Raw genomic sequence first — 213982 nt, 5'->3', positions numbered from 1 at the left:
CTGTCATGGACCTGAGCACCCATGAGGGATGTCGCCTTCGTGTCCAAGTGGAAAGATGCCAGTTCGCTGATTTCGACTTAACTACTGTTTAAAGTTTGTTTTCTGTCTGTTTACGACCACGGGGTACACACTTCCATTGCTCAGTCTGTTGATCTGAATATAGGAATCGTGTGCACACAGTAGATAAAAATAGAGCCTGCTTCAATGCTCTTCATACTTGATGTGTTTATAAACAGTTCACGGTCCAGTGGACAGACCTGTGTGCACACAGTTGTTCCAAGCAATGAGACCTACGTCCAGCCCTGAACCACTTGGTAGTCAAAGTCTTTGTCTGGTCTGGTGTCTCTGAGGATGGCATGTATTGTCCTAATAGTAATCTCGATATATTGTAACAGAAATGTCACTGGAAGGAACAGCCTCAGCTAAACTACAAGCATGGGTTGAAAGAGATTTTATATCAGATTCGTTTCAGCTAAGTAAAGAAGCAAATGTTTTCTGTGTGAAGCATCGTTCCTCAGATTGTAAGTCGCATCATGCAGAACTCAGAGTATGTCATAGGGCAACAGAAACACACACTCACTATATCTATCTATCACTATCTTATTTCTTAAAACCCCGCACACACACACACATAAATTCTTACTCACACCCTCATACACACACACTCTCACGTACACTACCACTCTCTCTCTCACATTAATACATTTTCTCTCACTTACACCCCCTCACACACGTATACACTCTCATACCCACACACTCTCTCTTACACCCACACATACATTCTCTCTCTCACACACACACACACAGACACACTTTGGTCTCTATATTAGCAAAAGGTAATTGTCAAACATGTGAGAATCAATGAAGGGATATTATTTCAACATAAACAGCAAATAGTTTATAAAGTGCATTCTATGAGACAATTCTTTTTTTCTTGAGGTATTGAACCGCTAATCAGTTAGCGTTTACGGCGGACACGGATCAACTACCTTTCGTTGAAGATCACACTAACAACCTCTTGCTTCTCTCGCCCACACTCGCAAGCTAACACACGCACACGCACTCACACACACAAACACACAAGTATCTGCCTGTACAAACACCTGTAGGCAGTGGAGTGTTGATGCTAACTTTCCGTTACAGTTGTGACAACAGTTCACGTCAGTCGACATACAGCGCGCGCTGTACACAACGCCATGTCCAACATCAACCAATGAACGGGTGGGCGTGGGAGGGAGCGTGGGGAGGGATGCAGTCGAAAGAAGAGCAGAACACACACACAAGCAGGTGATCCACTCACTCCAGACCTTCTACCCCAGTCCCTAACAGTTCTGATTTCTCTCCCAGCCCCACCCCTTCACCCCCTCACCCCCCACCATCATGCCTGCGTGAGCCGAGGATTCCAACATCCTCGATCGTGCGCAATAAACTACGCCAGCCAACCAGCCAACCAGCCAGCCTGCCAGACAGTTTGCGTCAGATAACTCGTCGGCATCAGAGCCTGCCACCCGTGCCGTGAGCATCTCCCCCTCTTCTCTCCTGCCTCTGGACAAGCGGCGAGAGCCTGGCGTCGCCAGAGATCGCAGCACATCGTCATCAGCCTCGTGGGTGTCATCAGCCGCCATACTGCCACCGGCCGCCACGTCCACACGTCGTCGTCTGACGTTTTATCTTAACCCCTTCCACCCAGCGCCGGCGCGGCTTAGCTGCTCGGTGGTTAAGCGGAAGCGTCAGATCTGACGCGTCACCTGCTCTGTCTACGAGTGCCTGACGCAGCCAGTGACGATGGGTCAATAAACCGTTATATCAACACCGTCACGGGATGATTGTGTGACGTCACGCACGAGATCTCACCGTCTCTGTGATTAACTGTTTAACTGACATGATTGAGATTACCGTCTGAGATGAGATGAAACGATATCAGTATTTGAAACGAGGCTTTAAAGGACTAAGAAGCGGCGATGTCAAGCGACGGTTGTCTGATTGATGCAATGTGATCAGCTCAGTCGAGATTAGAATGAATGAAGCAATCTCAGTAATAAACAGCAATATCTTAAAGTAATACATTTTAAAAAACATAAATAATTCTAGCGACGCCTAATTTTTCTGAGTCCTCCAGTTCAGGGACAACTGGTCAGAGTCGTGATCACGAGCCTCGAGACAACAAAAAGGTCAAACGGGGTTACACACGCAAACACCCACTTCTGCCGCAACTACAGTGGATTTCGATTAACAACAAACACCAATGAAGTTCTTCTCAAATGATTGAAGCTGATGGAGTTAAGGAAGTATCCTTGCTACGGTCGTCAATCAAGAAAGCCGCGAAAAATGCTAATTTGAGTGACGTGCGAGCATTTCTACCTCGGCCTTCGAGAACACAGTTTGCTCGAGGGATGCGCACTCATCTGCCATTAATTTCCGCGAACGAAGAAATTTTTTTTTCTCTTTGCACCTTCAATTCGCCATCTGCAACTAATGCTGTGAAAGCTGCGAAAAGATGTAAAGGAGACGTGGACTTTTTTCTGGTTAACACCTAGAGGCGTTGGCAGAAATGTAAAAAAGAAAACAACAACCCGTAATGGATGTTTCATATATCTGAACGTAACGGTCCCTGTACGCCACCGCGATAAAAGTTTCTCTCAACTGGACTGTAAAGCAAGACTAAGGTGGTTACAAGAATCTATCTGTCACTCTCTCCAAACAGCAGAAAAAAAGGAGAAATTTCTTGGTCATAAAGCAAGCGATCTGTTTGAATGGTTGTAATCGATACAGCGCTTATGGCGTTCCCCACTACGTCACACCCCCACCCGACACCAACACCAACACCAACACACACACGCACGTTCATTATGAGCAGAAAGCTCTCTACCAGAAGCTGCATCTCCTCCAGACCTGCGGCCAGTGTGAACGCGAGCAGTCGTAACTACCTCCCGCCAGCCAGTGACGTAACGCACCAGCGGTTAGGTGCACAGTTTGACGTGACGTCACCAGGCTTCCACGCCTAAGGAGAGACCGTTGCCTTTACAGGTCGTCACTTCTCGTCACTTTATTAAGGAAAGGGGTTGGAGGGAAGTTACCCCCCACCGAACATCGCTCAAACCCCGCGAAAAAAAATTGAAGAAATATTTGCTTTGTGGAGGCTTTCTGCTTGCGGACAGTAACGATTGTGGTTGGACGGGAGACTATTTCAATCGACCTTGCTTCCAGCGTGCAAATAATGATCTGTCGACGTGTCTGTAAGCCAGTCGCTACTCTATGAAAATGGAGGAAGAAAAAAGTGTTTGCTGACTCCCACCAGGACCGGACAGCTGTCAGGCCGAGTGCCCCCCAGTGTGGGGAAACCACGGAGACAGATCCAAGTGCCGCAGGCCCACACCAGTGAGCGGTGAGTGTTTTCAAAAGCTTAATTAGTTTGTCAAAATATCTCTCTGTATATAAAAAATTATTTCATATTGCTGCCTGTGCAGATTATGTGCTCGTCTGCTGTCACATGAAAGTTTCGTTTCTTCATCTCGGTGTCCGTACTCCAGTCTTGCCGGGAGTCTTCTCATTATTCCGCACTTTTCAAACATGGATCGACTGTCCGTGTCTTCTAGTTCGGTTCTTTTAGCTCCCACAGGTTCATATATCCACAACTTGCTCTCCCTTTACCCTGCGCTGACAGCAGACCTTCAGGGTACATCGGAGGGAGATGGTGGTCAGAGGAAGAACTGACTAACAAACATCAAAGACTGGTCATCCTGTCCAGGACCTGCTGACTATTGCCCAAGTAGCTGGCTTTGTCCACTGCCACCTCTATCCATGTGGTCTTTCTAACGACAGGTACCAGTCAAAGGACAACTAACTGATTATCTACCCCTCCTTTCCAATAAAATAATAAGTTTTGCGACGAGGAGGTGTAAGCATGCCATCTGTCCACCGACCCTGGGCGCAGACAACTTCGCTTACAAATATTTATCTATCACACGAATGTAACCAATCATTTAATTCTCAGTTTTCTCAAGCTTCTAGAATCATAGCAAATCAGACATTATTTTTTCAGAAGTTCATGATGCAAGCTTTTCCAACTTTCTCAGCCGTGTGGACATTTTGTAACTGCCAGCAACGCTGCAACCCACGAGCAACAATTTCATTTCTTTATGCCACGAAACCTTTGTTTCCTTTTCTTGCATAAAGTTTTAGACTAGTTAGCTTTAGTAGTGCATGAAGCAGACGACTATATCCATAGTGACATTGAATGAAGGGACACGTGACAGGCCGGTAATGACTCTTACCACACACGGGTGGAGGACAGCCAGTAACTAAATAAATCATCAACTAATATACGGTCTGTGATCACGTAGCCCTACGTCCATGTCATCTATTCTTCATTTTTTCCGTCCTATCTTCGCCACATCCAGAGCCTTGATGTCAGCTTGTGATTGTTTATGGTTCCTGCAGGGACTGCCCCATCCACTTTCATTTCTGGTTTGTCTGAAATCCTGGCTAATGTTTGTTTAAAACCTCCGTTAGAAACGGAGCTTATTAATTCATCTCCATAACGGTTTCCCCAAATTGTCTTCTATTCTATTTTTCAAACATAAAAATGTCTTGCCGCCAGTTTATGCTATGAAATTATGAACGTTTTATGTACGGAGAGATGTGAGCTGGTGTTGCTGGTTACCGTGGTTTCCAAATTCTGGGTTTGTTTTTCAAAAAAAAGCTAAGCTGTATTTCTACAAAACCTTGGAAACGTGTTGGCATTCACCCATTGAAGGCAGTCTTTCAACACCTGCTTTATTGTGGAACAACAGCTCGGTCTGTCCTCCTCCTCCTCCTCGACCTGACCCTGAGGTCAACGTGACGCAGAACCAAAGTTCCAGAGCTTTCTTGGATTTGCTGTCGGTCCCAGCAGTGGCGAGCGGATATCTTTTAATGCCATTGGTCTTAACTTTTCTTCCAGTCTTTGAGTTTTCATCTCAACAAGTCGTGTGATGTTCTGTTATTTTTCTTTTAAGTCCCTGTTTGTTTACGAAACCTCTCGCCCTTCCCTTTGATGCCCGGGTGTTTGCACAGGCACCTGACACCCGTTTATTACACCCGACGATTTAGTGCTTCGATCATTTAGCTGCTCGCGGAATTTACCATCACGACTTTGATTTATTACAAACAAAAATGTGATCGGCCTTCAGGACAGGAAGGGTATGGGGCTCTCGGAAGTTGGGAAAATATTTTGCAGAGGTACCATGACAGCGAAGGGGAGAGATTAGCCACGGGTTTATTCTTATTCTGTCTTGTTCTGAAGTTTCTCCATTCTGTACCCGGTGATGTACTATTTTCTTGCAGAGTCTCCCCTCCCCACCAGCTTCAAATACAAGCTACCACAATTCACTAGGTTTAAAACTGTTATTGTAATGTTTACGAATCTGCAAAAATGAAAGGGGTGTAAATAAATCACAGGTTAAGGTAAAAAGTATTTGTAATACCTCAAACAATTTTTTTAAAGCTGACCTGAAACGAAACTATTCTTTTAGAGAAGTAGACATTGTTGTAAGATCTGTCCATCTATTTAATTAGACCAATTTGCACACCTCATGCGAACACCCACACACTTCTGTATTCGCACGTAGGTGCGTGGGTGAACACAAAACATTATCAGTGCGTGAACAGAGGCGCGCGCACACATACACATACACACACATCTATCTATATATATATAAATCAGCACGCACACATACACACTCAAGTCTCCATTCTCTATGTAGAGAAAGAACTGGTGGAGATAAAGATGATGAAATAGGCTCTACACCCTCTGTGAGGAGACAGCTCGCCCCTGTGTAGAAAGCTGTGTCGACATGCACTGACAGTTTACACACCGGCTTGTGAGGAACATTCCGCCGTTAGTCCAGCTCCTCCTTCTCCGTGAACACATAAACCGTGTTTGAAGAGTTCAGTCGAGCGAGAAGTTATCTCCCGTCAAGTATGAACACCGATGAACACTTCATCCTCCAACTTCTGTTTGTTTGTTGTTTTTTGGCTGTGTATTGCATTGCTGTTTGTTTGCTTTTTTGTTTGCTTTGCTTTGGACAAAATGATGTCATTCAAAACAAGAGCTATTATTAGAACAAACATTGGAACTATCACTTCTAAAGCGAAAGCTCCTGTAGCAAGAAATAACTAACCAATGAGGGTATTCCATTTAGATTTGTGTCTATGGCAACATCCAATCAGCACTAAGCTGTCATTGGAGTGCCGTGTGCAAACTGGCCTCTTGGGTCCTGCATGGCTCAGCTGATAGTCGTCTACAGCAAGCGTCTGATACGAGCTGCACGATGTCAGCTTTATCGACAAGGAGCGATTATGATAATCAAGAGGGATAGAGGGGCCGGCTCTTGTCAAAGCTAAAATTTTAGATTGTGGACAACAGAAACAAAGCAAACTAATGAAAGCAAAACTGGACAGAGTCCGGCACGGTGTTCAGGTCTTTCACTTTTGATTGTTGGAGAGAACATGTACGGCTGCTAACATAGTCGACACCTTTTTCGACCAAGCAAGGGGAGTGGATAGAATTCTCGAATTGACTCAGAAACTAAAGCCGTTTTTACTTATTTGAACTGTAGATGTACAATGACTTACTTGTACATGAACGGCATACCAGTTATAAGCACAGTTAACAAATAACCGTAGTTTTAATAAATAATATGCTGACTTTTTGTATGCAAAGTGTATTTATTTAATTAATAAATGGTCTACTCTTAATGATAGGAAAAGTATATTCCTCTGTGTGTGTGAGAGAGAGAGAGAGGGCTGGTCCTAACAATTATAAGGAATGTATTAATTATAACTTCCTGCTTTTTGCGATTAAAACATGTTAATTAAATCGACGGTTTTGAAAAACGAATGGCGGTTACAGTTGAAGGTAGTAGACAGTCGACCAAACATCACTCAGAGCTTTTCTTTAATGTCTGTGGAAGGATTCACTTCTGTAAGAAGAGTTTTCACACTTTTTCTCTCTCTCCGTCTGTTATTTCACAATCAGTGTCTGATGCTGAAACTCGCATCTTGTAGGCTCCTGTCGTGCCTGGTGATGGTGTAGGTCTGCACTGTAGGCGGCGACACTTGCTGGCTTCCATGTCATGTTGAGATCTCGTTGATTGAACACGGGTCGTTTATTTGAAATTCTGTTAGGGAAAGTCGAGCGCATTCTGTTGAGTTTGCTTTCTGCTTCAAGCTCTCTAGCAATCACAATTTTCTGCTCTCGAGATTTTAAGCATTTGTCATAAGAAAATAGATAGCGAGAACTTTCTTCGGTCTGTTTTATTCATGTTTGCAGCAAGAGATAACATAGTAAGACATTTATGTGTGTATGCTCGTATGTCTCGGTGAAATCCACTCTATGTGGCTAGCAACAGCTTTGGCCAAAGGTTAGTGTGTTCTGTATATTTTACAAAAGGCCTTCATTATATCAAGCTTCTAACTGCCTGCCTGACACGTTGCCCATCTCTACCCTCCATATATATATATAGATAGATGAAGAAAGAGAGATGGAGAGACAACACATCTTTACATATACACACACACATCAACAAACACTTCAAATTTTCACACGCAGATGAAAGATGTTAGATATGTTACAAATTGTTGTCAGTTGTATGCTGGGAAACAAGTGGACAACTGTGAAATAAATACTCTTAGTTTATCCAGTAATCCAGGAATCTTTGTCCAAACATGTGTTGAGAACCAGAAACGAACGTTGCTGGACTGTCGTCTCACAAACTGTTGTGTTCACGGACTGTCGACATCAATGGTTGGTTAGAGAGCAATTAGTCCACGGACCGCTTCAGTTAGCAGGAGAATTCTCTGATCTTCGGGCTTCTAAACACATTCGACAGCCATTAATCAAGCTGAAGGACTACCTGCAGAGGGGCAGGAACAGACAGGATAATATTACCAGCTAGGGTAATGCCGGAGAGATTACCTACCAGGATAATTGATTACCGACAGGGCCTGTGACAAGTGCGGAAGCAATGGTGTTTTTAACCGCCGTCTTGAGATCCCAAATCGATGTGAATTTTCAATATTACTGACAGGTTTTCTAGAAACACTTTTTTTTGGAAGCGGGAATCGTTGAAGAACCCGACTGTAACCACTGGTTGTTGAGCCCTGGCCAATAATTATTGAATAATTTTCTGTTTTTTCAAAGATAATTAAGGTTGTTGATGTCGCCTGAACGAAAACACACACAGACACACACACACACACACACACACACACACACACACACACACACACACACACACACACACACACACACACACACACACACACACACACACACACACACACACACACACACACACACACACACACACACACACACACACACACACACACACACACACACACACACACACACACACACACACACACACACGCGCGCGCGCGCGCACACGACGAGCAGAAATGTTAGTTCTCATTCCACCCATCCTCTTATTCCTTTCTTTCTTTCATCACTCATCCACCCACCTTTCCAAAAATAAAACCACACACACATTCCATCGACAACATCGCCTCTGCATATTTATTTTAACTTTTCCTATATATTACATCTACATACGACTGTCCCGAGGGTACGCCGAGGTGACCCCACAGAAACTGCCAAAACTCTGGCTTCTTTTGTGCTGCCTTCAGATGCAGACACCCGTAGTCCCCCACTAGGAGGATGGTCTGTCGGCGGAGGATACCAAGTGTATAGCCCACCCGTCTATTGGCAAACCGTATCTTGCGGATGCCCCAGGCGCTGATACACGAGATCGATCGTGAAAGAAAGAGATTTGGAAACTCTGCACCGTGCTGTGACCCCAACTGATTGATAAGACCGACAGTGTGACTGGCTCACTGAGAAACGACTGATTACGAGGAGAGAAAAATATTAAAAATACTGAAGAATGCAATGAATCTGATGAAAGAGGGAGGGGAAAGGGGAACTGGATTGTGGGAGACGGGAGTGAATAAGATATCGTTTTGAGATATTTTACCGCTCGAATTTCTAACCTTGTCATTAGCACACTCACTGTTAATTAAAACATATCAACTTCATATTGAGAGAGGGGATTGGTGTTTTATAAAAATGTTCCTAAATTTCCTTCTTCAGAACAGCTTTAAGTTTTAAAAACATGTTGTGCATCTAGCCACAGAACAATGGACTTTATGCAAGATGATCTTTTGATAGTCACTAGACCTAGACCATGAAGAACTTGCGGTCCTTAACTCGCCCCTGGGGTAGTTCTACCTCCTACTTTATAACTATGGCTTGTATACTTAGTATGCTTCACTTCAAAACATAGAAGACACCCAGAATTGAAATATCCAAAGCTCGCACGGGTATCTCGCTGCAAAATGTCTCCTCCCACCACTACTGCCAACCCCTCTTCCCTCTGCTACAGTCATCAAGTAAGAGTACGTGTAGTGGACGGATAGTGTTGAGATCCATAACATAACCGTATCCTAGTGACAGTTCACCCCTTCCCCTGCTGATCCTAGTCTGTATGACACTTTTTGTACATTTTTACACATCACATTCAGCAATTTTCTCATCCTAGGCAGTTTTTCTGTAGGCTGTATGACGCTTTATCCTCTTTTTATGTTAGTTTCTAAGCAACTTGTTGGCGCTGGTTATAAAAGTAAGAAGAAAGAAAGCTTCCCTAATGTCCTGTTGATCCTAGTCCTGTCTAGCAGGGATAGACAGCCCGACACAGTCGCGAGACAAAAAGCGAGGAGGACTGCACACCGCTCGTAAATAAACTTCACGTTGATTACGTGCAATGAATTACGTGACGACGACGTGCTGAAACGTGGTGTGACGTCAGCCTGCTGTACTGAGTTCTCGTGCTGCACGTGACTTGATCGTAACCCTGATTTGTTACAAAATACAATAATGCAACACCAGCAAAACGCGAAGCTTAGCATTCTGCAGGTCAAAGGGCAATGCTCGGCGTCTGCTGTGGCCGAGAGTTAACCTGCAGCCGCCCGTGGTGACCCCAACTGACGACATTCTCCTTTCCTTCACTCCCTCGCGCTCACGCGTGTGCAAGCGGAGAAATAATGGAGAAACCCGGTCAAGCCGTCGACCTGCAGGGGCTGCACAAGAACGATAACCCGTCCACGATGGCGGTCAGCGCCTCGTTTCTCTCCCCTACCCTCCTAACCCACCTCTCCTCCTTCCAGAAGTCAAGCACCGAGAACTGCTGACTGCTCCGTAAGATGGCCGGCCACATTACCAATAATTGCGATGCATTATACATGAGCTCCCCTTGAAAGATTGGACCCGAGATTGAAGTAAGGAGCGGTACCCCAAGGTCACGTGATGAATGGGAACCTGGCAGGACCAGAGTGACAGGAGTCACCGAGCCGGTGAAGAAATGAGATTCATACCACAGTAAGAAAATCCGTACAGAATTTCCATCACTCTAGGTATGTGTTTCTTCTGAGAGCGGACACCGGAAAAGCTTAGGTCGCTGCAAAAGTCTTGGTGGCGGCCATTTCAACCATTAATCCCTATGGGGCTGACGTCAGATGGACCCTAACCTAACGATTACCATCTGAAACCTGGTTGACTTTACGTCGGTGATGTCACGGCGGTTGGTGGGGTTACCAGTTGGGTTCCGAGCGGAATATTTGCTGCATTTGTTCCGCTGAGTAGAAATCTGCTGTCAGTCATGGTTGTGGTGGTGGTCTTCATGGTGGTCAGCTCCCTGATGTCACATTGTTCACTGGGCTTCGCATTTTGTCCCCGGCTTTGGGTGCAGATCACCTCTAATGACGTCCTGCGGGACCGAAGATCAGCTGCTCGTCAAAGCATGCCGCTCCATGAGGCCACAAAAAAGTAATTCCATCCTTCCACAGAGCCCCACAAGTTTTGACCAATCGGAGTTGTTTACGTTGGAGTTAGACTTTACCACAGCCAACATAATGTTTGGTGAACATGCTTGTATTATTTATCTCTGTCGTAAAAGTTTGTATGTCTTCAAAATTAATATTTTTTTGTTGGCAGAAGCAGAGCCCCATGCTTACCTTTAATCCTAAACCAAGAATATGAAGCATATTAATTTTGTTGATCAAATTTTTTCCTTGACCGCAATATGGACTGGATTTCCATTTTGGTGCCCCCAAGCGGCCCCTGCCAGTGTGAATCAGATGCGCCACAAAGCACAGTGTCGCGGTAGAATTTCTGTGTGTGTGTGTTTTGTGCTTCGCTTGAAAGCATGTTTCCGTGACTTTCGGCTCGGTACGCTTTTCGCTTCTTTGTTTCGCATTCAGCGCGTGTTCCGAGGTCCTTCGTTGGGCCTGACTGGTTGAAAGGACAGCCAGCTAAAGATGCGTCGTCGTCAGCTCTTCTAAAGGCTGAGTGGACGACGATTTCTGAAGCTATCACAGACCGAAATTTTATTTTAATGTTACGAGGAGAAAGTAACAAATAATCGTTGAGTGTTTTGCTGCACGTGCAAAACTTACATTCCCCAGTGCATGTTTCCTTTCTTTCAAATATAACAACGGCAACAACGCAGATGTTCTACTAATGTCTGGCGGACGAATGTAACACCACCAGATAATTGATGTCTTTCTCTTTATTGCAAGGTTTATTCACGTCAAAGACGTTTTTTGTGTCGGTCATGGTGTGTCATCTCCGACATGTTCTGTACGAGGTTTCGTGAAGAAGATAATGAAGATAGGAAAACAAAAGCATCTGGCTACTCAAGAGCTCGTGACAACCACGGCTTCAGGTACTTAGCAAGACTTATCTCTGAACTTCGCTCTCTTGGATAACTTTGGATGCTGGTACTCGCAAAACATGTGTTTGACCAATATGTCTCTCAAACCTTTGCTGTCATGTGACTTTGTTGTGTAATATTTATTGAGTTCTGATCGCAAAATCTTTTCGGTTCTTTGGGTATGTCATCAACCTCGACTGCCCATGTGACTAAGCTTTGCATGAATTTATAATAAAATTCTTTTTCTTTACAAAAATATTTACATTCTTATTAGAAGTTTGCGTTTCTTAGGAAATCTAATTTTCTCACTTGAAGGAACGCTTATAGTGATTCATGGATGTTATTAAATTTTTAGTTTTGGGAGGGATTTGTCAGTGAAACTCTATTACCTCCGGTTCCTTTTTCACATATTTGTTCAGATTATTAAAAATTGTATTGCTCATAGGAAGTATGACCAATCTGAATTATAACAGTCCCCAAAGTGAATAATGGTTTATTCTCATTCTCTAGCAGAAGTATTTGCATGGTGTTGAGGTGATATATTTAGCAACACCACATAAAGATTCAACTTCAAATGCCGGAAGGGGCGTCCATCTTTATTACAGGCGTTGAAGTTGAATACCGGTTGTGCCTGATGTTGTTTCGGCAGCATGCTGGTCCTGCTTCACACAATACAATTTATGGCTCCTCGTGTCGAGAAGCTAAGCCATGGAAAGACTTAGCCTGTAGGGTCAATTAGACCCGACTGCCAATGCCAGCAATATTTCACTTTTAATACGCGGAGTGTGTGTACTCCTTCACCCCAAACAAAACCACAAACTTCTGGAAGGGTTCAGAGTTGCAAGAGCAGTTTGGGTCTGAGACAATTTGCTGGCAAAGCCTCAAACGCCCGGCTGTTGAGGTGCAGGGCTCACACCAGATGGGCGCAGACTACAGATGCTGGCAGGAAAGTGAAGCTTAAGGACTTTTTGCAAAGTGTACTTTCACAAAGAGAGAAACAAAGGGTGCGCTCTCTTTGAAACGAATTTTTCTGTCGTTTGCGGCAACCTCTAAAGATCGTGTTCAAGCGCACCAACATTTCCCACTCGCATCATTCCTTTATATCTTTCTTTCTTTCCTGGAAACTACGAGAGTTTGTGAAGAGTGGTCCATCGATCTGTTGAAAGATTTTTGGTTGATGGAAGACGAAAACATCCACCCATCCATCCATCCACCCACCCACACACACTCTGCAGAGGCAGGAAAAAAGAAAGAATATTGACAGTTGAACTACGTATCTTGACTTATACAGCGATATTCAATGTAAGTTTAAAAAATCTAGATTAAAGAAATTATCGTTTATCGCTTGTTGATTGTCAACCTTACGGTGAGAGGTCAGGGGTCAAGAACTCTGAACTGTAGATGGCTAAGACTTAGCAATCAGCTAAAGTAAGCATCGTAGCACCATGTTGGTTTAGCCGAGATACATGAGTCCCATTGTCACTAACTGCTCTTCAACCCAGAAACCTTAAAAGTCCTCCGAGCACTTCTAAATCGGCGGCCATTTTCACTGAATTCGTCGACTGAAAAATAAAAGATGGCGTAGTGCACAATAGTTCGAATAAACGGCTCGTACATGTAAATGACTGGTGAGGGTCAAGGGTTATGAACATGACTTGTGAAGGATTACTGTGTTTAGGGTTTCCACATTAGAGTTAGAAATCAACAATTCTTGACATGTGTATTTCTCTAATCAAAACAATATGTAGTAATATGTTTACTAGCCAGTACGGTGTTTCTTTCGGTAAATAAAATGATAAGGAGAGAGCTGGAATGACAACAAACTAGACGAATCCAACCAGATTTTGATAATTTCATGATGCTTTTTATGTTCCATTTCTTCTGCTCCAAGAGATGCTAATTAGGAGCAATGGACCTGTTTCCGATGATTATCGTTCTTGGCAATTTCAGAGTTGTCTTCTCTGGCGCGAGCTAAACGTGATGGCATTATACAGACGACCGACCGAATGTAGCAGCAAAAGTTTTGAAAAATCTCCATATTACAAGCCTAGAAGAGAATCTACAAAAGCGGGAATTTCCATAAATCACTACAGAAGAGAAAACTTGCTTAAACTGACTAAACATGTCGAAAATTGGGATTCACTCGCGGAGTCAAGACGCCCGGCATCAGTCCACCGACATCGATTTACAAAGCAAACAGAAAGAAATTCATTTTCCAGCAGACGATCCTTTTTCACTTCACTGAGTGCTGTCAAAGTTTACCAAGGGTTGGGCTGTGTAACATTTTTAGTTTCTTCATAGAGAAGATTTCCACAAGCAGGTGGATTTAGTACAACTGAGCGACACTGAGCCGTTGTTTGCTTGTTTGATTGTTTATTTGTTTGTTTCATTGATTGATTGTTTTTCAGACCTGCACCGATCTGTCACATCTGTGTCACACCCTTCTTGGGCTGCAAAGAAAAAATAATGTCTGCATAATTTATTGTTGATATTAGAACAGAAGTTTACTTATTCAGTCACAGTTTTTTTTAATTCACAGCACAGCCCTTAGCAAATATTGCAAAAAGAGTTGAAGAAGTATTAAAGAAATCCAAATCTCACATTGAAAAAGTTTGCTATGCGGCTAATAAAATATTAATATCATCTGTAGTGAATTATATTTTGTTAAATAGGATTTTAAAGTATTTCACTTTCTTGTGAATGGAACTAATTTGGAGATGACGGGAAGTTGCATACTGATAAAATATAAACCTTCTATATGATATAATAATATAATATTAATAGAGCTTGAAATTGATGGTGGGTAAATAAAGACTTTTTTCTGAGATCACACAACAAATTATAAACCATTCGATAAAAATAAAACATTAAAAAGACTTTCCACTGTCTTTAAAAAAAAAACCCAAGAATTAATGGAACTTTTTTTCTTTGTCTTCGCCAGAGCAAACTGGATTAAATCCTTCCGATCCAAGGAGAGTTTTTGTGTAGTTTCTGTGTTTAACCCTTTCACTTCCCCATTAGACGCGGACGCTGCTATGGACTCTGTGTATCCTGGTGTAGGACCTTCTGCACCACCAAAATCTTTTGTACAAATAAATGAAAGACTCTTCATCTTCTTGAGTGTAAACGTGCAATCTTCTGGAGTCCGGTAGTCACACACCTTAATCCATTTTTCGCACTTAAAATAATGAACTTTCGGTTATCCATTCCAGGGAAATCCATTCCTTGTACGTGACATGGATCCTTAGCAAAGTAAGATCCGTATGTCTTGAATCATTCTTACATGTTTCATAGCAGCAAGTATTTGTTCACCATTTCCCGTTAGTTCTGATTGTTGTTTATATACCGTCCATTAAGTTTTGACCTCACCACAGCAGGTAAAGGTCACGGTCGGCGCCCATCTGAAAGAGGTCCATTGCTCGGTAACAATGGTCAGGGCTTAGAATCAGGACAGTTAAGCTGAAATTCCCAGTCGTGGTGCTTAGGGAGGGAAAGAGGAAAGTAAGAAAATCACCACACACACACAAAATCACAGACTCAAACAAAAAAACTCAAACAGCAGTTCAAACCGAGAAGCTGCTCGCTGACTTAAAATGTTTAAGAAAATGTTTCTCATTGAAAACCTTTTATCTGAGACTGCGATGTACCTTTGAGTGGTTTACCAATCCTTCCAAGGTCTGAGCCATAGATAGGAGGTACGCAGCTGCTTTCAATTCTACTTTTACGTGGGTTGGAAGATTCAGATTCATTCTGGAACATTCTGAGATATGATCAAGCCATTGATCTTGATTTTTGAGTAAAAAATTGAACTAAACAGTATGTAGTACTAAAATATCATTTTAGAAAGGGAAAGCAATTAAACCAGCACTGACAAAAACACAGACCTACTTAGGTCCCACAGAGTCAAGCGAAGAATAAAGACTTTTCTCAAACATTTTCTTGTCTTGTCTTCGGTTTCAGAGATCAGTCGATAGTAATAAAGACATTTGTAAAAACATGAAGACACATCCCTAAAGGCTACAGTAAAATTCTTTTGACAATATACCCCTGCAGGCTTACTTTAAAAATAATTTTAGCTGCTCCCATACAACATTACAAAATAAATTAATCACCACATCCATCATCTGACATTTTCAACAGAACTAAATCATAAAGTCACTAAGAGAAAATAAACATCCTACAACTAAACAAGTCATTAGTTTCATTTTGTTGGTGAGGTACAGTCAGTGCTGTCTACTGAGTCTCTCAGTTTAATTAATTAGCTAAGCCTTAAAAAAAACTCAGTGTGCTATTACAATTCTTGTCAGGAACATTAGAGCACACACACACACACAAGTCTTAGAGAGCTCTTGCTACCTACAGTTACTCACTGACTGTTTAAAGTAGTTCGAGTATCTACAATACTCATCTCACTCTCACTGCCCTAGAGGTTAAAGGGAAGAAAAATATACCAGAGAAAATTTTCTGGGGCCTCCTTAGTTTTACCATTGGTTCACCATTTATATATTAAATAGTTAAATAGTGGGAATCATCGACGAGAGGAGCTCTGGGGGCTGGGGTGGAGTACAAGGGGTCTACTTGAGTCGAGAACATCATGCTGCGAGCAAACGATTTGTTTCTCCTGGAAGTGTCTTCATTACATCTCAACCCCAACTCTGTTCTTTTTTCTCAGTTTCACTCAAACTAATCCAACTAGGCCAAACTGTGGAGGCGAACTGCTAAATGTCAGCTTGTAAAACATCGCTCCCGTTGTCACCGTTGTCGGATACAGCGCATGCTTCGTGGATATATATATATAACAGATTATCTGAGCACACTGTAGAATGAAACAGCTTATAACGGTTAAAGTACACGCGTGACTACTCAACACAAATCTGTTCCTCAACTGTTTTTAACACTGTCAAAACCAAACTTCTATTACAACACTCACTGGGAAATGTTTGAGAATGGCGATGACGGCGACACCACTCTGGATTGGTCATGTGACTGTAAACACTGCCGGCGCGTGAGCATTCTGCTCAAAAACATGCTCAGAGTAACGAACCGGATTCGTCGATGTGTACCTTAATTACACAACGCAGGGTTTTCTTGTCAAAGTATATTTTCCAACTTTTCTGTGATTATTTTTCTGAGGAGAAGGGAAGACTTGGTGCAAAACCGGAAATAAAGTAGGTTGTTCAGTTGATAGAATGTACCCTGTCTCCAGCAGTATCACTACAAGAGACCCAGAAGATGCGAAGGAAGACTTTCAAGAAAGTTCTCGGAGGATGAAGCTAATGGAGAATCGATGGCGCTAACGGCGCCCCACAAGTGTCACAGCGAGGGACGAGCTCGAGTTCAAGAAGGTCACATCGCCGCCAACAGCGGCCGCCGTCAAGTCCGCCATTCCGACATTTCCCAATTTTTCGGCACTTTCATTTTCGATGCGTTTACAGAGGTGATGACAACATTTTGAGGTTGACCGATGAGGAAACAAACACCCAGCAAATTTTTATAGTTGTCTCAGGAATCCATTAGTATTTCCGAGAAAATGACAGCAACAAACGATGAGCACGAAAAAAAATAGCAAAAAAATGTCATCAGCAAGCGGAGCTGTTTGTTTTGACGAAAGGAAATGTTATAAATGAAGACATTGAGAAGTTCTGGTTCTCACTACTTACTATACATGTTGTTTGAAATAAAGCAAATAAAGATTTCCTTCTCACGATTGGGAGAGGAGTCCGGCGAGCAGTGATGGTGAAAATGGCGAAAGTGAGTGAATCCTGGCGAAATAACATCTTTGCACTTTTATACGGTTTCTTGGTTTGATGACAAGGATTCACGAAGTGGTGATTCCAGCTCTAAAAACGATGATTGAAAGGGGTGGAAATCTCAGCACCCAGAAAAACCTCCCGACAGCAAAATCCTGTCTAGAGGGCGGCATGTCCACAAAGAAATACAAATGCTTTGAAGTGGGAACTGGATCTTAAATTCTGTTCATGGTGAAACATACTTTCCTACCTGACCGCCGCTGTTCACTGTTGCATAGTTGTTCTTTTAAAAGTCATACTTTATTAACATGTTTTTTTGTGTAAAAAGTGATTTGGAGGGTCCTAGATTCCAGGTTTCTTCGGGCCATTAACTAGAAAACTCCTTCTGCACACCCAAAACGAATGGGAATTTGATTAAGCATGGAAGTTAAATGGCGGCGGAAGGAGACGGTTGGGTTCTGCCGCACAGATGTCGTGGCCTAGACACAGAGAACCACTCACTGATCTCGAGCATTCTGCCATTAGGACATAGAGATTACCATTCTTTTCTCATACCTTAAACCACTTGCAGAAACTAGCACAGAAATCAGCTTAATTAATTTGTAACAATCGTTACTCATGATGATGATGATGATGATGATGATGATGATGATGATGATGATGACTTTCAAACATGCCTGTCCCTCACAGTGAAATCCCCAATCCCAATAAATCATTAAAAACAAGAAAGTATGTGAGGCAGAGAGGAGGAACATCCACGAGCACAGTAGTTCCGAGACAGCCCGCCAGAGGTATTTGGTGGAAAGGAGGGACCATCCTCCTCCACTAACTCCAAGCCAGCATACGGGAAACATGGGATAAAGAGGGGCAACATCCGCCAGCTCATTAGTCTAAGATAAAGTGTGGGGAAAATGTGTTTTTAAACCTGACTTGAATGCGAAAAGCGAAGACGCAGAATGAGGAGTGCGGGTCCGGGAATCCGGGGTAATGAGACTTACTTCACACTCTCCCCCAGCTCGCTACCCAAAGAACCTACCCCGACATCCAACATAAAACGAGCGATGCTCAGGATTTTCAAGATTCCTCCACACATACCCCAGAGACAAAAGGTGGACTAGCTGGGAAGGTAGGATGGCAGCAGGTCGAAAAGTTAGTTACAAACATTTTCTGGAAGAGAAGAAGTCGGTGGACTCCTTTAACACCGGGGATGTAATATTCCCTGTGTTTTAAATAAAACTTCCTAGAACGTTTCCCTTAATTCTTTCTAGAATATCAGAATTTCTATATCATATTTGTTGTTCTCTTGAAATTCCAAAGTCCTAACGGTTAAAATAAATACTAGAAATGTCTCATCATAATTTGTGTATACACTTGGTGTTTCTGGGGCTCACTTTCCCCTTTTCAAAGGGGCCGAGGGGTCTGTTCAGTAAAAGGAGTTAAAGTTCTCTCTTCCTATCGCTCTCTCACAATATCTTCTGTTTATTGACAGACATTCAAGAATAATAGGTGTGACTCGTGTTAGCTTGCTTGTTTTCAAAGCTTACACGAGTAATTTCCCGGATAAACAGTGAGCAAGTGTCTGATTGCCTCTGAGAAAATAAGTGAGTCGATAGACTTCATCTCAAAAGTCTGACATCCACGAAGTGTTTGCTGCACATTTTGAGGTCTGGTCGCTAGGGAGACGATGAGACATTGTAGTCTGTCTGTGGGCTGCGGGGTCTGCGAGTGTCCAGGGGGAGGGCTTCTCTCTTCCTCCCTTCACCATAGAGAACTCAGCGCCGCCTAGACTGAGAAATATTGAGATACAGTTGCGATGTTACAGTGTGAAGTCGTGAAATGGGCAGTAATGATGATGATAAGGAGGAGGAGGATCATCATGATGATGATGATGATGATGATGATGAATAATTGAGACAAATAAAAGCTTGCGAAGGACTTGAAGATTCGCAAGTAGGTCCCAGGGACAAATAAACCGTTAGGCCTCTAAACGCAGACGACTTAATGACGTCAGCTCAGAACACATCGCGAGAATCATACGTCATCAGGGTCTGAACTTATAAAAAGTACATTTCTCCAACGACGACACATGCAACAGTTGGACTTAAAAACTCATACATTTTCTGTATGATATAAAGTAATATTAAATAATAGTAAGTCAGACAACATTCAGGAAACGCAGAGCGATGTAAAAACAATGAGTCAAAGAAACCGTCTAAACATTGTTTGTAGAGAATTCCCCCAAACCGATGTTTGCGCTTGGCTAACTTTTTATTCTTGAAGCACCCTGGGAGCACGGGAAACCGTGGTCTGTGACGTCATGCACCCTGTGAAAGAGAATTTGGGGGATGAATGTTAGTTTGGAGGGAGAGGGGAGGAAGGTGTCAGGGAGGAGTGTCGAGCAAGTCAAACCTCGTGTGGGAGGGTGAGTGATGGAGAGCACAAGTCATATTTCACTGTAGCTGTGGGGAGGATATTGATCTGCTCCTACTCCAAACTGCCCATCTTCCTCCTCCTCCTTCTCCTCCTCCTCCTCCACTCACCCTCTTATCCGTAGTTCCTTGCGCGTATCGTGGTCTTCCTAGTCTTCTGGTCACACCAGTGTCCTGCTTGTATCACATGAAGAAATCCAACAGGTAGAATGATGAGATTTCTGTCTGCATCCTGAAAATTCAGTCCTTCATTTCTGACCTCTCTCTCTCTCTCTCTACTTTTTTTTTTTTTTGGTGAACATCATGTTTGAAGTCAAGGCCTTCATATTTCTTCAACTTCCTGAAAGAAATGAAAACGCGCTTTATTACCCATAGAGACCTTTCTCAAAACAGAATGGCATCAACCCGAGGAAGCGTCTGTTGTACTGCTGCTTGAAATGAAGTCCAGGTAGGTCTGTATAAGCCACTTGGTGTCATTCTGTCATGTTGTCGCTACATTCTGTCATAGAAGTACCGGTCTCATGGCTGGCTGGCACGACATAAACACATTGTCTCGCCGCCCCCATGTAACTCTATCATGTACCTCCCTGTGCCCCTCTGCTCACCTTTCTCTCCATTTCTTTCCACGCAAGAAGATGAAGAGAAAGAAGTAGTAGAAGATGAAGTTAAAGAAATAGAGGAAGAAGAAGAACAAAATTAAGAACAAAAAGAATGAAGATTTGAAATACGTCCAGAGACTTCGAGCAGTTCTGGTTAGTACAACCTACAGACCCTCACCGGCCAAATGGAGTCAAACGTTCGACCAACGTTTGGAAAAGTTGTGTGCGAAGGTTACATCAAGCCAGTGGTTTGGGGGCAAACACTCCACTCCTTGGGATTTTGATTAACATGATGAGTAAACTTCATACAGGACATGGCCACGATAATGGGACTTAAAGGCTCTTGAGAGGATTGACGCTTTGGCATTCCACACACACACACGCATGTATCTACGCTTGCACAGACCTGCTTATGCATGGACGCACACACACACACGCACATGCACATGCACACACGCACACACACAGAGGGAGGCAGAGGAAAATCAATCTCTGGGAGTTGCGGATGATGAAGGGCGAAATGTCGCGAATAACGGAGGGGAAGGGGGCGGCGAAAGTAGAGAAAGAAATGGGTAGACACAACTGGCAAGAAAAGATTGAAAGTCAGCGAGTTACCGTTGAGACAGAAAATACGACGCAGCAATCTACGCCTCCAGACACTGTAATAAATAAGAACCACTGATCTATCTATACTCATCACGTGCAATCACTTACTTACAGGAACTAACTCAACAAAAAGACCAAAAATTCCTCTTGTATTATTTGCTTGTTCAACTACACTGGTTTTTTTTTTAATTTAAACAAAAAACTTGCTAATAAAGTCTGGATCTCTACACATATTTGTCGAACTTTGAGAAAGGAATTATTCTTTTTGAAAGGCAGCATCATGGAGTCACGTGACCCCAGCTGTCGTGGCGCCTGAGTTCTGATAGCTGTCCCTGCGCGCTTTTCTCTTCCACTCGTGCAATGAAGGAGCACTTATACATCGAGTGCAACATCAAACGGGAAAAATCTCCAGAATAATGAAAAAAGACAAACTCACATCTTCCCAAAATTCATTTCGCTTAGACCTCAAGACTGACACAAATATCAAGTGGTGTTTTTTTTAATTTTTTTTTAAAATTTTTTTGCTTGTTTGTTTTCGGTCTCGTATTGTGAACTTAAACATGAAACATACTGTTCTTTATTTCTCTTGTTTTGTTAACATCGGGGATGAGATACGCTTTTCTTGTCTCGTAGTTTGGAAAAAACTCCATAATGACCGTGCGCCCATCCACCACCCCTACCCACAATACCTCTCTACATAACAGTCTGCTGTGTATCTGTATACATACATCATCTCTCTCTCTCTGGTCTGCATTCCACATAAAACCCTTTCAACCTAGACACTCTTAAAGTCACCACTTTTTAAGGTTTTTTTTCGCCTATCTTGCGACCATCTTGCGGCACGTTGCACAAACACGATCGCCATCTTCCACCCCCAACCCCATCCCCACCCTTTGCAAGTCCCTCCATCGGACGCCACAAAATTAAAACGATTCGGCGATTGGAATCGAGACCCGGGGTTTTCAGGGACCGGAGCAGCAGACGGGAACAAAGGTTTGGCAATAAAGTCACCCTTGCTTCTCCAGGCAGACTAACTGTCTGCTCCGTGGCGAGACTTTCAAACAGTTGAAGCCATTTACTGGACAAACACCAGCGGCTTGTAACTGCCTACAATTGGATAAATACCTACAGACGAGTTCTTCGTTGGCAAATAACGATGTATCTTCTTTTTTCTTGTGCTGAAATAATTTGTTTTTATCTTCGTCTTTAAAAACACATAAAAAAGTTAAACTGATTAGGACCATTGTGGGACTGGAATCACACACGTGTCATGCGCCAGCCTGTATTCTGCAAATAATCCTACCAAGATTTTAACGCCCGACCAGACTCCTATCCGGCTGACATTTCATCGACATTTTATCTGCATTCTGCACGAAATTACCAACAAATCACCTCAATATCAACAAACAGCAATTCATTGAAATTACGCAATTTTCTCTCTCACTCTCTCCCTTCCAAAACTCGCTCACCCTTAACCGCCTCCCCCCAAATCTCCTCCGCGGGTTTTTTTAAGTCCTCATTGCAGTCGGTATCGCATTGCGTTCGTTAACGAAAGGACAGAGGACCTGGGCTCGGCTCTTTAACTGTCGAGTTGAAGGAAAAATCAATCTGCAATGGAGGGAGGAGCATGTATAGGCACGATGCTCCCTCCTTTTTCTTGGCGCGGGGCTGGAGCAACACGACAACAGCTGCAGGAGGGTAAATTGGGTGGACGACAGCATCTCAGGCGAGACTTGGGCGAGTAAGAGAGAGATTGCGCGGCTGCTGGCCACTCTAAATGCACGACGGCGCAAGGATTTTGTTAAAAGAGTAGCACGAGGGGAGAGAGAGAGGGATGGGGAGGAGAGAGGTTCGGGAAAAGCATCTTGACGAAGCGTTGAAGCAGAAAGATAGAGCTGTGGGAATCAATCACCAGGCAACATGTTGTGAGCATGCACTTGCTCTATATATCACACCCGTTCACCTACCCATTCACTCTTGCTGTTACTCTGCCACCCATCCCCAATCAATTCACATCCATCCATTCATACAGATGCACGCGCACGTACACACACGCATGCGCCCGCAGATTGATAAAAGTAATAGTGACACATACACACGTAAATATATAAGGGTTTTTATAAACCGTCCTGGTTAAAAACAAACAAACAAACAGGGATGCTCAAATCTATCTTTACCCATTAATTCCATAAATTTGTCTCTGAACTGTCAAAGCTCCGCCTAAGAACCTCATTGTCCCCCTGAAAGGTTCGATCCCCAGTCCTAACTCTTCCAAAGCCGCTACTTACGCATATCACTTGCAAAACAGTGTTGTCCTTGTTTTGTTTTGTTCTGTTTTGTTTTTAAATTACTATAAAATCACTAAATATTACCATATTTCTTCAAAGGCTTAGACTGAAGAACCACGGGCTATCCTTCTAAATAGAAATTGAAACCAGGTGGCTGCAGAACAGCTTGAAGGATTTTTACCAAACTGCCATCACTCACAAATGTAAAATTTAATTACTCACAAATGAGTGCCTCAAAGACAAGATATCAACTGGCTTATCGTGAAAATAACTTGAAAAAAATGTCAAGGTAGATAAACCCTGTTACCATCCCGGCATGGCCTCCATTGGCATACAGACAGCGAAACCTCAACCTCAGTCAAATTAGCTCCATTTAGCTATGTTTGTAAAGCGCTTTGTACTTGTTCCCGACAGAAAAATGAATGCTGGGTCAGGTCACGTGACCGAAGAGCTCAGTGATGCCTTTGAACCATCATCAACCCATTTGACTGTCAACGACATAGACGCCTCCCCACCCTCGGCTCCAGCACACAGACGATGATACAGCCTCCACAGCATCTTTTATTCATCCCATGGGTGCAAATGGGTCTTGTCCGTGCTCTCATACTTGTACTGGCCACACACAGGGTGACACTAAGCCTTCTCCAGACATTTCCATCTGGCGGGTAGGCTGTCACAATGTTGACGAGTGTTCACGCCTCCTTCTCTCATTTAACATCGAATGTCATCTCCAATACCCTTCCACGGCGTTCTTGTATTCAAGTGAAATGCCAGGCTTGACATTCTCCATGCATGTCTCTTGAGTGTATGTGAGGTGAGTGGTTCATTAGCACCACTCCGTGCTCTAATCCTCTCGTGTCTTTTATTCCCCATCGCATCCATGGAGGTTTGCTATTCGCTTACTTCTCTATAAGTATTTACCTTCACTCCCTGTACTAGCACCCGCCTGACGACCATATTCTTCCTTATTTTCAAGAATTTTTCCCTCCAGTACAAGGATACACTACTTCCAATCCACTTACATCTCCTGTCTCCCTGTAGTCAAATATCATGATGATATTATTTCTCCCAGTCAAATAACATATTGCTGTCTCTGAAATAACTTGCTGCCATGTCTTCCAGGCTGCTGTCCTTCCATCCTGTCTGTTAACAAGAAAGCCGCCTTTGTCTCGTCAAATAACAAGTCAGATAACATATAATACTGTCGTCTCGTACTGTCAAAAAAAAACCTGCTACAATTTCTTCTAGTCTCATTGCTGCTCCCATCCATCCACAGAACCTATTTGTCCACCTTTTCATGAATCGTCATCATAACCCCTGACCCAGCCCATCAGAAAAAAGATCGCGTGTACCTTTACCATTCTATCACGATTACTGATTTTCATGGCCGCCATATTTAGAGAGTAATAACGGAAATCGGATTTGGAGGAATTTACAACTTTGCTTGCATTTTGACTCAGTCTTTTTCTCAAATAAAGATGGAAATCTCAGAGAAGAGGACAAATAATTTCGGACCAAAAAAAAAGAAAAAAAAAACAATGATGACGACGACAAGGGAAAAAAACCGAGATGGCGGGTACAGGTGATTCGTTGTGTTCAGAGAATGAGAAGGATGCATTGTAGCCGACGGAGATCTCATCAAAAGACAGGCTACATGTCCCGTTATTACCACAAAAAATGTGTGGGATGATGGTGGTGGGATGATGGTGGTGGGATGTGTGGGTAGGTGGGGAAATGGAGAAGCTATATTCCTCAGCTTCCACAGACTCTCCAACTTTAGTTACTATCCACAGAAGTTCAGTTATTAAAGATTTTTACCCTGACATGCCGCTTGAAAACTTCTATTTAAGCAGCTTCGAAAAGAGGAATGGGAAATAGTGTGACCACACCACTCTACCCACACTTCCCACCCCACAAATAACATTTCTCCACGAGATCTCGCCAAACCCACTTAATGGTGTCCTTAAAAACCCAATGTGAGTGAGGAGTTGAGAGAATTTATTCCTGTCGTTTAATTTGCTCGGTAGAAATCCCTCGGGGTGGACTGCGTTAAGATGTGAGTGAAAGGTCAAAGGGAGACCGACCAAATCACGTGTCGCAGTTCAGGGGCGAGAATGCAAGAAAGGGAGATAATTCATGCTTTCTTCGCAGGTCAGTGAAGACGTGACAAAAGCAAGAAAACATCAGATTTCCTCGTCTCTAAACTCTAAATCCTCGCCTAGAGTGTCTGACTCGTCAGCTGCCGAGGAACAAAGCCTCTGAGAGACAGGGAGGCTGTGGATCGGTCACGTGCACAAAACCCGACACCACAGTCGATGACAAACACGTGCTCTGGAACTGAAGTAAGAAATCCAGCAGCTCACACTTCTGTCACACTTCTATCTCGACCTCATGGCACGTGAGTGGCCAGTCCTACCTAGCACGACGAACCGACAAAGAAGGACAAACGTTTGACCAAGTTGGCAAAAGTCTTCATATAAACGTCACGTGAAAACTTTGCCAAACTCGGTCAAACATTTGTCTGGTTAAGAAGGGTCGAGCTCCTGAAGCGCACGAACAAGCTTCGTGCCGTTGAATAAGGTAAACGAAATTATCGAACGTGTCTGAGACAAATGGCGATGGCGCTCTTCGTGAGAATGAAAAAAATCTTCACCATGCGAAGTCGTAGGAGGCAGAACCCGTATGTAAGTGAAATCGAGAAAGAGAAAAAGTGGCAGCAGGCTACAAAAAATGGCGGAGTGTCTGACGTGGTGCCTCCCTCTTCCCTCAACCAACCCCTAGACCACAGCACTCCTCCTCCTTTCCTCCGCCTACCCTAGTCAGATCTTTATTTTTCTGTCGTGGTTGTAGGTGGCTGGTCGGGTGGCAAAGCCGAACACCGTGGTTGCCTTCATCACAGCCACCAGACAAACACAGACACAACCAGCACACAAGTCTGTGTTTATAAAGGTTCAAGGACGTTTGACTTGCAGGGGGAAAAATGTTCGAAAATCTTGGAGGAATCAAAAAAGTGGAAATGAAGAAAGTCTCATATTGACGTGGATGGCTTGGCTGCTCCTGCTTTGCTGTTGGTTCTCAAGCAACTCAAGCATCGTCCAGACAGTCTCTGTCCACTCGTTGCCAGAACGGAAAACGTCACATACAGTTACTGAAGTCCTCGTCACGTCACACACAGTTACTGAAGCCTCGTCAAGTCACATACAGTTACTGAAGTCCTCATCACGTCACATACAGTTACTGAAGTCCTCGTCACGTCACATACAGTTACTGAAGCCCTCGTCACGTCACACACAGTTACTGAGTCCTCATCACGTCACTCCCAATCAACCCACAGGCCCTCAGTTCGCCATCTTAGTTTGCAGCTCGTCTGTGCTCACTGAATAAATCTTTTCCAATCTCTCTATCCTTCCTACCTCCCTCCAAAAGAAATATGGTAATCAATACATTGTTCACATGTAACGGACTTCCCTGTCTACACCGTCTACATCACACGGTCTAGAGAGTCTGTGTCTACACTTAGCTAATGAAGACAGGACCCTGGTTGCCATGTCAGCTGGAGTTGAATACAAATTGTCGCTGATCTGCCACAGGTTTCTTCTCAAATAATTTGTCCATGTATGTCTCTAATATTCTATCAATATAGACACCTCGTAAACAACTTTGCTCTCCTTCTGATCACCGCATTTGAAACATCGCCACTATAAGTATATACATCTTTTGGTCAGCTATCCTCTTCCCACGCTGTCCACAAAATCACTTCAGTATAAACTCAGTCACATTGATTTTAGCAAACATTTCAAAAATAAAACACGAAATACGTGCCTGGTCAACACATATTTTTCTTATCTATTTTTAAGTTTTATTTTTTCACTTGTGCTGGAGCTGGTGTTTGCTGCGTCCACTCATATAGTGTGTGTGTGTGCGCGCGCATCGTAGTTTATTTTTCCATTGTTACCTTTCTACCTAGGTTTTCAATTTGTCGTCTTTGTAACTCGCGGTTGAGTCTGACAGCCTGGAGTGTACGGCCGTCAACAAGTACCTTGTTAGAGATTATTATCATTACATAATATAGGTACAGATTCTACATACAACCACCCCCAGTGTATACTTATGGTTGACCGAGGCGGCTCGTAACGGACCACGGTCTGCTTGTAACGGTCTACAGTGTCAACATCTAGGTGTTTTGCTCTACAGTCTTCTTGTCACGATCTCCGGAGTCTAAGCAAACAGCCCATACTGTCCACATATAACAACATATAACGGACTACAACGTCCACGTGTTTTTTGTCCTCAGCGTCTGTATGCGTCTGTTTACAATCTACCTCTGGTCCCCAGTGTCTACATGTCGTAACAAAGGTGCACACGATCAACAGAGAAATATCGACACATTTCACGCTGAACACCTCTATGTAAGTAAACACTTCATTAGAGAAAGATTTGTTGTTATTATTATTGACGGAGGCAGTGTGACTGTCGAGAGCCGACAATCAAACTCAGTGCAAAAAAGACAAGCTGGGGACGCAGGCTTACATTTCTTCTCTCAGGTGCGTGTATGTCTCCAAGTGTTCAACATTACTAGGCTCACAGAAGGCGTGGGAGGACGAGACAATAGCACAGTCACCGTGGCAACGGCAACTGTCGCCGTGGCTGATGTGGACCTGCTCGCCGCACCTGACTCTTGGTGTGAAGCGCTTGGACAGAATCGCTCGCGTCACTCCCGCCCCCTCCTGCTGTTGAACATCTACTGAGGAGAGAGAGGGGTAGAATAATATCGCCCACTCCCTTTTTTAAGGCTGTAAATCAAAGAATATCTATCTCACTCTGTTTTCCGCAATCTTTCTCTCTCTCATACACCCACACTCATCAAATACCATCCTTTGTTGTCCCTGTTTGCTAGCAACATAACCACCGTTAATTATCAATTAATGTCTACCTGGCTGAACTAAAACTCCCTAAGTGAGTCAACCCACGTCTGTCGACAGAATAAAACATAGACAAACTGTATTACAACACTAAACGAAGGCCTTGATGCTGAGTGATTGCATCTCCTTCCGTAATTCTGCCAAGGAATTACATTTCACATCGATTTTGCCTTTTAAGTTCTTTCAGGAGGGAAAGGAATGCTAATAACGGTTTAAGGTAAATGCGAAGAAATAAGAAAATATTTGTTCAGAACAGGTGAACAGTCCATGTTTTAAAAGCATCACTTCGTTAGCAAAACGCCAATTATTACTGAAGCAGGAACAGCACAAGGATACAGTATACTTCAGATTTATTTAATTTGAAATGCTATTGTAAGCTGTCACGATGTTGAGTACATAAAAGTAATATGGGATCTTATTAATGAATACGAAATTGAAGCTTTTACAACGGGAAATATACTTCTATATATCGAGAAAATGAAACCGCATTATGATAATGTTCATATCATACATATCATTCAGTTAGACACCTTAAGATGTTTGGTGTATTAATACAAAAATTAGTTAGACACAATAGCTAAGCGTTAGGCAGACTGGTTAGATAAATCTGTATTTAATAAAATACCTTTTTGTTTCAAAAGAATTTAATAATACTTTTCCCATTGTTAGAACTATCTTATTTGTCCAGGTCCTGAGCGAACTTGTAAAATTAATGAGCAGAAGAAGCGCAGCAGACTGTTTTGTAGTCATGGTGGAGCACACATACACATGATCCTTTGTGTCCACAGTAAACTACTTTATCACAGGCAGCAAGGTGCTAAGACACAAAAAGCGATTACACACCTCGCCACACAGTCGGTCTTATGGAATTATTTTGCCTTGTCAGCTTAGGAAGACAAAAAGTCATTCTTATGTATCATTACCTATTCCATTTATGAAATATCTAAACTCGTTAAAACATGTCTGAACTCTTTATATCCTATCTAAGCTCTTTGTAATATGTCTAAACTCTTTATATCGTATCTAAACTCTTTATATCGTATCTAAACTCTTTATATCTTATCTAAGCTTTTGATAGCATGTCGAGACTCTGTATATTGTTTCTAAACTCTTTATCACATCTCTAAACTCTGTATATGACATTTCTGGGCTGCTTCCCACGCACGCACGCACGCACACGCAGACGCATACACACACTCACACAATCTCGCAAGCACGTATCATATTTCACTTTCCTAATCAAGTCTGTACATTAAGAGTGTCTTTGGTGTTGATTTTCTTCTTGGGGAAAACACGTTTCTTTGAACGAGGTTACTGAGAGCAGGGAACGATGGAAGGTATTCTAACTTCTCTCAGTCTCGCCGTGCGGCAGTCAATATCCACAAGACATCCACGTGCTAACCTTTATGTTGTATTCTTATTTAAAACAACAATCTCTCACTGCAAAACAAAAACAACAATCTCTCACTAACCTTCTAAAATACTGAACAAACAAGATCAACTGACTGTCGTGCTGCTTGAAAGAAAGGAAAAAATTAGTGAATGAATGCATTATGTCAAATTCAAAGATGATGATGATTTCTTTATTCAAAGTTGTAATTGCTTAGTATTTCTCTCCTAAATAACAGTGGAATCGAAATGGTCAAAATATGCAAGGCTCCCTCACCCAACAATAGTGAAAAGAAATGATTCGAAGTTGTTTACAAGGCATCTTTACACACAATACAATGCCCCTTAAACCTCTGCTGATAAACCTGGTGATCTCCCACTTTCTCTCTCTCCCTTTTTCCCTTACTTATTTTTTTAGAAGGAGGATATCCAAGCCAAAAGCTCATGCATTTCGAAATCCCATTAAACAAATCCAGGAGTCAGTCTTTCTCTTTCCCTTCTTCCTTATCTCACGAATAATGCTCGGAACCAGACATGCCCCATTTTGTGCTCAACCCCGATCTGCTTCACATCTACATAGATATTATCGCTGTTGTCGCTGGAGAAGGGGGACGAGGAAGAGAGGACATGTCTGGAAGAGAAGAGCGGCTAGACCACCCGAAGAACAAGCTTTACAAGCTAATAGCAAGAAATATAGTCAGCTTTTGAGGCTAGCTAGCTTTGGGTTTCAGTCGGGTTGTAAGTCGGGAAAACTCTTTCGTGTCCTCCACCACCACCCTCTCACCCACTCAGGGGGACTCATGGTCATCACCAATGATACATTGCTAGACTGGAGTAAGGAAGCAACGGGTAACGGTAACCAAACAGACTAACAATACAACTAACAGCAGCATAGGAAAGGTAGGATTACATGTGCGTTGTTTGGTCAAACCGAGAAACGCCAGAAAATCAAAATGTAGCAAGTTTTTAAAAGTCACTTATATCCGCTCTGGCCAAACAGTGCATCGTTCTATCTTTCAGTTTCAAGTGCTTATCTCTCTCATTATCAAGTGTCTATCTTCCACTTTCAAATATCTGTCTCTCAGAATCAAGCGCTTCTCTCTCTCTTTCTCAAACATTTGAATAGATTTTTAGAGCTCGCTCCTCCAGGTTTTCTGTCTACACAGGTTTCCCTCTATAAACCCCACTCTTCTGTTTCTTTGTTTACACGTTATTTACAGAAGTGGGGCAAAGCGACAGTTCCTAGCCATACATTCTTCGTCATTACCAAAGTTTGCAGTGCAGCCTTGCAACGTAACAACACTAATCGACTTTGGTCTTTGGTCAATTACTGCGGATACAGAGGCAGACAGCTCCGGATCTCCCATGTCCACTCTTGCCGCATCATGTGCACCCAATCCCTCGTGTAATCCTCCAAATCAAAGGGCGTTCAGTGAACGATCAGTCTGTCCTGGGCTTGCTGAGGCTGTCTGTAATGACCAGGCATCGACTCGTTCCCTAACGTACTGCCTCCTCGGAGAGTCTTTATTTTATTCTAGCAAACGAGAAACAGTTTCAAGCAAGGGATCATTTAGAGAGCACAAAGTCTTAGCGGTTGCAAAGCGCTTTTTGTCTTTATTCAAATTATGTGGCGGTTTGTTTATATCATATTGGTCAACAGTTGTAAAGCACTTTTTCAAACAAAAGATTTATTGGTTCTTTTAGGGAGACCCAGTTACAGGGGACTGCTTTGAATAATGGAGAAAGGGGATTTGGGGCCGGTGATTATGGGAGTTTGGCAACGTGAGTGTTGTGTGGTCTGGCCAATGTTATATCTGCGCTGTTTTATGAGTACACCTTTTTTTTTTTTCACTTTTTTTTTGTTTTGTTTAGTTTTGTTTAGTTTGGCTGACTTTATGTTTTAGTTTGTTTATTTTTTTGCTTGCTTGTTTGTTTGTTCGTTTGCTTGCTTGTTTGTGTTTGTTTGTTTGTTTGTTTGTTTGTTTGTTTGTTCGTTCGTTCGTTCGTTCATGTGTTTGTGTGTTTGTGTGTTTGTTCGTTTGTTTGATAGAAAGAGCCAGAGTCATGACTCCACGTGCTTTCTCAGCTACTTCAATCGTTATTCATATTTGAGTTTATGTCCTCTCGCACCATTGCTTCCATCCTCATTTACTGGAGAGACATTCAAGACACACATCTCTAAACCAGGGGGGCGGATAAAGATGGAGATATGTGGGGGAAGGGACAGGGGGTCTGCATGTCTTCAGACCTAAAGACAGCGCGTGCACGCAGGTCACCACACATTGTCTTCTCTTCAACCCCATTGCTGCCCGTCCTGGCTTCCAGCGATGATATCATCTCACTTCCATTTTCCTTTTTATCCTGAATAAGCCGATCAGGTTTGTGCAGGGAGGAGATAGCTTAATCTTCAGTCTTGTCTTTCGCGCCGGATTATTCCGCTGGCTAACAAAAACAGTCAAACGGCGGGTTGTCGTCTTGGGTTGAAAGTGTGACGACTGAGTTTTCAGTTTAAGTTTGACCTCAAGATACACTCAGCACGCGCAAGCTTGCATTTGAATGTGTGTAAATAGTAGATAGATAGAGAGAGAGAGAGTGCTCCAGATCGAGCTTAAAGTAAATAGCAAATATCGTTTGACATGCTTTTGTCATATCAATGCAGGACTTAAAGATGAATGAGAACGCGAGCTGATCGCAGTATTTGTTTGGGTTTTTTATTTTGTTTTTTGTTGTTGTTTTTGGTTGTTTGTTTGGTTGGTTTTTTTTGTTGTTGTTGTTGTTGTTGTTGTTGTTTTTGATAACTCGTCTCTCCGTAGATCCCTTTGGCTGCTGTATGTTGTCGTGAGTATATATAGATATAAGTGTATTGTATTCTGTATGCGTAGCTGAGCTGTCCCTGTTTAAGTGCACTGAGTTTTCTGTGTGGAAGGAAGTGAGCTATACAAGTTAAAACTATATCTATTCTATTCTATTCTATATTATAACTATCTCTATTGTTATAACTAAAGTTGTTTTTATCCTAAAGAACGTGTCATGTGAGGGTGGGCCAACGCCTTCTGTCTGTAAACACCTTATCAACCTGTCCGAAAATGTTTATTACCTACTTTCAAACCCGCAGAGGCCCGTTGTTTTGACGTAATGGCCACGTAAATGTTTCTGTGACACTATGATTTGTCAGCAGCGTTCATCTCTCACGTGATCAATACTATCGATCATGACAACCAAACTCCTGCAGCAACTCAAAGGTGGGTCGGAACGACAGAAAAACAAAACATTAAAAAAAGAAGCTGCTGATTATTTCTGGCATTTCAGATCAAATTTCTTTTTATTGCCTTGTGATGTTCTTGCCTCAAGTAGCCTGTGCACTGTTGTCACGTGATCGAGATATAACGCAGACGGCGGAGGAGGCACGCCTTAATAACATTTTCTCCACCTCACCGCCCACCCAGCAGCAGGATATGAGATTAAAACAGACAAATATCCTGAACCTTTTCTTCTAGGTCAAATTTTGTGAGATCCGAACATTTTTCTGCCAGTTATTTGCAGCGACGCACTTTAAACAAAAATGTATAACGGATATACACGTGGATTATTATTGAGTCGCTAATACTACGTCTGCCGCCTGCTTTGACACTATTCTGTTTGTTTGTTTGTTTGTTTGTTTGTTTGTTTGTTTGTTTGTTTGTTTGTTTGTTTGTTTGTTTGTTTTGCATCCGCGCTGTCGATCTGCTTCTAGATCGTCCGTTAAATCACGGACGTGTGTAGGTGGACTGCTGTCTGTCTGCCAAGACCAACGCTTAGCTTCTTGCCAAGTTCTCCGCTGTTAGTCTCGGTGAGCCTAAACAAACAATGTGACTAAACCGGATGCTTTGTAGTCGCATGCCTCGTTTTAGTAGTTAACTGGAAAAAAATCGTCTGCCAGCTGTCCAGTAATACAAGTTTGTGGTTAGAAATCTTTAAGGGACGCGGAGTAATACCGATTCACTGCGCATGCTGATTGTGGACGCCATTAACTGAATATATGTCTATTGTCCTTGTGAACGTTCACATAAGCACTATTTTCCCGGATATTCTAATCACCGCTCCGTGCACCTGCTTGCGCGTCCTCCAGAGCATCTGTTGCCACAGTCCCACACTTGAGAGCTTGGCCACCACAGGTCGCGCTGTCGATCGACATTGTGCGCGCTTTCTTGGCTACGCAAAAGTCGATTGATTACGTAATGGATGACGCCATACGTCAACTTTCATCACCAGATGACATTCCGTGACATGGTTACTTAGCAACAACTCGCTGACCTTGGCTTCCCACTAAGCCGACAAGTGGAGTCTTGCTTAATGGCGCTTTGTGTGATTGTGAGAGGTCCTGCAATATAATTAGACAGATTAAAAATTACAATGATAATTCTGTATTAACGAGAGGTAAAGTAAGCAAGGCATGCTTTTTTCCATGTAGTCCTCACCTTTTAGAGTAACTGCCAGAAGGACGAGGGTGGTGGCCTGGAGTACCCTGTCCCTGTCCTGCTGGCCCCGCGCCAACCTGTCCGTGCTAGACCCTCACTGCCATTTATTTCCAGACTAGCAGCTCCGTGAGAGTCTAGTTAGAAAGACTATTTGCTGATTGACCTACACTCACCACTTATTACGCAAATTGGCACACAGGATCTCGGCCAGCAACTTGTGTGTCGATGTCTGTGCACTATGTATTAGCATAGTATTGTATTAGTGCATCAGTCCCGTGTTGTCCTCACTGTAAGTCTTTCTATGCTTATGTCTACTGGATGCTATTTACTCTACCGGAACTACATACTACAGAAACCCACAGTGTCTAACTTTTAAACAGCAAATGTTTTATTCCTGATGTTGTTTCTCTTCACCACTGTTTTGTTTTCTTTGCTTTTTTCAGTTTATTTACTTTTGTTTTGTTGGCTTTGAACCAAAGGTCGGTATTTTGTGAGTCTTGTTTACTTGTTTATGGTTCTTTTGTTCCTGGTCGTGATAAACATTTGCCGCGACTGTCATCACATTATTAACATCTACTCAAAAGTGTCTCTAGCCTGAAGACACTAAGTCCACAGGGCGTGTCATGCACGGCAACACAAGGCCAAGCTTGGCGCCCTTGTCTGGAAGATTTACCTTTGAAAGAGGGTCTATCGGCAAGTTGGTCTTGGGACAATTTCATTTGGAGATGGACAGAAGCGCGCAGTCTTGTGCCAGGACTAGACAGGGCCTTGTTAGCAGCCTCTACAAGTCATGGCGTACACACATTAAATGAGTTTTACGGCTGCATCGATCGTTTGCTCAGACGACTTGCGCTCAGACCCTGACTCTCCCCCTCAGCCCACCTCCATCTCCATCCCCATCCCCATCCACCCCCGCCTAGACGGGATCAGTAGCGGCCAACGCCAAAACTATTGGCGGCGTCGGACTCGCTTTCTGCTCTCGTACAGTCCAGTGGCTTCTTGGTTCTGGTTTGGTCAAGATGAAGGCAGGTCGGACAGGGAGGCGACGCCTAAGGTAAGGCTGTAGGAACGTGAAGTTGTCTGGTAGAGAGCGAGGGGAGGTCACTCCCACACTTTTTGTCTCCTTTGTCTGCATCGTCCTCCTCTCCTTCTCTGCGCGCCTCGCTTATTTTCCGACATTCGTCACTGATTTGCTGAGGTTTAATAACCACATTTTACTTTCTTGTCCATCTCCTCTTCCTTTACCACGAATAGGCGCAACCTTCTTTTTTCCTCTCTCTCTCCTCCTCCCCGCCACCTCTCCCTCCTTAGTCCTTATCAGACAATCTTCTTTTCATTTCTGCTTCCGTTTAGATTTTTAAAAAAAGGCCTTTACTTGTAAACATCGTAAATGAACCGACAATTAACTTTTGTGATCATATCCTACATTTCCATCAGGCTGAGCATTAAGACCGGCATCCCCCACAGAGAAAATTTTTTTCTCATTTTTCGTCTTGAATTTTGATGTTAAATATTATATTGATAAAATTTGCGATAAAGTATTGATACGTCTGTAAACATGATTTGTTGCGACGACTGTTATCACTGTAAATGTGTAACATTCATTTTATGTTTTACACACACACACACACACAAAGGTTGTAAAGCCTCTTTTCAGTATAAAGTCTTTTAATTCGTAATGTGCGCTCTTCATCATTTCGTACTATATACTCTTTGTATTAGATGCCCTTATCATTTGTTAACATGTTGATATATCGCTTCCCAATATTCAGTCTATGCCATAAGAACACGAGAGTGCGATCGCCAAGCTGGCATCAGACTTATTCCAGACACTACTGCGGTCACCGTCGGGGTCTGGACGTGGGACTACATTTCCTCCGGGGGCTCCGCGCGCTTTCTTTACACCTTTGACCTCAGTGACCCCAGTCTCCCCAGTCTCCCCAGTCTCCCCTCAAGGGACTGGAACCCACTTGGACCTTGGCAGACAAGGACAACTTTCTTTTTCCACCCTGACCGCCAAACAGACCAGTTTTATAAAAACACATAACTTTAATAAAACGGAGTGTTCATCTTTGGTTAACGTGCCAGTGCGACAGGGAGATGTTTCTTTTAGAGTTTAACCCTTAGGTTGTTAAACAAAAACTTCATGTACTTAAATAATTTGTAATGTCTCTGTGGTCCACCCATAGGTGTTTCTTCTCGGTCTGTGTATAAAAGCGCAGAATCAAAGTGTAGTGTTTCGAAGCAAGCAAAAAAATTATAGCTTTTGGTTCAGATACATCATTTTTAGCTTAAATACAGTTGTGTCTTGTTTTCCGTTGATGGGACGATTTTTTTCATTTGTGTTTGTCAACAGTATACCAAAGAAATTGTAGAAAATTGCTATCATAGGTATCTAAAACAGTTACTAAAACTAGAAACCTTCTGGATGAAGATAGCAGAGAGGCTGTCAATGGAGCCTGGCAAAATCACAATTAACGACACACTTTTGGTGGAGTTTTTTTTTTTTTCTTGTGTTCTACGATTTTTTCTTTTGACACAACCAATAAATATCTTGTAAGATTATACTGTCAATTGTTTGCGGTCTTGTAAAGTTTTGATGGCAGACGCAGAATTTCTGATCGCAAGTATTTCTCGTCCATTATCTAATTACCGTAAATTACCAAGTATAAGCCGCAAATTTTCCCAGCTTAAACCCTGCGGCTTAAACAGCGACGAGGTTTGTTTTCGGATTTTTTTTTCCGGGTTTTTTTCAGATTCCTATTGATTGACGATGAGCTCCGTGTTAAATTGCTAACTGTTAACGTTGTTAAAGTGTTCACTGTTCACATTTTAAAATCAAAGCTGCACACTATTGAAGCATTCATATCAGTAGCTGACACACCCTCATCATGCTGAAAACGAGACGAAATGTCTATGATGCAGCTTTCAAGTTGTATGTATTTGCGACAGTGAAGCTTGTTTGTGAAAAAAGTAGTTTTTTAATTTTAATTAAGTGTGTGTGGCTTATATACAGGGGCGCTCAAAGGACCGAAATTTACGGTAATCATAGATTTTTCATAGATTTCGTTGAAATATTGATAAACAATCTTATTGTACTGCTAGAACGTTTATTTTTAACAATTTAAATTTTATTTTTCTTTGAATTGACCTCTGATTTTCATAGACGATTCGGGAAATGTGAGCACATTCATTCACAGAAGTTTCTTAAAATCCGGGGAAAAAAAAACATTTCTTGCGTGCACACCAAGCCCTTGGAATAAAATATCCTCTGTTTGCCACAACAATTTCGAGCTAAATTCAAAAAATAACATAAAAGGGGTCTAAAAAAAATGTTCGCTTAGGACACAATATCCACCTGCTGCTTTTTAAAAGCGGGTACCTCTCCCACTGCATGTCGTACCCGATATGGTTTGTGTGTGTGTGCGCGCGTATGTCACATGAGAAAAAGAGGCAAGAGAATGCTGAATTTTCTAATGGCATCCCTCTAACCAATTTTTTTTTTAAATTCTTATCCTTAACCTGGTAATGTGAATAGCGGACAGCCTGGCCCCATGCTGAGATTTTGCATTATTCGTGCATTATTGCTGTTGTCATGATTATTGCTGTTTATAATCAGGAACGGTAAAAGTTGTTAAAGGAAAGAGAGAGAGGGAGAAGGAAGAAGAAACCTCTTATAGAAAACTTTATGGATAAATATAAAGTCAGAAACGACGATTTATTGATTAATATAAGTTCTAAGCGTTAATAAGTAGTGCCTGCCATAACAACATCTCTTCTCTCTGAGCCGACTCCTCAGTCATCTCCGTCAGCAATCAAGACCTGGGGAGGGAGAGGTTGGCCGGCGAAAATCAACGGTGTGTAAAAGAACGGACAGAAGGACAGTGTCCTCCGTCTGAGCTCCCCCGCGATCGTGGATTTCGACTGGGGTCCACTTTGCTCCCCTCCCCTGTTTAGATGAGGTGTACTTTGGCGAAAGAATCGTAATATAAATAACAACCCGACGAACAGACTCCTTCCACCTTCACCTCACATACATGACCGGCGGCAACAGATATTTTCTTGATTTCATCACAATTTGTTTAACTGCCTCTTCCTGAAAAAATCGAACGTTTAAAGGTTTACAAAGAATGAAACAAATCATCCAAATTATTGTCCTGACTGTTGATAAAACTGATTAAATGTTGCTGTTTTATCCAGACTTTTAAGTCGTAAACATTCAAGAGCTGTGTAAGTTTTTTCATAGCATTATTTTCATTTTTTAAAAGATATACTATACTGCAAACTTTTGGCAGAGGAAAAGTTTTCGATAAAAGTTGGAATATACATGGCTGTAGGCTTTCTGTTGAATTACTTTGATTCTGTCGATTTTCAACAGTGGCGGCCATGATGGAGAGCACATCAGATTCACAAGTTTCTTCTTCGGGGCTCCTGGTACCTCCGCCACAGGCCAACGATGTCGCCAACAGTCTGGCTACCATCAACAACAATAGCAACAGCAATCCTCCAACACTTCGCTTGGTCGAGGACCCGCCACGCTCCCTCTGGCCGCCAGCCAGCATCGACGGGACCGCCAACCCCTCCTCGTCCAACTGTCTGAGTCTCGGTCAGCCGGGCTTCCTGTCGCCCGCCGCAGGCTGCAACTCGCATCCCGGCACCATCATCTGCAGCAACGGCGACGGTTGCCCCAGTGTTGTTTTAAATGATGTTTCCGGTCAAGGCCAGCTGGTCGAAGTTCCTGTTCGAGAGCAGGGCTCCTTTGCTTGGCTGACGACCGACGTGTCACGTTCGGAGGACGTAGTCGGACAGGAGAAACGTCACAGTCGGCATTCCCATGCCAGTCAGGGATCTACGTCAAGCGAGTCATCTGCTGGCAAACGGGCGCGGCGGCTAGCCAAAAAGGTAAGTATTCAAAGATTGATTAGACCTGCGTACAAACTTTAATTTTTAAAAAATCAAAATAAAATTGTATCTAAAAAATTAATAATTTCGAATGAATAGATTTTGGTTCGTTACGTCATACTGGTTCTCCAGGTCTGAGCGAATGTCATTATTTCCACCTGTCCTTTGCAAAGAGGTCAAAACCACATTGTCCCGCTATGACATAAGATCAGGCTCGTTGACATGGCAACGCCCCATTGACATCAGCTCAAGGTGTGTTACCTTTACAGGAGAGAAGTGAGGTCTATGTAGCTATGTGTGTTTTTCCCTCCTCCCTCTCCCCTTACCGATAAAATTGTTGCTGACATGGGAAAAAATAGCAAGAACCAACAATCACGCCTGACAAGATGAGGGGTGGGGAGGGAGAGCTGCGGTTCCCAGGTTTTGCTTAAAGGAGGTTTGGGGGGAAGGCTTGGTCTCAGTCTGTATAAGGTTCTTATTTAAGAAGGTCTAGAGAAAAGCTGAGATCATTGCACTTGGAGATGTCGACTATTGAGACGGCAATGTGCTGTAATCAGGCCCGGTGGAGGAGAGAGTGGGAGGATGAGTGAAATGGCCTCCTGACGCTGGGGAAGCCTCGTCAGCTCCAGTTTGTTCTCGTGTGTAGTCAGCTCTATCGTGCTCTCGTCAAGATGGACGATCTTGAGGTCGATATGTTGCTGGACACATTATTTAGGACGCAACGATAACATTTTATTTATCCCAGAGGGCCATTCAGGGTAGCTCGATATGAATGGCCGAGAATGGCTGAATGAATGTCCAGACACTGGGCACTTAGACAAACTGGCTTCTCTGCGACTAGAATGGCATAGGTGGTCCTCATTCTTAGAAGTTGTGAGCGCGGAGGCTAAGAGGTGATTAGGAAAGTGTGCGACCGACCTGTGGGTCACTCTGGGACAGAGTTGCATTGAGATGAAATTCCTTGTTAGAAACATAAAACTTTCTCTTTCTATAATACAAGTTCACTTCTTTTATAAACTTTACAAGCATAGACAGAAATAATTGTTTTCTGTATCGAAAAATCATCGATTCCATGAAGAACACACACATACAGCCGATGAGGACGACGATTTCATACATTGCAATCTTTACATAATCTCTCTCTCTTTCTCTTTCTCTCTCTCTCTCAATTAATGTAATGTTTTTATTTGTACTAATCAGTCTGAGGGCTAGATGGAAAAATTTTTTTGCTTATTCTGTTACCCTCGTTAATAAAGATTTGCTCATTTGTTCATTTATTCTCTTTCTGGTAACAGACGACCTTTGACCTCATTCTCACTTTTACATTACTCATTCTGCTCAAGGCCCCTCCTTGTCCGACCCCTCCCATCCCCGTGTACTCATTGCCCTCAGAAAGTCGTTCATCGACGCCATCAGCTGCCATCAGTCAAGCCCACTGGTGCAAGGGACCACACTTTATTGCTGTCTAATGAGCATGATCTGATAAGCGATGTTGATTAGTGATGTTGATCACACATTGTGTGCTGTTCACTTCACTGTAGATGGCGTGTTATTGAATGAACTGCTGATGACTGCTGTTGACTTGTAAGCTCACTGCTATATTTTACCAAAATTTACGATCACAATTTCATGTAAGGGGACCTGGTCAGGTCGTCTCACTCGTCTGTCCCACGGTCTGTGCCGGCTCTCGGCGGCCCTTGCCAACAGCCAACCAACAGATAACGAAAAAAAAAAGTCCCAACGCAATTTTGTGACAAACTAATCACAGCCCTACGTTCCATTAGCCCGTCAGCAGCTTTCAGCTTAATTTCATGCTGTGGAACAAAAGACCGGGGTCCGAATGGTGTTTACAAGTGCGTGCGAGGTGGCAGGCGCACTGTCGCTGCACAGCATCTTGCAGCATCTTGCAGCATCTTGTCGCGGTCAGCCAGGCGAGAGCTCGGACAAGAGAACCTTGAACGAGCATAGGAAAGTGAGACATTTTTTGACCGTTTTATCCAATCGTGGTAAAAATTAAACAGTGAGATAAAGACTGTACAGGAAGAAGCTGCATCTTCATCTACTATTACTGGACCTTTGTGACATTGGTCCTATTGCTGCAAGAGGTATTCTGTTACTGCTGGACACCACTGAACTGCGGATGCTTTCATTGCCACTTCTGCTTTGATTCATTCAGTTACCTTCGTCACTTTGAACGTACGTAGAGGTGCTGAATATTTTTTCCACATCAGCAAGTGTTCTGCAGATTTCTGTGAGAACGGCAAGGGAGAGTTCGTGGGGGTATCTCAATCATTTACCGAGTGAGTATATCTGATCTTTTTGCGAGCTGTGGAACACACATACAAACCTGCTGTACATGGTGATTATTTATTATTATTATTTTGTTAGTAAATCGACACGCAGCTGTTTATGGCGGGTCTTCAGCAAATTGACATTCACATACAAGCCCGTTATTCATTAAACCTACAAACCTGACTTTAGTGGCGAATTTTTAACAAACATAAACATACAAACATTATGCTTATGGTGGATCGCTAGCAAGAGAGCAAGGATACCTAGACAAACCCGTTGTTTATCACCGATATTTACAGAACAAACATAAATCAGAAAGCCAGCTGCTCACTTCAGTATGGAAATTGCAGCCTTTATTGAGTAAATATTCACTCACTCACTCACACTCACACTAAGCGAGGTGAAGATTGCATTCCACGTCCCGTGTAACACAATCATGCAAAAACTCGTCCATGGATCATCTACAGGACATGTAGAATGTGTGCCACTTCTCTTGTGTGCATTTCGCTGGCAGCGGTGCCATGGCTTCTCTCTGCAGACGTGGTCGTTGGCGAGCTTCTCGTATGGCTTCTTTGATTTCAGTTAACTTGTTCTTGATACCGTTTCCGAAGTTTATCTTCTTTAAAAAAAATTAACCTAAATTTAAACTATCACCTTGCGGCGGGGGCGGCGGTGGTGGTGGTAGTGGTGACCAAAGGTGGTGGTGGTAGTGGTGACCAATGGTGGTGGTGGTGCGAAGCATCAAACACCACTCAAACTATGAAATGTTGCAGGTGACCTCAATGACCCCAGGCACCCACTGGCGGCGACTACGTAACACGCTGAAAGCTGCCCAAGAGATGCAAGGGACCAAGAAGAAGCAAGTCTTGTCGAGAGAAGACTCGTTCCTGAGGAAATTCTCCACCCGCAACCAGCGTCTACACAGCCAGGTGCTGCAACTCAACGACGACACAGACGCAGCGGGGCATGGTGGCGCTTTTCATCGAAGCAGCTCCTCACCACGGTTTGAATTTTTCTCTCTTTTTTTCTTTCTTTTTTTTTTTTTACTCTTTTATTCCTGCAATCAGCACACTTTACAAGTCATTCAAAAGCACCTGGACTCACATTCGCTCAGTTTGCAGAAAGCCACAGTGAGAAGAAGAGGTAGAGGAAGGAAATATCAAGGTGTTTTCTCAAAGCTAAAATTTCATTGCGTAAATTCCTGTTGCCTGTTGGCAGAATGAAAGCCTCCATGCAGTAATTGTGCGGATTTATTCCCCTTAGAATTATCTCCCATACATTCTGTATTCTTTCTTCAATTCTTTTTATGTTTATAATTTGTAGTTTACTTTATGGTTTTATTGTTTGACTACATTTATAACACCTACATGGTTAGGAAAGTTAAAACTCGTGGTATCACCCTATTCTTAAGAGTCTAATTTGTTATGTAGCCAATTATTTAATCCCCTTCCCTACACCCACATCCGCCATACCTACACACCCCTCAAAAAATCCCCATGCCACCCACCCACTCACAGTGCGAAATCACCCCCAGGTGGAAGCACTTTCCCTCAAAATCAACAACAACAGCCAATTGTTAAAGGGGGCGGTGGTGTAGTGGTTAAAACACTCGCCTGTCACCTGAGCGGCTTAGGGTTCAGATGTCGACTCTGAACCTTATGTGTCACCTGTTCTCAGGGCTTGGCGTCAGGTTTTTTCAAGGAATTATGATTTCCTCCCCTCTCCCCTCATTGCGAAATCGCCGTAATGGGGAAGCACTTTCCTTTCAGTTACGAAATAAACCAACCAACCAGCAAATTATTAAACTAAATCGTGTGGTTTCACATAACAATATTAATATTAATGTTGTAGAAGAGCCATTGATCTTATAGTACTTAAATCGCGTTTACTTTACAATAATTTTAATATAAAGTGCTGCTTAGACTTATTGACTTTACATACAAATCGACAATTTAGAAAATATTGTTTTAAACATAACTATTTTTCTTCCTGTTTCTCTACTTTAACCTTCTTCGCCTTTGGCAACATAAAAAAAACTTCAAAAAAAATGTGACCACTAGATGACAGCAGAACACTTCTCTCAACAGGACTGAGGTCAAACATTTAATGGTGCAAGTAGAGTCCGATATGGCTACCCTGAGTGGAGCCTGAGTTCACCATTTTCACATAAAATTTCGCACCAGCGTAAAGCTAAGGAGGTTAACTAATCTGTGCACTCATGCTCCACTAAACGTATCCCCACCAATAATCTCTTACTGACCATTCCAGAGCGTTCAAGCCTCCGAGGTATTTTGCCGTGCAACACGACGGCAACTTCATGTTCAACTGGCTGGGCGTGGTGACGCTGGCGGTGCTGTACAACCTGTGGACCTGCATCCTGCGACAGGCCTTCCGCGAAGTGCAGCAGTCGTGCAGCGCCTGCTGGATCACCATCGACGTGGTGTGCGACCTGGTCTACCTGCTGGACATTCTGGTGCAGTTCCGCACGGGCTATCTCAACCAGGTGAGCATCATACCTGACTACCGCCATAGCGAGCGGTGGCATGTCAGATGAATGTTTTCATTTCTTTGTAGTAACTGTGGTTACACTTTTATTTCCATTGTTTTATTCGGACACACAAGCCGTACCAACGCCATTGAGACCGGGGAACCAAGGGAAGTAATTTCATCGGCGGAGCTGACTGCGAAGAGCACAAGTAGCAATTCTAGTGAAGGAAAGGGAAGCTAGTGTCGCCACTTTGAAAGTTATCTGCCACTTTTCGTCCAAAATTGCTTATTCCCCTGACTTGCTTTATATACTATAAGATTACGATAACAGCTTAAAACTGGGAAATTAATGTGAGTAGCAAGACGACCCCCAAAGACTTCTTGTTAAGTCCCTTGGCCAGCGACCACGCTAACTGATGAAGTAAATACATTTATACCAAGATATTAAGCTCTATACATTCATATTCAAAATTTCTGCGAACTGCGTAAAGCAATAAATGACTGTTGTATTCCATTGCATGGACAGTTATTACTTAAAGAACAAGTCTATGCTTCCGGTTGCAGGGACTAATGGTGTATGACTCCAAGAAACTTGCCCTCCGGTACGTTCGCTCCAAGCTGCTGTACGTGGATGCGCTGTGCCTCTGTCCTCTGGATTTTATCCAGCTCTACATCGGTCTGCATCCCATGGTCAGGTTCCCGCGCTTCCTCAAGGTCTACCGGACCTTCCGCTTCCTTCACATGCTGGAATCGAGGACCGCGTACCCCAATCTCATCCGGGTGGCCAACCTCACCCACATCTTGTTCCTGGGGGCCCACTGGTTTGCGGCTTTCTATTACATGATCAGTGAAGCGGAGGACTTCAAGGGCAAGTGGTCGTACCCGCGGCCTGAAGGGGAATATGCTTTTGTGTCCAGGAAATACCTAGCATCTCTCTTCTGGTCAACTTTGACCTTAACAACTATTGGAGACCTGCCGCCGCCAGAAAACGGAAAAGAGTGAGTTTGGAGCGTTTACATGACCATTAGCTTACAACAGTTGATGAATAAATCCTGGAGGTCTTTACTCAAGAGGCTGAAATATCTTTTGTTCATCAGTTTTTCTGTTATATTTCGACATTGCCGAATGATGTTCGTGGAGAATGGTTTTATTTGTGTAAAACAAACGTATCTCTCTTTTATTTCAAGATGTATTTATTGTTATTATTTCTCATAGTAGGACTGCCTATTTTAAGGTTTAAATATAAAACAGTATAAGTCATGAAACATTTCTTTAAAGTAGGGGTAATTTTTCTGAATGTTCTTTTTGTATTTCAGCTGGGGAATGTCGAATGCAGCGTAAGTATAATATTATGATTTTAGTAGACAAACTAATGCTTTTCAAAGAAGACTAAGTTTCGTTCATTAAACGAATGTTCCCAAAATCTGAGCAAGTATCCTCGTTGTATTCGCTTTCATGTAATCTTTAATGAGTCGTTATCCTGAACAAACAAAGAGATCAAAGCTGACAAAATTGTAGGACATGGATACGCTCAAGTAAAATGTTTACTCTTGATCTGTGAATTGTTCTCTAGCAACGAACTAAACACAATCTGGTAAAAACATTTTGCACCCTGAGACGCCTTTAATAGTGACATTATACTTCAGTGTTTTATTCTTGTTCCTTCATTCCTGCTGGTGGACAATCCATTTTTGAACCAGTTATTGTATAAGGTATACTGCAGGGCTTCTGCTAAGGCTAAATTCTTTGGGGTCCCAGGGACCCCTTCTTCAGATTTTTAAGGGGTCCCTGTTCTTCGCCCAAATTTGAAGGGGATCCCATTGACGAAAATTGAAGGGGTCCTAAGAACTTTTAATGCGTACTGTACGCAACTTTTTGCGTAAGCAGAAGCCCTGCAGTATACTATTTCAATTAATGTTTCGTCTGATTGTACTGGTAGATAAAGTTTGTCGTCTTCAGAGCTGATTTGTTTCTGACAATATTTGTTCTGCTTTATTAAGTTTTTTCCCAAAAGTTGACCATCTTATTGACACACGTTCCTTATAATAATGCGAGTTTTATGCTCCATACCATGTGCAATACAGAGATAATGAAGGGTTAATAATAAGCTTCTCATGCTGACAGTTAAAGTTAAAATAATTAAATAGGATGACGTAGGGTTCATAAAGAAAATCTTCTGCAGATACGTGTTCGTGATCGTCAGCTACCTCCTCGGTGTCTTCGTCTTCGCCACCATCGTCGGTATGTACGTCACACACACACACACACAGTTAAATGACGAACGTCACAAACAAGTCCGACGGAAACAGTTAAAAGACCTACGTCACAAGCAGAGACAGTTAATGGAGATGACGATGACGTAGTGTGTCAAGATTTGGGATACATTCATCTGGATACATTCATGTCTGTTTTCGATTGTACATATGTTACTTGCTTTTTTCTCGTATAACTAGTTTTGTTTTGAAGTTTTCTCCATCTACACTGTCATGTACACCTAACTTTCACTCAAGTTTTCATATAAATGGGGTTTTGTCAGACAGTACTTTTTTTACTGCACCGAGTGCCATAAAAAGAGAAAAATAGTGTCTTCATCATTTTACACAATATGCTATTAATTTTATCGCAGAAATATCTCTGTGTAACAGGCCAAGTGGGTAATGTCATTAACAACAGGAACGCCAGTCGTCAGGAGTTCGAACGTTTGCTGGTAAGATGTGAAAGTGATCTCTGTACCTCGTCTCCCAGCCCCATCAATCCTTTCCCCCTCCACCTGACCTCTTCCCTCTCTCTCTCAGTCTCTCTTTCTCATTCAGTTCTGTCCTCCCATCTCTGCTTCTCTGTTTCGGTATCTCAATTACCATCTCTGTTTTTTCTATTTTTGTCTCTCTTTAATTCTCTCTCCTGTCCTCCCAACTGTTTCTCTCTGTCGTTGCCTCGGCGTCTATGTATGTGTTTAGGTGGCTTCTCTCAGTTGACTGGTGACGTCGTGTGTTATCCATGTAGACCTTTTGCTCGTCACTTCCTCTCCCCCTTTCCCTCCTCTTTAGTGACTGGAACATCGTGACTTGTCCACAGGATGGCGCCAAGGTGTACATGCAGACGCACAACGTTCCAGGCGACCTTCAGAAACGTGTTCAGCGTTGGTATGACTACGTGTGGTCCAGGTATTCTCACACCTGTTCACACTCACCGTACATACACACTCCACTCTACGCACCTGCTCCAAGCATTTCACATACATGCAAAAAATTTTGGACAGTTTCTCATTGCAAAATTTCTCATAGAGGTTCTGCTTGTATCTAAGCACTCTTGTACTTTTTTTGATTCTTATATAATGTCTGCTCTCCGTCGATGGGAAATGGCCTTATTTGTTGAGGTTTTTTTTGTAGCTTCTTCCTGTAAAAGTTTCATCTCCATTTAAGGCAAAAACGGCGTCAGCAACATATTTATTCTTGCTTCCATAACTTGATTTTGATTTTATATTTTCTTCCCTCGGATACGTAAGATGACTTTTGGTCCTTTTGCCACAGAGGTCGACTGAACGGATGTGACATCAATTCCCTGGGCCTGCTTCCTGACAAGCTGAAGACAGAGCTGGCCATCCACGTCAACTTGGAAACACTGAAAAAGGTTGTTCGTGTTCGTCGTCGCATACATCCCGACATCCCGCTTCCCCTCCTCGGCTCCATGTGTGGCACTAAACATTCAAAAAATGCAGATTCTTCTAGAGGCTTCTATCTTTGCAAAATATTATCACAAAAATTTTGAACTTTCAAGTTTGTGTAGCTGACTGTTGTCATGTCGATGAATGAGTTCCATAAGTTTTCGTCTTTTCCATACATAAATGTTTCCATTAAGTTCCAGGCTTGTAAGAATCATATAAATGAAAGGAAAGAAAAAAGCATAAATGCTCATGCACACCAGCCGTGGACAAGATGTAACTGTCAGGAGAAACATATCGAGTGATAATACTCTTATCATTCACAACCGTTTACTCTTTCCTAGTCTCCTGTCAAAGTCATTTAATAATAATAAATAATAATACAATAATAAACACTAAATTATATAGCGCATACTCACACTCCTATACAGTATGCTCTTAGCGAACAAGAACATTTCAGTTAATTTTTTTTTCAGTTGTTAACAATTGTGACAATTTTTTATTTAGTTTTCAAATGAATTACTTATTCATGCAGGTGACTATTTTCCAAGAATGCCAGCCAGAGTTTTTGCACGATCTGGTTCTGAAGATGAAGGCTTACATCTTTACACCAGGAGATCTCATTTGTCGAAGGGGAGAGGTTGCGAGGGAAATGTTTATCATCGCTGATGGTGTCGTGGAGATCATCAGGTAGGAACAGACTTTAGATAGAGAAAATAAATATACACTATTTTTTCTACACATAAATAAACAAGTGACCTCAAGAACATTGTGCGAATAGCAAGTGTAGTGAACGCAACTCGCAAAGCTGCACGTTTCCATGAACAAACGTTGAATATTCGCAAGCAAACCAAAATCAGTTAGATGATACAACTTGTTTTTCGTCTATTTTTATCTTTAAGACCAACCAGAACGGTTTTTTTTCATATATCAGTAGATAAAGGTGGTATAAAACTAACCTGTAAATTTCAGCCTCCAAAACCCATCCGTTAATTAATTATCCGCTACGATTCGCACCTGCGATCAACGAGCGCTGATAGCAGTGTACTACGTCACGTTGGTACACCATTCACAAGGTTGCCAGCAGTCAACACTAATCAGAGAGAGAGAGAATTATTAGTCGGATTATTGGGATGCTGACAGACTGTATTTCTTGTGGTTCTAAAAAACTGCTGCTTTAGAAAGAGAAATGCAGTCTTTCAACGTCCGAGTAACCCGAACTGTCGCAGTTTGGTGTTGATGGCTGGCAATGTTGTGAATGGTGTACCAACGTGACGTAGTAAGCTGTTAGCGGCGCTAGTTGATCGCAGGTGTGAATCGCGTACTTTGCTAGCGGATAATTAATTAACGGATGGGTTTTGGATGCTGAAATTTACAGGTTTGGTTTATATCACCTATATCTACCAATATCTGCAATAAACGCAGACCATTCAGGTTGGTATTTAATGACATCGGTTTTTGGCACGTTTGCTTTGTGTTCATCTGAATATCTATAATTTATTCTTTGTGTTCATATGAATATCTATAATTTATTCTTTGTGCTCATCTGAATATCTATAATTTATTCAATCTCGCGGACTGGCATTTGTTCAGTTCGTGCTTTTGGGTGTTTCATGGTAGCAAAAGCATGACACCTGGCAAAATAAACTTGAGATCTGCTTTAAAAGTGTCTCTTGTGTGAAAATAATCTTGTAAAATGATTATAATCTGCAGCGAAAGCGGCACCATATTAAAACAAATGGGAGCTGGCGACTTCTTTGGAGAAATAGGAATCCTCAACTTAGATGGTGGAATAAACAGGTACGTTGTGTGCCGCCATGGGCTTTAGAGTGTCCTCCTCACGTTAACGACGATTCTTGTGATGACGACTAATACTCTTCAGAAACGTCTCTTTGCGCCAACACACACGCACACGCACACACACTCACACGCATCCTCGCTTTCATACACATGCCCGCGCATGCGCATGGACTAAAGAGCGTGCACCTAACGTTATACTGTCATTTCTACAGACGTTCAGCTGACGTCAGGTCCGTAGGCTACGCTGAGTTGTTCGTTCTCTCTCGCGATGACGTCCTGGGTGCACTCAAAGATCATCCTGATGCTGAGGTAAGAGGTTTTTCTTGTAGCCTGTTAAGCTGCTTCATTTGATCGTGTTTTGTGGCTACTGTACTTCTGATACAAAGTTGTGAGAGCTCTCTATGCAGTTAGGCGCTCTCAAGGTGATGATCTTCCGTCAATAACGACAGCCACAAAACTTACATTCATCTTGTAACTAAACAAGCGTATAATTCAATAATTATATATATAATAACTGACAAACCTTTAAGTTCTTAGTATTTTGTGTTTAGTGTTTTGCAATGTACGGCTATAAAAACCTCGAGTTAACTTTCCTAACTCCTGTTATTCACTGTCAGTCGGAGATAAAAGTTCTAATTCAGTGTGTGTGTGTTTTGCCTTTTTTCCAGTCCATCATTCGCGACTACGGCCAACGGCGGCTCCGCGAAATCGAGGCTCATCGCCAGAAAGTGAAGCCCCTCAAACAAATGGGGACCCTGGCCCAGCTGCCCACAGTCCACAGCCGACCCCGCATCAACATGCGTAACACATCACGCTGCACGTCGCCTACCCAGCCACCCGGATCTAGCCCTGCTGCCAACGCGTGCTCGGGTGGAAAGGCGCCGGACGTCTTCACCCAAACACGCACCGGGCCTGGCGGGAAGACGTATACGTATTGTTACACCGGTGACGACCTGGACAGTCGCCTCAGCACATCCCTTGCGAACGACGGCTTCTTCCGTTCCTTCTTTTCCTCCGTGCGGCAGATATTCCACAGGAAAGTCCGTCGACAGAAGCAAGAGGACGACCTCGAGACTGGCTCCGATTGGAACTGTGCCTGGACTACGTGCTGGGAGGACGACGAGGCTGGAGGGCACGGAGTGGCGCGCTTGTGCTGTGTCACAGGAAGGGACGTTACCGACGACGGCGACTGCGCGTGTCGCTCCACAGATTCCGGGGAGCAGCGCGCGCCGCCACGAGCTACTCACGTGCTGCAGCGTTTGCCGACTGGCTATGCCCCAGTGCTGTCTGAAGAAGAGGACGAGTCTAATCAGCTTGCACCTCCACAATCACCCGGACACAAGTCCGTCGCTATGGACGATCCGATCGACAGTGCCACCTACAAGCAGTGTCTCGCCGCCGACGCGGCTAGACCACCAGACCTGTCGAAAGTCGCCGAATCCGTTGTGGATAATCAAACGGTGGTGGAAATGAACTACGTGGTTAAAAGTGCCGAGAGTGTTCCAGAAACAAACCCTTCCCAGACCTTGTTTCCTGTGTCCAGTCGCTCTGACTCGAACATCCACGATGGAACTTGCTGCGAGGGCGACAAAAGTGTTTTACCGGATCGCAGCCGTCTTGACCACTCGCGTGGAGACTCCAGTCCTCCCAAGTCACTTAAGGTCAAACTCGACAACGAACTCAAGGAGACGAACCCCACTCTAGGAAAATGTACTGCTGCTGTTGCTGCGTCGTCGTCGCCCGATGAATGTTCTGCTGTGCGGATGTTCCAGAATCTTACGTCTTCCTTCTCCAGTGCAATGCATTCCGAACAAGAACAAGAGACCCCACAGAAAATGTTGCAGTGCGGGAATCCATCTACCACTCCGTCAGACGGTCCCACCATTCGGGTGGATAGTGCTTCCACAATACAATCTGCCGATTCTGGTGATCTGGGTGGCCAGTGCACAACTATCGGGGATTCGTGCTGCGACGTAAGTGAAGCTTTGATGGCTTACCGTAGCAACGACTGCAGATTTGATGAAGGGATCATGAGTGACTTTTTACATCCCGATTACCCTGGCGTGCCTGCCTCATCGCCATACAAGTCCGTGCGGGAGAGAAACGGAAAGGAAGTCAAGCCGTGTCGATGTCGCTCCCACTCGGCCCCGGATATCTTTATGCAAGAACGTGCAAAAACTTCGGCTCAATCGAGGCTGGCAGGGGTCGCATCGTGTCTTCCGTCTGCTGTCGATGCTGGTTTTCTTGTTGCGCCTCCCTCTGCACGTCGCATCGACTGGGTTCAAAGGTACAGTTCTGTTCATCACCCCATCACTGCATTGTAAAACACTTAAAGCTTACAGCAAAAATAAATAAATAAAAGGAGCTGTTGTTCCGAAGCTGGTCGCTTTTATCCTCACTGACCAAAACTTGCAGATTTGCGTCATCAAACACCGCTATGACGTCATGATTCTGTGACGTCTTGTGACAACAGCATATTTTGACGTTTTGCTGTGCTGCAACGTCAGAACTTGCTGATGAAGCAACATCCCGATTATTGTGCAGAGTTCGAGTCGCCATAAATATAACCTTATACTTAACTGGAACAAGTCAATGCAATAATATGTAGGGGTACTTTGATGGAATGATTCATCAATAAGCTTTCCGTGGTAGGGGAAGCAGATGGCCGAGTGGTCAGAGCGCTGGTTCAATGCCCGGTTAGCGCAGCAAACTTCCCCCAGTCGACCCAGCTGGCTGGAATGGGTACCTGACTCCTTACAGGGTTGGGGAAGGTAAGGCAGCGAGGGAGAAGACATGGGCGCCACCCTCATGTAAAGCTGGCCCTGAGAAAAGTGAGGTCTCTGACACCTCTCCCCTAAGGACCTGAAAAGGTTAGGGGATGACCTTTTTTCATGATAAATATTTGAAATGCGAGAGGAAAAGGAAAAAAATGTAGAATACATGATATTTTACACGTTAAATATTTTTTGTATGTTGCGGTCTTGCCACTGTTTAAATGAAATTTCCATATTCCGCTTTTTTTCTGGTCATTAAACTGATACAATCCTTGGGGTGTGGGTGCGCTGGTTGGGGAATCGAGAAGATAGAAGGTCTGTATGTCAAATATTTTGATATCTCTGTGTGCCGTGCACGTTCTTCCGCTCCGTCTTATCTCACAGTGGGCAATTTATGGCTACCAAAGAAAACACGAAAAGAGAACTAAACAAAAAATCGTGCTGAAAGTTGATCTCATGCGACAGGAAAGATTATTGCTATGGCAGACAATCCTTTTCGATGACACGCGGCCATATAAACAATCCGACAATTGTGTGTGCCATTCCTCTAACCCAATCATTTAGTGCTGCATTCGCTGCGTTCCTTTACTCAGAGAACCCTCTCGAATGTCAAAGCGATAACCGAATTAGGATCTATATTTGCTGAGCAAAACAATGGCGGTTTGCCTCCTTCTCCACCCTCTGCCTTATCTTCCGTGTTGTTCATATACAGTGTCGTAGTGATGGGGCATGATGTAGACTGTAGACATGAAAACAACGTAGTTAACATCAACAACCAAATTGTCTGGAAGTCTCCCGAAGAATCCAACCCGTTTCCCTTCCTTGATGAATGTGTAGGAATGGCTTTGAAGACGACATTACAATAAATCTCAGAATGAGAAAAGCTCCTGCAAAGCCCGCTAGACGAAGGGACATCACTGTTGCATCAGATCTCAATATAGTTTTGCTGGGTTATTTTGCCTTGCTTTAGTCGGAAAGCCCAAAGGAAAAGTTCTTTTTCATGTAATGCACATGTTCAGTAATTGTTTTTTTGCCTTTGCCCCCTTTAGATCTTCTGCGCGGTTAGTCCCCTGGAGTAAGCCTGCCAGCCCTGCTATGACGCATGCACCGCCAACTCCAACTCCTCCTGACGTCAGCATCGACCGCGATAATGTTGCTGCGTTACTGGTGCAGCTACAGACCTCGCACGATCAGCTGCACATGAGGATGGTTAGCAGCCATTTTTATTATATTTGCTTTCTTGTAAATCATTATGGGCTATCCCTGCTGTGATAGTTGACCAGACATTGCCGACTCCTCCCGACCCTCCCCCTACCCCGATTGGTTTAGGTGTGGTAATGGTGCAATGGTAAAACATGGTGAGACTCAAAAGTCGCATCATCCTCTTTGCTCACAGGTTCAAATCTCGTCTCGAGAACGTGGAGTTCGGCAGTCGTGGACGGAGGGGATTTCTCAGGGTACTCCTCATTTAGGGCTTGAAGACCAACCTTTGCGTGGGTTTTTTTATGAGGGGGGTGGGGGGAGGCAGATATCGGTAGACATAGGTGATATAAACCTAACCTGTAAATTTCAGCCTCTAAAACCCATCCGTTCATTATCTGCTAGCAAACTAAACGATTTGCACCTACAATCAACTAGCGCCGGTAAGTGTGCTACGTCACGCTAGTACACCATTCACAACGTTGCCAGCCGTCAACACCAAACACAGAGAGAGAATGAGCAACAGGTTGGACTATTTGGACGTTGAAAGCCTGCATTTCTCGTGCTAATGTAGCAGTTTTTTAGAACCACGAGAAATACAGTGTCCGAATAATCCGAAATGTCGCTCATTCTCTCTCTTTCTATTTGCTTAACCATTTGTATGCACATTTTATGTTTCAAAGCTTAAGTAATAAAAATAATCCCAATAATTATTATTAAATGACTTCAGTTAGTTCACGTGTGTGGCCCTCATGATAACACAAATGTGACCCATGTGGGGGACCCTCAGTTTGACATGACTGTTATATAATATTCTGTTATATAATATTCTATCTATATTATAGAATGATGACTATACTACGGTACAAGTGTCATTGAAGACATCATTTTCAAGAATAGTATTTGTGTATATTTGATAAGATGTTGGACAAAACAAATATATCAAGTCATGTAATGTTTTGGTTACTGAACTGTAAACAGATAGGATAGTAAAGATATTTATCTGCAAGGAGTTGGCTTAAGTGTGCTGTAGAAAAAGTACTGGTAATATTTCACAATTTACTAGCCTGAAAGAGAGCTAAAGTCTTAATATTTTCTCAGGTTCTTCCTATCAGAACAATTTATTTTTAAAATGTCTGTATGCGATCAGTGTCACATGCAACTTCAGTTACTTTCAGATAGAAAACACAAAAATTGAATTTGAAAAAAACAGATATAATATAAGAAGAATATTCAACAAATTCATGTGGCAGGTATTCTTTTAGACCAAGAAGCAAATGTTTTGTTGACTAAGATGAAATCCTTCAGCAACTGGGTTTCTAATCCAGTACCAAAGCAACCTTCTAGTTACACCTAAGCAAACAAGATAATAGTCAAGAGGAAAATGAGTAACCATTCTAATCTTTAAATGGATAATGACCTGTATGGTGTGGTGCTTGTGCCGTATCATCAAACTGAACATCAGTATGCAATGGGACATTTACATCAGGAAAAGTCATCTTACCATCCCAGACACCTTTCTGCAAGCATTTATCACACCCATAATAACCTGTGTGACTTTTCACTTGCTTGACAAAAGCTCTAGCAGGTGTGTCACAAATAATACATGATAAAGATAATGACACTTTTGCAGCTACTCACAGATAGGCTTCCTGCATAGCACACATCTCTAACAAAATCATGCAAATACTCTTGAACATTTCTTGGCCACAGTAATGTCCAATAACAAAAGGATCAGTGACAAAAGGACCAGAGACTCCATATTAGCCAGAACTGAGTTCCTGATGACTTATAAAGTGGCAAACCATTAATACTAACTTGAAGAATTAAATGGCAATTACCTAAGTTTAAAATCAGACCGAAACTGCATCAGTCAGTGAATTCAAAATACTAAAATGGCAATAAGAACCTGATCCAACAGCTTTTAGTATGTAATTCTGTGGCGTTTTCAATAGTGTTCTGGGGTCTTCCGGAAGAGATGGATGAAACTGTCGCAGTAGAGACAGAAGTTCTCAAACTGTTGTCATAGGAATTATTTTTTTTAACACTCGTGGGCTCAAGAGATGTGTAGCTTCTTTGGCTGATTCTCGTCACCACAATCACAATCATAATCCCCATTGCAGTTTTTGTCTAGCCTTTCAAGCTCGGCAATAAAAACGGAAAACTCAGCAGACACTCAATCTTCAATACTCGTAGCACAGCATTCTATTGTTTCTGAGTACATGTAGTTACAATTGTAACTATTAGCAGTGGCACGACAGCCCCTTCAATTGTACTTGCAGTTCAGTTAGTTTGATTTCCAATGGTACTGCATGGTCGATCCTTAGCTGACGAAAAACTGTATGGTCGTTGTCCGATTCTAGGTGTGGATCGTTCTTATGGAATTTGTAATGTACAACACCGTCTTGCAAAACAGAGCACGTTGTAAGCGGAAAGATGTAGCACGAGGTACTAAACTATCACGTGATAGTTCTAGGGGCCCGGGCCATAATTATAAACTAAAAGTTCAAAAAATACAAAAAAGCACAATATTACATAAATATCTAATATTATAATATTTTAATTAATTTTAGAGCTTACTTTAACTTAACTTTTAAACTCAATATATTTTAAGACGTGCACGGTGCGCTCCTGTGCTTGCGATGGACAAAGCCACGTGGTTACGGCTACTCCCGTTGGGCGATTGGTCAAGTATGACTGCATCTACCCTCGAACTTGTATTATCGGACTGCTGGCAGACGATTTTTTTCCAGTTAACTACTAAAACGAGGCAGGTGTGTACAAACCTTTCGGTTTCGTCACTTTCACTGTAAAAGGTTGGCCGATACTAACAGGGGATCACTTCGCAAGAGGCCAAGCGTTGGTCTCGACAGACGGACAGCAATTCACCTATCTAAATCGTTGATCTACCCGTATCTCGCTTTCTCGCCCCTCCTCCTTTGCGGGGCCCTACAAAAATCTCGAATCTCTTGCAGGCAGGTTTGAACTTAAAAAGATTCAACTGACATAGACACCCCAACGTTTTCACATGAATAATTTACAGTCGTTTGACGTCAGGACTTTTGCCTCACAACACCAAGGAAACCAACCGCGTTTCCCCCGTCCTAGTCAAGAACACTGAACAGCCGCAAAATTCCACTTTTTCTTTCTCAGCCCTAATCTTCACTATTGTAGCAGCACAGCCTCTCTATAACGCCGTTATATCAAACAGAAAAAGTAGCCGTCTCACACCCACATACTCTCAGTCTCACCCACATCACTCGCCACCCGCCCACCTATTCCGCTTCCCACTCTCATCTAAACAATTTTTTAAAAAAGGTTTGTGACAGCAGACATAAGATTTTTATTTTCTCACCTTTACGCTGGAAGCATAATAACGGGATGAAGAGACTTTCCTTGAACTACTGAGATGTGTGGTTGTGTTTTTTCCAGAAGGATCTTGAGGAAACTTGTCTGACCAATATTAACTTGCTGGAGAGGCTTGGCGAGGCACAGGCGCGCATGCTGGCTCTACTGACAGACAGGCAGCATCGAGGGCAACAGGTGTGGACATCCACCTTACTTTTATTGTCCATCCTTGTTATTTTTAATCTAATCGAGCTTCAGCAGTTTGTAACCATTTTGCTTTCTTTCTGTTTGAGTAAAGCGCTCAATGAAACGTTAGAATGAATGGGTAAGTTTGCCGCAATTTTAGGGACAAGAAGGTCATTATAAAATGAACTGGGGCGCCAGCTAGTGTAGTGATTAAAACACTCGCTTGTCGCCATTGCAGAGAGGGGCCAAGGGTTAATTCAGATGTCGTCTCGGGACACTGACACCTGTTCGAAGAGCCAGCCGTCGGGGGTTTCCTCCCCTACTCCCTCTTCCCCCGTATAGTGCGAAATCTCCGCTATGTTGAAACACTTTCCCTCCCAAGCAACTAACTAGAATGAACTGAACAGCTCTGGCAACATGAGGTACTCGAATATTACGAGAAGGAACCGAAAAGCGTGCTCCGAAATGAGTCACATGAAGTTCTTTAGACGGAAATGAATAGCTTGCACAGAGATGGGGAGCACGAACGAAATGATTAATTGCAACAATATGAAACACAGGTCATTAGAACAACTGAACAGCTTGCAGCAAGATGATGTACAAGGAGAATCTCAGAATGAACCAAATGAACTGGAATGCGGCACTAGCGTGTGTCCTCCATCTGTGGCAGTTAAGAGGCGTCTTGAAATGATTGAGACCGTGGATTTACGTGGGCAGAATGAACTGCTGACTCTTGTGGGCGCAGCCCAACACTTCCGCTCTCCTTTGTGCATGATCATTGGTCTCGATGAAAGCGGTGTCAACTCAGTGTATTCTCTTTCAACATCAGTTATGTGGTATTTATTGTGTAGCATTTTGAATACCTGTCGAAAAAGAATCGTGTTTCACCTCTAGAATGGATAGATTCTTCATTGCGCAAAAAATGATCGAGTTACAAGAGAGCAAATCGAGCTTATGGGAGGGGAAGGGTGGCTAGTAATCTATGTACATGTGATTCGAAATGTCTTAAAGCAAGGACACAAAAACCCACCTTCGCAGACACACGAAGGTATACATGCAGACATCACCTGTCTGCAAATGTAATTTGTTACATTAATTTTCTGTGCAGAAACCAAAGATCAGTTGTGGAAGCAGATCCAGCCAATCAACAGCCTTCGAGGACGAAGGGGGCATATCAGCACAATGATCTAGTTTCTTGGGCAAGGACTCCGGTGACTCGATTTGATTATAACGAATTCTGAAACACACAGAGCTTTTTTGAACTGGCAAAAAAATGAAAGAATATTAAGTGAAAGCAAATATTAAGCAATGAGACTGCAAGATAATCTCAGTGATAATCTTCAGCCTTGACAAGCGGCACGAGCTATAGTGATAGTAGCTCTTTCACTGTTGAATAAAAGTGCTGAAACTCGCTACACTGTACATACAAGTCAGAGGATGAGCGGATTCCAGATACAAAATATTTCATGTATAAAAATTCCAGAAATATCTTGTTACTAATTAATTCTGATAGGATTTTTGTTAGTTTGCTGTTGTTCTTTGTTGGCTTTATTTTCTTTAAAGTTAAATCAAACTTTTTCCTATTTGATCAGCATGAAGGAGGCATTAAGAAAATAATGTAGATATAGCCAATTGTAAATATGTAAAAATACTTGACTTTTCACTATCCGTTAAGGGTTTGTTATTTTTTGCAAAATGAGAAGACTCTTGGATGATTAGAAAAAATTAAAGCTGTAGTACCTGATCAGTATCTTGAAGAGGTAAATCTTGTATGCTTTTACACCTTTTCCTGTTATGAACCAACAAAAGCCACCAACCAATGAACTACGTGCATAAACACTTTCTCTTCATGATCAAACATTTGTCACTGCTTATTTTGGCAGGCCTCCAGTACATTGCTGTCCTTAAGATTACCACCAAAATGCATGCTTATTGCAATCAACTCCAACTGGCCTTTGAGGGTGAAAACAGAAGGAAATAAAACACACGTACCGCTTTATAGATATATTGCTGGATCCTGAACCCCACCCCCCCAAAAAAAATATGTTTTAAAAAATGATATTTTACAAGTTAACAATTTAATATCAAACATATAGCTGCAGACAGTTGTTTTATAATGAGCATCCAAATAAACTCCATGGAAAATTATTCCATATTAGATTAATAAATAACAACACTAAGTCTGTGCAAATTCTGTTTTGACGGTAAAGATTCAGCAAAATGCTGTCTACTGATTTCCTTTTGTATGCCAGATCAAGTAGCTTGACATCTTTAAAGTACGGATCGGGTATAATGTGAGTGATGTAATAGGTCTAGATGGGTGCAATATGTTTTCCACTGAGTAAAGCTCACTTCTCAAATCCAGATCTTGCTGTGGTACAGCCTTTGATGCTTACACTGCATTTAACACCAACCAACCCACCAATCTACCCACCCAACCCCCACAAATCTGAGCAACTAAAATCTCTTCAAGCATCAGCATGCACAGAAAGAGGTCAAAGTTATGCCAGCATGATTGTCCACAAATACACCTAATCACCATGTGGTCCTAGCTATCACACTGGCTGTTTTCCTGACAATTTTATCCAATCCTGGTGTTTAAAAAAATGCACCCCAATGCTCCTCTAAAGAACAACCTCCTACTCCCCTTAGGATGTGATGTAAAGTTTAAAAGGTAAGCATCTGGCTTTTCACCAACCATCAAGTGCCTGACCAATGTATACACAAGTAGATGCTTGTTGATATGGTAAGCCAAGATTCTTTAAACATTGTGTAACTGTTTTATAAACCATGAGTGAAATGCATAATACAATGACTTGTTGTTCCCAAATACCCTAGCAGATATAGAGATATAAGGTCAGTTTGCCTGTGAGCACAAATAGCAATGTAAGTTCAACCAGTGTGCCAATCTCCACAGGCCATAGAGTCATGAGGACATAATGGTTCATCAGAGTTATTTGTGTCTTAGACCTAAGAGGTTTGATGATAATCAAGAGCTCCCCCATCATGTGCATGACCCACATACGGCTGTAGGTATTGAGTGGGGATCAATCAAATTTGGAGGATGAATATACCTCTGGTTCTTAACTACACATTCAGAAATAGTATACATGTACTAATTTTCACAAGAATATAGAATTACAAGAAACAAGGATGCTGTGGCTAATGGAAGACTAGTGTATAAGGTTCTTTTTATTTCCATGTTCAAGCGAAAGTTCTCTAGTGGTAGTTTTCCAAACACAATAAAGGTGTATTGCTTACGCTTATCTTGTGAGTATCCTAAACTACTCTTTTAATAATGGAGAGCCGCCATTCATTTTCTCATGTTAGTTCAAATAAACTGTTAGACTGGTTGTAAAAATTGTCTTAACTTTCTTCTAGATAAGGTCAACTGATTTTACGTTGAAATACGTGAACTTCTAAATAAGGTTAGGAAAGAAGAATTTCATATTTCTAGCAGTGATCTATACAAATAAGACCAAGCTTTCTGTAGTAATTTTTAATATCTTTAAAGCTTACATCACAAAAGAATAAAGGCCAAAATTGCCCATTATCACAGAGATGAAATAAATCTTGAATAGTGTCTAAGCAGTCTCTAGACATATGGATTTTCAGAAACATGCAGAAAGGTTTGTACAACTGTTTGAAAAAAGCAGATTGCTATAGTTTCCAATTAGGATTGATGTGCCACACTTAACAATAGTTCAATAACACTACAGTGCGATTTTGAGAAACATTTTCTTAAACTATGTTTTTATTTTTGAGGATAAGAAGTATACATAGTTTATGGGATTTTTTTTACCAAATTCAGTTTCGGGTATTTTTCATTAAATGTTAATACAAGATATGGCTGTCCCCTAATTACTCTTTGCAATGAAGATCGATTACGAAATACACTTTTAACTGGTGACCCCCTGAATCTTAACCTAAACATGCCGGTGAAAGACAAATACGGCAAGACCATAACAAGTGATGCAGGACAAAGAGACCACTGGAATGAACACTTTGAAGAGATCCTGAATCAGCCATGTCCACTATCTTCACCTGACATACCACTAGCAACTGAACAACTTCACGTCAACACCAGCCCTCCCACTAAGACAGAAATAATCAAAGCTATCAAAAGCATGGAGGCCAAAGCAGACTTGGAAAAGAACAAAAGAGAGCGAGGCAAAGGACCTCGGAACCACATTGCAACCGAGGTGGGCTACCCAGAACCGGATCCGATGGCGAGGTGTTATTGTGGCCCTGTGCCCCTCAAGAAGTAACAAGGAATAAACAACTGGTGACCTCCAAATATCATACATTAAGAGATAAATAATATCTTTGGTCACCATTCCTATGCCTATGAACCAGCAATATTGCTTCTGTCACAAAATGGAAACTGATTATGAAACCATGAAGCATGCATCTTTCTGCACTCAAAACTGATGAAATATGGAGTGATTGTATAACATTCACATATACAGAAAAATCAAATGTTAATATAGTATTGGAACAAGATCTTTCATTAAATGCAGTTTGTACATATCAAAAAAATTGTGTTCTTTTGTTGCAAGCAGACTGTATGAAAAGGCCATCGTTCCCAAATAAGATTGTCAGTGTTCAGTTAATACTGAGGAGATGTAGACATAAACATTATGATTAGATACCGAAAACCTATGCAGATAATGATATAAAAATGTACATTCTACAAGCGAGACAAAGATTCCAGTACATAGATGATGCGACTAGTCCAGCATTAAATGATGTGTGCAACATATAGCCACTTGCACACAAAAGGTAAGTTTTTGCCCTAATTTTCTTTTTTATTTGTTCCAAATTCCAGCAAGATTCCAATATGGCTTTTTATGTAGAAGAACTGAAATAAAAAGCATACAAAGTTCTTTAATCACAACACTTATCAAGACGTAAACAATGTAAAAAGTACTTCTTTATTTAAAACAAAACACAATATATATATAAACATTCTTTTTGTAAAAGATTCTTTGATGAAAGATAACTCACAACTGAAGTTATAATTTAATATTAAACGAAACCTTACCTCTACAAACATGCAGATAATTCTTCCTGCAAGGAGCAGTGCTAAACCAGCTGCCTGCATGTATATAGGCATTGAAAACATTGAATCTAGACAAGATGTCTTCATTGCATAAATCCACAGCGGCAGTATATGTAGGCCACTAATGGCAGCAAATCCCCAGTGAGTATTGAAACCTGCAAAACACAAATACACACACACAATATTCACAAGAGCCCAATATCCCTTACTGGCAGTAAAGTCAGTTTTATTTATAGAGGAAAATATGCTTTTAATGTAATTCCTCTACTGTACTATACGTTTCTTGCTTGCCAACAAAATCTTTTGACTATATGTTCGAGCACATCATATGGAGTTCAAAAGACAGACTCTATGTGAAATATCTATGAGCTTGAAAAAAACATGCATAAAAAAAGCAACGTTATAGTCAAGATAAGATGAAAAGTGAGAAAAACAAACTGCACAGTAAGTCTTGCATGACTTTCCTTATGTTGAGCACTTCTCACCATTTTCCATGACTTTAGTCACCAGCCACGGGAAATGTTCCTCAGGTACCCGCCAACTAGCACCACGACAATGGGTGCAGACAAAGGTCACCCATTCAATAAATATCACCAGATAGCCATACTGAAATAATGAATGTAAAATATTAAATTCAGAAATAAGAAACCGCCATTGAAAAGCTTGATCAAATGACCACTCCCCCTCCCCCCAAGAAACTGTGACATCTAACATCTCACTCCTTTAATAACTGAAAGCTTAGGGAACTACCTTTACCTTTATCTGACCTTTTGCTGTCCATGCAAAAGAACCATGACACATGCAGGCGATGCAGCTTTACTAATTGCCAACTGAATTATATGCATTAGTATTTATACAGTGGGGAAAGAAGCTGACAGTGAACAATGTTCACACTCACCCATTAAGGGAGGGGGGAGTGCAGCTAAGCACATACATAAGTGTACTCAGTGGTAGCATCACAACATATGCTGCTTTCAGTGTTAAACAACAAAGCAACACTTGACAGGAAACAAAACTCACGGAGAAATTACTCACCTGGTTATCACAATCACAAGAAATTATGTAATATTAAAAATTAGATAAAGTTTATAATCATATTAATCACATTCAACATCTGTAAGTCAGTGTGCCAAAAAAACCACCTGCATCTTCTTTGATTCATACTTTTGTTTTGTAATGCTTTTCTTTGAGATTTTTTTAAAATAGTAAATGTTATGAACAATTTCAAAGAATTGTGCATGCATGTAACCTTCACCCCAATTTGCAATGTAGTTCTGCAATTTCTGGTTTTAAAGTGGGCTATTTGCTATACAAGTGCAGTATCTGAATAACATCTGTGTTTACTATGAAAAAAATTGTCATCAAAATATTGTTAGAAAACTACATGCAGTTAGTTTCAAATACTCAACCTTATTTCTTATGAATTTTCTAAACACAGCAAACAAATATGTGATGACTAGTGTCAATGTGAAAATTCACAGCACATGATGGGCACCTCTATAGTTTGAGAGAAGCATGATATTTTGTCAGAATCATCATTGCCTTTTATTTTCAGAGATAATCATTCAATAACACCGATACTTGATCATTCTACTATTTGCCAGTCATAAATTTGATTTAGTTTGTATTTTTAAGGTTACACACTTGGAAACCTTCAATGTCTTAATAAGAAGAGTATGATTTGGTATGACTGTAATAAATAAATTAAAATAATAATTAAAATAAAATAAAATGAAAAGTACTGTTGCATGGCAAGATCGCTATCAGGTACCTGTGTTTCAGATGTTGTTAAGCACTTTTTTCTGTTATTTTGTAATTTGTTTCACAGTTATCTCTTTTGTTTAAAAAAATGTTCTGTTAACAAAATATTCAGGGCAGACTGTAAACTTCTTCAACCAATGTCTGAACCGAAAGTAGCAAATACAGTAAATTTCTGCACATTCCTTTCAAGCATCTAATTATGAAAAGATGGATATACATATAATCACACTCACACATTTAGCCTTTGCTATTAAAAAAGTCTAAAATCTTAAAAACTCTACAAACTCCTTAGTAACACTATGCTATACCTGATGAAGAGAACACCAGAGAAGTCCTCGGCTGAAAAGATCTACAACAACATCCAACTGGAAAAGTCAAAATAAACATTACATTTCTAAAGTATGTTTAGTGTTTAAAGATGTAACAACTTTTTTCCCATTACTGGCAACTACATTCTTCATAGAAATGGAGGAGTACTTGCATATTTTGTATCTGATCTTAGTGCAGCCATGTTTCTCAAGCAATCTATAAGATACCAAACTCTGCACATTCATAGGCAGTCGGACTAACAAGGCTGTGGACATCTGTATATTCTGCTAATAGATATCTCTACTACACAAAAAAGCTGAACAGTCAATTGCAAGTAAACCTGTGAGCCACTCTCTAGATGGTTATTAAGTAGCAGACTATTTACATTATCAGCCTTTATAAGTAGTAAACAAGGAAAGGTGAATGTAGTTTCCATACCTCATGGTCATAGTGAGGTGTCAGAGCCCTCACTTATTTCGAGGTCAGCTTGGTGAAGTTGGCAGCTATCTTAACTCCCTTACTGCCTTACCTTCTCCAACTCTGTGGAGTCAGGTAACTACACCAAAGGTGGGTCAATTGGGAAAGCTGTGCTGCGCCACATGGCTATCAAACCAGTTTGTGTGGTGTGTGCACCTTCATGTTTGGACGTCTACAGTTAATTAACTCTAGCCTTGACTGTCTAGATATATGAGCACACACATCTATAGCTGAACACAACCATCAAAGACAAAGAATGTTCACTCAGCATAATCAAAATATAAATGAGAGACATACCCATGCTCCAAAATCTGAGCACTGTTTGAGTTTGCGTGCAGTATAGCCATCAAGACCTGAAAGAACAGAATATTAAAGACTATATATATACACTACTGTAATGTACAAGAAAAATGCTCAGAAATCTCCAAAATACTGACAAGCAATATGATACAAAAGAGGCTCTCCTTTCTAGCCTTTAAATGTTGCTTTTATAGAATCTGAGAAGAAAGAACAGAATTTAAGAATTCAGGCTAAAGACTGTTCTATATGATGCAGTCCTACAAAAATTATACAGGTTACTGGATGCTTATTCCAACTGGGCTTTTTAACTAGCATTCTGCAAACAATTAAACTGTTATTGATAAGAAGTGTTTAAAAGAAGTGTTTAGAGAGCAAAATCCTGCGAGATAGTACTTAAGCCTAGAAAAACAGTTACATCACACAAGTAGGAAAAAATCGCGAAGTTTGAGAATGGTATGTTCAGACCTAAAGGGAAAGAAATGACCAGATTGACCATTTGAGCACTCAGACTATATTATCTGGTCTTATAAGTGTGTTTGATGTGAAGGTAAAATTATAAGATCAGTTACTGTTGGGATAAGGGGTACAGTGATAGAGACATTTATAGCAAAGGACAGTCCAGTTTGTAAGTGACATAGTCTAGCTGTGTCAGGCACCCAGAAAAGAATGCAAAGAATTAAAGAAGGTATGATGTGATCAGTCATGTGCTCTGAGAACCAAATAGGCAGAAGCACTCTGAAAACATTGAATTGTGTCAACAGCAAAAAGGGAATAATTGCGCATTAATCCATGCATGACATAGTGAGATAAGTACTCAGTGACAGACATAGAGATGAGGCATCATAAATGAAAAAACAAGTTTTCATCAATTAAAAGAGGAGACAAGAGGCTGCGTGGAAAGGGTGAGCCCACAATAACACTTATTACTCTTATCACTGGACAATAATGCAAAATGAATATCCTGGTGCCAGAGAAAGAGATTGTGGAAAAGCACTGTCTATATATAAAGTGTAAGTGATCAATATTTCAGTCTTGTCGATCAGAGTTCAGGGTGAGTTTGTTTTCAATCACAGAAATAAATATGAAAAGTACATAGTATAGAATTTAAATTGAGTAAAACTATTTAATGAGCATGTAACTTACCAACTTACCATCTAACATTACTGACACTCCATAGAGAATTATAAACAGATGGGGTTGTTGATAAAATACAAATGCTGCAACTGTTAATATGACACGAAGATACCCTGAAAAAAATTAAGTAAAATATTGTATAACGTTAGCACATGAAAAATAGAAAAACAATCCAACACATTAATATATATGATATACCACTAAATAGATGCGCTTTATTCATTCATACAACATTCATCAAGGATGCCCCCCTTTTGGGAGATCTTTCTTACAGATTAACGGGAAGGTATGCTATAAGTAGATTTTATTGAACAGTGAGAAGCGAGGTTCGGGTACGATTCATTGCCCACGGGGAAGTGCGAAATGGGGCGTGGACTTGTGTGTCATTAATGAACCGGGCAATAGGAATTTTTTAGTTGTTTTGTTGCATCGGTTTATATATTAGAAGCAGGTGTGGAGTTAACTAACTTTAATGAATAGAATGATATGGGTACATTATTTTTGTTGCTTTTGTTTCTTGTTCGTTTTTTGTGCGGTTTTTGGTTTTGTTTTATTTTTTGTTGTTGGTTTGCATCGGTTCAAACGGGGCTAAGCAGACGACAGAAGCGGAGTGACGTCACATTATCTGCATAGCTGCTGGTGCACCATTTTTGTAATGGCCGTTGTTACTCTATAAGAAAGCTATCCCAATAAAGTAATTGTGCATAAAATTTATTAAGCATAAAAACTTTTTAAATGTGATTACCATTACTGATTTTAACAAATCATTGTCCCACCTCACCTATAATGTTTGGGACATACAGAAGAGTTTCTAATCCCATCGTCGTACTACGTTTGCTACTTTTCTCATTATGTGCTTGATTGTTGGTAATGAAGTAGAGGATAAGTTTATAACTACAAATTCAAAATATCTTTCCAAATAATATCAACACTAGATGATACTTATCCTAAACATCTGGTCGGCAGACAAGCAAACGATGTCTAAAGTACGGCTGTCATTCCTATCATGTGACTCCCATGTGATCAGAGCACGCTACGTATTACCATGAACGGGATATTAGTTCGTGGTATTACACGAGAGAAACGTGAACTGCATCGAGAAGCAAATCCTATATCTGATGAACTTTCAAAGCAGAGGCACTTGTTCGTCGTGTATGTGTGTGTGTAGTTTGAGTTTAAAAAAATTACATATTCAAGGGCATGTAGCGCCCATGTGTTTTTTTTTTTTAATGCACAACACAATAAATTTGTATATTCATAGGCGGATACTCTTACCCACACCCCAAAAATGTAGCAAAGACCCCTTTCTTTACGGATTTAGATTTTTAAAATAAATTTTGATTGCCTTTTTTATGTGACTAGTTGTTCATACTAATAGCTCAATCATCACTTTCGTGCGTAGATCCGACTTAGAAAGAACACTGTGTAGTGATCTCAATACCGCGCTCACCCTTTTTGTCTTTTATCGTTTGTGCGCTTATCCATGGCTTCGTTCAAGAAGTTAATTCTACGCGTCAGAATGATTGCTTGCAAGAAATTATAATTTATGATTGTGGTTGATGCAATGTAGTCAGATTTGGTAGTGAAGATATAAAACACACATTCAATTCCACTGGTTTTCTTTCACAAACCCACACAAAAATGTGTTCAATACTTTTAAAAATTTAATCAGATGTCTTAGAAACACTGTCCAGAAGAACAAATTTTGAAGATTTAAAGTCAGCACATGGCTCAACCCACACCGTTGATTGATAATGATTACAACCTCTACTTTTTTATTATTGAAGAGGAGCCAACCTACATAATTTTCAGAGATAGACATGTCAAGGATGTGGACATGCATGTTAATGGTATGCTATCTTGTGTCCCCAAACAAAAACTAGCAAATGACAAAAATCCAGTTTTGTGTAACCTGCTTTGCTGGATTGAATCCAGATTTGATCAAGCCAGTAGTGTGAAATTTATCTATAGTAAATAAATTACAATTTTTCTCCCTGTGTACATGTGCTACAATAAATTTACTGTCTTGCTGGCATTAAACATTAAGAAATGTTGAAAAATGGACCCCTGCAAAATGAGCATTATTGGGGGCAGTAATGTACAAACCAATTATAGAACAAACAAAAAAATATATAAAATGCCAATTTAAGCCTTTTATAACCTTGTCAACACAATGGCTTTAAACTAGGAATCCTTTTGGCAGTGACTTAATTTCAAGTCTTTGAATAAAATTTTTTGATTTTCAGAGATGTTTGCTGAAAGCATGAGCTGTAAGACACAGTGCCTTTATGTCTGTCAAAGTCCACTTCTGAGATTTTACCAAGTTGAGGTGATTTATATGATTCTGAATTTTGTTTGGTGAAACTAGTATAGTCATCACAATGTGACATAACAATTTTTAAATAATCTTTTTGTTTTCCAGGAAATGTCTCCAGAAAATTTCAAGATGGAACATGAAAAAGAAATTTTGTTTTAAATATTATACAAAGCCATTTCATATAAATTCGATTCCCACAACTTTTCACTAACTGAAGAATGCTTTTAGCTATATACTATTATGAAAATGCACAGGAGTATAGCTATTGTAATCTTTTCAGGCTCTGACAAAAGAATACATTTTTTAACACCATGTTGCCTTCTGAACTCAGGTGTTGATAGCACATGCATGAGTAGCATCGAACGCCTCACACAATTCTCAGGTCACATAGATGGGCATAAATTATAAACATCCACATAAATAAGAACATTTAAACTTAGAAGACTGTTTGTCCTTTTTGTTGGTGGAATGCATGACTAAGTCAGGCATCATGACACACATTGCAGTAGTAGCAGACAAAACCCAGAGTCTGAATTATTAATTTTGTTCTTCTATTACTACTAATAGTAATTCACTATGGTACAGGCCACTGCTCTGATTCCCTATTTGAAGAAAACAAGTACTAAAAAAAGGAAGCATACAATAAACGTTAAATATCAAAATTATAACAACATTTTAACAGTTCTTTTTAAGCAACTGTCCATCTGAAGAAAACAAGTATTAAAACAAAGAAGCATACAATAAACGTTAAATATCAAAATTATAACAACATTCTAGCAGTTCTTTTTAAGCAACTGTCCATTTTTTCAAGTAACCGCCAAAGACTCAAGAACTTAGCAACCAGCAAAATTCTTGTTCCACCCGTTACGTGTGTAATCAACTTAACCTAATAAAACATTTCATGAAAAATGTTTTTTAATCTTTTCTTTCATGCTTAACTCACAATACATTAGCTCTTGGCTTTTTATGTTACAATTGGAAATTCTTATTAAAGTGGTCTGAATGATTCATGGAGTGATTTCAATACTGAAAAAACAGAACTTTAATGAAAAAATGTTATCTGATTGGGATTACAGATATTGAAAAATGCTTAAGTTATAATTCATCTTTTAAACGCAATTCAAAAGATGTTAAAATGTTTAGTCTCCGGTTGAGTTCTTCTTTCTTTTTATCACTTACTTTTCCGTCCTTCAGTTTTTCAACTCTTTCGATTTCACTGTTAATAAATGTATCACCTTTCTCCTCAATCTTCTTCATTGTTCGAATGTATACTTCAGCAGACTCTTTGTCAGAGTCCTTTGTTAACGTTTTGAGTGCAGCCTCAGCCTTTTCAACAATACCTAATCTTGCTTCTGGGCTGGCTTTTAAGAACTCCGCAACCAGTTTATCAAACTCCTCAAGGCAAGCAGGTAGACCCAGCCAAAGACCTGCCAAAGTGTAAAAAGGAAACAATTATCAGTTCGTAATAGATCATTAAGAACTTGAAAAAATAAGAACCAATGGAAATTTACATTCTTGAGCCAAAATTTTTGACAGAAACATAAGTTACACAAGATGTGAGAATTTATTCTTTACGTAATTTTTATATCTGAGCAGTATTTCCTTCCAAAAATATGTAATTAAGATCATTTATATATCTATATGTTATGCATGAAAATTGTGAAAGCACTACAATGAAAACAACATTAATTCTACCTGATTCCTGCATGACAAACTTCTTGATTTTGTCAGCATTCTTACTATCCCCAGTGTATGAAATAGGCTCATCTTTTCCATTAAGGAATAATTTATAAACAGGATAGTTCTCCTTCTTCACACCAAATCGCTCTGCCAGGTCCGAGTTATCTTTATCTCCATAATCTGTAGAGAAAAGTCATGCTTATCTTAATTTGTAGTTGGAAAACTCATGTTGTCATTCCTGGCAATCAGTCTGGCGTCAAATGTCACTATAGATCTAGCTTGCCTGTTTGTTATAAATGTATGCACTCCTGTACAGGAGCAAAAACTTTTGAAGGAAATGTTTACAAGGTCATTTATTTCAATGCTTTCTACTTTACATGTGGTCAATAGACATCATCCATTGTGTTACACAAGTGTGATGTGCCCACTCACCAAAAAAAACCAACTTTTTCTTAACTCAGTTCTTTTTTAGTATATAAAGGGACATCATTCACTGTAACCAGAGTAAAATTCATTAAAACCTAACACAATACCTAGGCTGCTGAAAAATCAGGAAATATATATATATATCAGAAAAAAAGTCATTTTAATAATTAAAGTTCAGCCCATGCCTAAACCCTGCTTCCATTTTAGTTAAAAAATAACTATTTTCAAGTCAAAATCACAAATTTCCTGAATGATCGGTTTGCAATGGAGGAAGTTTTCCTATGCGTGCACATTAGACCACATGTGACTGAAATTAGTGCACATATGAATGTAATGAATTTTAATGATGATAATCATTGAAATATCTGCATTCCCCTACTTGGCAGTGAGCTCAATACACTTGAACGAAAGAGCAGCATAATGAAAAATACAGCAGCAGTGCAGTACAGTTGCAAAGGAATTGGTTAGAGGTGGGGGGTGGGGGTTATGTGTTAAAAAGAAAAACTACCAGTCAGAGTATGTATGTATTTTATACAAGAAAAAGTAAATCTGGGAACTGTTCTTTTCCTTCTCTGGACCTTGTCTTGGAATGTTTTGCCCTAGTTGTGCTTTGTACAGTAATACTTTTAAGGGTAGCTAATTGGTGCATTTTTTTTCTCCTTGTACAGTTCTTTAAGGCCACCCTTAAAAAGCTTCACTGTTTAGAGGAACAAGGGCAAGGCATTCTATATAAATGGGCTACAGAATTTGTTTATTTTGGTGACACATAAAGGAGGTTCATAGGCACAGACTGGAGTGACCTAACTTAGCTGAAACAGAAAAAGAGTTTACCCAACTATTTTAGTAACATATACAATAATTACTTCAACAACTGTGTTGGTAGATGTTTCGATCATGTACTTAACTATGGATGATATGTAACTGTAAAAAGCTTCATTATACCTGCAATCTGTACTTCTGCAACAAGCAGGTCTGTCTGAGAAAGTGAAGCTTGTGCGACCTTTTTGAACTCATCTTGTTTTTCGCCGTAAGGATATGTTTCATCAAATTTTACAAGCACCACACGATGTCTGCTGATGATCTGCAGAATAAAATTACAAAGATGAGAAAATCATAAACAATTTCAGATCAGTAATTTCTAGAAAATTGCTTTTATCAAAGTGCCCTGACATGCTATTAGTATGCTGTTCTAATTGACAAAATAAAAACCTTAAGTTGAGCAACAAAGGAATAATTATCTAGGGGTCTTTTTACAATGTTGCACTGTTTCTCTGTGACATTAAAAAAACAGCTGTCAATGTGTCCAAGGGAGACAAAAAAAAATGGACCTAATGACTGATGTCAGCTATTAAAATGCAACATGTGTTATGCTTAGAACATCAAAATCATCTGTAAAACCTTATCAAAGACGCCCGAGTTTAGCGAGACTGCTCCTTTGACGATTTCTCCATTAATCCGGCAAAAAAGTGCCAGAAAAAACGAACACAGAAAAGCAGCACCTTTCATATCAGCCATGCTTGAGGGTTGTGTGAGGTGGCCCAATGGGAGTCCAGCTTATATATCGTTGGACGCAAGACTCTGCAAGCGGCCACGACAGAACTAAGTAGGAATCTGATTGGTTTGTGCTGGGAGACGTGTGTTGGCAAGCGCGCGCTGTAAATTGACAGATCTGGAAACTTTATCTTTCGTCTCTTCTCCCTTTTGAACACAAGTAGATGTTATTTGTGCATGTGACATATTGCTCACTTTTGTCCTAAGCATATGAAGTTTACAAGGATATCGTGCGACTGATGGCATGAAAACTTTATGTGATGTAAATAGGAATTAATGTATGAACACAAATCTCGACAAGAGACGATGAATGATGTCAAGTTCGTGATGAAATGAAACAGTTTACTAATTTACACTTAAACGGACAGCATAAAACAATAGACTAAAAAATATGAAACCATGGCTATGTAGACAATCCGCCGAACCTAATTAGAGGGGGAAAAACTTGATTAAAGCGAGTGTATATGTTTTCCTTATCCTTTCTAGGACTAGAAAGATGTCGAGGACTGGTGTTGATCTATGGGTGAAGGCGGAACCCTTCAGCTATGGTGCTCTTCCAGTGGCACCACACCCTCGCCTGAACTTTAGTGTGAGTGCATTTTGTGGCAAAATGTAGGTTGGTTTAGAGAATTGTGGGTTTTACTACATTATTTTTACATGATCACAGGTAACATTAAACAGTTTTGTCATCACTGCCCCCTAAAAGACACTTCACTTGAGACTTTACCTCCATCGTGTAATGTTTTATAGTAACCGATCATGACCATATGGTATTTATTCACTCCTTAAATATAGTCAGCAAGAAATTTTAAAAACCCCAGAAACAAATATTTACCATCCATATTTAGCTGGTGACCAAATATGTGCAGTAAGTCTAACTGGAGATCCTTTTTGCTGTGAAATTTTGTCAACTTTGTATGAAACTATTGTGATAGAAAACAATAATAGAATAATTCTGGCATACTTTTAATATTATGTTTTGAAAATATATTTTTATTGTACACTTTCACCAGACTTTGTGTATGTGTGTCAAACAATTTCCATTGCTAAATTTAGTAATTGGATTCTCCTGACAGTGCTTGATCAATGTTGTTCTTATCTGTATGCTATAATTGTGTTTTTTTAAGAGTTTACTGTTGAATCACAATCTTTTTACTTCTTTTCTTAAGATGGTTACATTTTTAAGCCATAGTTATTTTATAATCTTTTGACTAAAGTAGCACCTATTGTGTTTCCTGCTTTCTACTAGATTTGTGTGTTTGTGTGAGTGAGTGAGTGAGAGAGAGAGAGAGAGAGCGAGCCACCATAATGGCTTTTTGCTTTTGAGTTCCACCATCCTGTCAGCAGCATTCACTCTGGTCTAAGCACTAAGATGTTGTATATTTATTTATTTCTGTATTCATATCTGTATCCCCATACATCCTTGCTATCATTTCATTTTTGTGACAGAACATAAAGAAAATTCTTATATATGCCAAGAGCAAAGGTAGTGCAGGATTTCCAAAACTAAGGTAAGTTTTTTTTATTTACTTGAAATACCATTTTCCCCCATTTACATTTTTTTAAATGTTTGTCATCCATTCAGATTAAATATAAGCTCCAACAGATTCTTCTAAAAATGAGGTAATATTTTCTCTTTTCTCATGTTCAGTCCTGCCTTGAAGTGTTTTCAGTCTTTCCTTTTTTCCCCTCATGCCAGCACCACTCTTTGATTCTCTTTTTTGTGAGTGCTTTTATTTTGGGCTGAGATTAAAGTACATAATATATATATAAGCAATGACTTTTTCACTAATCTGAATTGCAGGCACGAAAAGTGAAGTTTTCTCTCCAAGACTCCCATATAAACAAACGAAAAAAGCACACACTGTTTGCATTTGATCTTGAGAGCTGTAGATAACAATTAATTTGGTTCTATGTGACTTTAGGCATCATAGTAATGTAGAACTTTAATTTGTCTCTATTTTCAGCTACTCTGTATGGAAGCATATTGCATGTCACAAAATGCAACTGACAGAAGATCTTGCCTGGGTGTAAGTTGCTTATTCTAAAACATTATTCATGATTAATGTGTATTACCATTGAAGAAAACTTCACCTATGATCCAAAGCAGACAATTTTTATCCTCTAGAAAATAAAAAGAAGAAAAGGTGATGTTTGATTTTATTATGACTAAGGTGATATTTTGGATGTTGCGTGGATGGTGCTTGATTTTTCTACAAACATATGATTTCAAAGAGTAGAATATTTATTGCAATAGAACATGTTGCACAGCATTAGCCTACAAAATTTTTAGGAGCTCTAAATACATGAAGAAATTGAGAAACATCTGCTGCTTAGTTACATAAGATTTTGAACCCATATTATTGGTGAACTTGTGCAACTAGATAGAATAAAATGTGTTACATAATGAGTTGTATAGAGCTCTTCAGATGTTAAGTGCAAGTACACAAATTAAACAAAAACTTTGAGACGTATCTTAAAATCTCTTGTCACTATTTTTTGTTTAGGTATTTTGAAACTTGTTACTTCTTAACGACTGACATGTTGGCAATAGAGAGGGCTGAGCGAGTTAAATCCATTGGTGACTGTAAAACACCAGAGGAAGGAGGTCAGTTAGTCTTATTGATAATCATAGTATTTCCTTCCAGATTTTTTGTTCTCTCCTAGTTTCTCTAACTTTTAGTCCCTGAGTTCATTTTATCACTTTCTTGCTCTTGGTGTCTTACATTAATTTTATTAAAATGTCCTTCCAGTATATTATTAACTGATTCATAAACAGGAGAATTTCATACCAAACAATTCATAACTCGAAGTGTTCCAAATGGAAAGTTTTGTAGCAAATTCATTTCATGCCAAGCTGTGTTCCATCTTGTGCTATCTGTTGATTTGCTTTACTTTGTTTCAGTTCTGCAAAGAGCGAAGTACTCTATAGACACTCTCAAGTTTGTCCTGTATCTATACATTCAGCTACTGTACAAAGTGTCCCTCAGGGCATCTCTTCTTGCTGGTGATGAGTATCCTTAAGAAAAATGTAAAGTGGTTTCTGGCCTTCCCTTCTGGTCTAACTTTTATCAGTTAAGGTATATCAACAGGTTTTAGCTTTTTCTTAAGTATTTTATTATAGCTAATTAGCTTTTAAACCAGAAAGCATGGATGTTTATTTATCACAACTCGTTATACAGACAAATGCTGATGTGATGGTAAAATTTGTTGATATATATATATAAAAATTCTTTTGAATGGCGCCTTTTATGTTTCAAAACAATGCATTGTGTAAAGTGTACAGATTTTTCAATGCAGTAGTGGGAAGAAAAAGTGTGAAATGAAGCCAACTGATGACATTAAATGAGAGTAGATCCCTTCTCAGTTTATATACATAAACTAGTTTGAAGCATGTAAATAGTTATCTTGATTAAGTTTCCAGACAATGTGGATTTTATTCCTCATGTAAAGAATGAATGATAGTGTCTAAGAGATATTGATTACTCTGATTGCAGCTTTCTCAAGCTAAAACCTAAGGAATAAAAGAAAGCAAAACTTAAGAGAGTGATAAGTTTTAGGTATTACTGATTTAAATCGACTTGGGATGGCACCGAGTACTTTCTATTTCTTTTCCAAAAATGAAAAAAAAATAATTGAGATTTGACACACTGTTTTTGTTTTCCAGATATTGTTTTCTGGACAATCTGTGTATATCTTGTAAAAAAAACTGGTTAAAGGATTTTATTTCATAGCATTTACAATGTTTCTTTTTTAATTTTTGACTGTCAGTGCTTTTGTAGAGTAGGGGCTTTCTTTATTTTTTTTTGTTGCTTTCTTGGGATGCCAAAATTGTTCCTCAAAATTAATAAAATTAAAAAAGGAAATGAAGATTGATTTTGAATTAAGAAAGCATTTGTCAATATCTCATTCATCATCCAAACTTATAACAGTCATCACACTTGCTGCTTAACCTGTAACTAAAGATGGCCAACACAGACAATGTCACTTGATCTAGATGGTCGCTCAACACCAAGAAGCTCAAAGGTATGTTTACTGCAACAAATAATTCCAACCAACAGTACCCACAACATTTTGTGCAAAATGTTGGAAGCTAGATTTGATATAACAAACAATTGAACCTTTGCTCTGGCCAGACTAGTGCAATATACTCATAAGAGGTGTATTTGATCTGATGAACTGTTAACTAAATTGTGATGTTGCATAAGAAATAAATTTCAAGGTATGTGGTTTTCTTTATTTACATCTGGCCATTACTGCCAATATCACAAGGTGAGCCTCGTTTCCTTACATTCACACATATACATGCTGTCATTCACGTTCACACAAAACATTCATATGCATAATGTAAGATTAATACAAGATTAAGCTGATCATATGCATTGGCCAAAGATGGCCAATGAAAAGATATATTGTGTGGGCTAAAATTGTACTTTTTACCCACTTTGTATTTTTGATCTGATTGACATAGTACTTACTAGACAATTATTAAAACTTATGATACGGTATAATGGAGTGGATTTTTCAGACGTAATAACTTTTTACACAGGAGAGTTTTTTGCAAGCGGATTTTGTTATTTCTCATTTGTTTTTGTTTTTTATTCAGTCACTGGATGATCATAGCCATCTGGTATTTATTCAGTCCAACATAGCAGAAATAATTGAACTTCTTTCAGAACAAGGTTGGTCATCTTTATATGAGAGCAGCATAAAAACAAACTAAATAAAATAATTACTTTTCCCACTTTGATTTTAAATAATGCAAGGCCAAAATTGTGTTTAAAGCTGAACAGCTAATTTTTTTCATAATAATTAGCATTCATGCATTAACAATAAATGCAAAGAAGACTAATATTGCATTATTTTTTTTTTAGGCATAAGCTTGTGAAACCATGCATTTACACATTTCTCTGTCTTTTTAAGTTTTGAAGAACAAGAGGAACATAAAATATTTTTGCTTACAGATGCCAGCAAAAGTGGCAGCATTTCAGAGAACAGCACAGTTCATGGATCCCTATCACTTTCAGCAGTTGAGGCTTTAAGTTTCATCATCACCGGCTGTATAGAAAAATCGTAAGTTATGTGTACATGGGAGAAAATAAACAGGAAGCACTTATTTCCTGGATGGACAGATATATATTATGTTTTGATTTTATTGTTTTCTTTGATTTTGGTGCCATGTTAAATCAAGATGACTTCCTCACTGTAATTATTGCAGTGTGGAGAAAAAAACCATCATGCCATTGCAAGACATAGCTGTTTTACAGTCCATTCAGTATTATAGTGGATATTCAAAGGTGAGCATTGTTGTTTTTGGGGTTGTTTATTAGCTGTCTTTTCTTTTGATAGCTTAAAATTATTTGTTATCAAAAATGCTATATTGGCGCTGTTTGACCATGATTCTGTTGTTCTCCTATTGTGAATTCAAATTGGAGATCAGGGCTTCTGCTTACGCAAAAAATTGAGTACAGTACGCATTAAAAGTTGGGAGGATCCCTTCAATTTTTGTCAATGGGGTCCCATTCAAATTTGGGCGAAGAGCAGGGACCCCTTAAAAATCTGAAGAAGGGGTCCCTGGGACCCCAAAGAATTTACCCTTGGCAGAAGCTCTGGAGATTATATATGAAAGGTTAAAATAAAACATAATTGTTTTCTTACAGCTTTATATGCTGAAGAGGAATTAATTTGCTTAAGAACCACCCCCCTCCTATACATCATTATTTTTAGATGTTTGTTTATTTTTTAACAGGCTACTAAAACATTCAGTCTACGTCAGTTTCTAATCTGGCTCAAGGATAATCTTATAATGAACCCATACAGTGTGTCTGCATGTATTGCTCTGGGAACTCGTCTTTCCTGGCCATTTGGGGGTGAGTGGAATGCAACACTAACCTAAACAAAAACTCAAGATTATGGGACACTTAAGATCTGCACAAAATTATTTTGTGGTATTTGAGTTCAACTGATGTTGCAGAATAGCTTAATATGTTGGTAGTATATTGGAATATTTGTCCTGATGGCCAAATGGAAAGAACCCAATAAACAGCGCTAAGCTAAAAGGGAGGGGTGGTCCTCTGATTTCTGTAGTTTCTTCCCTCATAGTTCCATTGCAAATATCTTGCTGCCAAATAGTTCTAATTACATTATAACGTTGTTTGACAGATGCTGCAGATACCCAGCCAGTGTTTTCACTTTGTTTAATTCATCAGGACAGTGCATCCTTTTGAATTTCTTTCCCAAAGACGTGTTGTTCTGAAATGTTTAACTATGTAAATTCTCTAAGTTATGCTCTACAGGTGAGGGGGAAAGAGATGCTACCACAGTTTCTACAAGCACAAAGAGAGGAAAGATAGCAACCAATGCTCAAATTGTTCCCAAAGAGCATGTGACTGGGTGAGTTGCAAGTTGTGCAACTTGTGCTAAAATAGCAGTTTTTCAAAACCACAAGAAATGCAGACTGTAAGCATCCGAATAATTCAACTGCAGAATGGTTGAAATTTTAATCTCTCTGTTACTGGATTGCTTTTATTGAGATCACACACCAAGACATGACAACTAAGATTCTGGGAACATGGCCCTATGAGGCATTCCACTTAAAACACCTCTTTCTGAGTTTGAGGCTTTGTTTTACATTGCAAAGAGCAATTTCAGTTTTATAAATGTTTCCAGCAGCTGAGCGCCACAAGATTCAAATCCTTAGTGTAGTCCTTTTCACACTATGTGGTTTGACAGGTTATGGCAATGGTTTTGTCTCTCTTATCCTCAAAGTTGAAGAAAATGGTGTAAAATCTAATGGTTTTTTTCAGAAACAAGCTCATCATAATGAGCCAAGTCAGTAAGCAGACAATAGCCAGGGTAAGTGAGCAGTAGAGTTATTTCTAGGCTGTTGACATCATTGTTGGAGCTGTTTATTTTGACTTAATACAATACAATTTTATTGATCCCCAGGAGCAATTCAAAACAGTGCTCATACTAGCAATGGTATATATTTAATATAAAAGATAATATAAATGTATGTGTTAAAATAGTGTCTCTTTCACACACACATTCTCTCTCTTACACACACATATTCCAACAACAGCAGATACAGTGGGTGACCCCAGGCCACCTCAGGCTAGTACAAGATCGCAGCCAGTAGTTTATCAAGTGAATGGCTGATCAGAAATAGAGAGGATGCGTGATGCCTACCTGAGGATTGGCTGATGACAAAAGGCTGCCAAATCCCTCTGTCTGGTTCCGGTGATCTTGGAACAGATATTAACAAGGGAGACAAGACTATCTGTTCCCTAGGGAGAGGCTGTGGAACCAAGAGATGAAAGAAAAAGTGATGAGACTTTCAATGAAGGACTGATAAAACCAAGCGAGGATGACAGAGCTGATAGAGAAAGATTTGAGTTTCCATAGGAGGTACAAAAGGCTGTTATGGAGGATTATGTCAATGTTGATGTCCCGTTTAAGCTTGTTATCAAAGGTAGTACCTAGATATTTCTATGAGTATCAACTACCTCGATGGCATCATAATGGATAATACTGATGACTGCCTCAGCCCTGTTCATCTGAAAGTTGAAAATCATTTTCTTAGTCTTTGAGGCATTCAAAACAAGAAAGTGTTCGTCATACCAGTGAACAAAGTCACCACCTCTTGTGAAGCATTTTGAGCTTGCCAACAAGTAGGGATAAGGCGCTATATCAACCAACTTTTGCTTTATTTTACTAGAATTGTGGTGTGGATAGGAACATTTGCAGTCTTGCTTACAGTTGTTCAACTGCATTCAGCAAGCTGGGAGCAAAAGGAGACTAAATATCTTTCATCCTGCCATATTGCATTCTTTAGATATGTTTGCATGTTCTGTTTCATGCATCTGTGTATGTATTCTGTGTTTATATTTTTTTTATCAAGTGCTTTAAGCTAACCTTTAATGGTGGGATAAAGCGCTCTATAAATTAACTTTATTGTTATTATGTCTAAAACCAAATTGAGAAGCAAGAGAATATGGTTGTGATATATTGAGATACAATATGTTTATCCTACAATGGTGCTCTAGTTTCACAACACTGTCAAAGATACACATCAGTTATTAAATCAATGCTAAATCACCTGCATTAGAAACATGCAGTATGAAGTTATAAATTTTTAGTAAATGAAATGGAATGTTTTAGAGTTCTGGAACACTGGAAAGGAGCACAATCAAAATTCACCGGAGTCACTTTTCCTATATCTACTTGCTTTCTCCCCTAAGGTAAGCCATTGTTCCACTTTTTCCTCTCTTTTATTTAGACTGCAAGGAACTTAGAAAAAGGCCTCCTTGTTTGACAATGTGATTTATTAGCAAGGACATGATACTCATTTTAAATACAAATTAGAAATTTATAAATACAATTTATGTTAGTTTTTATGTTGCTGATAATTTTTTGTAATGAAATATAATTAAACACTGTGAAGAGTCTATCCCAGGACATGGGGATAATTTTGGGTGTCTCTTTGATCCAATGATTTGTTTTTTCCCCATTTGTACATTAATGCTTGTTTTTTGGTGGTTTTTTTTTTAATTCTTTATTCCCTGGTATGAAGTAATACTATTTGTCTCCATTCCTCGGTGCATATGCATGTAATTGATTTTTCAGTCTGGATCAGGCTTCAGGTTTATAAAATACTACACATTATTTCTGTTTGTGCATGTAGACATTGGAGAAATGACTTGTGCATAACAGTACATTCATCTTTGATAGATATTTGACATTATTCAGAAACCTTAAATTGGCTTATTGTATAATAGGTCAGTAACAGTTGAGAAATGCCGCAACACTACAGTGGTGCTTGGTGCCATTGAGGCCTTTGTTCACATCAGCAACTGTGAGGGTGTCACTGTCATCTGCCCATGTCGAAGCATAATGATCAGGCAAGTCATGGAGTTCTTACTCTGCAAATGTAGCAGATGGTAATGGATGCAACATACCTATATGGTGCTGATTATAGAGCAGTGACAGTAAACGCCCCTCCTCTCAGAAAAAGACTTTTATTTAAAATATATGCTTTGTAAAGAATTACATTCATGAATGGTGAAGATTTAACTAAAGCTAATTGGAAGAAATTTTTTAAGCACAGTTTGATGCGCATATTTATATAAGTTGCAGATACTTTTGACTACTGCAAATTTCTTTGTTCTTTTCATATAAATTTCTAAATATCTAAAAGCACTAGTTGAGTTGAGGTAAAATTGAGAACCTAAGGAATGAATTGTTTTTAGTTCTCAAGTGTTGGAAAATGCTGCCTTCATTTTTTGCAGTGGCTGCACACAGTGCACATTCTATTTACTGACATCTAATCGACCCTTGCTGCTTAGTGGCAATAAAAAACTCATGCTGGCACCCTACAATACTTACTACTCTCACCTAGAAGAACACATGTCATATGCTGGGCTAACAGCTTCCGTCAACCTTTGGGACAACCCCCTCTGCATTGGTGAGAAGCTTGTTCAAGTGTCAAGTGTACAGTGTGCATTGTACAGTAAAATTTATAAAGATGCATGCAATCTCAGGAGCAGAAATAATGCTCATCTGCCAATCTGCCAGAAATTATAAGCACGGTGGTTCTTTTGGATTCCACAGACCTGAAATTATTAGGTGCCTAATGTGCATGTGCAAGGATGTTTCCCCATATATCTTGCTGTTTATACCTTGCCTCATTGAACTTCATTGGTTCAAGTCAAAACACTGTTGAATGCTTCTTCTTCATACTGTATACAGTATGTACAGTGCAAATGCGAACAACTGTAAATCCATGCATGCAGTTTTGCATGTTTGTGTGTGCAGGATGTATATAGGAGTAACAACTTGTGCACAACAATTTTTAAAATCTCACCTTTGATAGTGAGAAATGTGGATGATGTATAGTGTTTGTATAGTACGTACATTTTGTATGTGTAAGTGTGCATGTGTGTGCAAGCAATTTCATTTTGGTATATACAATATGCAATACACATACACAATAATCCATGCCGTCCCACTACAGGTGTGTGATTAGTGATTGTCAAGAAAGTGGTCATTATTAAGACACGTTCCAGTGTCACTCGGCAAAGAAATTCTTATCCCGGTATATATTATTAGAAATATTACATTACTGTTTTGAGTCCTCTGTCTTTGCGTCTTACAGTAGTGTTTATGGTTTAAAGTATGATTTGTTTGTGGTCATTTTCATTTAACCTCTGGTTGATTATTAAGCTGAGATATAATCTGGCATTTGAATAATTCTGCAGGCATAAAAGTTTGTAAAGATGTGAAAATGTGCATGTTGTTGTGTCTGAGTGAGGGAGCAAGTGAGTGTGTGAGGGGCATTGTTTAAGGTCTTTCAGTTCTTGTTGCCTACAGGACCAGATCACAGTGATGAAACGCCTGCATGGGAACTGCTGCCACCTGCAGACTTTGGCATCTCTGTTATTCCTTTCCAGATGGATGGCCCAACTAAAGTAAAGACTATACTTTTCATTTCTGTGCTATCTCTTGTAAATCTTTGACATATAATGCTTCTTTTGAAACCAACATCAACACGATGTTTCAATCATTTTAGTCAAGAAGTATAGTTAAGAAGCGCTCAAAGGTAGAACACTGGTGTATGTTGAAAATAGCTTAACAAGATATCAAACTGATGATCATGACAAAAAGTGCCCATTGCCTGTAATTTGTTTTACAAAATGTGAGATAAATCTGCAAATCTGCAACATACTTTTTAACACATTCAAGAGGTAAGCAGTAAAATTTGCAATGAACATTCAGAAATAATAATGTCACTAAACACAGACTTCTAAATAATATATTATTCACATTTCTAATAGTCACAAATCTACATGTATTTAGAGCATTCATTTTGGGGGTTTTTTTTTTCTTTTAAAAAAAAAGAGAGGATTACAAATGCCCAATATCAACAGTGCCTTGCGATCAAAGATGCATAGCAGAATAAGATCAGTGTAGCAGTTTAATAATACCAGACATTATGATAACCATTTCTAGTTCAGTAAGAATATAAGGGGATTCATTATTTCAGTCTATTCCTGGAGGTCTCCCTGGGCGATACCATCGGGCAGTTGTCCAGCGACAAAAACAGGTTGATAGCTGGCAGCGTACTGTGAAAGAAGCAGGTCTCAACAGAGAACAACGTCGAGAATTTCAGGCTTTGGTAGAGAGCAGATTTCACGTGAGTCATCCCCTATTCCCAAAAAGGGAAAAGATCATAAGGCTGCTGCCAATATCCAGCTTTACTAAACTTAACTGCTCAAGAATAATTAATGATTTTAATTATGGTGTAACTCCTTTTTAGACCATTGCCCCACCCTACCTTTCTGTAATTATGAAAGGTCTAAATAATCATAATAAATCATTATTTCGGTGCTGCTTCTTGAGTGTGTCATCTTCACATGTCATATACAAGAAATTTTACTGAAAAATATTTTACTTACAGTTCCCCAGGATGTCATTTGGAAGACAGAAATGACAAGGAATATCTGTTTTCTATAAACTACTCATGAAGGTGTTCTCAAAAATCTTTTTGTAAATAAATTACATGAGTGGTGTCAGTGATGTAATTATTTACACATTGTCACAGATGTGGCTGGCTGAGACTGGACACAAGCGGGAGCTGGACAGTCTGGCTGTTCCCCAGCAGCATCATGGTCAGTCTTGAGTCAGTGGTATTGACCAGTCACTTCTATGAAGAGGGCATTGATTGTTCTCTGCTCTGCCTGAAGACTTAGGGAAAGACTTCAGCTTAGTACAAAGACTTTACTCAGCCTGTTACAGACCATGAAACATGCACAGATTAAACATCTTTTTCATAGCCAAGGACTAGCAGTTATCAAAAGTTTACATTGACAGTACGCTGATCCATTCATGGATATTTAATTGTTTAATAATAAAATTCAGGATCTGGCATGATTAAAATTATCTACCATCTTTGCAACCCTTCTGCTTAGAGTCAGTAGTTAACTGAAATTCTAAAGAACATGAATCAAAAGTGACAACCATCAAGTTGAGCAGATGCCTTGATAATTTTGGAAGATAATAACTCCAAAAACAATTTGAAGGAAAATTATTTTTGACAAATGTTGGGTGGTAAAACACAGCATCCCCTGAGCCAAACATTAAAAGCCAGTATTTTATGTGGAATTCGAGTGCTATTTTTGCTACTTGTGTAAGCAAGTTTAGGCCATTCATGGTTTTTATTTTCAAAAGTAGTGATTTTTCCCTTTTACAGAATTTTTATTCTGGTGAAATCATTCCATAACCTAGTGGCTGTCTCCAGGATATGGTACATGGAAAGTAGAACCCCTCTCCTTCCACCTCATGCTCTGTTAAATCAGTACCAACTAAGTGTATAACTTTCTAGTCACGTCCCTCAAAGCCTTGTACCCATTGCTGAGATAATAGGTGTCATGCTCTTTGTATTTGAACGCTGGTTTCAATGAATGAGAAGTGCAAGTAATAAGTATTGCGAAAAGTATGTGATGAACCTGGAAGAGCTATTTATCTGTCACAGGAAGATTCTTACTTGCTATTTCAAGTTCCTTTATTATTTTCTTAAGCTTAATGGTGTTAGATGTATAAATTTTAGCTTACAAACTAAACTGAACCTCTACTCAATTCCACAAATAGTGATTTTTCTGATGCAGCTTGATAATAACTGCACATCTACTTAAAGTTAACAGATTTTTACACATATTTACCATGCACTCATCAACAACAAAGCTCATTCAAAGTGAATGTATAATTTATTTTGCTAATAATCTGAAGAAAACAATATTATAGTGGTGTTTTTAAAAGAACTTGTGTGCATTTTAAATAAATGTTTCAATTAGCTTATAAGTCATAAGAAGATAAACATGCAAAAAATTGTAAGCATTTCAATAATTTGTATCCCTTTTTTTTTTTCCACACACATCAAAGTTCAAAGATAACAATGATCCTATAACTTAAACATTAAGTGAAGGTGAATATAAGAAAATTTTCCTACAAAAATTCTCAAGAACTGGGGTCTGTTGCTAACATTTTTCCATGTTTATAAGAGAAACTTTGTGCAATCACTAATGCCAAAATTGGTAAGTCAACATTGATAACCTTGACATCTGCATGTAATTGCTTAAATGTCTGTAATGAATAATGCTCCATATTTCGTTAGTATAACAATAGGCACACTAGGAAGTGATGTTTAAAGACAAAAATGTAAATATATATTTATATGTTTGCTTAAGTTATTTTTTAAGAAAATGCCTGTAAACAAAATAAAACAAACAACAGATTGCACCTTTTATGCGGGTACTTGAACAAACATGTCTATGATTTATGCCCCTTTAAATACCATGAGGATTGGCTTTGTTCAGATCCCACTGTAGGCACGCTATTCTTTCTCTGCATGTGGCACCTGTTTACAGGCCTGGCAGCTTTGCCATGATATAGCCTAAGTTGCTGGTTTGGCATAAAACATCAATTCCCCACCTTAACCTTTAAAGGCTAATCCAACTCCAAATTTCATGATTTTTTTTTTTATAATTGGTATAGCTAGTTCATTAATAGATCATAATTCTTGAAGTCAGGGAACATTCAGCAGACACATTGCAGTTCTTAACAAATCCATGAACTCACGCATGTCAACTTGCTCATTGGGCTATGCTTCATGACAATATGCTCAAAGCTTTCATATTGTCATTTCAGTGACATCACCAGCACAAATTTAGGTCAATCCATGCATTTTTAAAAAAATAAAATACTGAAAATTTACTATTCAATTTTTTTCTCAAACTATTCACAGCTGTATATTCTGTTAACTTGCTAGCAACTGTGCATTTTAATTTCATGTTTCACTCTGGTTCAATTTGAAAAATGGAGTGTTACCCTTTTGGTTAACTACTGAAACAGTAACTTTTTTTAAAGTAACATCTTTCTGAAATTTCTGTAGCAAATCGATAAAGTTGTGACTATTATTACACTTTTGTTTTGGTGGCTCTAACTTTCATGACATAATTATAATTTTTTATAAGTAAAAAATAAATTACTTACACTTGTAATGATAAACCATTGTAATATGAAGATTCAAGGCATTTTTAAAGAGAACAATAAATGTAAAACCTTTAAATGTTTTTTTAGTTATTATCTATAAAATATTTCAGTCTGCAAATGAACTGTAGGTTTTGTCATGAAAAATATGTGGTCCCATGGCTTATGTCCTTGAAGTGTTACAAATTATACAAACATATATGGCATTTGCTCTTGCTTCAGAGCCCTTAAACACCCTTCCTCACTCCAAAAATGTTCCTTTCTTTATTTCCGTTGTACTATTCATTATCTTTTTTTTACTATGAGCTTAAATGCCAGGCTGGTGATAATGAGGCATAAATTCTACCATCTGTAAAACTCTGTAAATGTCTCTTTTTTAATTGTCTTCTTCCACAAATTTATGTTAGATGTATAAACAGGAAAATCCTGCCCATTTGGTGGCAGACCCACTCTGTGTTCAGAGTCTGTGCTACAGTAAAAGGCATGAGTGGATTTAATGAGCATTTTCTCTTTCTGCTCCCTGTCCCTGTCCCACTAAACAGCTGAGACCATAATATGGTACCCATCCCTAAGGAAAGAGAAGAGAATTTTCCCTTATCACAAATGTTTTTATAGTTTCTGCTCTTATGGATGTTTTGTGTACTGCAAACATCACAGCATCATCTGTCGCAACAGACCTTGAACTCAAAAGGCAAAAATAGAGTGACACTGCTGCTGACTGCCAGTGTGAAAGAGACCTACGCTGTCGGTACAGATGCACAAGCTGATTTCTAAAGGTAAATTCTTAAGTAAGTAAGAGCAGCTATGAGCTAATTCTCCAAAGTGAGAAAAAAATTTAAAAATAAGTGGCTGCGGTGCTAGTCAGTTTCAACGGTACAGATTAGTTTTGAACAAATGAAATTTCATCTCATTTCTTACATATCACAGAGTTATATAAATGGTATGCTGGTCAATTTTTTTAAACATTTCAAATGGATCTAATGAGCATTTTCTCTTTCTGCTCCCTGTCTCTGTCCCACTATGATTACCCAATTTTTGAATAAAACCAAATGGTATTCATGCTTTATCAATCTGTTTCATTACATGTTTTGATCAAAACCTCTGCAATCAACAATTTTCCCACAGTCTCCAAGTATCTGGTCCAGGACACCAGCAGGGTTGCACTAGTTACAACATCTAATAAATTCTAGAGTTACAAAGTATCTTTCGTTCACACAGCAACTTTACAGTATTCTAAGCCTATAGATACCTTTTGGAATGTGGCTGAAAAACTGAATGTGATTCACACAAAAATTCTTCAGAATATGGATTTCATGATCTGGTCATTAAAGATGGCACACCTTTCTTTGTATAAACTTGGAAACATTACAAGTATAGTACACCCCACCTGCTGATAAATCATTTCTTTCAGAGTAATGTTTTGAACAAATGTTACATATACTGCTCTAGAAAATCTCACTTTTAAAACAATAAAGTGTTTTAGACCACTATAACTACATCAGACTGTTCTAAATCTTCACAGATCAATCCCCAACAAATTCCGAAGTAAATAATCTCTTACATACAGACAGTAAAATATTGACTGTATTATGATGTAAGCGATTAGAGATACAAAGAAAATTATTTTACTTCAAGTCTGAGGATGTCTGTTTTTTTCCAAAGATTTAGTTACAGTGATTGGAGTGTAGCAACATCAAGCTTACAGCTGAGGGAGGGTAGATGGCAAGACAACAAACAAGTCAATGCTTTGTGTGTGTTGGGATGGGGGGGGGGGTGAGTTTCCAAGAGGATTCTAAACTGGCTTTTGAGCTTTTGCAACAATTTTCTGTCCATCACTGATTAAAAAAATTATTTCACCATTATTTCACCATCCTCCAGTAATGTATATTTTAATGATGCAGAATTAGAACAAACCTCATTTATTCCAAGCCTTTTCTAGACTATCTTGTTAAACAAATAGCTCGAGAGTTAAGCCACTATAACACTGGATGAAACTGTTGTAATGATTGATAATGTAAAGGAATGTACAATGCAGAACAGCATTCACCATTTTTGTTTCAAGCAAAAACCTTTTTTTAACTGATGTTAATCCATGTAACATGAATCTCAATCTGTTGCACTGTATCAGGCATGTTCTTTGGTTTAATATTCATCAGGCTGCAAAAGAACAACATAAAAACCAATGACAACAGTTTACACAGCAGTAAATGTATAACAAAGATTTATTGCTGTTGGTTGTATTTAACTGATAATGAGAAAGCAAGCATTACCTAAATGTATTACGTTTTTTTTTTTTTTAAAAACCCTCAAGTTAAAAGAGTTACCTGCATATTAAAAAAACCTCACAGTACAAGGTTAACTGATTTTTTACCCCTGTCTATTCATTATAAATGGTGATATAAGAGGGAAGGAGTGTTCGTTTACGTAAATGGCAGTACAGTTCCAGATCGGCTGTAAAGTGAGATTTTTGGTCTTGTGTTGAGTTGGAGTCAAGGGTTCAGTTTATGTTTTCAGTAGTTTTGACAAGGTTGAATAAGGGTGTGGTTGGTGTGATAAAGGCATTGGATGCTTTAGGACTTACTCTCATTTTTACAACCTTTATAGAAATGCAAAATTCATAACATTCCACTTTCACAGCTGCATGAGAGTGTGTGTGCATGCAAGCACACATTCATGTGAACATATGCTGTGTTCTGGGGTGCATGTGTTCATATCTTCAAGTTCACTAAGCCCACCTACAGCAGGTTAAGGGCACTTCGGTCACTATCTCCAATTTGTTATTTTTAAATAAATAACTCCTGAAATATATGTCAACAATATTTATAATTTTAAAATATTCAACTAACAAATATATAATTATTCTGCTACCACATGCATAAAAATATGCATACACACACAAATTTAAATGCATTTTCAAGTTGTAGGGATTTCACAGATCAGCTACAATTTAAAAAAATTCAAAAGCCTTTATATTTAAGAAAAAAATCTATTCACCCATATAGAATAATCAAGCAAAAAAAGATGTTTATGCTGACAACAACAGTTTTCTAACAATGTCGGCACAAAAGTGACTGGCAGATAGACCGACCTAACAAAGCCTGCATGCAAATACTGATAGGCACAAGAGGTCAAAGGAAAACCAAACTGTTGCTGACAGACGGCCTATACAAACTTTCTTTGGCAATAGACTGACACACAAATGTACAGACAAGCAAACAAAACTCTCCAGGAACACAGCAGACTTGTGTAGAATCACATATTCTTCGTCCATTTTAAATGTGCTCCCCCCAAAAAAAAAAAATTGTAAAAATTAAAAACATTCTGAGTGCAATGTCTAAATCAGGAGTTGGAATGTTTTAAAACATAAAAAAGCAAAAGCTTAACTAATGCTACAACATCAAAAGCAAGGCTAACAAATTAGCCTCCTCAAAAATGATCTGTGTAATTATATATGTATTTACTATTTCTACTCTTTTCCCAATTGTAACAAGCAAAATAAAGATGGTCTGGATTTGTCAGGAGATTCAGAACAGCAGCTAAAATCAGGAGCAATGCTGGATGGCTATATTCCATCATTGTATTAAAGCAGCTGCATTATTTTAAAAAATCATAATGGGGATCAAACATATAAAAACACTTTAAGTTTTCTTTGTCTACACAGTGGAAATTCCAGGTGCAAAAAAAAAAATTTTGTTAATGTTTACACAGTCGAGAGAAAACTGAAAAATATCTTCACATATAAAATTTATTCATAGCATATTAAAAAAATAATCCTTGCACCTGAATAGCCTGCCTTTTATACAGTTACTATATGCAAAGACAGGCAATAATCATACTCTGCACAGAGAAAGGGGTAATAACATATCTTGCATAAAGACTGGGGCAAGAATATACTTTGTACACAAACAGGAGCAATATAACATACTTCGCATTGTGATAGGGGCAATAACTTTCTTTAAATGAGGGCTAAGACAACTATTATCTCACAACACCTGTTAAAGATAACATTCACAACAATCATGCAGGAAGAGCTGTGAATGAAGCCAGTAATGATGACTATAAATAAACCTCAGGTGTGAGTTCAGCTGAAAGAATATGCCAGCGACGAAACTCTCGATCAGGATTCTTGAGGGTTTCAAACCAGTGTTTCAGACGTTCTCCCTTGGAGTTGATCCCAAGCTGAACCCCACCTAATAGACCACATAAAGAGAAATGTAGTTGTCTACTGCTAATGTGATCTGGTAACTCCTGCACAGTTGAAAATTTCCAGACAGTTATAGTCAAATGTGTAATTCCAAAGAGTACATGGGTACAGTCTTCTAGTGGGTCTGGAGAGAGATCTCAGATTTATGCATTGGTTTCAGATTTCTGCAAGCTTTCAAATGTACTACCAACAACAATTAACTGAAACCCAGACTCTGAGCTAGTTCAACACCTTTTTTTTTGGAATTATTCTTCTATAGGTAAAGATGTAGCATACTGGTTTACGTTAAACTGAGTCATTTCTATTTTTGTCTTTATCAATGTAACAAGATACAAAGCGCTCTCTTAATATTATTACAAGATGAAGATACAATGTGCTTTATTTTTTTTCACCCTCTTAAAAGTCCATTATCAAGGTAACATACATTAATATTCCTTTTTTTAAATGTGACTGAAAATTACTTACCAATGAAATCATTTGCTTTGCCAATGTCCTTGTCCCATACTGTGATCTCCAATGTCTTTTTCGCCAGCTCATTGTGTTTGATGTCATATGTAAACTCCTGCATTCAAATTAGATATAACAGATACCTACACTGTCAAAAAATAGTGTAAGGGCTTCACGTGTAACACAGAAACACCACCAGTACTTGAGCTTCAAACGTTTTGAATCTCATTGCACTATCAAGCTACTATTTAATGTAACAAGTTAACATCCAGTTACTGTTTAATATCAAGTCCTTATTTAACTTAGTTCGGAAGCTTATTGTACCTCATGAGGCACTGAAGGAAATAGGCTTTGTGAGCTTATGTAACTGGTGAACACAAGAGCATTACACTTGTGTTGAGCAGAATGCACTATAGAATGCACTATAATGTTAGTTTAGTAAAGATTTGTAAAAAAAAAAAAAAGAAAAGAAAAATTGTTGCCATATGCATTGAAAATACCTCATTGTATTCTGGATTCAATGTCCTCTTCTTCACAGTAGTCTTGAACTTAGACTTCTTGTCCTTGTCAGGCTTCAAGTAACTGAAATTAATTATCAGTCTGTCTCAGTCTTGTTTGTTCGGATCTTTGTGTGGCCATGCTAAAGCATTTTTCAAAGATCGATGTTGATTTTATATGTGTATATACATATATAATCTGATGTTTCTTCAGAAATTTTTACCTTACCAAAAGGGTAAAAAACTATCATACTATACATCAAGAGAAAAAAATTCTAGACACTCACACTTTGACATAAGGGTCTGAATAGCCATTGCTGTCCATGGCGGCAAGTTCAGCACATCGAATTATGCGCACCAGCAAGCTCTGCTTGGCAGTTGCATACTTTAGTGACAACAGAATCTTGCCTCTTATTGCAATTAGATCATCATCTTTCTCAAGCTGGAAACAACAAATTTGTGAAAAAATTGTTTACTTCAACTTTCAACAGACCACTGTACCTAATCACCCAAGACCTCTGAAGACATTATACTGCATCTACAACTTCAGGCAGTACACGTCCCTTGTTTTGTTTCTTTCTGGTGTTTAGTGGGACGATATATTTCTATTCCAAAAAAATCTAAGTATTTATCATACCTACCTTACAAAACTATTACTCTCCACCCACTTCTCTTTATCTAGTTTGCATCAATAAGGTCGATATTGAAAATTCTTACAGGAAGTTGTTTTTCGAGATGTACATTGAAGTGCTTGGTCTGATGGGGCTTAAGCCTCTTCAGGGGTACTCTAGTTTCTCCAATGAAGTCAAAACCAAATGCATCTTCATCTAACACAGACAATCTGCAAATGACACCATTCACTAAATTCAATAAACTTGATCTTAATGAACACGAACAAGATAAATAACAGTCTAATTTAAAATTAACTACCAAAACTATGAAGAATATTTAAAATATGATGTTTACTTTTAAATGTGTCCATGTAAAGATGAAATTTTTTATGAAGAAAACACTAAGTATAAAGTTTATAATGTTTAACTGCATATACGTTTCGAAAAAGACTGAAGACCCATCTGTTTATTTAAGACAGACTTAAAGAACCAAGAAACACTTCTGTCTTTATTTTTACTTTCCTGGTGTTTTATATATTTGTTCACTTTTTTTTATTTATTTTGTTTTTGCTGCGCAATGAGCATTCTTCTGAATGGATACCTGCACATTACAAATAGACATCATCATCATATATCTCATTAGTTTATCTTTGTTTTGTCGCAAAATGTTTGGTTCTGGAAAGCCACAGCTCATTATTATGCTGACCATTTTTAGGTACAAGTTCTCTTCACAAAGTAAAACACTTCCTCAACCTTACTAAAAATTTTGATCAAAGAAAAATAACATGCCAGATTCACAAAAACAAATACTTTATACAAAAACAATATAGCTTCTAATTACAAAAGTATCGGGAAAAATGTCAAGAACAAGATATAGTTCTTTACTTTTATAACTTTATACTAAGGGATTTTCTGCAGAAACACTATTCAGACTAATCCTAAATCCTAAATGCGATCATTTAATGATGTCTTTTGTCTAGTTCTCAACTGATATGAATGGTCATTTTGTCATAAGACTTTTGTTATTGTCTTTACTACCTCAGTGTTTTCTTGAGCACGTCATCTTCTGTGATGCCATAATAGGTGAGGGACTCATTCCACTCTGGATTCAAGGTTTTGTGGATTGTTTTGGTCCTTAACTTTGTTGACTAAGACAAACAGAAGTACAACTGGTGCTCAATTATCATTAAATTAGAACAACACTGTCTTCTTGTTTTAATCTGGAGGCAAAGCCTCCAAAGCTTGTATTCAATAAATTAACCTTCAAATAAACTTCTTTACTTGTTCTACACCTCGCCCAGCAAGAATGGTATGATCTTTTCAATGAAAAACAAAGCAGACAAAATCCCAATGACCTAATCCAAAGGATCTGTTAAGCAAAAAGTCAACTCTTACCTGTTTACAGACATCTATAATCATTGTCTAATTAACTGAATATCTCAGGATAATAAACATTAAACTTATAATCAAGTTTTGTTTACTAAAGTTTCTGCTGCTAATGTTTTAATATTTTAAAAGGAAAAAGAATATAGTTTTGCTTTATCTTAAAGTAAATGTTAATTCTGTAAAAGCAAACATAAAAGTACTTTAGTCTTGAATTTAAATAACTGAATACATGCATGCAGAAATATATTTTCCAAGCATACAACATGTATTTTAACAACCTTGTTAGCTCCAGGTAGCAGATGCAGCTTTACATATGGATCTGAAAGTCCATTAGAGTCCATAGCTTTCAGGTTCTTGAAAAAAGAAATTTACACAGAAAATCTTATTTTTTGAAGATTAAACAGATGATAATCATTTGACAGAATTACACTGGTGTTTTCAGAGATTCTACTATGATCACATAATTTAGGTGTGCTAGCCAAAGAACACCTCTTTTTCGATCTCGGTTCAAAAATGTCTTTATTGTAAAGGCAACATTGTTTATTGTTTTTTTAAAGATGTTCATAACCTCTATAAGCGATAAAATACTTTGTGTCATCTTGCTAAAACAGCAACAAATATGATATTCACCAATCACACCCATTAATCACACAGTTCATGCATTAGTTTTTACCATCAACAATGACCACTGTCTGCTACATTTCTCTTGAATAGCTTGCTCAGCTACAGAAGAGTTTCAAAATACATGATAGTGCCATAATCGAAAATGTAAAATACTTTCTTTTTAATTACTTCATCAACCCCTCTCCACAATGACAATGACTTACTTTTGCTCGTGCTATGGTACAGTGAAGGGCATTGTTGGCTGAATCATACAGCAACGAGAACTCCAAAGAACCCAATGATGCTGTTGATAATGGTAAATTAATATCACATGAATACTTAAAAAGAATTAAGAGCAAAACAAATATGGAAGCATTGTTTCCCTATGCTTTAGATAGGTGTATAAATTATGTAAGAAATCAAAATCCCAAATTTTCTGAAAATGTAAATGATTTGGAATCAGATGTCAGAAAGCAAAAAGTTTTTGCTTGCACGTTGAATGATTTTGACACAACCTATTTTCACAAAACTACAGTCTTTAGAGGTGATAAACAAGCACACATGCATACATATTTCCTTGTCTGCATATATCACAATGAGTTAATAAGAACTTACTGCCATCACTCTCAGGAGAAGATACCTGGGCTTCATCACATTCATCATTAGCTGGTTTTGTAGATTTGACATAACGGTTGACAGCTCTGTCAATATCTTCTGCATGCTCCTCACCGACAGCAGGAGTGAAATGCTCTTGTGACATGTGAGACCCATCTCGGCTAAATTCTGAAGAATATAAATGAAGCTTAAAATAATAGCACAGTAAAATTGCGTCATATTAACAACCAAGGCATACAACACATAACTTTCAATAATCACTTAAACTCCCTTAGTCTCACCATTATGATTAACTGATTATGCAAGTGAAATGTTTTATCACTCTTAGTCACATAGTTACAATCAACTTCTGATAAGTGGTTCATCTCTGATCTCTGCAGGATAAATTATTCCTATTAGAATATAATTAAAATTTATCAAATCACTGCTTTCAGGATGTTTTAAGTGCTTGATTTCTCCTTGTTTCTAATTGTTTAGTTTCTGCCAATTCACAAATGCTCAATGCTTGATATTTCTCGGTCATAATCTGCTAGCAGTAAAATTTATGTGAACTTACGATAAGTACTTGATCTCTCTGAGTCTGTCTCATCATGCAAATCATCTCCCCGGCTGCTTTCTGTTGCACTGACGTGACCACCTCCATAGCTGGTGCTTGTCACGCTTGCCTTGCGTTCAGTCCGTGTATAATGGTCATAGTGTGAGCTACGTGCACTGCCAATGCTAATGTTGTCACTCTCTGTTCCACAGAATAAGAAAGGGCTCTACACATACTTTTATTTTTTTATAAGAAAGAGTTCTTAATTGTAAGTACTGGCTAGAATACTTACTGACTACTAATCTAACAGCCTGCATTGTTAAGCTCATTATAAAGCACCTCTTTTCCATAATACGAGCATCAGCTCAATTCAATTCACAAGATTTATGGTTTTCAGATTTGACATTCTTACATGCTGCTTGCAAACTATACTGCTGCTCTTAAGAGATATCATAAAGAAAAGAAGAGTGGTGTTGGATGAAATCTAGTGATCAAGTTCATGTCATAAAGTTGGAGAAAAAGCTATCTTTCTTATTATTATTCCTTTTCACCCCCCATGCTTTACACTTAAATCTTTCTGTGAGCAATGTAATATTCTGAAAACCAACTGTTAATAGATGATTTTTTAAATCTTTCTGCAGGTGATCTTTTCTTTTGTTTGGCCTCGGTATAAGCATAGTAGGATGTGTGAACAAGAGGATCCTTGCCATCCCTCTCTCTCTCCCACACACACATAAATATATCAGAAATTGCAGAATTAATAAAACACAGTCAGATAAATTAATGCCTATAAATAATGTCATGAAAATTAGAGCATCAGTATACTCAAAGGCAGTGTTTGCATCAAGCATCAAGATCTCATTTAAAATTTATTTTGACTTGACTGTCAGATTGAGCAAAGCTTACTCAAGCTACTAATGATCAGCCGGCTTTAGCAGGATGAAAATAATAAAAAAAGACAGATATTTCAAATACAGAATATAAAGAAGATCAATATCAACATTCTCTGAACACGTACTGACAGCCTATTGCCTTTAGCTAGTTAGTGTTAACGAAAAATAGAAATTAGCATAAACAAAATAACACTTCAATGATGATAATATACATGCTGGAAAATATCCTAATGATGATGCGCACAATGTTGGGCTGCAATTTACAAGATGACAAACACAATTTCTTCTTCACTTGTATGTTACTATCTCCCCTGAATCAAGGTATCAACTAGGCTGCTAGGGTCACTCTGTTCAACGCAGTCATCGCTGTTTACATAGGAGACTTCGCCTTATGACTCATCTAGTAATAGTATCTTTGATCACTGTAAGCTAATGCAAATACACATACTAAAATGTCGTTTCAGGAAGATAAGCCATTTAAACATATCACAATTTGCAAAGACGACTGCTGATGGAAAATAAACAAAAATCTGATATATTTAATGATTTTATTTTTAAAAAGAAATTATTTAAACTCCTGGCTTGAGCAAACAATACCTGACTCATGGTTCTTGCGAGACTTGTGCCTGGAGATGCTTATTTCATCCTCAGAGCTGTCAGATGATTCTTGTTCGCTGCTTTCTCCATAACTGGCTATAAAGGTAAATATTCTTTTTTAAATCATTATATACAGATTTTACAACAAAACTATCCAGCAGTTACATTTGCTTATCTATCCTCATTTAAAAAAATTATTTACACTGGCTTTCAGGGATATTGCTCTCCATTACACACTTACATAATGCTCCACTACATTAACTAACCTGTACCAGTGCTGGAACTGCCTCGGGCTCTGTGCCAAGTGTAGTTTGAGTCACGAATGCTTCCTGGTCGACCTCTTACAGAACCCCGCAACTGAGGCTTCATTCTGGTCGAATGTTTCCCACCTTCCAGCTTTTTTTCTGGCAGGGTGTACTTTGGCAGACCTTTAAAGAACCATGCACCTGATCTTTTCCAGACCTTAAGATGGTGGAAATTGAAATGTCCAGAGTTAATTGATTATGAAATGAGCATGGCAAAATAAGTGTGAATGAACAAAATTATAAAGACTGCAGAGCCTGACACTTGCAGAAATATACAGTTCAGTTTTTTGCTCATTGGCCAAAATGATATGGTTTGTCACCTACATCAGCTGAGTAAAATGCAGGGAGTCAAAAGCTATACTAAAAACAGAAAATTAACACAGTTGTTGTCAGGTTAACAAAATAGTTTGTCAGAAATATGCCCTGGTGTACTTTAATGAAGTTTTATGTAAATAATATTTCATAAATTTCTGCATCCTATGAAGGTATGTACCAAACAAAATTATTATTGCTCACCTCACGAGTCTCAGCACAAATTTTACAAAGCCAGAGTGGCTGCCTGGCACTACTAAAAGTGTCCACACCACATTTGGAGCAGACTGCCTACAGCACAAAAAGAGTATGTGAATGTCATACACATTCTCCAACTGACAGAATTATATTATGATGTGACAGATTGCAAAAACGCAAAGTGACAAAGTAATCTCATAATTCTCAAGATTTGATGCTGACATCAACAATGTCAGCGACCCCCATGGTACAGTTTTTTGTACATATTTTGCCCACCACATGACAAGACAGGTTATGTCACTGACAATCTGATGCCAAAAAATAGCACAAAGGATAATCCATGAAAATAAGTTTCTAACAAAGATCTATGTCATTAAAAAAATGACACTTGCATGATACTAGCCAGAGTATTAAAGATTAGCATGCCAGATTTTTGTCATGTTACAGCTTTTTCATGCATTTATAATTCAATCTTACTGATCTGGCCACACAAAAACAATAATACAGCTATATATTAATTTGTATCTGTAAAGAGTTTCACCAATATATGCTGGTTATGAAAATAGCGGCTTTTATTCCTTACAAGATGTCTTACATATATATGGGCTTACATAAATATAGCTATGATATTTTATCATGCAAAATAAGTAATTAAATATGTAAAAAAACCAAACTAATGCATTCAGAGTAATCTCAATGTCAATGTTTTTAAAGCATAACCAATTTAGATAAATGGTTAAGTAAGTATAAATTCTCCTCAGTTCTGTAAACATGGGGGCACCACTGATGACCTGGTAACCTCTCAATTAGTTGTGCACTGTGAAGCTTCAGGCACATAATAAATCCACAATATATATCCCAAACAGGTCCATTTTTCCTGTTTGTCATGTGACCAACCCTGCAAACTATTCCCAAACAGTTCAGCTCATGTTTGCCATTTTACAATCTGGTCTAAACTTTAGTGCTGGTTTGTGGTTTTTCATCAAGGCTCCCAAAAGGACAGCTGTTTGCAAACCTGAATGAGCATCCATCCATTCAACTTACAGAACTGCTTAGTGGTTGTTTTGGATTTCTCATGCATCTGAAGCTAAACCTACATCGCAGCACATGCCTTTCAACTTCAATTACCTTCTTGCAGTCATCACAGTAAGTGGGAGAAGCGCCCAAGAGGCCAAACTCATCTCCACAAAGGATGCACTGAGTTGAACCATTTCCAATTGCATTCTTCTTCATGTTATCAAGTTTCTCCACTAAACGCCTGTTGTATCAAAAGGAAAACATCCTAAATTTACAACTATTGTCACAATAAAGAATTTGTTTTTTAATTGCCAATTCCAGTTGATTCCTGTGATGGGTTAGCTCTACAGGTAATAAAGCCATAGGGATTAACTCTTACTATACTGGAGGTTTTGGCACTCTGCTACTTTGTTTTGGGTTGTGTTGCAAAAACTTGCTGATGAAATGCAAATAAATTGCAAAAGTACACTTGTTGTATGGTATTATGGCATTAAAAAGAAAAGGCAAAAAGAATCACAGAAATTGAGATATCTTTAATTTAATTATAAATACAAATTGTGAGCATGGTCTGGTAAATACCAATGATCAACATCACAAAGAAGGAACAATTTTTTTCTGACATGGGAAAATACATTTTAGATATAAAAATCTTAATGTACATTCAATTCTCATTAGAATACCACAGCTTTATTAAATTCTAATTAGAATTGCTAAAGATACTGCTGTTTAAATCTATATACTTGCTAGCCTCTACTGCTTTTTGGGGGGTTATCACATAAAAAGTATTCTTTCCAAGTGCAAAACGATCATAAAAATAGCCTAAATCTTATAAATGCAGCCCAAGTGAAATTTGTAAAAATTAATGCAAGATGCATTATTTGAGACATTATTAGTAATTGCTGGCAATTATAAAACAAAAATTAAACTTGCTTGTCTAAAAAAATGGAGAATAAATTATAGCAAAGAGTTATGACTTCCTTTAGTGAAGAAGAAAACAACCATTTCTTACCCTATTCTCTCTTGTTCAACGTGATCAATGTACTCGGCTCTATTAATAACACGCATTATCTGCTCCTGTTCCTCCAAACTCAGATTTTCACCTCTCTGAAAAGATGCCAGGCGGTTTGTGTGCACTGACCATCCTGTCCCTAACCTGTTAAAAGAATTGGAGACTTAATTTAATAAACACGATTATCTCTTCATTACACAATCCAGAAAAATGTTACAGTACCACCAGCCAGCTTGCTTTAGGGTGTTCAAAGTTTATAATAATTTGTAAAATAGACATAAAAAAAACAAAAACAATTCCAAATATTCTTTAAAATTTTTAAAACCTTAAATAATTAAAGAAGGAAATATTTTTGTTAAAGCAGGTAAAAAGATTCTTTCTCTCAATATATATATATACACACACACACCCCTCTACCTCTTTTTCAAGAGTTTAACATAATATGAAATTCAAAAAGAACTAGTCCCATTAATCCAATGAAGTGATAAGATCTTTTAAGAAAGTTATGCATGTAAAGCCAATCAGAAATTGCCACTACTCTCAAACACTACACAACAAATATTTCCAAAAAGCAAATACCTAAAGGATATAAATAACATTTAAACTCACTTGGCTCTGAGAGCAAGTTGTCGGTCGTTGGGACACACCCAACGATCCAAACTCCCGCTGCTGCCAAATTCACCCATAATTATACCTTTCCTAGCAAATAGTTATTAAGTGCTTGTGGTCTCTGAGTCCACTGGTCCACCTATCTAATTATGTGCAGTTTCTTTTTGAAACATCTCTTACAGAATACGGTCAGTTGTCTGTTAGTCTATTTCTAATGCTTTACTGGAAAAGACAACAGAACAGCAAAATGTGCGGTGAGACACAAAAACAAAGGAGTGTACTGTACAGTTACAACTCTTTGCTGTTACAAGTTGAATGTGAATTCAAGTCATCAAGGAGTAAACAGGCAATGGCAGCAGGGTCCAATGACACAAATTCAGGGCAAAGATATAGTCATTCAGCTGGACCCTGATGGCTGATCGTTCAGCTCTACAACCTAGTCTTGTCATGGCCTTCTTCTTTGATGTTCAGCACAGAAATCTAAACAAAACAAATATGAGGTTTGTAAGTTTCAATAGAAAAAAATTTCTTTTTAAAAAAAATACATTTCAGTTTATCTCTCAATTGTTCAGTTTCAGTTCAAGGCATAGCAGGAATCAATGAGTTAAACGTCCAATATGCCAGCTGTAGCAGCAGTACACTTTTGATTCACCAGGTCTAGCAAAACAGATGGAAGGCAAATGTCTACTTTCACTGATAAAGAAGTTTTCTATTTCTGCTGGGGAGAGTGAGCTCAGAAGTCACAATCCTAGGCAAGCTTCTAACTAAGCAATGACCTGAGTGAACTAGGTTTATTAACATGAAATAGAAATATTATTCCTGGGGGAAAAAGTCCAAAAAAAGTTTATTTTTTTATAGAATAGACCTCACCATCAACCAAAAAAATCACTATCTTACTGAAGCCTTTCCCTGATAACCTTGTGGTTAATAACCTCAAAATTGCACACCAGATGCAAACTGGAATGGGTACCTGGCTCTGCAAAGGGATGGGAAAGGTAAAAGAGCAAGGGAGAGGAGATGGGCAGCAAATTCACAGTAGCAACCACAACACCTCATCCTCTTACAACCATCACCTCTTCTTCCTTGTCCAAATACCACTATGTTTACCTTTATGCAATGCTATTACTAGTTTGGAAATACCTACTTCTGTCTGCATGATTTCCTCTATTCTTGAGATTTAACAGTGTATGAATAAATTCATTCATTCCTTGACTGGTACTGGGGAAGCAGATAGCCAAGTAGTTAGAGTGCTCGCATCCAAACTGAGACTGACTGTGCAGCAAACTTCCTCCAGTTGACCCAGCTGGTGGGAATGGGTACCTGACTCCTTACTGGGTTGGGGAAGGTAAGGCAGCGAGGGAGAGAAGATGGGCACTTCCCTCATGTACAGCTGGCTCAAAGAAAAGTAAGGTCTCTAATACCTCACCCTCCAATGACCTGAAAAGGCTAGGGGATGACCCTACTGACTGGTACTGGTCATTGGGAGGAGTACATGGATATACATGGCAGCTGACAAGGCCCACCACTCATGACTGTCCTGGGCGACATTGCTCTCTTCGATGACGATGAGAAATTTTAGTATTTGGTATGCCATTTTGCTGTCACCTTATATCATTCTCTATGTTCTTCAATGTTTCCAGTCCATCAAGTTCAGTACCATGAATTTACCTCTGGCCTTGAAAATTTTGGTCTAGCATCTTCTTCTGCATTCAAATGTCTGTACAGTCTCACACTGGAATTTTTGTCCTTGATGAACTGGGTGGTTCTTTCTAGCTCACTTCTGATCCATTACAGTTTGTTCCTGAGATCTATTGTTGAAGGAATCTCTCATGTGCATGAAATGGGGACATTCTGTCATGGATATGTTTTGGGTTTGGGATGCCTGTGCTACATGAACACTCATCCGTGTGTGACAGGTTCAGGTTAGGCAATACATGTGTAATGGCAGTCTGTATTACCTTTATTTTCAAATAGAAGATGGTGATCTACCACTGTGCTAAGTCCTAGAGGGTACTTCTCTTAATTGTGCCTCTGCCATGTTGTTTTATGCAGTGTTTAACAAAATGTAGATATGGTTTCAAATAATAATGTTGCTAAAGGATAATGATGTAATTTGTTTTGTCAGGTTCTCTTTCCCTGGCAGTTTATCTCAATAACTTATGATGAATTTTTTATTTAATTATTCAAAAAAATTAATAGTGGTGACAATCAGGTGTATTAATGCTAACTCTAGGCTTTATTGAAACATTATCAAATTGAAAACAATCCTTCTAGAGCATGGCAGACAGCTTTACATTTCAACAAGAGGTAATTTGTGAGAAAAACCAGCTTTTAATACAGCAAACATTTAGGGAACCAGAAGCTCTTTAGATTAGTTTATTCCTTATTACTACTCGAGGAGCACAGAACCGCAACAAAATCTCTTTACTATATCTTAAAGCCATGCAGCTCTCTAGTTTTCTTTATCATAACACACAGAAAGATGAGGCAGGTAACACAGTAGACAATTTTATCACTAATGTTAACCCTTAAACTACTTGAGTTTTACCATCGAAAGATTATTTTTACTGCTTTATAATCTGCGAAAAAATAAATACTACGTTACAAAACATTCGAGTACTCACTTTGCCACTGTAGCAAACAGATCTTACCTCGTTTCGCGAAAAAATGTGTTCATTCATCTCGTTAGTGGTTGGACTGAACTGGGCTGGAATTTTTTTTTTTATTGATTACATTCTGACCACTTAATGCATGCGAACAATCGGTCTGCATCTAATTTTGCCATATTGTGCATTGATCGATTCTTCACAGTTGGACCCGCGGTAGAAAAGTAAACCTTACGAAAATACTGTCACATTTGGCGCACTTCAAACACCTTGTTTGCAATTACAGGTTTTATTATAATGAACCTGAAGAGTTCGTTCGTTTTTTTTAAAGAGTATGTATAATGTAGATTTTCTGCGTTATGGAAAAACAAGTGATGTTGCTAATCTATGTCTGCAAGACTCAAGTGGTCAATAATTATGTCAACAGATACAGATTATACTAGAGGTGAGTGTCAAATGTTTGATTTTCTTTTATATCTATACACTAGGAAACTAAAAAAAGCTACTAACCTTATTTATCCAATCCATTCTTCTGAAACACTAACACTGTAAGAGATAAACTGTCAAACTAACAAGAAAACGGCTGCATAATGTTGACATCCGTCAGCTAATGCAGTCTTCGAACTGCTTGCTTCTTCCCAGTATACCCTTTCAAAGGGAGGCTAGTAAGGAAGAGCAGTATTGTGGCTTTCCTTTAATATACTCTCCCCTTTCATCAGTCTAAAGAAAATATTCATTCGTAACAAAATTATATTTTTTAATTAATTCCTTTTAATTTTCAATAGATTTTTAAAATTTACATATAATGTTTACAGAAATCCTAGAATTAATGTAGTTTATCATCTCCTTATGAACTACGATGAAGATGAAATGTTGTCCCTCATCTGTGACAGTATCAAAAGAACTTGTTTTAAAAATAAGAAACTAAATTCTCGAAATTTATTTGGTTTTATTTCACGTTTATCTTCACAATATATATATTTGCATACACACTATATAACCCACTTCTCTGCCTTACCAAACTCTATCTCCTTGTAAACTACAAACGTTTTGCGGAACGCGCGAGATAGGATCTATTTTAAAATTTAAAAATAAGAAGTTTATATAAGGATATCAGAATAACTACATAAAATTTTTTGCACTCAGAGGCTACTAGGTCTAAAATATTTCGATAATTTCTTTGCGTCTAAGTTTCCGTCCTTGCTTTTAGAAAACTGATACGGGTTCTCTGTCGCCATACTAGTGCGATAGGGAAGGCGGTCGTTGAGATCGCTGCCAAACGTTAGGAGCGTTCTTTTGGGCGCAAGGGATTTTTATCCCTATTTAGTGCCATTTCCGTCTTTAACACTCTTTTTGTTTGATTAACAGAAGTATTGCTTTGTGTTGTAACAAGCAATTTTTTCTTTTATTACCAGTTGCAATATGGCTATCTAAAAATGTTGTCACAAACTTGCATCGGAGTATCTGCTTCGCAGAAAGAAGCTTGCAAACTGTCGACACTTTATCAGCTGAAGGGTGTTTATGTGGGAGGATATTTTAACCATGGAAAAGAAGCCACTGCCTCGTCAGCCAAGTTTGACGAATTCGAACGCAATTGAAAAGAAAACGGGTAAGCTTTGAAAACACTACAGTTCAAGTTTTAATCTTGGCCTAAATAAACAAAGAGAACGCAAAGTTATAGTGCGTTTGTGGTGGGGCAGTTTATATTTATGTAAACTCATCTCTTATGTCTGATCCTGATAAAGTTTGTTTAAAAATTTTCATCTACGGAAAGGTTTGGGCCACATTTGTATTGCCGGTGGCTCCAAATGAAAGAAAACAAAAATCGAGTTAAGAAGGTAGGTAGGGTTGTGCATCGTCTCCCACTTTGATTGGACGAGAATTACTAAGACGACTACAAATCTCTAGGAAGGCCAAGACCTAAATTTAACTAATACCCCCATCCCCCCAAAAAACACCAAAATATCCTTATCACCTGGTTCATGAATGGCACACAACTCCACACCTTGCTTCTCAGAGTTTAATCCACTTTTGTTCCCTATATTTAAGCACCTAAGTTCCATTTCCTTCTTCGTTCCTGATACCTCAGCTTCCAATGTCAGCATGACATAAGTGCCCTTCTGAGTTACACTTTTGTCCTAAAGATACATTCTTGGACTAAAGAGGTAGAATACATTTGAAAAAGGAAGGGAGGGGTGCCAATCATTTTGCCCCATAGCGAAAGTCAAATCTTCCCAGCTATGTAAATTTCGTTCCTAGACCGAAAAGTCAAATCATCCCAAGCTAAAAAAAAACCGAATCGGTCACCAGTGAAACGAGTAGCTATTAACATCAAATATTACCAGGAGAGCCATACATTGTTCAGACAATACAGATACACAAGCCATTGCTCAGATGCCTATGTGATTTTAGATTAGCCCCCATATTAATAAGCAAAACTGGTTGCTTGGCAATACATATGCAGAGAATGTTTCTTACAATAGCAAATGTGATTTTTCTCTTTAAATAATCTTTTAGATTAAAAAGATTTTGTCAATATTTTATTGTGAACAAGTATAGTTGATGTTATAGCTACTTGTTTCATCGGTAATTGATTTTTCTTTTGGGCTTGGGACAATTTGACTTTTTGGTCTTGGAATGAAATGGTCCTGCATGAGACAAAATGGACACAACTGGGATGCATTGACTTTTGCTGTGGGGCAAAATGACCGGTGACCAAAAAAGAAGTAATACAACAAGTTTAAGCAGCAAAAATTTAATTTTATTATTGCTACCAATCATGTTTTTGTAAATTAAAAAAAAGTCCAAATTTAGTTACCTGAGTAGAACTAGAATTGTTGTTTAACTTGAACTTCAAAATCAACAGTATATCTGATTCTTTGTGTAGAAGCCACTATAACTGTGTAGGCTAGAGCAACCCTGAACAAATCATGAAATAAATGGCATTGACATGTTACAGATAAAGTTCACATTTCTTACCCTTGGTTTAATATTTTGGAAGAAAAATAACTTGTGCAGCAAGAATTGAAAAACATTTCTCTCTGTTTAAAATAGGCTGTTGCAATTAATCACAGATGGGTAGATTGTTTTGAGTATTAGTGCTGTTGTTGACATAGATATCGATTGCAACTGACCTGTAAATGGCTGCTGTATCAGCTAGTTTTATAAAAGTAAGTTTATTTTGTTACTTGAGAGGATGAATAGTCACTGCATGTCCATGCTAGATAAATGACTTTACCTTTTCAGACAGCAGCCCAAATAAATTTGTTCGATTTAACAAGAGAAGAGATCATGGAAATGGAAGAGGTGCTATGCAGGATTTCTCCATTCGGGGTCAAGTGTCTCAAAAATCAAGATCAACTCTTGACAAGAGGCCACGATCGAGAGGCTGTTTTACTGATAGACAAAGAGAAGAGGTCAGCTTAATATTTTTGTTATGGTAGTCTAAAAATATACAATATATCTCAATAGCTCTCAACTTGTTTTGAAAGTGATGTCTGCATTGTATAAAAGATCTTGTTTATTTTCTCCATTCTGTGATGCTGCCAAGGGCTCTAAAAAATATACTACTATACAAGAAATTTTGATGCGTCTACTACATGGTGCAGATTTCTGCAGTGTCATAACTAGTGACTGTTCTGATGAAATAATAGGAGGGGGAGGGTGGTGTGTGGGGGACTTTTCTCTTTCCTTTTCCTAACAGCAAGCAGCTTTTCTCCTTTCCTTTTTTTTTATTCCCCTTCCCCAAAAGCTATTTTGATCAGTACTGCAGTGCACATCACCATACTGCTTAACTTGCCTCATCTCAAAATGAAGTGACAGATCAGTAGCTGACAATAAAATTACATTTGAAAAGTTCGTAGGGCAAATTACCCCGACAACACAGGGTACCCTGACTGGTAAATTGATAAATTGTTCATCTTGCCGTTAGATCAGTGTTATTGGCTCTTTTGGCTCTTGACTAAAATGCCTCCCACCTGTTGTCTGTACCTGATGTGTAAGCTAATCTCATCTGCCTGCCCTCCAATGGCTCAGAAATAATGCAAGCATTGATAACCTTTAAACACAGAGCTTATAGTCATGTGGGCATTGTATTATTGAAGTTGTAATATAATGTCTGGATTGTGTACAACATTCTGTGTTTCTTTTGTTAATAAACTTTTTTGAGGCCTATATTTCTCACATATCGCTACTTTAATTGTAGGTAGCTAGGCCAGATTCTTTTGAGGTTGGATCTGCTTTCTATCATGGTTCCAAGAAAGGAAACCTTAATCATCTTTTAAACTTCACTTTTGCTGCCCGTGAAAATGTGGTGGGTTCTTCACACCGGCCACAAGCACGCCGGACAAGAGTTACTTACAATAAGGAGCAGTATCTTCAGGCAAAGTAAGTCATAGATTAGTCTCAGAACTACATGGGTTAAATGCTTGTACACTGAATTTAGCTTGTGTTTAGGCAACACTCAAAGTGATGCCCTGACAGATGTTATTCCAATTAACACAGTAATGTTTGTTCTGTGCAAAACAACAGTTGAGTTTTGCAGTCACCTGGATGTAAGTAAAGGCAGGGTTTTTTTATGTATTATTTACAAATATTTTTACCATAACATAGTAAAACTTTAGTGCAGCTAATATGAGGGGGAAAAAAATTAGCATACCATAATTTTTCACCTAGGTGGACACAACCAACCCCAGTGCTTTCAGTAGATGCATGGTCGGTCTTTTATTTTCTATACTAATAATTTTTCAATGGGGAGAGGAATGTTGGGATACCATTACTCAAAAATAAAAGACTGGCAGCATACAAGATTGGGAAATGGCATCCACAAATGAAAAAGCTGAGGTTTGGTTTAGGTGTTCCTGTAAACCTTTATAGTTAAAAGATGGATAGCAGATGCATTATACTGATGTCTTTGTATACTACATTGAGCAATTTGCTCTCCACAGCTGCCAGTTTGTTGTGAAGAATACAGGAGACTACACAGTGCAAGCCAAAAATGCTGATGCACTTGTTGAATGGGATCTTGTGGAACAAGTGGTATGCCTTTTTTGTTAAGAGTCAGTCTAGGTCATCGTCCTTCATGTCATTTCCTTGAGAAAATCAGTGACAAGTCGTGTGCTTAAAAAGAACATTAATATGTGAATATGGAAAGTGCACACTTCTTGTTTTATTACATGAGTTTACAAGTAAGATGTAAGTTGCTGCCAGGGTTAAAAAGAAAAAATACAGATGCTGTTGTTTAGTTTATAATTTCTTAAATTGAATGAAATTTTGTTTTGGTAGGGTAGGGGGAGATACAAATTCCTGTCATTAGCACGGTATCAGATGTAATGTCTTTTATCTCTGCCATAGTGTGAGGGATGTGAGTGTGTGCCGGTCACATTTCTCAATGTTGTGAATTGGTTATACAAGCAAGTTATTTAGGATTGCAAAATCTGATTATTTCATGTTTACATAATTATTGGGATGGTGGTGTTTTCCAGATAACTTTCAGTCATGACAGTGGAACCTGTCCAATATGCTTGCATGTCCCTTCTGCAGGTGAGAATCTTAAATAGAATAACTTGTACTGGCTTATGTGTGAAGGCATGATGTTTTCCATTTTTCTGATTTGCAAGCCATGTACTTTGCTGCATGTTCTGCGGATTAGATTTTGGATCTGTTTGTTTTAGCAGTGTTGTCTGATGATTTGATTCTTGCTCCATGTATGTTTCTGAACTTCTGTCATGCTTACTTCTTCAGTGCGAGGATTGTGTACTTTTATCAACCGTGCTCTATTATTAACTGTGTTGCCCTAGAACTTTGAAATTTTCAGATGAATCTTTCTTTTGACTGTAAGATAGTAAATGTTGCTCCTTGTATTGTGTGTTTTATTTAATTTCTATGTAATACTTTGAGCCTACTGTGTTATGGGGTCTACTGATCTAATTAGATATTGCTTCGCAATTATGTTAAAGTTCATTGATCTTGCTGCCAGCAGGGAAATGCACTACAGAAATGTTTCTTTATTATTATTTATTTAGGAAAAATCACTCGATGTGGCCATGTCTACTGCTGGGCTTGCATTCTGCATTACTTGAGTTTAGATGACCGAACTTGGCGAAAGTGTCCTATCTGCTATGAGTCAGTCCACACGTGTGACCTGCGCAGGTTCGAAACTGTCGTTTTATGATTAGTTTATATTTCTGGATCTAGCTGACATTTTCAGCATTGCAAAGATAATAGATGTTGTGAAGATATATAAAACCTATTCTTTGTGAAACATTCAGGTTTCTTTTACAACAAAGCTATGAGCTGCAGCACACAGTTCTCTGAATGCCTTTCCTTCTCATTCGCTTTGAAACTTTCATGCATGGCCCTGTTGGATTTTGGAATAGTTTATGGAAGAGGGATTTTTTTTAAATGTTTTTCAGTGTCAAGATAATCCAAAGAAACCTGTATACAGTTGGAGATACCATCACATTTCAACTGATGAAGCGAGGGAAAGGAAGTACCTATGCCATGCCATGTGGTCAATGGCAAGACAAGGAAGACCAGCATCAAAGATTTAATGGTTGGTTCGTGTTGATACCTTAGCTTTTTATTTTTTTCTAGTATGTTTTCGAATCATGACAGACACCTTGACATGTGGGATGCAAGAAGACCACAGAAGAAGAAATGTAAACTCATGTTAAATGAATGTCTTGATACATAGACAAAATCAGTCCTTGGTGAGTAAGTATTTTCATTCTGCTTTTTACTTCTTCACATTCTTCACAATGTGGTGGTGGGGGGAAAAAACTTGTGGACAAACTTATGATATGTAAGTTACATCCTTTTGCTGGCGAGGACCATGTGCAAATATTAAAGATATGATTTTGACCCATGTCAGTTTAAGAGAAGATAAATGTATGATATGTATGTTTTACTGTACAACAAAAGTTGATATTTAAAAGCATGTATTTGAAGATGGGGGAGTGGATAGCTGAGTGGTTAGAGTGCTTGCATCCGAGCTGACAGGCACACTTGTACTGGATATCTGTGTTTCACAACTCATTTTCCCTAGTCGACTCAGCTGGCAAGAATGGTTGACTCCAAAGTAGGTTGGGGGAAGATAAGACAATGAGGGAGAGGAGATGGGCACTACCCTCACGTAAAGCTTTCCCCCAGAAAGTTAGGTCTCCAATACCTTACTCCTTATCAACCTGAAAAAGGTCATGAGACAACCTTTACAATTTGAAGAGTGAGGGTCATGGGAGAGTGCTCAGATTCAGGAAGCATCTTGTGAAAGAACATTTTCAGGTATGGTTTAACTATGAAAGTTGGCCTTTAAATAGATTTCTCCTTCTTCCTTTGCAGATGGTGAAGACAATGTTTATGCCAAAGTGCTGGTAGCAGATGCCACACAAATTCAAACATCTGTCATAGAAGAAGAACGCAGAGCCCTAAAAGATCAGCTTCTTACAGCTGAGGTTAAAAGGCATAAGTTGTTTTTTTTCCCCCGTAGGAAAGAATTTGCTTGCATTTTCAGATCCCTTTATTTTGAGTAAACGAGGAAAATAGAAGTGATGGTCCATCGCTCAGATATATCTTGTGGCAAATACTTGCAAGTCAGGAACTTAAATATATTTTAAATTAATTATAGGGAAGATATTTGCAGATAAGCATTTTTTTCATTAAGTTAGCAACCATAAACATTTTTTAAAAAATTGCAAGACCTTATGCATGTGTTCAACATTAGGCAGAACTACTCCCATTTAAGGAAAGTCTGGGTTTGATTCTCAGTTAAAACCTGTTTAAAATCATAATGGAAACTCCCTGCCAAGATTAATAATCATGGTCACTTTTTGTTGCAGCCATCAGAAGTCTGTTTCATAGAATCTGCTCTAGCTTACCTTGATGTAAGTGCATTTTAGTTTTTACATATTTCAAGGTTGAAATAAGATGTTTTCCATTATGTCAGTAGACCACAAGAATGGCTTTCTCTTATGCAAATTGTTACAGTGAACACTTTTTCTTACAGGAGCAGTTTGTCTGCAGAACTGTTAACAAAGAAGTACCCAAACAAAGTTGAATATAGGGAAAAAATGAGTGTGAATAAAAAGTATGTAGTATGGATGACTGTATATATTGTATGTATATATATCAGGAACGTGAAGCAGTTCTTCAGGGAAAAGTTAATGCTGAGCAGGTAGCAGTCAGGCACATGAAACAGCTGGAGGAGGCGAGACAACAGGAGGAACACCCATTAACCAACCACTTTGTAGGTGCTCAGGACAGACTACTTAAAAAGGTAGTATTTTCTTTTTTAGAAACCACACACTTTTTGATAATTTAAATAACAATAGCTGAACCACATGAGAAGCAGCATTTTTACATTTGTGGGGGAAAAGACAAATAATAATAAGAAATATAAACACAGCACAGGCAGCTTGTATCGAATAGATGAGTAGCCAGCGCAGAAAACAGGAGTGGCATGTTCCCTTTTTCTAGCTCATAGCACCAGACATGCAGTGAAGTTCTGTACTTTCTGGAGTTAATGAAGAAGGTATATGGGCTAGCCTTTAAGCAAGGAGTTTAAAGTAATCAAGCCTGGATAGAACAATGCCCAGACAGTAAATATGGAAAATGGCACCCTGGAATATGGATTCCCTTGGAAAAGGTTGAATGTGCTTTTTCAGTTGCAACTGTAAGTAGCATCCCTTTAAGTGTTGCATTCAATGCAGCTACTAAAGGGTTTCTGCTATACTATGCCCACTTTTGGAACCATATTCTGTTGTAGTATGTCATCTGCTGTCTTGTGTTTGTGCATCATCGGTCATAACACGGCACCAACTTGGCAGAATTTTTCACGACTATAATTGTTTAGTCTGCACAAATTGGGTAACAGTTAAGGTACTTTACTATGCATGACAATGCAGCTTCTTAATCATTTTTTTATCCACAGGCTTGTAAACACTACATCGATGCATTTGATGAAGACTATGAAGAAGCAGAGGAGGATGCAACATGCAGCATTGTATCTGAAGAGATTTCAGAGGAAGAAGAGGAAGATTTTCCTGTATGTAGCGTTGGCCTAACTGATGACCACAGGCTTGATGCAAAATGTTCAAATGTAGAATGCACTAAAACAGGTCAGTATGTAGAATGCATACACACACACCCCCAAGGAGTTGACTGTGAAGTAGAAGATTTGTTGTGCAAAAGCCATTTGTTGGCTCTTTTCATAAAAATTCTCCATATGAGTACTAAAAATTGCTTGCAAACAAATTCTATTCTTTACTGGCGAATAGCACTGGAAAGTTAAGAGGTCTGCATGTTAATGTGAATTTGTGAACACAAATGTGATTTTAAAAAATATGACTGTGAACTGGTTCTCTACCAGACAAAATGGCAGACCAATCTTACAAAGTGCCAGACATGCCCACGTCTTCAGAAGTGGCAGGAGCAATGGCAGAAGGACAGGAGCAGGCTGCATGCAATGACACTGGAGTTCACAACCTAGCAAATATTAACAAATCCAAGGATGCCTTCTATTTCTATCAAGGTAAGAACAGTCATTGGAGAAATTCAATTAGTCCAGTTAGCTTTCATTTCAGTTACAGTTCTGTGGATAGAAAATACCAAGTACCAGGCTGCCAAGTAATTGCATGAGGAAGTCTTTAGTACAGGATCCTGATGTACATTGTATAAGAATGACATCAGTCCTGCCAGAAGCATCACACAACAGTTGTTGAGGGACAACAGTTTGATTAAGAGTATGTTTTTTTGTTTTTTGTTTTTTTATTATTGACAGCCATTGACGGACAACATATCTACTTGCACTCGCTCAATGCTCGCTGCATCATCAGCCAGTATGGCAGTTTGGAACATGGGCCTACTACCATCACAGCCACTATAGTGGACAAGGAAATTGCCTTCATGACCGAGGTATAGCCTGAATATTTTACAGTAATGTGATTTATTTATTAGCTGTAAATAGTCCATAGCTTGGCAAGATTCTCATAATTTAACTTTTTTCTAACTGATATAGGAACTTGAAAATCACTACTTCAACAGTTTACCTTTTGCTTTCACAAAGTCTGATGGTCTGTTACTGTTTGGTTTTCCCATGGTTGGCCTTCTGTTTGCAGAATATTCGCAGACGTCTGCGTTATTTGAGCCACTTGCCCCTCACCTGTGAGTTCCAGGTTCTGGAAGTGTCTCTTGGCCCACCTATTATTTCAAAACACACCTTGCAGCTCTTTACAGGTATCTTTTCTTCACATCTCACACATTTTTTTCTAAATTTCCACTGTTCTTCAGCTGAAGCTAGCACACAGATGCATGCAATGTATCAAACAAAATTGAGAAAAAATCATTATAAATTACTGTCCAAATAATAAAAAATTATTTGTCTGGTTTGATTATTTGACATGATGATGCTTGGAGAAATCATATCCTATATCTTAACTTTTTTTTTTCTAAACAGGGAAACAGATGTAGATGGTAGAATAAGAACTTAAGAATTAATACCCAAAAAATGCTAATCAACTCTGAAAATGTATTTTGACTTGGAATTCTATTTTCTAGTTATTCAATATTCAAAATCGTACACATTATTGAGCAGAAGTGAACTAGTTGTTTGCTATTCATTTGTAATTAGGGATAGGTACAAGGCATAAAATGTTGACGTGTCAGTGTTGCTTTGTCAGATGAATTCAAAAAGCGTAGCAGGCAACGACAGAAGAGGGTAAGAGAGGATAAACGTCAGGCCAGGAAACTTCAAATTGAAGAAAGGAAGACTTATGGACTTTGTAAGTTGTTCATGCTGGATTGTTTCTTTCATATCCACTGTTGCTTAAATTATAATTGCTGCAACGAAAATAGTGTCATTCTTGTTTAACTTGACCAGATGACCCAACCATGAACTTGTATTGCTAAACTGTTGGCAGATGAGTTTTTCCAGTTAACTGCTAAAACGAGGCAGGTTTATTCAAAGCTCCTGGTTTTAGTCACATTCATTGCTTAGGCTCACTAAGACTCACAGCAGAGAGCTTCACAAGAGGCTAAACGTTGGTCTCAGCAGACAGGCTGCTTAGAGCTCCAACTGCTCTTTAACCAAATGAATGATTGCCCCTGGTTTGTGGGTTTAATGGGCCTGGCTGCATTCAGGCATTCTTATGCAAGGATGTCTCTGGTGGGTGAAGGATCTGTGTTGGCTGGTCAGCCTACTCAAGTCAGACTAACATCTTCAATCCTTCGTTCTTAGAATACAATTCCAGACTACACACAACCAGTTGAGAGTGGTTTTCACCATCCTGTCAGAAGCCTCCACTTTCCTGTCATTTCAGCAGATAACAGCTTAAGAGCGACTTCACCTCATTGGGCTTCTCACCAGTAGTGATCCAGCTCCTGCCATCTTCCGGATGCGATGACCCAGTGACTTCTTGGAGATTTATCTGTGCAGGTCCAGTCTTCTGTGACAGTCCCGGGGTTCTTCCATACCTTAGGCACGTCCATGATCAGAACATATTCTTCTGGATCAAGCTTGTCATTAAAGATATTTATGGCTGTCACCTCCAGTGTCTTGCCAGTTTAAAGTCCAGGTGCATAAGGAGCTGGCCTGTCATCTAAATTTGGCCCTGGCCACCATCGTGACCTCCATTAAGTGGTGCTCTGTATCTCTGGTGCTTTCTACCAGGCTTGGTAGAGCTAACTTTATGATATTTATTCTCCTAGTCAGGTCATCTGGTAAAATTCAAGAAGAAATTAAATTTTCTATGTAAATTCGTTTTTCGTTACTTACCATTCTACCCAATGCAAATGCCATCCCAGCCTCTCCATATTGGTGTGGTGGATTAACCAAGACCGCTCAGCTCTTTCTTGCAGAGCATTTTATAGTGGTCTGTAATGCATCCGACAGCTAGCACAGGGGCAATAATTTGGTTAAAGAGCAAAGGTAGTCCTTAAAGACCATCCTGAATGGTTTGAGTTTTTTCCAGATATCAGTTGGTATAGGTGGTATAAAGTTGACCTGTAAAATTCAACCTCCAAAACCCATTCGTTAAGTATCTGCTACGATTTGCACCTGTGATCATCAACGAGTGCCATAACAGTGTACTATGTCATGCTAGTGCACCATTTACAAGGCTGCCCGCAGTCAACACCAGTCAGAGAGTGAATGAGTGACAGGATTATTCCGACGCCGACAGTCTGCATTTCTCGTGGTTCTGAAAAACTGCTACTTTAGCTCAAGAAATGCAGAATTTCAATGTCCAAATAACCCAAACAGTCGTTCTGTTTGGTGTTAATGGCTGGTAATTTTCTGTTCACATGTAATATCTTGTGAACAAAGTTGAAGATGATTTTTTTTTTTTCAGCTGTATTCCAGGGATTCTGGTATAATTTTTGGTTTTAGCTTGTCATATAGGGTACGGTAATTGTGTCTCAACAGATCCTGAACTGAGGTTATCTCTTGACAACCCAGAACATTTTCCAGCGCCACCAGTAACTGCTGAGGAATTACAACTTTCCTTAAGTCTGTCAGATGATAGCCGTGATGTTGGTGCATTCACTGATCCCCCTGGTAAGGTGTTCACTCAGACTATTTTTCTTTCCTATACTGCTGTCTGGTTAAAACAGCTGTTCAAACTCTCAGCTTTTTATTGTAAAAACTATGGCATTTTGGTTATGATGATGATGATGATGCTTATTTTTAAGGTAAAATATTAGAAAATCTTTCTAATTTTATTTTTAAAAAAACAAACACAGAGGGCTAAAGCCTTAAAACTTTAAAAACATCACAGAATTAATTTCTGAAGTTTTTATTTTTTCCTTCACAGTCACCCTAAAATTGCTTGCTAATCAATATTTTGAAACTTAATTGATGACAGCTTTATTGTTTTGATACTTTGAAGTGTGACAAAATTGCCAGTTGCATTTCTTTTTTTTTCTTTTTTTTTTTTTTTTTGGCGTCCCTCTGTAAATTTTAGGTCATGGCATCACACATGACAGCAACAAATCGTCTATTCTTTCTGAATCATTTCATCGAGTATATGAATCTTTTAGTCTACCTTGAACAGAAGTACATTGACAAATCTAAAATATAAATGAGTGGTTCAGAGCCCAATGGAGGAATCAATGGGGTGGTTCGGTGGTGGTGGTGGTTTTATTTATTTTGGGGGTGGGGGGTGTTCTTGAAACTGGTGTACTAACCACTACAAAATAATCGGGTATTCAAGTCTGCCTTTGTATTCATTTTTAAGGGCCAACTACCTGCATGGCAGAAACTATTCCTAAAGGAAATGAAGATGCCACTAATGAACAGACTTCTTTCTCTTTTGCTGCAGTAAGTAATGTCCTAGAGGCGCGTTATTTTTATTTTTTATTTTATTTTTTTCCTGTTACTAAAGTTAGTATTGGTATCAAGCACCTTCTTCCCTCACCCCCTCCCAAATAAAAAAAAATCTGTGTATAACCCTATAGGTAGACGGTAGACCTGCATCCATGAGAAGCCTGCACATGAAAAGATAGGTATTGTAACAGACAAATGTTAAAAGTTGCTTAAAGCACTTTGAAAATCTGTGCGTGTTATCAGGCTCTAAAAAAAGCAAAACAGCCCTCCCCAGCTGTCTTTGAAAGTCGTCACAAAACCAGCGTGCACTCTGCTGCTACCTCCTCCAGCTCAAAGTTGCTGCCGCATGAGAAGACTTGCAATGATAGTGATGAGGAAACACATGTTCCATTGTTCAGCGAATCCTTTGGTGAAGCAATCCAGAAAGCACTTGATACGCTGGAATCTGGAAATACTGGTATGTCACATCTAAATTTTTCTGTTCTTGTATTACTATAATAAGGCTCTTTTAAGCACTTATATACTACTCAGTCTTGTAGCTTAAAGTTTCATCAAAGTTTTCCGGTACTTTGCAGTTTCAAATTCTAAAAAAACATCTGGCAAGAAGAAGAAGGAAAAGAAACTTCTGTTTTCAACATCTATGATGAGACGTTAAGTGGGACAAAAAAAAATATCCCTTCTTTGATGATGCACATTAAATATGAAATGCAGATGAATTTGGTGCTTGCTGCAGAATTCTTGGTGGAAAAGCGAGTTTTTTGTTCTTGTTTCTGTTTAATAAACTGCTTGTGTCCCTCTGCTCCCTTTCCAGACATAAAAAAAAATGACAGCATTTGGTATATTCAGAAAGAATACAAATTGATTTCCCTTAAAGATCAAATCGTTATCAGATAAAAACCACGTTTTCCACAACGTTGACTTTAAAAAGGTTAAAAAATTTCCTGGAAGTATATTTAAATGTTCAGTAAATAGCTCAATAAAATTATTTGTTGAAAATATTTTAAATATGCAATGGCTTCATGATTAATCCTACCGTTATGGGTACACTATATGCTGTATACACTGGTGAGTAGTATGCCATTTATAGCAATCTAAGTTGGGAGGGCAAAGCAAATGATTTTGAGTTGTCGTTGCGTCTGCTCTTTTTCCAGTCCATTTTTTTAATGTACATACAAATTTTAAAGAAGGAAAATAAAAGATTATCCAGTTGATTTTCTTTTGAAATTTTTTTGGTGCTTTTTGCAATCAAGTGTTGTTGCTGGAAGACAAACATGTAGCACAAGACCTACAACACAAAAATTATAATTAGGGTCATCATGTAGTCTTCTGGGATCTCGCACTCTTGATAACAGTTAGCAGAGACTTAATATCAAATCCACTTCTCTTGCTGCACAAAAATCAGATAAAATGTTTTTACTTTTTTTTTTTTTTTCCTTGAAGACTTGTGACTACTCAAGCTACCTTGAAAGTGTAAATATTTTCTAGAAATCTCGTACCCCAACTTTCACCATTTACAACAATACCCTATAACACCTGTGTTTCACTAACCCATGAATCTAAAATTTTTAAAAATCTACAAAGGATCTGATACATCATTAACCAGAGAGGCAGAGAGTCTATGGTTTGAGCAACTGCATGTAGTCTCAAGAGAGCATACACCAGTTGGTTTGACATCTGTGTATGCAGCATACTCCCCAGCTGTGGAGTGGGTACCTGACTTTTTGGAGAAGGTTGTGGGAATAAAAGGCAGCAAGGGAGATGGGCACCGCCCAAAAGCTGACCCTATATGAAGGTTCGAAAACCTCACTACCCTACAACTGTAAGGTCACAAGATCACCCTGTACTAATGGCTGAAGTCTTTGCATTGTTTATTTTACATCAGTGACTGTCATGAATTACTACGATGTGTACAATTCAATAAGCTTGCCTGTTGGCTGAGATATATTGCACATTGCAGGTTTTTTTAAATAATTTTTTTTTTGGTAGAAATTGTTTTGATGCACGAAGAGAAAACTGAGTGAGGGCTGACTCACTGTTTAAATAATTTTTTTGCTGTACAAGAGCATTGATACTGGATAATTATCTTCCTCCTTCAGTTACCACAACAAACTGTGGCCAAGATAACAGTTCAAGTATATTGAAAGTATGTCTGCTGATCAAAGAAATGGTAACTTTTGATACCATCTTTTCATTCCAACATTTAACAAATTAATAACGATCATTTTAAATTTTTAAAAAGTATAAGACGATCACTTAGCTTAGTAGTTCACCAGTGCACTGCTGAAGCCAAATTTTGTGACCCCTCTATTGCTCACCAAGTCCCTCTGCTCCGTATCAGAGATCGTTGTAATGCAAAAATGATCATGATATTTCAAATCCAGAGTGAGAATGGATAGCATAGCGCAATTTGTCACGTAAAACTGATTTTTTGGAGTAATTGGGCAACTTCAGGAGGTTGAAGCAGGTGGAAGAGGTGGGTAGCCTACCACCTGCATCTTTCTTCTTGATGTTGAAAAAACCTTTTAGAACAGAGCCAACCGTATCCCCGGTGTCCTGAAAAGTAAGAAGTGCAATCGAAAAAAATAATGTAATAAACCCTTACTGCTACTAACATTTTAACTTCGTAGTTTTTTTCCCCCTTTAAAAGTAAAGAAAAACATGTTTGTAACGAAGATTAAACCAAAAATGTCTAACATTCATTACACAGTAATAATAATTCTTGTTTAAAAATTTTTTACATTTGCTGTCTGCTGTATCGCAACATACCTGGTCATCACAAACTTCCACACATCGGATGGAAAATGGAGGCTCCAAGTGAGCAAAGCCCAGTAAAGGTGGCTTGGAACAGCTTGTCACAAACTGGGGACAATGTATGTGACTTTGATCATAAATGCATGTCAATTGTGATGACAGCTACTTAAATATCTCACATAATTGATGCATTTCCTACCATGACATCAGTCAAAAGACTGACAAGTGCACAGTGCTTGATAACAAGATTGCAGCAACAGCTCCAAGGAAAAACAAGTACATGCCACCATTACATTTTTCTTAGCTTCCACGATGCTGCTACACTATTATAAGATGAAACTTATACAGTCTAGATTTGTTATCTCATCAACCTTGCCTTTTGCACAAGTTGGGGCAGAATGGATTTCCCCTGATGTTACTTTACCCCAAGAAGATCCCTAACCTGCCTCATCATGCCTGAGGTATGTCGGCCTAATTCACATGTTATGTCAGCAGTGGTAGTTGATGAATACAGATTGTTACTGTGATACAATGGACATACTTCTGTAGGTTAAATGACATTCATCAAAAACTCCATCAAGGTATTACATACATGAGACTGCATTTCTGCATTTTCAAACTGGATGCTTTTTAATGTTGGAAGACTTGGGATGTTGATGCACATAGTCATACTGTGTCAACTACTCTAATACTCTCCTAAAAAAACCTGAATAACACTTTATTTTATGATCATTCTATTGCACAAGTAACCATTTTCTGGATAACGTATGTGAGAAACTGCTGAAAAAAATAACCTTAAGTCAACTGCTCCCATCCCCAACCCCAACAAACTTTACCTTCAGAAAAAGGCTACGCTCCTCTTGGTTGAAGTCATGGCTAAGGATATCCCAAAGCCAGTTGATCACCTTGTGGTTGTTGTGGTAGCCACCATAATAATGTGTGTGCCTCCTGTGAAAAAGATTTTCTATATTCAGATGGATTAGTACACCTAATAGTAGACACGGGTACTTACAGACCCTCCAAAGCTGCCTCTCTCATCAGGGCAAGAGTTTCCAAAACTTAATAAATGTTTGTGGCCATGCACTGGATGCCTACAATTAATTTATACAGCAATTTTGGTTACTTTTTTTGGCAGCATATTATACACTTGACAAACTGGAACCATGTTCATCAAATAAGGGTAAGTTATTACCCATGGTGAAGAAAAGGGGGAATCAAAGACTTTTGGTATCCCAATCACGATGCAGCGTCCAGACCCAGAGATATTGCTCTATGTTACACAATGACTGTCGTCCATTTACCCAGAGGATTTTAGAAGCAGACATCAGTATAGAATTCTTTTTGCATCTTTCCCTAGCTTTCTCACCTGAGATCCTCCATGTCCAGTGCATCTGTATCACCTGAGATCAGTTTCTGCAGTTCAGGGGCTGAGAACATGCATAACCACTCTGTGTGCACCACAGCTTTGAACCCACGAATAAATGCCAGTGTCTGGTCCTTGATTTGACGAAACATTCTGAAGTGGGCCATCAAGTGTACGTAACGAATCCTGGAAGCAACCATTGATGCACAGTCCTTCAGAGCATTTAGAAAGATGCGCAACTTAGATTTGTCTCTTAACCTTAAGAGTTCCATTTCCCCCCTTAAAAACTGTTGCTGCTAAATGGCAGCAGAACACTGGCCTGAGTGGTACTTGGGCTTAATGATGATGGGGTTGCCCCAAATAACACTTTGATTAGTCAATAAGATTCCAAGCCCGAGTCACTGAGTTTATATACAAAAATGAAATCAGAGAAATACTATCTTGTAATGATAATGCTAAGGGGGCTGCCCAAAACTGGGTCTGCTGGTGAGGTGTTGTGGCCCTATGCTCCTCAAAGGAGCAACAAGGAATTAATGGTAATGCTGTTTATAGTGAAGCATTGGTTTGGATAAGACAAATCTTTCAAAATAAAGAAAAAAGAAGTTCTCATCTACTACAAATGTTCATGAAAGAAATGGATCTTATGAATTGCCATAAAAGCTTTGAAGATAGTTTCAAGAAATGGTAGGACATTCCAGACAATGGGGCCAGAGAAGGAAAAGAACCAGCACCCTGATTTGTCTAGTATGATGCATGGCATATCCCTATGGTCCACATGAGCAGACCTGAGCAATCATCATCTATCTTCAGGTAAGTAGCATAATCATTAAATATTAGCAACAAAATATTAAAAATCCGAATATTCAAAGTCTTTATCGGTCTTTGAATCAAAATGGGACAATTAACTGGAGACGAAGTTACAGAAAATACATTGTTACTAATAATAACCAACTTGTTTTCATTTGTCACGGGAATAGCTCGACCACCAGCCACCAGCTCATGTGTTTCCAATCGACCCATACAGTCTTCATCACAAGAAAAGGTCAAGTCTAGGTCACTGACATCACCTTCATAATGCTGCAAAAAGTATTACCAATAATGAATAGTGTGTGAAGACATCTTAGTTCAACATATCTGCCACAATAACAAGTTTAACCTTGTGTGTACTGCACAATAAACACAATGATAATTATAGTGACCAATGAGTTCCTCATGCCATTTAGCTCCAGGTCAGAAGCTAGAGGGTTAACTTTGAACTTGTTGCATCAGTTCAGCCTCACTGAGTGTGTGCAGGATGTGTATGTGGTGAGTGTGGGATGTGATGAAGGGTTGCTCTATCTGCTAACTGCAAGCTTGTGCTGTTACTGCACGAGACTCAAACCAACTCTACCTTTATGTAGGTCAGGCTTTTTGCCAAGTCAGCATCAAGAGAGGGAAGCTCATCCAGGGAACTGTAGGTGCAGCTCTGCTGATGCCCAAGCATTTGTGTCAGGAAAAAAGGTGCAAATGGAACATCCACAACAATACCCTGAAACAGAAGTCTATGTTCTCCAAAACATGCCTTAGTAAGCTAAGATGAGAATAAAGTTGTATAACCTGTACAGCAAGCAACATAGATGTTTTTAACAGATATGTACCAAGTGCAAGTTCACAAAAGTGTCATAAATACACTCACTTGCAAACACAGAGACAGAGTGAGAGAGGTATGCATTCATACAAGTGTAACAATAGTAACACAAATGCATACTTCATAGACTGCTTTGCCCAGCATCTTTCCAATAAACTCAAAGAGTTGAAGATGATTCTCCTGAATGTAGGATGTGGACGATGGGTACAGCTTTTGTTCGGATGTCACCTGTGGAACGCACAATTAAGGATGTCTGACTACTGAATGTTCTGAGCTTTTGAAAGGAACAAGGGTTTGCATCAGGCACAGAGCTGCACATCTAGATACATGTCAATAGCTGTTTGCACCTTTTATCTTTCAGACTCTTTTATTTAACTGTTCACTCATGATCATCTACGATAATCACAAACTCTGACTTGTAACTTACAACTAATAATTGTCAACCTACTAAGTTGGAAATGTGGCTGACTCATAATTTTGCAGTATTCTCTAAAGAGTTTAATTCATAAAACTGGATACTTACCTTAAACAGATTTAAACCTGGATCAAAAACTCTTGAAATAGTCTCTTCAAGGAATTCCTTGAACACACCATCCTGGTCAATACCTGCTTCATCCAATCCCTGTATAAGTTGGAATTTGCGATGTTACACACTGCTTCAGCATATTTCACTGTCTAATGTTGTTTCAAATGTAAAATATATAGATTATAAATCTAAATAACAATGTTTAACCTTAAACTTATTCTCTTTTATTTGTATCATTCTTTAATAATAATAAGTGTTTGCTTGTATAATGCCTTATCCTGGCCTGTGTACATCTCAAGGCACTTCACAAATGACAGAAGAAGTTATTACATCAAAATAAGATGAAAAAAATGTTGGTATTCAGCAGACCATGTCCTGCACACCACAGGGCAGCATCCACACAACATGAACAACAACTTGCAGTCCAAATATCAAAGCATTCATTATACATGTCGCAATACACTCCATAGCAAATAAAATAAATCAAAGAGACGGCACAAGCAGAACAAAAGTTTGGCAGAGAGGACATGGCATACATTCAGCCATTTGCTAAGATACAAATTTTAACCGAGATCTTTACAAAGTTCATTCAAAAGTCAAAAGCAAAGGAAAATGAATGTAAAAAAAATGTCAAACATAATTAAACAAATTAACTTATCACAGTAAATCTGAAAATCTCTTAGAAAATTCCATACATGTTCATTGATGAACTTCACTCGAATAAGTCCTTTCAGGCTTCTAGACTGTAGTTGTGCCAGCTGGCGATATCCATCCTATTCCAAATATAAAAAAGGTTTAGTGGCCAAGTCAGTTACAATGTTCAAAATGAAAACAGCAGATGTTTGTGTGGGTTTGCATGAGGCAGATATGCACACACCTGTGAGTGGATGTGCATGCAAATGTGGGGTGCTGAGAGGGGGGTAATAAGCCTTAATTGTTTCAGAAATTTAATCAGCAGAGTAAAAACCAAACTGAGATGGCTATGAGTGACTTTTTATAATAAACTCCTCTTTAATATCACCGCAGCATGAAGCTTACCACTATGACCCAGTTAAGTAAATACTTTCCAATTACTTCATTTCACATCTAGCAGTATTTTGAAGGCACAGATACAATTTTGTATTTTGGATACAAAACAAAATGTTTAATGGGAGATAATTGCCCTTTTCAGAGATAAAGGAGGGGGGAGACAAGATGCTAAAGGAAAAAGGGATTTATAACCAACCTCCACAATGCGACTTCGATGAACAGTGATCAGTGTGGACTGTGGTGAGGTACAGGCTGATTCTGTCAGTCCTAGTGCATCTTTTTCCTTCAGAACATTCTTGCGGAAAAGTAAGACTCGCTGAAATGTGACAAGCATGAAGCAAAATGCAGAACAATACGTCAATAATCAAGAAAATAATTATCACTTTCTTGCTATTTAAAATTATTATAAGCAAGTTTGATTATTTGGCAGCATGCAACATATTTACAAGGAAGATGCACATTTGTTTAAATGCTCATGATGAGTGCTTCCCTTCATCAAACTAGCTCATCCATGATAAACCATGCCACAACTGTCAGTGTGAACCAATTTCTTTCTAATAAACTTCACCACCTTTTCACTTCTCTTTTTTACAAACTACTGTGTATGTAGAGAGGTTAAAGAAAACTTCAACATGCATATCTATAACACTATGTTTACAACACCATTTGTGGCATATGCCAGCAAAAGTGCTACCATTCTGGATAATTTTATTTATAGAGCACATTACCCCAACAAGATAAAGACAGACTATGAAGCTGTACAAGAACAATTATCAGTAGGTATTAAATACATCTTCAAAAATAAACAAAATAAATTCATTCATCATCATTCGAATTATAACTACTCTCACACACACACATACAGAGCATAGACAAGAGAGCTGAATAGATGCTCATAGTGACATACTACAGAGCCAATTATATCCATGAAAGTTCAATCAAATAACAATGTAACAGACTGAGCATTCCTCACCTCGCTAAATGGAATGATATGAGGAACATGCTGCATAAGGAATTGAGCGGCCTTCTTTCCATGCTCCAGTTCACTCACAAAGTGACTTGGTTTTATGTCTCTGCAGCAGGAACATTGTCAAATAACATTTTCCCAATGCACAACAGGTACAGTTTTTGAGCTGACAGAGTACATGTCACAATAATTTCACACCCTTGGATTGTAAAATATGTTTTTATCTACAAATGACATATTTAAATTTTTTTCAGACAACATGTTTTAGATACACACTAACCAACATTTTATATCCATTCAAATGCTTCTAATGTTGCGGTAAGGGCACTATACCTGACAAGCCAGTGCTCGGAAGAAGCAAAACTACGTCTTGCATCTCTTTCCCGGAGAATCCTGAGAAGCGTTAAGGCTGCATTAAATGCATCACTGCTGGATGCAACCTGGATGTCTGTCAGAAAAGCAAAAGATCAGTATGCTAATACTGCGAATGTTAAATGAAAGTGTTGAAAAATCAGAAGCTTCAAAGCAAGCCACTCACGTAAGAGACCAAGCAACGGAGAGAGGGACAGCAAAAAACAAGAAAATAACTTGTGCATTGTTGAAATGTGAAGATTTCTTTTCAGGGAGTCAATTTCACCAAATTTTAAGGATTTTATCAATTCTTTCAAAGTCTCAAAACATTTTTCCTACCAAACGATTTTTAGCATTGTCTTGACATGGACCAACTTGCTTTACCAAAATGGTGAGTGTACAATTTGGCCTCCTTTCACTGACGTTTGAAGTTTTTAAAGTTTTACAATTTTACTTAAAAATAAGTAATTATATAATTAATCAATTATTGAATAAGATATATATATATGTAATACATATAAATATAGGAATTTCATGAAAACATACCTATTAATGAATGCCAGATAATTCTGAACACAAGAAGATTGAGGAATTCACTCATTTTGACGTAGTCAGCCATGTGGAATACATGTTGCTGCTCATACAGCTCCATGTCATCAAGTGTTCTACAGAAATTGTTGGATAATCCAAAAAAATTAAACAAAACTAAATACAGGAATGTCTTGATTTTCAAAAGTTATAAAGGACAGCAACGTTATTCAGTTTGTTTCATGAAAGCTGATGAAAAACATGTCTAAGACAACTTAGCTATGTAGTCAGTGAACTGTTATTTCTTTTGGGAGATTTTTAATGACTTTTTTTTAAAGAAAGTCTTTTTGTGACAAAAGTATTCCTTTCTGAAAAGACTTTTTGCAGCTGATAATCAGCATGCAACATTTAACACAGTGATCTATAACAGGCAGATTTCATCGGCTTGCACATTTTTAAACAAAATATGATTGTACCTTCCAAAATTAAAAAAAGAAAAAAATGTGATCGTTAACTTCTGTGATTTAAGTTTCCTTTCCACAATCTAATTTCCATCCCATGCCATAGACAAAGGGTAGGGATCATAAGAGAGGGTAGCAGATTGAGACTCCACTGTCTTAAGGGTGCACTGCTTACATGATGAGGTGGCTTGCTGTTTCACAGAAGAGAGTAAGAAGAGAGAAGACAGGGTGCATGGTGGAGTTAGGGGCCTGTGACATCAGCTCTACAAATGTCTTCAGCCCACATGTGGGTCCCAAGTCACACAAAAACCGCCACAAGATAGGCAACAGAGTGTCAGTGTAGCTAAGCCCTGAAATAAATACACAGAATACTAACTGAACAAAGCACAATGAAAACTATTTACTAACAAAACAAAATTTATTTTTTGTTCTCTTATATCTTTATAGAATATTTTAAAGTACTATGCTCATCATATTGGAGGTAAAAAAAAATAATTCTGTGGGGGATTCCAATTCATTGCAAGATGCAAAATTTTTGAAACATCACATTCTGTTTGAGTTGCAATAATATTTGCCTTTCATGGGCTGTTGGGCAGCAGTCATTACAGACATCTAGGCTGGAAGCTTTACAAGTGTTTTAAAGAATATGAAAGAATGAGAAAATATAAACTTCTTTGACATTACCAGTTTGTGACCATAGGAGATAAAGGGTTACAACTACTCTTTAATCATTGAACATTGTCTTCCCGACAGTGAGTTAGCACATGTCTGGCATGCAGGGTGCTCTGCTACTCAGGTGAGCAGCCCTGAGATAGGCAAAAGCAAAGCCAGCACAGCAGTTTTGGGGGCCACCCAGTAGTGAAATCCCTTGGTTATTTTATTTTCTATGTTCTTGTCTTAGAATGCTCTCTTCTCTCTCACAGTCAAGTCCAGGCCAAAAGGAGGGCCAAAGAAGACAAGGGCAGACTTTGCTTCACCTTTTCTGCTGTCAGGATACCAGACAGAGGTGCAGGCACCTTCCCAATGCTACTCTCCAGGCTGTAATCCCCACTTGCTGACAGGGATCATGTCCTTTATGCTATTAGCAACCAAGATCTTCCTGGACAGCTTTTAGTTCTTCTGCTGGAACAGTGCAACCTCAGAAGCCACCAACATTCACCTTAATAATCTAGGTGCAATCCTCTAGCCTTTCAGAATGCAATCAAGATACTGTTGTCTAAAAGTCTTATTTAGGAGGTGACATGGCAGACATTACTGAGAGCTTTAATGGCACCTTTTTAAAGAAACTGCTGTATCAGCATTGCTGTTGCCTTTATAACTGTCTGCTCCCTGACCATCGGAGCATCCCACATGCCAGGTATATGCAAGGTCACTGTCAGGGAGACAACTTTCAATAGTTAAAGAGCAGTTGTAACCCTTTATCTCTTATGGTCATGTCATCTGGTGAGTCTTGAAGAAAAAGAATTTATAATAAAGTTTTATTTACAGGAACAATATAAGGTATTCAGTGATATAGAGAGCAACTTTAAACTTTAAAGGCTTGTGTGCCCATTATGTTTTTACACAGAAGATAAGCCTTAATGGGGCACAATAATCTGTGGAGAAAGAGTAGGAAATAGTTGTTAAAAAATGATTTTGTGAAAATTTTACCCTTAGAAACTGAGTACATCTAAAACTGAATACCATTCCTGGTCTGTAAATACAGTTCACAAAATGTCTCCAGTTGCATGCAAGTACTTACAAGTGTGTATGTGCATGCCTGTGCATGTGTGTGTGAGCGAAAGAGAGAACACAACAGGTAAAAAAAACATCACATACATATGCATATAAAGTGTACCTCCTAAAATGTCCATGCGAAGTTCTGTAAGAGTCTGCAGTGCAGTTCTGTATAAAGCACAGGGCAAGAATGTTGCCATAGAGATTGAACTTTCAAGTCTAATCTTGGGACCACTTGTCTTTGATGCAGCTTTTTCAAATGCCTTCTTCAAGATATCTGAAAAAAAAAAATATCTCCTGGTGCTTGCACAGACATCTTTTGGGCACTCCACCACTATTTGTTCTCTCTAGGCCCAAAATTAATGTGCTTATAGCAGAAGAATGTCTTTACAAAATAAACAAAGCTTACATATGTACCTAAAGGCTGTCAGGCTGAAAATCACAAAAATTATAATCACTTTTTGTTGGTGAGGCTCCAGATCCTCCTTTGCTTTGTGGGTGCATAGTGGAGTTTAGTTGCACATACTCAAGAAGAGGAGTAAACAAGAGGCGAATCATACGCTCACTCCAAAGCAACTGTAATTGTTGGACAACAAATGGCATTGCTTCATGAAGCCTGAGGAAAATAAAAATAAAACAGTATTTGTTGAATTCCAAATATGATATTATAATGTATCAGCAAGCAAAACTGATAAAAATTTTATCATGATAGTCATCATCATCATCATCATCATCATCATCATCATCCAAGTCCTGATGGACTATGCAGATCTTTCAATCAACTCTTTCTGTTGCTCTTCATTTTCTGCCATTCTCGGTGAGCAATATGCCAATCAACTATTGTATATTGTCTGCTTTTTTTTTCCGTTCACAACTGAGAAGCATTGTAAAAATAAAATTGATCAGCTAGTTATCACAGAATAAAAATTTAAAAATCTACCTCTGATTGGTGGTTTGTGAAAACCAGCCCAGGACTGGGTGCCAGTGTGTCAGGTTGGATTGCTTGCTTTGAACGTATAGTTTGCACCTCTCAAGATGCCTAATCATCACAGTCTGGAATTGTTAAATTGTGCTTAGCAGCATTCAGGAAACACACACTGGCTATCATAGCTTTCATAAGAATTATCAATGGGTTGCAATTGATGCAAATGCTGGAACATGCTTGATAAAAATCGTAACATGTACAACCTTTATCACTTTGCTTAGAAAGCTAACTCTTCTGATCAATACTGAAGGATTAACACATGGAGGATGAGCCACTAAAGCAAGACATCTACACTAACCAAATATATCGACGTATGTATTATATATAACACAATTTCCTGCATGCAGTCCTACTTAAAATTGCATTTTTAAGTAATTTGTGTTAAACAAGACTGGAAGAACTGCAAACCTTAACACTTGAACTAAGCAAAATATCACTACCACCAGACATGTTCTGCAGTGTCAATCAAAAAACAAACCAATAAAGTTTCTCACCATGAAATCTGCGGTGTTTTCAACAAGTCCCTGAAACATCAATCTAATATGTGATTGAAGCAAATATTTTCTTGACATAATTAAACATGTCCATGTATAGTAAAATTATCACGTATAGTAACATGCATTTTAAAAAAAATATTTTTATGATATATTTATGTATGCATATGGTGTATAGTAATGGTATAGTATATAGTAACATACTTGAAACAAAGGCTTTTATGAGATAATTATGCATGCACATGATACTATATAGTAACAGTACAGTGTATAGTAACAAACTTGAAGCAAATATTTTATGACATGATTAGATATGAACATTGTGTATAGTAATAAATATAATAAACTGGTTTGATGTTAACTCAGAACAGAATGGAGTAAACTGAATTTTATAGAGCAACTGATTTTTTAAATTACCTCCAGTTCTTTATAACCAAGCTGAATCAAATTGCCTGCAATGAAAAGAGTACATTTTTTCAAATGATCATTTAATAAAAGAAACTGAAGGCATCAGTCAGTGAAATGAAAATTAATAAAGTATTTAAATAAAATAATTTGAGGAGAAAATATATGTAAATGTAGCCAGGGTTGCCTACCACACATCACACATGCTTGCACATGCACTCACACACATACACACACCCTTTGCTTCAGACTGAACAATTAGCAGGAATGTAGATAATAGTTACAGGAAGTTGAATACAGCACTTTTCTCTCTTTTTTTTCTTTTATTTTTGTCTTTCACTGCAGCATACATATAACCCCAACACCAATACCCTTACACCTTTTTATCAGAACTTAAAATATTGCAGGGTCATCTCTCAAAAAATTACTGAATCACTAAAATAACAAAACTGAAAAAAGAGCAAAGACAGGAACTAAATCCTACCCATGAGACAGAGAGCATAGTTGCCCTCCAAGCTGTTAAAGATGATGCGAGTGCTCTGCTCACAGGTCAGAAGCTCCAAACTTCGTTTGAACAGTCTGTGAGTTACCAAGAGCTCCAAACACTGACCACACACATGCCCAGACTGACAGTTGTTTCATAGTTTCACAAGATGATTTTTTGCAGCATGCAGCTAATCAAAACTTTAAACAATATTGTCAAGCAATAAATGGCAAATGGTTAGGGCTAATCATATGACCAGGTATGCTTTAACTACATGTGTTCTAGAAAATATTATCACAAGGATGTTTTTCAAACTTGCCAGATCAAACCTGGAGAGATGTAGCTTGGTAAATAAAGCACTTGAGTCTTGAGTGAAAGGTCGCCTGCCCCAAACCGGTGACTCAAAATCTGTCCCTCCTGACATAACTGATCTCTTTCTAGCACTCTTCTATCACCTTCTTCTTCCTCAACCTTTGTTTGCCTTTTCTTCTCTTATTCCAGACATCAGCCTATCCACTAATGCAAGCAACACATTCCTTTGGATGGAATTTTTTCTGTTTGCAAAAATTTACTCACATCAGGTGAAATAGTTGACAAATGAAGAATGATGGCTGGAACTGAGAGAATGTGCAGCAGAAAAACGTTCATCAGATTCTCTGAGAAATTAGAACCCAGAAGTGGTCTGCAAGAGAATATAACATCACACTATGTTTTTTTCAGACAAAGCAGTTCTTATGTTCCATTTAAGGAACCTACACAAGAAAGTGTTTATTTTAAGAGCTAACATGCTTGTCAGTTACTGATAATATATTAAATATGTATATCTGATAATATACAGAAATTACCTGATGGCAACTGTAATTATAGCTGTCAATGTAGCCTTGTTGAAGACAGGTTTGGACCTTACAAGACCGTTTGTAAGGAGAACCTAAAGGGATTATAATTTAAGAGCAAACAATCAACAGGTGCTTAATCTATATGATATGAGTAAATTTAATACTGAGCACTTCATTCATATGTATGTCAGCTATAAGCACAATACATGCAAGAGATATATCTGCCATAAAATGTACGTCTATGAAAGATGAAGTGCAAAATTCTTGTTAGAAATCATAGCTTGATAAAATATATGATGGGTTCTAAAGCAGATGACTGCTCTTTGCCATGCAATCTGACAGGGAAAAAGATACAGGGATTACCTTTAAGAGTTTGTCATTTCTATTGATTGATCCCATAATCTTATATTTGTTTCTAAGTAGTCTGTGACAAGAATTAATGCACACAAAAAAGTGAAATTCTATGTGATGATGACAGCATTATCAGAATCACTGTGGTCTGTAACAATAATCTGAAATACTTCACCTCTAAAATGTTATACAGCCCTTTAGAATTCAGGTGGCCCATGACATTATTGCATATCTGAGACAGACTGTTCACCAGCATCTCACCTGTGCATTTAGAGATTAAAATAAAACAATAAACTAAGAAGACTAAGTCTAATAATTACTTATGTTAATGCTCACATGTAAAAGCTTTTAAAAATCAAAATATGGTGACAAAGACTTATATAAAACACAAAAAACTATCCACACACACTTGGGACCAGACTGCTGTTTGTATTTGCATGGTATGTTGAATAAATCTTCATTGATGCCCTTTAAGTCACACGATGTCTTTTGCTTGGGGAAGAGCAGGGGTGCAAGCCCATGAGCCATGTTGTGAAAATTGTGAGCAACTGATGCATGATTATTGTACATATTGTTTCCCTACAAGATTATGTTAATGTGGGCAGCAAGAGTTAAGCCCTGTCACCCACAGACTCAGATCCCAAGGGCCAGTGTTTGCATTTGACAAAAGGCAGGAACATTGCAACACAAACAAAAGATGAATATTTTAGGAAAATGTACCGTCATGTGCATACACATGTATTTACAGTTTTTTTACCTGCTTTTAACTTAAGGGCTTTCCAGTTTGCTGTACTTGTGAAAGTCACCAGCATGCTAAGGTGCACCATGACAATGCGCATGTCTGCATGGTTCTCAGGCTGAAAAACACACACGCATAAATATCACTCATTCACACACACACACACACAAAAAGAACAAAATTGCTTTTAAAAAAATGTGATCACCTCAGTTTCTGAAACAGGTAAACTAATTAACAAAATCTCTTGTTTCTCCAATGCACATAGACAACAGGAGGTCAACAAACATGAAAAACTGCAGATTTTTGAAAAGTAATAAAGATATCTGAATTTTTTTTATTTTTTTATTTCTTAAATGCAAGTTGAGTTTTCAATTCTTTTTTTTTTCCACTCATCAACAATGCTTCTTATTCTTTAATGTATTTTCAACTGTCCATTTAAGTTCTGTTGATTCTAAACAAACAAAAGACTAGGAACACTCTATGACCACTAAATACACTTGTTACTTCCACAGAATTAATTTTATACTCTTTACATCTTATTTACAAGTATTACATGATGTTAGGTACCCTCAGTGTCTTCAAGCAGAGGCAACACCTCCAAAGAACATCCTTGAGCTGGTTAAGCCACCGCAGCAGATGGCTTTTGTTCATTGCAAGCGAAGCATAACAAATCTGAAATCAAACTTGGTTTGGTTAAATATTGATATATTAAGTGTACACTATTCTTCTCCATCAATTTGTTAATCTGATGTGAAACAGAATGAAGATAACAAAGCCTTCCCTCCATAACTCTATTAACTCTATCTAAACCTTCTATCCCCTCTGTCACTGTCATCCAACCTCTGCATTTCTGCCTCATATAAGTTTATGAGTATCAGATTGTTGAAACCAGACATGCAGTATTATGCTTGTAAGGAGCCAGCCTAAGAACCTTTCAATGCATTTTGTTTGCAAGTTAAAATTATCTATGCCTTTAAGAGGGGTGCTGGTATCACAAAAAGCTGCCCACACAGCAGAACTTAAAAATAGAAGTGTAAATTTCAAAATATCAAACTAATATTTACAAAAGCAAACCAGGAACTCACTTTGATATTTTCACTGTCCATGGTTTTAAGAATGTATCGACAAAGATATTCAAATCTCTGGAAAAAAATTGTGAAATAAAACATTTAACACTCTGTCTTAGCATAATGCCATGTTAAATACCTTATTCTAAGTAATTATTTTAAACTTTCTTATAACTCATCTATACAGTTTGACACAGCAGCAGTAAGTAAAAATGTAACAATTTGTTCTTCAATAGTTTGCTTTATTCTCTGCAGAAAATTTGGAAAATACAAACAGCTCTGTACCCAGAGTTACCTTTGCATCAGCATTTTCTTCCATGATCAACAAGAATTTTTGAATAACTGCATGCAACTGTATTGCTGAAAATAAATTTACAGAAAAGGCTTTTTAATTGTGTTATTTAGTTGGAACTGGTGAACTTAAGTACATAAAAGTCATGTTTAAACGTTTGTAAATTTTTAATAAATGTATACAGTTCAAGGTTAAAAAATATACAACTATTCATTACAAAAACTGACAATGAATTTTTAATTTTTAATTAAATAAAAGAACATATGGATTGAACTAAATTTATACTTCTGAAGAATCTAACCTCTAACACACTGGCACTATTGACTGTAGCTATCATGTGACGTTTGGTTGAATAAAATGAGCAATCTATATGACATATTCTGGGTTTACCTTTAACATTGCATGTGATGTAACACTTAGTTACCCATAAAAGGTGCACAGAATAAGTATCAAAAATATTTTTTTTTATATGTAAAAAACTAAATGATAGTTCACCTGGTATCAGTAATGGAGAATACTCCTCCTCTAGACTATCTGGAATGCACAGAATCTTGTCCACCTCCTCTCTATAGCACATAAAAAAAAATTCTCAAAATTTTCTTGCACAACAAAATGGATGTAACTACTTTGTTCATGTGTCTCTCATTATCAGTACATGTACCACTTCTGCCTCCATCATGTATTTTAATACCTTTCATAATCTATTATAAAATTTCTTTTAGTTTATGGTACCATCTGTGTACTGTTGCTTGTGCTTCTTGACTGGTCAACCATCAGATTATTTATAGTCTATGCACAGCACATTCTGCTCACCTTCACACAGAGAAATGTATTTTATGAATTCAATTATTATTACTTACAGTATATTTATCTAGCAGATGCTCTTTTCTCTCTCTGGTTCTATCATATTTTTTGTGGCTTTCTTAAATTTAATTAACTGAAAAAGGTCACTTGACTAATAAATACTCTTTAAAAAAAACTGTAAAAAGATGGTGAGGTGAGCTTTCGCTAAGATCTGAATGAAATGTACATTTAAGCAATGAAATTATGATCAAAAAGAAAATTGTACCCACTTGCTTGTCAACTTAAACTGTAACTAAACAGGATTAACGTATTTATATATGCAGATTAATATCATGTATCAAGGAGCTAGAAGTTCTTGTGTTTGACGCCAATACTTTGTTCAACTGGTCAACCCAATATTATCCTGTGGCATTACAATATCATTCCTCATGGGAAAAAAATGCTCATATCAATAACACATTTAGTTAATGTGAAAAATGTGACCATATAAACAAAATATTTACATAAAAACATCTTCAAAACTAGGCATATAACTATTGGCTCTCTTTGGCACAGATTTCTATAGCTTTTGAGACATAATGGGAAAAAATTCTTTACGAAAAATAACAATGAAACTAAACATGACACAGAATTAAGCTTGTACCTTATTTGCTGTTTCCATCTTGATCTTTCTAAGAAACCCCGGAAAAGAGACTGAAAACAGTAACATATGAAAATACTATACATTGATGATGATGACCACCATAATGAATCTTTGGAGGGGGAGAAGGCCAGCTTATGAATAAAACCACAAAAAATTAATAAAATGAAAGACAAGAGATACTGTGTGACTACTAACTGGTGCATTGTGCTTTGATGGAAATTATCATGAATCATAATTTATCACCTCAACCTAATTTCTAATTCTGTATCTAATACTGAGGCAATCTGCTGTGCTATATTCTACTTTCAAGTAGTTTTCATCAGAGATCAAATTATAAAAGCTGTACACTAAGAGCTGATGGGTAGTCAAGTGTAAGGTTGCAATTAATTGTTTTTGTTAAAGTATGCTTTGGACAACCAGTAAAAATACCACAAACCCTCAACTCCTGGAACACTCCTTTCTCTACATGCCATTCAACATTACTTTAATGCTAGTCTTTCCAAAATCTTTTCCATACTATGCACACTAATATAAAGTCTCACTTCTTCTGGCTAATAAATCTTCACATGCCAGAAGTAAACTTGAAGGATCAAGTAAACCACCCACTGTCCTACATAATTCAAATCTATGCTATGGTCAGCAGCACATACAAAAAAAATCAATATTTTGGAGTGATTTTAATCTGTAATTCTCTACAACAGTTGTGACCGATTAAAACGTTTTACCAACCTGGATTTTGATGGCTGCATTTTCACGCTGCCTTTCAATGGCACGTTCCTCGCGATGGGCTTTTGCTTGTTCGAGAAACTGCTCTTTCTCAGTAGCTGGACTGATGTAACTGAACATTTTATCCATTGTTCTAATTCATCATTTGGTCAAAACTGCTTTCTTACAATCTGCAAAATTTTTAAAAACCTATCATAAATGAAATGTTAACATCTGATGTTTATAAGATCAAGACTAAGCAACGAAGACAGAAAGAAGAAAACGGCTACTTTTAAGTAAGGTATATATTATTAGCCAAAAGAAATTGATTGAACCTATGACAACATTAAGAAATGGATGCATGCGTACGAGAGAGAGAGAGAGTATTTGTTCATAAACGAATAAATGAATTTATGATAGTGATAACCAATATACAAAGGTACATCATTTTTTAGGCGACTTTCACTTTATAAAGTCGTCATATATAATAGAAATGTACATATGTCAACAGATTTGAGAATAAAATCCTGCACGGCATCAGCCACCAACCTTTTGTGGATGTACTTGAATTTTATTGTCATTTCACAATATCAGACATACCAGCGCAAAATATAATTTTGTATTCGACGCTCTCCAATTCAGTGTCATAAACATGTATGTGTGAGTATCTATATATACACATTTCAAAAATACAGATTACATTATTGTACAGATTACAGTATCAACAAAATGTTGAACTGTCTGAGCTTTTTCTTCGTATTTTTTCTTGAGCGTCTCTACTGTCTTTAAATCTGACGGTATCCTCTTTGATTGTCTTGGGTTTCACTGTGCGACTGCGGTCAAGGGACACCACTCTATGACAACATCATACGTCAGCTGCAGGAGACAAAGTTGGAAACCACGAACTTGCATTACTGGACTGCTGGCAGACGATTCCCCCCCCCCCCCCCCAACCCAGTTAACTACTAAAGCGAGGCAGCTTCCGGTTTGTTCACACTAAAACGATTCATGCTTGTATAAAGCTTCCGGTTTAGGCACATTCATTGTTTAGGCTCGCCGAGACTAACATCGGAGAACTTCGCAAAGAGCCTAAGCGTTGGTCTTGGTAGACAGACAGCAATCCACCTATACACGTCTATATTGGAAACGGCACTAAGCGTGTTGCCGATATATCTGTACATTTGGTTTAAAGTAAGGATTTATTGAAAGATTAGGTTGAAGCATCCTTCATCAGAGCAGTGCAATCGGCATGTTTAGTCCGGAATGGCAGGGGTATAGCTGCGCCTGAGCGATTCAACCGGGCCATACAGTTATTTAGGGATAATGGTGTTCGGTGCTTTCTTCTCTGCCTCTAGAGCCGCAGTTTTTCCTTCTTGTTTTGTTGTGTTTGAAAAGGGAAAGTGCTTTCGCACTGTGGGGGAGGGGGCGAACAGTTTTTCCTTTGGTCCACTCACGAACTTATATCCCCTGGACAGCTGACAGACGATTTTTTTCACTTAACTGCTAGAACGAGGCGCCAGACCGTTGAAAATTATACTGTACGTAAAAGTTCTTTCTTTAGTTTTCCACCGAAAAAGTGCTTATAATGTTTCTTTAATAATGTATTCCTTTCTCTTTTCAGATGCTTTAGTCATTTCAAACTCGTTTCTGCATCATAGAGTTTAGGTGTGCGGTCGCAAAGGCATTGAAAAGACAACTGGTCATTTATATGGGGAATTTCCCCCTCTTGAGTGCAAGCTTCAATAAATCAGGGCCAGGAAGCTAATGATCTGAGGCTTAAAAAGTTGATCTCCCGTAATTTGCGAACTGCACAAATGACGAGAGGGGGAAGAGGAGCGAAAGATAAGGCAGAAAAGAAAGCCGCCAGCTACATGAAAGCTTAGCCTCTAAAGTTTCAAAGGTGGCCACAGTGCGAAATGTTAGGGAAATGGCATTCGGGGTACACTCGGTTCAGCGACGTGTAATACAAGTTCGTTCTGAGACAAAGAAATAGAATAATGACGCCCAAATCTGATGCCATGCACACACACTACTGCATTACACTGTAGCTGACATTGCACACTTCAAGTTTAAAAAACAAAACAAAAACAACAGCATTTTTTTACCAGGCAGTCTAAAAACAAAAATCAAAAGAATACATATGTTGCTTGTTTTTATTACATCATAATAGTTTTAATTTTGTACCTGAGGAACTACAAAGACTCCTAGTAAAGCTCTCAACTTTTTTTAGTTAATGACTAACAGTAGTAGTAAAATTTTGTCCTAATGTTTTACAATCTCAAAGCTATGTTTCTAGTTACTGTGTTCTTGAACCTTTTTTACATGAAGGAAAATATTTGTAAGGGTACTTACAAAGATAATACACAACACCTATGTTTTAATTAAATAATAATACAAATGTACAGAATAAAATGAAATTAATGGTAAGCATGTGTCTGTGCACATATATATAATATGACTTGAAGGGATACAGATAAGGTGGGCTGGCTTTAATAAAGCTGTTGGCTGCACCCTGATAGATGAGGCACATTCAAAACAATATTCTGTACAATTCTAGTTTTAGCTCCCAAATCGACATAATAAGCTGAATTGTACATATCCTTACATCCATGCAGTTCTTGTCAGAATAGATCTCTACTGTTTTAATGCATATATAATACAGCTGTTTTCACTGCAAAGACAAAAGCAGTGGAAGCCCAAATGTGGAATTTGTGTGATCTCCATAAAGAGGTAAAAATCCTTTGTGAGAAAGGCTGAAGGATGGCGTCAAATGAAATTTCTTCCATCAGCTTTTTCACACATAGTTTTCTGTAGTTGCAGAAAATATAACTGGATAAAGACTGGTGCAATGTTACAAAGTTTTGTTTGTACCCTCCCCTTAGGTTTAAGAGCCTGTTCTTAAAGTTTATAAAACCTGAAGCCTGCCTCTCTCTCTCTCACGCACACATTTTTTATCCTCACCATTAATTTGAATTTCTAAATTAACTTATTTTTAAAATGTTTGGTATGCCAGACAAAAGTCATTTCTTAAAACATTTAGGGAAGCAAGGCCACCTCATCAACACATCAAGTTCATTCAAACATGGCTTGCAAATGGCCAAACATAAATCACAAGCCACATTAAAATTAAAGACGTGCAAAACCAACGAAGACCATGAAAACCTTGCACGTAAACAGTTTAATTACTGAACAGATAACTGGTATCCAACAATAAACGGAGTGAAAAAAAAATCATATCACAGTGTGGAGTATATGAATGTAATGGTTGTTTATATACAAAACTGATGAGACTGCACTGGAAATGGAAAAATGTTTTGGAGACATTACAGAAATATTGCAGTGGTAACAGCTTTCAACTGAGTTTGTTTTACAGCTCTAAGTTGTGTGCGTACACAGAAATTACCAGTTTAAAAATGTTGACTTAGAGCTATGGTTTGTTCAAATACAAACCATTAGTAGTAAGAAAGCGGCACAACATTTGACATCAGTTGTTGATAATGAAGTGTAATATTTAGGTAACTGAACAACTTTAGCATAGGGATAAATATTGTACATATTTTGTCCTGCAAAATACATGGTCTATGGAACTAAGCTGCTGTCAGTGATTTTTATGCAGTGTTAGTCTCTTGCTTGTTGACGTTATAAACCAAGTACGAGATTAAATGCAATATCCCCCTCCTCCCTGAATATCGTGTATAAATTTGTATGGAATATTGCCCCTTATGCCTCTAATAGAACAATTCATTACTGAAATAAACACACAAATGGAGATGTTAATGGTGTCTGAATTATGGCAGATATCACCTTTCAGTTGCAACCCAGCAGCAGGATAGTGTAACAGCTTATTAACGACTGATTCTTACTAAAGGTATGCAGTGGTTTAAAGTGATGCAAGTGACTTGAATGAGATGAAGTTATGCATGGATACAATAATATACATATAAAAAGTATCATAACATCTTTTGGACTAGTCACAATGCATAATGTAACAGTTTCCAATGCTGAATGTAGTTGATACATTGGACATAGCACCTGTCACATTTATTAACTCCAGAAACCTGTAAGCAGCATGGTAAACAATCCCTTGTTTATGTGAGAACGTGTTGCAACATTCACATGAATGTGGTGGTGGAGTGTGCTAAAATGTTTGTTTTAAAAATAGGAAATTAAAATAATAGTAATTCCCCTTTATGTCTTCTATGTGTCTTTTATTGTGAGCATAGTTGTTTCTCTGTCTCCTACTTGTCTTAAGCACTGAGAGCGTGTTCTTTTGTGAGCAGGAATATGTACTATAAATCACATGTTTATTATTACTATAACATTTTCAAAACAAACATTTTACATTAACCGAAAGAAGGAAAAAATATGGATAATTCCCAGAGAACCACAAAAAAAAAAAATTCCTGGTCCTAAAATCAACATCCAAATACAAAAATAAATGATTCATACACTTACAAAATATTTTCTCTGACTTAAAGAACCACTCAAAACGTCGATTTAAAAAAAAAACACAAATCAGATCTTTCTACTTTTCCAAGCTAAATATTTTTGAAGGCTATCTGAAAAAAAAAAATGATACAAATGTTGAAAAATATAGCTCTTATAAAAGTATTCTTGTCTTTCCTCTAACATACCCATATGAAACACATAACTGCATCCCAATTTTAAATCGCACGTCTGGAACGTCCCACTAAAATATTCTCCAAAATAGATGAAAACATTGACACTGTTACACAGCAAGAATGATGCCTGTCTACTGTTCAAGGCAGTATAAACTTGGGAAGTCATTTATAAAAGAGGGCCACGAATAACGATCCATTTTAAACATGCCAATTTCCAACACTTTGAAAACAAAAATTTCAAGACCAAGGCTGCAGATGGTATTAAACTTTTGGAGGCTAAACCACAAAAAGAAATCAACAGTGTGCTACAGCACAGATTATCATAAGAATGTGTATGAAAACTACTGATGAAGGCTAATAAGAAATATCCTTTTTAATCAGTCTGATTTTCAAATTTTCTTCCTTTGTAAAACAGCTTTTATTGGGATTTGTCATGAACTATTTTGTAAAATCTTAAATCTAATTTTCAAAATAAACTGGCAAATGGAGCACAAAAAAAAAAAAAAAAAAAAGTTGCAATCAAAAAGACTATTCCTGCTCAATGGGTTTACTTTTCAAGAGTTGGGGAGGGGAAATTTGTGCTTTACGCTGAGCCAGCAACTGAGGATATATCACGGCAAGGCAGTCAGCCTAGCAAATAGATGCCACATACAGAGAAAGAACAGCAGCCTGAGATGAGAGTAGAACCCAGGACAGCCAACCCTCACTGTATTGGTGACAGGCGCTAGCCACTGCACCACCAGGCTGCCCTACTTTCAAAGATGTGTTTAATAATGAAAGTTCATGTGCATATACAAACCTTCACTTGCATACATACACATGTATGCATGTGCGCACGCACACACACAAAATAGCCAATATGAACACGTGAAATGAGGGTGAAAACATCAAGCATGCAATCGGTGCTGTACAAAATAAAGCAACAGATATCCTTGCTACCATCACTTCCAGTCAAAGTGTTTCACAACAAATGAATAGTCTCAACAGCAAAGATCTTACCACACACAACAATGTACAGTCTTGTGAAAGAGACGTGAAACATTTGGATGCCAGTAGCTGTGAAACCACAACAGCAGCACACAAAATTTCTTCTTTTTCATATAAATAAAAGTGTAAAAATCTGTTTCAAATTCAAGTACAAACCAAAGGCGAATTTAAAAACAATGAACTATCTTGGGCAGAGACCCCAACTGCTTCTTTATAGATTTCCAATTTGTGAAACTTGCTTCAACTCTGCAAAGCTATTTATCTTCTTTCGATTCACACTTCATCATATCAGTTAAAAGAAATTATGTTATGAATATTGTTACTTTTTAATTTAAAAACTGTAGCAATAATAATGGCATTTAATTTTAGAAATGTTATATTTAAAACATAATAGCTTGTAACTGTAAATGCCACTTATATAGGGTCAAGAATCTGATTTGGTGTCAAGTGATATAACAACATCACGGTCCTTATAACGAGCTAATTTTGCTAAATTAGAACCATAATAACATTATCTTTTTAGTAACAATGACAAAAATTATACTTGGATGTGACATATTCCTGAGAAAATGATTGGAAATGTAAGTTTTGTTGATATAAACATTTATAAGGACAGACATCTCCCCCACAATAACTTAAAATTACATTTTTAAACGTGTACATGTGTTACAGGTACTTTGTTGAAGCTTCTGAAAAATTTATTTTAAGACCACAAACGCTGAGGCATCATTTTGATTGAACCAAAACAATGGGGCATCACTTTGATTGATGCCACAAACAATGGGACATCATTTTGATTGTCAGAAGGCTCAAAGCACATTGCTGTAGATCATAGCCTGTGACGAAATTAGGACTGCACAAAAATTATGAATATTTTCACAAAATCCTTACATCTAAAGTGGTATAAATGTACATCATCTTATAAGTCACTCACATATGAATTTTTTAAAAATTAATTTTAGGTTATTTGGCATCAATATAATAATTCAAATACCTGAAAAAATGGATTATTTTGCATCACTGTACATCTTTTTAAAACAATTACGAGTTTAAGTTAAGGAATGTTTTTCACTAACATAAAAATTACATGTACTACATCATTTTTCACATTATACAATTCAATATTTGACAAAAAACCAGATTCTTGCCCTATATGTTTTGTTTTGATCCACTGGCACTGTATGTATAGCTAATTTTGCCGTAAGGTGACCGAAAAAAAAAATCAAACTGGAAAGAAAAAAATTACAATAGCTAAAAAAACATTTTTCAATTTTATAAAGAACACTTTTACCATGAAAGTTTCCACAAAAAATTCAGTATCACATCCTGCACAACACATCACAGTCCATAACCTAATGTTGTCAAGTAATAAGTTTCAATTTGCCTTCTTTTTATACACAAGATTGAGTTGTGCAAAGTGGGGAACAAATCCTTTGAACTGTTACAAAACAGATGATTGCACTTCTGTATACTTACACTACATCTATGCATGATTAAATATGCATGCACATGAAAATATGTAAGCACAATGCATACCTTCATCTGGACACACAGCTAGATATTACCCTGGAATATGACATTGCCTCATGAACACCAACTATAAAAAATGACATTTTGCATTTTCTCCAAAGAATACTGCTAATGATTGCTAGCCTTTCTTGACAGGTACATATACATATACTATCTGAACAACTTTAAATCATTATTTTTCTTCCACTTAAATTGTGCAATCCATTTTTTTTAATTGCCACCTTCCTAAGCAGATGATACAAGTCATTTTTTACGGGGATGGCTCAGCACATGAACTCTAACTGCTGCTGAATTTTACCTTTTTTTTTTTTTTGGACAAGATTCTCAACATTTCTGAAGTTTGTTGATCACAGTTAATATATATATAAAGCCTGTCATGCTAGTCAGTAAAGAAGATTCTACAAATAGCTTGATCCCGCTTCTATCACTTTTGGTTGAATATTTTGTGACATAAAAACTGTATGCATCAGTTAATATCACAATTTTCTGAACACAATTTTCACTCATTCTCAGACGATGAAGAGCATAACATCATTAACATATTAAAAAAGGAAATGTCCCAGACAATACTCTTTATCTTAGCTGAAAATAAACAGGGATGAAGAAAAGACTCACGGACTGGACACAAATGTGTGAAGATCACCAGATTTGTATCGAAAATGCCACAGGTAACCAGAAGACATCACTATTAGTGAGGACAGCCTTTAAGGAATATCGCAAACTACCAGCTTTGCTCTTCTTCCAGGCATTTTGCTTTACTTATAGCCAGTCTTTTCTTGTTCGTCTTTTTTGTCAGTATCATGCACTCATGCATATCTTTGTCTGGTAGGGCAGTTTGTGACAATTAGAAAAGGAAAGCCTTTATTCTAAGGCAGTGCATACATGAGTAGATATCAATAAACACAAAGATAAAAGGATTGAAGCATCTTACATGAAGAATACAGCAACACAACCTAGGTGTCCATTTTCATATGCATTATAGACATTTAGCTAGTGTGAAAAAAGAAAAAAGTAGATTTAAGATGACTAATTGAACTGCCTATTCCAGTGAAGACGTCTTTAAATCTGCCAATCTTCAGTGTATTTTTTACACTTATCTTTTGGTTAAAAATACAGTCCACTTAAGTCCTTTGAACTAAGATGAAAAACAATCTTGATATATATATATATTTTTTTTTTTTTAAAGCATTTATAGGTGTTCTGTGACAATTATTTCTTAATTTGGGCTCTAAAGTAACGTAGGATCAGGATTTGTTTGGGAGTAGAGGGAATTACATTAAATGTTACTTAAAACACTAATTTTTATTTCATGTAGTCACATATTAGTGTTTTGGCCTTTCTGGCCCAGACTAAAACTTGTTAGCTCACCAAGTTCACACAAAATGGATTTACTCTCAAGCAGTTTGCCTGTTAAACCTCTCTTGACAAGCTCATAAGGTTTGATTCTATTTGTTTTCAATGATCAGTGTTATCACTGCATATAAATGGCAAATGTACAAAACTTTAAAACACAATTCTGAGGCCATTTGCTTGGTCTATTTTCTAGAGCACTTTACAAACCATTAAAAAAAAAATACATGCATAAGAATTAAATAATATCAGCAAGTTAGATTTCATTGCTCTTTGTCATGTGGAAAGATGTGCACACGTCTTTTCTCCATAACATATAGCGCATGCATCATTGAGCTTGGCTATGAAGCAACATTTTATGAAAACCAGTTTTTGTCACTCACATGATCACAAACTAGGTAGGCAAAGTTTTGGTTACACTTATAATCTCCGACACCTTTACTTATACACTTTGAATTTTAAATTTTGATCTTAACATTTTAAATAGATCATGTGGACACAAATTTAAGCATACACGCTAACTGGACGCAAATAATTTAGTGTACAGTTCAACAGTTTTTTTGTCTTCGTGTACTACCCACAGCTTGCTTAATTTATAATGGGGCTAGTTTGACTAAGATGGCGTTGTACCCCTTTCATGCTGCTATCAATCTTTTCTCATGCTTTAATTTTTTTGTTTACATGCCATATAAAGTACAATAAATTTAAATAAAATGGCTATTACAAGAGAAAAATCTCATGAAATTTTATTACACATTGAGAAACACCTGTAAATTTAAAGATTAAATAAAATCTTGAATCTCAATGTGACAAAAATGTTTATCTCTCATTCATCATCAAGGTATCTTATATCTACTCGTCCTTACCCCAGATCATACTCATCTCAGATAATTCACATAAAACAAATAATTATCATCACTGCAGTCAAACTGCTGGAAAGCTGTACGAATTAAACATTTGTGACTAATTTTTTTAATGGGTTCTTGCTGATATTTTGTGATTTATTTGTTATGATAGGTTTCAGTACTGGGAACTTTGGTTCTTAAACATCACATCTCATAAAATCTGGCGCCTCATGCCAACAAATGTAGACTTGAGAGTGTCTCACTTGATCTCTGTGTCTTTGCGAGTCTGAAGACCATCTGCATGATGACCACAATGGTCAGAATCAGAGTTGGAAGCAACATCCTGCAAGAAGAAAACAAAGACACACTATTTTTAAGCCACTCACACAAGTCCAATATTGCTGACCAAACAAATCCAAAGAAGTGTGAGAGCCCAGATAAGATGTCAACTCAGGACCTCAGAGCAGTGAAGAAAAGCACATATTTTACCATTATGCTACTCAATGCCTTTGTATGTGCATCCAGTGCCATATGGCAACAAAAGAAAAACTACATGGCTCTTTATACTTACAGAGCCAAAATGAAAAATTATTTACAGCTTAGAACTCACATGTGGTGATGTCTCTTGAATATCTTCTCCCTCATCCTCTTCTTCATCATCTAGTAGGTTAGTCATAGAAGGAGCAAGCGTGTCTCGTAATCTTTTGCACTGTTAAGGTTAAAATAAGAATGCTACTCAAAGCTGTCTCAGTAAAGAAGTAAACAGTGAAAAAAATGAATACAAACGTTCCCAGAACTGAACCATACTCTCTTACAGCTATATTTCTGAAAATATTATTTAAAGGCTAAATAAGTCTAAACTTAAGATGTATCTTTTCAGAACGACAACTTCGCTGTGACCCTATCCTGACCATTAGTGTGTCCGTAATGTGTGTCTGTAATTTATGTAAAGCACTTTGAGCAAATGTTTGTAAAAGGACTAAATCTTCATTATTGTTATTAATATAAATATACAAATGTCTTTAACTAGTTCATCTATGCCATCTGCATCACATCTGGGCCAGGTTAACATAGTTGCAATAAAAAGAACCCCACCATGATTCAAAACAAACATGAATTTATAAACATTACAGGATGGAAATGGAAGCGTACCAGTTCTATAACCTCAAAAAATGTGTTGCAAGCAGCATGATCACAATGAACACCCATGCATTAAAAGCAATTTAAAAATATATATGTATATAATTGGTATCACTGAAAATAACAAGGCATCATTAACTACAAAAACTAGCAGGATACAAGTGTCGAGGAGATTTTTTTCTCTTCCTGGAGAAAAATTTTCTTGCAAGGGCAGCAAACTGTTTTTTTGAGGCTAAACAGACATAAAAACAAATGTTTAAAATAATGAATTCCAACAAGCATTTAGCATATATAAAATGTAAAATATAATGCTGGAAATTTGTCATCAATGCATGCAAGTTAAAAATGGTGACAAACAATTTAAACTTTTTTCATACACATTTTCTCAAATCCCAGAAGACAAATACATTATGTGGGGTTGTACAAATGAAGGATACTGTTGCTTACACATAAAGCCTGTTCTTAAAGGCCGAAGTTTTGTGTCCGGAGGAAAGACAGTGGTATCGCCCGTGCGAGGGAAGGTAGGAGTACACGTGGTGGTGTACCAGCCAATAGTCAGCACCGCATGTACTCCTACCTTCCCTCGCACGGGCGAAACCATTTGAAAACACGCCCATTTCGACTTCGGCCTTTAAGTCAGTGAAGCATTAGACGGATGAAAGTGTTAAATGTTTGCGAGGTTGTTTTAATTGTATGGTGTGGGATGTTTTCTACAACTCATGTGGTTAAAAGGTGACAATTTCTATAGTGATTTGAGCACTCCAAAAATGTTTCAAATACTTCAAAATTTCAAAAATTGCAAACAGAGATAAGAGTTACACACAGATGTGTCTCCTGCTACATCCTAACCTTTTCCCATGTGCCTAAGCTTTTGTAGAAGTTCTGCATCAACTTCATCTGCCTTTGGTAGCTGCTGACTGAAAGGAAATGCCTCTAAAGTTGACTGGTGATCATTTCCATATCCTGTGATCACAAACATAAAAATGCAATTAAAAATATTTTACGTCATTATTTCTGAAGATTTCTTCAAACAAAATTATTTTAAATTTTTCTCCCTGATACAGAGGCTTCTTTTTTTGTGGGGTAAAGAGGTGGGGTAGGGAAGGATGAGTGATAATGTTAATGATTTAATGTGCACAAGGACATTTATGATGGACACAGTGAAACATTACACACACACATATATATATATAGCCAACTCAAAATTTAAAATATAAAAAAATGCAAATCAAATAACTGTATTTAATTTCACCTTCATCACCTGGTTTTGCTACCGACACAGAGGGTACATTCTGAGAGGCAGTCTCTACTGGAACTGGTACAGGTACAGAGTCCACAACAGAAGTTTGGCGATCTACAGGGGAAAAAAAAATGCCCATCAGCTTTTAGCAACTCTCTATGCTCAATCCCAAGTAAGTTTTTGAAAGCACAATATGCAGGCATGGTTGTGATATGACTGAATCTGCATAATCTAAGTCAGTGGTTCTGAAAGTATTTCGGACAGCGGACCACTTTACTAAAGTAAAAAAATACGGCAGACCAAGGCCTAAAATCACTCTGTACCATGAATTTCAAATTTAAATTGCCGCATTAGTTTCATTGCAATTTAAAACTTTAATGTAGTTTTTAAGGAAAACTGAACCAAGCATAATGCCACACTACAGAGAAGGAAATAGCAGAAACAAGTGACAGCAAAAAGGCCTACCAACTACTTCACCAAGCGATCAATTGAAGACTTCATCAAAGAAATACGTGGCAACCTCTTTACGAGAAGCATGGCTGTACTAAACCGATGGACTAAAAATTATAACACGTTTTACGATTTCCAGCTGACAATGGACATTAATATTCTCCAGAGCAACCAAACTAGAACCAATAAGACAGCAGACCTATCAGTCATGTGAAAAGAATTTGAGATAGCAGTCTGAAGGCAGGAAGGTTACCTGGCATCAACAACATCCCAGCTGGGCTGTTCAGAAAGGGTGAGGAGGAAATAACAAAGGTCCTTAGTGCTCTGTGCCAAAGAATCTGGAAACACGAAAAATGGCCAAAACAAATAGACACAGTGACTAGTCATACTCTTTTCAAAGAAAGGAAATAGTGAACAGTGCCAAAACTACAGAACCGTAAACCTAATCATCCACTCAACCAACGTTAAAGTAATACAGAATCACATCAGCACCACAGCTGAAGAACTTATAGCAGAAGAAGAGGCTGGCTTCAGACCATCCTGATATAAAAACATCTAGAACACATCTAGAAGCTCTTCTATGACTTTCATCAACATTAGAAAGGCATTTGATAGAATCCAACATGAGGGGCTGTGGCACATGAAATAAAAATTCAGCATCAAAGGAGGCCTCATTCAAGTCATTCATCAAAGCGCTCTATTAGAGTTCAATGGGTGCAGTAATGCTGAATAACCAAACTGGATCTTTCTTTTACAAAATAGTAGGCAGCAGTCAAGGGTGCCCCCATCGCAAGTACTGTTTAACATATTTTTTGGAAAATGTCATAAACCTTTCACAAGCATTAAATCTACATTTCCATCTCATAGAGACCCTTACACAATATGCATTTTGCAGACAATATCAATTTGATGGCAGGCACCGAAAGAGAACTGCACGACCTTACCAAGAGACTAACAGTTCGAATGCATATGGAGGGGAGACCAGCACCATCAGGTGTGCTACCAAGTTTAGGCAGCATAAGTGCCTTGTAGTTCCCATCCTTATGTACAAACGTCAGACGTGGACACCACTTGCTGATATGGAGAAGATAATCCAGGTACTCCAAAACAAATGCCTGAGGAGGCTGCCACACACCTCTGGATCATGAGAATAAAAACCAATGACTCCATATGAAGAAGGAGCACCACTTTCTTAAGACACCAAAAAAAACCCTTTTCGCAACAGAAGTAGCACATGTTGGTCTGATCGGCCATGTGCCCCAACACAAGACTCCTTCAGGGTAACTTAAAATAGTATTGATGCTGAGGTGGACAGAGAAAAAAACTGATTTGCAAACGTAAAATAGTGGACTTGTTATTCAATGCAGGGCTGACTGGCAGTTTTGCGTTCAGTACAGTGCAACCTTACCTTTTAGCACTGAGACTGATACCTGATTTTAATCTTGCACATCAATTGGTTTCATAGGTACTGGATTTTGTTCAACTTGCTGGCAGCAGTTTTTGTAAATGGTCATTATTCTAATATTGTGATCACAAGCATCAGATCTCCACAGGGTTGGTTGTCTATCACATAGATTTGTTAAAACTGGTGTCAAGCAATGGGATTTGGTTTTTCTTTGTGATCAACAAATTGTCAGAAAGTTCGCAGTATTTTGTTTATATCGTAACATGTGCTAGCAGGAGAATTTTTTTAATTGATTTCAGACAAAACTAATGCTATGCAGAAGTAAAAGGCACCTTAAGTCATTTTCCTTTGTTTTTTATTTTAATTTGGCATATTTCCTAAATTATAATTGCCCACTGGGATTAATAAAATTGGTCAATTGTCATTTGGACCTGCTCACCACTGTCCAAGACAGGCCAAAGTCTTGTCGCCTGCTGCATCTATTCAATTGCTCCCCCAACAACAATTAATGCCAGTGGACCAGCATAACTGTTTATCATCAAAGGATGAATGAATAAATGAAATTACCTTTCTCCAGAGTCTGCATGAAATCCTCATCATCTCTAAGTTCCCGCAAAAATTCTGAGTTTTGAAGAATAAGAGCCAGTCTCTCATCTTCCAAATATTGAGCAAGTTCAGGGTCAAGGTCAGCAGAGGCAAGGCGTCGGCGTCTTTCATTTTCTTTTATTCTTCTCTGTATGAATTCACTGCTGAGGTCTTCTGAAGCTATCTGAAATAACAAGCTAATAATTATGCTAGTTTTTCTCCTATTCTGGAAGGATGAAAGAAACTAAGCTAGGTCAACTCCCAGACCCTATTGCAACATATCCAGGTTAGGTTATCTGCGATGTATAGCCTGAGCCCACAAGAGCAGCAGCATGAAGTATATTAAATAGTTTATATATATAACTGTGATGATGAGATGGTTCTCACTGGGATAATATAGTAAAAATACCTTTATCTGAATGTTGCTTGTAGTTTGTGTGCATTAGTTTTCATTAACCATAAACCAGCGCACACAAACTACAACCAACATTCAGACCAGTTTTTAAACAGACCTATACTACTGTATATCACTGTATAACTCACTGCAAGAGAGGCCACACCACAAACTATTTACTGCTGTTATAAATTAACAATCTGGTTTCAGATGTGTATGAATCATACTGGCTGTTTCCAATTTTACAAAATGTATAAAAATGCTTGCATTGTTAAATTACATATGTTCTTATATCTATGCAAATTCATCAAATTAAATTTAAATGCAAGTAAAACTTACAAAGTGTAACTCTATTAACACTCAATCAAGTTTTTGAGGATGAAGAAAACATTTTACATATTTTTTTATATATATAGTTCATACCAAATTTTAAGACCTCAAAACAGCTCAAACTGGTCTAAAGCCTTTTGACACACTGTGCATGAATTCAAGATAACCGATGACACAGGATGCCCTACTTGCTATCAGACAGCTGTGTCAAGAATATCAATCCAGAAATTGTGTGAAGTGAGGTAGCACTACTGCTATGCCTTCTTGCAGCTTGATGACATATTACAAGAGATGAGAGCCCTTTAGAGCAATTGAAATTAGTAATCATAAAAGAGGAAACAAAGTGGATTACAATAACTGAGACTAGCAAGTCAGCATATGGGTACATTAACTCTGTTACTGCATTCTGCTACTAGAGAATAGCGGGTTTTATTGCATTCCAGCTGTCAAAAGTTTCACATTAACCAAGGGATTTAAATAGAGAATTATAAGTGAGCTTATCAGGAATTCTGATATGGAATCTCAAGTAATCAGTTCTTGTATAATTGGCGTTCTTCGATCAAAATATATAAAATTATTATTACCAATGTTCCATTTTTATACTTTCTTCTTTTCCTTGTATGAAGCTACTTGAATTGGCTATAAAGAATAACAACATTTTTATGAAGTCCTTCTTACCCTTTGAAAAGAATGCCTAGAAGCTCCTGCAAATGAAAGTGACCGTTGTGGCATACGTGACTGGCGGCTTCGTCTAGCTTTTTGTACATCACATGCCTCTTCTCCACCTGACTGTGATCTGTTAAATAAATAAAGCATCTCATGTTTTTCTAAAGCAATCTCATAAATAGACATAAACACATGCACATATACACATAATATCGATGCAATGGGGAAATTAATTGAAACCAGTTGTTCAGTTAGTTCGTTTAGTGGCAATAGGTGCACACAAACTGAGAAACAACTCTACTGCATGAAAAAGAAATGATACATTTGGGGGGAGGGAAAATGAGGCTATCAAATGCCCTTATGCCTTGTTGAAAATATCCTTCGAGAAAGCAACCTCCTTCATAATCAGCTACCATTGCTGATATTCTGAGAAAAGCTTACTTGGCTTTTGAAAAAAATATTTTCTACTACCTGCACGTGAAAAAGATCATCTGTTTTTTACCTAAATTAATATTTATTACTCTCTTTAATATGACAGGAACTTTTGATTTTATTCTGGCATGACAAGAAGACTCTACTAGCTTAAGTGAAATCTAGCCTCCTGTTACTAATTTATTATCTGTATCATCTCTTTGTGAGGAAAAAAAAATGAAGTAAAAGAAAATGTATCATTTTGAGGCAGATGCCAAGTGAGTGTTTAGGATTAGGCGTGCTACTGTGTGTGGAGCACTAAGCTTCAAGACAAAAAAGCAATTCCAGGTACATATGCAGCACAATCAAAAGTAGCCAACCAGCATTGGTACATAACACGATACCACAAATTCTATTTTGGAAAAGTATCTAAGGAAGAAAAGACCCGGATACATTTCTAGATAACAGAGAAGAGATGCCACAAAACCCACAGCAATCTGTTATGCTAAAAGATGAGTGTATGCTTTTCTCAGCAAGACCGATGCCGCTTGTACAGTGACATGGGAATGTGCACTCTTTTAGGTCTGCTGTGTGCAATTTTTTTTCAAAAGACAGGGAGCTCATAATCTATTTCCTAAAATCTGAGTGACTATCACCTTTCTATTACAAAACATCACAATGCACAAAATGTAAACGGACACATTTACACTGTCAAGGGTGCAACCAAACAGAAGGAAAAGGCTAATTAGATATACCCATAGGCATTTGTGACATTATAGGCTTGACCTCTTTCAGAACTGAAGGCAGCAACAGGTTAGTAACTGAATGAGGCTAAATGTGTGGCTTTAGTGTAAATTGTATTCTTGCATCATATCCTTCTATTGTTAACTGTATCGCTATACAATATTGCTAACAGATGATTTAGACTCCTGTCAGATGACTTTTATGGCCAACATTTTCATAATCATTACAAATTATTACAGTTTACACCCTAAAGGACAGAAGGTTTAATACAATATTTAATGTGCACATAACAATAGAGCACACTATGAGACTGTAACCTGCATCTGATCACTAATCTTGCCACTGACTGTAAGAGTACAATGTCATTAAGTTACTAAGACCAAACAGCACCTGAAGACTGCCTTTATCAGTCATTAAGCATAAAATGGATTAATATATGCCAGGTGGTAAGGAACATTTACAACCATCTTCACAAACGATCAATAACTGAGAAACTATCTGTTCACAAAGTACTATCCTTGAATTACTATTCTTAACTCCCTGGCAATACTGTCATGCTAACCATCATGTATGACTCCATCTTATACTTTTTTAGTATTTACATCCTTCATACCTTCATCCATTGCTTTATGTTCTACTTTTGTACCTCATCTTTATGTTGTTCAGTTTCCCTATACATACCTCACTGTCCACTGGCTGTTATCTTTCCTTTATCATAATTGGTCTGTGCAGAGGGTGCGATTATCGTGGTTGTGATGCTGCTGTGCTCCCATTATTATTATTATTTCTTTTCTCTAAATGAAACAATTGGTGAATTAGAAAAAGTTTCAAACCAATGTAACAGAATACCTGTTTGAACCCGATGAAAGGTTTCTGCGATGATCAGCATCTGGTTTCTGGCCCCCTAATGGTATTCTTTCCAAAAGGCAAGGAGTCAGGCGCAAAAAATCATCTGGCAAAGTCCCAAGTAAAGGGGGATTCCAGTTGCGATAAGGAGGTAACTTGACTGGACTGCCTCTCACAGAAGGTTTGTATCTGGAGTTGCCAGGCTGATGTCTACCTTCCCAGGAACTTTTACTATCTGAAACTCCAAATGATTTAGATCTCACTGGCACAGATGCAGTATTCCATGACACCTTGCGTGATTGGGGATGAATTTTACCTGTTGAGCCTGCTGTTTCTTCAGTGCCAGGATAGTCCTTGCCCACTGGAATAACTTGTTTTCCAGAACTTTTCACACCACAACGCTGTACTTTTGCAGCAGTAGAACCTGATAAATCTTTCTTTTGTCCAGCTGAGGCATGCCTTGCATCTCCTCTCCCTTGAGCAAGCCTACTGATATCTGTGTGGTCAGAAAAGATAAGAGAGCTAGGTGAACTGGAGATGTCCCATGATGTTGACATCCGCTTGTTTTCTGTAGTGCTGTTTATAAAATCTGCATCAGGTTCAAGATCTACAGGGGTTGGTGAGCGAGGCTTGTGTGGGTGATGACGTGGACTGCTTCGTGTGGGAGAACCAGGATGAAGCCTATGGCTAGAATGGCGTTGCTGTCCATGACGACAGTGACTTTCAGAGCTCCTACTCATTACATGAGATGACTTGATGGCTTCTGTGTATGGAGGAGGTGATTCCTCAAAAGCAGTATCTTCCAAAGGGGAGAAGGGACTCTGAACATACAAGAAAATAAAAAAATGCAGAACCACATATGTATATACTGCAGCAAACTCAAAGAATTGGTATTCCACTGTATGACATGCTCCGAATGAAAACAACACCCCACAAAATAGTTGGCCCTGTAAACAGATGCTGAATAGAGGGAAGAACAGCATGTCTGAGACAAGATCTGAACCCAGGACACTCTATTTTAGTGCCAACCAATATGATGTGGTAGGAAGTTAATATGCATGACAGTCAAGAACCCATAGAATGCTATATGCACTGATGTAAATAAATGAGAAAGTGATTCAAAACTGTTGCTACCTAAAATAGACCCATGTAAGTTGTTGCAGTAATGTATAATGTAATTCAGATACAAGACAGAACTTAATAAAAATGCTTCTGTAAAACATATTTCAAAAGTCTCCCTCCCCCTTTTTTTGATGGTTCTTCAGATCTCTATCATGTCATATGAAGCACATTAAACCTTAATATTTAAGTTAAAAAAAGAATTCTCTTTTATATATATTATTGTGTATGCAACATATACACATTATAAAAATATATATACATTTATGTAATAACTCCAGAAGAAAAGTATCATAAAATATAAACATTGGAGAGTGATTAAGCAAAATTAGATTAAAAATAAATTCTCACCTTGTTTACTCCATGATTTCCTGCTTCAAGAGCAACTTCTCTTTGCACAGACATTAAAATGTGATCTGGTAAGTCATCATCACCATTGTCAATGCTCATTGTCAAAAGCTGATCAATTGTAGCATCAACAATGCCATTGTTTGCTCGTAACACTGCCTCAATAACCTCCGTGTCCATGCCAGGAAACATATTTTGAAAATCATTCATAGCCTGGTTGAACTCCAGCTGTCTCATTGGCCCAGTGGACGATGCTGATGAGGGTGACAATGATAAATTTTCAGATGCTTCTGATCGGTGGGTGTTATGTCCATGGTTGGTAGCTTCAGCACCCCCACCACAGTCTGAGTTTATTCTGTCTGTGTCTGCCATGACGGAAGTTTCTCACGACAGCGTATTTTATTTATACAAACAATTTTCTGATTAACTATCAATGCTTTTGCTAATAACACAGCTGACTAGAAGTAAATCTATTGTTTGTACAAGCAGCATCTTTATCAAACTTTTCTTTTCTAAAAAGTCCAAAAAACATCACCACCAGTGACAAGAAGACACACAGCACCATCCATGCCTTCTGGAAATATAGGCATCACTTATTTGCAACAGCAACTTGTATACACACAAGATGGACATGATACAGCATAAAGATGTATGTGAACATTTTCAACTCCAGCAAAAATGCTTTACACCAAGAACTGCACAAAGAATTTTAAACCGAAGCTGCTACTAGGTCTAAAGCTGATATAAAACCAAAGATGCAAAACTTCTTCAGCTTGTTCCATCTGGTTCTGTTGAGAAGAAAAAAAATCTATATAATGTTTACATCAAAGAAAAGACCAGATAGTAAAGCTGGACCATATTACTTCTCATTAAACTATTCTACAGTCACCAGTCATGGAAATAAGTATTCGAGATTAACTTTGTTTAAAAATGCCAAATAAGTAAAAAGAAAAAAAGACAACAAATGAGTTCATGATTTTTTATTTATGATTCATCCTCTTTCTATACTTTGTTCTCAAATATCTTATAAGAATTTATCTCAACCTTCTGTGTCAGAAATTTGTGTTATATTTATTATAGCTTTTTTTTTCTAAATCTTAGTGTATTGAGGCATCAGTTTTAATGAACATCACCATGATGATCACTTCAAACAGTAAAATATATATTTTTTTAAAATCAGCTACTAAAATCATCCCCCATTCTCAACAATTAAAAATACTGAGCTGAATGATGTAATAATATGTACTTATGAAAGATGACGAGCGATAATACCACTGGTGTTGAACAGTTCATAATTTTTTTTAAAAAGACAAAAATTGAACAGGGTGAAAAATGCTGTTAAACACTTAAACAACAGGTATGTATGATATTTCTATTATCTGTATTTTCACATATCATAGAAAAATATGTATTTGTCATACTTGATGTTCTTGCCTTTTCAGACAAATGCACACACACACTCTCTTAAGGGAACCCCAGACACTACTGTTCTGGAATCTAAGGAGGCTATCAATTGGTGAAGCTGTAAAAACTAATGTAACATAATGAAACATCTCATAAAACTTTCAAAATATGCTGTAATTTTTGTGTATTTATCATAAATATTTTATGTAAATACAACACTGTTACTGCTTAATCGTACGCTCGAATGCTGTGAAACATGATATCTGGTGCATATTAATAAAGATTAAGCGATTAATACAGATCAATAATCTAAAACTCAAGCAAACACTAAGGTGCCTTGGAAATGCACTGGAGAAATTGGTACTAGCAGTAGTATGACAACAGAGAGAAGCGCCGAACGCGAGGCTCAGTCCCACTGACTGTTCAGATATTCAGCCAAATGCTTATCCTAAACAGGGGGGAAAATCAGCACCGAAAATATATTACCTCACGAAAATCATCTGCATCTATTCCTAAACATATTTCCGACTGTCCATTCGCTGCACACAAGAATTGTTGCTGTAATTGATAATAATTTTGATGCCGCCTCTTCTCACCCACTAACACACCCCCACCCTACCCCGACATAATGATCACTCCGCACTGTAATTACCTTCTGTCGATTGCTAGACATACTATTTTTTAAAAACTGTTTGGTCTAAAAGCGTAGAAATGAGAGCTGGTTTAGTACCTGTTACCTCAGCATCTTTATCTTGCTGCACTCGGTTTTTCTTGCTGAGCATGAATGAGCGTGCGCGAGTATCCGCTCCTACACGGCCTCTTGCAAAGTGGTTGCAAAAGTCGGATCGGAGAAATTCCACCAGCAAGCATGATAAGACTTTTCGGTTTGAAGATAAAACCCCAACATTGTCCTCAATAAAATATTTCACTGCTGTTAAAAGTAATTTTAAAACTAACAGTTTATTAATTTTGTCTTCCTGATCCCTTTCAGATTCGTAATATTACCGCAGAAAGCGACGGTTCTGAAAGTTTTGTGTCAGATGTTTGTAAAACTCAACTGACCTACAGTCAAGATTGTTGTTAATCGTGCGTATGATATTTAAACAGCTGTGTCGATTCATGCATATCGCTTTTTTATTTTCATTTGATAAACAACTTTTTTGCAAAATTAACAGATTTTTGTCATTGAAGCCGACTGTCGTCGTCAAATTGAAGTGTGTAAGAATGGAGTGAGCTCCATGTTACATTTAGTTTACGTGTTGCACGCCTTTGTTTATGCACATGTTGCAGCTCTAATTCAGTGATTGGATGAGCATAATCTTCAAGAAGTAACATCGTCGGCTGTCTGATGCCATGAAGAATTGTTGATGCGAACTAATCAATGTTTGTGTCGAGTGTGGCACTGGCACGAGTGGGTCATGGGCTGTGCCCCTTCATCACTTTCACAGGCACCGAGCACAGTTGTCCAGGCGAAGACCTGTAACATTAGTATTAATAGTACGAGTACAGTAACTGGATGTTATTAAAGTGCATGCTACCTGCTTCATCGTTGCTGTGTACATTTTTCGTGGTGCTTGGATTTGTAGACATTGTGCCAAATGGTATATTTATTTCATGTTCAAATGAGGGGGCCCTAATAACATTATTTTTAATTTCACTCACAATCCGTTTTAAATATCAGCATCAACCAACTCATGTTTAAAGATATGTTGTGTATCCAGAGAACTGTGTTGCGAAAACTATAGAAATAAAGGTTGATCCAGCACTGCAGCTGTGCACGTGGCCTTCGATCACAGTTTTCAAACGATAACGACCACAAGCATTCACAAGACTTTTTCTTTTTATTGGGTTCTTATCTTTAATCAGACCAACAAAGCAAAATATGGAAGATTTAAAAAATTAAGAAGCCATTTATACTGGTACGATTTTTTGAGGCAAGAAAATTAGTGTTTAAAAAGTTAACATCGCGCTGTTTAATAAAGACTAGATAAATGGTGATTGACTTGTGTTGAAAAGTGAATTGAATCCAGTTTGGACAACATTCACCAAAAACGTTAATGGCGTTACTTCCAACAAATATTGCACCTTTCCTTATGCAGGACAGCTTTTTTTTCCCACACTTTGTTATCAGTGTATTTATGAGCATTTCCTTCAATTTGCCCAAATAACAATATTTTATTGTCGCATAAAGTGTCTGTAAACATTTCAATGGATTATGAATAGCACATAACTATTGATGTTTGATGTCAGCCATACATTGTCCATTTCTGTGAGTTCTGTTTTCTCACATTGTAGTATGACATTCCATGACACCAGCCATACAAGCACATTGATTTTGTATGTCAGTATACATATGTTTTTCAGTGTTGTGTTTTCTAGATCCATGTTGTAACAAATTCAAAAATTCTTAAATGGAATTCTCCAGTATTAGTCATCTCCTCCAGCTAAATAAACAAAGACAAAGCACATTCTATAGACTAGTGAAACTGTTGATAAAAACATCACCACCCTTTCAAGGCTTTACATGTGGCATTTTGTTGCATAAAAGATACACCCATTACACATAAAGCTGATGAAAACTAGATATAATAAGAATAGTGTCATACATATTAGACTAAACTACTTTCAGGTGGACAATTATATGAAGATACTAAGAATTCATGAAATTTGCATTCACGTTAGCTAAGCATTTACAGATGCAAGGCCGTGCTTAGGGGCAGGCAGATGAGGCATGGTAGTAGAAAATGCCTTTAGATCTCAACTAAAATCGTGGCATTAAGGTTCCTGCACGTCCTATGCCTCCGGCCTCGTGGGGGCTAAGAACGGGCCTGTACGGATGTATTTAGTAAAGTGCTTTTGGATTAACCTCATTGCAAACATCCGGTACTATGAAACTAGAAACAACATGCAAAATGAAATGAATTTTAGCTTCTTTATATAACATTTGAATTTCTTCACACTTAAAGGGAAGTGTGATGCCCAGCCTTGCATTTTTGGTTTGAGTATTATATTTACATGCGCTGGTTCCCCCCAAAGCAAGATGCGTATGTGTGTATGCTCACACAAAATACACAATGGTTCTACCACGTCATCTTAAACCGGTCTCCCAGACTGTGGGAGTTACGTAGATTATGACTGCCACATTTGAAGGATTTGACAGGATTTTTTTTTTCACCATAATTTCTTCTAAACTTTAGCACAAGTTCATTTGTCACTGTGCATGCTTGTGCTATTGTGTTGTCTGTTCACCTGTATCTGTAGCAAACTTTCCTTGTTTCAGTTTTTGTTGACTGAGCCTAAAAAGGCTTTCTAAAGAATTCTTTAAAATAAAAGCAGTACAATAAATTTCTTCAGAATGGAAAATTTTACACAGGTAAAACATCTAAACTTTGATTTTGTCTTTTATCTTCCTGAAACATGTACTTTTCATGTTAATGTTTTTAGTCATTGAGGCAACCAGCATCTTTGAGACAGACAATGACATTCGAGCTGCATCCAGAGAGAAAGATAGGAGTCCATCACCAACATCACAGAACACCGTAAAGGAACGTCTCCGCTGCTTGCCTGAACATGAAGCAGCTGTGCAGTGATTGGAACAAGTGTCATCATAAGAGGATTCAGGATTCCTTGTAATAAAATAAATGCAACGCAAAAGAGGAAATTGATTGGCTATAACACCTCCAACTGGGTGAGACTTTAAAGGGGAATAGAAGTGGATTTAGAGATGGGACTGATTGAATGAGGTAAAGCAAAATGTTAAAGATGTTTGTTTAGATTTTGTGTTGTTATATCTTTCTTCAATATGAGACCCTGACTAAGATTTGCTACAGCCAATCTACAAACAACTTATGAGGCAAAAGACTTGTGAAGTTTTAACCTTCTTATCTTCCTGCCTACTATAGTGGATACGGGGCAAACACATTCAGCTGGATGACACCCACTTGCTAATCTCTTGGCTTTGACAACTAAAAGTTCCTTTGATCCCATTTTCCACTATCTTTTGTCCTGCAGGCTGATTTGAGAGGGGTGACAAGAGTGGCAGGTAATCATTTTAACTTTACGAAAATCTAAATACCTGTATTTATATAGCTGTTGAATAGTATTACACGGTTTGCTCCTTTGGAATTGTGGTTTGCTGAGCATGATTGGTGAGAGTTTTTTATTTTAATCTCAGTATGTTTCCTTTGCTTAGAGACAAACTCCAGGGTGCCTGATGAATGAATAGGTGCAGGTGCTGTACACATCTGACTTCCCTACCTCCACCCCAAAACAAAACATGACAGAAAGAAAGAGCTCACAAAGGCTTCAACACCTCCATATCTTACTGCAAGAGAGACTGAATATCTGGCAACTTATTGTTACATTGTTTTTAATGTGCAGACTATGATGAGATTTTTTTTATAAGAAGTCACCATGCATAAATTTTTCAAAAACTTGCAAGAAGTCACAATCCTAAAAGAAAGGTCAGCTTTGTGGCTTTCTAATTTGTGCCAGATGAAAAATATATTGCATAATGCAACTAACAACCTGTTTCCTGTTTTTTGCATGCATTTTGCACTGTGAATAAATAAAATGGATAAAATCACTTTGTGTGTGGTTGGGATGTCCATACCGGAATAGTTGTGTGGGTGTGTCAGATTGCAGGTGCATCAAAAGAATGATTTTAGACCTAAGATGCTTATATGTTTTGCTGTTGTGCTCCACTTGCCTTATTCCTATTTGTAACTAGCACTTTTTTTATTTCTTTTCTCTTCGTGTTTTTTTTTTCTTTCTTGTAGCTAAGCACACTTCCAATTGGAATTGATAAAATTGGTTATTTGTCATTTATCTTCATTTATTTTATTATATATCATTTACAGCAATGATTACAAATGCCTAGCAACATCTGCAGTAAGTCTGCAAATATTCTGCTGTATTAAAAATGGTTCTTCATATGCTGACTGCATATCAGACTAAACAACGGATGAGACAATGACATTGACCAACTTTATTCGTCCCAGTGGGCAATTTGAACATGGGAAGGGGCTCTAGTCACAATAGTAAAGTTAGAAATAAAAACAGAAATCAAGTTTATCGCAAGGTGCAGTGTTTAAAGAAAAAAAAAAGAAAAACATTATGGGCAAGTGACAAACGTATGTGTATATATATACCAAATAACTTGCATCAAGGATATTCATGTGTGCACCTACATCACACACCAATGACATTCATCTGAGGTTGTGCAGCATGACTGAATGAAGGGACTACAGAGGGTGATTGACACCAGATTTGCATTGCTGGAGTGTTTGTGTTTTTATACATAAAATTTCCATTAAACCATACGGACCTTCGGTGTACAGAAAGGAATTGCAAACATCATGTAGTTCAGCATTTTCCCTGGCGCATAGACCAACAGTGCAACAACATGATAGACCTGCAAAGTGGTGAAGGGTCGATAAAGTTCTACCTCAATTTTGCCATGCTGTAGTTCTTTACTTTAAGCCTAAGGAAAGAAGGTGAAACTGTGTGGATTGAATGTGACACCCATGCCTGCAGCTGTCTTGTGGGTTAGGAGGCATGTTATCAATGAATACAGAAACCACTTTCCCCTCTAAATTTTACAAGCAGTTTTACTGGTGAAAATATACATGAATATTGCCAGTCAGCACAATCATAAACTTCTCATATTTTATCCTTAGAAAATAAATTGCATTTTTATGCTTGGAATGTAGACACAAAAGATTAGGTGAAATGATGGTGGAGGGGAAGATTGATGTTTTACGCCATGCCAGCAGCTTAGGCTACATCATGGCAAGGCAGTGACTGTAATCAGATACCACTTCACTTGAGGAGAAAGACCCCGTACCCTAGATGAGATCTGAACCCAGGACAGCCAATCCTCACTGTAGTGGTGACAGGCAGTAACCGTTGTGCCACCAGACCACCCACAAAACCATGGTAGAGAGGTAGAACAAGCGTTTACACTTGCTTTCCATATAAGAAGTTTACAAAAGATGCTTATACGTTCATGCACCTCCTTCCCCTGATACTAGTCGCTAGTCGAAGGGTAATATCGGAGACCGGGCCACACAAAGGGCAGGGGAGACACGGCCGTTCTTGAAATCCAGCTCTGTAGTAATAATAGCTCGTTGCTGCCATTACCTCTCTAGTCGCCTGCACCATCACCATTCTCTCTCGTGCAAAGGCAGCTGAGTTGTGTTCCACCCACCAACCCACCCACCCTGCATTAGCCTCAGCGCACACAATGTAACCGGCGAGCCCTGATCGAAATGTAAGCAAACGGTCGTACAACCTCATGAGACAAAAAAAAAAAAAAAAAACCACCAAGAACCCCAAAACAATTTTAGCAGGGATCAGGGCTGGCATTCTACTATAGGCCTGGAGTCTTGCTGTCTCGACCACCTCCCAGTGTGTGTGTGCGCTCGCGCACTTGCGTGTGTGCGTCCCTCTCTCCCATTTCTCTCTCTATAATCGATGATAACCGTTGGCCACATGCCAGAGTTGCAGCCAGCAAGCGGTGGTCATACATTATAGCTTCACTTATTCTTCCTACGACCTACCGATTCCCTGACTCCCGCAGCAGGCAGGGACGGGACAACAACAACCTCCACCATGGACCGACACCAGTGGCTGTGCAACTTACTTTTTGTCACTTCCTTCCTCACATTCAGACCTACGGTCGGGTCTGGGACGAATCACTTCAAAAGCGACCGATGCGAATACGATATTGACCTCGAAAAAAATTCCGTTCGCGCCGTGTGCGAAGGTGAGTCGTCTCACGTGCAAGTATACGCCAAAACCGCCACCGTCAACGCCGCCAACGTCGATGCGACAGAAAGGATAAAATATTCTGCACACAGACCGGGAGGAGGAGGTGGTGGTGGAAAAGCTGCGCAGGACTGGAACGGGATGGAGTTTCCCGGCCAAGCTCCCTTGCTGCCGGCCAGCTTTCTGAACGCCTCTAACGTGCTGAAGGATATTCAGCAAAACCTGGGTGTGGGCGCCGTGGCCATGGCCAACATCACGGCGATGCTGAATCGCGCCGACGCGACCCTTCGGAGCGATCTGGAGGCCCTGGGGAGACTGGAGTCGCAGCCGGCGGCGTTCCGGGAGAGCGTGGCGGCGGCGTTCCGCAACCAGTACAATTTCATGAAGACCCTCATCCTGACACAAAACGCCGAGTTGACGAAACTCATCCATGCCGTGGACCGGCTGGCCGGCGTGGCCAGGGACAGCATCCAGAACACCATCGACCTTTACGCCCGCACCACCTCGCAGCTGATTCAGGTCAACCAAACCATGCTAGTCATGCGCAAGATGTTCTACAGTGACATCAGAAGACAGAAGGAAAAAAGCTCGGAGGAAATCAAAAGCGAGAAGAAAATAGGTAAAACTTTTTGTTCGTTTGCACCAGTCTTTTTTATTTTCTTGAGGAGGCTGGGTGGTGCAGCAGTTACTCGCCGCCAAAGCAGCAGAATCTTGTGTTGTAGGTTCGGATCTTGTTTCAGCCACATTGTTCTTCTCTGTACGTGGGAGCTATTTACACGGTCGGGTGATTTGCTGCATCCTCCAAGATAACAGTCGACTGCTTAAAGTCGGACGACTGGGGGTAAAAGTTCAATGAATCAGGGTTTAAGAACTTCTGAGAATGTCAATCGAAGTTCGATGAAATCGTTGATTGTAGGTGATGTGAGTTCCTACAACTAGCTCTTGCCTCGATGTTTAAAGTATTGTGCGAGTTCCCCTTTAGATGCTGCGGGTTTTACATTCACGCGCATATCATACGTTATTAAAACATAACTGGTCAACAATTTTGACCTGTACTTTCAGACGAGTGCCCTCGCATCATTTCTGCTATTGGGACTGGTGAAAAGTTGTCCGTGCAGTGGGAGAATGGTGTGGTGATGCGTGATCCAACGGCTAGCCAAGAACGTCTGTGGGTCATGACAGGAGGAGACACCTCCGATCAGCTGCTTCAGTATGACTCCGAACTGGATCTTCGCTATCACCTGGTTTCCAGGTGTGTAAACCATTTGACTTTATTTAATCACAAAGCAAAACTTAGAATGGTCACGTACAACCCTGACGTCAGTGATGTTAATTTCATGTGCATGGCGATGTTTGTATGCCACGTATCTAGAGGATGGAAAATACTAGCAACCTAAAAATAATGTTGTCTGTGCAGGCAGTACTCCCTACCGTTTTACTGTGAGGGCACAGGACATGTTGTGTACCGCCGATCCCTGTACTGTCACAAAGCTGGGACTCGATCCATTTTAAAATACAACCTGAAAAGGGGTTCGACGGCTGCCGAAATAGAGCTACCCTCTGCTGGCATTGGCAACACTTTCCCCTATCGGTTTCGACTCAAAAGCGACATCGATCTGGCTGTGGATGAAATGGGTATGTTTAATTATGCAATACTGATGTAAATAGCTGGTCAATAACCGCTGGGGAAACTTTGTTCTTAACAAAACCCTGAACCTTCATGGGACCAGCCGTTAGAGAGATTGGGGGAAAGCTGCAGATTATGTAGTTTTCCATTGTTATGAAAAGTGCAACATCTTTTACACTGTTATGACTTGTAGCAGATCAATTAATCACTGCTCGAACTGCAAAAGCAAACATAACCAGATGACTTAATTCAAACAACTGCATTAGCACTGACTGCAGCTTTTCAAACTTTTGTTACTTGATTACACTCTGCACTTCAGAATAGCATAATGCAGAACACAAAAATCTACTTAGGAAATGCCTGATAACCAGCCGGTGAATACAAATTACTAGACTAGAATCAAGTTGTGCCATTTATATTCTAAAATGCTCTGCATCAAAATTTGTGAAATACACAATGATGATATGCATAATTTTCATCTTTTCTTTTAGATGATTTAGTGAACTGCCCATTCCTTTGCTATTGACAAAGGATTGTTGACTTTAATTAATCATTGCTTTATGATTAAAATAAGGCTAATTTACAACAGAACCCAAACATAATGATTTCAAGGAGTATTAATTACAAAGTTCAAGTTTGTACTAATTAAGACCTTTGTTCACAGGTCTTTGGGTGGTCTACACTACAAAAGAAGCTGTGGGGAAAATGATCATCAGCAAATTAAATCCCCGCACCCTATCTATTGAAAAGACATGGATGACAAGCTTTCCAAAGCAACTTGTCGGTAACACCTTCATGATATGTGGTGTATTGTATGCAACAAACTCGCACACAGACACACCAACTTTCATACGATACATATATGACACAAACACTCAGCAGGAGACTGTGTATGAAAGCGCCAAAATAAGTTTCCCGAATGCTGTTGATTACAACTCCACAGCACAGGCAAACAGTGTCATGCTAGATTACAATCCTTATGAAAAGAAACTGTACAGCTGGAGTAAAACAAACATTGAAATGTTTCCTGTGTATTTTAAAATGCCGCTTGACAAGAACTAAAGATAAACCGAATCAGAAGTCATGTTTTAAAGACAAAGCATAATAGCATTCCAGTGCATAGCTTAGTATCTTTGATTGTTTTTTTTAGATCACTGAAAAATTTTGAGTAAACTTTAAGACATCTTTAAAATTATCTGCTCAGAGGAGTAGTCAAGTTATGTAAGTTGTTTTCATTTAACCAAATTATTTAACAAGAAGGTGTGAATGAGTAATGTGACAAGATATTAGCTTATGATCACATTTTGATCAGGAGCTTTAATGCTGGGCTAAAAAGACACCGTGTGCCACTTTTTGATCAATAATTAAATTCTTAATTGGTGGCCAGATTTATGCAGGGGAATTTCTTATCAAACCTTAATTATAACAGCAATGTTCATCTTACATGAAGTAAGCTTTATGAGGCTTATTGTAAGTTAGATATTGTACTATTTAATTTAATGGGCTAGTGTCTGTGAAATGGATGTGCTGCTTTGTCGTATAAGATCTGTGTGATCTTAAGAAAAAAGCAAACATGCCACATGCATATTTTACTTTCAGACTCAAGCACTTTGCAACCTTCATCACAATGACAGTTCCCTGTCAGAACTTTTCCTTTCTTGTCACATAAACATTGTCTATGATTTATCAATGAAACACCTTTCAATTTTAATTTCTAATTTCAATTTTAATAGTGATGCTTTTAAAAACACTTAATACTTTCCTCCTTCACATATTCGTGGTCTAGTATTGTGAAATATTCTATCCATAAACTTTTATTCAAGCAGAAGACCACTCTTACTTTTAATTGCACTTTTTTTAATTAATTTCTAAGTTTCCAAAAATACATTAACAGAAAAACAAATAAAATCTACTACTTGTTTTGACAATGAGCATGTCCATTATAAAAAGGTACAAAGATACGTGCCTCTTCACCAAGATCTTGGCCCCAATTTTAAACAATGTTAAAGTGAGCTAATGACACCATTGGCCATTTTTTGATGGTTGATTACAGGTCTACACTTGAGACCTTGCTTGGAAGATTTGCACTAAGCACCAACATTCGACCTCTGGATCTGATGGCTTCCTAAAAGTAAAAAAGAAAAAGAATACAGTAAAATACATAAAATACATTATTTTGAAAATAATGCAAGGGAGTTATAAATGATATGATAGAAAAGACTAGTAGAATGCTACCTCTGTTAACCTTTAAACTTCATTTATTCTGTACGTCATTTGTACCAACAAGCAAGAAGCGAAGAAAAGAATTAAGCCTTAAACATCCTGAGAGAATTTCTTTTTGTACATGTACTGCATGAAAAAATGTCCCTGCTTCAAAAGCTTAGAAAAAAATTAAAAACCCAATACAATTAAACCCAAATAATCACATCCATCTTAGGGAGAGGTGGTGTAATGTTTAGGGACTCATTTAAAAAATAATGAGTCCATGCTATTAAAATTTTAGACAATTTGCAGTCTTTATTCTGCACTTCAGCACTCACTGACTGATATCTAGATTACTCCTGTACTCTTATCCTTTTTGCAATGACAATAATGACATCACTAAAGTTTTACATAATACAAACATTTATGTTAAAACTATATTGATGTCAGTGATTTATTCACAATACATATTAACTGTACATTACAGGGGGGAATAGGATAAGACACATCACTCAGTAAACATTATGAAAATCACATCCTGAAAAACAACCTGCCCAATAAAGCATTGCAAAGAGACCTTGCTACAAGTCCTAGGTTTAATGCCTAAAATATTTGCCATAATGTAATATCTTCCTAATGTAATTTTAAAGTGCAAGCAGAAGTGAATGTATAAGTACTAAACAGAAAACAGAGAGGGAAAAAACAAGATAGAAATATGGGTGCCTAGAAAACATGGTGATCTAAAACTTAAAATAGCAAAAGACGCTTTGTTTCCACCCAATACAAAAGGTGCCAACACAAACACAGGACCAGCCATTACCTTCTGGGCATTAAGCTGCTTCATTTCTTCTCTCAGTCTGTCCAGAATGGCTTGGTTTGGTCGATGACTCTTTACTTCATTTACTTCTTTTTTCTATGAATGCATGAGATAACAATGAGATACCATACTGATCACTGGTTACTGCGTTTCATAAATATGTATGTATTTTTGTGTACTAGACTTACCGTTTTCATTTCAAAATATGCTAAGAATGTGAAATGGTGAATAAGATCACAGAATACATGGCATTATTAAACATTTCTTTCTACAGCGAGAAGCCCACCAATTTGTGCATTCAGTCTTATCTGAGTCTGTGTGTGTGTGTGCATTCACATTTAAGCTAAATGGTTTCATTCTGCCACATATGTAAATGCATCATTCTCAATATAATATCTGTATATCTGCAAGTACTCAACACAAAATAATTTTTCAACTTACTTTTGCATTCTGTCCTCTGTCTGAGGTATTACCATAAAGACGAAGGAGGGATCCCCAGCTTGGGACATGAGGATGTAGTTTCTAAATAAAAGCAAAAGACTAAATATGTAAACGTTAGCATAATCAATGAAAGGTAGGTAGCAGTAGTCCAAATTTTATTTCCTTTGAAATGTGTGTTTCTATTATCTGTAGGAAAATACAAGAAAAACAAAAGGAAAGCAAGGTTCTTTCATTTCCAGAAGCAGAGATACAATACTTCAAAGCTGCGAAGTTGTATTTTCATCATATTATTTTGAGAATTTTTTTTCACAACTTTGCAAGCTTTATATGGTGCATATTCACACTTTTACGGAGCATGCTTTCAGCACTTACAACAGGAATAAGATATGGACAGAATATGAGGAATGGAAGAATAAACAACAGTAATGACAATGAATAGAAGACAAATATAGAAAATACACAAAGGCACAGAGCAAGAAGTTAGTTATAAAGCTATAAGAAATTTTGGTTCACATTATTTTTAAAAGCGATATACAAGTCTTTTCAAGGTATGTTATGTGAATGTTATTTTCAACAGATGTTTCATGGATACAAGTCAAAGTTTATTATATTTTTCAAAGGAAGAAATTTCTCCTAATCCTTAACACAAAGATAAAAGAATATGCAAAAAAAAAACCTGATCTTTTCCCTTTTTATACTGTCTAAACTCTAAAGTAGTTGTTTTCGTCTTCAGTACACAGAACAATAAGTAAGACCCAAAAGTAAAATACAAAATACGACAATGGGAAGTCCAATCTTTAATTTCATGTATTTTTCTCACAACGAAACAGGGGTACAATGTACCAAGAAGCATTTTGAAAATACCATATTTTGGGTGGGGGCTTTTGTTTCCGTGTCCACCACTAGGTGACTGCCAATACTTATGAAATGTCATGAAAAACGGTAAAGGAACAGAAGTCTACCCCTGTGAATAAGTAAGAATCATAAGTAGAAAAAAATGTCAAAAAAATACCAACCTGCAGAATAGCCTGGGCAGCTCTCTGCTTTCCATTCCGTTTACTTTTGGCCACCACCTAAAACAACATGCTTTGCCTTTTGTTTTCTTGGTAAAACTTGTAAAACTATAATAAGATTATTTCTAAATGTCAACAATAAATGAGAAGAATGTTTAGAAAAATATAGATAGCTGTGCAAAATAACAATTGTTGTATGTTTAATTCTTTATATTTATGTCATAGTGAATTTACTCATTAAATGAAGTAGTGAAAGGGACACTGTCAGAGGGACAAAAAGAGCAAGAAAAAGAGGAAGGTGAGAAAAAGAAAACCCCATACTGTAGCTGTGTGTTTCCCAACAGTTATGGTGAATTCACAGTTCTGATGTTTTAGTGGTTTCATATCTAAAACACATTCTGTGTCACCCATCCCATAATTCCTGGAAGAAAAATCGAAACAATTTAACATTGTTTCAAAATGCATATAATCATAACATGATTCATCACACTTATAATGCATATAAATATGTAATACATATAAATATACATACACATAAATGAAAGCATAATCAGAAAATATAAAATACAAGGTCAAAAACCAATGCCATTTTCTTGAAACCCCTCACCTGCTGAGGCATTCACGGAGAATCTGATAGGGACTTGGCTGCCCTGCTTTATTTCCTAATTCACTGATTCGAGGATCTTCAATCTTGATCTCATCAAAAAACTAAATTAGACAAAAATAAAAACATGCTTCTGTGATAATTGTATAGGAACTGGGATTTTTCACCCCTACTAACAACTAATCCGAAAAGACTTTTTTACAATATGTCATCAAAAGAAATACTACTCATGACAGGCTTAATTTTCCTTGGGAAGCACAAGACAATTAAATGGAAGTAGTTTAATTCCTGCCTATATGATGACAGCTGTTTTCACAGCATCCCAGACATCATGGATTAAGAAAAGTTCTTACATTCCCCGAATGAGTTAAAATATCCACATAAATAAATATTAAACAGTACAAGAGGCAAAGACTTACTAATAAATCATATGTGAGGGCAAATATCGACACAAAGGGATATCAAATAGTACAAGAGGCAAAGACTTACTGATAAGTCATCAGTGTTCTTCTGCAGCTGATCATCCGTCAGCATATTCATTTCAGGAATGAGAATTTTTAAGGTATTTTTAGCTGCAAATCACCCAAAGTGTCACATTATTCACCTGTCCTGTTTGGTCACTCTTATACACCAAAGTTTTTTTCAATCATAGCAAACCAGTCTCTAGAACCATGCCATCATTAAAAAGACTGGCCAGAAACTACAGAAAGATTAATTTGGTTACATAAGCTTTGTACATGCATTTTCCTTAGTTCTGAGACAAAACATGTACATTATATTTTTAACTCTAAACTGAAACTGATCATGGACATTCCATTTTGTATCCACTCTTATGTGGATATATACTTGTGTGTGCATTCCACTTGATTTAAATATAAGCCATTTATTATAAACCGATTTGCTAATCTGTTTAAAATCAACAGTACACACCTGCTTCACTTTTGGCCATTTTCTTACTTATGGCAGAGCCAGATCCATATTCCATATCATTGATCATAACAGTTGCACTATAAGGTGTTTTTGAATTTTCTGAAATGCAAAATTTAAAAATTAAACATATAAGCTGTAACATTTGAAATTGGTCAAAATACTTATTTCTGGGTGGATAGTGTAGCCTGTAAGACAGCCCAGTTTTGGTGGGTAAGACAGCAAAAGACTGACAACTCAAACAGAAATAGAGATATTAAAAAAATATCTACTAACTCACTCTTAAATAATAAATGTAGGCTTTTCTCAATGTGAAATATAATTTGAAATAATTAAAAATACAATTTTCCTGCAGGTTAGAAAACTCACCTAATTCTCTAAAAATATAAAAAGGCTGGACTTTCATCGTGTGTTGAACATACTCATGAAGAATGCAGACATATGATTTGCCAGATGGATTGAGAAAAAACTCTGGAAAATGAAACATGATACTGATGCATACAGAAATATTCTCCCTCAGCCACCTTTACTGGTCACATTTTCCTAAAATTCACAAGTCTGATGAACTATAAATATCCAGTATCTACACCTTCAAAACCTCTGATCAATTTAAGCCAGCTTCATTTCAAATATGCACTGCAGCTTTATACTCCAACAGACAGAAATACATCAGAACATGAAAATAATGTTATAGTCTAAAAAAAAAAAAAAAGGGAAACAGAAAAATAAACTGGTCCAAAATTGGTGAAAACGTACACTAACCTTTACCCTTGTTCTTTTTCTTCTCCCTCGATGCTGCTGATGGAGGGAGTGAACAAGTGATGAGTTTTGTGCTGGATGGCTGCCATGGGTGATAAAAGGAGGTTAACTTTCACTTCACTTTATTTATTTAACTAGGCAATTTGCAAAACAATGACTGAAAATGATGCAAGATTTGAGTGAGAACTCAGTTGCAGCATCATGATAAGCATGCAGAATTAGTATCATTAAGAAAATGTATGGTCACAAGCTAATAATTCCTGTGGAATAACTGAAACACAAATGCTGCAAATCTTCACTGTGTGTAGCCTTTAACTCTAAATCTTATTGTTCAATTAAAAAAAATAATAAAGGATTACTGAGATCTGCTTTTTATCATATATCTTGCTTTAAAAACATCTAAAGAAATCTAAACTTATAACCTTAATTTGCAATCATATAAATATACCTATATAAAAACACAATCCTTTTATCTGTGTATGAAACATTTCATTGTGGGACATCACAGTTCTACAAATCAGTTTTATTTAAGTTAAAACTATGTAATTTCTATCACTCATTTTCTTAAATTTTTTTTTAAATGCTATTGAAAAAAGGATAGTGTGGAAAAACTTACCAGTTCAGGACGTGACTGCTTCTTTGATTCCATGTACTTACGACGATCACGCCATGTTCTATAGAATCAAAAGAAAGACTGATATATTACAGTCTACTCAGTTATTATGTTTACAGCTCAAAATGCAACATGTCTCATTAGCAGGCAGGAAAGCTTTTGGCCTTTCGAGTGTTTCATAACTCAAATGGTTAATATTCAAGTATCTGTTGTAGGTTAATGAAGAGTTATTGAGCTAGAGCTGTAGGCTCAATCTTAGGGAGTCTTGTCTCAGTCTTATGGTCTTCATTTTTCTAGAGGAATGATCAGAATTCGGACTGTGTTTAGAGTGAGTGTGATCACACAGTTATGTCAACCATTTGAACACCCCTTTAAAACATTAAAGCATTATAAAGAAATGATATTACAGAAATAAGAGTAACTACCTTTAGAATTTCAGCCTGGGTAATTAAAAGAATGGCTTCATTTAAGCCTGGTAAAGATATATTTTTTGCAAGTACATTGTTGGTCATCTGACAATCTAACAAAAAAATAAGTAAGAACTTTCCTTATTAAAATACTAGTCAATCCAATCCCATTGTTTCCTTTTTAACAGGTGATCTGAAGTTTCCTAACACTTCTATTCATTTGGAAAATGAGAATTAAGCAAAAAATGTCTAGCATTGGGAACATCACAGGTGAGGCTGACTGTGCTATTGCTGGCACATAAGAATTTTTTTAATTTTGCTAGTTTGACAAATCACAACCAACCAAATATTCTCAGGATCTGCCTAAAACACATGATTTCACCACACACTTACTTATATCGCTGAACAGTAACTGTTTTGAATTCAAATAACTGTTTGCAGTAGTCTCGAACTTTGAGATAATCTGAAAAGAACAAATTTCTTGCAAAACTTCATATATACATGAAAATGACAAAACGTTAGTATGGTTACACATAAACTTAAGGATATTTCTGTGTCAGCAGAATCCTATAATTTCATGTAATAGTGCACTCATACATTTGTATATTCACTTCTTGTGTACGAGTAAGCATGCCCGTGTTAATGCATTAACACTTCTTTCTTTCCCAAAGTCTCTATACCCTATACTACTAACCTAACCATTTAGTTGTATGCTCTATCATCATACCATAAGTTAACTTTTTTGTTGCTGTTGCTGTTTTCATACTATTTCCAAACTGAAAAGACAATAATAGTGGATTATATACTTTCTCAATATTTCCCTTTGCTTCAGCTTGATGGAAATATGACACCAAACACCATTAAAACCTTTTGAAATAAATTTTGTGAATTACAAACATGTACATATAAATCAAGTGTTTTTCAATCATTTTCTCAAAATGCAACAAAACAAGATGAACTTACCTAGGGAAGTTTCTTTCTTCATTTCATCTGCAGACTTAATCTTTACACTTGGAAAGCAGTTAACAAGATCAGACTGCGAGGTACGTGCCTCTAGAGTAACCACATCTGCAAAATAAATAAGTACAGTCTCAACATGTTACCCCGCCAACCCTGCATCTTGCCATACTTTGTGGCAGAATAGGTATCTCTTAGACTTACCCCTAGTTGTTATCCACCCACTGTATGTTGTCATCCTTGCCTCTAGCATACCATTTGTGTTGGGCAGATGGTGGCAAGATAATGAGTTGGGACTATATAAAGATTCAACTGCATGTATTAAATGTCATTTACTTTCCATGCCTTTAAGGGGAGAGAATGGGGATGAAAAAAAAAAATCCCTATAATACTAACTGAAAAGGGAACAGTCACCTGAAATTTAAAAAATGCTTGAGGTATAATTATCCTGGTTTATTTTACCAAAAAGATAATAATTATCCATGTTTCCAAAGCTGAATTTATATTAGGATTTGATGCAAGGCACATTTCTATTTCAAAAGGTATAAAAAGAAAAAAATTAATCACCATGTTATGCCCTGCATCTGCTGTCTGCATAAGCACGTTCAGCTGTTTAATGCTGATTAGTATGCTTACATTTTATGGAAACTTATTAGCCTTTGAACTCACCATGTATAATGGTATGCTTGTTGGATTTATGCAAAGCAAGTAAATATTTAACAAAACTAAAAGTTGCACGAACTTTCTTGAAATTCATTATAATATTTTTTCATTAACAAACATTTTGTGTAAGCTTGTTATGTTTTTGTCAGTTGCTCCAGTCACTGACATCACTTCATGCAGCACTTCAAGATAAACTATTCAATGGGATTTATTGCATTAATGTCCTTCTATTGATCATAGTTCAACATCTGTCGCTAGTTATCTTCTTAATGCTGAAAGCAAACTGAAGCTTAAGGCTTGGCTATGCAATAAAGCATCGTATGCCTTGTATTATGAAAGTATAAATATTAATATTTTTACTATCATGGAGTTTAACTTGGTTTGTGACCTATCCCTATCCTCTAGAACTCCAATAAATGTCACTTCAAGTCAGGGAATTAATAAGAATGATAAAATGTACACTATCATTCAAACAAATTTAAAAAAAAAAAAAAACAAAACTTAAAAGACCTTTGCCAGTTGTGTCAGTTGTGCTGTCCTGTTTTACATTTAGTTCTTGTTGTGCTACACTCCTGAGGTCTTTTGTGTTTGGTTCAGTGTTTTCTACACTGCTACACTTTTGTGGCTGTGTGACTGCTGAAACTGCCTCTCCATTTCCATTCTGTTTCAAATCGTTCACTTCAAGGCTGTCAGATGCTGGAGCTTCAAGACAAGGAGTGGGTTCCTGTTCTTCAATCTCTGCAAGTGTGCAAGTGTTCAATTTTATGGAAAATGCCTTTATAATATCCCAAAATAGTAAACAATGCTTTGTTTGGATAAGACTTCTTATGTGTACATTATGCTTTTGTTGACAAAACATATCTCTCACCCAACATCATGAGGCATGGTATGCCAGGAGTTGAACATGACTTCATACCTGCTTTTGTTTCAGCTTTGCCTTCTTGTGCTTGCTCTTGCTGTCTCTCTTTCTCTAGTTCTTGGCGATATTTCAAACATGGAATAGCACTAACAGGAATGTCATGTTTCTGTCAGATTAAGAAATTTTGTTTTTAAATCCAATGGGTGATCTCACTTCTGCATTAATCACAAATATATGCATATACAGCACTATAATATTCAAACAATAAGGTAAAGTGGATAGCTTCTGTTGGTGAAAAAGACTTCTGGAACACTCAATTTTACAGGCAATAATTCTGTTTATAATAATGAGTGTTTCCCATCATATAGAAATATATATAAATCATGTAAGAGTGTTCCAAATCATGTAAATGAAATTTGCCTAGTGGGTCTGAAAACAAAAACATTTTCGTCTGAAAATGTAAGACTAAAACTGGCAGTCTTATCACACAAGACACTGTGTGCAATTAACTGGACATGAAAGGTGATTACCATTGCCATCACTTGATATCAAATGTCAGCAAATGCATAAAACTATGACATCAGGGTAAAAGAGTCATTATAGTATTAGTGAATGTACACTGCCACTGCTGTGCATTTTTTTCTTCCTTCTGATCAGAAAGATTCTTTAACAAAGTTTCAATAAAAAATATCAGACAGGGGAGGGGGATTGAGGGCTAAACTCGCCAACAATTTTAACCGTGGGTCTTAAAAAAAACCCCTACACTTTATGAATGGGAAACTCTTAACAATGACATCTCAGTAAAAGCCTTCTCCATTAAAGTACTTCACAAATAAAGAGCAATAAATTCTTACCCGAGCAGAGCCCGAGCCCAAAAAGTATGGTTGTGCTAAAGTGCAGACTCGAGACTCACGGTGAAGATAAACAGGCATGCCACTGTTATGTGTGACAACAATCCATCCTTCGGGCAGTATGTCAAAAGGGTCATGCCCTCTCTCTGCACAAAACACAATGATCTTATGACAATCAAGAAGCCACAAGATTTACAGTATATTCCAATTCTTTAGATTTTGCAATTTCTATATTAACAAACAATGGTTACCTTCACTATTCGAGAAAATGTAGGATACATATTAATATTGCAAACTGATCTTTCTTTTCGTGAAAGACAGAAAACAATAAGTGAAAAAATAAACATGTGATTTTAACTTAGAGATAGTCCCTGGGGGTGAGTCTACAATGCAATGTGCAAAATTAAAAAAAAAACTGATTTCACTGTCTTAAACTGCATCTTACCAACAAGTACAACTTTCTCCCTTTCTATAGGTTTCTGCAGTCCAGAGATTGAGTCCTTAGTAATACCCTCCTCCAGCAATGCATAAAGTTCGCTGTCATCAAGAGAGTCATCACTGTCCTGCTCATTTTCCTCTTTCCCATCGTCATCTGCTGCAACTTCATCAATAATTTCAAACTCATGTGTTCCATATTTTTCCATTCTTTCCTCATCTTCTATATGAAGAGGAAGTGGACACATGTTTTTCTCACTTGAAGGTGAATCTACCATGTCACCATCATCATCATCCTTGGAATCTGCTACAGAGGAACCACCAGAATCTGCACAACCAACATGCTCTGTTTCCTGTTCATATGTCAGGCGAGGTATTTTTGCAGGTGGCTCTGCATTTATCTCGGCTTCATCTTTATCCTCAGAAGAATGTTTTAATGTGTTTCCATGACTCATATTTATTGTCTGGAATTCCATCTGTGAAGATGGTGGTGAATTTCCACATTCCTGCGATGATTCATCGGGCGTTGGGTAAACTTCCTCAGTATCCATTACTGTTGTTGGTCTATCTTTGACTTGTGTCGCAGATTTTTAAAAAAGCAACGAAAATTTATAAGAAATAGAAAACAAACTAAAACGAAAGTTTATGGACTGATAAGTAAATCTATTCTCAACGAAAATGAATGTAATTTATTTTTAATGTGCATGTCTATTTGATTTTAAGTTAATAAGTGTTAGGGTTGTTAATGCGCTTACAAGGTAGACAGGTGAGGGTCAGGTATAAATGTGTTACTCTGATGGCTCGCGCGATGCCATGTTTCAGTGCTTTAACAGAAGCGTTCGCTACGACCTCAATGAACAGAGAAAATGAGCTGAGCAGATTAACCAGAAGGTTGTGTGCCGATAATAAACTCTTTAATGAACTGAGTGAAACCGAAAGGCATAATTTGGGTTTGCGTCGGTTAAAGTTATGCCTAGCAGATAAAGTTCCTTACGTTGCGTGCCAACATGGTAATGCATGTGTTTCTCTGTTAATATGTACCAGCTTTTGCATTAGACTAGGGAGTTGACTGTGTCAGTGTGTAATGATACAAAATAGGAGTAGATATAAGATTTACCTTTTGGTTCACTTTTTATATCTACTTCAGTCTAACGCACCAAAATTTCCTACTTCATGCTCATTTTCTTTCAAGAGACTACAATTTCATTGCCCTGCGTGATAATACTGGAAATAAAATACTGTTTTCTCGGATAGACGAATCTCCCTAGTTCAGATGTAAACACCATACCCAAGTCTGTGCACCGTACACTTCCATAACATCCGGCGGAAGTAGAGCACTTGGGGAGGTACTCCGATAATGATGACGTTTGCAATGTTGCTAATCAACATCTCGTCTAGGAACTATACATATAAATTTTATCATAAAATATTTCAAGAAAGGATGGACTGTTGTGTTGTTTGTCTAAATAATCTTTTAAACTAAGAGGCAATAACAGTTTTTCTTATGTTTATATTTGTTTATAAAGCGTGTACCAGAGATCTGTAGGGTTAGGGTTAGGGTTATCTCCCAGCGCGCGCCAACAGTGTGCTTGTTGCGAAGCCCCGTTATCGTCTGCTCGGGAAAAGCGGTGCACAAAATACGATGGACAGTCTTGACCAGATTTTGCAGGTATAACTGAAGTCTTATAAATGAAAGAGTTTTTGTAAAATATTTAGACTATGCTTCTTCTTCTTCTATTCTTGAAAGAAAAAGGTTGATTTAATAATTTTGTGCGTGATAGGAAACCGATTAAGTATATGAAGGATTTAGTACGATGCTGTTTACAACAGTACAGTAACCACCGATTATGGTAGTACAGTGTAGTTAAAAAGCCAGCATTCTGATAACTGTTATAATTTTTTTTTTAAATCGCTGTTTCTAGGGAACAATGCTTTGTGTTGATTTTGTTCTCATATTTAATCTATTTCTATCGCAGGATGTGGAAGAAGATCTATTCGTTGATTTTGAGAATGATGTTTGTGGAAAGATACCACATGACAAAAATATCAAAGTAAGTGCACAAAAAAAGCTAAGTCTGTTAAATATTCCGACGCACGTTCGAATATTTGTATCATTTTCTGTGTGATTGCATGCAGTTTTTTTTCCAAATGTCTGAAGTAGAATCATTACTTATTTATCTTTTAATTTGCATTTTTGTGGAAGATGTATATAGAATGTTGCACCTGGTAAAGGGACTTAGGCCTGTTTAGTTTGTTAATTTTTGTTTCAAAAACGTTCAGGTGAACATTGATTTGGTAGACCAAGTCTGTGAGAAACTGATTGCTGATAACTGTATGCCTACAGAGGTACATGAAGCTTGCTGGAGTGTTGACAGTAAGTTTCTGTGCTACTTTTTATTATTTTTATTATATCATTGCATAAAAAATATACTTTTTAGTGGCAGAATGTGTCCTGGCAAAGTGTGGGGTGAATACTTGTGTCTTTACCAGTTCAATTTCAGGTAATTTAAAAATAGCCGTTGCTTGTGTTGAAGTATAATTGTGACACACGCTATTCTCATGTATAAACAGAAATCCTCTGTATATTTTCTTAGGACAAGAACTTGTGTCTCGAATGCAGTTCCTGGAAAGATGTTTTGAACTGCCTAAGACCTGTTTCAAGAAACACAGCAAGGAAAAAAGTGTGGACAAAATTCCACATGGCAATGAAAGATCAAGACAACCTTCGGTCACTTAATGAGATGGTCACTTCAGCTGTCTCACCATGGCTCTGTTTTGAAGCTTTGAATATTATGATTAGTACTGTTTTTGACAAATTTTTCAAGACAGAAATCAAATACACAGAAAAAGGAAATCAATCACTTAATGATATAGAAAAGAACATTACTCATTACATTGGAGGAGCAGTTTTGCAAAAAAATCAAGAAAAAAACTTACAGATTTAAGGACCAAGAGGAAAAACAGGAAATCTTGACTATATTAGAGTCACTTTCAGCTAACAGTTCTGAAAGCACTTTAAGCTTAACATCTTTACTAGACAGAGGAGGGCTTGTGACACTTCATCCAAATATAGAACTTTTGTTTGCAGAACTCGAAATGACTTTTAGAGCAATGTTCAGTGGATTTTCTTCTTCAGAAATATCCTTTGAGGCCTACCTCCATGAATGTTCTATTTCAACAGTTTCAAAAAAATTTTATGATCATCTCTACTCAGTGTGCACCCAAGAAAATAAAAAAGAGAAAGTCCTTAAGGATGTGATATACATTTATTTCAAGATCAGAGCCCACCACAAGTGCAAGACATTTATGGATGACTTTTATCGGCTTTCAAAAAAGGAAAAGAGAGAAAAGGGAACCAGAAAACGGTTGAAACAAGCACACAAAATTTGAAAGTCATGAGATGAGCAGCGCTGGATGATGAGCAGAACTATTATTAGAAATGAGTGATGAGTGACAACTGAGGTTGTTATTGTGATGAGAGATATTAGACTGACGTGAAGATGATAACTAATGATGGTGGTGTAAAAACAGGAACAATTGTTGGTAAGAAATGAGGGGGAAAAAAATCAGAGCTGAGAGGTTGTGGTGTAGGTCTCTGTTGACTGTACATAAACAGATGCTAAATGCTTAGGACCACCATACTCCAGTCAAAACCCACAACTGGTCCACTGCACCCAGTTCCCACCCCATTACTGGTAGTTTGTCTTGACATCCTACTCCCTGTCCTCACAGACATAGTAAATGATAGCTTGTTCTCTGGCATCTTCCCATCTTCCTTCAAAACAGCCTTAGTGAAACTGCTGTTTTAAAAAAAACACCTTTGACATCAACGTGCTGAACAATTACCACCCGGTCTTAAACTTGCCATTTCTTTCCAAAATCCTTGAGAAAGTAGTTCTCAAGCAACTTCTATCAAAACTCTGAAAATTTAATTTCTCCATCACAGTCAGCTTATCACCATTTTCACCGAAACTGCCCTGCTTAAGGTGACAAACGACATTTTGTCTGCTCTGGATAGAGGTGACATCTCACATCTCACATGACCTCACCATGTTAGACATGTTTGCTGCCTTAGATACTATAGACTACACTACTCTCATTCATAGACTCATTACTCTCTATGGCATTTCAGCTGAGCATCACTGACATCGCCAAGAGGAGAAAGTCTCTTGTTGGTGTGCGGCATCGCCGACAATCTCGGCGGCTCTTCTGTAGTTTTGCATCGGGTGGAATGTATACAAGATTTACAAAAAAAGTTTATAAATTCTCGAGGGAGTTGGAAAAGCTGTAGGAAGACTGAGAAAAAGTCAAATGCTTTTAGTACACACCTGTTTGCGAACAGTAATGTCATCACCAGCGACCTGACACCGACGCAGATAACATCGCTTCTCCTCTTTCCAGTTTTGTTTGGATTTCTGTCGATTCGACAAGGACCAGTAAAACCTTCCAGCCTCAGAGTGTCATGTGACCGTTGTTCGAGTGCAAAATAAATCAACTGATGTTTGTTTCTGGCTGACTGGCGAGCTTCTCCAAACAAAGTGAGATTAAATAACAGTCCCACGATCAAATATGCGAATATCTTGTAAATCTTGTATTTTGTGAAATATCCTGTCACGGTCATATTTTGTTCAGTAGTAATGATGTCATGGTCAGATAGTAATGATGACCTAGTCATTAAAACAGATTCTCACTAGTGGTTGAAAAAGTATCCTACTGGTTCATTATTAACGTTGTTAATCCTGTTAACTTAGTCAAGGTATCATGTGCAACAACAACAATAACAACACAATTTTGAACAGTATCAATCGTGGCATTAATGCATATACATGTATGCTTTTAAATAGGTGGAAATGGAAAGACAGATGTTTGTTGGTGAAACAGATGATTATCTGTAAATAATTTTCGAACTAGAAATCACGCCGAACAATTTTATTTTCGGTTACATGAATTAAAATCCCATGGATTGTGTAAGTTCATACACATGTGAATAACTGCAAGACAGCAGTCGCTCGATAGCGGTAATGTACAGCAATAAATAGACTGGTTACAAGAAATGTCATTTGGCAAACACATCAATGTATTCATTTGTCAATACAATCTTTCTTACACTCAGAACTACTTTCCCACACGTTTCTTTACAAACATTGGGCATTGTGTTACACACACACACGCTCGCGCGCACACACACACAACCTTTATAGATAGATAATACATAAAGTGTCATCCAAATTTTTAACACGTTTGGAACATCTTCATGCCAAGCGGAAAACCAGATCAGCACAAGTAAGCGAAAGAAGACGACAGAGGAAAATGAACTGCTAGCTGAAGAAGCAAAGAAAGGTGAAAATACAAAAAGACAAACTAAATGATCAGAGCTTGCACTGCAGTTCCAAACTCGCAGAAATCATCAGTCGGCCAGCCGCCGGGTGCCTTGAGCAGGTCCATCCTCCTGGCTTCTTGGCAACACAGTGCCAGCCTCCCCAGGGTTCTGCTCGCGTGAGGGGACACATGAGATCGGCTTGACCGGCCTGTAAGTTAACATATCGATACGAATTCGGTCTCACCCGTTCACTACAGGTTTGGGCCGCTGTGTAATCCCAGTTAAACGCGTTTTCTTTGGGTAGAAAGCCGCGGTCGCATTTCCGGGTGTAAGATCGAGTATGTTTGTGTACAGTGCCGATCTGGGCTTTTGTTTCAGCAAGAGATTGTTTATCGATAAACAGTTAATTATTTTCTCGTTTTCTCTCAAGGTCAGGCATCCCAAAGAGGTCAAGCACCTAGCGTGAGGTCTCAGACACGCTCGTTTGTGTATATGCAGGCACGGCAATGTATCTCTCTAATTTTACACTGGATTTTAGACACATTTTCAACCAAATTAAAGAAGACAAATTAAAGACCCAGAAAGAGAAATATGTACTTCCAGAATTCGGTCGCCGTTAGATCCGCTGTAACTCAGAGACAGACGAAAACTGAACTTGTCTGTTCTCTCGCGCTAGAGCAGGGACGTGGGATCACGTGACCTGAGTCAGAGGTTATCTTAGACATGTACATTTGTACATATAGTCGAGACGACAAAACTGTCGCAGAATGGATGTCGTGACATAACGGGGGGTGTGAGGGTTGGGGTGGGCACCTAGGCATGCAGCATGGAGCGCTGTGAGTTGTCGTGGGTAGGCTGATCACGGATGAGACGACGTCGACAACAGTTCCAGACGTTGAGCGCGTGCACCATCGTCAGCAGGCTCTGCACGAGCAGTGCGATGTGAACCTGTCGACAAACCACAGCAATGCATGAACCTGGCACCTTATGGCAGCCTAAGGGATAATCAGCTGGTATGTCCACAAAGATAAAATAAACTAGAATAAACTCTAATATAAACTATTAAAATAAAACTAATAATTTTTTAAACACAATTAGAAATAGTAATCCATAGAGATAAGAGTATTGATACATAAGAACAATAATGTAATGCTATACTCAGTATAAAACTAACACACAGCTTGGTATCTCGCCAGCATCCATCGGACACAGATGTTTCGGGTTAGCGAGATAAAGAGTATATGGTTTGTGAACCTACTGTCGTTTCATGCAGGACCTGCTCACCATCACCCAAGACAGACCTAACTCGCTAGTCTCGCCAAACCAGTTGCTCCCTCAATGACCAGTGCCAATGGACCAGCATGTTCACTAGTCAAAGATGTCGTGATACAGGTCAGAGTTCAAACTTACTGGTGGGACAATGGTGAGTTGCTGCTGGTGCAGAAAAACTCTGATTGGAAATTGAGTCGTTCCTAAAATTGCGGTCCATGTCAGCATCAGCCCCACATACTTGCCCAGGTGTTCTTGAGGAAAGTGCCTACAAAAAAATAAAAAATAAAAGATTAGCACATAAATATTCAATCCTTAAAAATAATCTCAATTAACAGTGTTATTCAATTTCTTTAAAGACTAATCCGAATAAAACATAAAGATCACCAGGGGCTGAACACTAACAAAACAATAATTAGTAGCTGCAAAACTACATTGTGATTTGCTAATATTTTCTTTAAAAAAAAGCACACATTAACTGTTTTAATTTATAACTTTCTAACTGTTGATATCAAAAACTGCGAGAGTTTCAAGCAAGTGCTAATACGATGTGAAACTCTTTCCAAAACACAATCGAAAACTGCGATGTTATCGGCAGAAGTTTCTAATTATTTGTTTTATAGAAACTTTAAATAACATTAGACAGAGATGTCTTGTTCACAAAAAACTCTCACACCTAACAAAGATTTTCGTTCAGATTTTGAAAATCAATATCTTAATCAATTAAGCCCACTTATTCAAAAAATGTCGCATTCGGGTAAGCTTTTAAATCGATGTTTTATTGACAAAAAATCCCTCGCGGACTGATGAAAAATGTAAGCAAAAAACAAAAATAGATTCTCTCGCAGTGTACAGTGTGTTCGTCTTTGAGCGCTGGCCTGATGTCCACTTCATCAAACGCTGGAGAGATAAGGTGTGGCGAGTTTTTAACAGATGGGAGGCTGATAACGAGCTTCTGTCATGACGTCAGACAATATTTATGCGACTGCAAGCGCTTGATTCACGGCCTACTTTCGCCAGCCATTCTCGTGTCCACAGCTAAAATTTACAATAAAAATCCCTTCCTGACTGGACGCCATGCAAATGTGCGATCGATGACTATTCCCTTGACTTCTTGTCTCTCTATTTTGTTCCATTCGTATTTGACTGACAGCAGGCGTGGTGAGAGCTCGCATGAATGTGTGGAAAAAAGTTTTTTAAGGTATAAGACCTGGACATCTTTTTTATTATTAAAGGTGTACTAGAGTGTATATTATTTTCAGAAGACTGGGTTGAGCTCAAACAAGATATTACTGGGCATGTCTGATGATGATCTCTATCTCTCTTTTTCTCTCTCTTCTCTCTGTATGTACTGTGGTGATTGCAAGTTTGTCTGTCGCGAAGAGTAGTGGGTTATACTTCATTCTTATCTTTGGAAATTCTACCTTGTACTGAAAATCATGCGAGTCGAAGAAAAATAAATTCCGCTTTTGTAAACCTTTATAGCACAGGCTGATTTTGGGTCTGTCTAGAGGTGCTACTGACATAATGCGGACCCTGACGGAGCAAGACTGATTCTCTCTCTCTCACACACACGCACATCGAAATACACTCACAACACTCACATGTGCATAAGAACTGCGTAGCTGGTGGTGAGGTGGAACACCCTGTGAGAGATGTGAAAGAAGAAGGAGAGCAGCGGGCTGGACACAACTGCTGGAATGGATGACACCAGCTCCAGAGCAGCTAGTAGTGACGTCACCAAGATGGCCGGCACAACGTTCTGCATCTGCTGAGTGCCCAGTGGTATGTCTGCAAGGAGTTAGGAGTGTTTTGTCTCTAAAGAGAAACTCTCCAACTTAAAGGACTAGTGAGTTGTATTTGTTTAACTAATGATTGAATAAAGCTAAGTGCAAGATGATTTGTCCCTTGAAAAAAGTCGACAACACATACGTCAGGATTGTACAAGGCCTCATCCAATGGGAGAACTGGATGCACGTGTGTGCAGGCATGACATCACTATTCTGGCCTCTTTCTGTGTTTAATGATGTTTGTGCGAGTAAATCTCGAAGAGGTAAGAGGGAGTAATATTGCACCGTGCTTTACCCAATCATTAGAAATAATATTACACCCCACTAGTCCTTTAAAGACGATTCAACTTGGCACAAGCAGTCACGCATACGCTCTCGTGTGCACGCACACACGCGGACCAATACAGATACATAAAATATTGTATGACAAAGCTTTTAGTATAAAGAATTGTTAATAAATGTTAATGATGTGATAATTTCGTGTATTCTATTAATGCGACCATACCCAATGAAACACTGTAAACATTACAGTATCTCAGCCCCCAAATAGGGTCTTTGTTCTTTCTACACAACAATATTTTGGGTTAGACAACATGCAGAGGGAAACAAAACACCTAAAAAAAAACCCACTCCCCATAACATCAAACATCATAATCATATCAAAGCTCACTTTTGCTGGAAAGTATTTGATTCCAAAAATAAATTTTCCCAACACCCTTTGCTTAGTTACCCACCTGTCTGTCTACGCGTGAACGGCTAGAAAGTTTAAATTAAAATTAGGGATGTGATTGACGAATCCCCTGGCCTAGTGGATCACACGAGGCAGTGAACGAAATGGTTCACCGTGGCTAGTGCACAACATGTGAAGGATGGAGTCCATCTATCTTTTGTCGCCTTTACCTCCCACGCTAAGAGGTATCCATTTCTGCTGGACTGGGGAATGGTCGTTTTTTTGCCGCCACAACCGATATTCTGCTCCGATGTTGAACGTGCTAGCCTACAGACGGCGGAGTCTCCCTAGGGCTAAGGTCTTTGGCGGCTACTCCTTGTCTAACAAAAGGGTAATTCGATCTCAGCAGCATAAAGAAGCCCAGATGTGGCCAGAGGTTTCCGTGGAGTGCTCCAAGTGCCACATACAGCGCCAGCTAGCGATCGAAAGCAGCAGAGAGAGAAAGAAGGGGAGGGAGAGAGAGAAAAGAGAGAAAGGTGGGAGGTAGAGAGAAGGAGAGAGCAGGAAAGAGAAGGAGAGAGAAGGGGTGTGGTTGAGAGAGAAGAAGGGGTAGAGGTAGAGAGGATAGGATAGGAAAGAGAAGGAGAGAGAGAAGGGGTGGGGGTAGAGATAAAAGGAGAAAGGAGAGAGAAGGGGTGGGGGTAGAGAGAAGGGCTGGGGGAAAGAGTTTAACTAACATCATGCAGGGTCACAGTTTAACCTAGAGAAAGACACACACACTTTATTTCTTAACCTGTCATCGCATGTGTCAGAACTTCGTGGGAAAATATTGTCACGAACGGGTGACCGGCGACATTTTTATTACATTTCTCAAAAACTTTTTTTTTTTTTCACCTTAGATGAGTTCGGGGCGGACGGAGCTTAGGAGCGCGATCTCCTTTTATATTTGGTTTGGTATAAACTTGCTATCAAATGAAATTCTAACATAAATAGAGTGCACGGCTACAGTAAGAACTGGCAATGGACTTTTACGAAGTATTACTAGTATTTAAAAGTACATGTACCACCTACACCTGGTTCCTCCCACACCCGTCTCACCTGGTTGTCGGGAGCCTCTCTTGTCCAGGAGCAGACCCGGAAGCGGCGCCAGCACCACACCCAGCAGCTGCAGCCACCCGAACTGCTGCAGATCTAGGTCACAGTCGTTACAAAAGATGTCACTGGTAGAGGTCAGTGATTCTACTGCATAACCTGTCTTGGCTTCGACCTCCTCCGTATGTCTCAACATTAAATCGACGCAAAGTACATGTATCTTGAAAGTTTTTTTGGGAAAAGCAATCGCCCAGTATATCTATTGATAAGAATTTAATAATAATTGCTTAAACATGCCTGAAATGGATTTAGATTTCCATTACTTAGTTCAGGCCTCCTCCTCCTCCTCCTCCTCCTCCTCTAGTTTGTTTTCACTTCGGCGCTTATAGTCCACGTGACTTAACCTTCAATTTCTAGATATAAACGTGTGTCAAAGAAGAGTGTGTGTGTGCGTGTGTGTTTTCCTTTCAGCTACTTACCTGAATACCCTGAATGTGACCAGTGACCCAGATCGACCAGGCGCGTTTCCATGACGGCCACGTGCAGCGCGTGGACAGCGTGCCACGTGACCGTACCCACAAACAATCGTTGCCTCGTCGTGGGCCAGAAGCGGGAGGATGGGCGCCGAAGCTTCACCGCACCGGCCTCTGCACAGAAACCCAGCTGTCACGTGGGAGGGAGGGTAGAGACAGCTTCCATCATCATACAAATGTAAGCTTAAAGATAAGCAACACATGTCTAAAAGAAGTAACAAAATATTAATACTAATAATAATATAATAAGACACCAGCTACAGTAGTTGTGCATCTTTACCCGACAGGCGGCGCTGCCAGGCCCTCTGTTTGCGCAGCAAGTTCTCGTCCAGGGACTGATGTCGTCGCTTGCCGTAGTCCACGGGCAGCGGCCATGGCACGCGCGTCTTGGGCAGGAAGGCCACGGTGGACACCAGCATGGGCACCAGACCAATGGTCAGAAACATGAAGGACGTCTGCACGTTCACACCCTCCGAGTGCGACAGCTGTAACAAACGGTCCCCACGCTCTTGTAGACCCACTCATCACGAGTAAACAGCAATGAGAGACGATCCGACCATGGACTTGTGTATAGGTGGACTGCTGTCTGCCGAGACCAACGCTTAGCCTCTTGCCAAGATCTCCGTTGTCAGTCTCGGCGAGCCGTAACAAAGAATGTGACTAAACCGGAAACTTTGTAGTAGCATGCCTCGTTTTAGCAGTTAACTGGAAAAAAATCGAGTTCACCTCTGCTACTTTCCAGCATGCCCTCCTTATGACTGGTAAAATTAAATAGTATTTGAACAAAATAAGGTTACTGCGTCACAACTACCCGTCTAGTGTTGAGAGGATTTGACTAAACCGGAAACTTTGTAGTAGCATGCCTCGTTTTAGCAGTTAACTGGAAAAAAATCGAGTTCACCTCTGCTACTTTCCAGCATGCCCTCCTTATGACTGGTAAAATTAAATAGTATTTGAACAAAATAAGGTTACTGCGTCACAACTACCCGTCTAGTGTTGAGAGGATTTGTCAATGAAATTCACCTGAGCTCCTGAGAGGAGATAGTGTGACACATCCCCTGACTATACCCAAGCCTGAGGCCGGCCAATGCGACTAATTGAAAGAGAGACAAAACTAAGTGCATTATCTTATTGAGTTACTATAACTGGTCGCCGTGAGTACACCTTACAGTATTACTGCTGGCTAGACAACACATCTTACACACTAGGTCGGGGTAAGTGCACCTTAAGTGTCCCCTAAGCTATGCGGTTGATTGGCTCGAGGTTCTGGCTATGTCCAGCGTTACCTGCATCAAATAGGCGATGACACTAGATGAAAGGGATGCGCCACAGTAGAAGGCGATGACAAGATGGCGGGTGGAGCCGAAGAGGTTGGCGATCTGTAGATTGGTCAACAGGACGGCCACACCCGCTACACCAGTGAGTGTGAGGGCTGGCACCACCAGCCATGGGAAACCTGGCAAGTGACACAGGTGTCCGTCAAACATTTACCACCATCATGTTCAATACAGTCAAACAGTAATCCTGTATACGTGTGAGATTTACTAAGAATATGTGTCCTTAAAAAATTGTAAATTCAAAATACGAAGCCAAGAAATGTAGAAAAAAAGTTTTCTTCTTTTAGGAAAAACAAGATAAACACTGAGAAGAACCTTAAATGTTGTATACACAGCGTCTTAATGTGTATGTGCGTGTGTGATCCGAATTTTAGCAGAATGGAGCGAGACTCCAGACGATAAAGGAAACTACAGGAGTGTGGTGCCTCCACTCTGTCTTGCGGGTGCCATGGTGCAGCGTACGATACCCTGGCACGCGCGTGGCCCTCAAGGCAGTGTAAACACTCGTATCTTTTGTTTTGTATTATCCTCCCCCTTCTAGTCTGGCGATGTCTTTGGGAACGACGGGGAGAAAAAAAAACACAACTCACCAGCGCTTGTGAAAGTCATCATCAGTGTCCCCAGAGCGAAGATGAGTCTGGAGTAAAAAGGTAAGCATAGTGGTTAACAACAACAACAACAACAACAACAACAACAACAACAACAACAACAACAACAACAACATCATCATCATCATTTTCATCATCCAAAAAAGTAGCGATGCATATCAAAACTTCGAAAAAAAATTTAAAAGAGAACATTATGTTTACAGGCTAAAATTTCTAATGCATGTTTTGTTTACAAAACAGAGCTTCTAGGGCAAGAGAACTGATAATGTTGTTGTCTCAATCAGAGGCCTACAACAGCAGGCGCTGCATGTTGACAGATGGCGCTGTTGTCTCAGTTTGAGCCCGCGATCTTCTACAGTAATGCCTGGATGCAACGGTTACCTCCTTCGATCAGAACCTTACTTTTTAACCGGAGGATAACAATAATTTTTAAAAAGTTTTGGTAACGTTGATGTTATTGCTTGCTATGACAAAGCCGATCGTTAGTAGTAGGTCTTAGGTAAACTTTGACAAACTTGCTCAACAGATTTAAGGGTTGTGTAATGATAGGTTAATGGCTATGTTATGATAAACATAATGTTGTTTTATCATTTAAAATGTCATGTGGTGGCGTGTTACTTTATATAAATCATATTGCCTTTTGCCTGACTCACACGGACAGGAGGCGAGTTCGCGTGGTGCCGTACTTGTCCATGAAGGCGCCGACTGGCAGCATCAGCAGGTCCCGCAACACGTGCGACACGGCGAACAGCAGACGCAGTCGTTCCATCTGTTCTGGACAGGACCTGTGCTGCGGCCTCGGGAGTCCCCCATTCTCAGGGCCGTTGAAGGGCCGAAGCGATGCCGAGGATGAGGTCGCAGATGTTGCTTCCAAAGGGTCGAGTTTGGTGGAACTGCCGGACACCTCGGTCTGTCCGGAGACCTGCATGTCTGAAAAAGGGGTGGATGTTGGTTCCTGAGTGAGCAGGGGCTGCGAAAAAAGGGCAGCCGTGGGTTCGTTGGTGGGGTGGTGAGATGAAAGGAGGGCGGCAGTGGGTTTGAAGGTTTGAGATGGACGTGTAAGAAGGGCAGTCATGGGTTCGTACGTGGAAGTAGGGTGCGAAAGGAGGGTGGAAGTAGGCTCGTAGGTGGAGCTAGGGTGTGCAAGGAGGGTGGCAGTGGGCTCGTAGGTGGAGCTAGGGTGTGCAAGGACTGCGGCAGTGGACCCTCGGACACCTCGAGGTCGCTGCTGGCAACGTCTTCCCGTGGTTCCCTGCGGCCCCGCGGTGCTGTCGCCGGAGACGGCGGCATTGGTGATGTTGGTGGCGTTGTCGAAGCAGTGACCGAGGAAGTAGCCGTCGGCTTGGAAGACAAGGGCCAGCCATGACCAACCCAGCACGACCCCCGAAAAAAACACGCATTCTAGTAAAGTCCACAGGAGGGCCGCCGTCTTCTTGTGACAAACACCCTCAGCCATTAGTCAGCCTGTTAGTTAGCCAACTAACACTTAGTCATTCAGTACCTCGTAAGTAGAGTAAGTGTAGGATGAGCCACTAAACCGAGTTTAAGATAGCTCTCTGCAGGTGAGATTGCTTTTATGGATTTATCCCCACATCAATGCGAACCTGCGGATAAAAAAAGACAAAAGACAAAATTGACTCAAGAATTCATTATTTACTTTTTTGCTGATGGAAATAAATTAAGTCCGTACAATACAGTTGCACGCAAAAAAAAAAAAAAACCCCGACTAATAAATAAAGACCAACGTAACATTTAACTGTATGGGAATGGCAACAGCATCAAATTTAGACCAGCTTCAAATCCGGTCGAATGGATCGAATGTTTAAATTAGTCTTGAATAGACTCCTCTATATTAAAGTCAATTTTAGCCAGGAGCTCCCCCATCGTCGTTCCAAAAATATCTTTTCATTACTTCATCAGTGTTATCGTGATTCTACCTCATTTGTAAGAACTGCTATCCTGACATTAAAGATACGTTAAAGTTCTACCACAAAAAAAAAATAAAAAAATCGGTGTTTCCAATTTACTCCCGACTGGGCCGTTTGAATGCGATGTCTTTATTTAATTTCAAAGGATTACGATTGACAATTCTCAGTTCGACTTCCTCGATTTATTTGGTTGGTATTAAATCCAACGAACGTTTAGAAGTTTTAATTTAAGCATTACATTTATCGCACTGCAGCAAAGCTCGATGAAAGAAAAATTATCGAATGAAACACTGGTGTCGTCTGACCGCAAGCTTTGTGAAAGCAGGTCCACAGTGTCACTCAGTCCCTCGACCTCACTCACTGAGTTGACAAGTCAAGTGGTGTCCACAGCTTGTAGGTGGGATGGGTGAGATGTAGCTGAGTGAGTTGCCAGGTGTGCGGAGTCGACTATGTTTCACCTGTCGATAAAGACCGCGACGCCAGGCGGCGTTCCTCCAGTCCCCAGGAGCGCGCGCGGGGAGGATGAAAGGGTGGCGGACGCGTGCTGTCAGGAGCGTGTGGGGCAAATATTAGGTGCCACTAATTAACAGTGCGACTGAAATGCATTGCAGTCCTGCCATGCGAATGCGATTGGCGATAAAGAACCCACGTGCCAGCAGGTCTCCTCCAGACACAAGCCGTTCGTTGCCCGCCACATCTGAGAAGACTGTTCTGTAAACATACAACCGCTGTGGTTAGCTAGCCGGGAATGTTAAGTAGTTTGCTGGATAGAAATTTATTTGATTTTCCTCTTTTTTGTTGTGTTTTTTTGTATTTCACTTTTGACTATAGTTTCGACTTCTCACTTCACCTCTTGCCACTCCCTTTCAGTCTTGTCTGAAGTCTGCTTGTTATCGAAGTGTAGATGAATGTAAAAGTCAGGGTTTGTATTAACATGGAGGCTATAATCTAGAAGCAGACAGGCGACCCGGTGAGGTTGGTTTGCTGTTCCTCTCGTCTGTATTTGTAAGCATTCGCCAATTGACTTTGATTATTCTTTTTATCTCCTCTAGAGGCTATAAAGCCGCTGATACTGGTATCCAGTTTGGATGAGGCAACCGACTGAAACCTCTGTCTATGGCGCGGCTTGCGCAAAGCAGAGCTGAATCCTTTCTGTATACCTTTTTTTATATACAATCCCTGCTATATATAGGTACCAATACACTACAGGGTGGACAGGAAAATTTTCCAACCACAACCTCCAACGTACTTTGAACCAAAGACCTGCTGATGACAGTCCAGAACACCGACTGTTGGCAGACTCATACAAACCTGGGTGAATACAGATGGAGGGGCAGGACAGCGCACAGTTGTGCAATATAATAAAAGGTCCATAATATTTCGAACTGATCACATTTGAATGTCTTTATTTGCATTTACCTTTCCTTAGCCACGGTGGCAAACCTACATGCAGTGATACTAATCCTTCCTGTCCCTCAAAGTGCAGGGATGTTCACTGGGAACTGATAGGCCATGTTCACACAACTGTATCTGAACAACTCGCCTTTGAAACTTTGTGCAGGTGCTTGTCGAGTAGCGTCTCATCAACATCAATGTTTGGCCCTACATTTACTTGTTCTCGTCTGAGGACTCCCATCACACATGTTGCTAACTGCTCAACCATAAACCTAGCGATTCCCAACTGCAGCCTCTACAAATCCTCTCTGTTTACACACTTTTGTCCAAGTTGGTGTCGGAGTCACGTGATCGTCGGTAGAAGAAGCGATAGGTCAAAAAGCTAGAAGTGTATGTTCTCTCTGACTTCAAAGCAGGCCTCCACAGGATTTTTTTCAGCCGTTGCATGTCGTGGTTATCTCTGCATCAAAGCATGGCAGCTTAGTGGCGCCTCCTCACAGAATGCGGTCGTCAACGTAACACCTGGTGGTCGCCACGTACCAGCTCTTGGTCGTCACGTAGCACCGTGAGGTTGTCATGTAACAGACTGAAGTCCTGGTGTTACATGCTACACATGATACAAGTCATGTCATGTAACAGAGTGACGTCCTGATGTTACATGCTACACATGATACAAGACATGTCATGTAACAGACTGATGTCTTGATGTTACATGCTACACACGTCCCAAAAAAAAGAAGAGAAGAAAATGTTTAAATAGCAATAGAAAAAACGTCGCCATTATTTGTTTTCTGGGATTGAGGTCGGAAGATGAGTAGTTGAAAACAGATTATTTTTTATTATCTGCCGCCGGGCATATAATTCTTGTCGCTCTCTTCCTTGTACAGCTGTGCCAAAAAAATAAAAAATGAAAAGAAAGAGAACATATCAACAAACTCTATCGCCACCAACAAATACTGCACTCACGGCGGCTCGATTCTCTGGGGAGTGGGTTTGTTTAGGACATGGATCGCAAAATACTTGATTTACGAGCGGCTTCTGGCAAAGGCGTTGGGTTTGGCGCAGGACTGGCCATTGAAAATACTGGAACAAATTGCCTCCTGCACAAAAAATATTCTGTGCATGGCGCAGGCCTTCGTCTCACTCAGCTGCAGGGGAGATTAACTCAGGAAAGAAGCCAGAAAGTGCAGATTTGTTTCTCATTTCCGGAATCTCTTGTGGGAGGCAACCTGCGCCTAGGTGGTTTTTTTTCTTTTTAAGAACGCTTCGTTAGCACGGTTGTTGATGGAACCAACACAACAGCCCTCTTGTCCCCGCTACGCCATCTGATCTCTCTCCCCCTGCCTCTCTCTCTCTTTGTGTGTTCTCGGAATTGGTCCCACGTTTTATCTACATCACTAAACAGGGTCACGTGTTCTTTCTAACGCTCGTAAATCTGGAATAGTGTTAATTCTGTATAAACCCCTTGGCTACCCTTGCGTGCGTCAAGATATTTGGCTTACACGAGAAACTGAAACCGAGATTAGGAGGCTCAGCAAGCAGAATCCTTGATTTTTTGTGTGTGTGACAGTTACTGGACACAGCATTGTGACAGTGTAATGTTCTCTGGTGGCTCAGGGGCCAGTCCTTCCAGCTCAGACTTTGTGGCAGATGTTGCCCTAGAAACTGTTTGTAGGTGGTTAACCTGCTGATGCTCGAAAGGTCTCGAAGGACTGAACTGCGTATTTGGTAGCCATGGGCTGGAATTTGCCAATTGTTCTTAGTACAGAGAGTTAATGTTGACCTGGCCGAAGCAAGGTTTTAATTGCTTATCGAAGCACTTGTGATGGGTGCCTCTTGTGCAATTGCACACAATACCTACATGGTAAAGCATTCAAAGAGTGGCGGGCCCTGTCAGCTGCCCGTCTATCCATGTGATCCCCTCAACACTGAGTAAGTGACAGACTGCTGGATGTAACACGTGTTCACTAGGATGGCCGTCAACTGAGTTCCACCAGCTACTCGATTTTCTTCCTTTTTCATTAGCTGTTCTCTCTGTAGCGCGAAATCACCAGGAGATCGAAACACTTTCCTATCAAAACACCAACCATACAGTTGAGATCACCAAAGACTTACATCCTCTCCGTACGTAGCAAAGGACGATCTCGGTGGTGCCGGTCGATTCGACCATTTGCCGACAGTCAGTAAATTCGACCCCGACCCATAGTCGATCTGACCACTGCTTTGAGTCGATTACGCCAAATCATCATCGATGTTAGTTTGTCATTTAATTTAAATCTAGACAACTTTTGTAAACTTAGCAATTGGTCTCTGAATAATATGTAAACTCCTAGTTTTGGAAACAAACTAATAAACGATAGTATTGCTGTTGAATGTTGTGTTACATCGGAATCTCACTCACTCGCTTCACCTGAATTTCGCACACTTCCACGTTTTTCTGTATTTTCATAATGAAATGAAATCAATCTTTTTTAAAAGCTCCATTGTCTACATTTTTGCTTAAATACGGTATTTGAGAGACTAAGACATTACGTAAAATATACATATTAATTTATTTATGTAGTCGTCCGGTTATTCGGTTGTTCGAAACAAACAGATTTTACCGACTGTTCAGATTACGAATGCATTCTATTTATGGACAGATACGGAGAGCATTTTTTATTCCCTTGTCTTCTTTTTCACTTGCTATATTTGGACCAAACCGAAAAAAATGATAGCAGTTCATTCGCAAAGGATTGACTGAAGCGCCTTCAGTAACAGACGGCAACCAAAAGAAATGACCATCAGACATTTTGTGCACGTGGTCATATGCCACTGTTTCCATGCGATCGGGCGAATCCTTAAATTTACTTCTTGGACATATTGTAAACGAGCAGGCCACCCCGAAATAAGATTACAATTCAAAACCGCGACCAGCACGACACACACAATCCTAGGATCACATCTACACAGGTGAGACTTGGTTTCCTGTCTTGGTGATTATTATTTGGTGCTAATGATTATCAAAATACAGGACTAATATAACTCACACTGATTTTTAAAATAAACCCACGACTAACATGATACACAAAGATCTTTCCTTCACACTGCATCTACAAAGGTTGTCTCTGCGATTATTTCTCCTACAGGAGACAATAAATTATACATGTACCGTAAAGTGGGTCAATAAGGTTGAGTTAGACCGGATGTAGACCGAATGTAGTTTGAAGAATAGAGTAACAATAGACAGACAGCATGCTTACAGGTGTACGCTACATTTACCTGTTACCGTAGAGCTACAGCTATCTTGCAATTTCTTGCCTTTTGTAAACTGTCAGCGTCCTGTTCACCGGGTGGTCAAGTGACCAGGACGATCAATAGGCTACCCGCTACCCGAAGCCGACCTCCTACAGAGATGGAGACGTGTACGCGGCGACAAACAGGCCGCACGCACCACACAACGGACAGGAAGCTTGCCGCCATTGAGTCGTCGACTGTCCACCTGGCGCCAGCAGCTGACTCATTCCGACATCACGGCGTCTTCTACTCGGCGACCGAGACATGCGCACACGCAGGATGCACGAGAGGAGACAGACCTGACCGTGTGGTCACCGACTAGCACGAGGGACGGTGATTATCACGATCTGCATTGTAAACCGTAGAATTTCCGACAAAGTTCCCTTGTCCAGGGCCGGGACCTACGCTCCAGCGTCCATGAAATAGGCGCGGTGAACCGTTAGAGGACAACAACAGGTGATGAAAACAGACCTGAGAGGACAGGAGATGGCGCAATGCTCATGTGGGAACGTGGGTTGGCGACGACAGGCGAGGTACAGACGAAGCAGCACTTACCTTGATTGGGGGAGTGTGGAAGACCACATCGGCACCAGGTGTGAACAGACTATAACGGTTGCGACATCTGACGAAACTTAAGTGCCAAGAAGCCTGCTGATGTTCAGCTCCAACGTTTCTGCTGACTTCAGGAGTAAAATGCTGCTGCGGCTGTTGCTGCTACTTCACTCGCTCTCTGTACCTCCACTGCGGCTGAACAGGCCATCAGTCGGCCGAACGCGAAGAATTGAAGAGACTACGACTGACTGCATCTCTCTCTCTTGCTGCAGCAGCAGACGAGGCATGCACGCGCGCGCGCCACAAGAACATGACCCCCCTGACTGGTGACAAGCCTTTGGCGTCGCCTGCACGCGCAACGACCGTCTTACAGACAGACATTTGACCGTCATAAAAGAAATAAACCCGCCTTAGAGGCGACAACAAAGGAGTGTCCAATTTTTATAGAACCCATGGCGGACAGGAGAGAGAGAGAAGTGGGGTTTTTGTGTGGGTTTTTTTGTTGTTTGTTTGTCGTATGTACTTTTTCTTGACTGACTGTCTTGACCAGGAAGAATGAACCTCAGCTCTCTACCGGAAAACGAACCTGAGCGACTTGTGTTTCTTGGGTGCTAATAGCGCACACTCCAGTCCTGTGTTCCAGACGACCACTGTCCAGTAGAATATACGTGTTAGTCGAACTTCAAAATCACAATGATGCTTAATGCCATGTTTCTTTGCCAGAATAACTGACTGACCCCTCGCTTAGTGACTTTAAACTCGAATGTTGTTACTTGTTTTCGAAGGAGGTCACTGTGTATTTGTCTTCAGGGTCAGTCATCCTCTTTTTTGTTAAACCTTCTTTCTATTGATATTCGTTTGTACTTATGGTGTTGTCTAATCCGCTGCTTGTTTGTTTTGCACTTACTTGTAAAAACAAAATAGAAAGAACAAAAATACAAGTAATTTTGCGCTGAGTACAAAGTTAAGGGAAGCGATTTTAAATCACACACAGATGAACTGTAGAGTTCGTTTGTGTAGGTGGGGGGGGGGGGGAGATAAAGAAGGGACAACTAACGTGTTTGGTGGACATCTGAGCTCACGACAAGAGTGTCACGGTTTCAGCTTTCCCTTTGATCTGTCTTTCCAAGACTGTCCCGCGCACGCGCAAGTCGCAGACACGTGGGCGGAGATAAGACAGGAGACATGTCTGTCCCTTTTAGGACAGGATGAGAAATGTATCCTGCAACATCAGATGTCTTACGTGTAATAATGTATTCCTTTGTGGAGGACTTTTGATGAGTGATACACGTGTTGTGATGCCATTGAATTTAACATGTACAATTTATTTCGGACACGTTCCTCGTCCCCGTCAAGTTTCGTTTCTCGCTCATCTGCGCATGCGTGCCTGTTGCGACCTGAGCATGCGCAGTGTGAGGTGGAGACAATGGCTCCGTGGAAAAGTTGTATTCTTGCTACTGGTGTTGTGAATCCAGCTGTGTGAGACAGATAGACAGAGGCAGGCAGGCAGGCTGACATCCTGGTAGTCTGCAGCACGGATGTGTCGTGCCGGATACCTTCTCGCCTCGCTTTGTCTCCAACTGCTCCATGTCGAAGGTTTGTCGCGCTGTGACAGCAACATCTGCATGTCAACGCGCCATTACAAATTGGTCCACCATCGATCGATTTCCAAGCGTTAAATACACACTTTGTTTTCAAAAGAAATTTTATAGAAATCAATTGAGGTTGAAAGACAACATGTGTATTTTACAGCTGGAAGTTCGATCGACGTTGAGCAGGTCAGCCACTGCGCATGCGCAGATGTCAATAGCTTCCACCACGGTGCTTGATGGATCGTCAGCAGTCTAGTTATTCTAGTAGATTATCTAAGCTCATTGCATAATTTTATAATTTATAAAAGTGCCAAAAAAACATAAAACCACAGTAACCATAAAACAGCATTAACCAGAACGCGGAATAATCACAACTGACAAAAAACAGTCAAGAAAAATAATAATAGACATGGTCCTCCAACGTCGTAATGGTGAACACACGTGATCTTTCGGAGACAGTATGATAGGTGTAATTTTTACAAGACATAAATCTCAGTTCTCGAATTGAACAGGGCTTGTCACGAAACACCTTATGGCGACCAGGTATAACTGAGTTGCTGAAAATTTTGCAGTAAATTTTTACTGAATGAGGTCTAATTTACTTTAGAGTGGTTAGTTACACCAAACGAATTCCCCTCCTCGGTGCCCTAGCTCCCTGTAGATTTTGTGTGGTTTTTTTTTTTAAAAGGCATAGAGAGGCCCATATCAGTACCAAACCTAAACAGTGAACACTAAGGCACAGCATGTGGAACCCTGAACCTTTCTCATCATCTTCCCTGACAATTTCTGCTGGACAACTGGTGGGTGGAAAGAGGAAGTTTTCCAGTGAGAAGCCAGGGCAGGTTTCGAACACGAGACCTTTTGCCCCACATTCGAGTACACTAACGACCTGGCTACAGACCCCCTGTTTCTACACCTTGTCCTGTGTTATGACAATTTACTTCTCGCGAGGCTTCTTCACATGGCATTAGTTAAGTGTCCATTGTTATATGTCGGTTAGTTTCTTCTGCGTAGTCTTCGGAAATCCGTGGGACTACAACAGCTGAGATCGACAGCAAAACGAGCTTCAGCGATTATTTGGATCCATTGGCCTGTCTTCTCGTGAGTTTAGGTTGTGGCTTTCTATTCCAGCCCTCAACATTGTTGCGCGCTAATTATAAACCATAATTAAATTTCATTTTTTGCTTTTAAAAATAATGTATTTCTCACGAGACCCTCCGCCCTTTCCTCCGCCACAATTTTTATATATCTCTCTCTTTTTTTAACAGGACGGAGGTATAAGCGCCCTTACAGCGGTTCATTAAGGTATTTTTCATGCAGCTTTTTACAGGTGCTAAAAGGCCACGTTAGCAGACATTTGCAAACATATTCTCCGTAATAAGCTAACCTATGCTGACAAGACCGTTACATCAGGGTTCTGCTCTTAATACCCGCCTTCCAAGTCTTGGTGTAAGTGCTCTTTACTCTGGAACCTGATTCACTTACGCCTTGTTCCAATTTTCGCCAAGGGCGTTTAAAAACAGCTATTTTGACAGCACTTTGGGGAACATGCCAGGCTCTCTCGTGCTCCTTGAAATTGGCCTCTGTTTTTCTAGTGGGTTTTGTTCATAAATATTGTCCGTCCTTCAATTTTAAAGACTAGTCCAAGTGCCACAAGTTTTTGAAATGACCCGGTTTAGTTTGCTACAAGAAACTATTTTATAATTTAAAAAAACCTTTCGACTACAACAAGCACTGCCATTCTCAAGTAACAGGTGCAATTATTGCGTCAAGACCGAGAAACATGTCACTTAAGTCCTCAACTGGCCTCACAGTTTCCAACTCTTGCTACTCATGGTTGAAGAGAAGCAACCGATGTGGAAGGACTTATCATATTTGCTGCAATGAGCTAAACCCAGTAATATATAATTTGTGCACTCATGTTGGTCTTCACAAGGCATAGCAAAAAAGATTTGGTTATTACCATTCTGGGGGATTCCGCTCAGGAATATTAGCCTAATGTCCGCTACCAAAACAGGATGATCTATAATGTCAGTAATAAAAGAAATCATATTTTATTTGAAACATTTGAAGAGGTTCATGTCAAACCATTTAGCTACAAATTGATTGACTTATCAGAATAAAAGACATCAGAATATAAATGATGTTTTATACCATACAAAAGGTAAGGGAAATGATATTTACATTAATATATAAATATTATGTATAAAAAAAAATGGTATGATTATTTCCACAGCAGTCAGAATTCTGAATGCATCGCCTGATCTCACTGAGGCCGAAAAGTTTGGTGATGACAATGTTTTGGGACAACAGAACGACATGAGGTTTGATGATAGTTTCTCAATGATTCCATTACTTCGCACGAAATGAAGCATAAAAAATGGCTGCAGGTTTAGATGTCTCATTGGTGAGTTTAAAAAAAAATTTATCCCACGTAACAGCGACAGTTTTAGTACAATTCTGTAATTATTTGTTTGATACTAGTCTTTCTCTGCATGGTCCCACAGCGAATATATCTGGATGTAACACTTTTGATCTCACCCAATAAGGCTCAGTAAAGGAGTTCAAGTTTCTCTTTTCATGAACATGTTTGTGCTACATTAATCAGAAACTTTGCTGATTGTGTACATAAAGCACATCATATCTAATTTCTTTAGAAATGTGAATGTCACAATATCCTCCATTGTGCCTACCAGAGGCCCGAATGGTAATTCTCAGCATGTATCCAAGCTTGTTTCTGTTTTGATGCCGGGCAACTTGTGATATATTTCTGCACGATGATTTGTTCTCACTAAGCTCAGTACTTTTCTTGTCCCCTTGTCTGTAACCATGTTCTTTGATGGACCGATGGCCTCTACTACGTCAGTACAAAGCTCTCAGTTGATGTTCATACGATGATGATAATGATGATGATGACGATTGTTGTTGCTGCTGTATCTCTTACAGTCTTGTACTACAGCGAGTTAATTTTTATTTTCACATTCTTCCTTGAAGTTCCAGTCTATGATAATGAAGATCTTAACAAATATGGTTGTTGTTCTTCGTTTCTCCCTTTGAAATTGGGACTTGCCTGCTCAATATAAAATTGAGAACGAGTTCTCTTTCTCTATTTCATTCATTCTCTCTCTCTCGCCTGAAGAATTAGAACAGTACAGAGAGGCAAAAAGAAGGATTAATTTTGCATAAAGGTTCTTTCTTCCTGACCACAACCAAAAATTAGACCAAAACTCACGTTTCGCCTCTGTAGTCACTGATCAATTCTAATACTGTTATCAGGCTAAAGACAGAGAAAAGAAACAAAAATGTCTCCTAATATCCGCTTACATCCAGCAATAATTAACAGACTCCAGACCGAACCTGCCTTCTCAAGCCTAATGACAAAAATCTTTCTCTTTTTTAAATTATTGGAAATTTGCGTCTCCTGCTTTTGAACTCTCTGCGGAGGAGGTTAATGGAATGAGCTGGCTGCACGATCTCGCTGACATAATGGACTGGAGTCACATTGATATATGTACCTGGACAAAGCAAGAGTCACACCACTTCAAACGGATTCTCAGATCAGAGGACGCAACCCTGAACACCTTTTATGGCTATTGATAAATCAGAAATGCCTCTGCTTAGAAAAAAATGCAGTTAAACTGCAAAGATAGCAGATCTTCTAATAGATGTATCATGATATTACAGGTCTGATTAAAGACGTGAGTATTAACTGTTTTTTGGATGTTAATTTAAATACTCAAGCGAGAGACTATTTAAAAAAAAATATAGGGAATTTTAGCGTAGTGGTAGTCTTCGAGTGTATAAGCTTATTATTTTAAGCCACCCTCAAAAAGACCCCCCCCCAATTAAGGCCTCGAACGAGAAATCGCAAAAAACCTACTTTACGAAAAAGTTAATCAAACTGCATGGACTCCCCTATTGAAGCACACAACATAACCGCTTTCATCCTCCATTGCTGCAACGTCCGCTATATTCACAAGAAATAACCAAGGACACACGCGACGAGCAACGACCTACGCCGACGTTTGACTGTCAGTGTTTGTTTGTTCAACAAGCAGCCAGTGCGCATGCGTCGTGATACGAAGACTCTCATTTCTCCCTCTCTCAAACTCCTTTACATTTGTTTCCTTCTTCACTCCTTCGCCACACTACGAACTTGTATTAATGGACTGCTTGCAAATGATTTTTCCAGTTAACTACTAGAACGAGGCTGGAGTGTAGAAAGCTTCCGGTTTACTCACGTTCATGCTTTAGGCTCGCCGAGGCTAACAGCATCCGAGAACTTTGCAAGAGGCTAAGCGTTGGTCTCGGTAGACAGACATCAGTCCACCTAGACATGTCCACAGCCACACACAAACAAAACTTACAGCCGGCAAAGCCTGAGCGTGCATTTAAAAATGAGTTTTTGACGCAGACTCAAGGAAGGAGATCACTGGTTGGAGGGGGAGTGTTTCAAGCTAGTTTATTTGTGTTGAGGCCACTTTCCTCCTCCTCCTCCCCGCGCGGCCCATTAGTCGCCGCATGGTCGTCATTAGGGCCGCACGCGGTGGCAGCTAACCACGTTTACGGGCCCCGTTATTTTCGTTCTGTCCCCGCATGCGTTAACAAGGGAGCAATGATAGGGTTAGCGTCACCTTTCTCTCCCTTTGCCTCGCACCGGCCTTTGCAGAGGAAGCTTTCAGGGGCTGTGTGTGTGGTGGTGGTGGTGAGGGGAGGAGAGGGGTGCAGCCAAAGCTGTCAAACGAGATCGTCGTCGGGGTCTTCATCTTGACTTTGTCGCCTTTGTCAAAGAGCCTCATTCTGACAGCTATAAAAGACGCTAGAAGAGACAACCAGAAAACCCGTCTTCCTCACCTACACACAAAAAGTGCTTGAATCTAATCGACATTAATGTTAGTAATATACTAACATGGGGGACAAGGTTACAGTCTTGAGGTAGTGTCATCATGATAATGTGCCTTCGTGTGTAGGTCGTTGGTGGACCCACCATTCTGCATTCATGAGCGTTTCTTCACGGAGATATGCCTGTACACTTCCGTCGAACTATGTTGGTGGTGATGGTGTAATACGTAACATCGTCTTTTGTTACACCACAGATAAATGAACAGCATTGTAATGTATAAAGCAACTAATTGCAAGCAGAAAAAAATACTTCATCAGTAATAGTAAAGAACAGAATAAGCACAGGTCAAAAGAGCAGATCAGAAATTGTTTAGACCTCATAAATTTAAAACAAAAACTGTACAAGACTGCTACTACAATGTTGAAGACTACCACGTGTATTAAGCAGACGTTTTGATATGTTATGTAGTGAATGCAACTGTCAAAAACAAATTTTAGGAAAGATAAATAACCGATCCCACTGCCAAGTGGCTGCACACCCTGGGTGGGCAGATGGGAGATTTCCAGCCGAAGGTCCAAGCAAGAAATCTTTTTCTCCAGCAACTTGAAGAAACTGTAAAAATGCAAATATGGAAAATGTGCATTTAGAGCGGACAGAGAAAGTGCCCGTTATGCAGACACCAAGGAGTGTAAGGGAGTTTGTGGGTTAGGGGGGTCTAGGCATAAAGCTGTCCAACTCAGATGCTTTTTAAATGAGGGAAACGTGCATTTTATTGATCTTCTGCAAGACAAATTTCGCACGGAAAACTAAGCTTTGCGTTTCAAAGCAAGAATAGTAAAAAGTACCTTCTTTACGCTATTTGATGCTTTACTCTGGACATTCTATAGGCAGATATTTCAGAATCCCGTATCGTTAAAAAAAAAATAAAAATGGCTCACGTTACAGGGTGAGCGGGAACTATATTATATAATTCTTTAAAAACAAGAATTTATTACGAGAAGGAACAGACAGGCAGTAGAGAGAAACACGTGGACATCAATGCATGTAAAACAACTCTAGAAAAGCCATGGAGTGAGTAGAGGAAAAACATTCTTATGTGTATGTGTGAGAGACATACAGAGTGTGTGAGTGAACGAGAGAAGAGACAACAGCGTCGCGAAGAACACGCAGCCATCGCGATTTTCTTCCTCTTTTTCATCGCCATCATCACAAGCAGGTGAGAGGAGAGAACGACCATGTTTGGCTGTCGTCTCGCAGACAGTCAAGGATTGGATGGATGTGCGGGATTGAGGGAGGGATAAAGGAGACTGATCGTGACGTCACTGCTCTCGGAAGAAGCCACACTTGGTAGGATCCTCGGAATCGTCGTCAGAAGACTCCGATGCGGTGTCTGCGTCCGATCTCTGCAACGACACAAGCGAAGACGTGATGAGTCACCACTGTTCACAGCTTCACTCACACTAAAAAATAAAAGCGTCCCATAACTTAATCCCCGTCTTTGGAAGAAATGGAATCTTAATTGCCGTCAGGGAAGTGACTGTAAGTGGTCCACTGTGTCCAGAGCACGACAGGTTGAGGCCAATCCTCTCAAGCCGCCACCTTTATTTTTTTACCTGATAAATCAGATATCCACTCCTGCTGGACAAATGCTGGGTAGACAGGTGGAACTTTTCAGCTACAATTCCGAGCAGATCTTAAACCAGCCAGAGCTGCACTCACCAGCTACGGAGCCTCCGACACTAACAACAAAACCCTCCCTTCTCCCCCGAAATTCCGAGTACACTTGGCAGCCACCCAATGACTCTCTGAAGACACTAGGCGAAGAGGTGGTAACCATACAAAGACGAATCAAGCCCGCACAATTAATCCCACGGCACGAGTATGTCATCAGGCATCAGGGAAACATATTTCTTGGCCGTGCCGGGGACAAGCAGAGGAGCAGCTGCTGTAGCTGCGGTTAATTACAAGTTCTCAGCTCCGCTGCTGCCTCCACGGCAGCATTAGAGAACAGCACAAAACGGATTTTCTCCCGGTCCAGGGCCGCGTTGCGCGAACCTTCGTATCTCCAGTGTCCGTACATCAAGACGCCTTTCAGGACCCCGTCTTCCGTCTGAAGTTTACGGCCACCTGTCTGCCCCTCGTGCACGCGGGCCCAGGGGAGCGCTTGTTGATTACGTTACGTGCCCTAGCGATGGCGCGGCAGCAGTCGCGCGGCAGAGGATCGCCATGTGCTCGCTGCCGTCGTCGAATGTCGCGTTTATCAGCGAATGTCAGTCAGGCAAGATGATGGGCAAACACGCACTTAAAGGGAGGAGCCAAGAGGTTGTTGAACAGGAGGAAGGAGGATAAAACAGAGGAAACGAAAAACTATTTGAAACCAGTGGAAGAAGATGAAAAGAAACACAAGCTTTCTAGCAGGCCCCTAATCAACCTACTTTCGTGATATAACATGTCTAAACAAAGTGTGACTTATGTCTAGTTAAATATTGTAGCAGGTGAGAAAGGGTAAGGTAAACTAGCAAGTCTCTTTCTCGCACACGCAGAGCCTTACTCGTTTACTTGTGGACGGTTTTTCATCCAGGTTATTCTCCTCATCTTCGCTTCGAGTGCCCGACGAGTACGACTCGTCGTCATCGTCATCATAATCGCTGTCATCGTCCTTGTGGACGCTGCTCTCAGTGTGCACGCCCACCTTGCACCCGGTGGCGGTGCTGCCGGATGCTGACGACGTGGACGACCTTCCCCTACCCCCCACCTGCTGCGGCTGCTGCGGCTGCTGCTGCTGCTGCTGCTGCTGCTGCTGTGACTCTCCCCAACTGACTTTGCATTGCTGGCCTGCATGGAAGTCACATCAGTAAACTTTGTATATTATCTACGGTTCGTATTCATGGCCATTGGCAATTTATCAATGAGGCAATAACCTAACATGGGCAGCGGTTGAGACAAACACACTCATTCTCAACGCATCCAAAGTTAAAATGACAAAAAAAAAAAAAAAAAAAAAAAGGCCGGTCGAGATTGGGTCACTTTTGACCAATATTCCATTCACACTACGAAGTTTCGAACAAACGAGGTGCACTGAAACCTTTCACCTCACAAATTTCTACGATGTCCACATACAAAGTGTTTGTCAACATATTCCTGCAAAAATTAAATGCGATCTGAATGTCATACTAACGGGCGTCATGGTACTTTAATCACCGAGATAATCACTTTTGTCTAGTAGACGAAGGAAATCATGTGTAAAAAAATGGTTGTCCGAACGCTAATTTTATTAAATATCTGCTAAGAATCTCAGAAACACGGACATATTTAGAGAAATATATAAATTTTGCTTGAAACTGAAAGACTTTGTCCAATCATGACGGCCGTCAGATTTCACTGAAACTCTTTACGGTGTCGATATTTTACACGCATAAAAATTAGATGAGCGGTTATCTTTTTAACTACTCATCATGCCACATACTTTCAATAAATATAACAAAACACAAAAACAGAAACAAAACAAAAAAGAAAATATTGAAATTAATTTTACTACCATTAGGAGTGTCAGTGTCAAATACAAACTAAAGGCATGCGACTCTAAATGCTGCACGAATGCCTCAGGCAAGATTTTAATTGTTTTCACATAGCTAATCTACTTTTTCGTTTTATTTTTAAAATTTTGCTGGATTTGGACCTTTACACCTCTATCTGAAGGATTTAGTGGAATGAATATGGGATTTTCACCTAAATTCATTTAATTTTATAACTTCCACTTGGCTACCAAATTGCTACCTCTAAATGGATAAGTATTTTTTTTTACTTAGAGATTTTACACAACTGAAAGCTAATTTTCCCTTCCTAGATTTACCATCATGAACATTTTAATAGTAATTTGGCGCTATGAACACGTATGAGTGAAAGAACTAGGTCTCAGAAGGGGAGATGCTTGTCGCCTACTTTCTTACTAAAGACAAGGACGGACCTCAGCGCTTTGATTGTTTAAGGACATGTTACCATAGTAACACAAGTTGTCAACACTCGTGCTGTGTTGTGGACGCACCATTTGTTTTGTCGCCTGCAGAGGCGTGCTCACAGGGGGTATAGCGGTCTGGCTGGGTGGACTGGTGTGCGTAATGCTGGGTATGGTGTCGAGTGGACCGCGACCGGTGTGGATGACCTTTTCTCGAGTCTCCCCCTTCGCAGCCATCGTGACTTAGCATCTGATCAGCTACCAGTTTCTGGGCTCTGTAATAACAGGTTGATTAGAGCGCGCATGTACATGCAAGATGGTTTCGTCAGCGTAATAATAATTTTATAGCACCATATCACAGCCTTACAAGCAAGCTCATGGCACTTTACAAATGATACTAATTATAACAACAATCACGATAGGGAGAAATGAGAGAAAACCCCCCAAGACGACAGAAAATAAAAGGGGATATTGAGTGGAAACAGGACTACTACTACTACTGCTACTACTACTACTAAATGTGTAGTACTATCTGATTAAAAATTGAACGAATACAGTACGCTATTAACCAAAAGTCTATGAATTAAAATAAATGCAGAAATTGTGGGGCAAAAAGAAATCTTGCAGACAGAAGAAAAGGGAGGACCAGATTTGTCTGAGAGGCCTGGCGACACATTTCACCGTCGAAGATTTAGAGTTTAGACCTGCAGTTGTTTGTCATCGGAGAAGTCATTAGAAAGAACAGATCAAGAATGCTGAGGATACACCTCCGCAGGTCGCATAAGCTGTAGACAGTTGTGCCGTTAGGAAGGAGGCAGGACGGGCATGAAGAGATCGGGTAATTGCATCAAATGGATGACATCAATCCTCCTGCTTTATCTATGGAGTGCAAGTGCAACTTTGTCTCTGCGCTGCCCCCACGTATGCACGCGCACACACATAGTAGCCGTAATAAAGGTACCTTCTGTACAATATTGATGAAATCGACCTTTGATCTTCGTCCCCTGACTGTGGTGTCGAATGTTTCGCGGCCACCAACATCGCAGAATGAAGCTCTGCGACACAACAGCAAACTACATAGTGACATATTGTGGCCTATCACAAAAAAACCCTTGCTCGCGCAAAAAATTGTTCAAAAATGTTGTTACAAACCAACACAACGGTCAGATTTTCTCTGGGACTAACCAAAATACTGGCGAACAAAAGAAAGGTGACTAACTCCTAGCTGAGCAATACTTTGTGACAAACTATCTCATAAAAGCGATCGCTTAGGTAATTTCAATTCTGAGAGATAATTTCAAAGCTCCTCATAAGTCTGAGAACGATTACAGATACGAATCCTGGTATAATCAGTAACTGAAAAAGGCAGAGAAAATGCGTCTTCAGAATGGCACCTCTTTGAATGAAGTAGTCTCACCCTGGATTTCTAGACGCTTTCGCTGGAGTCGAATAGCCGCTCTGAAAAGGATCTCTTCTTTACCTTTGATGTGGCACATCCGACGGAGCAGCTGCCGGGCTTTGTGATACAATCTGGCCTGAAATGGTATGGTGGCACACAAAACAAACAAACAAACAACAAACAAATCGGGTGTCCATGTACAATGTATTAACTGACCTCATAAAAGTAAGCATTCTACAATTATGTACATCTATAACGGCTCTCATGATTTCTTTGAATTTTGACATTTTCCTGTTCCAAGCTTTATCCTTTTTTCCCTGTTGTCTTGGTTTCTTCGTAAGGGGAGTAACCCTGTCATGATTCTTCTCATTGTTATTCAAAATTAAAATTATAAAAATTATTATTTTAAAACGCCATAAGGCTATGACATGGCGATATAGAAATGAACTTTATACTTACTATATGTTTCAAGCTTTTGGCGCACACGAGAGGTTTCTTTAACTGATGACTAAAATTAATGATCTTGAGTGGAGAATCAGCAGTTAATAGCCCTTGCCCACTCTCTGCTGGTTTATTGTTATCATCTTTGTCATTCACGAATAAACAAAACAAAAAAAAAAAAAAAACAAAAAAACAAAAAAAACGATGAAAGAACATACAAGACTGACGGAAAAGAGTAGGCAGAGGACGCATGCCAAAATGAAAGCTATCTCTAGATTCCGTGCGGGAGGTTCTTCTACGACGTTTCCCAACTCACATTTTGTTCTCCTGCCACCCGAGCGCAAAACGAGGTTATCTTCTATCAACACATTTGACACGTAAATGCTCACCTTTCGTTTTTTTATTCTTTTAGATTTGGAACTGTTTTCCTGGAAGCATGCGGTGCCCCGAGAATCTCCTGGCCGCGGCCCGCCATCGTTGCTACCATCTGCAGCAGAAGTGCCTGCGTCCCCTATGGTGCGGACCGCGCATCGCGGCGGCAAGTCTTGACATGACTTCTGCCAGGCGGTGGACACGGAGGCCGTGTTCCATGTGTCCATTTCCGCGCAAGGCGTGCTGCCGTGGCCCGAGAAAGGGCCCACGTACTCACGCCTGTTTGTGAGCAAAGACCGCTGACTTGCTTTCATTTTCTTTGGGACAGAGGCGTCGCTGGCCCCGGCGTGGGCGTAGACCTGACTACAGACTCTTACGGTGTTGTTCCAGCGAGTCTCTTGGGGGCCAGGCGTATGGCCAGCTTTGGCCAGTCGGACTGAAGCCTTTCTTGACGGAGTTTCGTCGTAGTCGTCGTCGTCGTCGTCGTCTGTGGTGGCAGTGGTGATCGGTTCAACGAGTGAGGAACTGGGCCTATATGGGCCCGCTCGAGACGAGCACGGCACCTTATCAAAGTCAGGTTCGGCCTCCAAACAGTCCCGTGACCTTGCACTGTGGACGACGGAAGGCCGCCGCGATGACTGATCGTCTAGCACTGATCTGGTGCGCGGCGGGTGTTCATAATGCGCTGTCTTCGATCTTTCACAGGCGCCGTCAAGCTCTTCGTTTCTAACCTTTGTTTTTGCTTGCGGAATGACGGTGTTGTTTGAATGGTTGCGCATTGAGTCCTTGATACTATTCCTATAATAAGGATAGTAAAGAGTCCTGCCAGTCTTGTCTGCTCTCAAGCCTAGGTTCTCTTCGTGACTCTCTGTAGCGCTAGAAAAATCATAGGCTTGTCGATTGTGCGCCACCTCACTTGGTCGATGGCTTACCTGACGTCTTTCTAAGTGCTCAAAGGGTGCCTTAGCGCTATCCGTGCATGTGGTACGAAGACTGACGCCAGGCCCTCTCTTCAAGCCCCTGATCCTTCTCCCCAGTCTGTGCAGTCTCGCACACTGGCCCCTGGAGGCGAAGCTCCGTTGATTGCAGGGAAACGAGTATCGCCGAAGACAATTTTCGCTGGAGTGACCAGCTCTCCGCAGCTCACTGCGGCTCCTCGAAGCCATTGGTTCTGCACATGCGTTACTCACTGCATGTCGGCAGTCACAAACTGCACACGTATCCCCTGAGGTGACGTCTCTGTGCCACCGCTCACGCATCGGAGAATATTCATAAGGCTGAAGGCTCGACACAGACAAGGAGGAGTCCATCGTTTCCAGGCCTTCCCGCACATGCAAGCTGCACATGTTGTTGCTCTCGGGCTTCTCTTCCCGGTATACGACGCTGGTGTGGCTAGATGGACAGATCATGATGTCCTCTGTCTGCACCCCACTGCTTCTGACTTCATACATGCGAGGCACGCTCATCCTCTGATTACTTCTCTGTGTCTCCTGCCGATCCTCCGACGCTTGACTGGCAGAGTTATTAATGACAGAGTTGGCACTGGGAAGCCTCCGACACGGACTTACTTTAGGACTCGGTGATTTTAGTGAGACAGTGCGATGACGCAGAAAACTTGATCCCTTGATTAAAGACAAGCGCGACTGGTTTCCACATCTAAGTCGCATGAGGTGTCTTTTCGTTACTTCCAGTGGGTCTCCTTGCCGACCGAGGACCCCTGGTCTTGTCTCCCTCGTGCGTTTCTGTGCCGAGACACCACGAGATGGTCGAAGATCACGTTTAGAGCTCCAGGAGGCTTGGCCCTGACAACCTGACTGAGTGTACACTGAGCATGACGACGAGGTGAAGCAAGATGGGTTTCCTCTCCTGTCCACGGGTTTGTCACAACTTCTCAAGTCGACAATGGCTGGAAATGTAATGCTACTAACCGATTGCCCACAGCGAAGAAGCACGTTCTGAGAACTCCGTGTATCACTGTCGCAGATCGGCCTGTGAGCCTCGTGAAGAAACAATGGTGCCTGCCTTCCATCTAGATGTTGCATATCTTTGAAAGATCGCTTAAACCTTGTTTGTGAAGTAAAATTGGGAGTGTTGTCGTTCTCATCAGCCCAGTGTTCAAGCTCTGCGACGGTATTCCTGTCTCGAAAGCGTTCGCCCTCAGTGTGGAGGAAGTCAGTGGGTGGACAGTTAATTTCTCTTACCTGGGAATGACTGCACTCCGTGCCGCTGTCTGAACGAATTAGCATTAGAGTCTTGGCAACAGCGGCCCATCTGCGGTTCCCGTCGGCATAATCTTCAAAACAGTTTGCCACTCGTGCTGTAGATGTAACTTCTCGTTGCTTCTTCACGTTCCACAGACGTGGTGGACAGACTCTGCACTGTGCCTGCGTATTCTTGTCACGGGATTCGTCGACCTGCCTGAAGAGGGTCGCATGCCGCGATGGCATAACACAATGGGACATACAGTTGTTTATTTCGCTGCTCGCATGGCTGTCTGGCGCTTCAATCCGTGAGGATGTGCCAACATCCTCTGCACCACGGTTGCCTCTCTGCTCGTTACTTGACGCAGTAACCAATGCGGCTGCTTTCAGAACAGAACGTGACAGACCGACATCCATTTGGCAAGTGACTGGTGGACTGAGCGGGTCAGCATTAAGGTTGGTGTCGGATAGACAACTCGTCGAGGACGAAAGAGTCTGGGTAACAACAAAGCTGGTGGCCTTCATCTGGCGCACATCTGCAGCACGAGCCAAAGTCGCATTCCGGTGCCACTCGTCCTCGCTTGAGCAGGGGAAGGCGCCGCACTCAGATTCCCTTTCCGAACACTGCCGGGTGCTTGATGCTTCTGGCGAATCTTTGCAACCGTCGCATCCTGTACTTAGCATCTCTTCACCCCTGACGTAGTCAAAAGCGCAGTCGTCCTCTGGAGCGCCGACCTGGGCAGGATGCAGCAGTAGCATGTCAAGGTCTGCAGAGTTGTGAGGCAGCTGCACTGTGTGTCCGCCTGCCATCTCTTGCTGCTGCTGACCGAGACCATAGTGGCCCACGCCCATGATTTCCTGACACCGGCTGTAGCTCAAGCATCGCTCCTGTCCGGCAAGGTTGTGGTCACTGGTACACAAGCACAACGTGTCTCTGTGGAACGGCAGGAAACCCTCCGACAGACGCCGTTCTGTCGCGAGGTCTGCCCGACCTACGCAGTAAGCTGTTGCAGACACATCGCCTGGCTGGTTGTCACTTGTTGCAGCTAACATCTTTAGACGGCGTCGTGCTCAGATTCTTTCTTCTGGTGTGAGATGAAATATTGTCTCTGGTGCTTGCCGTACAAGGGCTGAGAGCGGACTCGTCTTTATTCAGTTAACAGTGAAACTCCTCGGACGATGCTTTTCTTCCCCTGAAAAACGTGTTCTTTGTTTACCACACCTGTTTACCAAAATACTTTTAAAGTCTGAGATATGTGAGCAAATACTGCGGTATGTCTTTCAGGCTATTGTGAAATGATGTATCAGAGATCTGTCCAATTCCAAAGAGCATTAAAAAGAATCTTGGCATCGAGTTCTTTTCTGGACATTACATGTATGTATGTGCAGTAGAGGTGGTGATGAGAGTGTTTTGCAACACACTGGAAAACGGGGAGGTGAATATAGGGTGAAAAGAAAAAGAGAGCAGAGCTTGTGCGCTAATAACTAGCTTCTCTAGCTTTCGTGTGGGACATAAACATCTACTTTCCATCGTCCACGTGTATTTAGCGCTTTTACTGACTAACGATCACGTTGGTCACCTGACACAAAGGGCCTGCATGTTTATCGCTCGTTTGGTATGACGCTAACTGCGCCTGCAACAAATTTTCTTTGTTAATTAACTAGACCCGATTCTCCAGCATAGCTATTTGCCGTCTGAACGTAAAGGTCCTTCAATGTGCAATTATGTGGAATCTTAAACAACACTTACCCAGCCCTACTTCCCTACCTACATTTTCTGCACACACTCCTAAAATTCGAGCGGATGTACATCTACTTACATGCTGCTGCTGCTGTTGCTGCTCACACACACACCAGATCACGCCATCTTAAATTTGTAACAGCTTCGGTCCTCGTCAAACATCTATGACGTCAACATTAATTACGTCACAGGATTGGCGACGTCCTTCCAAGCCAAGCCGGTCCGAGCATAATTTGTATTATACACGTCCGTGGTCCGAGTCTGCCAGAACTGCGGCCATGGTCTTTAGAGTCTCTGACGATCGGCTGGGGAGTAATCTCAACAGGGGGACTTGGTTACGTGGCTGGCGCTACATTGTCAGGTTAATGTATCCCTAATTAATACGGAGTCTGAATTTTGTGTAGACTAGAGACAGCAAGATCGTTAGAGGGCTATTAAAAAGTTTATGGCCCATTAACTACGATGCCATTTTGCATGCATACGTCAGCTGGGAGACCTGAGACGGGAGCAGAAAAAGTTCAGTTGGCGCAGCTATACGACTATTTTGCTGCATCTCATTATGCCCACCCGACAAAGAGATGCCGAACATAAAAAGGCGTGCACGTGTGTATATTGCATGTAATGTGCTTTAATAGTGGGAAACAGTGCTTTATATATGCGCGGCATTGTGTATTACCGCGGACGTGTATAGGTGGACTGCTGTCTGCCGAGACCACCGTTTAGCCTTTTGCGAAGTTCTCCCGTTAGTATCGGCGATCCAATGAATGTGGCTAAACCGGAAGCTTTGTATGCTTCAGCCTCGTTTTAGTAGTTAACTGGAAAAATAATCTGTAAGCAGTCCAGTAATACAAGTCTGTGGTCTCAGCATGCATGCACTACAAATAGATCGTACTCAGAACGCACACTTTTGCTTGTTTGCATCCGTAAAGAAAAATGAACCACTCAAAAACGGGCTGTGCTGTCTTTCAAACTAACATATTGTTAATTAAAAAGACACAATAATATCAACCAGAACGCCTTTAACATTGCTTATCAAAATCGCGTAACAGCGAAACGAAATTGAAATGTATTAACAGACATTATTAGAATTAACTTAAGTTCGTTAAAATGGAGTATCATTATTCCTTTAACTGGACTTGGCTGTACACGAAACAAGCCGACACATCTGATGAGACGCCGCAGCGGCGAGGACGCGACTCTGGGACCGGTATTGCGCGCTCCTACGGTCCCTCATTGTGCGGCCAATCTTTTTCTCTGCTTGCATCGACGTTGTCTTCCATTTACTCCCTGGAGGAGTCTTCGGTAAGGTATCATGTCTGGCGATATGGCCAAACCAAGCCAATTTTTGCCGCTTTGACGGTGGTTAGCAGAGAAGTGTTGGCTGGATACAGAAGTTTGTATTTATTGATGAAGTGTCCCATATTCTGTTCAGTTTAGACATCGTTGCCGTGATCCTCGAGCGAATGTCTGCCGTCCTTAGAAGAGCGTCGCGGCCAAATACTTGAAGATGTGTACCTCCTCAAGCTGTACACCGTTCATGCAGATCTGCTTTTCCCTACCCGATGGTGTTCACCATTACTTTACTCTTGTTCGAGCTGATCTCCATAGTATGCTCTCGAGCTTGTTGGCGAGGTCCTGAAACTCGCTCACCTTCAGACCGGTGTCATGTGCAACGTAGTGGTGGTGGTGGTGGTGGGATTGGTGTTTTACGCCGTGCCAGCAACTGAGGCTATATCACGGCAAGGCAGCCAGCCACGTGCAGAGAAAGAACAGCGTGCCCGAGACGAGAAATAAACTCTGGGCAGCCAACCTTCACTGTATTGGTGACAGGCGCTAACCGTTGCGCCACCGGGCCGCTCAGGTTAAGTAGTGGCCTCCTCCCAATGGACACAGATGTGTCTTAGAGTTTATATTCTCCAGATTAAACAGCAATGGAGAGTGGGGCCGCCCTGGCCCACCGTCCTCAGGAAGAGCTCCTCCACGTAGTTGGTAAGGAGTACTGAGCTCTTGGACTCATCATGGACGTGTATTTATATTAGTTCGTGGAGTCATTGTACAGCACTTTTCATGGTTCGAATGAGAATTTCAAATTTCCGCATCACGTGCCATAAACCCCTCAAGCTGCACAGTTTTGTTTTGTTTTTTCCTTCAACGAGTCGATTAAGTTATGGAGGAGATCCTTAACGTGCAACAGTTTTAACTACTGCCTTCTGTTCGTAACGGTTTGTTCGCGACATTCATCGGTGATGATTCATATTTGCAAGGCAAGACTTTCCAAGTCGAGTTAGTTTTACCAGATATACAGTATAAAACTTGTGAACCGGCCTCCATTCACCATGTGGCTATTATGCTCTTGCAAAATAAAAAGACAAAACAAAACAAAACATCTGTGATATTCTTCTCCGACGAAGCTCCTACACACGTTCGACAATTCGTAAAGCGCCAGATCAAACCATATCTGGATTACCTCTAGATTTGCGACTCATGGATGACAGTTTAAAAAAATGTTTTGTAAATGGTGCATCG

At 39.2% G+C, this 213982-nt stretch overlaps 13 protein-coding genes and 1 long non-coding RNA gene across 31 annotated transcripts; 6 read left to right on the top strand and 8 right to left on the bottom strand.

Moving 5' to 3' along the window:
• Positions 1-2424: 2424 nt before the first annotated feature.
• LOC112562827 lies at positions 2425-60607 on the top strand. Of its 3 annotated transcripts, XM_025236362.1 has the most exons (17): positions 2425-3385; positions 38569-39092; positions 42158-42387; positions 43653-43887; positions 44436-44869; positions 45188-45208; positions 46054-46112; positions 46517-46578; positions 46947-47035; positions 47402-47501; positions 48068-48222; positions 49246-49332; positions 49545-49641; positions 50001-51619; positions 53156-53315; positions 56739-56849; positions 57949-60607. In XM_025236362.1, exons 2-17 carry the CDS (start codon positions 38577-38579, stop codon positions 58024-58026), a joined length of 4053 nt encoding a protein of 1350 aa, XP_025092147.1. In that variant the 5' UTR covers positions 2425-3385; positions 38569-38576; the 3' UTR covers positions 58027-60607. The 3 variants fall into 3 exon arrangements, with proteins under 3 accessions (XP_025092147.1, XP_025092145.1, XP_025092146.1); XM_025236360.1 differs by lacking the exon at positions 57949-60607 and having other exon boundaries at positions 56739-57940; XM_025236361.1 differs by lacking the exons at positions 2425-3385; positions 57949-60607 and adding an exon at positions 35189-35244 and having other exon boundaries at positions 56739-57940.
• A 25-nt stretch (positions 60608-60632) lies between these two features.
• On the bottom strand, positions 60633-66928 carry LOC112562834 (probable CDP-diacylglycerol--inositol 3-phosphatidyltransferase 2). Its single transcript, XM_025236373.1, has 7 exons — positions 66665-66928; positions 65901-65996; positions 64747-64802; positions 63972-64028; positions 62388-62508; positions 61885-62057; positions 60633-61701 (listed from the first exon to the last, which is right to left on the bottom strand). Exons 1-7 carry the CDS (start codon positions 66702-66704, stop codon positions 61636-61638), a joined length of 609 nt encoding a protein of 202 aa, XP_025092158.1. The 5' UTR covers positions 66705-66928; the 3' UTR covers positions 60633-61635.
• Positions 66929-67529: 601 nt separating this feature from the next.
• LOC112562833 (endoplasmic reticulum resident protein 29-like) lies at positions 67530-71865 on the bottom strand. The gene is made up of 4 exons (XM_025236372.1): positions 71705-71865; positions 71249-71387; positions 69896-70060; positions 67530-69627 (listed from the first exon to the last, which is right to left on the bottom strand). The coding sequence occupies exons 1-4, from the start codon at positions 71819-71821 to the stop codon at positions 69296-69298; spliced, it is 753 nt and encodes a 250-aa protein (XP_025092157.1). The 5' UTR covers positions 71822-71865; the 3' UTR covers positions 67530-69295.
• Positions 71866-71907: 42 nt separating this feature from the next.
• On the top strand, positions 71908-85624 carry LOC112562832 (TBCC domain-containing protein 1-like). Of its 5 annotated transcripts, none has more exons than XM_025236369.1 (19): positions 71908-72017; positions 72344-72446; positions 73307-73368; positions 73825-73887; positions 74365-74465; positions 74763-74871; positions 75823-75883; positions 76464-76539; positions 76822-76930; positions 77076-77154; positions 77607-77727; positions 78154-78250; positions 78664-78712; positions 80018-80097; positions 80635-80757; positions 81145-81320; positions 82226-82323; positions 82899-83048; positions 83457-85624. In XM_025236369.1, exons 2-19 carry the CDS (start codon positions 72354-72356, stop codon positions 83532-83534), a joined length of 1725 nt encoding a protein of 574 aa, XP_025092154.1. In that variant the 5' UTR covers positions 71908-72017; positions 72344-72353; the 3' UTR covers positions 83535-85624. The 5 variants fall into 5 exon arrangements, with proteins under 5 accessions (XP_025092154.1, XP_025092156.1, XP_025092152.1 ...); XM_025236371.1 differs by having other exon boundaries at positions 71943-71961; XM_025236367.1 differs by having other exon boundaries at positions 71978-72119.
• A 1267-nt stretch (positions 85625-86891) lies between these two features.
• Positions 86892-103012, bottom strand: LOC112562831 (rabphilin-3A-like). Its single transcript, XM_025236366.1, has 18 exons — positions 102855-103012; positions 99739-100218; positions 99130-99273; positions 98232-98361; positions 97110-97196; positions 96555-96750; positions 96289-96384; positions 94820-94999; positions 94264-94431; positions 93873-93952; positions 93324-93398; positions 92698-92807; positions 91766-91889; positions 91336-91490; positions 91052-91133; positions 90570-90666; positions 89969-90090; positions 86892-88057 (listed from the first exon to the last, which is right to left on the bottom strand). The coding sequence occupies exons 2-18, from the start codon at positions 99813-99815 to the stop codon at positions 88043-88045; spliced, it is 1938 nt and encodes a 645-aa protein (XP_025092151.1). The 5' UTR covers positions 99816-100218; positions 102855-103012; the 3' UTR covers positions 86892-88042.
• A 544-nt stretch (positions 103013-103556) lies between these two features.
• LOC112562830 (RING finger protein 10-like) lies at positions 103557-116870 on the top strand. Its single transcript, XM_025236364.1, has 19 exons — positions 103557-103953; positions 105591-105760; positions 106549-106730; positions 107291-107381; positions 107828-107885; positions 108368-108494; positions 108758-108897; positions 109683-109795; positions 110180-110224; positions 110473-110616; positions 111271-111457; positions 111709-111870; positions 112120-112253; positions 112457-112574; positions 113018-113119; positions 114760-114891; positions 115571-115653; positions 115903-116116; positions 116235-116870. The coding sequence occupies exons 1-19, from the start codon at positions 103866-103868 to the stop codon at positions 116312-116314; spliced, it is 2370 nt and encodes a 789-aa protein (XP_025092149.1). The 5' UTR covers positions 103557-103865; the 3' UTR covers positions 116315-116870.
• A 208-nt stretch (positions 116871-117078) lies between these two features.
• Positions 117079-135720, bottom strand: LOC112562829 (ubiquitin-protein ligase E3B-like). Its single transcript, XM_025236363.1, has 31 exons — positions 135333-135720; positions 134808-134974; positions 134079-134128; positions 133127-133197; positions 132635-132699; positions 132358-132414; positions 131840-131944; positions 131291-131390; positions 130709-130794; positions 130192-130274; positions 129923-130028; positions 129347-129467; positions 128875-128909; positions 128458-128487; positions 127919-128031; positions 127437-127594; positions 127100-127255; positions 125438-125612; positions 124820-124938; positions 124256-124370; positions 123929-124028; positions 123152-123271; positions 122622-122699; positions 121924-122022; positions 121521-121628; positions 121164-121301; positions 120726-120850; positions 119777-119959; positions 119247-119358; positions 118426-118518; positions 117079-118212 (listed from the first exon to the last, which is right to left on the bottom strand). The coding sequence occupies exons 2-31, from the start codon at positions 134931-134933 to the stop codon at positions 118021-118023; spliced, it is 3219 nt and encodes a 1072-aa protein (XP_025092148.1). The 5' UTR covers positions 134934-134974; positions 135333-135720; the 3' UTR covers positions 117079-118020.
• A 167-nt stretch (positions 135721-135887) lies between these two features.
• On the top strand, positions 135888-139917 carry LOC112561033. The gene is made up of 2 exons (XR_003098642.1): positions 135888-135974; positions 136405-139917. It is a non-coding gene; the product is annotated as an uncharacterized LOC112561033 (long non-coding RNA).
• On the bottom strand, positions 139286-159242 carry LOC112561031. Of its 3 annotated transcripts, none has more exons than XM_025233168.1 (10): positions 155930-159242; positions 153799-154583; positions 152332-153149; positions 150340-150457; positions 148920-149121; positions 146510-146611; positions 146107-146220; positions 145417-145489; positions 144728-144818; positions 139286-144460 (listed from the first exon to the last, which is right to left on the bottom strand). In XM_025233168.1, exons 2-10 carry the CDS (start codon positions 154165-154167, stop codon positions 144377-144379), a joined length of 1971 nt encoding a protein of 656 aa, XP_025088953.1. In that variant the 5' UTR covers positions 154168-154583; positions 155930-159242; the 3' UTR covers positions 139286-144376. The 3 variants fall into 3 exon arrangements, with proteins under 3 accessions (XP_025088953.1, XP_025088955.1, XP_025088954.1); XM_025233170.1 differs by having other exon boundaries at positions 146519-146611; XM_025233169.1 differs by having other exon boundaries at positions 155937-159242.
• Positions 159243-160282: 1040 nt separating this feature from the next.
• LOC112561032 (noelin-like) lies at positions 160283-165143 on the top strand. Its single transcript, XM_025233171.1, has 4 exons — positions 160283-162586; positions 163030-163219; positions 163385-163602; positions 164259-165143. Exons 1-4 carry the CDS (start codon positions 161812-161814, stop codon positions 164654-164656), a joined length of 1581 nt encoding a protein of 526 aa, XP_025088956.1. The 5' UTR covers positions 160283-161811; the 3' UTR covers positions 164657-165143.
• Positions 165144-165434: 291 nt separating this feature from the next.
• LOC112561029 (microprocessor complex subunit DGCR8-like) lies at positions 165435-176478 on the bottom strand. 5 transcript variants are annotated; one of them, XM_025233167.1, is made up of 18 exons: positions 176260-176467; positions 175153-175716; positions 174711-174853; positions 173914-174022; positions 173508-173735; positions 172341-172445; positions 171771-171840; positions 170974-171031; positions 170361-170439; positions 169968-170069; positions 169602-169700; positions 169161-169243; positions 168675-168775; positions 168389-168488; positions 168071-168127; positions 167055-167135; positions 166617-166709; positions 165435-165719 (listed from the first exon to the last, which is right to left on the bottom strand). In XM_025233167.1, exons 2-18 carry the CDS (start codon positions 175691-175693, stop codon positions 165642-165644), a joined length of 2127 nt encoding a protein of 708 aa, XP_025088952.1. In that variant the 5' UTR covers positions 175694-175716; positions 176260-176467; the 3' UTR covers positions 165435-165641. The 5 variants fall into 5 exon arrangements, with proteins under 5 accessions (XP_025088952.1, XP_025088951.1, XP_025088950.1 ...); XM_025233166.1 differs by lacking the exon at positions 165435-165719 and having other exon boundaries at positions 165726-166709; positions 176431-176478; XM_025233165.1 differs by lacking the exon at positions 165435-165719 and having other exon boundaries at positions 165726-166709; positions 175153-175730.
• A 214-nt stretch (positions 176479-176692) lies between these two features.
• Positions 176693-178732, top strand: LOC112561028. 2 transcript variants are annotated; one of them, XM_025233162.1, is made up of 4 exons: positions 176693-176811; positions 177119-177193; positions 177423-177516; positions 177737-178732. In XM_025233162.1, exons 1-4 carry the CDS (start codon positions 176785-176787, stop codon positions 177877-177879), a joined length of 339 nt encoding a protein of 112 aa, XP_025088947.1. In that variant the 5' UTR covers positions 176693-176784; the 3' UTR covers positions 177880-178732. The 2 variants fall into 2 exon arrangements, with proteins under 2 accessions (XP_025088947.1, XP_025088946.1); XM_025233161.1 differs by lacking the exon at positions 177423-177516.
• On the bottom strand, positions 178382-195223 carry LOC112561027 (solute carrier family 43 member 3-like). Of its 5 annotated transcripts, XM_025233160.1 has the most exons (11): positions 194916-195223; positions 188956-189365; positions 188415-188913; positions 187744-187790; positions 187103-187272; positions 186097-186301; positions 185763-185930; positions 185290-185382; positions 183336-183522; positions 181873-181999; positions 178382-181410 (listed from the first exon to the last, which is right to left on the bottom strand). In XM_025233160.1, the coding sequence occupies exons 2-11, from the start codon at positions 189215-189217 to the stop codon at positions 181276-181278; spliced, it is 1893 nt and encodes a 630-aa protein (XP_025088945.1). In that variant the 5' UTR covers positions 189218-189365; positions 194916-195223; the 3' UTR covers positions 178382-181275. The 5 variants fall into 5 exon arrangements, with proteins under 5 accessions (XP_025088945.1, XP_025088940.1, XP_025088941.1 ...); XM_025233155.1 differs by having other exon boundaries at positions 188415-189365; XM_025233156.1 differs by lacking the exon at positions 194916-195223 and adding an exon at positions 194346-194536 and having other exon boundaries at positions 188415-189365.
• Positions 195224-202091: 6868 nt separating this feature from the next.
• LOC112561245 lies at positions 202092-211647 on the bottom strand. Its single transcript, XM_025233601.1, has 7 exons — positions 211536-211647; positions 207532-210908; positions 206720-206837; positions 206264-206357; positions 205393-205577; positions 203899-204182; positions 202092-202750 (listed from the first exon to the last, which is right to left on the bottom strand). The coding sequence occupies exons 2-7, from the start codon at positions 210766-210768 to the stop codon at positions 202667-202669; spliced, it is 4002 nt and encodes a 1333-aa protein (XP_025089386.1). The 5' UTR covers positions 210769-210908; positions 211536-211647; the 3' UTR covers positions 202092-202666.
• Positions 211648-213982: the final 2335 nt, after the last annotated feature.

This window comes from Pomacea canaliculata, linkage group LG4 (genome assembly GCF_003073045.1).
Source record: "Pomacea canaliculata isolate SZHN2017 linkage group LG4, ASM307304v1, whole genome shotgun sequence".
Taxonomy (NCBI): Eukaryota; Metazoa; Mollusca; class Gastropoda; order Architaenioglossa; family Ampullariidae; genus Pomacea; species Pomacea canaliculata.
This window is presented reverse-complemented; position numbering and strand designations above follow the sequence as displayed.

Bases quoted from the DNA above. Each gene is read 5' to 3' on its own strand.
- LOC112562827 (XM_025236360.1), top strand. From the start codon at position 38,577: ATGATGGAGAGCACATCAGATTCACAAGTTTCTTCTTCGGGGCTCCTG. The intron at 43,888-44,435 runs GTGAGCATCATA...TTCCGGTTGCAG, and splicing joins GCACGGGCTATCTCAACCAG to GGACTAATGGTGTATGACTC. The intron at 48,223-49,245 runs GTAGGAACAGAC...TATAATCTGCAG, and splicing joins GGTGTCGTGGAGATCATCAG to CGAAAGCGGCACCATATTAA.
- LOC112562834 (XM_025236373.1), bottom strand. From the start codon at position 66,704: ATGGGATTAGAAACTCTTCTGTATGTCCCAAACATTATAG. The intron at 64,803-65,900 runs GTAAGTTGGTAA...CTGTTCTTTCAG, and splicing joins AGTGTCAGTAATGTTAGATG to GTCTTGATGGCTATACTGCA. The intron at 61,702-61,884 runs GTAAGGTTTCGT...TTTTTATTTCAG, and splicing joins TTATCTGCATGTTTGTAGAG to TTCTTCTACATAAAAAGCCA.
- LOC112562833 (XM_025236372.1), bottom strand. From the start codon at position 71,821: ATGGCTGATATGAAAGGTGCTGCTTTTCTGTGTTCGTTTTTTCTGGCA. The intron at 71,388-71,704 runs GTTTTACAGATG...TTTATTCTGCAG, and splicing joins ACTCGGGCGTCTTTGATAAG to ATCATCAGCAGACATCGTGT. The intron at 70,061-71,248 runs GTATAATGAAGC...TTTTCTCTACAG, and splicing joins TGCAGAAGTACAGATTGCAG to ATTATGGAGATAAAGATAAC.
- LOC112562832 (XM_025236367.1), top strand. The intron at 73,369-73,824 runs GTAAGTTTTTTT...CTCTATTTTCAG, and splicing joins GCAGGATTTCCAAAACTAAG to CTACTCTGTATGGAAGCATA. The intron at 74,872-75,822 runs GTATCCTTAAGA...CTGTAACTAAAG, and splicing joins TCTCTTCTTGCTGGTGATGA to ATGGCCAACACAGACAATGT.
- LOC112562831 (XM_025236366.1), bottom strand. From the start codon at position 99,815: ATGGGTGAATTTGGCAGCAGCGGGAGTTTGGATCGTTGGGTGTGTCCC. The intron at 98,362-99,129 runs GTAAGAAATGGT...TTGATACAACAG, and splicing joins GTTGAACAAGAGAGAATAGG to GCGTTTAGTGGAGAAACTTG. The intron at 91,491-91,765 runs GTAAGAATTTTC...TGTTGTTTCCAG, and splicing joins ATCTCGAAAAACAACTTCCT to CTTGAGAAAGATGATGATCT.
- LOC112562830 (XM_025236364.1), top strand. From the start codon at position 103,866: ATGTGGGAGGATATTTTAACCATGGAAAAGAAGCCACTGCCTCGTCAG. The intron at 107,886-108,367 runs GTGAGAATCTTA...TTATTTATTTAG, and splicing joins CTTGCATGTCCCTTCTGCAG to GAAAAATCACTCGATGTGGC. The intron at 109,796-110,179 runs GTTAAAAGGCAT...TTTTTGTTGCAG, and splicing joins ATCAGCTTCTTACAGCTGAG to CCATCAGAAGTCTGTTTCAT.
- LOC112562829 (XM_025236363.1), bottom strand. From the start codon at position 134,933: ATGGATAAAATGTTCAGTTACATCAGTCCAGCTACTGAGAAAGAGCAG. The intron at 127,256-127,436 runs GTGATTATAATT...TTTTTTTTTCAG, and splicing joins TGGAGCCTCACCAACAAAAA to ATATCTTGAAGAAGGCATTT. The intron at 122,023-122,621 runs GTATGGAATTTT...CAACTTATACAG, and splicing joins TGAAGTTCATCAATGAACAT to GGATTGGATGAAGCAGGTAT.
- LOC112561031 (XM_025233168.1), bottom strand. From the start codon at position 154,167: ATGGCAGACACAGACAGAATAAACTCAGACTGTGGTGGGGGTGCTGAA. The intron at 150,458-152,331 runs GTATTCTGTTAC...TTTATTTAACAG, and splicing joins CTTTCATCGGGTTCAAACAG to ATCACAGTCAGGTGGAGAAG. The intron at 144,461-144,727 runs GTGAGTTCTAAG...TTCTTCTTGCAG, and splicing joins TTCAAGAGACATCACCACAT to GATGTTGCTTCCAACTCTGA.
- LOC112561032 (XM_025233171.1), top strand. From the start codon at position 161,812: ATGGACCGACACCAGTGGCTGTGCAACTTACTTTTTGTCACTTCCTTC. The intron at 163,220-163,384 runs GTGTGTAAACCA...TTGTCTGTGCAG, and splicing joins CGCTATCACCTGGTTTCCAG to GCAGTACTCCCTACCGTTTT. The intron at 163,603-164,258 runs GTATGTTTAATT...CTTTGTTCACAG, and splicing joins TCTGGCTGTGGATGAAATGG to GTCTTTGGGTGGTCTACACT.
- LOC112561029 (XM_025233166.1), bottom strand. From the start codon at position 175,693: ATGGATACTGAGGAAGTTTACCCAACGCCCGATGAATCATCGCAGGAA. The intron at 169,244-169,601 runs GTGTGTACTGTT...GGTGATTTGCAG, and splicing joins AATGGCCAAAAGTGAAGCAG to CTAAAAATACCTTAAAAATT. The intron at 167,136-168,070 runs GTTGGTATTTTT...GCTTTTATTTAG, and splicing joins CTGCCCAGGCTATTCTGCAG to AAACTACATCCTCATGTCCC.
- LOC112561028 (XM_025233161.1), top strand. From the start codon at position 176,785: ATGGACAGTCTTGACCAGATTTTGCAG. The intron at 176,812-177,118 runs GTATAACTGAAG...TTTCTATCGCAG, and splicing joins GTCTTGACCAGATTTTGCAG to GATGTGGAAGAAGATCTATT. The intron at 177,194-177,736 runs GTAAGTGCACAA...ATATTTTCTTAG, and splicing joins CACATGACAAAAATATCAAA to GACAAGAACTTGTGTCTCGA.
- LOC112561027 (XM_025233155.1), bottom strand. From the start codon at position 189,217: ATGGCTGAGGGTGTTTGTCACAAGAAGACGGCGGCCCTCCTGTGGACT. The intron at 185,383-185,762 runs GTAAGTAGCTGA...ACTGTGACCTAG, and splicing joins GTCACATTCAGGGTATTCAG to ATCTGCAGCAGTTCGGGTGG. The intron at 183,523-185,289 runs GTGAGACGGGTG...AACTCCTTGCAG, and splicing joins GAGAGGCTCCCGACAACCAG to ACATACCACTGGGCACTCAG.
- LOC112561245 (XM_025233601.1), bottom strand. From the start codon at position 210,768: ATGTTAGCTGCAACAAGTGACAACCAGCCAGGCGATGTGTCTGCAACA. The intron at 205,578-206,263 runs GTACCTTTATTA...CTGTTATTACAG, and splicing joins TCATCAATATTGTACAGAAG to AGCCCAGAAACTGGTAGCTG. The intron at 204,183-205,392 runs GTGCGTCCACAA...ACTTCCATGCAG, and splicing joins TGCAGGCGACAAAACAAATG to GCCAGCAATGCAAAGTCAGT.